Genomic DNA, 243,793 nt, shown 5'->3' on the forward strand with positions numbered 1-243,793 from the left:
CCATAAAGAACTTGCTGTCCAAGCTGCTGCAGCAGTTTTCTGAACTGCTTCTGGTTCTGAGGCTGCCCAACTCATGAATTGTTGTTTGGACAAATAAACTCTGTTAAATTTGTTTTGTCTAAAGTTCTTCTTTTAACAGCTCTAAACCTATCCTCTCTTCCCATGACAGCCCTTCACATGTTTGAATATAGCTCTTCAGTTTCTCCCTGGGTCTTCCATTCTTCTACTCCAAACATTGTCAGCAGCTTCGGATTTTCCTCATATGCCATGATTTCTAAAAATTTCATCAGTTCCCTTTCCTTTTGGTTTGTGGCAGGCAGAATGGAATGGAGCTTTGCCGACATTACCCCACCATGGCGTATTCAGTAGAGCTCCCATCTTTCCTGCTCCCAACACTGCCTTTCTCTTTCACCGCTGCTTAAGACTGTTTTGTCATTTTTGGCAGCCACATCGGGTTAGTAAAATGCCTAGGGCTTCCCACATGAACTGCTATTAAGCCAAGTTTCAACATCCTGTATTTGTGTGGTTAACTTGAAAAAAAAATCTATTTCCAGGACTTTAGTCTTAACTTATAATATAATCCCATTGAATCACTTTTGAATGACTTCTGCCATGTAATCCATGCAATGCATTACCAAACCTTTCAAGCCTGTGCCTTCTAAAACTTGATAAGCATGTGTCAGAGTCTTCACATTGATAGAAATATTCCACAGACACAGATGAGCACTGAGAGCTCTAACTACCAAAAATCACTTTCCTAGAAAAGAGGGATAACTTCCTCATTAACTCTTAGTTAACTGGAAAATCGAATTAATCAGAACTTCCAGTCCCTGACCCTTCTAATTAACTGAAGTTCACAGCATTATTATTATTAAAAGTGTGAAGAAGTCTTGTATGAATGTCCCCACTTTGGGCATACATAATACATGGCAGGTGTTATTAGGGGTTCAAACTTGCAGAGGAATCACAAACAGCCACGAGACGTTTAGTTAAACAAGCTTAAGCTATTTTTCCTAAGTGTTTATCTCTAGTTGGTTCACAGGGTCCTCTCCATACTTCCTTATGGGAGGCCATTCACCTCACTTTAATGGTTCGCATAAACTGGAGATTTCAGAGCTTGGATATGAAAATCGATGTCTCTCCTTCAAGTCTTGGTTTTAGTCCTCGGAGCTCTCTGCAGGGGAACGAGGAGCCCAGAGAAGATCACATTGTTTACATTTTTCTGCTTCCTCCTCTGTCTCTCCATTTATTCCTTAGGGGAGAATATCGTCCTGGGGGAGGAGCGCAGGAAAAGCCACCCAAGGGCCATGGGAAAGGTTGTGGAAATGCGGAGTGCTGGTCCCACCCCTGTTGTCCTGGTGATGGGGTGGGACGGCAGGCGCCAGTCTCCGTTTTTCTGCCTGTGGGTATGTGTGGTTGACCTCCTTAAATCAGAGCCAAGCGCGTGACCCAGAACTCTGCACAATCACCCACGCCCACGGCAAAGCAGATGAGGCTCTAGAGCTTGCAAGTCTTCATCTAGGGAATCGCGTCATCCTCCTCGGTTGGACACTAGGTGGCAGCAAAGCTCCGACTCATCAATCACCCCCAACTGCGTCCCGGCCGTCTTCTGACGCAGAACTTAAAAAAGATACTGCAGATTTTCCTTCTAAAGAAGGAGCTACCCATGCGAAACTAGCAGCTTTAAAGAGAGCCATAGCTAAAACTGAAACGTCGTCAGGATAAAAGCTGCCTTCTGAGTAGGGCCGGCAAAACACCAAAAACAAACAAACTTCAAAACCAAATCATTATTTACAAAGCTTCTTGAGGAAGGTACAATGCGATTTTCTTCCTGGTGCAAAGAAATACATTTGGTTCTGTAAGCAAAGAAATAAATTTCGTTGCATAAATGCAGGGGATTCATTAACTGAATCTTATTCTTTAGTCAGAGAAGGTTTCCTGAAGAAGGAGGGGTGTCAGGCAATTTTTAAATACCGGAAAGCTAGCCTAAGATGCACTTATGCGGGTTAAGTGGTTCATTAAATTTCTTTGCTTACTGTAAAGGATTTTATACTGCAATTTTGGTCGAGTTGTCTGACCTGACAACTGGATATTAGAGGTGTATGAAAAGAGACAAGGCTTGTGATTTTCTGAGGCCTGCTTCTGCCTGCTTGGCAGTGAAAATGTGAAGGTTTCATAATAAGTTGTTGGCTCTGGAGGAGATGGTTCTGCATGTTTTACTGGTGTCCAAGGTCTAACCGATGACTCCAGGGCCTGCAGTACCAATGAGCATCTCGTAGACAGTATATGGACCTCAGGCAAATGTTAACAAAGGGCCAGCTGAAGAGCTTTCTAATTGAGGAGGATTTACTCAGGAGGAAGAATCCATCTGTGTTCTTTGAGCCTTTTGGAGAGTGGATGATCAAGCCCACTGGGTAACATAGCCCTGTTGTATTGCTGCCTCCTAGAGGAAGGACAAGGACAAGTGGGGGACAGAGGAGGCAGAGAAAACAAGAGTGGATTATTAGGGCCCAGAACACCTGAGTCCTGTCTCTCGAAGAAAAGCCAAGGTATCATGAGACCTCTGGTTGTTAGAATGTCGTAAGCCCACCCCACCATCCCTGCTCCCCACTCCCTCTCACATGCACTGCTGCTTCAACAGGATTTTTTTAAAGAGTGCTGTCAAAGTCCTTTAAGAAGCCAGTCTATTTCATCTGAGGCTGTTATGCTTGCAAAAGCGATCTTGCTGAAGATGAGCTTTACAGCTTGCTTGTTAGCTACTTAAGTAGCTCTAGAGACCCCCCAGGAGATGAGACAAAAGGCCAAGGAGAGGAAGCCAGAATCAGACCAAGAGTGATGGTCCCCATCAGATATCTTGTCTTTTTCTCTCTATCATCTAAGCAGCCCTGAATTCCAAGGGCTAGTAGAGATCTGTAAGTATGTAGAGGATAAGCAACATGATTTTGCCATCTGTAGGCTCTGAGTTGACATCTCACCTTTCAGGGTCTTCATGTGACTCACAGTGAAACAGGGAACTTGGTCCATGTACTCAATGTCTTCTCATACCCTTTGTCTTCTCTTAGTAGCCTGGGTGATGGGATGAGATACATCTACTTGCTGTCCTGGGCCAATGGACCACTTACCCCTCATAAGTGCATCTTAGGCCCAGCTTTCTGGTATTTAAAAATTGCCTGACATCCCTCCTTCTTCACTCATAACTCAGGAAACCTTCTTTGACTAAAGAGTAAGATTCAGTTCATAATGAATCCCCTACATTTATGCACCAACATTTATTTCTTTGCTTACAGTATAAAGGATTTCCTGGTAAATCTGTGTGTTTATGCTAGGTTTGCTCATAGTTTGCATTTTCTCTATGCTTCCAAGGTTGCTGTGCTGTGTCCCAGATTTCTGTTTGCCAGAGGGCATGCAGATGAGGAGGTTGCCAGGATGAATGTTAAGTAAATCAATGTATAAAACATAATGTCCAAAATATGGGCATGGTGCTTTATAGCTTACAGAGATTTCAGATATTTTACCGGATTTGACCTTTGCACTATCACTGTTAGCCAAGATGATTATCCTCATGCTATAGATAGGAAACTGAGGCTGAGAAGTTAAGTAAGGGCATTGTCTTAGGGAACTCAGCTGGCAAGTGGCAGGAAGGTTTTCTGTCACTGAAGTCCAAGCTGTACTTGGGTATCTTAAACTGTTCTGAGTTTAATATAGTTAGGTGCTCGACACACATACCTGATGATAAGGGATGGAGTTGTTGTGACCCGGTCTAAGACAGATAAAAATCAAAATGAAAATGGTGCAGTATGTGGGTTAATTTGCCATAATGTTTTCCCTCACTGTCTCCTCTGTCTCCTGATTTCTTTTTTTTTTAAATGACAGGGTCTTGCTACCTTGCCCAGTTTGGAGTGATGTGACTATTCACAGGCATGATCATAACACACTACAGCCTCAAACTCCTGGGCCCTAGGGTCCCTCTTGTTTTAGCATTCTGAGTAGCTGGGATTATAGGCTTGTACCACTATGCCAAGCTTGTCTCTTGATTTTTAAAGGTAGTTTTATTAATTTTTTTCCCTGAGTATCAGTGTAGTTACTGCAGAAAAAGTATAATTTCCCCCTTTTTTTTTTTTGAGACAGAGTCTAGCTCTGTCACCAGGCTGGAGTGCAGTGGCACAGTCTCAGCTCACTGGAACTTCCTCCTCTCGGGTTCAAGCAATTCTCCTGCCTCAGCCTCCCAAGTAGCTGGGATTACAAGCACGCACCACCATGCCTGGCTAATTTTTGTATTTTTAGTAGAGATGGGGTTTCACCATGTTGGCCAGGATGGTCTGGATCTCCTGGCCTGGTGATCCACCCATCTCAGCCTCCCGAAGTGTTGAGATTAAAGGTGTGAGCCACTGCACCAGGCCAGAATTTTCTTTATGAAAATCCAGACAAATGCTCTCCAAATTCAAAGTGAAATTTGGAGTGAAATTTCCAGTCTTGCTCATGACAGTGATGGGCAAGACTGGCAAAAAGAGATAACTTGAGCCCAAATCAATGGTGTTTTTTTATTGTTGGGGCTCTGAGCAGCTGGCCCAAAATAGCCAGATGCTGCTAAGGATCAAGGTCTTGCTTCTACTGCAGATTTTTTTCTGCTTGACTTTGTGGTAAAACAGGATGGGTGAGTGGAAAAGGCTCCATCATCTTGGGAGCTTGGCAGACCTAATTTAAAACCTGTCTCTGTATTTCTGAGCTGAGACACTTGACAACATTTTTAAAGCTTACTGAGCTGTAACCACCTCTTCTGTAGGGTGAGACCCCATAATACTTAGTTTGCAGGGCTGTATTGAGATTAAGGCAGATAATACTTGTCAAATGCCTGGCACTTTGCAGGTAGCAGCTCTAAAACAGAAACAAGTGAACCTAAGCTCCTGTCTAATACCAAAGTAGTTGCTAGGATATTGTATAATTTATTGGGCCTGAGATATTAAGTCAACTGACAAATTTCAAGAAGGAAGAAATCTAGGTTGGGCATTGCTGTCTTAAGTGTGATGCCTACAAGGTTGCCCACAAAGGCAGCCCTTTTTCTGGGACAGGGATCTGCTCTGGGCAATTTAACCTTCCAAGAGTCATGCAAACTGATTTTAAATGACCATTTAAATTTTATCCCAAAGAGGTACAGCCATTATGGAAAATAGTATGGAGGTTCTTCAGAAAACCAAAAATAGAACTACCGTATGATCCAGCCATCCCACTTCTGTGTACATATCCAAAGGAATTGAAATCAGAATCTTGGAGAGATATTTGCACTCCCATGTTCACTGTATTAACAGCATAACTCACATCCACCAAGGTATGAACACTGCTTAAATGTCCACCAGCAGATGAATGGATAAAGCAAGTTTAGTATATACATACGATGGAATATCATTCAGTCTTAAAATAGAAGGAAACCTTGCCATATGCAACAACATGGATGGACCTGGAGGGCATTATGCTAAGTAAAATAAGGCAGACACGGAACGACAAATACTGTACGGACTCACTTATATGTGGAATCTACAACAGCCAAACTCATAGAAGCAGAGAGTAGAATGGTGGTTGTCAGGAGCTCAGGGGAAGGGGAAATGAGAGGTGATGGTTAAAGGGTATGAAGTTTCAGTTATGCAAGATAAATAAGTTCTGGAGATGTGCTACACAGTGTGGTGCCTATGGCTAACAATATTGTCTTCTATACTTAAAATTTGCTAAGAGGATAGATGTTGTTAAGTGTTCTTACCAAGCAAAAAATAATCATAACATTAATGATATTAAAGGGGGCAGAGGAAACTTGGAGAGGTGATGGATATGTTTATGGTCCTGATGGTAGTGATAGTTTCATGGGTGTATACTTATCTTCAGACTCATTGAGAGGTATACATTGAATATATGCAGCTTTTTACATGTCAATCATACTGCAATAAACTGGTTGAAAAAATGAAAATAAAAATGAAAAATTCATGGAAAAAATTTTATCCTAAAGAACTTTCCCATCTTTTGCCTTTATGGATGGTATATTTTTCTTTCTGTAAAAAGCACTTCTGAAGTGTCAAAGAAAACACAACGCTATACAAGAAAATCTAATAAACTTAAAAAATGTTTTCACTTCTCTCACTTTGCATACTTATTTTTGTGCTCCAGATTTTATTTATTTATTTTTATTTTTTATATCTTCTTTTTTTAAAAAATAAATTTATGCTTTTTTGTAGATGCAGGGGATACATGTGCAGGTTTGTTACATGGTATATTGCACCCAGGTAGTGAGCATAGTACCCAATAGGTAGTTTTTCAATCCGTGCTGTCCTTCCTCCCTCCTCTAGTTAGTCTGTAGTGTGTACTGTTCCCATGTTTATGTCCATGTGCGCTCAGTGTTTAGCTCCCACTTAGAAGTGAGAACATGCAGTATTTGGTTTTCTATTCCGATGTTAATTCACTTAGGATTATGGCCTCCAGCTCCATCCATTTTGCTGCAAAGAACATGGTTTCATTCTTTTTCATGGTTGCATAGTATTTCATGGTGTATGTGTACCACATTTTCTTTATCCAACTCACCAATGACGGGTACCTAGGTTAATTCCATGACTTTACTATTGTGAAGAGCATGGTGATAAACAGATAAGTGCATGTGTCTTTTTGGTATAAGGATCTATTTTTCTCTGGGTGTATACCCAGTAACGGGATTGCTGGCATACATGGTAGCTATGTTTTTAAGTTATTTGAGAAATCTCTAAACAGCTTTCTCCAGTGGCTGAACTAATTTACATTCCTATCAACAGTATAAGCATTCCCTTTTCTCTGAAGCATTGCCACCGTCTGTTGTTTTTTTGACTTTTTAATAATAGCTATTCTGACTGGTGTGAGATGGTATCTAACTGTGGTTTTGACTTATATTTCTCTTATGATTAGTGATGATGAGGATTTTTTTCAGTTTGACACTTGTATGTCTTCTTTTGGGAAGTGTCTGTTCATGTCTTTTGCCCATTTTTTAATGGAGTTATTTGTTTTTGCCTGTTGATTTGTTTAATTTTTTTTTTATAGATTCTGGATATGGGACCTTTGTTGCATGCATAAGTTTTGAATATTTTCTCTCATTCTGTAGGTGGTCTGTTTACTCTGTTGATAGTTTCTTTTTTGTGTGTGTGCAGCGGCAAGATTTATTAAAGTGAAAGTGAAAGTAAAACAAAAGCGAAAGTAAAGCTTCCACTTTAGGGGAAGGGGACCTGCAAGGGTTGCTGTTTCTGGCTTGGGTATCTTATGCTTATATCCCCTTATGACTCCTCCCCTTTTCCTTTTTCTGTCCTATAGGATTAGCTTCTTTTCTACTCTGTTGATAGTTTCTTTTGCTGTGCGGAAGCTCTTCAGTTTAACTAGGTACCATTTGTCAATTTTATTTTGTTCTTGCAGTTGCCCTTGGGGACTTAGCCAAAAATTCTTTGCCAAGTCTGATATTGAGAAGAGTACTTCCTAGGTTTTCTTCTAGAATATTTATAGTTTGATGTCTTACATTTAAATCTGTAATCCATCTTGAGTTAATTTTTGTATATGGTAAAAGGTAAGAGTCCAGTTTCGTTCTTCTGCATGTGAGAGGGAGTCCTTTCTCCATTGCTTGTTTTGTTGGCCTTGTGCAAGATTAGATTGTTGTAGGTGTGTGGCTTTATTTCTCAATTTTCTATTCTGTTCCATTGGTCTATGTGTCTGTTTTTGTACCAGTACCATGTTGCTTTGGTTTCTGTAACCTTATATTATAGTTTCAAGTCAGGTAGTGTGGTGCTTCCAGCTTTGTTCTTTTGGCTTAGGATTGCCTTGCCTATTCAAGCTCTTTTTTTATTCTATGTGAATTTTAAAATAGTTTTTTTCAAATTCTGTGAAAAATGATGGTAGTTTGATAGGAATAGCAGTGAATCTGTTAATTGCTTTGGGCAGTTTGGCCATCTTAATGATATTGATTCTTTTAATCGCTGAGCATGGAATGTTTTTCCACTTATTTGTGTCATTCCGATTTCTTGCAGCAGTGTTTTGTAGTTCTCTTTATTATTATTATTATTATTATTATTATTATTATTATTTTGAGATGGAGTCTCGCTCTGTAGCCCAGACTGGGGTGCAGTGGCGCGATCTCAGCTCACTGCAACCTCTGCCCCTCCAGGTTTAAGCAATTCTCTGCCTCAGCTTCCGGAGTAGCTGGGATTACAGGCACGTGCCACCACACCTGGCTAATTTTTTGTATTTTTAGTAGAGACGGGGTTTTACCATCTTGGCCAGGCTGGTTTTGAACTCCCAACCTCCTGATCCACCCACCTCGGCCTCCCAAAGTGCTGGGATTACAGGCATGAGCCACCACGTCTGGCCTGTAGTTCTCTTTACAGACATGTTTCACCTCCTTGGTTAGCTGTATTATTAGGTATTTCATTTTCTCTGTGACTATTGCAAATGGGATTGTGTTCTTGATTTGACTCTCAGCCTGAACATTATAGGTATATAGAAATGCTACTGATTTTTGTACATTGATATTGTATTCTGAAGCCTTACTAAAATCATTTATCAGTTCTAGTAGCCTTTTGGCAGAGTCTTTAGGGTTTTCTAGGTATTGAATAATATTGTTGGCAAAGTTTGACTTCTTTTCTTATTTGGAAGCCTTTTATTTCTTTCTTTTGCCTGATTGCTCCAGCGAGGACTTCCAGTACCATGTTTAGTAGGAGTGGTGAGAGTGGGCACCTTGTCTTGTTCCAGTTCTCAAGGGGAATGTTTCAAGCTTTTGCCTGTTAAATATGATTTTGGCTGTGGGTTTGTCATAGATGGCTTCTATAATTTTGAAGTATGTTCCTTCAATGTTTAGTCTGTTGAGGGTTTTTAATCATGAAGGGATGTTGGATTTTATCAAGAGATTTTTCTGTGTCTATTGAGATGACCATATGTTTTGCTTTTAATTTTGTTTATGTAGTGAATCACATTTATTTATTTGCATATATATGTTGAATCAACCTTGCCTCTCAAGTATAAAGCCTACTCAGTCATGGTGTATTAACTTTCGATGTGCTGCTGGATTTGGTTTGGTAGTATTTTGTTAATGATTTTTATGTTCATCAGGTGTATTGGCCCGAAGATTTCTTTATTCACTGTGTTTCTGCTAGGTTTTGGTATTAGGCTGATGCTCACTTCATGGAATGAGTTAGGGAGCAGCCCCTCCTCCTTGGTTTTTTGGGAATAGTTTCAATAGTGTTAGTACCAGTTCTTTGTATGTCTGGTAGAATTTGGCTGTGAATTCATCTGGTTCAGGCCTTTTTCTTGGTTGGTAGACTTTTTATTACTGATTCAATTTCAGAGCTCAGTAGTGGTCTATTTAGGGTTTCAATCCCTTGCTGATTCAATCTTGGGAGACTGTGTTTCTAGGAATTTATCCATTTCCTCCAGATTTTTAAAATTTGTGCGCATAAAGTTGTTTATAGTATTCTCTGAGGATCTTTTATATTTCTGTGAGATCAGTTGTAATGTCATCTTTGTCATTTCTGAGTGTACTTATTTGGATCTTTCCTTTCCCTCCCTCCTTTCCTTCCTTCCTTCCCTCCCTCCCTCCCTCCCTCCCTCCCTCCCTCCCTCCCTCCCTCCCTCCCTTCCTTCCTTCCTTCCTTCCTTCCTTCCTTCCTTCCTTCCTTCCTTCCTTCCTTCCTCCCTTCCTTGAGACAGGGTCCCCCTATATTGCCCAGAGTGGTCTTGAACTTCTGGGCTCAAGGGATCTTCCTGCCACCTCCCAAAGTGTTAGGATTACAGGTGTGTGAGCCACCACACTCGGACCTTTTTGTTTACTTTGTTAGTCTAGCTAATGGTCTATCAATCTCATTTATTTTTTCAAAGGGCCAATTTTTGGTCTCACTGATCTTTTTTATGAATTTTTGCATCTCAACTTCATTCAGTTCTTCTCTAATTTTAGTTGTTTCCTTTCTTCTGCTAGCTTTGTAGCTGGTTTGTTCTTTTTTCCTGTTTCCTTTAGGTGCAAAGTTAGATGGTAAATTTGAGATCTTTCTAACTTCTTGATGAAGGTTTTTAGTGCTATAAATCAGTGCTTAACACTTAACACTTAACATCAACCCATCATGTACATTAGGTATTTCTCCTAATGCTATCCCTCCCTTAGCCCCCCACCCCACAACAGGCCCCAGTGTGTGATGTTCCTCCCTGTGTCCATGTGTTCTCATTGTTCAACTCCCACTTATGAGTGAGAACATGTGGTGTTTGGTTTTCTGTTCTTGTGTTACTTTGCTGAGAATGACGGTTTCCAGCTTCATCCGTGTCCCTGCAAAGGACATGAACTCATTCTTTTTTTATGGCTGCATAGTATTCCATGGTGTATATATGCCCATTTTCTTTATCCAGTCTATCATCAATGGATGTTTGGGTTGGTTCCAAGTCTTTGCTATTGTGAATAGTGCTGCAGTAAACATATGTGTGCATGTGTCTTTATAGTAGAATGATTTATAACCCTTTGGGTTATATACCCAGTAATGGGATTGCTGGGTCAAATGGTATTTCTAGTTCTAGATCCTTGAGGAATCCCCACACTGTCTTCCACAATGGTTGAACTAAGTTACACTCCCACCAACAGTGTAAAAGCGTTCCTATTTCTCCACATCCTCTCCAGCATCTGTTGTTTCCTGACTTTTTAATGATTGCCATTCTAACTGGCATGAGATGGTATCTCATTGTGGTTTTCATTTGCATTTCTCTAATGACCAGTGATGATGAGCTTTTTTTCATATGTTTGTTGGCTGCATAAATGTCTTCTTTTGAGAAGTGTCTGTTCATATCCTTTGCCCACTTTTTGATGGGGTTGTTTGTTTTTTTCTTGTAAATTTGTTTAAGTTCCTTGTAGATTCTGGATATTAGCCCTTTGTCAGATGGATAGATTGCAAAATTTTTCTCCCATTCTGTAGGTTGCCTGTTCATTCTGATGATAGTTTCTTTTGCTGTGCAGAAGCTCTTTAGTTTAATTAGATCCCATTTGTCAATTTTGGCTTTTGTTACCATTGCTTTTGGTGTTTGAGTCATGTAGTCTTTGCCCATGCCTATATTCTGAATGGTATTGCCTGTGTTTTCTTCTAGGGTTTTTATGATTTTAGGTCATACATTTAAGTCTTTAATGCGTATTGAGTTAATTTTTGTATAAGGTGTAAGGAAGTGGTCCAGTTTCAGTTTTCTTCATATGGCTAGCCAGTTTTCCCATTACCATTTATTAAATAGGGAATCCTTTCTCCATTGCTTGTTTTTGTCAGGTTTGTCAAAGATCAGATGGTTGTAGATGTGTGGCATTAGTTCTGAGGCCTCTGTTCTGTTCCATTGGTCTATGTATCTCTTTTGGTACCAGTACCATGCTGTTTTGGTTACTGTTGCCTTATAGTGTAGTTTGAAGTTAGGTAGTGTGATGCTTCCAGCTTTGTTCTTTTTGCTTAGGATTGTCTTGGCTTTATGGGCTCTTTTTTGGATCCATACGAAATTTAAACTAGTTTTTTTCTAATTCTGTGAAGAAAGTCAATGGTAGCTTGATGGGGATAGCATTGAATCTATAAATTACTTTGGGCAATATGGCCGGCATTATCATTTTAAAAACCGTTTTCCCAAATGCATCATTTTATTCCCTATAAAACCTTAAAATGGTTGGGAGAAAGCAGGGTTTACTGCCCTTAAGCAGTCTGTTGTCAGGTAATGCTTAGATAATGGCAGTGGAGTGTTAATTAGGTAACTATACTGTGTTTTATTTTCTTCATTGTAGTGTGCATCATTTTTTCTCCTTTAACTTGAGGGGAAATGTTCAACTGTTGATTCAGACTCGTACCATCACATTGCTCTACCACCTCTACCAAGTTCCTTTAAGACAGACCATAGGAATGGAATGGTGAGCTGGTGGTTGATTTGTGGGTGGTGTCATGAAGTCACACAATGACTCAAAACAGACCACACACCAATTCAGGGAGAAGCTGGATCTGGCCTCCAGTGTGAGCTTTCCCCTGCTCTGGAATTCAGGGTATCACTGGCAGAAGGAGTTTTGCAAGAAACGGAAAGGACATTAGATTTGATTTCTAGGAAAAAGCAAAATTGGAAAAGGTGCCAGAAAGAAAGGCTTGTAAAAACTGCTGACCGTAATAGAAAAGGCTTTTGAAATTTTGTTTTTATCCAGAAGTCTTCATTACATGAAGAAGTTGATTCACGATAAAAAAATCTTCTCCTGTGATTCTCATATTACATTTATTCATGCTTATTTATTTCCCAATGTGTTCCAAAAAGGGGTTGCCGCAAGTCTGCTTTTCTATAGAAGGGAGAAGGGAGGATTAAAAAAGAGGCAGGCCACTCTCAACCCAGGCAAGGCAGTGGTGAGCTCTGCTGAAGAAATGTGCCAATATGACTTCAGAGTTTTGCAGATAACAGCTGAGAAATGACAGAGAGTGACAGGCAGATAAGCAAGTTATGACACAGGTAACATTCAAATGACCATTTCTTAAAGAAATTATGCATATTTGCAATAGACTCAGGGATAAATTCCTACAGGAAGAACATATAAGAAATTAACATCGTTCTGCTTTTTAAAACAGAGCAACCAATTTGTAAGCTCAGGGACATCTGTGGATACAATGTATTGTCATTTCTGCCTGACATTCAGGAATGTGTGTTCTGGCTGTCTTGGTGGAGAAGAGTGTATAATATATGACTGGTTGCTATTGTTGTCAGATGTACCCAGACTTGTCGAAACAAACAACACCCATTCTCAGCCTGTGGGATGGTCTCTGGTTGAGGCAGAGGACTCTGTCCTGGGCCTTGACTTTATCCTGTTCAAGAATTTTATCCTTGACTCATATGAAGAAAGAATGTAGAATGAGAACTGTTCATGGGAAAAGATCTGGGAGCCAAAAGATACAGCAGCTACAGAGACAATGAGAGTTCAGAGGCAGGCGAGGTCTAGATTGAGTGTAAAGAACTCGCCTGTGTGCTGTTGGGTCTGAGTCTGGAGCTGGTGGCAGACCTACCATTTAAGGAAGACATTGAGAGTCAGGGCTGTGGTCAGAGCAGGCCTTCAAGGTGGTTACAACACTGGAAAGTGAACATTGCACAAAATTATGGGGTGATTTACGGAAGCGTAGAGAAGAGAGAGTTTTCTTCAGATCTTGGAAGATATTTTATGTAGAAATGTGTCTGACTAGTTCTGAGTGGCACCAAAGGCCAGAAATAGTTCTCCAAACCCACTCTTCTTCACTCTTCACTCTCTCAGTTTATAGCAACTCCATTCTAACAGGCCTTCCTCTGAGCATCCTACAAAAAGATCAGCTCATCACTCTTTTTTTCCTCCTTACCCATCTCCCTACTGTGTTTTTCTTCACAGCACATGTTAGCACTAAATAACTCTGTGTACTTATTTTTAGGCAGCTTTTGAGAAGCAGTATAAGTTGGTATATGATGCTAGGCTGTGGAGTCTGACTGCCTGGGTTCAAATCCTAGTCCTATTTCTTTCCTGTAACTTTAGGCACGTGTGTTAACCTCTCTGAACTCTATTTCCTCCTCTATGAAACAGGGGATAAGATAATAATTGTATCTGCTTTATAGGGTAGTGCAAGCACTGAATAAATTAGTTCTTGCAAAGGACTTAGAAGAATTCCTCCCTAAGTACTCAGTAGCCATAACTCAGGTGTTGATGGAGGGACTGGTGGGTCTTTGATTGGGAGTAAGGTACAGTTTATCTCTGCTTTGGTTGGGATGTTGGACTGTCAAGATGCTCTGTAGCTTCTGAAGAGGGAAATGATCTTATAAAGTGACAAAGGTCATCACTGGGCAAGAAGTGCAACTGAGGAACTACTGAGTCCACTGACCTTATAAGGTGCCAGGTCAAACTCTTCTGGGTATAAATAACAGAAATAGAATCTGGGGCTTGAAGCTCCCTGGGAAGCTGAACAACCAGGCATGACAAGCATGCAGGAATGTTACAGTAGGTAGCTAGTCGGGCATGAGCAGGGCAGGAGGTGGATCTGCCTAATAATGTGGGGTGACCATCAGGTGATGGTCAGATGGCTTTCAACTATCTCTCTAAAATAATAATTTGTCATAGCCAGTGCCAGGGAAAGGCAGTCTCCCTATAGATAGAAAAAACCTGAAACTGGTGATTAGTAGTTTCCTGATAAAATTTCAGGAGTTGGGCGAGTGAGCTTAAGCATGTGCATTAGGAGGCAAAATGGTGGAGTTTAACTGGTATATGACCTTCTGCGGGCATTGCACTGGAATGGGAAGAATGCCTCAAGTGAGCATGTGTAAAGACACTGAATGCTCCCCTCTCAAGCACCAGTGGTCCATTACACATGCAGAAAACCCACCCCAAAGGAAGAAGCAGGGAGAAGGGATGCAAGATCCCTGAAGTATGCCAACAGAAAACTCCAAGCCAAAACGTCAAATCCCACACTTGTCCTCCAAGACACCCGCTTAGCCCTCTTCCAAGTTTACTTTACTTTACTTTCTTTGCATTCCTGCTCGAAAGCTTTTTAATAAACTCTCACTCATACTCTAAAATTTGCCTCAGTTTTTTCTTCTGCCTTATGTCCCTCAGTCAAATTTTTTCTTCGGAAGCGGCAAGAATTGAGTTTGCTTCAGACTTGTATGCATTTGCTGCTGGTAACTCACATACCCATCACCAAAAACAGAATCAGGTTGGCTCCTGTGGGTCATGAGGCAGGAAGCCAAGGTGCTTTTTTCATAACTCATAGCTTCACTGGACTATTACTCTCTAAGTCACTAGGTTGACTTATGGCTGAAAGAAATCTGTGTCTGGCACCATCTGGTGTTTGAAGGAAAGGAAGTGCTGCTGTTAGCATTTGTTCCAAAACTTCACCTTCTCATGACACTAAGAAAACCCCAAGCTGACAATGACATCCAAAGGGGTAGAAACAGTTTTCTAAATGGGACTGGTATCTCTACTGGTATCTCTGGGTGAGAGAGTTCAATTGACTCCTGTAGTATGTAGGAGGCAAACTCTCTCCTACCAAGATTCACAAAAATAGGAAATTTTTCCAAATAGAGTGTGGGTTTCTGTTACGGTTTGAATGTGTCTCTTTCAAAATTCCAGTGGTGCCAATGTGACAGTATTAGGTGATGGGAGCCTTTCAGAGGTGATTAGGCCATCAGGGGTCCTCTGTCATTAATGGGATCAAGGCACTTATTAAAGACGCTTCTGCCAGCATTCAGTTGGCTTGCTAGCCTGCTCTTTGACTCTCTCTTGCCCTCCCACCTTCTGCCATGTGAGGTTGCAGCAAGAAGGTCCTCACCAGACCAAATACCAGTATCTTGATCTTGGACTTTCCAGTCTCCAGAACTGTGAGAAAATAAATTTCTGTTCTTTATAAATTGCCAAGTCTCAGGTATTTAGTTTTAGCAGCACAAGTGGACTAAGACAGTTAGTTGCTGACCAGCTGGACAGTGTGACAGAAGTCCCCTGTATACTGCCCCACTTCCCCACCACATGAATGATCATATTCCCAGTGAGCTCCAGGTGTTGGGAGGACAGGCTTGCCCTGCAGATCTGACTCATACTGTGGATTTGCACTCAGTCCCCATTCAGCAGCTTCTCTTTTTGCTAGTTCTTCATCTCCTGGTTATGCTGGTTGGTGAGATGTAATGTGTCACTTTGCTGGCACGAGATTATTTAGTCTTCATGGTAGCCTTAATAATGTTGTGACACCAATAACTGTCCTATAATAGTAAGAAAAATAATTGCTGCCATGTTAAAAAATGTATCAGATACCAAGCATGGTACCTGGGTATTTACATGTGATATTTCTTTTAATCTTCACTTCCTTGAGGAAGATATAATTTTTTCCATTTTATAAGTGAGGAAACAGAGGTCAGTAATCATTAAGTAACTTTCCCAAGGTCCCAGAGCAAGGAAGAGCAGGAGCTTGGATTTCTAAGCCTTTCTCTGACTCCAGAGCCTGAGCTCTAAACACTGTACTATATTCTCCCATCATGCAGGTGGGAAGAAAAAAGGCGAATTTCACCTTTACCTTTGTAAAATGCCAATAGTATATTTCTTAGGCTAGAGCTTGCTCTTCTCTAACTCACTGTAATGTTTACTTTCCAAGTAGAGAAACTCTGTAAGCATAAGACCAATGTAATCTTGCCTCCAGCGTGGTCACAGAGATATGTTCAAATCACACCATGCAGACATAAGCCAACCAGTCAAGGTGGACTGTGAGAGGGGCAGGTGGCAGTGTCACCTCTAATATCTCGTCCTGGCCTCAGTCTTTCTTTCCCTACCTGGAAGAACATGCAATGCATTGTCCCCTCCCTTTCCCCTGTCTTGCTTGTCTTGGTTTTGCTCTTCTCCTCCCTTTCCTTCTCCTTCTCCTCTTCCCTCTTTTCTTCCCTTTTTTCTTCTCTCTCCCTCTTACTTTCTTTCCTTTATAGCTTAACAATATTCCCCACCTTATCCCCTGGAATTTTGCCCAGGTACTTTAGAAGAATCTCCCTCCTTTACTTACTTCCTTTTCTTTTTTCTTCCTTTATCTCTTTTATTTTGTTTAGTTCATTTGTAGACCAATTTTTTTTTATTATCATTGATATATGCATGAATTTTGCCACCAAAACATCAGTGGAAATGAAAGTTCTATACCTGAGGGTGAAATTAGGCAACTGGTATAGTCAGGATCAAAAGTCCTGGAAGTCATTTTAGAAAATCTAGGTCTGGCATGGTGGCTCACGCCTGTAATCCCAGCTCTTTGGGAGGCTGAAGTAGGTGGATCATTTGAGGTCAGGAGTTCGAGACCAGTCTGGCCAACATGGTGAAACTAAAAAAAAAAACCAAACATTAGCTGGGTGTGGTGGTGGGCGCCTGTAATCCTAGCTACCTGGGAGGCTGAGGCAGGAGAATCATTTGAACCTGGGAGATGGAGAATGCAGTGAGCCAAGATCATGCCAGTGCACTCCAGCCTGGGTAACAGCGTGAGACTGTCTCAAAAAAAAAGAAAAAAAAAAAAAAAAAGAAAATCCACAGAAGTCTTTAGATACATCTGAATACACTTTTAATGAAACCTGCTTTTTTCTCAAGCACTGAAATTTAATGAGTAAAAACATTCACTGATGGGCAGTGGGCTAAGACTGGGAAAGCAGAAAAATAATACAATAAGAAAAAAATCGTGCCCTCAAAGAACTCCCAATCTAGTTTTACCCATTATTTAAAATCATCTTTGACATTCATTCCTAGTGACATTCATTCCTAGTTTTTCTCTCCCTACTAGGTGACTTTTCTTTCAACTACATTTTGGATGGGAATTTTTGCAGGTGGTTTTGGAACCCAGCAGTCTTTTATAAAAACAATTCTATGGGAAAATGCGTTTTTAAGTTCACAGAAACGGACTTGGACACAAATGGAGCACAATCCCTTTGTTCATGAGGGCTGCTCTGTGAGCTTCATTGGATGACTAGGTTGACTTATCTCTGAAAGAAATCTGTATCTGGCACCATCTGGTGTTTGAAGGAAAGGAAGTGCTGCTGTCAGCATTTGTTCCAACACTTCACCTTATCGTGACACTAAGAAAACCACAAGCTGGAAATGACATCCAAAGGGGTAGAAGCAATTTTCTAAATGGGACTGGTATCTCTACCCACCATTCAGTTTGATCTTTGGGTTTTAGCTTTATGTCTGTCCTCCTGTTACAGCCCTTCCCTGCCACCTTTCCTGGCTCCTGCCTCTCTCTGGAACACTTTCCTGTACCACATGAGTGGGTCACTTTTATCCACAGAAATCATGTGATGGTCTGGAAATGCTGTAGCTATGGAGTGGCTGGCCGGGGAAGGGAGAGGAGGGCCCCTGAGAATCTTGGTTGTCCACTGACAGCAATTGGAGCAGGGTGAAATAGATAAGGGCCATGAAAGGGCTGTGTCAGCTGTGGCTAGCACTGTTAGGATGGTGATGATGATGATGATGCCAGAGGGAAAGCTTGGGCAGGGAAAGAATGGAGGGAAGGAAAGGGGGAGTGTCATATTCTTCTGTTACTGGAAGGCTCGTGAAAAAATAGCAGTACTGGGTATTTCATAATACATGCCACTGGGTGAGAAAATGAGTTTCCTGACATTATTATTTTAAAAATGGCAGTTTTAGGTCTAACATTTAAGTCTCTAATCCATCTTGAATTAATTTTCATATAAGGAGTAAGGAAAGGATCCAGTTTCAGCTTTCTACTTATGGCTAGCCAATTTTCCCAGCACCATTTATTAAATAGGGAATCCTTTCCCCATTTCTTGTTTGTCTCAGGTTTGTCAAAGATCAGATGGCTGTAGATGTGTGGTATTATTTCTGAGGGCTCTGTTGTGTTCCATTGGTCTGTATCTCTGTTTTGGTACCAGTACCATGCTGTTTTGGTTACCGTAGCCTTGTAGTATAGTTTGAAGTCAGGTAACCTGATGCCTCCAGCTTTGTTCTTTTGGCTTAGGATTGTCTTGGCAATGCGGGGTCTTTTTTGGTTCCATATGAACTTTAAAGCAGTTGTTTCCAATTCTGTGAAGAGAGTCATTGGTAGCTTAATAGGGATGGCATTGAATCTATAAATTACCTTGGGCAGTATGGCCATTTTCACAATATTGATTCTTTCTATCCATGAGCATGGTATGTTCTTCCATTTGTTTGTGTCCTCTTTTATTTACTGAGCAGTGATTTGTAGTTCTCCTTGAAGAGGCCCTTCACATCCCTTGTAAGTTGGATTCCTAGGTATTTTATTCTCTTTGAAGCTATTGTGAATGGGAGTTCATTCATGATTTGGCTCTCTGTTTGTCTGTTACTGGTGTATAAGAATGCTTGTGATTTTTGCACATTGATTTTGTATCCTGGGACTTTGCTAAAGTTGCTTATCAGCTTAAGGAGATTTTGGGCTGAGACAATGGGGTTTTCTAAATATACAATCATGTTATCTGCAAACAGGGACGATTTGACTTCTTCTTTTCCTAACTGAATACCCTTCATTTCTTTCTCTTGCCTGATTGCCCTAGCCAGAACTTCCAACACTATGTTGAATAGGAGTGGTGAGAGAGGGCATCCCTGTCTTGTGCCAGAAAAACCCTAGAAGAAAACCTAGGCAATATCATTCAGGACATAGGCATGGGCAAAGACTTCATGTCTAAAACACCAAAAGCAAATGCAACAAAAGCCAAAATTGACAAATGGGATCTAATTAAACTAAAGAGCTTCTGCACAGCAAAAGACCTGGTGTGTGATGATCAGAGTGAACAGGCAACCTACAGAATGGGAGAAAATTTTTGCAGTCTACTCATCTGACAAAGGGCTAATATCCAGAACCTATAAAGAACTCAATCAAATTTATAAGAAAAAAACAAACAACCCCATCAAAAAGTGAGCAAAAGATATGAACAGACACTTCTCAAAAGAAGACATTCATACAGCTAACAGACACATGAAAAAATGCTCATCATCACTCACCATCAGAGGAATGCAAATCAAAACCACAATGAGATACCATCTCACACCAGTTAGAATGGTGATCATTAAAAAATAAGGAAACAACAGGTGCCGGGGAGGATGTGGAGAAATAGGAACACTTTTACACTGTTGGTGGGACTGTAAACTAGTTCAACCATTGTGGAAAACAGTGTGGGGATTCCTCAAGGATCTAGAACTAGAAATACCATTTGACCCAGCCATCCCACTACTGGGGATATACCCAAAGGATTATAAGTCATGCTGCTATAAAGACACATGCACACATATGTTTATTGCAGTACTATTCACAATAGCAAAGACTTGGAATCAACCCAAATGTCCATCAGTGACAGACTGGATTAAGAAAATGTGGCACATATACACCATGGAATACTATGCAGTCATAAAAAAGGATGAGTTTGTGTCCTTTGTAGGGACATAGATGCAGCTGGAAACCATCATTCTCAGCAAACTATCACAAGAACAGAAAACCAAATACCGCATGTTCTCACTCATAGGTGGGAATTGAACAATGAGATCACTTGGACACAGGAAGGGGATCATCACACACCAGGTCCTATTGTGGAGAGGGGGGAGGGGGAGGGATAGCATTAGGAGATATACCTAATGTAAATGATGAGTTAATGGGTGCAGCACACCAACATGGCACATGTGTACATATGTAACAAACCTGCATGTTGTGCACATGTACCCTAGAACTTAAAGTATAATAATAATAATAAAATGACAGTAAGGAGAGTCTACTTAAGTAAAATTAGTCATGAAAAGTATGGGGTCCACAAATCTGGAGGTGGATTTAAATCAGGCAGAAGGCCCAAAAGAGGAGGGGGCAGTTTGATAGGTTATTCTCTTTACATTTCCTCTAAGCTTTGATTTTTTTTCAGAACATCAGTGCTGTGACCATAGACTTATGGGGATGAAGGTGGGAGTCAGTAAACAGAGGAGAGCTCAGAATGTGTAGATATCTTAGCTGAAAGAGCTTCTGGTGTACAAGGGAGGTGACTGCATAGTTACTTATGAGACCATGGGCAAACTCGGAGGCATCTTGTTATTTGAAAACTGTCTTCATGAAAACCAGGGCTCCCTAAATATTATGGCATATAGCAATGTTTTCTGAACACTTATGAATGTTCAGAAGATGTATAATTCAGTCAGAGAGTTACTTATTTAGCCAACCTGTGTTTACTCAATACAATTCTCTGGCTAACAGAATAGGAGGCAGGGGGTGAGAGAAAGGTGTAAAAATCAAGATAGGGCCCCTTTCTTGAGAAGCACATATCCCTTATCAGAAGAAGATACTAATACACAGGGATCAAAGAAGGCAAGATCGGAGGCAATACATAAGGCAGTATGGTACCATGTATATAACCTGTAAATGGAGACCAACAGGGAAGGCCAAATCCCCCTGGGTGGGCCGGCTGGGGAAAGTGGCATGAAGGAGTTGGGATTTGGGTTGGATCTTGAGAATGGGGAGGATGTCAGATTGGCAGAGAGGAGAGAAGACACTGTGGGTAGAAGAATAACCAGCTGATGGGGGAACAGGGAATAGACGTGATGAATTGGCACAAAGGGAAAGATTTCAACTGTGTGGAAGTTGGGAGTTAGGGACAGGCCAAAGTGAGAGTACACAATCCTATTAGCCAGTGTCGTACTGATGTTAGATTTTTTTTTTTTTTTTGAGACAGGGTGTTGCTCTGTCACCCAGGCTAGAGTGTGGTGGCATGACTATGGTTCACTGCAACACTGACCTCCTGGGCTTAAGTGATCCTCCCACTTCAGCCTCCTGAGTAGCTGGGACCACAGGCGCATGACACCATAGCTAGGTAATTAAAAAATTTTTGTGGATAAGGGGTCCCACGACATTGCTCAGGCTATTTTTGAACTCCTGGACTCAAGCGATGCTCCCACCTTGGCCTCCCCAGGTGCTGAGCTTATGGGAGTGAGCCACTGCTTCCTACTGATTCTTGATTCCACAGGTGATGGGGAGGCACTGCAGATTTTGGAAAGGAGGAAGGACATTACTTGATTCATAGACACACTTCATTAGAGTTGGAAGAATCCTTAGAGAGCATAAAAGTCAAATCCTTCATTGTATATGTGAGGAAACCGAGGCCCAGAGAGCAAAGATGATTTGTTCAAGGCTCTCCAGCCAGTTAGTGGCAAGGCCAGGTCTCTGATAGCAACCAGCAGTCCAGAGGCCCTTCCCTAATGTTCCAGGTCCTGTGCTCTTTGGCATATTCCAGTCTTGAGGAGAGAGTCCAGGTCTGCTCGTGGTTGCTGTCTTCTGCTGACCTAGACTCTGCCTCTGCCTCTTCCCTTCCACAGTCCCTGTTTTCTAAGATTTGGACATCCTTGTGAGAGAAGCAATTAGTTGAACTGCTTCTTGTAGTTAGTAAAAGACTTTTTACCATTTTGACCTAGGGCCTTTGACTTTCACTAAAAAGTGGGAATCTCAGCATCCCAGATTTTACTTCTGCCAGGTGTTATATTTGATCCTCTCATGTGGATACATTAGTCAGGTAGTTACTCCTTGCCTCAAGGTACTTACCTTATTTTATTGAAGACACTGCATTTGTGAACTCTTGTTCCCTGTCCTAGAAAAATTCAGTCTACCCTGTATTTGCCATAAACTCCACAATTCACACCAAAATATCTGTACTTAGAGCCCATTTGCATATATACATGAAGGGTTCTTAAAATCAGTTTGTGGGCACAGAGCCCCAGAAGTAAATGAAGTTGCTAGGGCGGTTCTTACCATCTCCTTCTGGCCAATAGCACAACCCTTCCTGATTCTGCTCTGACCTCTTAGTTTAGAAGGAAGATTTAGAAGCGAGGGGCTGAGAAGGTTGGCCTTGCTTAATGCTCTGATTTGTAAGTGAATAGCGCAGAACAGTTCAGCCTTGAAGGTTAGAATTTAGCAGGAGCTATCCTGACTTAATGTCCATTTGTGGGGTTTGCAAAATAAAACAGCTATATGTAATCATTTCCACCACTTCCATCTAGAACTCCTTTCTAGTTTGTCAGTTTTAAAAAACATTCATACGTTAAAACCACCAAAATACATAGCTTAGATAAGATGGAAGTTAATTTCTCTCTACCTTAACAGTGCAGAGATAGTCACCTGGTCCAGGCCAGGCAAATGACTGGCTCCGTGATGGCATCAGGCACCCAGGTTTCTACTGTCTTGCCATGTGGCCACAGTTAGCAACAAGGGAGGCTGCAAATTTAGTTTCTACTTGGGCAGCCAAAACTCTGAGGAAGGAGATTCTTCTAGTAAAAAGGAGTAGGGGAGAATGGCCACTGGGAGACCACAAGCAAACTCAACCAGGCCTCTGTGTTGGCTTCCTTTCCTCCTGCTGCACGTGAGCCTTCTCTGTGCCATTTGGGGCCATAACAGCTGACAGCTCCAGACCTGCATCCTCCCGGCTAGGGGGTCCTGAATGAAAGATTTCCTCCAGTCCAGTTCTAAGTCAGAAACTCCCAAAGTTCTCAGTCCCATGCCCTCTTGGATCAGTCACTGTGGCCATGCGTGTTTGGCCACGTGATTAATCCAATCTGGGTCATGACCTTTTCTCCTCCAAAACAAGGTGCTAGGAAGACAAAAACAATAGCTAGTACAAACAAATGGAGTTTATGATTATGTGTTGATGTATTTGAAGATGTTGGCAGTCGTGAGTGTGTATCCTCGGAAAGGCCAGCTGGACTCTGTCTCCATGGTGGCTCTCACCCCAGGGACCAAGGAACAGTCTGTCACCATACAATTACTTTTATAATCCTAGGGAAGATAGTCTCCTTGTCCTCAGAATACTTTCTGAAGAACAACCAGATGGGAAGGACCTTGACTGAGACTCTTTCCAGTGGGCTTGGTGCAGAGGGAATTTAATGGCTTACATAGCTGAAAAGGCAGGGCTAGATTGGGCTTCTGGCTGCATCTCAGAACTCCAAACAGGGATCTGTCTCTTCGGCTCTCAGCTCTGCTTTCCTTTGAGTTGGCTTTATTCTCAGGCTTCACGGTGTGGCCCCACAGCACCAGTTATTGGTAAAAAGAGCTCCTATTTGCTGACGGAACTGCTGGATTTAGTTCTCATTGGTCAAGATGAGAAAGGTATCCAGCCTCAAGTCATCATTGTGGCCAGGAAGATGGAATACCCTGAGTGGACAGGCCTGGCGTGTATCCACAGAGACTGAGAGTTGGTGCTGATGGTGGGGTGGTGGATGATATTACCTGAAGAAGGGACGAATGGGTGCTGGGCACGAAAAAGCATCAGCTGTCCAGTTTAGGCCTTTCCTCTTTCCCTGGTGTCTTCACTTTCCTCCCTATCCCTGCTGTCCCCTACCCTCTGCCCAATCTCTCAGCACTCCTGGTCTTGGGAGGTGCCTTCTAAGGATGTTCCTGGCGGGGGTACCTGAGCCTGGATTAAAGTGCAGGGGGAGGATGTCGCGTAGCCAAAGTGGGTGTTCAATAAAGAACCATATGGAGATGGTTAAAAAAAAAAGATATGTTAGAATGACCACTCTGGCCACAGTGAGGGAAGACCTGGGCCGGGTAAGGAAAATGAGCTGTGAAGAGCTGCCCTTGAAAAGGGTGGGACTGTAAGAAGATAGTCATCATCTTCAGCAAGCCGGAAGAGGCTGCTGTCCCTGATTCTGGAAGTGGCAGCTGCTTCCTTCACAGTGCGGACAGGAGAGCCTCATGCACACTGAGGCTTTTGAGCTGCTGGAATAGATGCACGTTTGTGGGTGTTTAGGAGAAAGAAACAGAGCTGACTGAGGAAATGGAGGAGGGATGATGACAGTCATATTGTGTATCACTGAGCCAAGTGCCTCCCCAGGGTTACAGTGGAAAGCACTGGAAAAAGTCAGGTGGACAGAAAGCAGGAGGGTGTGGGGCAGAGGAGGAAGGCGCAGCACCAATCTACACACCCTTGATGGCAGAGAACTCCATCAGTATACCCCAAGCAGGAGGGAATTGGGGCCTCGTTCCCCTTAAGGCAGAATAGGGAAGAGAGACAATATCTTGGGTGGACATTAGGAAATACCCCCAGCAGCAAGGGGATGTGGGGACATGATGACCCCTGAGTGTCCAATCGGCTCCTCTGTTAGGCGTGAGTCAGACTCAAAGAGGAGCTTCCCAAGCTCAGCTCTGGATTCTGGCCACACAGAAGGGGCCTGGCCCCTCACCTGTGGCTCTGCTCCTGGGGCAGAGCCTCTAGGGAGAATAATGTGAGAGGCAGTGGGCTGGGAGAAGGCAGGAACTCTGCAACTGGGGCTGACGTACCAGTGTTCAGCTTTGCCTTTTCAGCTATAAGGCCTATCTGTTGCTGAGGGGTGGGAAGATGAAGGAATAACAGACACTGGGCCTGACCCAGGGAGGTGCTGTTGTTCACCCTTCACAGCCTAAATTACTAACACCTAACACAGGGCTTAGCCTGCAATTCATGCTCAAAATGCCTGCAGTGCACATCAGGAAGTCCTGCAAAATCAGATTTATAGCTGCAAATACTGACGGCATGAGCGACCAACAGATAGGAGAGGTCAAAAGTGTATGTAGAGTGTTGCATTTTGCAAACCCAGACTGGGGAAGAGTTGAGTGGGCATCAGTCCTGCTCTGGAGTGGGATAGTGGCTCCTGAGACAGGACACTTCCTTTATACTAAGGAAGCCTCTGAGACACTCCTCTTTTGGAAACAGAGAGAAGTGACTTGCTTATTGGGTTAAAAGCTCATTTTGTAAGAAAACCCAGGTTGGCTGTAGAGTTTCCATGGGGAGGATGCTGCAGCCTGCCTCCCTCCTGCTGCAGGCTGACTCATTCCCTCCTAGACAGACAGATTGTGTCCTGCGTGGGAGTCGTGCTGCAGAGCCCAAAGCTGTTCCCTGAGAGTTACAGGAATTACAACCTGCTGAAGGGAATAATTGTCTAAATATGTTCTTTTTTAGTATATGTGCTGCTGAAGGGAGCACTAAATATGTTCTTTTAATGAGACTTTATTGTTATTATTATTTTATTAGTGAAGTCCTAAGAGGAAACAGCAAGAACCACTGTCTTCAGAAAACCATTTGCTTTTCTCTTTAGGGGTGTTTGGTCAATTGACTCTGAATTCTAAACCCTCCAGTCAGGTCAGGCCTGACTTTTAGTGCCCCTGTGTTTGGAGAAAATCCTGGGCTAAAATCCCCCAATAAGTCTGCTGCCTTGGGATCAGAGTCTCTGGGTGATCTCCCCTGGCACATGGCATCACCTAGGGCTCTAACGCTTAGCAAGGACCTGAAGAAGCATTACTGGTTCATTATGGCTAGGACCTGTCAGAACAGAGCTGACAGCTGTCAAGGCCTCCAGGGCAAAGAAAAGAGCACATACATGTATGTTATTTTTCCATGTGCCCAGGCAGAAAGCTCACCTCCCCAGGAGGAAGCTGGGCTGGCAGAGGTCCCCATTGCTTGTGTGTGGCACCCCCTAACGTCAGATGATTGTTTTTGGTTCTGTTCTGTTAGCGATGTGGCAAGAGCTAAATTTTCAACCATTCCTAGTTTTCAAAGCTTGGACACTGTGCCTGGTGGCTGCTGATAATGCAGGAGACGTCCAGGCCGATGTTTACTTAGTGAATATGCACAAGAGAGGGCCCTGAACAGCAAGATCTCCACTGGGGGTCATCAGCAGGTAGGCCACACACAGTGCCCTGCTGGCTTGTTAATCCAGGGCAACTTAACGACTGTCTGCTGAGTGCCTGTTGAAGGGCTGCGGCGGGAAGGTAAAAGGTAGGTCCACCTCCAGTTGCTCGCAGATAGCAAATTCTTCTTTGATAAAGGTGCTGAGAACTCAGCTTTATCATAGATAAAAATGGAGGTAATAGAAACCTTTTGGTGTTCTTCGGAGAATTTAAAGGTACAGTGCACGTAAAGTATGTTATAGATGTCTAGCCCATAGTAGGTGCACAGTATTTGTTGAAGGGATAAATGAATGAAAGTGAATCAAAGGAACAAATATGAGTCAAGCACGCATATTGTGCTGATAGGTAGTAAGTCTGAGCTAGTATTTTAAGCCACTTCCAGGTGGAGGAAGGTGCAGATTAATTTGGGATGGACTGACCTATTACCCAAGTCAGGGAGTGTGAAGGCGGAGAGCTGACGACCAGAAATGGATCTCAGAGTGTGTGCTGGGTTCAGTTGGAGACACAGAGCCAAAATGTTATCAGACCAAGGGGGCTTTGGGAGACTCTTGGGAACCAGGGCCCAGCATTAGTGGTGATCAGAAAGGCAGGGCCAGATCAAGGGTGTGCAGACAGAATGGGCAAATGAATAGTAAATTTGGAGGCCTGGGGCCCTCCCTGCTGCTGGACAAGTGTCTGCATGGGTGAGCCTTATCTTTGAAAGGAGGTGGAGAAAGGAAGCTCCTTCCATGAGGCACTTACATTCATTTCTATCTCCCTGGCCTGAGCACAGAGAAGTATTACATGAATACATATTGGTTTAAAGTTTATTTCTCTTTCCACTGCTTCTACCAGTTTACAGCTTAGCCTAAGAGATAAGGGTGTGGACTGCGAGCCAGGTTCCTCTGTCTACCTCTGCTCTGCCTCTTACTAGGTGTGCAGTCTTACTAGGCAACCTCCTTCTGTCTCAGTTTTCTCATTTGTTAAATGTGAATAATACCTCGTAGGGCTGTTACGAGGATTGGATGAGTTACCATAAGTCAAATGCTGAGAATAGTCACTCACGCATTGTAAATTCTCCAGCAACTCTCAGGCATTATCATTACCTTCACCACTGAGATAAAGATCCCTAGAACTCTGGCGGGTAACCGAGCAAGAGAGTCTTGATTGGGAGGAACGACCTTCGGATCTCATCCTACAATGTTGTATCCTAATGCCTAGAGCCTGGCACACAGTAGGTGCTCAATAAATACTGTTATTGTTGAATTGTATAGAGTGGGGTTGCCGGTGCAGGGTAGGGAAGGAATGACAGGATCCAGGGTTCTTCAGGCGATTGCCTGACTTCGGGAAAACGGGTCAGAAAATTGGTGAGGGTCTCTGGACTTGTGACCCAGGCACAGCTGGGATTCTGGGGTCACAGACTTGGGGACTGATCAGTGTGGGAAGCAGGAGAGGCAAGGGAGAGGGAAGAGTGAGAATGACTTTGACTGTGGCCAGCTCCATTCTTGGATATGCAGAAATCCGGTTTTGGGTCTGTAATCAGCTCTTTAACTTGCATAGCATAGGAGTGTTGGGTCAATATTTCTGGTTATCAGGAGTCTTTTATGTAAAATGGATATGATAATACCAAAAATAGGTCCTGCTTTTCTAAGTCTTATGTTTGTTAATAAGTATCAAATGAGGCTTTAGCTGTGAAAGTGCTTAATCAACTGTAAATTACCGTGGAAATATTATGACTAGTATAATTTTCTATCTCATTGAAACCTTGATTCCTTAGCATGTCTTCAACTTTTCCATCTCTGGGATATTTGCATTTTCAGAGAGACTCTAGAAAAAAAGCCTTAATTATGTCAAAGGAATGAATGGTGAAGACTGAAATATCAGAAAGGTGCTTCTGTGCAAGAGAATTTTCTAATCCTGCACACGGGGACTGTGATCGCTGGGATAGAAGAGCCAGGGTAGAAGGTTTAATAAAAGGGTGGCTGCAAAATGCTTCTAATTTCCATTACTGCTAACCTCCACAATTCTGCCCTTCCTTCTTTTTAAATCTCACTAAGTTGTAAAGTGTCACAGACAGTCAGGATGGGAACTCTGTCCATGAGGCTAAGGTGAGGGCAAGAATTGGCCTTGGGGGGCTTCTGTCCCCAGAGAGTACAATGCCTGTTGCTTTTAAATAACTCTCATAAATAAATTGAAAATATCGTGTTGCGGTAATATTGAATCCACTTGTACACATGCAAAAATACCTCCACTGAACCCTCCGGGAAATCTTTCCCTTCAATTTCTTTCTTTGTGCATGTAAACCTCTTTTCTCAATATTGATCAGTCTACATACAGCAAATCATGTATAGCAGGAAGCAACCCCTTCTTTTTTGAAAGAGGGACTGTCATCCTCTTTTCATTTGCAAGATGATTGGGAGAGACAAATTGGATGGCTATTTCCCACAGTTTAGTGAGGAATGAGTGGAACAAACTAAGGAAGGTTTTAGTTAGGGAAGTACCACAGTTCTGAAGAGAAATCACCACCTAGTTGTACTTAAGCAGCTGTCAGACTTGAAGGTTAAAAGAGTCAGCTGGGCGCAGTGGCTCATGCCTGTAATCCCAGCATTTTGGAGGCCAAGGTGGGAGGATCGCTTGAGCCCAGGAGTTCAAGACCAACCTGGGCAACATAGCAATACCCCATCTTAAAAAAAAAAAGTTAAAAGAGTGAGTGAATTTCAAGTGCTTCCTGGCAGGTGAAGTACCCACTGTTAATCTTCACACAAATGTTTTCCACCCTCCTTTTCATCGACTATCAGAGCTACTTGACCAGAAGAATTGCACTTATGCACAGTTTTCCTCTCAGCTCTCTTTCTCATGGATGTTGATTAGTTAATGCGTCAATTTGCTTAAAGGTATTAATTGAGCAGCGTTTGATTTTATAGTATGGCTTATTATTATTTTTTTTTGATGGAGTCTCGCTCTGTTGCCCAGGTTGGAGTGCAGTGGTGTGATGTTGGCTCACTGCAAGCTCCACCTCCCAGGTTCACGCCATTATCCTGCCTCAGCCTCCCGAGTAGCTGGGACTACAGGCGCCTGCCACCATGCCCGGCTAATTTTTTTGTATTTTTTAGTAGAGACGAGGTTTCACAGTGTTAGCCAGGATGGTCTTGGTCTCCTGACCTCGTGATCCGTCACCTTGGCCTCCCGAAGTGCTGTGATTACAGGCGTGAGCCACTGCGCCTGGCCTATAGTATGGCTTTTAATAGTAGCAAAGTGTGTGGGTTCTGCTAAAAATTTACCCCCTAATGCAAAGTGTCTTTCCTCTTTGCACCCAATTTTAAGGAATTCCATTCAAACATTGGTAAGAGAATAAATTACTGTGAAGATGCAACGATGAAGATGGGGCAGCAGAATGGGGACGATGTGGCTGGGGCATGGGGTCAAGTCCAAATGAAGAGGTCAAGCTATTGAGAAAACAGTTGAGGGCAAGACTGAGAGATGTGTGAAGGAAACAAAAGAAGGGGTGAATTTCAGTGCTTGTGTAGAAATGAGGATACAGACTCAGATGATGCTGTACTCACAAATTCTTGGTAGGGAGGACTTCTTGAACCTAAGCAGGGCTTGTCCTACGGTCCAGACATGACAGAATGAGAGAAGGGCCTGCTGGGGCTCTTTCAGCATGAGGACGTGCTTCTCAACCTCCTCCTGTTTATGGTCTACATAGAGAATGATCGTCATGGTATGCCACACTGAGGTGAACTGAGGGGCTGCTGTCTGCATGGGGGGGCTGACTCTGCGGCTCTTGACCTTCAGTGCCAGCCCAGCAGCCCTGGAGACTTCAGGGGAACGGTATCTCCTGGCACACCAGTGACCTATCTGCAGCATGCTGGTTGGAAACTCTAGTTTTGAGGAACCTACTTGTCTTCCTCAGGGGAGAGAGAACTGAGCTACACAAACCTTTTTTGAAGAAGGCGGACAGATCCCGAGGTCAGGAGATCCAGACCATTTTGGCCAACATGGTGAAACTACGTCTCTACTAAAATTACAAAAAGTAGCTGGGTGTGGTGGCGTGTGCCTGTAATCCCAGCGACTCAGGAGGCCAAGGCAGGAGAATTACTTGAACCAGGGAGTCGGAGATTGCAGTGAGCTGAGATTGTGCCACTGCACTCCAGCCTGGCGACAGAGCGAGACACCATCTCAAAAAAAAGAAAAATGACTTGGAGTCAGAGATAAAGGACAGTTTTGAGTACAGCATTCATTCTGTAGGACTCTCTCTAACCCAGGCCACTGCATGTTAAACAATGTTTATTGGGTACCAGCGGATGCCACACTGTGTGCAGTGAACAGAGTGCTCCACTGAATATTGAAGAAGAGGAAACTGTCGTCTGAAATCTCTGAGACGGCCCAACCCAAAGGTGGGAGGGCTTCTGCTGCGTTGTTGGTCAGGACACTGGGGCCCTGGCTGTGGTGGGATGGGAGGCATTGGCACATCTGTAGCTCTGGCATCAGGAGCAGCTTCTCGGGGCTGGCACTGCAGATTCAGAGGAAACAACAGGAGGCCGTGGCCTTGGCCATGCTGGAGGTTTTTCTCCCATGGTGTCCGTGGAGACTTTGTGCTTTGGCATCACCTTTGAGTTTCAGAGACCTCAGGCATTGCAGCAGGGAAGAAGAAAAATGGCTGATGCCATGTGGTGGCTGAGAGGACCCTTTGGTGAGCACATGGAGGCATATCTTGGGGATTTCCCCAGTAGGTATGTTGACTTAGGAGGGAGGTTGGGATTCTGTAATGATGAGTAAGGGCAGTGTTAAGTAATGCTAAGGAATGAATGTTTGTGCCCTCCTTGTCCCCAAATTCAGATGCTAAAGCCCCAATTCTCAATATGATGGTATTTGGAAATGGGACTTTTGAGAAGGAACTATGGTTACATAATGTTATGAGGGTGGGGCCCAGGTCTGATGGGATTAGTGGTGTTATAAGCAGAGACATCAGAGAGCTCGTTCTCTCTGTCCCCACTCACAGGCACTGGGGAAGGGCCATGTGACCACACAGTGAAAAGGTGGCTGCCTACAAGCTGAGAGATGAGGCCTCAGAATGAAACCTGCCTGGCTAGCGCCTTGATCTTGGATTTCCTTGCCTCCAGAACAGAAAATAAATTTCTGTTGTTTAAGTCATGGTCTATGGAATTTTGCTATGGTAGGTAGCCCGAGAGGACTAATACTAATACCATTAATACTAATAACGGCCAAACCTTGCCATCACTCTTATTTTAACTCCCAGGATGTGCAGCCCAGAGAAACATCTATACACGCTTGAAAGCAAAGCCCATTCTCTAGCAACAGGTATTCTTTAAGCCACAGCACTTATGGTGGGCAACGGGTGTGGGCAGAGAAGATCCTCATGGTACCTCAGCCGGATTCTCTGCTGGGTTCTTACAGATTGTGCCACTTTTCACAACAGCCCACAAAGTTGGTGTCATTATCTCCACTTTATAGATGAGGAAAGTGAGATTCCGAGAGTAATTTCCTAGTAAGGATGGTATCCAGATTTGGATGCCTGTCATTTGATTTACACTCCACTTCCCATTCTCTTGAGCAGAGCTTAAGCTAGGGAGTAGAGAAGCTGGTATTGTATCCAAGAGCTATCTAAATTTGAATTTCATATTCTTTTCACTCTATCACTCTAATTCTCTATACTCTGGGAAAACAGTTTGTTTTTCAACTATTTTAAGTCTCTATTTCATTCTTAAAAGAATCATATTTTACTCTTAAAAATACGTAGTTAAATGTTATTGGAAAGTAAGACCTACATTTTCAAGAATTGAGACAAAATGTCTCAATTGTCCTAAAACACTTGCTTCTCTAATGAAAATTTGGTTTGGATAATTTTTTTTTAGACAGAGTCTTGCTCTCTCACCCAGGCTGGAGTGCAGTAGTGTGATCTTGTCTCACTGCAACCTCCAACTTTTGGCTTAAACGAGCCTCCCACCTGTGGCCTCCTGAGTAGCTACAGGTGTGCACCACCACACCCAGCTGATTTTAATATTTTTTTTTATGGAGGGTTTTGCCATGTTGGCCAGGCTGGTCTTGAACTCCTGAGCTGAAGCAATCAGCCCACCTTGGCCTTCCAAAGTGTTGAGATTATAGGCGTGAGCCCTGCCTGGTTTGGATGATTTTTACATGAAAGAAAGGGTCTGGTCAAAACATTGAGATAAGTGGATTGCACTCCCTATTACTTCACTTCTGTCCAAGAAGCTTCCATTTCTTGAGGGCGAGAGAAGACAAGTTTGGGGAAGCTAGAGGGGGAACTGAAAAACAAGTGACTATATTAAATGCATTTATTGGGCCTAACAGCTGGTGAATTTGGTTGAAATTGAATGTAAAATAGAACAATTGTGAGTCAGAGGTTAAATGAAGCCATTTGAAGGGTGTTGTGGGGAGACTATCTTCATCATCATCATTATAAACACTGACAGTTACACAGCACGCTAAGTACTTTCCAGATATTATTGTATTTAATCTTCACAATGGCTCTAAAAGTAGGTACTGTTAATATCCGCATTTAACAAGTGAGGAAACTGAGACTTAGAGATATTGTTTCCCTAGGTCACTGTCTGGTTAACTGTGAAAAATAAGGGATTTTGGTATTGCTGAGTGTTGCCTACATGAGTAGGGGGAATCGTGGTGTTGTGCCATTTGGGGGCAGTTTGGTTTTGATTCACTAAGCAGGAAGATGTTAGTGAAGTTTAGGGGCAGAAGGTGATGTGTTTAGAGCAGTGTTTAAGGACAATTAGCCAGCTCTATCCACAATGTATTGAAGCAGGAAGATTGGTGCTCTGAAGACCAGCTAGGAAGGTATTATGTGGTTCAGAGGAGAGGAGATGAGTATTTGAATTGGGTGGTGGCAGGAGGTCTGGGAATGAGGGGATAGATGCCAGAGGCTGTCAGAGGAAGAGGGCACGGTCTCTGAATGAATACCAAAGTGGAAGAAGGATGAAGGACTCAAGAACTGATTTCAGGATTTCAGAGTTGAGCAATGAAGGAACTATGAGGCCTTCAGCAGAAGTGGAAAGTGATCAGGTGGAGCTTGTTTGGTTGGAAGAAGAGGAGTAGAGTAGGTGCGTTGAGCTTTAGTAGAGAATCTCTGGGTGGACTTACAGAGCAGACTGGCAAGAGGTCAGTTTTAGGGGCAGAGATTTGGGCAATGCCTGCAAAGTGGTGATTGTTGTAATCTTGGAAGTGTGTGCTTCCAGGCTGGGCTCCTAAAGCCATGGGGTTCAACCTTGAACCATCCGTTGGGGCTTGGCTTGCTCATCCCATCCCTCTATCTCAGGCCTGTTAGCTAGTCCAGGTTGAAACCTAGTATGGGATAGAAAATAGCATCCTTCCTCAAGACACTTTTCTGATATCTTTTACAAGTTTGTCACAATAACTACACAAATCTAAAATGATTATGAGAAAATGGTGCCCCCTGGAGTTGTGCAATATGCACAACAAGCACTAGCCTAGTCATCCTGCATTAGCTCTTATGGTCCAGATATTTTGGCCTCCACATTCACCCCTCCTTCCAAGTTTTTCTGGCTGGGTTTGGCACATTGGCTTTGGACTGGGTACTTCTCAATCAAATCAATATCACTGGGTTCTCCACTATTATGTGCCTCAGGTATCAGGCTCTGCAGCTGCTTCCGTTTTTTTCCTAGGTCTCCTAGCCTCTCACTCTGTCCAATGTCATGAGACAGGAAAGATTGAGATAGTAGAAAGATAGTCAATATCAGGACTTTAGGGATCACCACTATTATATGTGGAAGAGACAAAGTGACAAGAATGCAGAAGTTGAATGACTCAGAGCCCCAGTGTTTGGACTCACAGTTCAGTACTTGTTCTACTGGCCTAGGCTTCCTCCATTTTACAAGTCCCAGGCAACAGTGCTTGATCTTAAAAGCAGCCTTCACATATTATAAAATGCAAAGGCTCTATGTGTGTGGATTTATTTATTTATTCTCTAATAACTATTGTATCACTCAACTGATGTCAAACTAAATTGCAATTTCTCAACTGAGTACTGTCTCCCAGGTCAGTTTTCTTTTTGCCATTCTATACTCAGATGTCTCTTTTGTATGCAAGTACAGATTTTTCTCTGCTTGATTGGTAGACATCTAGAGACCAAGTGCTGCATCTGATTAATTTATTTTTTATAACACTTAGCATGATGAAGCAGGCAGATAAGTGCTAAGAAGGTGTATTGGTGATTATGTCATCTTCCTGGGAAGAGGTCTAGGTGGCTTCAAACATAGCTATTTGTTAACTTGTAGGTCAGTGGTATGGATGGGAGCCAATAAGGTGACGGGAGAATAAGGAGTGCAGGGAGGTGGAAAGTTCTGTCTCGGGGAAAGCCATATTATCCACTCCTTTATATAGAAAAGTATTGGGAGCACAATAGTTAATTTAATATTAGTATGTGCTAACATACATATTATGGCAAATTTCCAAAATTTTCTTTCTGTGAAATCTAACTTTGGTTCGTTACAACATATCAGGAACACCAAAGACACCTTGAAAGCTAATCAAATTGGCAAGTAGTAGAGCTTTGTAAAAGCAAAAAGGTTGAGGCCACCTTGATTGCTGTTTTGGTAAAATAATAGTGGTTGTGCTGGATGGGCAGAAGCCAGTATTCTGAGGATTTAGGAAACAAATTAATAGCATTCCTCCTTCACTTGCTAAGTTTAATGCAATGCTGTCACAGCAAATCAGCTGCTTTTGACTGTCTACCGGAAAGTAATTGAGTAACAATTTGATGATTAAGGCAGATGGTATAGTGAAACATCCTATGTTATGTTTTCTTATAGGTGATATTCTAAGCATTCAGTTTGTCAGTTTCTGAGATTTTCTTTCTATCTTAGTTTTTTAAAAGTCAGAAAATGACTTTTCACATTCAGTTAGGGTATATAACAATGTTAACCTAAGTTTATGAGTTGAGTAGGTAGTTAATAAACATCCTTTTAAGTTGTAATGCTTTGAAACAGCACACTAAAGGGTTGCAAGGGAAAACTGGAACATCAGTGTGAGTTATTTTATGGTCATTTGTAGGTCTGTTTGTGACCTTGGCCCTTCCACACTGGTTTCTCTATCACCTTTAGTATATTACTCTTTGGCACAGGTTGTCTAATCACATTTCATTTTTGCATCAAAAATCCCTTGGTTTAGTGATTCTTAATCATGTTTATTTTGGAATGTCATGGACCTGAATTCTTTGAGAAGTTCATGAAAACCATATACCTTTCCCAGAGAAATGGGCTGCATGTAATTTCAGGAGGTTCAAGATAGGGAAAACAAGCTAGAAATCCCAACTTATTTCATCTTGAGAACTTAAATTGCCAACCATATTCTTTTCCTTCTTCCCTTTCCTGAATCCCTTCATTTGCCCCTTCCTAAACCAGCAACTGCACAGAGTGGCGAGTAAGGACCTAGCTGATAGTTGGAGATCAATCCGGAGTAAAACAGATATCCACTGACTCTGCTTCAAGAATACTGTGCTAATGAAGGCGAGATACTACATTTGAACCAAGCCCACTTCAATCATGAATTCATATAACAAATAGCACTTGAGCACCCACTATATTCCCAGCTCTGAAACAGGTCTGAAAATGAACAGTGACTAAGATGTGACCCCCAAGAGGTTCAAGTCCAGTGGTATAGATCAGCTTAGAAACAATTAGTAAAATACCAGGTCTTGGTTCCTTTACAAGGTCAGATAGCATCTTGAATCCTAACCAAGTCACCTCACAGATGTATAGTTTCTAATAAAAAAGGCTGACACAATTTCACAGGAAATACACCTAAAAAATGCATATTTTATTAACCACAAGCACCTCTGTACAAATTTCTCTAGACATTTCCAGTGTTGGAATACTTCTGTTGCGTAGGTTCCTGGAAATGGACTTGCTAGATCAAAAGGCTTGAATATTTAAATTTTTAATAGAGAGAACCAAATTGCCTTTCAGAAAAGGTTGTGTCAATTTCCTATAAAATCCCTGTCATTTATGAATGATAATTCTTGTTCAGTGATTAATTTTGCAAGAAATATTGATATTTCCTTACATGGGCCTCTGTGTAAGTTTTCTTTCACTTCTTTAAAGTTTTACTTGTCTTCATCTTCTTTTTTTTGTTTGTTTGTTTTTTGAGACGGAGTTTCGCCCTGTCACCCAGACTAGAGTGCAGTGGTGCAATCTTGGCTCACTGCAACCTCCGCCTCCTGGGTTCAAACGATTCTCCTGCCTCAGCCTCCTGAATAGCTGGGATTACAGGTGCCCACCACCATGCCCAGCTAATTTTTGCATTGTTAGTAGAGACAGGGTTTCACCATGTTGGCCAGTCTGGTCTCGAACTCCTAACCTTGTGATCCCCCCACCTCAGCCTCCCAAAACGCTAGGATTGTCTTACTTGTCTTCTATGGGAGAATCCTGTCATAAGAATGACCTAATCCACTGATGGATTGTTTTTGGAATCTCACTTGTCCTTGTCCTTCTTGTAGCCTTCCCCCAAATGTTCACCTCCCAGTTTCTCTCCCATGGACTGCTCTGGGCCTGGTCTCCATTGCTGCTGGCCTGCTTTGTCCCTATTTTTGTCTGCAGCAGCACATCAGGGCCTCTAGGAGTGAAATTTATTGTGCCTTTCTCTAGACCTTTGAAACAAAGAGCATTCCTGGCTTTTCTCTTGCAGGAAGGGAAAGCGGATTTAGCTAAGCATGGATAAGATTCTGGGTTGAGGAGGAGAAAAGGGATAAGGAGGGAAGAGAGAGACAATGTATTTTTCATTTAGCAGTGGCATCAAGCTTTTCAATTTTACTTTGGTCATTAGAGATTTTTTTTCTTTGCATGTGACTTTTTGTTGATGCTGGCTTGAAAGTGAGAACTCCGTGGCCTGGCCTTCAAGAATCACAAAGGTCAAGGCTACCACCAGCCCACTGCCCTTGTGCCAGGCATATAAAATGCTACCATAGGTGCAAGGTTAGACACAAATGGCACCTCTGCATACATTTTAAAAAGCATCAGGTGGAGGCAGTCCTGAGCCTTTTCTTCAGGTGAACTCAACTCAGAGCCAGATGCCTGGTTTGGTAAGAAAAGGGCAGGTTGTACTTCAGCCCCCACTTACATTCTTGGCTACATGTCTTCGTGCAGTAGCCTATGCAACTGCGCACAGCAGTCCTCACGGTAGTTTCCATACCTAGCTGCTGCTCTAATAGCCTCTGTGTCAGTGGCTTGTAGTGTGCTCAGGGAGACACACACATGACCTGAGGACTGAGCAGAGGCCTCAGCCTCAACAAATTCATCTTCCTTCAAACTTCCCCGCCTCGACTGACTGCCCTGGCTGCCTCTTGCCTAATATCTCTCCCATGTCCTGGAAACAGCCACATTGAGGTGTTTTGCTCTAGTATGTCTTGTTTTAGTTAGAGCAAGTTTCGTGTTCAGCTTTGGTTGGTGCCCCAGCTGTGCCGGCACCTCTGAACCCAGGCATGTGTCACTGGCTTAACCTTGCTGGTGATAAGGCTGTGTAAGTTAATGCTAGCTGCCATAACAGAGACACTCCGAAATCCCAGCTGCCTACCACAAGAGAATTTTGTTTCTAACTCACAAAGCAATTCAATGGCTGTGTTCAATGGACAGTTGGCCCTCTGTATCATGGGTTCTGTATTTGTGGATTCAACCAACCATAGGTCAAAAATACTCGGAAAAAAAAAAACAAAAACGAAGAAGAACAATACAGTATAATAACTATTTACACAGCATTTACATTGTATTAGGTATTATAAGTAACCTAGAGATGATTTAACCTGTATAGGAGGATGTGCGTAGGTTAAACGCAAATACTGTACCATTTCATAAAAGGAACTTGAGGATCCCTGGATTTTGGTACCTGTGGGGATCCTGGAAGCAACCCTTCTTGGATACTGAGGGACACCTGTAGTGATTTAGGGATCCAGGCTCCTTCTATCTCCCTGCTTTGCCATCTTAGCTTGAAGCAGCAGGAGAGAGAGAGGGTGGAGATGGCCTCATTTTGATTTGAGAATGACCCATATCACTTCTGCTCACAGCCTATTGGTAGGAACTGGTCACATGGGGCCTGGGTGCAGAGACTGCTGGGAGGAGTGCTTCTCCGAAACAGTTTTATAGCCTGGAAGGGGATGGCTAAACTTTGGTGGCAGAAGGCTGGCTCCACCACAGGGACTGAGCTGAGAATGGCATCAGGGTCTCTAGCTTCCTCTTCTCTGCCCAGTGGTTACCCTTTTCTTCTGTGGGGAGAAATCCTTATACTTATTGAGTGATGGGCTTTGCCCAGAGATTACATTAATTGAGGCTTCAAGTAGGAAGGGAGTGGGGAGGAGAAAGAGGTTTTAACCTTTCTTGATCAGATTTGCCTCTGTTCCTGCTCCACAGAGCACCACAGAGACCTTTCCCAGTCTCCCACTACTATCCATTTTCTCATTCCCCGGATCTCAAAGCAGAGTCACAGATACGTTCGCCTGGGGATCATTCGGGACCCCTCCCTGGTTCCCTGTCCTGTTTTTTTTTTTTTTCTTCTGATTTTGCCTTTTCATAAAGGCAGCTTCCTCCCTTCCTGTGTTTGCTGAGGTGGGTGGGAGTGGGAGGGCAGCTCTTGGAGTTCTGGAGAAGCTCTGGGAATCAACCAAGTCTGACATAGGCCAGTGAAGCCCGCGGGAGGCTGCGGAGGTGTCCTCGCTCAGTGACGTTAGGCGCGGCTGGCGTTGCCTCGGCAACCTCACCTGATCCGAATGCCGTGGGCGCGCACGCTGACTTCTGGGCTCTCTGCTTTAGTGACGAGGAACTAAAAATGAATCGCACTATCCCAAAAAAGCAACTTAATCATCAGGAGATACTCTCCAGTACTCATGCAACCCGTAGGTGGAGACTGATCAAGGGAGTGGATGATGTTGGAATAACCTGAAGGACACGTGGGAGACCAGGAATTCTTTCTTTTCGCATAAAATCTTTATGTTCTTCCAGTTTCCTTTTTTTCCCAAAAGGAAACTGCTAGTTTGCCCTCTAACAGAGCTCTTGTTTCCCATGTAAAGTCTCATTGAATTACATGGCCCATTACCGGTGAGGGTTCTGGAAATATCACAGAGGTGGGCACCATTAGACGCCAACATGGTAGAGAAGGGGAAATGCCCCCACTCAAAGCCCACAGATCCTCAGCTACCCACGTTCAACAAATGTGTTCTTTTTCCTCTCATGCTTGTTTTTTGAGCCGCTGAGATGTTCGAATGTGCCAATTTGAATTATATGCAAGAAGCAGGTCACAAGAACTACTGGTTGAGACAGAATTGCTTTAGTGGCCAAACACCTAGGCATTTGCATGACACTGACCACTGGCTCTACCACTTCCTGGCTGTGTGATCTTGACCCAATTAATTAACATCACTGAGCTTCAGTCTTGTTGTCAAATGATAGCAATATCTACTCCATGGAGTTTTAAGGAATAAGTGACATAATGCATGTAAAGTGCTTGCACAGGTACTCAAATAAATGATGGTTATTTCTCCTATTTAGAATACTTCTTAAAATGCTTCTGGTCTGGGGCTGACATTTGCACACACTAAGCCTTTGCACACATTAGAAAAAGTGCCTCAGCTGGCAGACAAATTCAACAAAGGTCCTTCCTCCTCCAGCCTAATGCAGGCCTGTGCAGAGTCCCAGAGGCTTTATGGTTTGGCAAACAAAGAGTAACTTTCACATCAGCATGGAGCAGCCCTGGCTCTGAACTCCTACGTCTCTAGTTTTTCTGTAATCTTCCTGGAAGGCAGCTTGGAAGACTTAAGTCTAATAGAAACATTTAAAAGGTTCAAAATACATAAGGGATGGGGAAGATGACAGTTCTACATAGATTTAACCATCGGATATCAGGCGTCAATTCAGCATTGGTGGCTTCCGCTCTCCTCTCACCACAGGCCTGCTTGCTCCCAATGGCTACCCTGTCTGTTACAAGCTGCAGGCAGCCTCAGCAGCTTCTTTTTCTTTTTCTTCCTTCTTATTATTGTATTTTAAGGTTGGCTTGCTGTGAGCTGGCACTGGATAAGGTGTGACCTTGTTACAGGTGGTGTAGAATTTAGGAGAATTTGATGCCGGCTCTGAAAGCCCTTGCCCAAAGCTGACTCCTTGGGACTGTTTTTTCCATTGGAGTGTGGCTATGATGAGTATTAGAGCCAACTCCTTGGGACTGTTTTCTCCATTGGAGTGTGGCTATGATGAGTATTAGAGCCATTTACTCAATATGCATTTGCAGAGCAATATCGTACACCACAGCCTGGGTTGAACTCTGGAATCTCACAGGTTGGACATAGTCCCTGTTCTCAGGGGACTTGTATTCTAATGTGGGAGAGGAAAGAAAGAAAAGTGGTCATTTGGTCTTGTATATGTATGTACACCTGGGAATCCTTGATTGAATGCTTGGACTTTATATAAGAATAACATCCAGTTAACATCTGGATCATTGTAACTTTCTCCAGAGAAAATTTATTTCTGCTTCTGGCAGGCTGTTAAACTAGGGGCACATCACCTTAATCCTGTTTGGGATTGAGATGATTCACAGCTGTGTTTCAGTTGTGTGAGAAATTTTGTATTTCTAAGTCACTTTTACTTCAAAGACGTGTCTGCTGAATAATGGCTCCCCGAAGACATCCATATCCTAATTAATGCCCAGAATCTGTGAGTATGTTAGGATATGTGGCCAAGGAAGAATTAAAGTTGCAGATGGAGTTAAAGTTGCTAATCAGCTGGCCTTAAAATAGAGAATATCCTAGATTTCCTGGGTGGCTCCAACATAATCACACGGGCCCTTAAACGTGGAAGATGGAGGCGGAGGAGGAGGTCAGAGTGATGGACTGTGATGAGAACTCCATCTGGGCTTGCTGACTTTGAAGATGGAGGAAGACGGTCACCAGCTGAGGAATACAAGCAGCTTCTGTAAATTGGAAAAGGCAAGGAAATAGATTCTTCCCTAAAGCCTCCAGAGGGAATGCTGCCACCTTGATTGGAGCCCAGTGAGATTCTTGTCAGACTTCTAACCTGCAGAGCTATAGGTTAGCACCATACCTTTGTGTGGGTTTAAGCCATTACATTTGTGGTAATTTGTTGCAATAGGACACTAATATAAGGGGTCCCTGCTGAAAGTCTTCAGTGTTTCCAAGAGCATCCTCTTGGTTGGTCCTGAACTCCATATTTTGTTTCCATATCTCCGTGAGGCTGCTAAAATCTTTTCCTTTTACCCAATGGTTTCTGCTTGCTGCTTACAAATCAGCGACTGCCTGGAGTGCAAGAGCTGTCCAGAATTCAGAATCGCTTCTCTGCGTTTCCTTTCTTTTAGGAATCAGTTCCCTCGGGTTTGGGCTGCCTTGGTAATGCTGAACTCAAATATATGTCTCTCCAACCATGTGGCACTTAGCAGTTTCTCAGTGTGTAGCCTCATGTTGCTTATGAATCAGCAGATATATATGCAATAAATAAATGTGAGCTATTTGTTGCCATTATCATTAATTGAGTTTGGGAAATCCTGGCTCAGCCTAATGGCTTTGGGCTAGTCATTGCCCTTCTCTGGTCTTCTTTTCCGTCATCTAATATAATGAGGGTTTCAGATTAGATTATCTCCAGGTTCTCTTCCAGCTCTTGCTATCTGCAATTCAGGGGTGACCTCTGTGTGCAGGAGAGCGATTTTGTGAGGGTCTGAGAGGTGGAGTCCCTGTGGAGAAAAGGGAACTCTTGTACACTGTTGGTGGAAATGTAGATTAGTACAGTTGTTATGGAAAACAGTGTGAAGGTGCCAAAAGAAATTAAGAATAGGAACTACCATACAACCTGGCAATCCCTCTGCTGGGCATACACCCGAGAAAAATGAAATCACCTTGTAAAGATATCTGCACTTTCATGTTCATCAAAGAATTATTCATAATAGCCAAGATATGGACACAACCTAAGTGTCTGTTGATGGATGAATAGATAAAGACACTGTGGTACATTTTTACAATGGAGTGCTATTCAGTCTTTAAAAAAGAACGAGATCTTGCCCATTGCTACAACATGGATGAGCTTGCAGGACATTATGCTAAATGAAATGAGTCAGATACAGGAAGAAAAATATTGCATGATCTCACTTATATGTGAAATCTAAAAAAAATTCTAATATACAAAGATAGAGAAAAAACAGTGGTTACTGGGGGTGGGATGGGGGAAGAATCAGTGAAGTGTAAGTCAGAGGATACAAAGTAGCAGATATTTAGGATGAACAAGTCTAAAGAGATAATGTACAACACGAGGACTATAGGCAATAAAATTTTATTGTAAATAGGATACACGCTAAATGAGTAGATTTTAGCTGGCTCTCCCCAAAATAGGTAACTGAGATGGTGAAAATGTTAATTTGCTTCACTATAGTAACTTTTTTTACTATCTATATGTATTCCATAACATCATGTTATGTATCTTTTTTTTTTTTTTTTTTTTTTTTTTTGAGATGGAGTCTCGCTTTGTCACCCAGGCTGGAGTGTGGTGGTGCAATCTCGGCTCACTGCAGCCTCTGCCTCCCGGGTTCAAGCAGTTCTCCTGCCTCAGCCTCCCAAGTAGCTGAGATTACAGGCGCCCACCACCACACTCAGCTAATTTTTGTATTTTTTAGTAGAGACAGAGTTTTGCCATGTTGGCCAGGCTGATCTCGAACTCCTGACCTCAGGTGATCTGCTTGCCTTGGCCTCCCAAAGTGTTGGGATTACAGGCATGAGCCATAGTGCCCAGCACTGTTATATATCTTAAGTATACAAAATCAGTGTTTTTCTTCCTGGGCCTTTTTACACAATGAAATTTACTTAAAAGTGAAGAAAAGGGTGAGGTCCTTGCCCAGAAGGTGATTCCAGTATCCTTATTATATTGATGAAATTGGCCTATTTATGCAGGAAAAAAATTAGAGAACCAAATAGCATATCATCAAATGATGAAACAATACAGTGCAGGCAGAGAGCAAGATTTCAATTTAGATAGAATGAAATGACACAGCCAAATATTATGAGCTCTTGTCTCTAGAAAAATAGCAACCGTAAGCCTTAATACTTTCACATCAGCACAGTTTGGTTAATTAATCCATGATTAATCAGGAAAGTTAATTGAATTCACAGAATTTAACGAACTAACCTCATGATGGATTTATGATCCCAATGGAGTTGCAAGCTATCTAACATTGATTATTTGCACAAGCTGTGATTTTGACCTGACAACTGACGTTCTTGTAAGCAGTGTGGCAGTTAAATGGATGGCAGTGGGTTCCAGATTAAATAGGATGGCATTAGGTGGTATTTTTGCAGGCTCTGCGTTCAGTTTGCTTTCTGGGAAAGGAGTCAAGAAAAACGCAATAAAAGTCCTTGATTATACAAGCATTAGACCAAAGCAAGGACTCCTCAGAGAGTTCTAACTCTTATCATCTTTGCCTTCTTAGTGCCCTAGGGTGTTGCTTGGCACATAGTAGATAATTAGCTAACTGAATGAATGCATGCATGTGTGAATAAATAAATGATTTCTCCATCCATCTCTTAAATACATATTCAATAAATTACCCTGTTCCAGGACCTAAGGTAGGTACTGTATCTAAAAGGTGACAAATAAACCCCAGTCCCTGCCCTGGGAGAGTGCCCAGCCTCATCAGGGTAGCTGTCTCCCAACAAGTAATTGCATACAATTTGATGTAGTATCAGGTCAGTGACTAGAATGGGAAGGACAGAGAGAAGGATCTGAGGGAGGCTTTCACAGAGGAAGTCACACTTGATCTAGATCTTCATGCATGAATAGATGTTTGCCAGAAAGAGAACTAGGTAAACCATGGTCCACAGAGAAGGATGGTGTTACTGTTAAAGATGGAGGTGCAAAAGCAGAGAGCCTTTGAGGAATGCTGAGTGACTTTGTGCAGCAAGAACATGGGAAGAAGCAGAGGGTGGAATCAGAAGGAGGATTGGAGCAAATTTGAAAAAAGGAGCTGAGAATGCCAGTTTAGGGAGCCTTGACTTTATTTGGACATAAAAGGGAGTCTTTGAAGGATTTTCAGTATGTGAGTGACATGGTCAGATTCATGTTGTAGGAAGGAATTCTTGTGAGTGGACTCAGGTGGGTTGGAGGAGAGAAAGACTCATGGCAGACTGGTTAATAGTTGGTATAGACAGGCACAGTAAGATGGCAGCAGGTTGGGTGGGGAGGATAGGTGGCCATGGTGGGAGGAAGATAGGACGGCAGAAGCTCTGGTCAAGTTAATTTCTCTGAGCATCCTTTAATCTGTAAAATGGGAAAAAATAATTCCTATCTCATAGGGTTGAGATTTTGATGAGAAATTGCATGCAAAACTCTAAGTATATATTACCTGGCTTGTAATAAGCACTTAGTAAATAACAGCTGTTTATTATTCACCTGGAGAACAATTATAAGAGCCCCAGTGAAGGCAGTAGCTATAGGGATGGAGCTCAGGGATGAAAATGAGAGATATTTAGGAGGTTAACTAGAATGCTGAGTCATGTTGCTGCCCCTGGAGCTGAAGACAGTTTTATGCTGACATTTGCTGCTGCACAGTTGGCTCTGCTGGCTTCATTATAAACTTCCCATGAGGCCCTGAGTCGTTTGACCTTGGGCCATCCTGGGTTGTCAGGTAGAGGCCACAAAACCAAGTCAGCCTCCAGCAAGAGAGGCCCCACTCTGGTTGATAGCAGCTGCACCTGAGCATCATTGCTCCTGTCCTGGCAGGAGCCCAAGGCATGTCTTGCCTATGTGCTGTGATGCACCGTGATCAGCTTCGCTCCTGAGCAGCAGAGCCACATGGGCCCTCCAAGTGGAGTGGCAGACGTGATCTGCATTGAGAAGGAGGCTCAGGTGCAGATAGCGGCTTCTGTGAGCCCCAAGTAGGTACTACTCACAGGGAGAGACTTGAGGGGTGCCAGGAAGGACCTCTGCCTGTGACTTTTCTCTTGGTCCGAAGACCTGCTGTTAGGAACCTAATTGTTTGTATGTAAATGCTCTTTGTCTTCCACTGAATGCAAATACCCCAAAGAAAGGTAGTATATTCATTAAAGGAAAGGGTAATAATGGTACCAGAAATAATAATAATATTGTGACATCAAATATTTATGGAGAACTGTTCAGTATCACTAAACACTGTGATGGGCACCTTCTATTCATTGCCTCATTTAATTGTTCTGACAGTCCTATGAGGTGAATATTATTACACATGCAGAAATGAGAACTGTGAGAAGTTAAGAAACTTGATTAAAAACACACAGCATGCATCATTTGTCACGGGAAGTCAGGGAACCTGAACGGAGGGACCGGCTGAAGCCACGGCAGAATAACATAAATTGTGAAGATTTCATGGACATTTATTAGTTTCCCAAATCAATACTTTTATAATTTCTTATGCCTGTCTTTACTGCAATCTCTGAACATAAATTGTGAAGATTTCATGGACATTTATCACTTCCCCAATCAATACTCTTATAATTTCCTATGCCTGTCTTTACTTAATTCTCTTAATCCCGTCATCTTTGTAAACTGAGGATGTATGTTGCCTCAGGACCCTGTGATGATTGCGTTATCTGCGCAAATTGTTTGTAAAGCATGTGTGTTTGAACAATATGAAATCTGAGCACCTTGAAAGGAACAGGATAACAGCGATTTTCAGGGAACAAGGGAGATAACCATAAAGTCTGAGTGCCTGTGGGGCTGGGTGGAACAGAGTCATATTTCTCTTCTTGCGAAAGCGAATAAGAGAAATATCGCTGAATTCTTTTTCTCAGCAAGGAGGAACTGCCCTGGGAAAAGAATGCACTCCCATGGGGAGGCCTCTAAAATGGCCACTCTGGGAGTGTCTGCCTTATGCAGTTGTAGGTAAGGGATGAAATATGCCCTGGTTTCCTGCAGGGCCCCTAGGCTTGTTAGGATTGGGAAATTCCAGCCTGGCGAATTTCTAGTCAGACTAGTTCTCTACTCTTGAACCCTGTTTCCTGTTAAGATGTTTATCAATGACAGTTTGTGCCAGCAGGACATGGACCTTCATCAGTAATTCTAGTTTCGCCCTGGCCTTGTGATCTCACTCTGCCTCTCTGCCCTTGTGATATTTTATTGCCTTTGAAGCATGTGATCTCTGTGACCCACTCCCTATTCATACACCCCTCTCCTTTTGAAACCCCTAATAAAAACTTGCTGGTTTTGCAGCTCTAGGGGCATCACAGAACCTGCTGATATGTGATGTCTCCCCAGTGGCCCAGTTGTAAAATTTCTCTCTTGTACTCTTTCTCTTTATTTCTCAGACCAGCTGACACTTAGGGAAAATAGAAAATAACCTATGTTGAAATATTGGGGGCTGGTTCCCCCAATAATCATTGAGAACACTGTGGTAGAGAGACTGAGAACTAGGGCGAGAGTGAGAGCGAGAGCTGAAGAGAGGTAGATGTTGGGTATGGGATGCTGAGTAGGTGTCCCTGCAGGGGAGAAAAAAGGAGTAATGGAAGGTAAAGGAGTAGCTAAATTCTGGCCAGGACCAGTCCTTCTTATTTCATAATCATTAAATTTACAGATATGCTTCTCCCCGTGCCATCAATGCTATCTTAGTTTGGAGGCACAGAGATGATCACAGAGCTCCTAAGATGGGTTGAGTTAAAGACTTTAGAGAGGACTAGCTTGACTGCCTAAGAGATTCAACTTTCTCTAAGTCTGTCCAACCACAGCCAGAGAGAACAAAACTCCCTCAAGAGCCAGGGCTGGGGATTAATAGTGTTTGCACTCCCTATGCAAGGCACAGGGCATGGCACTCAGTAGGTGCTCAATAGATGTTGACCTTAAAACATTACCTAAGGAGTCCCACTGGAACTCAGCTTTGCTCACCTCAGAGCCCTGCACACCCCTCCGACTGCTCTCTCTGTTTCCAGTAATAAAGGAATCAGAGCTTCTTTACTTATGCATTCAGGAGGGACCACATGAGGATCAAATGGAATTGAACTGCATTATTAATGATCGCTCATCTGAACTATTTAAAATTTTAATCCTAAATTCTAAGTTTTCAATTAGAAGTGGGCAGAGAAGACACTGATGGACAAGGCAACTGGCCTGTTCTTCAGGGTCATGGTGACACATGTATCTCAGACACAGGGTCGGAATGGCTTGATGGTCTCCAAGAGGTATAGCATCCCAGCAGTAACTGTATATAAACTGTAAAGGTAACATGGGCAGCTCCAAAATGACACTGGAGAGGGCACTGGAAGTTAGGAGATTCTGGTTTTGCCACTAGTTGTGTGACCTTGGATATCATGTTCCCTTTTTGGGCCTCAATTTGCTCATTTGTAAAATTGGGATATTGGATTTGATGAGTAGTTTTCAAACTGCATTGAGATTTGGAGTTTTGATAGTTTTACAATCTATTCCAACTCAAACCTGTTACATTTGGCTTCTGCCCTCCCTATTGCACTGAAATGGAGTCACCAATGCTCTGCAAAACAAAGAACACTTTTTAGTCTCTGCATTCTTTCTGTGAACCGTTTTCTTTTCCTTCCTTCCTTCCTTCCTTCCTTCCTTCCTTCCTTCCTTCCTTCCTTCCTTCCTTCCTTCCTTCTCTCTCCTCTGCCTTCTTTCCTCCCTCCCTCTCTTTCTCTCTCCTCTGCCTTCTTTCTTTCTTTCTTTCTCTCTCTCTTCCTTCCTTCCTTTCTTTCTTTCTTTCTTTCTTTCTTTCTTTCTTTCTTTCTTTCTTTCTTTCTTTCTTTCTTTCTTTCTTTCTTTCTTTCTTTCTCTCTTTCTTTTTCTTCTCCTTCTTCTCCTCCTCCTCCTCCTCCTTCTCCTCCTCCTCCTCCTTCCTTCCTTCCTTCGTTCCTTCCTTCCTTCTTTTTTTTTGTTTTTTTCTTTTTTTTTTGGCCAGGTCTTGCTCTGTCACCCAGGCTGAAGTGCAGTGGCATAATCACAGCTTACTGTAGCTTTGAACTCCTGGACTCCAGTGATGTGATCCTCCCACCTCAGCCTCCAGACCACAGGTATGCACCACCACATCTGGCTAATTTTAAAAATTATCTCTAGAGATGGGGGTCTCCCTGTGTTACCCAGGATGGTCTTGAACTCCTGGGCCCAAGTCATCCTCCCACCTCTGCCTTCCAAACTGCTGGAATTGCAGGCAAGAGTCACTGTGCCTGGCCCTGTGTAGACCGTTTTCTTCTAGCAGTTCTCCTTCCTTTTGACTTCTGAGGTATTGCTATCTTCTGGTTCCTTCCTAGCCCTACCTTCTTCATGGAATCCTCTTCTTTTGCCCACTTAAACTTTGGTGTTTCTCTTCTTACGCCATACCCTAATGGTGAGGGACCTTATTTAAAGCCAATTTCAGCTTTCACGGATAAGTACCAATTATCTTCTGCCTTCTCTCTGGTGTTCTACAGAGCTATCTCTCTACTAGATAGTTCTACTAGGATGCACCTGGGCATTTCAAGTTCAGTATGCTAACTTCCTGGCAAAACATGCAACTTCTGTTGTATTTCTTATTCCCTTAAATGGTATCACAGGTCCCTTAGTTGTTCATTTCAAGGATGACTCCTTTCAGTCACTTGTTCATCTTCTCTTACTCAGCAAACCAGTCACCACCTTCCGTAGCCTCCTTAAACTCTCCCATATCCATTGACACGTCTCTGTCCTCACTGATGTTGCCTCGGATTAGTCCTTCATTGCTTCTTGCCTGGATTACTATATGTAGTTACCATATAGCAACCCAGGTTACCATTCTTCCTGCCATCAATATTTTCCACCCTCCAATACATCTTCTGTACTGCAGACTGAGTCATTTTTCTCAAATTCAGTTTCCAAACTGATATGTCACTATCCTCCAGTGGATTTTTCTCGATGTGCTCCTTGGTAAAGTATTTCAAGGTCTGGCTTTTGCTTACCTTGCTAGCATCATTTCTCTTTACTAGGCCACATACATTCTTTGATCCAATAGTACTACCCAGCCAAGGCCTGAGCTTCTAAAAATTTTTTTTGCTTCTTTTTTGTCCTAACTGCTTTCCTGTCTTTGAACTTTCCCAGATCATATTGAGGCCACTATCTTTGAAGTCCTAATATTTTAATGGTAACAAACTTAGGCCATTTATATTTCATAAAACTTATAGTTCCATTAGGAAAATACCCATATAAATTAATCACATAAATGAATGGAAACACACAACACAAAAATACATGGGATAATGAGTTTTATGTTACAAAAATGAGATGTATACTCAACTTTCTATGCACAATTATAAAGTAAGGAAAAGTGTATAGCTTTAAGGAAGTAAACAAATTTATTAATAGATTTTCATATTGAAAAATTAAAGTAATTTGAGAATATCTTGCTCCTCCTTTAGGAGGAGCAAATAGTTGCCACTGGCAGCCATTCTTGCACTGTTACAGACTGGACAGTGATGTATCTGATTAGAACAACAGTTTAATGGAGAGTGTTTTCCAAATTGTGGGTCAGGTGTAAATAATTAAAGGAGACGTTGTCAGGCTTATTATTTGTGTCTAGCTTAATTTTCTTCAGATACATGTTCATATGCAAGGCTGCATTCAGATCAGACTTAATTTTCACTCAATCCATCAAAATATTTTTCTTAAGCTTAATCAAGCAATGGTACAATGATTTAAAGAAACAAATTGTTCACATACTCCAACTTGGCTTCATGTATCATTATTACAATTGATGTTGTGACTTATTTCTGAAAAAATATTAAATAGCTATCATCCTGGTCTCATAATTGAGGGGATGGGTGGTTTAAAAAAATCTAAAAGGTATCTGACTTGGTTTGTAAATAATTTTGACCCATAACATAATGAGGGGCTAAGCTATAAACCATGCATAAATACATGGAATACATTTTGGCAAAAACAAAATTAAGACAAGCATTGTCATTATGAATCTCTTAAGTGGAGAAAGAGAAAGTCATTAAAGATTCCACATAGTTTTCTCTCCCTGGTTGCTTAGTGTTAGCACTCAATCAGATTCATTGAAAAAGGTAGTCCTATGCTGAAATAAGAGTGTTGAAAGAATGTGTGGATGTATTTTAGTGCTGATACCCAGTTACTATTTTAGGTCTATCATTACGGTAGCTTTTAGCAGTTTTTATGTGTTCTTAGGCAAATCCCCTAACTTCTTTGAGCCTCAGTGTGTTCACCTGTAAAAGGAGAACAATACTAGCAATCACACCCATATCACAGGCCTACGGGAAGCATAATGAGTTTATATATGGAAAACTCCTACCACAGTGCCTGCAACTTGGTAGGTCCCCACTCAATCCAGCTCCCACAAATGCAAACAGGCAGACACATGTGCAAAACACATGGGCTCAGGCACAGAAGGACAAGTACGACTTTCATGTAGCCATGAAGATCATCCCATGGGTCATAGAGAAATGAAGACAAACTAAAGAAAAAGAATGGCTCAGGCAGGCGAGTGGACTATTTCATAGAAACCACTTGAGGCAAAATCCTTCATTTTTGGTGATCATTACTATGCTCATTTTATATGCTTGTTGGTTGCTAGTCAGCCATGACATCACATAAGATTTTCTAAAAAGGAGTAGATTAAAATTTATAATCCTGTTTCTTCCAATTACTCATCCCCACTTAGCCTGCAGGAATAGCTGATAAGGATCTTTCGTAAAGTGGTTTCTCAGAATCATGTTCATAAAGCTATAATTTGAAGCCTTTTCATTCTATGGAATGTGATCCAATGTTATTTCTTTGTGGAGTGGAAAGGGGTAGGTGGAGAGTGGGTGGAGACTGAGGGGATCAGGGCAAGGAGAGTGAGAGTAAAATTAGCCATAAATATTTGTCATCATCTTTTAAACTAAGTATAACATTTGGACTCATTCTTAGATATACAAGTTGTCTTTGAAATCTTGGAACATTTTCCTCTTATTGAAGGTTCTGAGAAAAGGTTCCTGAGGTTCCCCAGGGCAGGATCTGCCTACAATTAGCTGACAAGGTGGATCAGTGATTTGCCAGCTTCAGGCTTCCCAGAGATTGCTCTGAGAAGTGGTGGGGGCCCGGAGCCAACTTAGGGTGTGGTTCAAGGCACGGGGCCATTCATACTGGAGCACCCGGGATGCTCTTTTCTAGAGAGCATCTGGGCAACAGTGGTGGTGGCAGCTGAGCACCAGTGTGCAAGTCCTAGCTCTGACAAGTGAATGATTTCAGGGAAGTCACTTAACCTTTTTGTTTCTGATTTTCTATGTCTGAAATGTGCAGATTATGATATCTGTCCTGCTTATCAGAAAACATTGTTTTGAAGAGCAAATTGTATAATGTATATGAAAATGCCTGGAAAACAAGAAAGCTTAATACAAATACAAACCATTCCAGGCTAAAATGGAGATTCTGCGCTGCTTGAAGGAGGAAAGTGTGTTGAAAATGCTACCAACAGGGCTATCCTGATAAATGGAGGGGTGTGGCAAACAGAGAGACAATATGGAGTGGTGGCTTTTAGCCACCTGAGGTCGAATCCTGATGCTACCACATACGGCATGCACATCAGGAGCATGTTATTTAACCTCTCTTAGTCTCAGTTTCATCATCTGTATAATGGGAATTATCAAATATTTACTACCTGGGTTGCTGTGAAAACGAAATGAGAAAATACATGTAATGTGCTTGCCATGTTGTAAGCTCTTAGTGAATATTAGCAACATATAAATAGACATAACAGCTCTTCTAACTTTGCACTATGGGCTGACTTCATGTATATGACACTTTTTTTTTTTACACAAGACCTTTCCCAAGTTCTCTATGCCCTACACAGGGGAGGTAAAATGAGAGAAATCACAAAAATGGTGACAATTTCCAGATTAGACATAGTGTAGGTGTTGTCATGTCTGCAGTGTAGAAGTCACCTTGAAAAGAATTTGGTCATATTTCTTAAACATTTTTTAGGGTTGTCTTAGAGATGATCCAAGAACATTTTTTTTTTCATTCATTCAACAAACTTTTACTGAGCACTCAGTGTGTGTAGGATGAGTTAGGCTAGGAGAGAAGGATGCAGTGGTGAGTAGGATAAATAAAATTCCTCTGTTAAAGAAGCATATGCTCTAGTAGAGAAGACACAAAAAAGTACATATTTAGTATGTAGTATGTAGCAACTAGAGTTAGGAGGAAAAGTAAGATGGGGAAAGGGACAGCATTGTCTCTGGGAGGACCAAGGGTGGAGACAGTAGCCACTCTCCCCTGTTCAGAACCCAGGAGCACAGAGTGCAGGTCACAGCTCAAAGGGCATTGCACTTGGCTGTCCTCTGTGGCTGGTTTTTTTTTTTTTAATACAAGCATCCATTTTTGTTTTAAGACATGAAATGAGGGAATGACCATATATCCTGTCTGTCTCGAATTGAAGACAGTGAGTTTGGGCAGTTAAGATCCTAGGATCATAACTGTGATAAGGCAGAGGTGACGATCTCCTCCTGTCTGGACCCCTGTCCTGGCCCATCACTACCCATAGGGTAGGGGTGTGTGTGTGTGTGTGTGTGTGTGTGTGTGTGTGTGTGGTCTGGGGTGGAGTGGGAAGGTGGATGGCTTGGTATACATAAAATCTTTTTCAGAACACTTGAAATGCAGACCTTGTCTGATGAGACTTCTGTGACTCAGGTATATTATCTTCATAGCTCACAGTTTCATGGGACATTTGTGCAGATGAAATTGATCAGCAGCGGGAGGAAAATAGCTGTTGCCTAGGCAACCAGCTGATGACTCATCCAGGCTTTGAAGCAGCCAAAGCCATGAGACTGCAGTAATTTTCCAGATGCTTAACCCGCCTTTCTCTTTCTCTTCTCTCTCATTGTTTCCCACTCTCCATCCTTCATTTCTTTCTCCACGCCCACTTCCCTGGATGCTGCTCACTAGAGCCTAAGCTCTCTGGAGCAGGTATTGAGACCTCATCCCACCACTGCATATGTGACTTGATCTGCTGCTGCTCCTCATTCTAGCAACCAGGGGATGGATGGCCAGGCTGCAAAAGTCTTGTTGCTACAGAGCTCCAAGATGCTGCTTGTTGCCCTTAATCATAAAAAAGCTTCAGTGAGTATAGCACCTTTTCTCCTAATCGAATCTAACCTAAGGTTACCCATTTGTCTTAGATTTCTTCGGGGAGAGGCAGTTAAACCTTGGGCCTCCCCAAGCAAAGTTGTGAAATGATATTTAAAGGTGACAAAGCCCTTTTTGACAGCAGCTCTCTCTGCTGGGTCTTCTCATCCTCTTGGCCCACCTTTCCTCACTCATAATCTGGGGTCTGGTTTTCCAGGCTCTTCTTAATTATCCACCGTAATCCCCTCTAAAATGCAAAGTGATAGAAGTTTAAACCATTCCGCTTTCCAAAGGCATTTTCATTTTAACAAAGAGCTTTCAAAGGCAAATAATTGAAGACCCCAAAGAAAAAAAACATTTTTAATTAGCTTTTCAAATACAGATTTAGGCAGGGGGGCTTTGGTGGTGGGCTGTGTCTGGTAAGAAGGTTTTCCCCTGCACATCCTATGTGCAGTACCTTCTTCGCTGCTGATGCTGACTTTAAAGGCATTCATATTGGATACTTGTTGGTGCCTCAATTCTGTATCCCACCCCCCTAAATGTGTGTATTCAATTCACACGTGTACACACACACACACACACACACACACACACACCCTTGAGCAGCAGGAGCAACCGATGGGGAAACAACAAACCCCAAGTGATAAAGACTCGCTTTTACTTATTGGATGTGTGTCAAGCATCTACTCAGTGCAGAACATGGTAGCCATCACTGGGATTGGGATATCCACCTCAAAATGGCTTACAGTCAGAACAGATTAAAGGCAAGCAGACACACACTTCTGTGGGAATGAGTAATATGGTTTGGGGAGAGGGTGCTGGTTATGACTGCCTCTCAGAGTTTGCCCTCTGGGTCCCTTTACTGTTCTTGGTCTTAATTAATTCAGTTGGCTCAGGTCTATGAGAGCTTCCTCACTGGTGCTCCACTGGTCTCACCACAGTGTCACTCCACCTTGAGGTGACCAGCCTGTGCAACCACCAGAGTCACAGACAGATGCTCGCTCCCTTTATCCTTTCTTGAAGACAGCTTTCCTTCTGGTTGCAGGGACCTTCACAGTCTGAAAAGAAGCTGAACACATATCCTTCCGATCTCTCTGTGCATTTACACCTACAGAAACACCCATGACTTCTGAGATAGGTGAGTCCTTAAAGGGTATGCACTCCAGCCATCTGTCTAGTGCCAGCATCGCTTTGAAAGCACCTCCAATGGTCGTCATTGTCATCTCACTGCACTCAAATGCCCCAGAATGAGCAGCTGCTTCTCACAGGAAAACTCCTTTGTTTCTGGATAAGTTTTAATGTGAATTTATTTGTGCACTTATTGAACAATTCCTTTACTCAACAAAAATGAATTGACATGCCTATGGTTTTTAGACACTGGAGGTGCAATGGTGAGCAAGACCATCGTTGCCAACATGTCTTGTGGTCTTCAGGGGAGGCAAAATTAACTGAACAATCAAGCAGGACTATATTAGCGATGGGGAAGAGTCCTGGGAGGCAGCAATGCCTGGGTTGGAGCGATGAGACTATAGGGTAGGGAACTCTGGGCCAGTGAAGATGGGAGGCAGGGGTCAGGGAAGTCCAGAAATGGCTTTCTTGGGAAAGTGATGCAGGGTCCAAAGAATGGAGTTAGCTGGGCAGGACGGGGCTGGGTGGGAGGAAAAGCATTCCAGGCAGAAGGAATAGATTGTTAAGAGATTATCTGGAAGTGGCAGGAACCACAGCATGTTTGAGAAACGGAAAGGAGGCCAGTGTGGCTGGAGAGTCCAGAAATGGGCAGCAAACATGGCTTCCAGGACACTGTGGTAGAAGCCCCAGCTGACTCGCAGTGCAGTTCAGATGAGGGAGCAATAATGGTTTCTTCCTTTTTCTCTCCTTCTTCCTGCTCCATGTTGCCCTCCTCCTCTGTCTTCTTCTTCTTTTTTTTTTTTTAGTGCTCTATAACTAATTTGGTCTTTCTCAGAAACTCCATCTGCTGAGGAGCAAAAATTTCAGTTTCAAAGCTTAGTGTGAAGTAAAAATATAAATACAGACAGTCCCTGAGTTACGGTGGCTCGACTTAATGATTTTTTTGACATAACGATGGTGTGAAGCTGTCACAAATTCTATGTAATGTATAGTATTCAATAAATTATGTGAGCTATTCAATGCTCTATTATAAAATAGGCTTCGTGTTAGGTGATTTTGCTCAAATGTAGGCTGAGGGAAGTGTCTTGATCACGTTTTAAGGTATGCTAGTCTAAGCTTCAATGTTCAGTGGGTTAGGCTGTAGTAAATGCATTTTCGACTTATGAGATGTTTTCAACTTATGACGCATTTATCAGGATGTAATCCTACTGTAAGGTGAGGAGCATCTGTAACCTTTTGTGAGTAAACATGCTGAGATGCAGCAACCCTGACCTGCAACTCTTCAAGATGGTTTTGAAGAGTGGAGTGGATTTTGGCTGACTTGGTACTTGTAACAATAATGACAAAAGAGACCTTGGAACCTGGCAGTGACTTGGACTGTCTTCTACTTTTTTCAGTCTCTTCAGAAGCGTCCCTGTCTTCCTGGCCTCCAATTGCTCTGCTGATGTTGGTGGCTGTGGCCTGCTACTTGTGCATCTTGTAGCCGGGTTGTTTTTCCTTTTCTCTCTCAAATTGGTAAGAGCCCAGCATCTGCCCCCAGGATGATCTGATCTTGTCTCTGCTCTTGCTGTATTTTTGTCATGTTCTCAAATGGCTTTGTCCACATGTCCACCTGAAGCTTGTGGAGTAAAGTCTTCTGATTTCTGCTCCTATAAGTCCTGGTGCAGCGGGATAATGGAGGAATCAGAGAGACCGAGGGTCGAGGAGGATATATATTATTTATTATTTAGGTGTACATACTCAGTCAGATTAACATCCAAAAAGACTGAGCCCTGAACAAAGAGTCTGGTTACCTTTTAAGCATTTTGTGGGGTGGGGGGAGATCTGTGCAGGGGGAAGACAGTGAGAAACAAAGACAGTTATTCAATTGAGGCATGCATTACATTATTTCTTACTTTCCAAGGAAAAACACATTTTATGACTTGAGTTTATCTGCCTAGTGACCTTGCATCTGCACAGCTAGGGAAACAGGGTCTTCACAATGCCTGGGAAAGGGAGAGATAAGGCTCACTAGCCACAGAAAAACAGGCAGTTAATTTTAAAGGAATCCATCTCTTTCTCTTCCTCAAGGGGAATTGGGTTTTCTTACACACAACTGAGTTTTTGCTTACACATTCTTTAATTTCTTTTAATTCCTGTTTCACTGGTAGGCTGTGGGCTCTCAGCTAGGAGCTCATTGTATAAGGGAATGTATGCAGAATGAGAAGTATGGATTAGATGTTTTGTTTTCTACCATAGAACAGCAAGGGGAACCTTATGTGTTCTGTGGGGAACCCATGATCTCGGCAGCCAGACTTGATTCTGGATTAAGCTAAAAGAGAGGATAAAGGAATTCAGGAAATCTTTTCTTGCATGACTACTGGCTTGCTGCAAAATTCCATTTCAAAGTAAAAAATCAGAATATGAACTCTTCCTCCCAGCTTCTTTGCATTTTTCCTTTGCAGTTTTAATCTTTCCCAGAGCAGATGGATGGCTCTGGCCATCTAGGGGATACATTTACTTTTTTGGGTTGGCATAAGAGAAAAGTGTGTGGGGTGTGTCTATGTTTCAAAATAGGATTTCTGTTACTACACTATTTTAAGGATTTTGGGTGCTTTTCCCTAGGATCATTGGGAAGTCACTGAATCATTTTTAGCAAGGGAGTGACAGATTCAGATTTCCATTTTTATAAAGACCTTGCTGTCTACTGTAGAGAATAGATTGGCTGGGGCAAGCTACATGCAGGCACATCAGTCAGCAGTTACTGGGTGGTGGCAAAGGAGATAAACAGAGGCAGAATTGAGGGATGTCTAGATGGTTAGACAATAGGATATGGAGATGGATCGGATATAGGGTTGAAGGAGAAATAGGTATCAAGAAAGAACCTCAGTTTCTGCTTTATATGACTGGAGGAATTTGGGGACCATTTACTGAGAAAGGGAATAGAAGGAGACCCAGATTTAGAGAGTGGAGAAAAATGATGTCCAGTAGGACATTTTGAGTTTAAAGTATCTCAGAGAAATGCAAATGGAGATGATCAGTAAGTGGTGGGATGTTTGAGTCTGAAGCCCAGGGCAGAGTCATTTATGTGTAAATGTCTTAGTCTGTTTGAGTGGCTTAACAAGATACCACAAACTGGGTAGTTTATAAACAACAGAAATTTGTTTATCACAGTTCTGGTGGCTGGAAATCCAAGATCAAAGTGTCAGTAGATTTGGTGTCTGGTGAGGGCCCACTTTCTGGTTCACAGATGGCTCCTGCTACCTGTGTCCTCATGTGGTGGAAGAGGCAAAGCAGCTCTCTGGGGCCTCTTTTATAGGGGCACTAATCCCATTCATGGGGTGTTCCACCCTCATGACCCAATCATCCCCCAAAAGCTCTACCTCCAAATACATCACATTAGTGACTCACTTTCAACACATAGGTTTGGGGGCACATACATGTCAGACCATAGCTGTAAGTGACCATACGTGCAGTGGAAGCAAACAACCCAGTGGGGGAGCATGGAAGAAGAGAAGTGGGTGTTGGACGACGAAAGAAAGCACAGAGGTTTGGTGGTAGATAGAGGGGACTTATATTAAATGTATACAAAGAATTTATAGGAAGAGAGGCTTTTCTTGTTAAAGAGGGGAAAGCCTTGAGCAGTTTTAAGTACACAATCCTGAGCCAGTGGCAAAGTGAAGAGGAGAGAGTGGATGGATTTAGAGCACAGCTTCCCTATCTCCTCAGATAGGGAAAAAGAAACTTCCCCTATGACATAAAGGAGGGAGCAAGGATTCGCCTAGGGAAGATAAATTTGTAGTGGGGAGACCAGGACTTGAAGGCATTACCATCTAATGATCTCCGTTTTTGTTGTCATGTAGGATACAAGATCCCCCAGAGAGTGGATTGGCTTTTAAGGATGGGGTGTTGGTTGGGGCTTTAAGGATGTGGTAAAGGTGTTGCTGTGAGGCAATGGGAGACAGGTGAACTGGGTTAAATAGGGTAGATGATAGCATTTTGTTTTGTCATCTCCAGCCTTAACTTTATGTGTTTTCCCTGCTCTGGCTTTTTCTCCTCTGACTCTTCCCAACCACTGGTTCTCAGGATCTACTGCCTTCTCCATTGGATTCTTCCTCCATTCCACCCCCAATTGGTATCTGAGAAATTAGACTGAGAAAATGATGCACACGTTGAGTTAACAAATCAAAGAATCACTCCATGAAGGTCAGCCTTTTGTTATTTGAATAAAACTTTAAAAACAAAACAAAACACCATTTCCCTTAATTCTCTGTAGCAAATTGGAATCTTCCTTCCTCTTTACTTCCCTTCTTCCTTTTCCCCAGACTAGGTGTGCTAAGATTCCCTAGGAGTTGCCCTTCTGCTAAAAGAATAAGAGAGGAGAATAAGTTCATGAGCATGGCAAAGCTGGCGGAAACAGGGAGATCCAACTAAGACCACTGTAAGCTTTGCTACCATTAGAGGAAGAAAAGTTAACTGTATGAAACGAACAAATATTTGAAAAACACAGTAATTTCAAAACATCTAAAAGCAATTATTTTGTTTTGGTCTGCGTGGAAAACATTAGAATATAAAACAGATTAAAAAATGAAGATGGCTAATGCTACTAATGACAACTTTATAAGAATACATGAAAAGCAGTATGTATGACTGCCCTTCAAAACCATAATATATTCTCAATATATGAACAATAAAAATATACATAAAGATATAATCACTATATTAGACAATAAAACATACATGAAGATATAATCAATATGTTGAGAATATATTACCTATTTATTGGAGTGTAGCAAGACAGCATTAGCTACAGAGTATAATTCTTCCTTTTAGAATTGTGATTGAAGTTCAAAGCTGAGCACAGGAGGTGCAAAGAACATACATTCTACGTTCAGAGGACCCTTGTGAGTTGCTGAGGCCAGTCTTCAGAGGACCGTACATAAAGAGGACTGAAGAGAGAGGAAAAGCCTATCTTTTACAGGAATGCAGTGTTTGTGTTAAGGGATGATTCTTCTTCCTCCTCTTCACCTCCTCCCCCTGTGGATGTTGCAAGAAAGCTACCTATAACATTACAAATGGCTAAGGCAGCCCCTCTTGTGAGTTTCAAAACCATTGGGGCATCTGATTGTTGGTGGCTATTGGGGTATGGAGAAAGTCAAACAAAGAAAGTGAGAGAGAGAATATAAATAAGGAGCTAGAATACATTTCCCCTGTTTGGTGTGATAAGAATGCTGTTATTAAAATTAGATTTGGCTGCAGGTGATAGAAACCTAAAGTAACAGTATGACTTAAGTTGAATACTTATCTTGCTCTCTGATATAAACAAAATCCATGGATCTGGGCAATCTAAAGGACTTCCAGTTCTGGTAATAATAGACGAGGCAATCTGGGCCAGCCACCGCTGCCAAAGGCAACAAAATGCTGGGAAAAAACCTCTCCTTAAAACCATCAAAGAGCTAGCAAGATAGTGAGACATACCAGGCGATGACCCAGAGAAATGAGTAACACCAGGCCTCTTTTGTCCTGGGGGTACTTTTTAGTTCAAAGGAGACCAGAGAGACTGATTTGTACTTTCTTGTGGCTCCTGAAGAAGAGAGAAAAAGTGGTAATTAGTGGACCTTGGTGAATCACCTCTGCTTTATGCTGTGGTCCCAAGGGGCTGTACTTTAAGAGTGTAGATAAACCAGAAATTTATTTCCTTGTGCAAGAGTCCAGTTTCTTTGTGTCATATGATGTTCCACAAATCCAAAGGCCTTCAACCTAGATTAAAGTGGTCTTCTACTGCTAATGTCTCTATTGCTTGGTAGAAGCCAACAAAAATGCCCTAAGAAAATAACAATATCTTAGGTCTCAAGTTATTTCAGCAAATAATTTTCTTTCAAATAAAATATGTACTACACCATCAAAGACAATGCAACACATGAGGAAATAAGACATGTTGAATAAGAATCAACAGAAAAAAAGACAGTTTAGGTACAAAAGTGATACAGATATTGGAATTATCAGACAGAGACTATAGAACAACTGTTTGCTCTCTTCAAGAAAACAAATACTTGAAAATTTTAGCAAAACCCAGAAATTCTAAAAAGTGACAGAATAGAGTTAAAAAGAGTATCAAATAGAAATCCTAGAACTAAAAATCACAATAAAAAAAGTAAAGAACTCAGATGGAATTAACAGAAAATTAGATATAGTTGAAAAGAGAATTAGTAAATTGAATATTATTAGAAGAATCTATCCAGTGTGGAGAGCCAAAAGGATAAAAAGACTGAAGAGAGGGTAAGAGACAGGGAGAGTACAGTAAGAAGGTAGGACAATCATCTAACTGATTCTTAGAAAGAGGGAAAGGAAATAGTGCATCTGTCAAATTTTTCTAATGGGGTGGAGGTAATATTTGAAGTGATAATGACAGAATTTTTCAAAACAGATTAAATACATTACTCCATAATTTTAAGAAGTATAGTGTGTTCCAAACAGAATATATTTAAAAAGGATCCATGCTTAAACATATCATAGGAAGAAATATTAATACCAAGAAAATACCTTGGATTACCTCGAAAGTAGGAATAGTCTGGCCAACAGCTAACTTCTCAATAGGAGCAATGGGATTCCAAATACAGAGCACTCAATATTCTAAAAGCAGAAAACACCAAGTTAAAGCTTCACGTCTAAGGAGAATAAAGACATTTCCAGACAAAACAAAACTGGGAGAATGTGTTATCAGCAGAACAACAGAGAAGGAAATTCTAAAGGATAAAGAAGAAGGAAAATGATGCCAAATGAGAGAATTTAAGATGAATGAGAATGTTAATATGCGGATAAATGGAAATAAATAATGCTGTATAAAGCAATCATCATCGTCATCATCATGTCCTTTGGAATTTAAAAAAATCTACAGAATTAAATATAGGACAACAGTTGCACACAACAGGGGTGGAGCAGGGGTCAGAGAACGGAGTTAAAATGTTCTAACATCTTTACATTTTCTAGGAGGAGTGAGGATATTATCATCAGACTTTGTTAAGTCATAAATGCATATTATAATTTCAAGGATAATTATTGAAACAATTCAAAAAAGTGTGTATAATTATGAACTAGTGGAGGGGAAGAAGTAAATGATTAAAATATAATCAATTCAAATACAGCAAGAAAGAAGAGAAAAAATGTAGAATAGGAATGTAGTAAATAACCAACTTAAGTGCTAACATGTCAAATTATGTTACGTGTAAGTGGAGTAAATACCCTAACCAAAATGATCTAACTGTATTAGAAAGAAAGGATATACTCTTTACAAGAGACCAGCTAAAAGACTGCAAGTAGAATGTTAGAAAAAGATATACCATACAAACTAAAACCAAAACCAAAAGTCAAAGTACCTATTTTAAAATCAGATAAAACAGACTTTAAGAGAAAAAAAACATTATTAGAAATAAACAATCTCTAGATAATGACGAAGGACAATTCCTCATGATATAAGTCACTTCTAAATTTCTTTACTCCAAGTAACATAATCCCAAAATACATAAAGTAAAAATTATCAAAACTTCAGGAATAAGTAGAGAAACTGACGACCATAGTGGATGATTTCACTATACTTCTGTCAGTAATGAATAGAGCAATCAGACAAAAATCAGTAAGAATTTAAAAGAGTTGAACAACACATTGAACAAACCTGAGAATGTTTTGGGAACTGTTCTAGGTATTGGGGAAAGAGCAGTAGATAAAACAAAAATCTTGGCTCTCATAAGGAAAGCTATGAAGAAACATCAAGCTGAGAAGGTAATACAGAGTACTAGAGGTTGAAGAGTGGTTTGCAAATTGTAGTGGGGTGGTCAAGGAATACCAGACTGAGAAGTTATTTGGACAAAAACCTCAAGGTGGTGGGAGGAAGAGCATTCCAGGAAGAGTGAATAGCAAGGATACTCCTAATACCACATCCCAACTCTCTCTCCTTCCCCAGGGAAATCTCTCCCTTTCCTCAAATATGAGGAAAGAAAGGATTGCGTGAGAAAAGGAGTGGCAAAGTGGAGGGAACTTGACCTTGGAAAAGAAATCTAGAGGCAGAAATAAAATTTTGAACTTTGTCTCAAAAAAATTCTAGCCCTGTTCTTGGCTCAGAGGAAGAATAAAGTTGTAATGATGAATTTTTATTTTACAGGAATTTATCCATTTTTATTCTGTCATCATTTATGCATTAAATAAAATTTCAAACCACACACAGGGATCTCTAATCTCACCACCTTCGCAGAATTATTTTCACTAATTAGTTTTCCTTCTTGTCTTATCTATATGGATGCCTTTTTTCGACTCATAAAAAACCTGTATTGAGACCAGATATGAGTCACAGACTTAGGTGACTCATCGCCCACAATTTATTTGAGCCAGAATCTGAAGGTGAAAGGGAGATGATTTCCACGGACACCCTGTGAAGAAGGGTTCTGGGGAATTCAACTGCACGAGTTGCTTGGTAGCTCCTGAGGGCATGATGGGTAATAGAGGATTAGAGCAGTTGAGCCAGAAGTCAAGGTCCTCAAAATAGGAAGGGCTGGGGCAAAAGCAGCACGAATGAGCCTAGTTTCTATTCTGTACACACGGGCAAAAGGGCAGCAAACAGCAGCATAAAAGGGAAGGAGGCCCAAATTAAAAAATAAAAAACACAACACTTTATCAATAAGAAATCAATTTTCATCAATCCACCCTGAGAGAAGCCATGGAAAAATTCAACCTTCTCAGCAGAACCTTATTCCTAAATTTCTTATGAATGTATATTCTTCACTGCAGATGTGGGTTGATTCTGAATTTAGAATTATTTTGGAGAGTGATGGAGTCCCAAAACAGGAGACTCGGGTGGATGGGCACTTTCCTGTCTTCAGAGTTGTGCTTTGCTGCTTTCCCCAGAAATTCCAGACTCCTTGGGAATCAAGCAGATGGGTTTCCTCTGCACTGCTGCTGTTGACTTGTTAGACCATACAGTACGGCTTCAGCTGCTGCTTCTCCCTGGCTGGCTTTTACCCCAGCTTTCTAGGGCCCTGTTGTATTTTTCTGTTTTTAAGCTCTTAGCCAGAGTGGTGTTGAGTTTCATTCTTAGATGAATGAAATTCCAGGAACTGTTGACTCCATGTTTTGCATTTTCTTATCCCTCGCATACTAGAGTTGATCACTGGGTCTTGTTGATAGGAAATCCCATTGTCAGGTTGCTGGGAGCATTGCAAAGCAGACTGAAGGAACTCCTTGATGGGTAGGTGAAGAAGCCGTGAAGGCACCTCCCGACCCAGGCCATGCAATGTGAGGCTAAGGTGGCAGGTACTTCAATGGTGGGATCCTGGTGACCTGGTGCTGTCCAGGGCACTTCCTGTGCTAAGCTGTTAGTCTGGGCCCTCTAACAAGCCAATTCCGAGATGGGATTAGGTGTGTGAGATTTTTATTAAAGGACCATGAGAGGAAATGGGGAGGAGGCTGGGAGCTATTGGGAGAGCTGTGAGACTGAAATGCAAATCCGACCCCAACTGAAGGAGAGAGGAAGGAGAAGTTGGGTGGAAGCATTTCAGACTTCTGTGTAGCCTAGCGAATGTTCAAGAAGGCATTTGACGGTCCTGGCACCTCAGAGTGCCATGTCTCACAGGAGTGGGTCAGCTGTAGCAGCCTTGCTGCTCTCATCTATGACCAGGAGCCTCTGGGGAAGCATGGCCTCCATACAAACACCACAATGGGTTTCAGAGAGCAATGCATTTCACAGAGCAGGAGCTGGCACTATTGTCCATTATGCTCCAGGGTTGGAAGGGCTGGTGGTAGTGGTGGGTGTGGGTGGCAGAGTGAGTGGGGTGGTGGTGAGGATGGTGGTGGTGGTGGGGTATGGGGGCAGGTGGGTGGTAGGGGTGGTAGGGCATGGGGTGAGAGAGGGTGGTGGCTGGGAGCGGCGGTGGAGGGATTGAAGTGGTGGTGGGGATGGAGGTAGGGGGTTGGTGGGGGGTGGTGGTGGTTGGGTGGTGGTGGGGTGGTGGTGGTGGGGGTGTGATGGTGGTGGTGGGGATGGGGGTAGGGGGTTTGGTGAGGGTTGGTGGGGATGGTCGTGGGAGGGTGGTTGGGGGGTGGTGAGGGTAGGGGATGATGGTGGTGGTGGTGGTGGTGGGATGGTAGTAGGGGGTGGTGGTGGTGGGGATGGGGGTAGGGGGATGATGGGGGGTGATGGGAATGGTGTGGGGGTGGTCGTGTGGGGTGGTGGTGGGAGAGTGAGGGTGGGGGGTGATGGTGGGTATGATGGTGGGGGCTGGTGGTGGGAGGGTGATGGTGGTGATAGTGAGGGGGTGTGGTGGTGGTGGTGATGGGGGTAGGGAGCTGGTGGTGGTGGTGAGGATGGTGGTGATGGGTGATGGTGGTGGTGGTGGTGGTGGTGGGGAGTGGTGGGTGTGGTGGTGGGTGGTGTGGTGGTGGTAGGGGTGGCGGTGGGAGGGTGAGGGTGGGGGCTCACATGGTGGTGGTGGGGGCTGGTGGTGGGAGGGTGATGGTGGTGGTGATGGTGGTAGTGGGGGGTGTGGTGGTGTTGGAGATGGGGGTGGAGAGCTGCTGGTAGTGGTGGGGTTGGTGGTGGGTGGTGGTGGGTTGGTGGAGGGGTGGTGGTGGGAGGGTGATTGTGGGGGCTGATGTGGTGGGGGCTGGTGGTTGAGGGTGGTGGGGGTGGTGATGGTGGTGGTGGTGGGGGAGATGTGGTGGTGGTGGGGATGAGGGTAAGGAGCTGGTGGTGGAGGTGGGGGTGTGGTGGTGGGGATGGGGTAGGGAGCTGGTGGTGGTGGTGGGGATGGTGGTGGGGGTGGTGGTGTGAGGGTGGGGTTGGTGGTAGTGGTAGTGGTGGGGGCTGGTGGTGGGGAGTGTTGGGGGTGGTGATGATGAGTGGTGGTGGGGGTTGGTGATGGTGGGGGAAGGTGAGGGTGGTGATGGTGGTGGTGGGGAGTGGTGGGTGTGGTGGTGTGTGTGGTAGTGGTGATGCTGGTGGTGGGGGTGATGGTGGTGTTCATTGTTGGGGGTGGTGGTAGGGGGGTGATGGTGGTGGTGGTGGGTGGTGGTGGGGGGTGTCGTGGTGGTTGGGGGGGTGGTGGTGGTGGGGAGTGGTGGGTGTGGTGGTGTGTGTGGTAGTGGTGATACTGGTGGTGGGGGTGATGGTGGTGTTCATCGTTTGGGGTGGTGGTAGGGGGTGATGGTGGTGGTGGCGGGTGGTGGTGGTGGGGGTGTGGTGGTGGTGGGGGGTGGTGAGTGTGGGGTGGTGGTGGTGGGGAGTGGTGGGGGTGGTGTTGTGTGTGGTAGTGGTGGTGGTGGTGATGGGGGTGATGGTGGTGGTCATCGTTGGGTGATGGTGGTGGTGGTGGGTGGTGGTGGTGTGGTGGGAGGGTGTGGTGGTGGTGGGGGGTGGTGGGGGTTGATGATGGTGGTGGGGAGTGGTGGGTGTGGTGATGTGTGCGGTAGTGGTGGTGGGTGGTGGTGGGCTGATGGTGGGGGGTGTGGTGGTGGGGGGTGGTAGTGGTGGGGCAGTGGTTGTGGAGTGGTGGTGGGAGATGCTGGTGGGGGTTTGGAGGTTTTCGAGGTACGTGCCCATGGCTGCTATATAAAGTTCTGGAACTGTCTTACTAGACCGCAGATAGGTGTGAATACTTACCTCAGTAGGTGCTAATTGTGAAGTGAAACCAATTATATTCACATGGGAAAAAAAAGTATCTCTCTAGTAGACGTGACCTCAAAGGAAGGAAGCAAAGGGAGTTGAGGCTTTTATTTGGGCTGTGAACAGCGCCCTTCACCATTAGACTCCATCTTCTCCAAGCTTCATTCTTTGCAGCCTCCTTCTAAGACACTAACTAGCAATTCCAAATATTTCATCTTCACTCATAGGTTATACTCCTTTATACCACCTCCAAAGGCTAGCTGATGTATTTTTCCCTCGGGGAGTGAGGTAGGACAGAAAAAGAAAAAACCATGTATGTGGGCTGCTGCCTGCAAAAGTCTTTCCAGATTTCTGGTGAGTGATAGCCCAGGGTGGCATTTGGTGTACCGGCAAGACCATGCAACCGTCAGTCAAGAAACTCAAGTTCTAGTCATTTGTTTCTGCCCATCAGTTATTTCATGATCCAAGCAGTTTGTCTCCTTCTCTGGAGCTTTAATATCCTCAGCTGCAGAATGAGACAGCAGGCAACTTTTTTCAAAGGATTGGTATTCTATAATGTCTATATTTTATTTTATTTTAAAAGTAATTAATTATTTATTTCAGAGCCGGTGTCTCACTGTCTCCTGGCTGGAGTGCGGTGGGATGATCATAGCTGACTGCAGCCTTGAACTCCTGGGCTCAAGTGTTCCTCCATCCTGGGCCTCCCCGTGTAGTCCTGTATTTTAAAATGGCAGGTGTGTACGAGAGAGGCAGTGGGCTGGAAATCAAATGTCCTCAAGTTTTACCAAACACTTCTTTCTGCCATTTTTCTACTTCAATTATTGCATTTCTACAGTCATAAATTGTCGTTGTTTACTTACATGTCTGCCTTTAAACTGTGAATTTCTGGAGGGCAGGATCCATCTCTCTCCCATCTATGTTCCCAGAGCTGCTTACACAATGCCTTCTACACAGCGAGTGTGCCATGAGTCCTGGCGGGATTGGCTGAAGAAACAGGGATGCGGCCGGGCGCGGTGGCTCACGCTTGTCATCCCAGCGCTTTGGGAGGCCGAGGCGGGTGGATCACGAGGTCAGGAGATTGAGATCATCCTGGCTAACACAGTGAAACCCCGTCTCTACTAAAAATACAAAAAATTAGCCTGCCGTGGTGGCGGGTGCCTGTAGTCCCAGCCACTTGGGAGGCTGAGGCAGGAGAATGGCGTGAATTCGGGAGGTGGAGCTTGCAGTGAGCCGAGATGGCGCCACTGCACTCCAGCCTGGGCGACAGAGAGAGACTCTGTCTCAGGAAAAAAACAAAACAAAACAAACAAACGAAAAAACAAACAAAAAAAGAAACAGTGATGCAGTGGCTAGATGTGGTTAGCACTGTGAGAAACTGTGAGCTTGACGTGCCTGGGTTCAAATCCTAGTTTTGCCACTTGCTAGTTGTGGGCCTTGGACAAATTACTTTTTGAGCCTCCATTTCCTAATTTTCAAATGGCTGTAATAGTTCTTACCTGGCAAAGTGATTGTGAAAATTAAGTGAGATAATTTATGTCGGATGCTTCTCAGAACATGACAGATGCTGTTTTAAAGACTTTGTCATTTTGGTCCTGTGACCATCATGCTAAAGGTTAGAAGTGAAGGTTGGGGAGATTAGTAATTTGATTGTTAATCCATAACAAAATATTTCAGGATATTTTGGTCTGCATTTTGCAGGAAATATCTTAATTCTAGCCTGCATTTTATCATCTACCACAGACCTAAGTAGTCTTTTAATTGGCAGTAGCATTACTGTCTCTGGCTGTGAAAAATAGGCAGTTCTCCAAAGACCTTTCCATGTGTGTGCTGAAAGGTGCAATGCAGAGTTTTGCTACAGTGAGTCTGCAGGCACTGTCTTGCTGAGGAAGCATCTTAGACTTCCCGAAGCTGGCTTCGTGAAGTTGCTGTTTTGCATAATAATACATTTGGCCTAGAAAGGGCTTCAGGAACATCACTGTCTTTTATACTGTGAACCCGATTATATTAATAAACTCCCAAAGAGCAAGTCAACCACTTTTCTCCTTGGGCCTCTTCAGTGCCGTTTAGAAAAGTATCTTGCCAGTGGAGTAGTGGTACTTGTACCTCCCTATGATCTATATGGACTGGGGCAAGGTGCAAATCAAATGCCCCTTTCCTTTTGTCTGTAGAAGAAGACAAGCAAGAGAATGTATTCAGATTTACTGACCTGGGACTTTCTGACTGGAGACTGATTATCACTTGATGTTCAAGTTTAAATGGGTCAACAAAAAAAATGTATCTCCATCCTCAGGAACGTCATTCCTGTTGAGTTTGATTTTATTTATTTACGTGCTTGTAACTAAAAGTTTCCTCTGGAAGGAATAAAATTATAGGAAATTAAACAAAATTATTAACACTTTCTCTGTCTTCTAATGCCACAATTAAATATTGCTCCCACTAATTATAATAGTAGTTATCCTTTATTGAATAATTAGTATATGTTAACTGTTGTGCTAAGTGCTTTACATGTTTAATCTTTTTTTCATTTTTAAAACAATTTGCAAATAAAGAAGTATTTATCCCTATTTTGCTGTAAAGGAAACTGAGACTCCACAAATGACACGTCTGTACCTAATTTCATTACAATGTCCTTCATTTAATACTCTGCTTATCTGACCCTGCAACTCTGCCTTCTGAGCCCTCGTGTCTACATTTGTAGGCCTTCAGTCTCTTCCCTCACTGTTGTTCCGAATGCAGTCTCAGCCATGACCCTAGTATCTGAGTATCTGAGCATGGGCTGGCTGCAGTCCATCACTATTTGTTGTTCTGGGACCTTTTTGCTTTTTTTGCTAATATTCTAGGTAGATGAGGATATCAGGTCACTACCAGAAAGGAGCTATCGTACTGCATTATTTTGTAAAACTGGTAGTAAATATATGGCATTTGATAAATCTTGAGATCGTATAGGCTCAAAGTAAAAGTAGGTTTTAGAAAGTATTTAGGCAGGCCGGACATGGTGGCTCACATCTGTAATCCCAGCACTTTGGGATGCTGTGGGGGGGTGGATCACTTGAGGTCAGGAGTTCAAGACCAGCCTAGCCAATGTGGTGAAACCCTGTCTCTACTAAAAACAAAACAAAACAAAAATTAGCTGGATGTGGTAGTGGGCGCCTGAGGAGAAGGCAGCAATATTCAAACAATTTGATCATAGGAAATAGGGCAGTGCTTCGCAGTTAACCCAGTGAATTCAACAGTCTATCTCTGACACCAGCAGGATGTTTCCTGCTAGAGATTAATGATTTTCTCTGTTCTTAACATCCTAACTTCCCTTTAAAATGGTCTCTTAAGAGGCTTGTGCATCCAGTGCCCTCATTTTACAGATAAGAAAACTGGACCAGGTAAAGTGGCTCATGCCTGTAATCCCAGCATTTTGGGAGGCCAAGGGGAGGATCATGAGGTCAGGAGTTCGAGACAAACTGGGTGACATGTTGAGAGACTCTGTCTCAAAAAAAAATAAAGAAAAGAAAGTATTTAGGTAAATGTATACAAGAGGTTTTACTATGAATATGGAGACTAAGATTCCAATGGCTATCACCTCTTCTTTTGTTCTGCTTCTCTTGGGAACATATGTTCCTCAAGTCCCAGCTGGCATCTTCATCAGTTCTACTGGACAATGTATGGTGCCACCCATCCCATCATTCTGGTACTCATTTCCACTAAGTGCGGATGGGGGGTTGGTGAGGGAGAGCGAACAGGTGCCTGGTATCTGCAAACCTGGTTTCTCTTCTCAACTGTACCACCCACCAGCTATGAGACTTTGAGGGAAGTCAATTAATCTCTCTGGGCTTCAGTTTTCTTTTTTTTTGAGACAGAGTCTCGCTCTGTTGCCCAGTCTGGAGTGCAGTGGTGTGATCTTGGCTCACTGCAACCTCTGCCTCCCAGGTTCAAGTAATTCTCCTGCCTCAGCCTCCTGAATAGCTGGGATTACAGGTGTGCATCACCACACCTGGCTAATTTTGAATTTTTAGTAGAGACGGGGTTTCACCATGTTGGTCAGGCTGGTCTCGAACTCCTGACCTCGTGATCCACCTGCCTCAGCCTCCTAAAGTGCTGGGATTACAGGCATGAGCCACTGCACCCAGCGCAGTTTTCTTATCTGTAAAATGAGGGCATTGGATCCACAGGTCTCTTAACAGACCATATTAATGGGAAGTTAGGATATTGAGAACAGAGAAAACCATTAAGCTCTAGCAGAAACATCCTACTGATGTCAGAGATAGACTGTTGAATTCATTGGGCATAGCTGAGAAGCGCTGTCCTATTTCCTATGCTCAAATCATTTGAATATTGCTACCTTCCCCTCAGATGTTGAAAGCATGTCTTCCTTTTTCAGATGAGAGATCCGAGGCTAATTTTGGCCATTGGTTGGCCATGGACTCTTATTTATTGCTGATTACTTAATTGGCAGGGCAAATGCAATGCCAATGAATGGCAGATGAGTGGCAGCTGATGTGATGGTAGCCAGGAATAATTGCCAGTAAATGGAGAGGGCTGCCCTACTTTGCTTTACTAAAGTTAGCAGGCGCCTGCAGAGACTCGTATGGCTCCTAATGATTTTTGTTAAGTTTGGAGAACAGTTGGACTGCAGATTAATTTCACCATGTTTCTTCCTGACATTTCTCATTTAAAAGGTGCTAAAATTCTAAAATGAACAAAAATCAAAAGTGTCTTCTTTAGTCAAGGGGAAAATTGCCTCTTTGCAGAAATGCTTTCTAAGGAATATTGACTTCTTGATTTGACTGAGACATTGTCTGTCATGAGCTTCCTCACTGACGCTACTTACCTTTCTTCTTCCAAGTACTTGTTTCTATGCATGTTTATTCTTTCTTCTCTTTCGTCTGAGATAAAAAGATAGTTTTCTTCCTTTTTACGTACCAACTCTTCCACCTGTACTCTGGAATTATCTTTTTGATTTCAAAAGTAATACATACTTATTGCAGTAAATTTGGAAATTGTGGAGATGTAAAAGAAGAAAATAATATCACTCATAATCCCACCACTAGAGACAGTTGCTGTTAACGTTTTGAGGTCTTTCTGATTTTTTTCTAAGCACACTTTTTAAAATAATAAAATTGGGATTCTATTGTACACTAATTTGAATGGCACTTAAAAATTAATATACAAAGAGCATTTTCCATGCTACTAACTACTTTTTGAGAACCTTGTTTTAATGACTGTATCAAATTTTATTGTGGGATTGTATGCTACTTTGCTAAATTATTCCTTTCACCTGACATTAAGGCTTGTCCCTACATTTTTGATCCTGTCCTTTCTTAGCTCCCCTGAGAGTGCACCCTTCCATCATGCCTCTGCTCTTCCTTCATCGCCGCGGCATTTTCTGTTGATGCTTTCTTGCATCTTCAGGCACACAGGTGCATCTCTACTCTCATCTCTAATCTGCTGTGTCATTTTGGATGTTTCCCATTTCGGTCTCTGGTTTTTTCATTGTATCACCGTCTATGAACTGCATGTTTTGTCTCCTACAAATTCATATGTCGATATCCTAACCTCCAATGCGATGATATTTGGAGATGAGGCCTCTTGGAGGTCATTAGGCCAAGAGGGTGGAGCTCTTATGGATGGAATTAGTGCCCTTATAAGAAGAGGCATGAAGGAGCTTACTTCTCTCTTCCACTGTTTGCCATGTGAGGATACAATGAGAAGGCAGCCATCTGCAAACCAGGAAGAGGGCCCTCACCAGAACCTGACCATGTTGGCACCCTGATCTCAGACTTCCCAGCCTCCAGAATGGTGAGAAATAATTGTCTGTTGTGTAACCCACCCACTCTATGGTACTTTGTTATAGTAGCTAGGACAGACTGAGACACACAGATAATCTAAGCATGGCTCTGGGCGTGTAACTGCACCCAGTGAAGATCAGCCCCCAATCTAGCTTCCCAGGCTCATTTGCCCTCCACATGCACCCCTTGATCTAATCGAATTGTATTGCACGTGTACACCCAGACATCCTGCTCATGACCTCCTTTCTGGCTATTATGCATAAGCATGATACATATTCATCGAAACCACTGATAAAAATGTCAAACCTCAGGCCTGTGGCTCAACACTAGGGACTTACAAGATGAAGTCAATCTACTTATCAACAGTCTTGAAGCAAAGATGATTTAGCCAATTGTTTATATAGAGAATGGTTGAACATTGCAGCCCATGTTTCTCCATCCTGCCTCCTGGGATATTATTAGTGGTCCATTTGAAACTTTGGAGTAGGTCAGACGTGCTGCACTTCCAGATTTCCCTAATCATCACATCCACCTTCTAGAGCAGAAAGGGAGGTGACATTGTCAGGTTCTGATCTTCATGAGGCCATGCTGGTTCCTGGAGATCACTGCTGCCTCTTCTAAAGGTTCAGAAGATTCCTTATTAAGCCACTCCAAATCTGTGAATTGTTTTTGCTCCCTTTATGAAAAATTGAAACTATCTGTGTTGATTGTTTGCTGATATCCATAAGGTGACAGATGGAGAGTGCAGTCCATGTGCCTGGGGTGGACTTGAAATGGGTCCGTGGTCTTTGTAGGCATTTGCTGTGGGGAGGACTTAGCTCTCTGCTTTCCCTCTGCTCCATGACTCTGAACTAAGGCCCACTGCTCCTTCTAATGCTGCAGCCCCCAGCTGCACATAGTAGGGTGGTAGGCAGAGTAACACTCCTGAAAGATGTGCATGTTCTAATCCCCGGAACATGTGAACAGGTTGTCTCACAGGGCAAAAGGGCTTTGCACATATGGTTATATTAAATATTTGAGATAAGGAGATTATCCTGGATTCTCTGGGTGGGCACAATGCAATTACATAGGTCCTTAAAAGGGTTTAAAAAAGATTTGAGGATGGAGGAAGGAACCATGAGTCAAGGATGCAGGCAGCATCTGGAAGCTGGAAAAGGAAAGAGAGCAGATTCTCCATAGAGCCTTCAGAAGGAACATAGCCCTGCTGACATCTTGATTTTAGCCCCGTGAAATTCATTTCAGACTGCTGATCTCCATAACTGTGAAATAATAAATCTGTGTCGTTTTAAGCCACCAGATTTGTGGTGATTTATTATCACAGCAATAGGAAACTAATACAGTAGGTAACCAACAGACATTTTAAATTCTTGAGATTTGAAAAAGGCCTTAATATCTGTCTACTGTGATCCCTATCCTGAATTCCCCTTTTTATGACTTCTGTCAAAGGGGAAGCCTGTGGTGTGTACTTGGGATTGGAAAGAAGAGTATAGCCCAAGGAAAATGGGAGATGAGAAAGCATATGTAAATATGCTTTATTTTGGAGACATAATACATGTAACATTTCACCCATTTAAAGCATAGAGTTCAGTAGATTTTAACATATTCAAAGAGTTGTGCAACCACCACCACAATTGATTTGGGAACACTTCATCATTCCAAAAGGAGATCTTCTACCCATTAGCAACCAGTCTCTAATCCCTCTCACCCCCAATTCCTGGCAACCACGAATCTATTTTCTGTCTCTATAGATTGATCTATTCTAGACATTTTACATACATGGACTCATACTGTATGTGGCATTTTATATCAGGCTTCTTTCGCTTGGTACAATATTTTCAGGGTTCATCCATGTTGCAGCACGCATCAGAACTTCATTCCTTTCTATTGCTGAGTCATGTTCCATTGCATGGATAGGACCACATTTTGTTTAACAGTTCATCAGTTGATGGACATTTGGATTGTTCACACTTTTGGCTTTTATGAATGATGCTGCTATGAATAATTGTATGCAAATTTTTGCGTGGCTATACACTTTCATTTCTCTTGGCTGTATACCTAGGAGTGGAATATCTAGGTCATCTGGTGACTTTACATTTAAACCTTTGAGGAGCCGCTTGTCTGTTTTCCAAAGGAGCTGCACCATTTTCTTATACCTTCCCACAAGCAATGCATGATAAACCATCATCAATAGGAATTCTTGCTGTCCTCTGAAAATTATGTAAAGGACACAAAATGCAAAACGTGGATAAGAAAGAGTGACCTGGATGTTTTCAGAAGTAAAACAGCATCAAAAGATACTTGGGTGACCAGTTGGCCTGGAAACTCTTGCATGATACCTGAATTTTTTTTTTTTTTTTCTGAGAAACAGTTCATATTGGCTAAAATCTATTGGCAAATGGCTGCAATAAATTCTTTTGAAGATTTTAGTCTGTTTGGTTTCTTTGCATTTCATTTGATTAGTTTTTGAGAAATTCTGATGACTAATGCCTCAGAAGAGCTTCTTGAACCACAACACAGTGGGGCAGGACTAAGTGCCCCATGTGAATAAACATATGCTATTATTCTTAGTTAAAAATAACATCATTTCAAGGTGAAGAGCATTATGCATTTTAGAATTTTTATTAGTTTGTTAGGGTTCACAAAATAAAGTACCACAGATAAGGTGGCTTAAACAACAGAAATGTATTCTCTCATAATTCTGAAGGCTGAAAGAGAGCTGAATCAAGGTATTGGCAGGTGTGGTTTCCTTGGAGGCCTCTCTTCTTGGCTTATAGGTGGCCATCTTCACCACCTATGGGTATGTCTTCACATGGCCTTCCCTCTATGTGTATCTGCATCGTAATCTGCTTTTGTAAGGATATCAGTCATGAGGGCCCACCTTGATAACTTCATTTGCCTTAGTTACCTCTTTTTTTTTTTTCTTTCTGAGACAGAGTCTCACTCTGTCACCCAGGCTGCAGTGCAGTGGCACCATCTCGGCTCACTGCAACCTCCTCCTCCCGGGTTCAAGTGATTCTCTTGTGTCTGCCTCCTGAGTAGCTGGGATTACAGGTGTGTGATGCCATGCCTGGCTAATTTTTGTATTTTTAGTAGAGACGGGGTTTCACCATGTTGGTCAGGCTGGTCTCGAACCCTTGACCTCGTGATCTGCCTGCCTCGGCCACCCAAAGTGCCTACCTTCGTTACCTCTTTAAAGACCTTATCTCCATGTACTGGGGGTTAGGACTTCAACATAGGAATTTTGGGGGGATACAATTGAGCCCAAGACAAAGTTCAGTATCATAAAATCATACTTACTGTACCAAAGGGGTCTGGGCTAGTGGAGAAAACAGATTTTAAAAATATATATTATTTTTACTGTGTGTCTTTAGGTAAAAGCATAAACCTCAGGTCCTTATTAAACATGGAAAGATGTTTATTCTTGGTGCAAGAATGAAGGGTACTGTGCGACCTAGAGCAGACTCGAGAAAAGGTTAAGTGGATGCATTCTTAATTGTTCTTCTACCTTCCTCTACGTTTCCTCCTCACTCATCACAGTTTGGTATCAATATCTTCTTGCTGTGACTCTTCCATTAAAACCTGTTCTACCTGCAACTTAAGCATGCTGTAATACGAATGTCTGACAACCACTTTAGGAGTTTTTTTCTGCTTTATGTTTTATTTTTCCAGAGACCCAAGCCTTAAGCCAAAGGAATCACGCCTTAAAGGAATTTCAGAGATCAGTTAGGGGATGAAGAAAGTATTTCCTGAAATCCTTTTCAGTACCCTGGATATCATCCCATCCAGATAATTGCTTACTCACCCTTTTACAATGTCAGTCTTGATGAGAACTCAGATGAAAGATGTACTTAATTAAAAATAAAACCCAACTCCAGAGAAAGATATCTTGTAGAAAAATTTTCTAGCCCTAATGTTACCCACCTGTGTTGCTAATGATGGTATACTTTTTAATGTAAGTCAACATGTGCTGGCTCCCATTTTCAGTGTTCCTAGATTTTTATCTGCCTGCCTTATTTTCGGAGGAACTGGCCTAACATCTCGTGAGTGTTGATACTATTAGAACTGGCCAGTATTTGGGTTGGTTGGGAGGTGGGGTGGGCCTGGGAGGCTGGCTTTCCTGTTGGTCTCTAGCCTGCAGAACTGTTGTTGTCGATCATGTAGAATGAAAACTGCAACTTTAATGGTGCTCATTACATCATTCACTGTCTGAAGAGCATGCATACTGTCCCACAAGAAATGATAGCCGAGGATGGAACTCTGAATATATTTGACCTTCATGATTTCAGTGTCTGGAGTGATGGCTAGATATCTTTGTGCCACTTTCCTTTCTAGTGGCCGAAAAGGTATCTGATTGAACAGAAAAGTCCTTCAAAGTCTATACAAAAGAATTTGTCTCAGAGCTTCTTGATTATGTAAAGGCCTCTTTAGCTTTGAAACGAGAAAATAATCAGAATCTTCCTATTACATTCTAGGAAACATACTCAGAGACATAACAGTTCAGGAGGAAAAATAGACAAAATGCCTTCCTGTCTCACCAAAATTAAATTAAATAAGTGGAGCCTGGCAAAGGGCAGGCTTTATGCAGAAACAATTTCCCCCTAGATCTAGAGATGACCTGATAGCCAAAGGTTGAGATTCATTTGATTAAAGTCTAAACTTCCATCTTTTGTGTTATGAGTCTCTTTGAGATTTATAATCCTCATTTATAAAATGGGATTAATATTTTTACTTGTGTTACAACAAAATAAGATAATATAAGGTTTGTAAAGCACGTAGCACATAAATATTAGATTACTTTTCCTTGCCTTGGTAGCAAAACTCTCTAAAAAACCCACTTATTATGAACATGTTGACTTTTTTGAAAAGTAGAAAGAGAATAGTAAGATGAACACAATTTAAGATGAACACACCTAGATTTAACAATTGTTAACATTTTACCATATACACTTAATTCCTTTTTAGTTATTTTCTGAAGAATCTGAAGTAAATTGCAGACATAACTTTATTTTAACTTGAAATATTTAACATGTGCCTTTAAAAAGGAACATATTCCCGTATAACTACAGTACCACTTTAGTCTAACAAAATTAATACTAATTTCTCAACATCAGCTGACACTTAGTCTATATTGAAAACTTTCAGTGGTTTCCAAATGTCTTTCAAAGCTGATTTATTCAGGTAAGATCCTGATATGAGCCTCTCATCAGGGAACTGTATTTTATCTCATTGCTGCTCACTAAGGGGGCCAACCTTGTTCTGTTGTTTACTAGTCAGCAGATCTGAAATTCCTCCATAAGTCAGGCTAGGAACAAACTTTAAGCTAACTCAATATGCAAACTTGAAAAGATAAATTGTTCACAGCAGCAAATGACTCATATGTTTTCAGGGACTGGTTGAAGACTTGAAATCATGGTCTTCCTTTTGGTACATCTCAGCGTGCATTCACAGGTGCTGGAATGATAGGAAGACGTTTAGTGACAGTGGGTTTAGGGGGAGGCAAACGGGATGAAAAACTCATTTACATGGGGAATCTAAAATAATCAAATTTACAGAAGAAGAAAATAAAGTGGAAGTAGGAAGGGAAACTAAAATTGGGGGATCCCAGTGGAGGAGGTGGCTTTGCATGAGGATGGAATGGACTCATCAACACTGCACATAGGTTTAACTCACCACCTATCACGGCTCAGTGGAAAGGCACAGATCTGGGTCCAGATCCCAGCTCCACTCTTCTAGCTGCATGACCTTGGGAAAATTACTATACATTTCATACTTTAGTTTTGTTTTTTCTTCTATGCTGTGCTAATACTTTTGTCTACTTTTCATAGATGATGAGGAGATTATAGCAAGTGGACACAGAGTTCTAGGTATATAGTAACCACACACAAAAAGTATCTATCTATCTATCTATCTATCATCTATCTTTATTATTATTATTATTATTATTATTATTATACTTTACCTCCTATGGTGTTCGGTGCTTCCAACTCTATTGATGAATGCATCCCATACACAATTGTGCTCAAAATGTCATGACCTAAAGTGAAATAAATACAGGAGACATAGAGACTTATCATAGGATAGGGGTTTTCTGTCATATTTCAAGCAAAGCAGTTGTCACCTGATCCCTGTCCATCTCCTAACCCTCTTCGTCCATATGGAGGTACTGCAGCTCAAGGTCACAAGGTTATCCATGGCTGAACCTCTCTCTAACTCCCAGATGCCAAAACCTTGCAAAGCTCTGCCTCCTGCTGGCCTTACTTCCCAAGGTCAGTTCTGGATCTATCCCAAGGCCAGAGGATCTTATAAGCACCCTCAGCTCAGCTCTAAAGAGAAAACTCTCTCCCAACTTCCTTGGTGGCCAAATTATCCTTTTCTAAAGCAGATTTATTCCTATAGAATTTAGAAAGCAAAATACTTTTGTTTTCCTAGAAGAGAGGTTTTGACAACAGTGTTTGGCAGGTACTTGTCATTGCTTAAGGGTTGCTAGGAGACAAATGAAGGCTGGCTCAAGATAGTTGCAAAGCATGGTAGTCTACTCTCTAGAACTGCAGTCTTGATTTCAAATTTTAGCTTGCATCTGAATCACCTGGGGATAGTTAAGATTCAGGTTCCTGGGTCTCTAGGTCTGGGATAGCTTGTGTTTCTAATAAACACTCTAATATAGGTGACCCAGGGATCAGGATCACACTTGGAGAAACATGGAAGCAAGTCAACTTGCCTAAAAGTGAGTCTGTGGAATTACCTCTCTGGGAATTGGTTTTCAGTGAATTGATTAAGGGCTGGGAAACATTTTCCTAAAGAAAATAGCATCTTTTCAGCATGATTTCAGGAATATAGATCTCCACAGTCATTTATCAGTGCGGGAGTGGTGTTCTGGTTTCTTTGCCTTTATTATCAAAAGCTTCTGTAGCCTGTTATCATTGACCTGATCATTGACCAGGTAGCCAGGAGAGGGAAGGAGGAGCTTTCTAGGCCATGGAACATCACGTGAAAGGCCTGTGGTGGGAAACACATGAACAGCTGAAGGATCTGAAAGGTATTCAGCAGGTAAATTAATATGATCTGGTGCTAGTTTGGCTATGGGAAATAGCATGGAAAAGATGATGTCCACGATGGGTTCTGGTTTCTGCTTATCTACCTGGTTGGTATCATTCAGGAAGTTAGGAAACACTAGGAGAAGAGTCTTGTCTTTTTTTATTGTTTCTTTGTCTGGAGGATTGGGAGATGGAAATGAGAATTTGGTTCTGGACCTGGTTAATTTGAGATGCCTTTGAGATAGCTAACGGAGATGATAAGTAGGCAGCTGGGCTGATGGGCATGGGGCTGGGAGGCATATGGGTTCAACACAGAAAACTGTGGGTCATGTGGAAATTGGTGGTTATGGAAGCTGTGGGTATGGGTGAAAATTTCCAGGGATAATGTAGAGGGAGAATCATTGAGTTCTAATGATTGACTCTGAGGAATTTTAACAAGTAAAGGACAGGGAGAGGGGGAGGAGCCAGCAAAAGGAAGCCCGAGGGAAGCTAATTTTTCTCAAGTGAAAAGTTTAGGCATTAAAGGTCAACTGGAGGGGCCGGGTGCAGTGGCTTATGCCTATAATGCCAGTACTTTGGGAGGGAGAGGCGGGAGGATCGCTTGAGGCCAGGAGTTTGAGACCAGTCTGGGCAACATAGCGAGACCTCATCTCTATTAAAAAAAATTAACTGGAGGAAACCAATTGTTAGAAGGAGGCTGAATGTACTAGAGAGAGAAAGATTCCATATGAGATGTACGTAGGAAGGCAGGAAGGATGGGACCTACAGCCCTGGGTTCCAATGAGGTTATAGTGACACTGTCACAAATATTTTGCTGAATATCTGTCAGGACACAGGTATTCTGAGAGTGTCACAGGGTTTTTGGTCTCTGAAGGGCTAGTATGCTTTGGCTTTGGCTTCCACATTGACTCCTCTGCCTGGGGAAGAGAAGTCTCTATGTACATGCAAGAGCGGTACATTTTTATAGAGACTCAGGACCGAGAAGGTTTCTGTGTGGGAAAGTTTATCTCCAACATTCCCTTCAACCAGGCTGGTCATGTAGTGTCTATAGTGCTCTGTGCCCTGACTTGGCTTCAAAAGGAATGACCTGGAGAGACCAATACTTGTTCATTCTTTTCTATTTTCCTCAACCAAATTACGCAGCCGTACAGGATTCCTATTATAAATTCCATGAATCAGCTCTTCGTAATGAAAGATTTTTGCATTTTGGGGCAATTTTTGTGGAAATATTTTGCAAAAAGTGAAGTGACAGCTGCCTCTTGTCAGACATCCTGATTCCAGCTGCACTAGCAATTTGGGTTCCAGAAAGTTCTCAGACAGGAAGGAGTCATGCTATAGACAGAAAACAACCCATACATTTAATTCCACTGGAACTGCATTTAGATCCTATGGTCATGCTAGAGAAAGTTTATAATTCTGAAATGGTTGCTGAGAAAGACTGTTTCCGGATTTTTACTCATCTGTTTGTACTTTCTTGGTGCCGATGATCAGTTTAATGAATGTCAACTGAGCACTTTGTCCAAGTCCCTGGGTGGGAGACAGACGAACAAGGTATGGTCCATGTTACCAGAGTGCTGGGGATAGATGGATTCACAGACACAAAGTCATCATCTCTACAATATAGAGGAAACAAAATGAAATGAAACAGTAACACTAAAGCAGAGAAGGTGAGGGAGGTGATAGTGTGTGTGTGTGTGTGTGTGAGTGTGTGTGTGTATTTAAGGGTGAGACTGGCAGAGCTAGGACAAAGGCTGGAACTGGAAAATGCCCATAGAGCAGATGACAGTGAAGATGGATCTTGAAACGTGGTGGGAGTTTGACAGACAGAGATGGAGGGTGAAGTGGGGAAGCCAAAGGCAAACACAAGGTCTGTTTGGTTATGTTTGCTGAGCAGAGCTGTTACCTTGGACGTCTCTAATCCACATACCTTTGATGAATTCCCACCACTTGCAAAATAAAGCCCAACCCTACAGCCAGTTTGGAGTAGCGAATGTCTGGCTGTGTAGTTGGTCTTCATTTTGCAGGTAGTGGAGAGTTATTGAAGGCATTTGGCCTGGAGAGGTCCAAGGTAATAGCTCTACTTAGCAAGGTCACCAAGGGGAGAAGCAGAGGAGTGAGTTGCGCGGCAGAGAGGCCTGTTGGGGGGCTGTGGCAAAATCCTAGGTGAGAATCCACGAACAAGAATGAGAATAGGAACCATGGGACTGAAAAAAAAAAGATGGCAGCTGTGAGGAAAGGACATAGAAAGGAAAGGGGAAAGTCAACAATGAATTGGAATCACCAGACATATTTACTCAGTAAAGACAGTTAATGTTTCTCCCCTAGCCCCAATATTTCCTCTCTTCCTCTTCTTTAGTTATGGAAATAACTAAAGGTTTTAGCTAGGTACATGTTTACTCTGGATAAAGACTACATTTTTTTCCAGCCTCCTTGCAGCAAGGGGTCTCTAGGTATCAAGTTTCAGCTAACAGGATGCAATGGGACTGTTTCTGCATGCTCTCTGATCCTTCTCCCCCATCCCCATTTCAATTATTGGATTTGGCTGGGATGGTTGGAGCCCCATCCAGTCATTAACAAGGGCTCTGCAGGACTGGTCAGCAAGATGGAAGGAGTCTTCATCCCTGACACCATGGACCAGCCTGGCAAGCAACCCAGACTTTTATGGGAAGAAGTAATAACTACAGTCTTGGTGAAGCTACTGTTATTTTGGGTTCTTAGTCACTCACAGGTGAACCTAATTTGAGCTGATAATTGGTGACTGATTTTGGCTTCTGCTGACAAACGCAGAGACTAAAGGTAGGAGTCTGGGCCCCAGCAGAGGGGATGTTGGAAGGAACATCCCATTCAGGAGAGCAGGGCAGGTTCTGAGTACAAGGCAGTAGGCTAATGCTAAGAAGAAAGATGATCAGGAAGAACCTCTGCCCCATGTGCTGTCTTTCGGCCCTGATAGAATTTGTCACATGCTAGAGTCCTTAGTTAGCAATGTCTTAGGAAGTGAAGGGAGATGCCAGTGTCCAGGCTTGGCTTTACAGAGGATGAGCAGCTTGGGCAGCCAGGAGAAGCTGTTACGAGTTGGTCAGGGATAAAGGGCAGAGAGGTGGTATCTGGAAGAGGCATAAGAAACATCTTGGACAACATAAGCACTTCTGGGCATCCTTAGATGTATTTGGGAGGGTGCTGATAATTTTGTCTTGAACAATGGGGAGCTTCCAAATATCGAAGAGGACAATTCGCATTTGGCCTTAGGTTAAAGGTTGGTCTAGGTGACCTCTAAAGCTATTTTCAAGTCTGAGAATCTATGATTCCATAAAACAATTAAATCACTAGCTTGATTTCCTAGTAGACATCATTCTTGTTTCCTGTCAACTGACTCTAGGCCAGAATCTTTTCTGGCAAGAGTAGTGTGCTCAGATGGTGTGCATGTATCGGCCGGTGGGTGGGGCTAGGATAGTAACATTGTGATTGGGTTTTCAGTCCACTAAGGTCCGGCTAGTGCTGACCCCGAAATGGAATCAGACTTGAGAAACACCTGGGAGGAGGGTCAGGAAGCAGATGGAAATGGAAATCCTGGAAAGGAACACTGGGGTGAGTGCCAGGCCATACGATAATTATTTTTCGAAGGTGTAATGATAAAAAACAAGTTTTTGAGCAGGAAGCCTTCCAGGACTGGATCTGGGGACTGGGATCCCAGGAGAAGGGAAGCCAAAGGGACAGGTAAGGTTCAATCTGATGTGGCTGATGGCAGAGAGGGTGGCTTCCCTTGAAGAAGTCTCTGTTTGTTTATTTTTGAATGTGCAGAAATGCTGAATGAGAGAGATCTGATTTGAACTAGGGAATTGGAACTAGTTGCAGAAACTCCATTTATATGTCAACTAGTACCAGGGGGCACTGTGGAATGTGCAATGATGTGCTTTTCGCTTAATCTGTGCATATAGTGTGTCCTGAGACTCTCTGACACTGTAGAGTATGTTTTCTTATGGAGAACTGGGTAGGCAGCTGGGGAGGAAGTTCTTGATTCCGGAAGCAAAGCTTCTGAAAGAGAAATGCCTGCTGCCCTGGGTGGCAGTTCTGGAAAGTTAGCCAAGTGTTGGCAAAATCAGGAGGGAGATTTCATCATGAGGAGTAGATCTGGATATATTTTATCTCCAAATTAATTAATTAATTTATTCTTTTGTCATCTTATACCATCTATGTATTTATATCATTCATATACATCTTATATTTATTTTATTTACCATCATATAGCACTCAATCCTATATACTGCTTGGCACAAAATTGAGTCTGTATCTATCTATCTATCTATCTATCTATCTATCTATCTATCTATCTATCAATCATCTATCTGTTTTTGGAGGGAGCTTAGTTGATCACTTTTTTTTTTTTTTTTTTGAGACGGAGTCTCACTATGTTGCCAGGCTGGAGTGCAGTGGTGCGATCTTGGCTCACTGCAAGCTCCGCCTCCCGGGTTCACGCCATTCTCCTGCCTCAGCCATCCAAGTAGCTGGGATTACAGGCACGCGCCACCACGCCCAGCTAATTTTTGTATTTTTACTAGAGACAGGGTTTCACCATGTTGGCCAGGATGGTCTCGATTTCCTGACCTCATGATCCACCCACCTCGGCCTCCCAAAGCGCTGGGATTATAGGCGTGAGCCACCGCGCCCGGCCTAGTTGATCACCTTTTAAAGATTGTGAGAGGCATTTTATATTCTGCTCCAGATTGGCTTAGATGATCTGTAAGGACATCATCTATCAATCGATCACCTCTCCCCCCCATCATCTATGTCTAAAGTTTTTTTTTTTTTTAAGAAATAATCCCTTCAGCAAATGCTTATTCTGTTGCCTCCTCAGGATATTAACCCTTTGGGACAACTTACCCAGAAAAACGTTTCCAGCCATATCTTACTCAGTAAACAGAGGGTTATGTTCTACGGATAGAACACTGTGAGCCCAGGCAGCTCTGCAATTGCAAAGAAAAAAGCCCTAGTCCAGAATTATTTTTGGAAAGCAAGAGAGGCCAAATACATTGCTGTACCATATCAGAAAAATGAAAAGCGAAGAGGGAGGGACACTATGGAAAAGGCAATGAGCATAAGAATGAATTGCAGGGAACCAAATCAGCATACAAACAGTACGAGGCAGCCCCACTGGAATCCTTCATCCTGACAGGTCCCAAGGCACAAGCTGGGCACCTTCTTGAGGAATGAATCATTTCAGCCTACAGTGGGGGTGCTGGACAGCCAAGATCTGCCAGAGACAAATGGTTCTCTGCAAGTGAAGAGTGAGGGCACTGCAGCCGCGTGTCCCTGGAGCACAGTGTGGCTTTGCAGAGGGGAGAAAAGGGCAGGAGGCAGCACTGAAGGATCCTTTCCCTGGGAACAGGCACTTCCACTCATCTGCTCCCCGTGGTCTCTGGGCATCCCTCAGGGGCTCAGAGGACTGGTGTGAACTCAACTCTCTGTATTTTCTTGCAGTAGAGTTGAGGTCTCATGCTTTTTGAACTCGCGGGAGGCAGTATGAGGTTGGAAAAGCATTTTTTTTTTTTTTTTTAATAAGATCAACTCAGTTTGAATGCTGGCTCTGCCTCTTAGATGTAAGATCTTGGACTAGCTACTTAACCCCTGTAGGCCTCAATTTCCTTGTCTGGAACATTGGGATATCTCCTAAGACAGCTACGAAGGCTAACTGGTAATAAACAATACTTTTGGTGTTTTTGATCTATAGAAGATTCTCAGTAAATGTTAGTCCTCTTCCCCTGGTGCTATGTTTTAGACCTGGCACCTGTGGAATTTGTGTGATTTCATAATTAATGGCTATCCCACCTAAGATGGCACCAGCAATATGCGTAATGTCACTGGACCCAGGTGAAAACTGACCAGCTGAGAATGCTTCACAGCCTTCACCAGAGAGGGGACAGAGCCATCCCCATAGGAGTCCCTGACCAGATAATATCAGCTATTTATAAAATGCCCACCCTGTGGCCTGCACTGTGCTAGGGAGAGTGAAGTAAGTATACATAGCTATTTAGAAGAAGACTTCTGCCCTGAAGACTTTCTAATCTGGATGGGAGAGGAACTCTGACACTTGATAGACTGGAAGTTCTGAAACTCAGAAACAGACATACAACCCCAGACACGGTGTACATTGCAGAGTACAGGAGGGACTATGACATTCTGGCACAGAAATTCTGTACCTCTTTTAAAGCAGCAAAAGACGGCAGTATTCCTAGGGCTGAAGCATCTCATGCTGAATTAAACAGATTGAGAAGGACTGATAAAAGCAAATAAGAGCTAGTATTTCTTTAAGGGGTTTTGTGTGTGTGTGTGTGTGTGTGTGTGTGTGTGTGTGTGCCAGACCTTGTACTAGTCACTGTACTTCGTTCATCTTTATTGTAACCTGACAAGGATAAGTAATATTAACCACAGTTTAGAAGTGCAGGGCTGTATGCACTGGGAGGCAACCCAGTGTCACACGGGAAGGGACAAGATTTAAACCTAGGTCTTTCTGACCTTAAAACTCGATGTTCCTTTGACTATGATGTGCTGCCTCTCACAGAATTAGGCAGCACATCCCTAAGAACTGCTGAGTAGGCAGCATTTCTCCTAAGAACTTTCAGATATTACTTTGGAGTAAGGACACCCAACCCTGGTAGAAATACAGCAAGTGGCTGATTATGGCATTACAGGCAGAGGGAGGGAGTTACGAAGGTTGAGTTGAAAGCGCCCCTGCCAGGCTGCTCCTCTCTGCAGAGTGCAAACGCTCTTTCCCCACCACAGCCAGCTCCGGGTCACTTTCTTGGCTCTGAGGGGCAGAGGCTGCCTGGCAGGTGCTATCACCTCTCCTGGGTCCTCAGAATGAAGTACTTTCCTCAGGGAAGGACTAATGCAGCCAGGTGAGACAGACGGTGAACGGAAAAGGGGAGGACTTTAGTGCCGGGTCCTTGTTCTAATTCTTCCCTTTCCTGGCTGGTCACTGAACCATCCAGGCCTGAAAACTGGGTTAGTTTTACCATCTCCTTCCCAGGATTTTGAGGCAGTAAGATAAAGTCCTAGAGTGAGAGAGCTCTGTAAAGTGCTGCATCCATGCCAGGTAACATTTGACCATTTGACACACAGCACTGCGATGGGTGATGGGTAGTTTTTTTTTTTTTTTTTCTTAAAGTGTAGCTTGTTAAATTCTTACTGAAAATAGACTCCAAACTACATTCTTGGCAGGGTACGAGAGAAAGGCCTGACTGTTATCTGCTGAAGCCATGAAACTGCTCTCAGGAAGCTGTTGGCTGCCAGGAGAGCCCCAGCTGAGGAGAGCGGCTGAGAGAATTACCTCCTCGGGCCCACAGAGGGAGGGAGGCCTGCAGGTCGAAGCCAGCCAATGCTCAGAGCAGCGTGGGCGGCCTGGAGGGTCCACACAGCACTTGGCTACCGAGCGGCAGCATCATTCCTAGCAGGCCATCTTCTCATTCCACTTGTCTGGCATTGGCAGGGCTGCACAGAAGCCCAAAGACTGAGCCAACTGGGGTGGCAGAGAGGAGCAGTAAGAACAGAATGAAAAAAAAGAAAGAAGAAAAAACCCCCTCTAGCTAAATGCTATCCTACCATGAAATAACAGAATTTTCCCCCAAACCCTCGGTTCCCCTTTCACCAATCCCAAGCAAAATAATGGATGAGTCTGATTCTGTAGCTACAGCAGACACACGGTCTGTCAGTCTGGAAATGGGGGCTGTTACCTCCAATTCAGCCCTGGGTACCTGCAGGGTGGGGAGGGAGACCGTGGACCCGGGTCACTGGGCTGGTCCTGTCCTTTACTCGGGGTGGCGTTTCTATCAGGGGTCTGGGTTGGCCCTGCCTTGGTTAGTCCTGGAGAACTGCAGCCTCCTCAGTCTTCCTGCAGATGTCAGGAGCATATTTTATAAAGATTGGATCCTCTTGCTTTGATCTCCTTGGGAGGGAGGATTGGTGGCCACAAGTCTGAGGATGCTTCTGCTTTGAGAACTTGAAATCTGAAGGGGTCAGAGGGGTTTTAGGATATTCCATAAGGATTTGGATGGGCTTTGGGCTTCCATTCCAGCAATTAACCAACCTAAGGAAACTGCTTAGGGTCTGGGTCTTTGCAGGAAAATCAGATTCCAGAATATGGAGGGTGAACAATCAGGACTCGGGGCACTACTCGCAATCAGCAATCATGAGCCTGTGGTAGCCAATGCCAGTCAACTATGACACTCTCTGAAACTGAGCCCAGTCTCCTTGGTATTAATCCCAGCACTTTGGGAGGCCAAGGTGGGTGGATCACAAGGTCAGGAGTTTGAGACCAGCCTGGCCAACATGGTAAAACCCCGTCTCTACCAAAAACAACAACAAAAAAACTGGGCATGGTGGCATGTGCCTGTAATCCCAGCTATTCAGGAGGCTGAGGCAGGAGAATCATTTGAACCCGGGAGGCGGAGGTTGCAGTGAGCTGAGATCGTGCCATTGCACTCCAGCCTGGGCAACAGGGCGAGACTCCATCTCAAAAAACAAACAAACAAACAAACAAACAAACAAACAGTCTTTTCAACAGAGTATTCTCTGGAAGTATTACCATTTGTTAGGAGCTGTCACTTGAAAATCATTTTTTTTTTTTTTTTTTGAGACGGAGTCTTGCTCTGTCACCAGGCTGGAGTGCAGTGGTGTGATCTCGGCTCACTGCAAGCTCTGCCTCCTGGGTTCACGCCATTCTCCTGCCTCAACCTCCTGAGTAGCTGGGACTACAGGCGCCCGCTACCTCGCCTGGCTAGTTTTTTGTATTTTTTTAGTAGAGACGGGGTTTCACCGTGTTCGCCAGGATGCTCTCGATCTCCTGACTTCGTGATCCGCCCATCTCGGCCTCCCAAAGTGCTGGGATTACAGGCTTGAGCCACCGCGCCCAGCCGAAATTCATTTATTCATTCAATCATGTGACAAATATTTACTGAACTTTTACTTGATGACAAATACTGCAGTAAGCATTGGAATAAAATTCTGGGTAAAATCAGAGAGTATTACCGCTCTTCAGAGCATAAAGTTCAGTGAGAGAGATCAAATATATCAACAAATGTAAAATTACAATTGTGACAAGTATGTGTTAAGGGAGAAACATATAGTACTCATAACCAAAAGGTTTCACCTGGCTGGGGAAATCAAGGATGAAAGGACGGCTGAGCTGAGATCTGAAGGATGAGTAGGAGTTAACCAGGTTAGGTGGAGGGGTGGGTGGAGGAGCTGTGGGTGGAGGAGCACTTCAGGCACAGGGCGAAGCCTGTACACAGCCTGTGGTGGGAGGGAGGCTGGATAGTGTGAGTTCTGAGCACAGATGAGGCTGGAGAGGCAAGTGGAGCCTGTGGTCTGGGCTTTCTGAGCCAAGTTAATGGGGTTTTGCTTTTATCCTGAGAGCAATGGGAGGTCACCAGGAAGGTTTATGTAGTGAAAATGTGTGTTTTGAAAGGACCACTCTGGATAGAGTGAGTATGCAGAACGAATTGGAGAAATTCATCAGGAATGTGGGTAGATCAAAGTACTAGGTGATGACATTACTTGCATTTCGTATTGTGGGTTGTGGTCAAAGGAAATCTGGAAGTCACTGCTCCAGAGACTTTTAAGGAAATTGTTCTAGGGTTCTAAGCCAATAGGAAGGAGCTCAGCACTGAATGGGGAGGGACTAACACCTATCAGACAATCACTGAATCGTTAACTGCAGTCCTGGGGCCTTGGCCATGGGTGGCCGAAGGTTTTCCAGTATGGTTTCACATTTCTGGGCTCAGAGACAAGTAAGCACCTCAAGCATCTAAGTCAATGCTGGAGAAATCACATCTCCCAAGTCCCATGCATGCTATCTGCAAAAAAGGGAAGAAGACAAATTTGCTTGTTTTTTTTGAGACAGAGTCTTGCTCTGTCACCAAAACTAGAGTGCAGTGGTGTGATCTTGGCTCACTGCAGCCTCTGCCTCCTGGGTTCAAGCGATTCTCCTGCCTTAGCCTCCCAAGTGGCTGGGATTACAGGCACGTGCCGCCATGCCTGGCTAAGTTTTTTTTTTTTTGTATTTTTAGTAGAGATGGGGTTTCACCATGTTAGCCAGGCTGGTCTCGAACTCCTGGCTTCAAGCTCTCTGCCTGCCTCGGCTGCCCAAAGTGTTGGAATTACAGGTGTGAGCCACTGTGCCCGGCCCAAATTAGCTTTTGAGGGCTCATGACTACTACATGGGGCCCATCCCTGTGAACATGTTCACTGCCCAAGCTGTCATGGGTTGGCAATGACTGCATCGGGTCCAAGGCTTCTTTTTGTCTCCATGAAGTTCTTTTCATAAGTCTTATTGGACCAATGACTATCTGCCCCATTTCAAGAGATATCTAGGAATGAAGGCTCCTGAATCCTGTCTTTTCTACATTTCCTGTGTTGGGCAAAGACTTTATTAAGACGCTCCCATACTGCATCCTTGTACCTATGGATGAAGCTCAGGATCAGGGGCTTGTGAGAATATCAGAGCTCAGACATTTGGGATAATGACTGTGTTCCAGGCACCCTGTATTTAGAAATCTGACAAAGAGTGATGATATGAGCTGTGGAGAGCTGGTTCCTTGGGTTGCCACAGAAACCAAATAGAGCTGAATTTAGCATTACATTACAGGGTACTCACAGAGATTGAGTCAAACATTTGTCTACTACTGCTTTTTTCTTTTCTTTTCAAATTGAACATTCCTGGCAAGTGGCAAAACACCTGTGAAGCTAAATGGGGGCAGCAGGTTGTGCTGTGCTAAAGGAGTGGGTGTTCTGGAAGCTTGATAAGTGGCAGGGACTTAGCTTTTCACCCAAAGCAGGATTGTTGCCCAAACATCGCCCTCCAGGTCTAGGCTCCTTCTGAGGAAGGAGTACCTTGAGAAGATAGCACAGAGAATTGGACAGTCTGGAGCTATGGGTTCCAATACAGTTGTCACTAGCCACATGTGGCCATTGAACACTTGCATTGTGACTAGTTCACACTGGGATGTGCTGTGAACATGAAACATGGGCCAGATGTCAAAGACTTTGTATGACAAGACAATGTAAAGTGTCCATTAATTTACAAATATTGATTGCATATTGAAATGATAACAGTTGGGATATATTGGGATACATTTAGTATTGAAATGAATTTAGTATTGGAATGAATTCCTCCTATTTCTTTTTATTATTCATAATATTATTACTAGAAAATTTAGCATTATATATGTGACTCACATTGTATTCCTATTGGACAGTCCTGGTTCAGACACTGTTGTTCTGACGCTGGATTGATTTTCCATGAACTGAAGAAGTTGTTTAACCTTGTGATACTTCAGATTCTTGATCTGCAAGATGGAGGTATTCATGCCATCTCTAGCTTCTTCATAGACTTGTGTTGGAGATTCGATGCTGATGTGGGCTCTGTAATGCACTTTCCTAATTTCCCCTTTAAGGATGAGGTACCCACTCCCCCAGCTGTCAAAGTATTGGCTGCTGAGGACTCAGCTGAGTCCCTCTTCAGGCAATTACCGTGGCTGAAGAGAGCCACCCCTCATGAGCTGGGCTCTTTCAGGTGAGTCTCTAAGATGCAGTCAGTATCAAGTACAAGCAGAGCCAGAGATCACTAGGAGCTACATGAGCAAGTGGTTCAGACCCCCACATCACCACTATTGTTTCCTCTCCCTCAGCAAGTACCCATGCCTATGGCTGCAGTGGAGGCTCTCTGATGAACAGCTTAGAGAGGAGAAAAAAGGTCAAGATGGGTCACAGATGGGTTGGCTTTGTATGTGGGTTCCAGTTTGAAAATGGACTGCTGTGAACTAAAGTTCCACTTGGGGGTGTCCCTGAAAGACAGAGATGAGAGGAAATTCTCTCAATAGGCAGAGCTTTGGGAGGTAGACCTAGTCATTCTTCTGTGTGGAAAGAGAAGTGGACTAAAGTACAAATATATATTGGCTCATGAGGAGCAGTGAATGACTTGGCTGGTTGGTCAGGGGTCTGGAAAGAAAAAGATCAAATGGCCGGTGTCAGGGGCTGGGGAAGAGCATGGGGATGGGCAATGGGAGTGAGCACAAAGCGCTGGAGTCTATGTATTGCATGTCAATGCCACCTGACAGCAGCTACCATGGAAGAGGCACCAGACAACCACGTAGACAGAATGACTCTGCCAGTTGACATCAGCCAGTCTCAGTCTTCAGCCATTCCAGTGTCTGAGCAATGGGTATGAGGGTAGAAGAGCCATGGTATGAAGGATTCAGGTGACAATGTGGTATACCCTGTAAATCAACCACCACCGTAGGGGGCTGTGCTGCAAAGGGTGGAGTTCATGGGTCCTGGAATTGAGGGGTGAATGTGGGAGTGGCCCTGCTTACCATCCCTCCCAGTGAGTCACGGTGGGTCCTGTGCTCTCCATCCTCCCAGCAGGAGACTCCATGGGTCTAGAGGTGCTGGTTCCCAGAAGGAGAAGGCTTCCATCGAGGTATGTGACCAGAGCCGATTATACTTTAAGCTGCTATTGCCATCTCTCTTCTAGCTCCTTGTACCAAGATATTCAGCAGGCAGGGAAAGGCGTCTCCACACTGGCAGGAGTCATTGGCCCTGATATCAGCAAGAAGTAGTGCTGCTGTTATTTAAAGATGGCAGGAGATAATCTGTTTGGCATTCAGGGGCTACATTGGGGTGTCTCTTCGTACTCCCCTGCCAAATTTGAGGTAAATGGACAAATGTAGCAGCCACGGCCAGAGAAAAATGTGGTGACCAGGGGCTCAGTGTCCTCAGTTATGAGGGCTCAAGCCACCCCACCAGGCATGTTGGCCAGCAGCAGTGTGGGCCAAGGGCGAGAGGACTCTGGAAAGGATAGTAGAGGAGGGGCAGAGTAAGACTTAGTGGCAGCCTTAAGATCAGAGCAGTATAGTGGTTGGTCCTACTAATCTCCCACTGAGAATTTCCCCAGGTGAAGACAGCAGCCAGAATAACAGTGAAGTTGCTCCCAGAAAGGGCACACTTAGGCTGTGAGGCAAGTGAGCTGGTGGTACAAAGGGTGTGCTGTCCACGATGCTGGGGTGTGCTGCCCAGATTTCCCATACAGAACAGAGCTACTTGTCCCCTGATTGCTGGGAGTATTGATGGATGGCCAATGGCTCCCTTCTGAGTCTGTCTATAAAGATTACCCCTACTGGTTGGTGTGGAATACAAAGGCCCGGTTCCTCTGTCTTGATTCAGAACAACCTTGTGGCACATCCCAGCTCCTGGATTTCCTGTAGGATTCATCTTCTCCTTCTGCCCAGTCTTACTCCTCTCACTCCTTTAAAGATGTTATTTCTGAGAGCACTCCCCAGTAAACGTAAACATGCAGTAAACATCCTGCATGCAAATCTCTGTCTCAGAATACGTTTCCTCCACCACCCAACCCAAGAATGATGTCCTAGTCACTGTATGGTGCAAAGCATGCTGAACTTGGCCTTGGAAGCTCTGGGTTCTGGTCAGGGCTCTGCCCTTTCATGAGTTGTCTGGCTGGCCCAGGTTCCCCATGTATGAGTTGGGGACAGCAAGGAAGGAGTTTGGACCAGGCGATCGAAGATCCCTTCCAGCTGTGACTTTTCATATGTGTGAAATGGACGGGGAAGGATGACTTACATGAAGAGCTGGAATGATCTTTGTGAACCCTTCAGATGTCCTCTACATGTACAGAAACTAAGCATCAGAAGGGTGATGTGATTTTTTTTTTCATGGCTGCTCTGCTAGAAAGCAGCAGAGCTGAGATTTGGACCCAGACTTCAGTCTGCCACGTTGTCTGAGTATATCCCCTTCACCATCTCTGGATCTCTAACGTCACTGATTGGGGCAAGGCACAAGAGTGGGTAGGACAGGAGAATTTGAAGGTTGTTTAGAAGGTTCTGATCAACTAGCTGCTCCCCCTGCATGTCTTTGGGTTCTGTTATCCAGCAGGCAAGGCAAAGAGTCACTACACCGGCAGGAGTCATTCACCCTGAAAATGAGGAGGAAATTCTACTATTTACTTACCTCAGATTGCTAGGATGTTATAGCCTTTGTCCTAGGGCAGTGCTTCTCAAACTTCAACATGCAAATGAATCACCTGGGATCTTGTGAAAATATAAATTCTGACTCGGGAGGTCTGGGGTGGGGCCAGAGAGCTTGCATTTCTAACATGCTTCTAGGTATGGATGTGGCTGGTCTGTTGACCACATTTTGAGTAGCCAGGGGCTAGAGTGCAGCTCTCAAACTTTGGGTGCATCAGAACCCCCTGGGAACCTCTTAAAACTGCTCATCATCATAGATTCAAATTCAGTAGTATAGGATGAGCATCTCTAATTTTAACAAACGCTCTAAGTCTCTAAGTAATTAAGGTAACTGCCAACACTGGACAACCATGGTTCTGTAGCAGTGACCTTCACAGTTGCAGTTCTGTAGCAGTGACCTTCACATTCGTGTTCCTGAATAAGCTGAACAGGTATCACACTACTGCTGCATGAGGAAGGAGACACAACTCCAGCCTGAATCACTGAGGACACAGGTGCTGAAATATACTGAGTGTTCAACATGGGCAAGGCACGGATGACCACAGAGAAAACCCCTGGGACTTGTCAAAATTACCCTAAGAGGGTTATAGTTTTATGAAAACAATCAAAATACAGAAATAAAATTTGTGATTACTTATAAAACGTATTTCCAAAGTAGTTGTAACCTTCATAACAAGGAGCTTTATCTCTATCTCAAGGTTGATGCGCAGTCGATGGGCTACTTGTGAGTTACACGTGAGGCCATTTCATGGTTTTTGCAACTCTGGCAAAACTGAGACTGAGATTGTAGACTCGGGATGCAGGAGCTGAGGGTCCTGCTTAAAAACACATTGCTTCATTCCCTGAGCTTCATTCTACGGCTTGTCCAAGATGTCAATCTAGTTGACATCAGCATTTTACCACATGGCTTTCTTAGCCCATTTAGGGTGTGAATGGGTTCTTCAGTGACATTGGGTGGAGAAAAATAGACCTACCTCCCCTAAGTGTCTCCAGGTGGCTCATGTGCTAGCCTGCTTCTCAGAAAGACCCCCTTTCTCACCTCCCTGCTCACTACCAGCTGCCTGGAGAATGGACGTCCTTAATGCTTGGTGAGGGAGAAGGTTCTGCTGCCTCAGCACAGGGTGGGTTGGGCATGAGAGTGAGTAATGGAATGTCCCTGAGAAATCCACCCTCCCTGCCAAATGTGCGTGCCAACTTACACCTACGGAGAGTCTGGTTGCGTTTGCTTGTTCATCAGAAGAAAATAAGATAAACCCTGAAGGGAGATGCTGTTGGCAGGACAGCCACCATGGCAGGTGTGGGGGCTGGGGAGGGCAGTGCTGCCCTCAGGCAACCGACCTAGGACCTGCTACAGAAAGCCTGTGCTACATGCTGGATATACAACCCCATGCGATTACTACGAGTTGCGATAGCACAGGAGTGCAAGAGGCCTTCAGCACACGCAGCCTGCAAGGAGAATGGAAGGCAAGGGAGTGGATTAGTGGAGCCGAAGTCAGCCAGGACAACAGCACTGTCTCCCTTCTCTGGTGAGAGAAGTGGCCCAGATGCCTGTGGACAAAGCTCCGTGGATGGGACCTGGAAGCAGAACAGAAGGCCTGGATTTTGCTTTATGGTCATGAAGTGAAATGATGAGCTCTCTGGACTCTTCTCTTTCTCTCCCCCACCGTCTTTTCAAGGCATCTTTCCTCCTGGTACTCTCTGACACATCCCCCAAATTATTACTCCTTGTACTTTAGCTGAGCCCCTGCTACTTTCCTTGAAGATTTTTGTCCTTTATGTTCTATTCTCTTGTCATCAGGTTTGTTTTATGAAATAAATTACCTAATTAATTAAATGGCCATTGACCTTGGACTTAATTTTTGCTATATACCACACTGGGGATTAAATGACCTCATTTAATGCTCAAATGAGGATTTTCCTATGAGCAAACACTTTGATTCTGACCATTTAACAGATGAGGAGGATGAGGCAGACTGGTTATGTGATGCTCTACGGCTGTGGAGCCTCCTTTGGTGGAAATCATGGCACTGAGTTTCCTGTCCTGAGGCTGTAAACTTGCAGCTCCACTCTCAAGGTTCTTTTTTGGGGCGTGGGATCAGAGCAAAGATAAGTCGGGTTCACAATTGAGTATTTTCTTTTGTTTTAGGAGATAATTATTCAGAAAAATCTCAGGAAACTTTGTCAATTGCAAAAACTGTTGTATTTGTTATCTCATCTGTTTGCTGGTAGTGATTAGAAATAAAACTTTTAAAATAGTAAGGGCTGATGCAATTTTTTTGAGGGGTGGTGAACAGGAAAGAAGATACTAAGTGAGAAGCCAGAGAGCTTGTGTCCTTTTCAGTCAGTCTTGGGGAAACAGGACCCCTAAGACAGCAGTAGATGATGACAGCTTTAAAAAGACCAGGAGAGTGGATTTGATTTCCGAGGCCCTTGAGAAGAAATAGGGCATGGGGAGCTAAGTCCCCAGATGCTTAACTAGCAGGAAGTCCTCCAAAAGACTGTGAAGATTAATCAGGTATTGGCCTCCTTTCAAGAGACTTGGGCTCTAATAGGGGAGCTCACATTTGAACATAAACAGTTATACTACAAAAGATAATGTGGAAGAGAGAGGGGACTGTAGCTGCAACCAGCATAGGTGAAATCAGCAAAGCAGCAGTGAAGAAAATTCTGTTGCAAAATTTCTACTGCGGGCAAAGAGAAAGAAATCTGAAATGCATAAATTCGATCCAGCCTGTACTTGGCGTGGGAGAAGTCTGTCTTGGGTCTAGAATGGGGTCTCTGTGTGACCTTGAGCACGTCTCTTTACATTCAGACGCTCAGCTGAACGACCAGCCTCTAAGACTTCCATCTGTTCTAAGCTGGAGGGGAGAAATGAAACTGTAAGAAAGGAGAAGGATGTGTGCTGCAGGGCTCGTCCAGGGTTTTCCTGGGAGAGTCACTGGTTCACAGTGTGACTTGGGGTGTCGGTACGAATTTCATAGGTGCCATTTTCTCCCCTGGCTGTGGACAGCAGATCTCTTTAGGCGCTGAGCTGCTTAGAAAGAACATCACTGCGGTTTCCAAAGAAACATGGTCTTGCAGTCCGGAGACAGCAGGTGGCGCTCTTTCTCCTGAAACAGATTGATGTCTGCAGCTTGGCTTGCAGGCTGTGCGGGGGATGCAAACTGAGTAAGATCTCTGCAGTCTGGAGGCATCCAAAGAGACCCGGGCAAAAATGGCTGGTCAGGACTGCCTGCCAAGTATAACTATTCCCTCACTTGAATGCGCCCTAGAGGTGCCAGCTGGGCTTGGGCTGCAGCACCGACCAAGGTAAACACACACAGCCTCTTTTTCACAATTTTACCGTTAAGTTGCTCCATTTGCAAAGGAAAATCTTCATTGTCACAAATGATGACTGTATCTGTCTGGGCTTCAGATTGTGGTAAGGAAGAGTCACTCCATCTCTGTGTGTGATAAGTATACTTATCACTCATTACATGGGAAGGTGAGAGATCCAGGGTTCTCCCTGCCATTTTAGGTGAGACAGCATCCCAGGGAAATGCAAACAACAACAACAACAACAACAACAACAACAACAACAAACGAAGCAGGATCTGGGAGAATGTCTTACCTGGAGGACCCAGCTTTTACCTGGGAGATGTTGCAACGTCTCAGTAAGGAAAACCAGACATTATCTCTCCTTTGAAGATATTAAAGAAAAGTAAAAACAAAACAAAAACAAACAAATGAACAAAAAACCAAAACAAAACAATTTCATAATGAAGTGAAAAGATCACTGGATTGGAATTCATGAGTCTAGTAAGGCCGCTCACTGGCTGTGAGACTTAGGCAGGTCACTTACCTCTGGTCCTCAGTCTCACTTTGATTTTCAGTAGTAATCAATAACTTACATAGCATGTATATATGTGTGTGTGAGAGAGAGAGAGAGAGAGAGAAAGAGACAGAGAGAGAGAGAGAGAGAGAGACGGAGAGAGAGAGAAAGTGAAGAGAGAGAGAGAGAAGAGAGGCAGGCTATCAAATAGAATAGCTCTTGGGGGGAAATTTGTATAAGGCAAGAGAGAAACATACATTATTGGGGACTGAGGAAATCCTTTCACTTTAATTTCCATTTCAATCATTGAAGCTCATAGTGACTATGCCCAGTGAAAAAGCCATGCCATTTTCCTCTTCTGGGAACTGAGATAGAACCCTCAGAAGTATCACAATCGATGTATATATATATATATATGTACCTATGATCTCCATTCAGTTGCTAGAACAGCTGTGTGCCTTCCATCAAAGACTCTCTTCTGGCTTCTGAGGTGGGGGGCAACTTCAACAGACCAGGTTCCAATGGGGAGAGAGAGGGAGCTCTTCTTTTGCTCCTGGGGCACTGGAAACATGTGGTAGAGGTGAGGAGGGAGGAATCATGGTGGGGGACAGGTAGCGGTGTTCCAGGGACATGGGAGGAAACTGCAGTATTGCACTCCTTCTTGATGGGCTTGGCCATTCATCAGCCATGAATTGAGAACCTCTTATGTACAGGCTAGGCACATAGCTGTCAACATGAATTGAGAACCTCCTATGTGCAGGCTAGGCACCGGGGATGCCTTTGGAACCCCACGCAGTCTTTGCTCTCAAGGAGTGCACTGTCTCATCAAGAGAAAATAGATAGAGTCTGTTTTCCCTTCAGCCCAAACAAGCAAATTTAGGCCCTAAGGGGCTCACATAAGTGCCCTGCTCAGAGGACTCTCCTTCCCAATCTTCCTACTCCCTTGCTCAAGGTTTGGCTAGACACAGTCAGTAATAAAAATGATGCTTTTCAGACCAGTGGACGCAGCTTTCCATGTGCTTTGGCCAGTATGCAGATGGCTGCCAGGCTGCAGTATTGAGGATTCTGTTTGGCAGGAATGTGCTCTGATTCCTTAACTGTAGGCTTTGGGGACCAGAAGTGGCCAGGGCCTTAAAGGCAGCTGAAGTGAAGCAGCTCTTCTGCACACTCAGCAGCATCAGGCTTCAAGCTGCAGTGAGGCAGGGACCCAAGATAACTGCAGCGCCCCAGGTGGGATGCTGCAGTATCCTTGGGAATACCCGTGGCTGCTGCAGGACACACTGAGCACAGTGGGCCGCGGTTGGGTCTGAGCTGCCAGACGCAGGGTGAGCTGCTGACTCACTGCTGCAGCCATGAGACCTGTAGCCACTGGAACAGCACGGGGAATTCTTTCTTACCTTAAAGGAGTATGTGACGGAGAGGAGGGCAATGGGATAATGAGTCAAAATGTGAGCCTAAATAGCAGCTGTAACTATTTTCATAGAATTCTTGGGCAGAAATGTTTTTAAGCAGCCTTGGAAGGATGCCATATTGGGGAAGTTATTCAATCAGTCAGTCAGCATGTATTAAACACCCATTGTGTGCCTAGCATTTATTGTGTGCTTAGATTATAAGGGGAAAATGAGGAGTGCAAGATGTTCTTTGCCCCACTTGGGGATTATAAGACTGGCACTTAGAGAACCTTATTCTGTGCCAGACACAGTATTTGATGTGCACTGTTTATGTAATCTCACAGTAACACTGTAAAATATTACAGGTATTTTAATTTATTCTACTGTCAGTTGGGAAGTTAGGATTTGAACCATGTCAGTTCAAAGTCAGAGCTCTTCACCACCGTGCAAGTCTGTTGTTCGAGAAGTGCACACAACTGGAGAACAATGCAGGATGATTCATGGTTAAGTGCTAAATCATATTTATAATACAAGCATTTATGATGAGTCCAGAATAAATTCCTATCAATCTGCAACCCTGAGTCAGCTGCAGTGTGTAGATTTGCTTATGTTTAAGCAAATATTGAGCCTGCAGAGGGAGTTTTTGAGAAGGTGGAGGGTCAGAATGAGCACTCGTAAGGTTGGTGAGGGGCAGCTGTGGGTACCATCAAAGGGACAACATCAGATGACCTGCTGTGAGTCTCAGGCCACTGTGTGCCTAGAATGGCCCTAATTGTTAGGGAAAACACAGAATGATAATTACACATATTTTTGCTCTTTGAGAATTTAGTCTGGTTGGATTTACCTGATCAATAAATCAACTTAGGAACTATTAGCAAAATAAGAGGAGAATGAGGTTCATAACGGGTTGAAGAGGGTCTATGACCATCCCATTCAGTCTTTAGTGGGTCAACATTTGTGTTAGCAAGGAGTCCATGGGCCTTTTACCAGATGATCTTGACAAAGACTCGAAAGCTCTTAAATGTTCCTGTAGAGATACTGGCTATACGTCCATGGCAGAGCTGACCGGAACTACCTAAGCCCTCTGGTTTCAAGGATAAGAGATAATCCTGGGCAGCTGTCAGAGAAAAATCTCTCATGAAACTGATGAAACGCCTTTGTCTTTTGGCTGGTAGAGCTGATTTTTCCAGGGACACAAATGTGCCAGCTCTCTGATCCAAAGCCCAATGTCTCATACACTTCTCGGGCACTCATTTGGGCTCATGGATTCAGGTTACAGTATCTCCTTTTCTCTCTTTCTCTAGTATTTAGCTAAGGTGGTAACTGATGCAATTGACCTGATCCTACTTCTGCTTTGCCCATAGTTATTAATTTTTTTGGATCCCTATCAGGGACTCTATAAACTTTAGCTGGCTGGCTGAGTTCTGATGGGGGTTTTAGAAGCTAAAAATTGTGAGGAAGATGAAGAAACGAATAAGATCGGGTAAAGATATCTTCCTGGACAAAATCCTTTGGCAGAATGCCAGAAAAGTAACAGATGAGTTCAGAAGACTTCACAGGCAGAATCTGAGACCCAGACAAGATCAGGGTCCCAGTAACCATGGAGAAAGCAGTTTCCACGACAGTCAAGCAGAAGGAAACTTGTCACCGCATACCTGAAAGAAGTTGCTCTGGCACTGTTTTATGGGAATGGAATAATTAAGAAGGTGGGCGTGGTTGGTTATGAGCAAGGAAGAATAGATCAAGCAAAAAATTTTGAGTTGAGGCAGGGATAACTAGAGAAGACTGATAACCATGTTGACTAGTCCCAAGCTAAAGAGAAGACTGAGGCTTAAATTATAATGATCAAGTTATGTTTCTTCTTTTGAAAGATCTCTATTCAGAGAAAATAAAGTTGTTTTTTAACTGGGAGTACCTGGCTCTACCTGTTCTGTACTGCAAGAGACCCTGCGAAGTAGATTATCACAGAAGAATCAAGGGGAGAAGCCAGGGCCCAATAACCTGTTATTTCAAAGCAAAACCACTGCCTTTGCGTGGTGGTGAGGTAGGATTCTTTCCGTGTGGTTAGACTCACTGAGCAGCTTTCTCTTTGGGGCTCTCCTAGGCCTATTTCCTGGTGCAACCAGTGACCGAGTGAGACCCATATTCCGTGATAGCTAAGAATTGGCTCTGGGCTTGGGCTGGAAATAGAGATACTTAGAAAACTGTTAATTTCTCAGCTGGGGGCAGTGGCACATGCCTGTAATACCAGCATTTTGGCAGGCCGAGGCAGGCGGATCACTTGAGGTCAGGAGCTCGAGATCAGCCTGGCCAACATGGTGAAACCCTATCTGTACTAAAAATACAGAAACTAGCCAGGTGTGGTAGTGCATGCCTGTAATCCAGCTACATGGGAGGCTGAGGCAGGAGAACTGCTTGAACCCAGGAGGCAGAGGTTGCAGTGAGCTGAGATCGCACCACTACACTCCAGCCTGGGCAACAGAGTGAGAGTCTGTCTCAAAAAAAAAAAAAAAAAAAAAAAAAAAAAAGAAAATTGTCAATGCGGGGTTGTGTCTCACTCATCTCTTTATCCTTGGCACCTAAAAAAAATTCCCAACACATCATAGTAAGCCAGTTATATATATTGATTGAGCCATTTTAAATGATTTGTGCTTTGGGATTGGCTATGTGGAAGATAAAAGATCTAAAAGACAGTGTCCTGTTTCTGTTGCCTCAGAAGTATTTCTCAGATAATAAAATATTGGCAGATTTCTGATGACTCTCAAGAAAGCCTAGAAATAGAGCTAAAAAACATGGAGGATAATAAGTTATTCCAGGAATAGAAGAAAAGAAAGTCCCTTCAAGAGAATTTATTGAGGTTTTGGTTTCTCTAAGGATAGTGTGGTATAAGGAGGCAAACTGTTGGAGCAATGTTTGCAGGAAATGTTTTCTCAACATATGAGGTGTTTGTCAGGTGGACGAGGACAGTGTGTGCAGGACGGATGTGATACAACAAAGCCCAGCCAGGGAACTTCCTGGGGTGACTGTTGATGGGGTGGGTGGGAGTTGGTGTAGCTGGAGCACAGGTGAAGGGAGGAGATGAGACAAAAAGGGCTACAGCTGTAGGATTCCATTTTCCTTCTAGAAAGATGACCCTGGCAGGGTGGCTCACACCTGTAATCCCAGCACTTTGAGAGGCCGAGGCAGGCAGATCACGAGGTCAAGAGAACTAGACCATCCTGGCCAACATGGTGAAACCTCGTCTCTACTAAAAATACAAAAATTAACTAGGCATGGTGGCACACGCCTATAGTCCCAGCTGCTCAGGAGGCTGAGGCAGGAGAATCACTTGAACCTGGGAGGTGGAGGTTCCAGTGAGCCTAGATCGGGCCATTGCACTCCAGCCTGGGCAACAGAGTGAGACTCCGTCTCAAAAAAAAAAAAAAAAAAAAATACCAGAAGGAGGCCAGGCGTGGTGGCTCGCATGGCTCACATCTGTAGGTTGCAGTGAGCCAAGATCGCGCCATTGCACTCTAGCCTGGGCGACAGAGAGAGACACCGTCTCAAAAAAAACAAGCAAACAAAATAAAAAAAAAAAATGAAGAAGAAAGAAAGACAACCCTGGAACCCTGGGCGTAGTGTAGAAGGAGAGGAGGAAGGAATGATGGGGAGGCAGCAGGTCCAGGTAGGATTCAACTGCAATAACCTGAGTGAGAACTGAGAAGAACCTGAGCTGGCACAGTGCCCGCCGGCGGGAGAGGAGTCAAACTGGGAAATGAGAGGAGTTGCACCTGACTGAGCTTATCGATTGTCTGAGGTTGGCGGTGAGGGAGCAGAAAGAGTCTGGGAAGGTGAACGTTCAGGGTTTGAGGCCCTGCTGCAAGGGACAACATTCTTTGAAATGTTTTTATCTTAAACATTCATGCAAATTTCTATTATTTTACTTAAAAATATACCAATGTTTGCATCTCCATGAAAATAATACGTAAAACAAGTTTACAGACTGAACTTTCCAAAGCTGCAGAGAAAATGGACATGTAAGAAAACTGTACCATGGTCATGTGTGGTTTCTGATGCTCCCAGCAAATACCCCTTTTGAAAAGTGTGGGAGTCTTCCATGATCCGGCAACACCTCCCCTTGTAACCTTCATTTTGGCCAAACTGATCTATTTACTGTTCCCTCAGCCTTCTCATGAATATCCTACTTCTCTGGTTTTGGATGTTTCAGATTTTCTGGTGCTTTTCTGGGCCATCTTCCAGGTCCAACTGAGACACTGCATCCTCCCTCCAGCCTTCCAGAACTATGACCCCCTTCTAGCTCCTTTCTCTGGAATTCTGCAGACTTGTTCTGCCCTGCTTTTATAATTTAACTGTAGATAAAACCATATATAAAAAGAGCTAAAAGAAAGTATTATGGCTATTATTATTATAGGGCTTCAAGGTTGTATGTTTAGTTTTTTTTTTCAAGCACATTTTAAGTCCTAGATTTTAAGTCAGGGACTATGTCACTGATGTCTTTGTTGCAGCACTCAGCTCAACATATACTTTTTGGATAGATGCAGTCATTCTGTATATAGAAAACAAACTTATATTCAAGTAGAGGGAACAGATGGTAACTTTTTTCCCCAGAATATATCTGTGACTTTAAATTGAATGTTTATTCCCATTAAATGAACTATTTTATTTCCTCTGTAAAGTAAATTTAAGTAGCAGAAAGCCAGGATATCTCCTCTTTTTATGTTTTCTCCTTTGATGTGACCAGTAAAAGGTAGGGCTTGGGTCACCTTAGGTGGCTGTGATTCTGACATTGTGCAAGTGCAAGCATTTTTTCTGTCAAGTCTGCCTGAGCCCAGTTCTTAGCTTTTTAGGCAGACATTTTCCTGCTTGCAAAATCAAAAGGTAGAAAAGCTGAGAGAAGTATGATGGGAAATTGCTTTCTAAAGACACCCATGCAGAAGCGTGTGGCTTTCTCTGAAGGCCTCCTCTCCTTACACTAGGTTGAGTATTTCCACCATGTCACACTTTATTGTTAGTGTTGATGGCCTGGGCTCCCCGATAGTGGAAGCTCCCTGGGGGGATGTCTGTGTCTTATAAGGCAAAATCTCATCAAAGAGTGTATCGGAGTTATTTCTTGAGAGAACATATGAAGAGAAAACTGGAAAATGTACCAGAAGGAGGTAGAAGGAGACAAGGATCATGTGATACTTTTTCAGTCCACTAAAGATCTGAATCTGGTAATTATGGGTTGAGAAAATGGAGAGAAAAAATTCAGAGAATTTCTGGTGAGGCTGTTGATACAAATAGAAAGGCTGAATGAGAGAAGTCAAATTAATAAAAGCAGAAAAGTATGGAATAAATGGATGAGACTATGCTTTGGAGGAATCAAAACACAGTATATCAGTTAAGTGACTTTAGATTCAGAGACAAAAATGGAGTCTTTTGAGTTCATTTCATTTCCTTTCATATCATCCTGGAACCACATTCCAACTGGCAAGGCACTAGTTATCTATTGGATCTCTAAATCCTTTAGAGGTGAATTTAACCTCCAAAGTGTGCTTTGAATTGGTGGTTTCTTCACCATCATTATTATTGACTTCCTATGGCTGCCATAACAATTTATCATACACTTAGTGGCTGAAAGCAATACAAATGTATTATCTTATAGTTGTGTAGGCTAGAAGTCTGATATGGATTTCATTGGGCTAAAATGAAGGACTTGGTAGGGCTGCATTTCTTTCTGGAGGCTCTAGGAGAGAATCTGCTTCTTTGCCTTTTCCAGTTTCCAAAGGCCATTTGTAGTCCTTGGCTTGTGGCCCCTTCCCCCATCTCCACACCCAGCAATGTTACAGCTCTCTGCCCGGCTTTCATGATCACATTTCTTTCTCTGATCCTTTTTTTCTGCCTCCCTTTTCCACTCTTAAGGACCCTTTTGATTATTTTGGGCCACCCAGATAGTCCAGAACAGTCTCTGTATTTTAAGGTGAGTTAAAAGTTTCTATCTGCAACCTTAATCCCCTTTTGCCATGTAACCTAATGTAGTGACAGGTACTGGGAATTAAGGAGTGGATATCTTTGGTAGGTGAGGATTTATTCTGCTTACCACAATCCCTGGTCACCATTATCCTGACCTGGATTGCTGCAAAAGCCTGAGCTCTGCGGGCATCATACAGCCAGCAAAGAACAGAGCCAGAATGTGAATGCAGGAGTCAGACTGCCTGTTAGGCAGTTAGGAAGGCGAGCCTCTCTCAGCCTCAGTCTCCTATAAAAGGAGGACACTAATAGCACCTACCTCATGGGTTGTTATCGTTGTGAGGATTAAATATATACCTGTCACACAGGGAGCACTGTGTTAGCAATTGTTATTATTGTTACTTTATTAGTTAGTCTCCTGGTCTCTACTCTCAACACTCTCCACTCTGTCCATACTGAAGCTAGAATGATCTTTCTTAAACACAAGTTGATCATGTTCTTCCTTTTCATGCTATGAAAATCATTTATGCTATGGTCTTTGCTCCCCAACCTCTCTACATTGAGTCCAATTAGGCTGTTTGAAATCAATTGAATGGGGCAGATATTCACATTTCTGTGCCTTTGTACACGGCACTCTGTTTGCCTGGACTTCTTTCCTCCCCTTGACTCTCTGTCTTACTTCATGCGTACTTCAGAGCCAATTCTCTGAAATCCTGGGCAGAGCGGATGACCAACTGAACTCTTTTGCACCAGCTATGTATCTGTGCTCCACACCACTCACACCTGAGTGAGCCACACTGGCCACGTAGCTATTGCCTGGAGCCTGGCACGTACTAGACACTCAAGAAAAGAGTGTTGAGAGCACCGTGCTGGGAATTTATTCTTTGCAATTTATTGGAGTGTTTTCCTCATGCATTTTTTTCAGGTGTCTTTTCCCCGTGCTGCCAGAAGCATCCATTTGCCTCAAGGAGGATTAGGGTTTCTATAACAGGAACACAAAAGGAAAACTATCTAGCTTTTGATGCCCAGAGTAGGAATTATTTTAAAACATCTTTTAGTTTGATTTTTAAAATTAAATAGTTTTGTGAAACCAGGACTTGCCAATTAGAAAGGGCTTTTCAAAACTTCTTTGGCTTTTTTAGTGTATTAGAAGCCAGCTTAGTTGAACTAGGTCTTAGAGATTATTCCGCAGCATAGAGGGGACACCGTTTTCTGCAATTAACCTGGGCATGAAGTTTTGTTGCCCTGAGAAGAAGAAACACAAGTAGCAGAAGTGCATTCCAGAGAGGAAAATAAATGAAAATCTCCCCCTTGGGTCCTGATGAATTTTGGGAAGGAGAGAAGACATCAGGTGGTGAGAATCTTGCATCGTGCTTCTACCTGGTAGATGTGGGAAAGCCAGAAGCAGAGGACATTTACATTTTCCTAATTTCCTTTCGGGACTCTGGGAGGAAACTGCCTTGGAAGATATTCCTTGTGTCATATGGAACAGTCATGTTGGAACAAAGCAAATGGTGAGCTATGGTTAAGCAGAGGGGGAACTTGAGCTCAGCTTCTAGAGGCCTTCCTCTCCTCTCAGGTTGAATGAGAAGAATCCAGAAAGTTCTTCCTGCCCTACTGAGTGATGCGCCCTACTGAGTGATCATTGATGAAAAATCATCCATGAGTTCCTGAAGCTGAATAACAGGAAACTGTACTTGTTTTTCAAACCACTTGGCTACTGTAAGAAGCTGCTGGTCACAAAATGCATGTCCAGTCAACTGCAGTCCTACTGGCAACCCTTGGTTTGGGCGTGCAGCAGGGATACTCACTGCTGGCAATCCTGCCATATTTACAGCTTGTGTAAAAATATCATTCTAGGAACTTCGTGTTCTGTTGTCTCCTTTGATGAACTCCAAGTATGGTACTGCCTCACTTAAGATGGTGGGAGTTAGCAAAACGTCTACTCCAGAGTTAAAAGCATTTGCAAAGTCATTAGCAATGAGGCGTTGCACTTTCTGTGCTTTGATGAAATAATTTTCCCAGTTTTCTTTTAATAAGAAAAAGTTTCCTGAGAGAATTCTTCCTCTCACCACATCATTGAACACTTCTTGTCTGGTTGAAGCATACATGGCTTCAACCATGAGTGGACACATTGAGTGGACACATCAATGTCACATCTGTGACCATATTGTAGCCCATCAAGTCTTGCCATATTTAATGCCACTTCTGACGTACACAGTACATGATAGCAGACAATTGAATAACTGGTGTGAGGAATGGATACTTCAATTACTTTAGCCCCTTCGACTCAAAGAGATCAATAACTTTGGACCAAAAAGACTGTACTTCACTTGATAATTCTGGCACAAGATATTCCTTTGGAATTCCTATACATAGTTTGCTCACATCTGCCAAACCAAATGAATGGATTAATAGGGTCCTGTACTGTGGTACAATCATTGGTGTCATGTCCAGCTAGTACACTCAACACAACTGCTGCATCATCCACACATCTGGTTAAGATGCCTGGCATATCCATCAAATTCACCAGGGGAATGAGACCATGATAGGAAACTAAACCATAGCTTGGTTTGAAACCAACAAGCCTGCAGTGGGCAGCAGGATTTCTGGTTGATCCTCCTGTAGCTGATCCTAAAGCCACATAGCATGTGAACGCCGACATAGCAACTGCAGTCCCACCTAAGCTTCCTCCAGTCATCAGCCAGTCTAAATCTTCATTCTTGCTGTGGGGATTCTGCTTCCTCTTTTCTCTATATTGTTTTGAATAACTCAGGGGTTTTTAACTGGTCCAAACACACCATCTGTGCTTCTAGATCCCATAGCAAACTCATCTAAATTTGTTTTCCCCATTAGTAGAGCTCCCTGATCCAACAACTTCTGTACTACTGTAGCATTAGAAGGTGGTATATAACCTTTCAGCATGTTTGATGCACATGCTGTCTCAATGCCAGATATGCTAAAGTTGTCTTTTACTGCAGTAGGAATTCCATCTAAATCCCCAAGTGACTGTTCATTCTTAGATCTCCTTTCTGACTCTTCAGCTTGTTTAAAGTCCTCCTCTTCTGATACAGTAATGTAGGCATTTAGAAACTTGGTCTTCTTGATAAGAGAGAGACGTTTTTGACAGAGCTCTGTTGGTGTAATCTGGCCTTGTGTCAGTGCTGCAGAAACTTCTCAGAGGGTCTGGCCCAGCATGGTCCTCGTGCCCAGCCTGCCACCACAGGGGCAGGCAAGGAGGAGAAAGAGGTCATCAGTTGCTAGTGATATTACATGGGCACAGCCATCTTTAATCATCACTGCGGGATTCTAAAAATTTTAAAAGCCACCTAAAGAGTGTTCCCAGTTTGTGGCAGGGTTATAATTCAAAATGTCACTTGCAAGTTGGTTATTTGGAATTCACAAGGGATATCTCTATATAGAAATAGTGTACTTACTAGTGACCAGGTTCCTAGCCCAAATATAACTCAAAATGCAGCTGAAATAGAGCATATTTGAAATAAATAGTTGAAGATCTTAATGGTACAATGCCAATGTTTTAAAAAATATATAACAAAAAATAAATTAAACTAAACCATGTTTATTTTGAATATTTAGTCTTTGAGGGAAACACACATTTAATTAAAAAGGGGTAAGAGGTATATGAAGATCCTAAAGAGGGTGTCTCAGCGACTTTCAGGGTTTCACTGGCTCTTTGTAAATCTGATTTTCACTTGAATGTCTACAGATTTCCCTTTTCTTGTTATTGCTGTTTCTAAGGCATCAATCTTATGTATATTGACTATGAAAATGGATTTCACATTTTTGGGTGGGAGGTGAGACTGGAGAGAATTCCTGTTATGTTCCAGGCCTGGAATCACTTGAGATACATCGAGGGACAAAACAAAGTTTCTGTTTCTGAGGAATTTTCTTTCTTCTGGAGATATTCAGACAACAAACTAATGAAAGACAGATATACCATTGAATATCAAGTAGTGATAAGTGTTTTGAAGAAAAAAATTGGGGTAAGAGGTGAGATTTTAGATACACTAACCAAGGCAAATCTCTTGGAAGGCACTGCTGACAGAGTTCCTCGAAGAAGTAGGGAGTAATCAATGTGGCTTTGCAGGAGGAAGGATATTCTAGGCAGAGAGAAGTGAAGCTTAAAACCCCATGCTTGGGCAGGTTCCAGGAACAGCAGAAGACCGGTGTGAGTTGGGTGGTGTGGCAAGAAGACAGCATAAAATGTGGGGTCAGGGAGGTCGGACGGCCATGAAAGTACTCTGTGTCTTACTCTAAGCGTGATTTTTTTTTCTATGTGTGAAGTTGTAAGTTTTTCTATAAGAATTGTGAAAGACTTGTGTACAAGAGTAAGAGGTAATGGTAAAAGATGGATGAAAGAGGGAGAAAGCATATTTTTTTTATCATACTTCTGAGTAAATAGATAATTTGAGATGTATTTACTCAGGGATAAATAGAAGGGGTAGAGCAGGGAACTAGTGAAGGCGGCAGGGGTCAGATAATTTCCAGGGGTCAGATAATTTCCAGAGCTAACCACTAGATGGTGCATTTAGCCCAGGACAGCTTGGTTACTGTCCAGAGCAAGCCTGGGATGGGGAGGAACAGAGCAAAACCGCAAATTTACTTAGACGAAAGTCTACGCTTCAGTGTAAAAACCTGTCACTTGCTGAAATCATGGGAAATAATTATCTTAAGATAGAAGATAGTGAAAATTATGAGTAATTTATACAACCTTTATTGTTTAGATAACATTAATGTTCCTCCCTGCTTCCACATCTTTTTATAAGAATGAAGAGGAAGCTAAGGCTTCCAGGTGCTCTAGATAATACCACCCCACCCCAGAACAACCACATGATTTACAGGAGGAGTGGAAGGGGGACTGAAACTCTGTGTGCTCCTGCCAAAACTCCAGTCCCTTCTTCCTCAACATACACAGCCTCTCCATGACCACCACAAGGCCTGACATCATCTGGTTCTTGATCCCCTTTTGCATGAGTTACCACAAGAATTCCAAGACTCTCAGGTCCTCCTAGCCTTAGACTCTAACTCCCATAAGGGTCTCTGCAGGATGTTGCAATGGAGCCTCCCCATCCACCTGCTCTGCTTTCTGATTCTCCATGGCACTTACAGCTCCTGCCATTTATATAGCTTATGTATGCTAGTGGGAGCTCTATGCAGGCAGAGGTTTGCATCTGTTTTGTTCACTTTTGTATTACCAGGGCATAGAACAGTGACAAACAGCATTTAATAAATATTTGTTGAAAGATTAAATATTATTTACTTGGAAGAACAAGGCCTGGATCTAAGCAGACTCATGCATGCATGAGAAATGGAGTACAGGATTTTCAAGAGCTTCTGCAGGCAAGGAGACTAAGCATTTCCTGCCACCTGCCAACTTTCTCTGCTTCCTTTGATCCCAAAGACCCAGTGGAGTTCTTATTGAAAGGATGATTTAAATGACAACTTTCACATGATCTCTTAGAGTTGTGCAATAGTTGGCATTTGCCTGCAGACTTTCCACCAAGGGAGGCTGGTTAGCCTAGAATGGGGTTACTATGGGGGATTGTATAATCTAATTTTCTGGTGTCTTGGGATGTTGCTCCTCTCCCCAGTCAGACAAGGAAGGCATTATAATATGAGCCTTTGTATCATCTCTTTCACATCCTAATAATTAGTACAGGGAGTCCCCCTGCCCCTCAGGTGACATTAAAAGTGCTCAGTTTGTATAACTTGTATAAGGTCCATATGGCTGCTGCTCTCCCTACTACTCAGAGTCTACTTCAGAGGCTGCAGGGAAACACCCAGCTGTGGGAGTATGGCCTGCCCATGAACCCTTTAACAGGTTCCTTCCCCTTAAGTTTAGCTGCCTTATAGACTGTAATCACCTTGAGGGCAGGTCTGGATCTTGCCCATCTTTGTAGCCCCACGAACCAAGTTCAATCCCCAAGCCCCCACTGCCAACCCAAAGTAGTTTTGTTGGTCTACAGCAAACTTGGCTGATATTGGCATGGTGATGACTTTCAGTTTTAATAGGGAGTGTCACATTTTGGCAGCAGGCATTGCAGTACCTAGGCCCCTGCCTGTGAGAATGTTCCTTCTGCCTCTTGACTTGCTCCATTTGCTTTGTGTTGTGTCTAATGCATTGCACTTAAGTCAGAACAGCTGGGTGGATCTCTATAGAATATTTTTTATTTAATGTTTTTTGAGAACTGGCAGGGAGAGTGCTGCTTGAAAGCACACAGGCCATGTCTATTTTCTTTCAACATTTACAACTTACAGAAAGAAGCTAGATCACAGGCACATGGAAACTAAACTCTTCCTTTTCTAATGTAAACAGCGCTTTTCATCCGCTTTCTCTCTTTATGAACAGAGAGATCTGTAAGTGACACGGGTGAGTGATGGCAACAGTTGACTCCCTGGGTGGTCTGATGGTGACAGTGACTTTGCTGGCAACTTGTGATAATTTGGGTACTCTTTCCCAGTTTGTGAACATCCTCCTTTCTCCTTCCTGCAACTTGACCATTTCACTGCGATTAGCACTGCCAGAAAGGGATAAACCAAGTAAGGGAGGTGGACAGCAAACAAGTCAATTTTGCTACAAGTTGGTCATTCCAAAAAGCATGTGCGACAAGAGGGAGAGGCTGAAATTAATGGCCAGGATAGTGATTTGAGATTATTATAGTGATTTGAGATTATGGCACAGTGCTTCCGATTAAATTAGGCTGAAGAATTCTTTTTTTTTTTTCCATTAGCTCAGAGGACCTTGTAGGTATATCTGTCAGAACAACAGTTCATTGAGGTGGAAGAAGAATGTTGTTTCTACCATTGCAGGAATGATCACAGCCTCGTACACATCCCCTTTCTTTTTATGTAATATCCTCCAAAGCGGGGTATAAGCATTAAGTGGGGTACAAGCATTCCTTCTGTATGATAATTTACTGCAGCAAAAGAGTAAAATATTAGAGTTTCTATTTATTTGTATCTAAAATAAGAAAGAAATTAAGCTCTAAAAATATATACTATATGGGTTGACAGTGACTTACATATACAATTTATAAGTAAATATATTTTGGGGGCACATGCCCAAAAGTTTTTACTCATAGGGGTGGATGATCAAAAAACTTGGAGGCAATAATATAAATAATCATGAGGAGAAAATCCCCTTAGAATATTAGAAGTTTCTCTGAATCAGGTAGTATTCAAAAGAGGAAAGATACGTTCATGTAAGTAATTATTATAACAACAAATTTTAAAATTGTAACTCAGGGATTCTCATCCCAGAAATATTACTGCATATTACCTTAAAGCTCATGTCAAGACAAGATGTCAAGACAGAAATTTAAACATGTCATGAAAAGGGCAAATAAATTGACTCAAGTTGTGATTTGAATACGGAGAATGACAGAAGAGTTTCTGAGACACACTGTGGGGAAGGTGTAGCAAAATGGTCCCTAAGGGAGAGGTCTTAGTCTCATGTGCAGGCACCAGAGGTGTCTTGTGCAGGGAGCACTTGGTAAGTGAAGCATTACTGTGCCATCCCTGCAATAGCATCAGTGATAGCCAGTCAGGATGGCTGTGTAAGAGCTGAGCCCCCTTTTCTCTTGCCCTTTCTCTTGTCAACCTCTTCTTCTTACACTCTATTGAAAGGCATATTTGCCTTTACTTGTTGGGGTATCTTCTGAGAGGAGATATCTGTATCTAAGAGATTAGACCAAATATATCATGAGATTCTTAACAGACTGAGAGTTCAATGGGAATATTAAAAACAGGCCAGACACAAAGGCTGATTTTTCTGTTACTGCCTTACTCCAAGACCATTCCATTTGGTTGAACTCTGCAAGTCAATGAATGCACAGCTTATCTCTCTGGCTGGAAAGGGCTGCAGTTTCATCTTTTGGGCAATGCCAAAAAAAAGTCTCACTCACTGTTTTAAACTTGCGTTCTCCTAAGTAAGTGAAAGAAGTCTTTGTTACAGATATTGAAGCTGGATGACTTCTCCCCATGGCCTGGTGTGGACTCCCTCTCTAGAAGGCATAACTATTACTGGGTTAGCTGACTTAGAGGTTCATATACTCTCTGGCCATGGGTTATTCTTTCTTCTGCCCTTTGAAGGGTCCTTCAGTAGGGAAAAATCAGAGTGGGAAACTGCTGGGTAGTGTTCCATCAAGGCAGCTATGGGAATGTTCCAGTCAAAGGAAGGTGACTCAAGACACGGAGGGCAGGGGCCAGTGTACAGGGAGGACCTAGTGGGGTCAGGACTGGTGTCAAGGTCAAGGCCAGTTATTGCACGCAGTCATGTATTCCTCACTGATGTCTTTATACAAAATGACATTGCAGGGGAAGCCAGCCAGCATTAGTATACAGGGACTTATGCACCCTTTTCTGCGTTCTACTAGTTTGCTAGCCCTTCATCTTTATTTTTGATATTTTTCTCCTCAAATCACTGGAGAGACTTTGAAATATGCAAGAAGCATCTCTTTTTTCAAATTCCATCTCTTGCCATCAGCATGAGGACTGTTTTTTGCATATGGACAGTCTGTAAGACATGTGGCACGTGTTGGTGACTTTCTTGTCCTTGCAGAGTCACAGGAATGTCACTGCCTGGATAGGCTTAGTAATCACAGCTCTGGTTTAATACCTGCTCTTGCTTTCCATCTATTTGGGGATGTTTGATGACTTTTCAGTGTAGAATGCAAACAAATGAAGATTTATCTAAGATGCCTTTGTTTAGCAACTGGCTGGCTATTTTATCATGGCTTTAAATTTGGCTTCTTACTAATGACTATGTGCATTTGGGAGGAAAGGCTGGCTTTGCAGATAAGAAAGCAGCTGTGTGTGTGTCTTGTTTAATGCCTTTATCATATCGCCCTCTACAACCAAACTTCTTTTTCATTAGCTACAGAAATGTTTGAAATTGAGCCTATATTCAGGGCACAACTGAGCACTTCAGAGGATTCAAATAAGTAGGAGCCACAGTTTATTTTTTTTTTTTTGGCTTATAAACAAGAGAAATTTCTTTCTCCCTTCCTTCCTTCCTTCCTTCCTTTCTTTCTTTTCCTTCCTTCCTTCCTTCCTTCCTTCCTTCCTTCCTTCCTTCCTTCCTTCCTTCCTTCCTTCCTCTCTCTCTCTCTTTCTTTCTTTCTTTCTTTCTTTCTTTCTTTCTTTCTTTCTTTCTTTCTTTCTTTCTTTCTTTCTTTCTTTCTTTCTTTCCTTTCTTTCTTTCTTTTTCTTTCTTTCCTTCTTTTTCTTTCTTCTCTCTCCGCTCTTCTCTCTCTTTCTCTTTCTTTTCTTTTCTCTTTCTCTTTCTCTCTTTCTGTTCTTTCTTTCTTCTTTCTGTGGGAGAGTTTCCGGAATGGCAGATGAGTTGGTCTCCCCTGTGTGAGACACCCATGGGGAGCCACGGGCAGCCTCTGAGGAGAAAAGTCTCCTTATTGCCTTCATATCTTTATGCCTCGAGAGGGTAACAGCTCAGCGGCATGCCACGGGTTGCTCGGGGAAACAACGCTCCCTTGAAGCAGTGGAGTATAATCAAACATCTTGGCTCATCCTGAAACCCACTCCTACCCATTTCAGAACCAATAACGTGAAGATCTTAAGTAGTTTAGACACACGCCTTTGCTCGAGGAAATTCACAGAAACCACCACTGCTATACATTTTATTGAATGATTCATGAGTTCTCCTTCACTGATTAATCCTTTTCCTCTTCCCTTCCTAACCCTCCCATCTACCCCAAGAACGAAGAGCTTGTAAATCAATAAATTGGGTGGAGGCAGAGAGCTCGGGGCCGTGAGCAAGCCTCCGATGCTCCGTTTCGCTGGGCCTGCCTTTTAAACTCATACTCTGTCTCTTTCTAAATCCTTTGTCTCTGCTGGACTTGGGGTACCCACCAGGTGCTGTGGGGCTGGTTTTCCCAACACTTTCTTTCCTTCTTTCTTTCCTTCTTTCTTTGTTTCTTTCTTTGTTTCTTTGTTTTTCTTTCTTTTTCTCTTTCTTTCTCTTTCTTTCTTTCTTTCTTTCGTTCGTTCGTTCGTTCGTTCTTTCTTTCTTTCTTTCTTTCTTTCTTTCTTTCTTTCTTTTTCTTTCTTTCTTTTCTTTCTTTCTCCTTCCTTCCTTCCTTCCTTCCTTCCTTCCTTCCTTCCTTCCTTCCTTCCTTCCTTCCTTCTTTCCTTTCTTTCTTTTTTCTCTTTTCTTTCTTTCTCTCTCTCTCTGTTCCTTTCTTTCTTTCATTTTATTTCTTCTAAAAAAAAAAAGGATACATGTGCAGAATGTGCAGTCTTGTTACATAGGTGTACGTGTGCCATGCTGGTTTGTTGCACCTATTGACCCATCCTCTAAACTCCCTCCCCTCATCCCCACCCAAACAGGCCCTGGTGTGTGTTGTTTCCCTCTCTGTGTCCGTATGTTCTGAATGTTCAACTCCCATTTATGAGTAAGAACATGTGGTGTTTGGTTTTCTGTTCCTGTGTAAGTTTACTGAGGATGATGGCTTTCAGCTTCATCCATGTCCTTGCAAAGGACATGATCTCATTCCTTTTTAGGGCCGCATGGTATTCCATGGTGTATATGTACCACATTTTCTTTATCCAGTCTATCACTGATGAGCATTTGGGTTAGTTCCATGTCTTTACTATTGTAAATACTGCTGAAATAAACATACATGTGCATATGTCTTTATAGCAGAATAATTTCTATTCATTTGGGTAGATACCCAGTAATGGGATTGCTGGGTCAAATGGTATTTCTGGTTCTAGATCTTTAAGGAATCACCAATCTGTCTTCCACAATGGTTGAACTAATTTACGTTCCCACAAACATTGTAAAAGTATTCCTATTTCTCCGCAGCCTCACCAGCATCTATTGTTTCCTGACTTTTTATTAATCACCATTCTGACTGTCATAAGATGGTATCTCACTGTAGTTTTGACTTGCATTTCTTTAATAATCAGTGATGTTGAGCTTTTTTCATATGTTTGTTAGCCATGTAAATGTCTTCTTTTTAGAAGTGTCTGTTCATATCCTTTGAACACTTTTTGATAAGGTTTTTTTTTTTTTCTTGTAAATATTTTTAAGTTCCTGGTAGATTCTGGGTATTAGACCTTTGTCAGATGGGTGGATTGCAAAAATGTTCTCCCATTCTGTAGGTTGCTATTCACTGTGATGATAGTTTCTTTTGCTGTGCAGAAGCTCTTTAGTTTAATGAGATCCCATTTGTCAATTTTGCCTTTTGTTGCAATTGCTTTTGGCATTTTTGTCATGAAGTCTTTGCCCATGTCTTTGTCCTGAATGGTATTGCCTAGGTTTTCTTCTAGGATTTTTATGGTTTTGGGTTTTACATTTAAGTCTTTAATCCATCGCGAGTTAATTTTTGTATAAAGTGTAAGGAAGGGGTCCAGTTTCAGTTTTCTGCATATGGCTAGCCAGTTTTCCTGGCACCATTTTGCTGAATAGGAGATCCTTCCCCATTGCTTGTTTTTGTCAGGTTTGTCAAAGATCAGATAGTTGTAGATGTGTGGTGTTATTTCTGAAATCTCTTTTCTGCTCCATTGGTCTACATGTCTGTTTTGGTACCAGTACCATGTTGTTTTGGTTACTGTATCCTTGCAGTATGGTTTGAAGTCAGGTAATGTGATGCCTCCAGCTTTGTTCTTTTTGCTTAGGATTGTTTTGGCTATATGGCGTCTCCTTTGATTCCATATAAAATTTAAAATAGTTTTTTTCTAATTCTGTGAAGAATGTCAATGGGAGTTTGATGGGAATAGCAATGAATCTATACATTACTTTGGGCAGTATGGCCATTTTCATGATATTGACTCTTCCTATCCATGAGGATGGAATGTTTTTCCATTTGTTTGTGTCTTCTCTTATTTCGTTGAGCAATGGTTGTAGTTCTCCTTTAAGAGGTCCTTCACTTCCCTTGTTAGCTGTATTTCTAGGTATTTTATTCTCTTTGTAGCAATTGTGAGTGGGAGCTCATCTATGATTTGGCTGTCTGCTTGCATCTTGTTGGTATAAAGGAATGCTTGTGATTTTTGCACATTGATTTTGTACCCTGTGACTTTGCTGAAGTTGCTTATCAGTTTGAGAAGTTTTTGGGCTGAGATGATGGGGTTTTCTAACTATACAATCATGTCATCTGCAAACAGAGACAACTTGACTTCCTTTCTTCTTATTTGAGTATAATTTATTTCTTCCTCTTGCCTGATTGCCCTGGCCAGAACCTCCAATACTATGTTGAATAGGAGTGGTTAGAGAGGGAATCCTTGTCTTGTACTGGTTTTCAAAGGGAATGCTTCCAGCTTTTGCCCATTCAGTATGATATTGGTTGTGGGTTTGTCATAAATAGCTCTTATTATTTAGAGATATGTTCCATTACTACCTAGTTTATTGAGAGTTTTTAACATGAAGGGATGTTGAATTTTATCAAAGACATTTTCTGTATCTATTGAGATAATTACGTGATTTTTGTCTTTGGTTCTGTCTATGTGATAGATTACATTTATTGATTTGCATATGTTGAACCAACTTTGCATCCCAGAGATGAAACCAACTTGATCATATTGGATAAGTTTTTTGATGTGCCGCTGGATTCTGTTTGTCAGTATTTTAATGAGGATTTCACCTCAAGGTTCATCAGGGATATTGGCCTGAAGTTTTCTTTTTCTGTTGTGCCTCTTCCCAATTTTGGTGTCAGGATAAATCTGGCTTCATAAAATAAGTTAAGGAGGTGTCCCTCCTTTTCAAATTTTTTGGAATAGTTTCAGAAGGAATGGTACCAGCTCTTCTTTGTATTTCTGATAGAATTCAGCTGTGAATCCATCTGGTCCTGGGCTTTTTGGTTGGTAGCCCAGGACCAACCAAAAAAGCCCAGTGCGTGAAGCTCTGCCTCAATTTCAGAGCTTGTTATTAGTCTATTCATAGATTCAACTTCTTCTTGGTTTAGTTTAGGTAGGGTGTATGCATCCAGGAATTTATCCATTTCTTTTAGATTTTCTAATTTATTTGCATAGAGATTTTTATAGTATTCTCTGATGGTAGTTCATATTTCTTTGAGGTCAGTGGTGATATCCCCTGTATCATTTGTAATCGTGTCTATTTGACTCATCTCTCTCTTCTTATCAGTCTAGCTAGAGGTCTATTTTGTTAATTTTTTCAAAAAAAAAAAAAAAACCGCTCCTGGATTTGTTAATTTTTTTTTTTTGAGGGTTTTTCATGTCTCTATCTCCTTCAATTCTTCTCTGATCTTAGCTATTTCTTGTTTTCTGCTAGCTTTTGGATTAGTTTGCTCTTGCCTCTCTAGCTCTTTTAATTGTGATGTTAGGGTGTCAATTTGAGATCTTTCTAGCTTTCTGATGTGGGCATTTAGTGCTATAAATTTCCCTCTAAGCACTGCTTTAGCTGTGTCCCAGAGATTCTGGTACGTTGTCTCTTTGTTCTCATTGGTTTCAAAGAACTTCTTGATTTCTGCCTTGATTTCATTATTTACCCAGGAGTCATTCAGGAGCAGGTTGTTCAATTTCCATGAAATTCTGTGGCTTTAAGTGAGGTTCTTAATCCTCAATTCTAACTCTATTGCGCTGTGGTCTGAGAGACTTGTGATTTCAGTTCTTTTACATTTGCTGAGGAGTGTTTTACTTCCAATTATTTAGTTGATTTTAGAGTAAGTGCCATGTAGCACTGAGAAAAATTTATATTCTGTTGATTTGGGGTAGAGAGTTCTGTAGGTTTCTATTAGGTCCACTTAATCCAGAGCTAAATTCAAGTCTTGAATATCCTTTTAAATTTTCTGTCTCATGGATCTGTCTAATACTGACAGTGGGGTGTTAAAGTCTCCCACTATTATTGTGTGGGAGTCCAAGCCTCTTTGTAGGTCTCCAAGAAATTGTTTTATGAATCTGGGTACTCCTATATTGGGTGCATATATTTTCAGAATAGTTAGCTTTTCTTGTTGAATTGTTCACTTTACTATTGTGTAATGTCCTTCTTTATCTTTTTTGATCTTTGTTGGTTTAAAGTCTGTTTTGATGGAGACTAAGATTACAAACCCCTGCTTTTTTTTGCTTTCCATTTGCTTGGTAAATTTTCCTCCATCCCTTTGTTTTGAACCTGTGTGTGTCTTTGCATGTAAGATGGGTCTCCTGAATACAGCACACTGATGGGTCTTGACTTCTTATCCAATTTGTAAGTCTATGTCTTTTAATTGAGGCATTTAGCCCATTTACTTTAAGGTTAATATGGTAATGTGTAAATTTAATCCTGTCATCATGATACTATTTGATTATTTTGCACATTAGTTGATTCAGTTTCTTTGTAGTGTCATTGGTCTTTATATTTTGGTGTGTTTTTGCAGTGGCTGGTACTGGTTTTTCCTCTCCATATTTAGTGCTTCTTTCAGGAACTCTTGCAGGGCAGGGCTGGTGGTAACGAAATTCTTCAGCACTTACTTGTATTTTATTTCTCCTTCGCTTATGAAGCTTAGTTTGGCTGGATATAAAATTCTGGGTTGAAAATACTTTTTTTTTTTTTTTTTTTTTTAAAGAATGTTGAATATTGGCCCTCAATCTCTTCTGACTTGTAGGGTTTCTGCTGAGAGGTCCACTGTTAGTCTGATGGGCTTCCCTTTGCAGGTGACCTGGCCTTTCTCTCTGACTGCCCTTAACAGTTTTTCCTTCATTTCCACCTTGGAGAATCTGATAATTATGTTTCTTGGGGTTGATCTTCTCGTGGAGTATCTTAATGGTGTTATGTGTATTTCCTGAATTTGCATGTTGGCCTGTCTTGCTAGGTTGGGGAAGTTCTTCTGGAAAATATCCTGAAGTGTGTTTTCCAGCTTGTTTCCATTTACCTCATCTCCTTCTGGTACTCTAATCAATCATAGGTTTGGTCTTTTTATGAAGTCCCATATTTCTTGGAAATGCTTTGTTCACGTTTCATTCTTCATTCTTTTCATTCTTTTTTTCTCCATACTTGTCTGCATGTCTTATTTCAGTAAGGTGGTCTTCAAACTCTGATATCCGTTCTGCTTGGTTGATTCGGCTGTTGATACTTGTGTATGGTTCACTTGTGCTGTGTTTTTCAGCTCCATCAGGTCGTTTATGTTCCTCTCTAAACTGGTTATTCTAGGTAGCAATTTGTCTAACTTTTGTCAAGGTTCTTAACTTCTTTGCATTGGGTTAGAACATGGTAGGAGCCACCATTTCTATCCTCTGTGTGCTTAGAGTTGGGGAAATAAGACATTTTGGAGCAGCAGAAAGAGTGAGGGCTTTGCAGTTGGACAAACTTCAGCCTGTATTTTATAATCTGTAAAGTAGAAATAATAATCTGTACCTTGCAAAGTGATTTTGTGATAAAGAAATACTAGATGTAAATGTTTGATTACTATTAGACATTATCATTATTAAAAACAGATGATCTTGCAAGCATATCTGTGAAATGCTGACTAACAGCACAAAGAAAAATCAGAATCAGAGGGAGGTGGAAGGTGGTTGGGGAAGGCTCCATAGAAGAAGATTGTTGTGTTGTCATTGATATTGTCAAGAGGAAGGACACCATATGCATCTTCATTCATTGCTTTATCTCACACAATGCTGCTGTTGCTAATGGACAGCTTGGATCCTGCTGTCTCTGAGAAATGGATTATGTCCAGTACTCCACATATGTCCCCCTGGGAGTTCATGAGGAGGTTCACCTGTGTAAGAGCAGCAGGGGAGCCACTCAGGCCTGTTGTAGGCATCACACTTGGTAGAGAATAGAAAAGAGTCAGAGAAAGGAGGAAAGTGTGCAGAGAATTTCAGGTCTCTGAGACAACTGCCCAAGGACAGGGGAGGAGAAAGAGGGACCCAGGGGAGAGGGAGTGCAGTAGAGAGATGGCTTCTGCCACCTTCTCACCAGACCACCTTTGCTGTGTTTCTGGGCCAAGTTTCTTGCCTTTACCTTCCTTTTCCATCCTCCTAACCAGGAGGATTGGGAGAAAATCCTTGTTAAAAAAAGATCTCTTGGCCAGGCGTGGTGGCTCACGTCTGTAATCCCAGCACTTTGGGAGGCCGAGGTGGGCAGCTCATGAGGAGATCAAGACCATCTTTGCCAACATGGTGAACCCTGTCTCTAAAGTACTAAAAAGCAGCCGAGCATGGTGGCGTGTATCTGTAGGCCCAGCTACTTGGGAGGCTGAGGCAGGTGAACCACTTGAACCTGGGAGGCGGAGGTTTCAGTGAGCCGAGATTGTGCCACTGAACTCCAGCTACTGACAATAGAGTGAGACTCTGTCAAAAACAAAACAAAACAAACAAACAAACAAACAAAAACAATGAAAAAAAAAAAAGAACAGAAAGGTCTCCCAGTCTCCCGAGGAACACTTTAGATAGCCCATATGCAGGAGGTAGTCCAGCATTTCTCATGCCTTACCATTCTTTTTTCTTGTATTTTCATCCCCACATCCTTTACATCTTTCTACTCAGTTTTCTTCCTCTTCTCTCTCAGGGTCAAGGATAAGAGAGGAGAAAGAGTGAAACAGAGGGAAGGCAGCATAGGTGTAACTGCATATCTAGTTTCCCTCTTGGGTGCTGAGCTGCTGGGAAAACCGGCAGTTCCAGTGAATTTCTTCAGGGTTATGGAGACTGAATATCTTAATTAAGTGAGGTTGCCTTTTTAAAAAGCCACTTGGATCCATTTTTATTGTGGTCTATAGTGCTTATTTCTTTGGTGTACAAATCTGATGGGAGAAGATCCATCAAAAGAAAGGGTAGGGGATAGAGGAGGAAAGAATGAGAGATGGGGTGCTCTTGGTAGTGTGTCAACTAAGCCCTGGCTGCCACAGGTACTGATTTGCACCCCTCCACTCCCTCCTCTGCCATCCAGCCTGGGGACCCCCCATGCATGCCATGTGCTTCTCAAGCCTGCCTCTGCTTTCTTTCCAGGAGCCTTATTTCAACCCCACAACTTAGAGTTATTTCCTTCTCCTGTATTACATTATTCCATCTTGACTTTCTCCCACTGTAGCAATGATCACACTGTAGTATATTAATTATCTTTTGGTTGCCTTTCCCTCTCAGTAGACCATAGTCTTGTTGGGTGGAGGGACTGTGCCTTTTTCTTGTTGCATGCATGTACTGGACACTCTAGTGATATTTGCTAAATGTTAAATGAGTGAGTGAATCCAGCTATGTATAACCTAGCACTCATTTACTTTCTTCCCCATTTCCTGAAAACTGGTTCATTTCCCATTTCACTAAGACAATCTTCTCTGGTGTCCAGCGTGAGAGTTGCAGCTAGAATCTGCAGAGCCTTCCTGAGACTCCATTCTCAGAACAGTTGCACAATTTGGTCATTATCCCGGCCCGCAGGATAGTCAGTGTAGGCCCTGGAGGAGGGGGTGGGAATTTGGGGAACAAGAGACACGAGAAATGGAGACAAGACAGTGCTCTGATCAAGTCTCATTTAATGGCGGTAATGCAATGCCTTATATACATTTGGAGGGGAAGGGGTTGGGCTAAGGCGGAAATGATCTCATTGCGGAAGGCGTGGCCAGATAGACGTCATGTTGCGCATGCGCTGTCAGGTAGTCTTTTCGCGGGCGCGGGAAAAATGAATGAAGAAGAAGCAGGAAGAGCGCCATCTTTTAATGGCGGTATTAATACAGGGAAGAAGGTAAATCTAGGGAGAAGGTGTGGGGTGGAAATGAATATAGCTCAGGCGTTTAATCCTTAATTATTATTCGCTATGGCCGGGGCGTGCAGCTCCGGACAGGTCATGAGCCAGTGTCTTTTTTTAAAAAATAGTTTAAACTTTAATTTTACATTCAGGGGTTCCATGTGCAGATTTGTTATATGGGCATTGTATTAGTCCATTCTCATGCTGCTAATAAAGACATACTTGAGACTGGCAAATTTAGAAATGAAAGAGGTTGAATTAACTCACAGTTCAGCATGGTTGGGGAGACCTCAGGAAACTTACAGTCATGGCAGAAGGGAAAGCAAACAGGTTCTTCACATGGCAGCAGCAAACACAAGTGCCAAGCAAAAGGGGGGAAAGCCCCTTATAAAACCATCAGATCTCATGAGAATTCACTCACTATCATGATAACAGCATGAAGGTAACTGACCCCATGATTCAATTACCTCCCACCAGGTCCCTCCCATGACAAGTGGAGATTATGGGAAATACAACTCAAGGTGAGATTTGGGTGGGGGGATATATATATATATGTAAAATATACACACACACACACACACACACACACACACACATATCATATCAGGGATAGTGTGTGATGCTGAGGTTTGAGGTATGATTAATCCTGTCACTCAGGCAAGTGAGCCAGAACCTAGTGGATAGTTTTTCAAACCTTATTCCTCTTTCCTCCCTTCTCTAGTGTTCTTCAGTGTCTATTGTGGTCATCTTTATGTCCAGTGTTTAGCTCCCACATATAAGTGAGAACATGTAGTATTTGGTTTTCTGTTCCTGAGTTAATTTGCTTAAGATAATGGCCTCCAGCCACATCCAAGTTGCTGCAAAAGACATGGTGCATTTAGTGCTGCAATGAACATACAAGCACATGTGTCCTTTTGTCCTATCTATTTTCTTTTGGATGTATACCCAGTAATGGAATTGCTGGGTTGAATGGTTATTTGAGAAATCTCCAAACTGCTTTCTACAATGGCTGAACTAATTTACATTCCCACCAACAGTGTATAAGCATCACCTTCTCTTCACAGCCTTGACATCATCTGTTGTTTTTTGACTTTTCACATGATGACCCACAGGCTCAAAGTAAAGGGTCAGAGAAAGATCTATCATGCAAATGAAAAATAAAAAAGGAGGGGTTGCTATTCTTATGTCAGATAAAACAGGCTTTAAACTAATTACAGTAAAAAAGGACAAAAAAGGGCATTACATAATGATAAAGTTTCCAATTCGACAAGAAGACTTAGCTATCCTAAATATATACGCATCTAACATTGGAGCACCCAAACTCATAAAACAACTACTTCTAGACCTATGAAAAGACTTAGACAGCTGCACAATAATAGTGGGGGACTTTGACACCTCACTGACAGTGTTAAAAAGATCACTGGGAAGAAAAATAACAAAGAAATTCTGGACTTAAATTTGACATTTGATCAATTGGACCTAATAGACACCTATAGAATACTTCATCCATCACCTACAGAATACACATTCTTCTCACCTGCACACAGACACAGGACATACTCCAAGATCAACCACTTGCTTGGCCATAAAGCAAGTATCAATAAATTAAAAAAATCAAAATTATACCAACCATAATCTCAGACAACAGTGGAATAAAAACAAAAATCAATACCAAAAAGATCTGTGAAACCATACAATTACATGAAAATTAAATAACTTGCTCCTAAATGACTTTTGGGTAAACAACAAAATTAATGCACAAATCAAAAAATTCTTTCAATAAATGAAAACAGAGACACAACATACCAAAATCCCTGGGATGCAGCAAAAGCAGTGTTAAGAAGAAAGTTTATAGTGCTAAATGCCTACTTCAAAAAGTTAGAAAGATCTCAAATTAACCATCTAACATCACACCAAGAGGAACTAGGAAAACAAGGCCACTGCCTTTACCTTGTGGCCCCAAAGAATTCTGACCTCAAGAGTGGGAATGTAGGGTTTTTGATGGAAAGGGCGAGCCTGAAAGCAGTTAGGAAGTAAACTAATTCTCTGTCCACTCACAGAGGGTGCAAAATCTCAGACCAGAAAGGCACACACTGTATATCAACAGGCCATGGATGGTCGTCACCATTCAGACTCTCCAAACTCCTTGTTAACAAGCTGAAATCAGATGATCCTCATTTTCACTTGAGCCCAGGGTTAAAATTTCTTGTGAAGTGCAAAGGGAGGCAAACTATAATGGAAAGGAAGAGCACTTCAACATGAATCTGAGGAAGGGGAATTGCTTTTCATTCTGGTTTTTGAATAGGTGGTGGTTGGAGCTGGCAGAAAGCCCAGGATATGTCAGCATTCCCGGAAAAGAGATGTTCTTGTTGTAAATCTCGTGTTGATTCTTGCCCCTCTCTCTCAACCTCCCACTCTTACACATGCTCACACTTCTTGGTAAGTACACTGGAGCTACCTCCCCCATGCCCCACAGTACTTTGTACCTCTGCTAGCACAGGGATCACATTCTGACTTAGAGTGGTTGTGGGTGTCTCTGTCTCTTTCTCTCAACACAAACATATTGGAGTTTCTCACTCATCGACATTTCTGCACCAGTGCCTGCAGACAGCTTTCCCCACTGTGAGGACTCTAAATATTTTCATTTACTGGAATTAAATTTACCCTTTTGGCTAAGGTGCCATATGGACAGGGGAATTAGTAAGTCCAAGGGTAGTTTTAGTTTCCTGATGGGAAAGAGTTGTGGTATAACAGGAATCCTACCTAGGCCTCCTGTTGCTCATTCCCAAGACAATTTCTTAGGCCCATCTTTGTCTTCCCAAATTGCCCTTATCTTTTGCCACTGCCAAGACCCTATGGTCTTAGCTGGCTTCTCTCTCCTTTTAGGCCATTATCTCTTGCTTTGTCCCTTGGTACTCTTTAAACTTAACAGTTCCCTAAGACTGGTTCCAGAGCAAGGTCCTGGTTCCCTACTATGTCTCATAGAGAAGTGAAGCCTCTCTCACTGCTTTTCATAGAGGAGAGAGACTGGTTCAAAAACAAAACAGAGAATCATACAAAGCTGGTCTTTAATTCCTGACTCCCTTATAAGACAGACTAGAAGCTCTGGTGAATTCTGTGCTCTGCTCTTATCCATGAGGATGAGACTCTCTCAACTCCCTTCTTAAATACAGGCTGGACGATAAAATTGAGGTCCTGCAGTTTGCATAATAACTGACATCTACTGAGAATCTACTGACTACTAGGAACTATATAAGTTGTTTACATACTATTTTGTTTACTTTTTCAACTAACCACATGAGATAAATACTATTATAGTTGCATTTTGTCAATACAGTAACTGAGCCTTAAAGAGATTAAGTTACATGTTCAAAATCCCTAGCCATGAAATGATGGACTAGGGTTTATATCTTATTTGTAAAACAATAGTATTAACTAATGGTTACTCAAAAAGGATGTCTTTTAAATTCCAGTGAGAAGTTTGCATCTTTGAGAATGTTAGGTTGGATAAACATCCATGTCACTGCTTCTCAATAAAAAGAACAATTATAATATATTTTCTTATTGCTAGTCTAACCGGAAATAGTCTGGTTTATTACTTATAAACTAGTTCTTGGAACTAAGACCATAAACCTTGACTTGGTGCAGGAAATGGTGTGGTTTTACATGCTCAGGAAACAATGACCAGAGTAAAATATTTGACAAATTTTATGCTCTGATTGAGAATTGGAGGCCTGGGGGAGTACCTGAATGACTTGCATGCTGCTAAATATTTTTCCACAATATGATTTTTAATGGTTACACAGTATTCCATTGTATGGTTGCAATACAATTTAGTCGAAAGAAATCTGGGCAATAGGGGAGTTATTAAGAGCAGGAGGAATTTTAGAAAAGAGAAATTGAGTATTAGGTATTCAGTAGCCAGCTTTTCCAGCTTTAGGAATTTTCTTGGGACTAGCTCTGTCCAGGGGGTAAACTATACATGCTGTACAGTTTTCCAGGCAGGAAGGGGAAAGACCCATGCTTCTTGGTCTAGCTTCTTCCCAGAAACCTTTGCAAAGGTCATCAAACTCAATGTTGTAGTCTTGGAGAAGGCCAAAGATTCAGATTCCAGTTCTCTTAAACCAGCTACAGAAAGCATAACTCTTGTAACTCAATGGGGTCAGGCTTATTTGTAACTTAGACTGGCTGAAGCCTTTATTAAGTGAAAAATGATGGAAGCATAACAATATTCCTAACTGAATGCCATTCATGGAAAGAATGTCTGGAATGCAATCCTCTGTCTTGGCGAAATTTGAAAGAACAGCTTGTCCTGAAAAGAAGCATGAAGGAGATTAATCTGATCTTACCTACTGGCTAAGGATCAAAATGTTAAGAGAAGCACAAGAGATCATCTTTCTGAAGCAGGAAGAGTCTACAAATATCAGACATACTGAATTAAGTCATGAACCGGAGTCATGTCTTAGAATTGTGTCCATGAACCTGGCCAAGACATTTCCTGTTCCATTTCAGGTTCAAGATTCTCATAGTGCAGAGCTACCTTTAGAAACATTTAATCACAGATCTTCTTTCAGACTGGACAGTGATCATGGCATCTTTCAGGCAGAAAGAGGAGGGTTAACTGGGCTGGGAGAGGAGATAAGGAAATGTCTAACAAGTCTTCTAACCACCAAAAACCAAAACAAAACAATTCAAAACAAAACAAAACAAAAAAACCATTAGCACCTGGCACAACACCTGTCATATAGTAATAGAAGCTTAATACATATTTTGTAAATAAATATAAAAATTAGAGGTTGAAGTAGAACTGTGGACTGTCCATTACCATAAACAAAATGAGACTTTTTGTTCAGTACTTCAGTAGAATGTGTGCCAAATAATATGATCCCAGCTCCTCACTGGGCTTAGGCCTGGTCTCTCCTCAGCTTCTCAGGTTTATAGGTCAGGAATTTCCCAAGATATCATTTTACTTTGATCCTCTCAGGAACAGAAGTGAGAAAGAAGAGATGAGGTATAGCTAGAAATTTATGAGAAGGGATGGGAAGGAGAAAATAGTGCTGACTTGACTGTGTACTGACAGGGACACCTGCCCATCAGCAATGCTTTGAGCTGTAAGTACAAGCTGGGGGATCAGGGAGAGGCTATGTTGGCGGCTATAGAGTAACAGATGACCTGGTTGACCTTAATTATTGAGCAACCTATTACAATGGAATGGTTGAGGGGTTACAAGTACAGACACAGATAATTTTATATGTAATAAGTAAATTAATACTTTATATGTTTTTTTTTTCTGGAAAGATGGAAAGCTGTTTGTTAGAGCAAATAATTCCAATAGTGACACATATGGAATAAAAATCGGATTCATGACCATGACCTTTAGTTCCTGCTTTATGTTGGATTAGCCTTGGGCAAGTCAAATAAACTAGAGAAAAGAGTATTTCCATTTCCCTCTGTAAAACCAAGTTGGCCCCAAAGTATAATCCTCCTCTTATATAATTAGTGTGAGCGTTCAAGCTGGGTGGAGGCAGAGTCTCTTTTGTAATAAGCTGTCACCAGAAAGTCTCATTTTGTTGAGAAGAGAAAGCCCTGCAATTGATGGGACTTGGAACAAACTTTCTGGGACACTAAATGGCAGGAAACCCAGTGTTTTAAGAAGTCGTTTCTGTCCTAGTTTGTTATTAAACTGTGGAGTTTCCTCTTCAAGATAGTAATAAGTCATATAATACAAATTGATTCAAAAGGAGACTTAGGGGCTTGCAGAATCCCAAGACAGACAAGCATCAAAAGTGCCTGCAGATCCTGCAGGAAGCCAATCCCCAGATGTTACTTTTGGCTGGGAAGGGTGAGGAGGAAGCAGTGGCCTTGCTGTGACTTAATCTGCAGTGACAACTGGGGTGAGCATGAGTCACTCTGGGCCTCATCTGAACCTTATCTTGGCACCTTGCTTGTGGAGAGGCAGTGCTGTATAATGGTTCAGAGCAGGCTTTGGAACAGACTGCCTGGACAAGCTACTTAATTGCTCTGTTCCTTAGTTTCCTCATCTGCAAAGTAGGGGGAAATAGCAGCACCTACCTCGCTGGGTTGGTGTGAGGTTTAAATAAATTAATACATGTGAAGTCCTTAGAACATTGCCTGGCATATTTGCTAAATGGTCAATAAATGTTGCATATTATTTTGTATGGGCTATTTCTTCAGTTCAGTATTCTGAGTCTCTAATCTGAGAAACGTGGTGGCACAAATATTTCCTAGTTAGGCAAGCACTTTGTAATTTTTAAAATTTGTAATAGAAGGCAAGGATAACATAGCAAATGAATACCCACAAGCAAACACCGCACTTCATTTTAACCAGACAATCCAATATCTTTCCCTAGTGCACTTTTCTTCCGAGAGGTAAATCAAAGCGACTAGAGCTTTCTTTCTTTCTCTTAATCCTGCATACCTTCCACTGTCGGTACTGACTGTCATTTAATAAAAGCTCTTCAGCTGAAGAGAAAACAGGCAGAGCCAACAGCCCTAATAATTTACTTATTTTTGATTCACACATCCTAATAATAATGGTCAACATAGTTTAGAGTAATATTGAATTCCTATTGCTTGCTACTTGTGCGATAGTTAAAATGTGTTTTCTAACACTGATACCCCCTTATTTCCCAGTTCCTCCATGATAAGAATTGTTATCTATATTTTTGCCCATTTCAGCAAACATTTGTGGAATATCTTTCATGTGCCAGGCAATGTGCTAGACTTAAATAGAATAATGTCCCTTCCTTCAAAAAGGACGCAAAGGGGACATATGAGCAAAGGCAATGTTAGGTAAAAGCACTAAATGTGAATATTTGGGAAATAAATTATTTAAATCACCATTTGTTCCCCCTTGGAATAAATGATGATTTCCTTTAGCATGCATGTTGATAAAATTTTCATGTGTTTTAGCCACCCGCCCCCCCAAAAAAACCCAAGTGCATTCAAGCTGAAATGACTCAAGAACCAAGCCTCATTTCAAGGGTCTAAGCAGCTCTCATATAGAACTGAGTCAATTAGAAATATAAGACTGACTTGGGAAGCTTTTTTAAGGTTTCAGTAGGGACATGATGAGAATAAAATTTAAGCCTTGCGTGGCTGACTTAAGGCTTTCCAATTAATTTCAAAACATAATTGACTTCAGACTCTGTATTTTGTCCTGCTTTGGAGTAAATTATGCATGCCATTTCACCACTGAGTGATCTCCGATGAATGAGTTTTCCTTCCCACTGTAAGGAAGATGGCTCTAGCCTTCTTTTTCTCTGGGAGTATTGTTTTTCCCTTTTCTTCTGGTCTCATGGAGTTCCAGGGTCTAACCACTAAGGCAGAGCAAAACTAGAACTAGTTGGAAATCCCACTGATGAGCCAGAGCCCAATGAATCAGTAACAGTGCTTGAGGCATTCCTCCAGAGATCTTTTATGACAGCTTTAAATCATGCTCCATTTTCAGAGAGAACCGACAGGTGCAACTCTCAAGCCCTAAATTTTCTCCAGAACTTGGACCCTACATATATATATGTGTGTGTGCGTGTGTGTGTGTGTGTATATATATGTGTGTATGTGTGTGTGTATATATATATATATCCTACTGCCTGCTGGAGAGTGCATTCTAGATAACCAACAAACCCTCAAACTTAGTTCATTATGTTTACTCCCCAAATCTGCTTCCCTTCTCATGTGATGCCAGAAAAGATACTAACATTCATCCCCTTGCCAAGGCTGGGAACTTGAGAATCATCCTTTTCTCACTCTTCACCACCATCCAATAGGTCACCAAGTTAGGTTGCATCTCTGAAGATCTCTTGAATCTGTCCCAGCCTCTTCACACAAAGTAACTGCCAATATCAAAGCCTGGGAGGAGGGGAGCATTGCCAGAAACCAGGTTTGGGGAGGGAGGATCATCTCTTACTCTTGGAGCTGGCATTTCCATCCTCATTTCTTATTTGGATTAATGTAGCAGCTGTAATCTTGTCTTCCTCCAATGCATCCTCCAAATGCTGCCTAAGTAATGTTTCTTTTCTTTTTTTTAAGATAAAATGTTTAATTGACAAATAAAGACTGTATATATTCAGGGTGTATAATGTGATGATTTGTTATAGGTATACATTATGTAATGATTACCACAATCAAATTAGTTAACACATCCATCACCACTCATGCTGTTCCTTAGATCTGCAGAACTTGCTCATTTTATAACTAAAACTTTGTAGCCTTTGACAAACACCACCCCATTTTTGTCCTCCTGTCACAGACCCCAACCCCTGTTAACCACTGTTCTACTCTTTGATTCCGTAACTTAAACTTCTTTAGATTTCAAACATAAGTGAGATCACATAGTATTTGTCTTCCTTTGTTAGGCTTATTTCACTTAGCATAATGTCCTTCAGGTTCATCCATGTTGTTGCAAATGTCAGGATTTCCTTCTTTTTTATGACTGAATAATATTTCATAAGTAATACTTCTAAAATGCATATCTCTTACAGGAATCATTAGATATCTTTTGAAAAAAAAGTAATGAAAGTGATATGTTTTGGCTCTGTATCCCCACCCAAATCTAATGTTGAATTGTAAATCCCATTGTTGAGAGAGGGGCCTGGTGGTAGGTGATTGGATCATGAGGGTAGATTTCCCCTTTGTTCTTGTGACAGTGAGTGAGTTCTCATGAGATATGATGATTTGAAAGTGTGTAGCACTTCCCCCTTCACTCTTACTCCTGCCCCACCATGTGCTTGCTTCCCTTTCACCTTGTGCCATAATTGTAAGTTTCCTGAGACCTCCCAGCCATGCTTCCTGTATAACCTGAAAAACTGCGAGTCAATTAAACCTTTGTTCTTCATAAATTACCCAGCGTAAGATAGTTCTTTATGACAGTGTGAGAACGAACTAATACAGAAAATTGGTACTGGGAGTGGGGCATTGCTATAAAGATACCTGAAAATGTGGAAGTGACTTTGGAACTGAGTAATGGGCAGAGGTTGAAACAGTTTGGAGGGCTCAGAAGAAGACAGGAAGATGAGGGAAAGTGGGAATTTCCTAGAGACTTGTTGAATGGTTTTGACCAAAATGCTGATAGTGATATGGGCAATGAAGTCCAGGCTGAGGAGGTCTCAGGTGGAGATGAGGAACTTATTGGGAACTGGAGTAAAGGTCATTCTTGCTATGCTTTAGCAAAGAGACTGGTGGCATTGTTTCCCTGCTCTAGATATCTGTGGAACTTTGAACTTAAGAGAGATGATTTAGAGTATCTGGCAGAAGAAATGTCTAGGCAGCAAAGCACTCAGAAGGTGATCTGGCTATTTCTAAAAGCATATGCTCATATGCAAGAACAAAGAGATGATCCGAAACTGGAACTTACATTTAAAAGAAAAGCAGAGCATAAAAGTTTGGGAAATTTGAAGCTTGATCATGCAATAGAAAAGAGAAACCCATTTTCCACAGATAAATTTAAGCTGGCTGCAGACATTTGCATAAGTAAAGAGAAACCCAGTGTTAATAGCTAAGACAATGGGGAAAATCTCTCCAGGGCATTTCAGAGACCTTTGCAGTAGCCCCTCTCATCACAGGCCTGGAGGTTTAGGAGGGAGAAATGGTTTTGTGGACCAGGCTCAGGGCCCAGCTGCTCTGTGTAGCCTAAGGGCTTGGTGCCGTATGTCCCAGCCACTCCAGCTCCAGCTGTGGCTAAAAGGGGCCAAAGTGCAGCTTGGGCCCTTGCTTCAAGGGGTGCAATCCCTAAGCCTCACTGACTTCCACATGGTATTGGGCCTGCAGGTGTACAGAAGGCAACAGTTAAGGCTTGGGAACCCCTGAGTAGATCTCAGAGGATGTGTAGAAACTCCTGGATGTCTGGGCAGAAGTCTGCTGGAAGGGCAGAGCCCTCATGGAGAACTTCTACTAGGGCAGTGCAGAGGAAAACTGTAGGGTTGGAGCCTGCAGAGTCCTCACTGGGGCACCACCTGGTGGAGCTGTGAGGAGAGGGCCACTGTCCTCCAGATGCCAGAATAGTAGATCCACTATAACCTGTAGAGCCACAGGGGAAGAGCTTCTTAAGGTTGTGGGAGCCCACCCTTTGCATCAGCAAGCTCTGGATGTGAGACATTAAGTCAAAGGAGTCTATTTCAGAGCTTGGAGATTTAATAACTACCCTGCTGGATTCTGAACTTGCATGGGGCCTGTAGCCCTTTTGTTTTGGCAAATTTCTCCCTTTTGGAATGGAAACATTTACCCAATGTCTCTACTACCATTGTATCTTGGAAGTAACTAATTTAATTTTAATTCTATAGGCTCATAGATGGAAGGGACTTGCCTTGTCTCAGATGAGACTTTGGACTTGGACTTTTGAGTTAATGCTGAAATGAGTTAAGACTTTGAGGGACTGTTGGAAAAGCATGATTGTGTTTTGAAAATTGAGAAGGATATGAGATTTTGGAGGAACCAGGGGTGAAATTATATGGGCTGGCTTTGTGTCCTCACCCAAATCTCATGTTGAATTGCAATTTTTAATGTTGGGGGCGTGACCTGGTAGGAAGTGATTGGATCATGGAGGCAGATTTCTCCCTTGCAGTTCTTGTGATAGTGAGTGAGTTCTAATGAGATCTGATGGTTTAAAAGCATGTGGCCCTTACCCCCACAGGTCCCTGCTCCATCATACTAATATGTGCTTACTTCCCCTTCCCCTTCTGCCATGATTGTAAGTTTCTTGGGGCTTCTCAGCCATGCTTCCTGCACAGCCTGTGGAACTGCGAGTCAATTAAACCTCTTTTCTTCATAGATTAGCTAGTTTCAGGTAGTTCTTTATAGTAGTGCAAGAACAGACTAGTGCAGAAGGGTATGGGGGCACTTAGCCATAGCAGATAATAAAACATGAAAACAAAAACAAACCAATGGAACAACAAAAAAAGTCTAGAAATAAACCCAGAAATACATGGACATTATTCATAAAGAGATGGCATTTCAAATTGGTGGGGATAAATATGGATAAGTAAATCCATAGTCAATGGGTGCAATGGCTCATGCCTGTAATCCCAGCACTTTGGGAGGCTGAGGCAGGTGGATCACTTAAGGTTGGGAATTTGAGACCAGGCTGATCAACATGGTGTAACCCTGTCTCTATTAAAAATAGAAAAATTAGCTGGGTGTGGCAACAGGCGCCTGTAATTCCAGCTACTTGGGAGGTACTTGGGAGGTTCAAGCATGATAATTGCTTGAATCCAGAAAGCAAAAGTTGCTGTGAGCCAACATTCTGCTATAGCACTTCAGCCTGGGCGACAGAGCGAGAAAGGAGGTTCTTCTTTGCCTATTTATCCCCCTTGGTCATATTTGAAGTGGAGTGTGAGAATATGTGCTCCCCGGGGCCTGCATGGTTTTCCTGGTCTGTTTTATGCTGCTGCTGATTTGGTTTCAAGGTCCACATAACTTCTCCTTATAGTCCATTAGTCAGCTACATCTATCTGCAAGGGAGGTTGGAAATGTAGTTGCTAGATAAGTGACCAAGTGCTCAGAAAGAAGGAAAAAGTGGATTTGAGGGGGGCCATTAGCAGTCTTTCCCCTTCATTTATTCCATAAATATTTCAACACCTAATGTGTGCCAAGGACATTCTAAGCATTATGGATACAATGAACAAAACAGATAAAAGATCCATGCTCTTATATTCACCCTTAGAGCAGCAATGGGGGAACACCAAAAACAATAAAAAATATCAGACAGCAATAAACGAAGTGGCCAAAACAAAGCAGAGAAGCAGTGGGGGGAGTTCAAGGAAATGGGGTGGTGTGTTGCAATCTTTTTTTTTTTTTTTTTTTTTTTTGAGACAGAGTCTCACTCTGTCGCCCAGGCTGGAGTGCAGTGGCTTGATCTCGGCTCACTGCAAGCTCCGCCTCCTGGGTTCACGCCATCCTCCTGCCTCAGCCTCCCGAGTAGCTGGGACTACAGGCACCTGTCACCACACCCGGCTAATTTTTTTTTAAATATTTTTAGTAGAGACGGGGTTTCACCGTGTTAGCCGGGATGGTCTCGATCTCCTGACCTCGTGATCCGCCCGTCTCGGCCCCCAAAGTGCTGGGATTACAGGCGTGAGCCACTGCGCCCGGCCTGCAATCTTAAATAGGGTAGTAAGGGAAGGCGCTCTGGGAAGGTGACATTTGAGGGAAGACCTGAAGGAGGTGAGGTAGTAAATGTGCAGATGCATATGAGAGAAGAGGGATCCAGGCACTGCTAAGAGAATGTACAAACATCCCAGGCAGGATCATGCTTGCAGTGAGAGGAAGCTTGTAGTTGAGGAAGAACAAGGAGGTTATTATGGGGGGATCAGAATGAGCCAGGGTGTGAGTAGTAGGAAAGGAAATCAGATAGATAGGTGAAGGGATAGGGATGGGCTGGCAGATTGTGTGGAACCTTGAAGACTACTGTCAGAGGTTGACTTTGACTCTGAGTGGGTCCACTGGAGAGTTTTGAGCCAAGGACTGTCATGCTTTGACTTACATTTTTGAAAGGCTATTATTTTGCAAGTAGATTATGAGGGGCAAGGACAGATAGGAGATGATTGTAAGGTAGGAGGCAGGGACTTGACTCCAGACCAGATTGAAGACTGACTGAAACAAGGAGGAGGCACCGAAAGCACCTCTCCATAAAACATGCCCACTAGCGCCATGACAATTTACCATTACCATGGCAACACTCTAGCAGTTACCACCCCTTGCCATGGCAACACCTGGAAGTTACCACCCATTTTCTAGCTAATTCTGGATAACTCACCCATTAATTAGCATATCATTAAAAGTGGGTATAAATGCAGATGCAGACCTGCCCTTGAGCTGCTACTCTCACACACTTTTTATGGGGTATCCCTGCTCTGCAGGAGCCGTCTCGAAGCTGTAACACTGCCTGGCTGCCCAAGTAAAGCTGTTTTCTTCTACCACAGGCTTGCTCTTGAATTCCTTCCTGGATGAGCAAAGAACCTGCCCTGCATCAATTGCAGTAGCCCAGGAGAGAGACAGTGTTGACAAGAACCAGAGTGGTGGTGAGGGTATGGGAAGTGATTAGAGTCTGTATATCCAAATATGTTTTCTAGTCAATTTGTGAAGAAGTCCTCCCCGCCATGTGCAGGTATTCTAAATAAATGAATGAATATATGAATGAATAAGCAAATACTTTTACATTTATATCTGAATACGTAGTTCCTCTGTTTGAAGCACTCTGTTGTCTACTGAGTTTGACATAGTGAGACCTCCAAGATGTAGCCTTACTTATATTTGCAACCTCATTTTCTCTCATCTCCTCCTAGACTGGGTGCAAGACTGTCTCCTGTCTTCTTCTCTCAGCTTTTTCCCCTCTCCCCACAAGCCTCTCTATGTGAATCGCTTCTGCCACCTTCATAGGCAGAGACCATTTTCTTATAATGTTTGCCCTGCGTAATTCTCAGTTCCTGGCCTAGAGGAAGTATTTAGTAAAGTTTGCTAGACTGAACGAATTTCCTAACTCTTGGCATCCCCATCTATTTCCTCACTCCTTTATGTCATTTTTGTACTCTGTTTATTTTCTTTTTAGTTTTTTTTCCCCTCTCTCAAAAATGAAGATGATATAAATGAGCTTATTTAGGACAGATACTAAAATTATCGACTGTTAAGAAGGTAAAGCATTTATTTTTCTCAGTCTCTATCTTTTTTTTCCTTTTTTTCATCAGAGAGACTTGAGTTAAAATTCTTACTTGCTAAGTTTATGACATTTGATAGGTTTCTTCACTTTGAGGTTTCTATCATTTTATCTGTAAAATGGGGACAATAGTGCTCACCTTTCAGATGTGGTTGCAAATTGAGTAAGTAATATATACAAAGCATGCTGCTTTTATTTGAGTCCTATAAAAAGCTTTATAGAATTATAAGGTATTATATTCTCCCATCTTTACAGGTGAGGCTCAAATTCACATATCTTAAGTGAGAGAACCAGATTAGATTTCAGGTCTTTTGCTTCCTAATCTTTTCCTATTTCACTGGCTCTTCCATTTGACTCCTGGGCTAGCAAAAACCAGTGTCCAAACTGGGTGTGGTGGCAATGCCTGTAGTCTCAGCTCCTTGAAAGGCAGAGGCACTTGAGCCCAGGAGTTGGAGGCCGGCCTGGGCAACTTAATGAGACTCTGTCTCTAAAAACAAAAAAACACACCAACAATAGGCAAGCAGATAGTCAAATCATGAATGAACTCTCATTCACAATTGCTACAAAAAGAATAAAGTACCTAGGAATACAGCTAACAAGGGTAGTGAAGGACCTCCTCAAGAACTACAAACCACTGCTCCAAGAAATCAGAAAGGACACAAATAAATGGAAAAACATTCCATGCTCATCGATAGGAAGAATCAATATTGTGAAAATAGCCATACTGCCCAAAGTAATGTATAGATTCAATGTCAAACTTCCCATTAAACTACCATTGACATTCTTCACAGAATTAGAACATAGAACAAACTATTTTGAAATTCATATGGAACCAAAAAAAGCCTGAATAGCCAAGAACATCCTATGCAAAAAGAACAAAGCTGGAGGCATCACACTACCCAACTTCAAACTATACTATCAGGCTACAGTAATCAAAAAGCATGGTACTTGTACAAGAACAGGCACACAGACCAATGGAACAGAATAGAGAACTCAGAAATAACACCACATACCTACAACCACCTGATCTTTGACAAACCTGACAAAAACAAGTGATGGGGAAAGGATTCCTTATTTAATAAATTGTGCTGGGAGAACTGGCTAGCCATATGCAGAAAATTGAAACTAGACCCGTTCTTACACCACATACAAAAATTAACTCAAGATGGATTAAAAACTTAAAGCACCAAACTATAAAAACCTTAGAAGAAAATTCAGGCTATAATACCATTCAAGACATAGGCATGGGCAAAGATTTCATAATGAAGATGTCAAAAGCAATTGCAACAAAAGCAAAAATTGACAAATGGGATCTAATTAAACCAAAGAGCTTCTGCACAGCAAAACAAAGTATCGACAGAGTGAACAGACAACCTTACAGAATGGGAGAAAATTTTTGCAATCTATCCATCTGACAAAGGTCAATATCCAGAATCTATAAGGAACTTAAGCAAATTTACAAGAGAAAAACAAACAATCCCATTAGAAAGTGGACAAAAGATATGAGCAGACACTTATCAAAAGAAGACATATATGCATCCAAGAAACATATGAGAAAAAGCTCAACATCACTGATCATTAGAGAAATGCAAATCAAAACCTCAATAAGATACCATCTCACGCCAGTCAAAATGGCTGTTAATAAAATGTCAAAAAACAACAGATGCTGGTGAGGTTGTGGAGAAAAAGGAAAACGTTTACACTGTTGGTGGGAGTATAAATTAAGTCAACCATTGTGGAAGACAGTGTGGTGATTATTCAAAGACCTAGAGGCAGAAATACCATTTGACCCAGGAGTCCCATTAGTGGGTATATACCCAAAGGAATACAAATCATTCTGTTATAAAGATTCGTGCATGTGTATGTTCATCGCAGCACTATTCACAATAGCAAAGACATGGAATCAACCCAAATGCCCTTCAATAATACACTGAATGAAGAAAATGTGGTACATATACAGCAAGGAATACTATGCAGTCATAAAAAGAATGAGATCATGTCCTTTGCAGGGACATGGATGGAGTTGGAAGCCATTATCCTCAACAAACTAATGCAGGAACAGAAATCCAAACACTGCATGTTCTCACTTATAAGTGGGAGCTGAATAGTGAGAACACATGGACATATGGGTGGGAACTACACACTCTGGGGCCTGTCGGGGAGAGTGGGGGCAGAGAGAGCATCAGGAAGAATAGCTAATGGATGCTGGGCTTAATACCTAGGTGATGGGACATGGCACATGTTTACTTATGTAACAAACCTGCACATCCTGCACATGTACCCCTGAACTCAAAATAAAAGTTGAAGAAGAAACAAACAAATGAAGAAACCACTAGTTGCAAAATTCTCAATATGGACTGGACACTTCTGAGTGGGTTGTTTGGAATTTTCCTAAGTTGAATCCCAAAATGACCTCTGATCGATCAACATAATTAATGAGCTCCTTGCTGTGTGCCCAGCACTGCCAGTAGTTGCTTTAAGGGCCATAGATGTAAAATCACATTTCATGCTCTCATTGAGAAGGGAATCTAGCTGCACTATCAATGCTGACATCTGTGGAACAATAGTGGATATGACAAGCCAGAATATAACAAGGTGTGAAGAAAGTGGTGTACAAACTCTAAGACTTGCTGGACCAAGGAGCTGAATGAATGAGGAAAGGTGAGGCTGGGCTTTTTAAAGGCAAGATGTGAGAACTGTGTCTTGAGGAATGCATAGGATCTGGCTGGGGAAGGAGGAAATGGGGACATTTGGGGAGAGGAGATGGAGAGGAGCCTGTGGGGCAGCAGCAGTGCTGCCAAACTTCTGTTTTTCACGTACTCCATGTAAGTGCAGTTATCACAGTTTAAAAATATCTGAAGGACAGTGTCATTAGCAATAGATTTCCACTAAATAGTCAGGTTATAGGATGAGAACATGCAGGCTTACGCAGACCTTGTCTGGGACTCCACATCAACAGGGCTCATCTTGTCTTCTGTCTTGCTGTGCTCCTCTGTGGGGCCTGTTGCAGGCTGAGAACTGAAGGGGAAGAATCAAGTGCCAGGAGAGGGAGCTGGGGGAAGCCAGAGGCTGGCTCAGCTGCAGAAGGGTAGGACACCTCCTAGCTGGAAGTTTGTCAAGCTTGGAGCCAAAGCTTCGTGTTGGCCACCTCTTGCTGAGAGGGAAAGGGAGGAAGTGAGAAGGGGGTGCTTGAGCTCTCCCTGGGGCCTGGGATTGCTAATCTCTTTAAGGGAACCAATGAGTTGGAATTTAGTGACAGTCTGACTCTGAACTATGGAGTTCTAAGGAAGCTGAAGGAGAAAAAGATTATCCCTGACTGAGGAGGAAGGACTCATTTTGCTCACACTCAAATAGCAATGTGAAATACAAACAGTTTTCTTTAAACCATCCCTTAAGGAAATAACCACAAGGTTTAATGTGACAGTTTTTGAGATAGTGAAAAAAACTACAAATAAATGAAATGCTCAAGTATTTATAGGGTCTTGATTAAGTAAGGTACGGGGAGTTCGTATCAGGAGGTACAAAGCAAACACCAAAAGCGAGGCTGCAGAGCAGAAGTCAGCCAACTGTGGCTCATGGGCCAAATCTGGTGAGCTGCCTGATTTTTTTATGGCCCTTGAGCTAACAATGATTTGATGTTTTAAAAGGTTATCTAAGAGCTTACATAATAGCCTCAATTTTGCTTTGTAGCCTGCAAAACTTAAAACGCTATATAGCCCTTTAAGAAAAAGTTTGCTCACTATTGCTATAAAAGGAAATTTAACAAGATGCAAATGTTTTATTATTAATTAGGTGAGAATATAGTGCTAATTTGTGTCTAAGTTACCTGTTGCTGTGTAACCACCCTGGAATTTGGCATTTTAAGACACCTACCATTTTGTTTGCTCATTACTGTGTGGGTCATGCATTTGGACAAAGCAGTGTAAGGATGTCTGGAGCCTTGGCCAGGACGGTCTGAAGGATGAGGAGCTGGCTGGGATGGTTCTATGGGGAACACATGTGTAGGGATTTAATTCTCTCCATCTGTGACAGTATTCTTCTCCATGTGGTCTCTCCATGTGGCTAGCTTGGCTTTCCCTACTGCATGGCAGGCTGAGGGTAGATGGATTTCTTACATGGCAAGTAGTTTCCCAAGTGCAAAAGCAGAAGCTGTCAGCCTCTTAAAGGCCAGGCATAGCTTCATTCTGCTGCATTTCACTGAATGTCCTAAAGAATTTCAAAGGTCACAAGGTCAGCCGAGATTCAAGAGGGGTGGAGAAATAAGCCTCCTCCTTTTTATGGGAGGAGTAACATATGTGCATGGAGGGCTGTGGATGGAGCAATGTGGAGCTGTCTTCAGAGACCACCACTGTGGATAGTAAATATACATAGAGATGTACTTATATTCAACAATTTTAAGGGGATACAAAAATGTGAAGAAATGGCCTTACTTACTTTATAAATTTGTGTTAGACATCTGTCATATTTGTGCTTACCCATTATCTTTGAATAACATTTTTAGATTTGAGTAAGTGAACCAATGTCTCACCTCCTTGCAGCTAGGATGCAAACATATGCATATAATATTTTCAACGAAACAGAACAAAAAGAAGTGTTAAGAAATCTTGATCTTTGGAAGCCAGACCATCTTAATTCAAATGTCAACTTTGCCACTGATTGTCTATGTGATCTTAAACTAGTTACATAATTGTATGTGCCTCAGTTCCCTCAGCTATAAAAAGGGATACTCATAGTACCACACTTTTAGGGTTGTTCTTAGGCTTAAATGAGTTAATGTTTCAAAGAGCTTAGGATAGGGCTAGGCTCTGCCAATCAGATATAAACATGAAACTTTAATTCAAATATGAGCAATATGAGATAGTAACTGACTCTGGATCTGTAAAGACGTCCAACTTTTACCCTAGTCACAAGATCAAAATGGAATTGGTACTGGTGGGAGGAGTGGCTACAGAATAGTCAAGTTCCAGGGATTTACATGTTGTTTCCCCATTGAATTAATTCTGTGTGATTTTGGGCATTATTCCTGAAAGCTTCTGTTCTAATCTGTTTTTCCAGCTAGTTCAATAATTCTGAGGGCAAAAGTATCTTTTAAAAACCTCCCCACCACCATTTTTCCTCTAAACTACATGGAGTGGATACAGTGGATTCTGTTGTTCCCAATTAAGAACTGTCACTAATGTAACTGTGGTATGGTTTCAGGGATGTAAAGAAAGGCCTTTTGGACTATTTTTTAAGTCTGGAATTGTAGCATCTGGGAATTTTCTCTAATGCTCTTATGTTGATGTGCAAACCCTGGAAGGAAGGTGTCATATACAGAGTTTTTAATTATTTTGTGTAAAGTGCTTTATTTGGAGCTGGGGGGGTGCACTAATTTGGATTCCTGTTTAAGCAGCTTGAGTCTGGAATGAGAAGTGAGATCTGGTCTGATTAATTTTTCTCCTTCCTTGTTCTCCAGAGTTGGGCAACATGGCATTGTTTTGTCATCTCACATTTCCAGGGTTGCCTGATAATAACCAGAACTTGTTTTTGCCTTAAAATGTTTCACATTCTTTCCCCTGGATGACACATAGGATTTATATAATTTCCATATTTGTCTGATTCACTTAGGCTAAATCATTCAGTAGATCCAAGAAATACCTTTGATGTCATGATTTGGAGCATACCCACATCCATCTGAAAAATATTCAGTAGTCATTGGCAGGTACTGTCAAAAGATGCCAAGAACCCCGAGGAAGAAAACGTAAACATTTCTGTACTAGAAGTGAAGCATGAGCGGCAGCTGAGTTCACTTGATTATGTGTGTAATAGTTGTCGTGAGAGGAGGGGTTGAAATTGAGAGAGGATTGTAAAAAATTTAAATGGAAGAGAAAATTTCTTCTGGGTGGGTGGGGAGTGATTATGTAAGTTGAACGCATACCTTTAACCTATGCAGGGACACCTTGCCAATACTCATAATGCTGCAAGAATAATGATGTCAATGTTATTTCTTAAGATTCCATGAGGCAAACTACTATCATCTCTATATTACTCCATGAACATTCAGAATGGGTTATGGTGCCAGTCATAATGACCACTCTTGGGCAGATGAGTCCATCAGGCCTTCTTAGAGTGTTTGCTCTCTGCAAGATGGTATTACCCCTGTGGATGGGGACAGAGAGACACATGGGCTAGGTAGACATGGTGGGCACTCAGGCAGCCCAGCATATCAGAGAGTGGTGTTGGCCAAAGTCTGGATGGGGGCAATGGAAATGGGTTGAGGGAGGGCAAAACAAAACGCCACAGGGAATGAGAAGGGCCACTAAAAATAACATAAGGGCTTGTTGGAGACAGATTTCACATATGCATTTTACATTTTACTAAGAGGACACCCCTGCTTAACAGTTACAGAGGTCTGTGGCTTTTTGGTTTTTTTTTTTTCTAGTAGAGTATTTTTTATGGAACTCTGCTTAAACATGACAAGGGTTGGGACCTAGAAATCAGAAGATTGCACCTGGGTTCTTAGATTCATTTTTCATGATCGGTGTGTCTTCAAGCCTGTTAGTTTACTTGGTTATGTCAAAATGGTCACATCTGTAAAATGAGAAAGTAACATTCATGTTACTGCTGGCAGATATTTGATTATGGATTATAGATGAGATGATATTAGATAATTATTAATTTTTTAAGTATAATAAGGTAAATGACAGGTTGCTTGCAACTTACTAAGATACTTCAGTTTTAAAAAAAAGACACAGATGATAGCAATTTGTTCATATTGTAAGTTTCAGGAGATGAATATCACCATTCTATCTACTTTTCTATAGGTTGGAAATTTTTCTTAATTAAAAGTTTGAATACAGTGATGAATTGGAGAGCACAGATTTCCAGGCTGGCTGGAAGCCAGACCTCTGTTTCCTTCTAAACCACTAACACAGTGGAACCTTGGGTAACCTTGAAAAAGTCACTTTCCTTTTGCCACTTTCTCTACCTTTGTGAAATTAGGGCAATGATGTGTTCAACCCATTTCTTTCCTTAGGGGATATGAGTAAGGAAGAGGATGTTCATCAAGTACCTTGGCTACTTTAGAGGAGATGTTCTGTTGAAGGCAATAATAGGAAATACTCATCTTACTTATCTCAGAGGATTGTTTTAAGTACCAAACAAGAAAATGGATGGAAAATGTTGTATAAACAGAAAAGCACTAAACAAATATGGATAGTAGTTCTTTTAATTGTTCTTAAGAATAATACAAAGGATTACTGAGGCTTGAGTAGGCGGTTTTCCCCTCCCAGTGTTAAGGAAGCCATGAGGAAGTTGGGACTGGGTGGAACTTACTTCAGTGTGGCAAGGCTGTGACCAGACTGCTTCTCTAGATTCCTCCGCACTGGGCAGGGTTTCTCTGAAAGAAAGGCAGCAGCCCCAGTCAGGGCCTTATAGATAAAACTCCCATCTCCCTGGGACAGTGTACCTGGGTTGTAGGGGGTGGGGGGCAGCTGTGGGCACAGCTTCAGCAGGCTTGAACGTTCTTATCTGCTGGCTCTGAAGAGAGCAGTGAATCTCCCAGCACAGTGCTCGAGCTCTGCTAAGGGACAGACTACCTCCTAAAGTGGATCCGTGATCCCTGTGCCTCCTGACTGGGAGACACCTCATACAGGAGAGCTCTGGCTGGCATCAGGCGGGTGCCCCTTTGGGATGAAGCTTCCAGAGGAAGGAGCAGGCAGCAATCTTTACTGCTCTGCAGCCTCTGCTGGTAATATGCAGGCAAACAGGGTCTGGAGTGGACCTCCAGCAAACTCCAGCAGACCTGCAGAAGAAGTGCCTGATTATTAGAAGAAAAACTAAGAAACAGAAAGCAATAACATCAACACAGAAAGAAAAAACTACTCTAAATTTCATATGGAACCAAAAAGAGAGCCCTTATAACCAAGACAATCCTATGCAAAAAAAAAAAAAAAAAAAAAAAGAAAGCTGGAGTCATCATGCTACCTGACTTCAAACTATACTACAAGTCTACAGTAACCAAAACAGCAAGGTACTGGTATTAAAACAGATATATAGACCAATGGAACAGAACAGAGGCCTCAGAAATAACACCACACATGGTTGAAGATCTACAACCATCTGATCTTCAACAAACCTGACAAAAACAAGCAACAGGGAAAGATTCCCTATTTAATAAATGATACTGGGAAAACTGGCTAGCCACATGCAGAAAGCAGAAATTGGACCCCTTCCTTACACCTTATACAAAAATTAACTCAAGATAGATTAAAGACTTAGATGTAAAACACCACAAAAAACCTAGAAGAAAACCTATGCAATACCATTCAGGACATAGGCATGGGCAAAGACTTCATGACTAAAATGCCAAAAGCAATTACAGCAAAAGCCAAAATTGACAAATGGGATCTAGTTAAACTAAAGAGCTTCTGCACAGCAAAAGAAGCTATCATCAGAATGAACAGGCAACCTACAGAATGGGAGAAAAATTTTGCAATCTATCCATCTGACAAAGGGCTAATATCCAGGATCTACAAGGAACTTAAACAAATTTACAAGAAAAAGAAAAAACCCTATCCAAAAGTGGGCAAAGGATATGAACAGATGCTTCTCAAAAGAAGACATTTATGTGTCCAACAAACATATGAAAAAAAGCTCATCATCACTGGTCATTAGAGAAATGCAAATCAAAACCTCAATGAGATACCATCTCAAGCCAGTTAGAATGGGGATCATTAAAATGTCAGGAAACAACAGATGCTGGAGAGGATGTGGAGAAATAGGAATGCTTTTACACTGTTGGTGGGAGTGTAAATTAGCTTAACCATCGTAGAAGACAGTGTGGCAATTCCTCAAGGGTCTAGAACCAGAAATTCCATTTGACCCAGCAATCCCATTGCTGGGTTTAAATCCAAAAGATTATAAATTATTCTACTATAAAGACACATGCACATGTATGTGTATTGCAGCACTATTTACAACAGCAAAGACTTGGAACCAAGACAAATGCCCATCAATGATAGACGGGATAAAGAAAATGTGGCACGTATATACCATGAAATACCATGCAGCCATAAAAAAGAATGAGTTCGTGTCCTTTGCAGGGACATGGATGAAGCTGGGAACTCATTCTCAGCAAAGTAATACCGGAACAGAAAACCAAACACCACATGTTCTCTCACTCATAAGTGGTAGTTGAACAATGAGAACACATGGACACAGGGTGGGGAGCATCACACACTGGGGCCTGTTGGGGGATGAGGGACAAGGGGAAGGAGAGCATTAGGACAAATACCTAATGCATGCGGGGCTTAAAACCTAGATGATAGGTTGATAGGTGCAGCAAACCACCATGGCACATGTATACCTATGTAACAAACCTGCACATTCTGCACATGTATCCCAGAACTTAAAGTGTACTAAAAAAAGGAAAAAAAAAAGAATAATACTAAGATTATCCCACTTTGCTCTTATGTAGGTGGATACTCTCAGTTTCTCTTCTACTTTTAATACCTGGGTAATTACAACAAAGAGGACCTATTCCAGAGAGTTCAAGGGGAGGTTTTCTCCTAATGCTTTCTTACATTGTTGCAGGAGGCAATAAAGTCTACAAAGAATTTTGGGGAAAACAGGGCTGGACTTCAGTCCTCTCTGTGTATAGGGAGGGAATGGTCTCCAGATGCTCATGGTTTCAACGAATTTAGTATACCACAGTACCCATTTCTACTCTCTAGCTCCCTGACATCCAGAGAGAGCTACATGCTCTATTTCTAATAATGCTTTCAGTATAAGAGAGAAGAAAATAATCCAGGGTTAATTGCTGAGGTATTGTGGGATCACCTTTCAGTCATGTGTCTGGCGTTTGCCCTAGAACCTTAAATCCCTGTGAAAGATAGTATTTGGAGAAACTGTACTAGCACAATGTCTACAGAAACATTTGTTCTCTTCTTGCATCTTCCTAAACTCTAAGGGTTATTCCTAACAGTGGAATATAGCTGCATTTTCTCCCTCATATTTTAATGAAAATATATTAATGATTAACCTGTTATACTTTGTGATTTTTTCCACTTTTTATGTACAGCAGATTCAGGTTTTCCTAAGGGGTTGGAAGCACTCTGCTTGGTAAGAAAAGGTACTTTATATTCAGCTGTTTGCATATTAATGCTGCTGTACCAGCTCTTGCAGGGCTGATAACATTGGTGACACCAAATATTAAATTGTTTGTTCTTTTGTAGTTTGAATACAATGATGAATTGGAGAGCACAGATTTCCAGGCTGGCTGGAAGCCAGACCTCTATTTCCTTCCAAACCACTAATACAGTGGAACCTTGGGTAACTTTGAAAAAGTCACTTTCCTTTTGCTACTTTCTCTACCTTTGTGAAATTAGGGCAATGATGTGTTCAACCCATTTCTTTCCTTAGGGGATATGAATAAGGAAGAGGATGTTCATCAAGTACCTTGGCTACTTTAGAGGAGATGTTCCATTGAAGGCAATAATAGGAAATCTTATAAATCATGAGACCTCTTGGGGGTGTGTTGCCTGGATACAAAATATTCATATTATTATTTTCTCTTTTGCAAATTATATCTGTTACACAATTGAGATTAAATTGGACGGGCATTTTTTCATCCTCAGAAGTTATGTTGTTGTTTTGTTTTAAGAACCAAAAAGAATCCTCACTAAGTGATACAAAGATAAGATTGACAAAATATATGAAATTCTTTTAGTGGCTTGCAGAGAAATATTTTACTAGAAAAAAAAAGGCCAGAGAAGCTATTCAGTGGATCATTCCTAGTAGAAAATCACTGTAAATAATTAAATATCAAGCACCCTTCTCAATGATTTCCACAGTCCTCTTATTAGGATAGAAATCTAAAATCATTATGAGGAAACCTCCAGACCCTTGTCACCAAAATGGAGTTCATTTCATAGCAAAAACTGATGTCTTAACATGAAAGAAAGTATAACCCTTGGTAACCTAGAATACTTCTTTTTTTTTCTTTTTTTTTGAGATGGGGGTCTCACTCTGTCGCCCAGGCTGGAATGCGGTGGTGCGATCTTGGCTCACTGCAAGCTCCGCCTCCTGCGTTCACGCCATTCTCCTGCCTCAGCCTCCCAAGTAGCTGGGACTACAGGTGCCCGCCACCATGCCCGGCTAATTTTTTTTTTTTTTTTTTTTTTTTGTATTTTTAGTAGAGATGAGGTTTCACTGTGATAGCCAGGATGGTCTCAATCTCCTGACCTCGTGATCCGCCCGCCTCGGCCTCCCAAAGTGCTGGGATTACAGGCTTGAGTCACTATACCCAGCCCCTAGAATACTTCTATATTTGGTTTCTGAGAAGAAGAAGAGGCAAAAGAACAAATTGATATCACGTATTTATTTTGAGGAGACAATTTTGAGGACAAGTTCTTTAACTGTGGAAGACTAATTCTTATTATTACTAGTTCTCCTCAGTAGTCTTCAAAAGTCCTCTTGTAATTCTGTAGGACGAAGCTATTTGGCATGATAGCCGTGAACCACTGTGGAGTCACAGAATCAAGACGATTAGGGGTGCAAGGAACCTTAGAGATTATTAGACGAACCACTGTCCTTCACAGAAGAGGAAACCAGGGCCCACAGGAGGCCCTCATTGAAATATACTTGATAGGCTGGGTGCAGTGGCTCACACCTGTAATCCAAGGACTTTGGAGTCTGAGGCAGGAGGATCACTTGAGGCCAAGAGTTCAAGACTAGCCTGGGCGTCATAGTGAGACCTTAGATCTACAAAAAAATTATCAGATTGGCTGGGTGTGGTAGCACACACCTGTAGTACTAGCTACTTGGGAGGCTGAGGTGGGAAGATCATTCAAACCCAGGAGTTTGAGGCTGCAGTGGTCTAGCATTGTACCTCTGAACTTCAGCCTGGGGCCTGGGTGACAGAGCAAGACCCTGTCTCTAACATATATATATATATATATATATGTGGTCATGTGCGAAGTATTTATTCATTAGTTCAACAAATATTTATAACACACCTGCAATGTGTCAAGCAAACATTTATTGATTACCTCCTCTTTGACAGGTACTCCAAAATACAGTGGTGGTGGATAATAATTCTCAAACAGAATAGGGTTTAATAGGAGAGACCTCCTGCAAGCATATAATTACAGTGCAATAAAACATGTATGAAGGCAATGGGATGTAGAGAAACCCACTATTTAAAGAAACACCATAGAATAGCATTTCTTACAGTTTACCCTACAAAATATAATAATCTATAATATGAGGGGTATTGAGGAAACAATATTCTTGGCTATATAAGGTCAGGAAATGTTGAATACTTTTTTTTGTTGGAGATGCATGTGCCTATTAATATATTAGAGAAGCATGTTAAAGAAGTTCTGCAATTTAAACATGCTTCTCAAATTTATTTGAGCACAGAAAATATCCCTCAACTCAACATTCTTCCCTTTCCCTCGTTCTCTGTTTCTTTCTCTTTCTTGTCTTCCTCCTCTTTCTCTTCTGGTGGAACATTTGTCTATATCTCACAGAATGCTCATGTTACATAGGAGAGAAGCTTTGAAAAGTATTTTGGTCATCTCTCAGTTCATCAGAAAGCTCCATTAGCTAAGAGATCATACTCTCAAAAGATTTAGCTAATGGAAGTTTACTGTAGTTCGAAGACATGGTGGGAATAAATGTCCCAATAGTAATAAATTAACATCCCCTCATCACATGTGTAGAATGTTGAAGCAATAATGAATATAATTTGGGAAATTTGATTATTAACCAGAAGTGAAATAATTTGAAATGGAATATAACAAACAATTGCTTCTTGCTTTGCTACAATTAATCTAATATGCCTGGGATGAGAGATAATTCAGAAGGTATCAGATTCCAGAGCAAACACCTATTTGGGGAAATGCTACTAGCCACCAGTAAATGCAGACTGGACCCCTGAATATAAAAATTCTTCATTTTGGTGGAAATTAGAGAAATAGAGAGTGTTGTAGTATTTCTTTCTTGATGAAATTTTATCAACAACAAAATTACAGATCATTCCCGGGGACAGTCAGATTTCATATCTATCTTTTTTCTTGAAATCTCATTTAGTTCAGGAGGACTGCAATGCAACACATCTTTGCATACTATTTTATTGAATTTATTGAATTTATTTTATCTGTTACTTGTAAATTGCCTAGTATATTTGATATATATGGTATATATCATATGTATACATGGACATATGATTTCCTTTTTCTGTACAACCTTGCTTAAAATTCTGCATTGTAGTAGTGATATAAATGTAATCTGGAAATTATGTTTGGGGAGCAAGTTGAATGCTATGCTTGTGCAATTTGTCAAGTCAGTATCTATGGCAAGACTAGAAATCAAATTGGATGGGTTTTATTTCTTGCATTCCTCCACTCTACTGCATTTTATTTTCTAAATCTCTTGTAACCCTTGCTAACAATTGCTGATAGCCAGTAAAATTTAACAACTTATAACAGTGACTCCAACAAAGTGCCCTGACAACAAACACTGCTGGGTATTCAAATCTCAGCTTTACTGTACCCTCCTCCAGGAGGTTTTTCTACTTCCCCAAGACAGAGCTAAGTACTCTCTTAAATGCTCCACAGCAGCCTTCTTTTATGGCTCTTTTCCTCTGCTGTATCTACTCATCTCTTTGCTTATCACAGTCTGTATCTCTCTTTCTTCTCATCTATTGCAGCAAAAGGTGTCCATACAAATTTTACCTGTTCTGACTTTTCCTCTTTAAGACAGTTCTTACCTTGTTGTATTGAAGGTACTTGTTTATCTGGATCTCTGGGTCTTCCTCCAGACAGGTTATAAGTAAACTGAGGAGAGGCACCATGTCTGTCTTTTTCACTGTGGAATTCCCAACAGCTAGCAGAGTTGATAGCTAATAAATGTGTTGAAAATAATCAGTTGATTGGACCCTTGCTAGACCTCTTCATGCACCACACTGGGCTGGGGCTGCCTGTTCCATCTATTAAAAGAGAGTTAAGTGACTTGGCTATGGAGTCACAGACAGTGTTTCTGAACTTAGACCACTATGCCAGACCGCTGTGTCCCCACAGAGCCAAAATCACTTCCAAAGACAACCTGAAATGCTCTGCCTCTCACCATTAAAGCATGTGCAGTCACTTCCAAACCCAAGCTTACGTCCCATGCCTTCAACATGCCTTCCTGGAATGTCCACAACTAACCTTGTCCCTATAGTGGGCATCTTCTCAACACTAAGGGGCTCAGGGCCTCAGAATACAGGCACATGTGTGTTAGACTAGGCAAACTATACTGGAGCTGAGCATTTTGCTGGTGGACTAGCTCTATTGTCCTTGTTAACAAACCCAGAAGGTGAATGCGCGTAGGTTCAGCAACCCTCTAGTTTCCTTGATTTTCTCATTGTGTATCTCTCAGTTATGAGTTTGCATTTATCTTAGCCTCTTTATATTTTTATCCTGTTTACAACACCTTTACATCTGTTTGAGGTGATCTGTTTTCATGTATTTTTATTTCTCTTTAATTTACCTTTTTAATGCTTCAAGGACATTTTATGAACTCCCAACCATTTTCTGCCTGTAGTCCTATTCTTACTGTAAAGTATCTTGTGACTTAAAGAAGTGTCTTAAGCTCTGTGGAGACTAGCTTAGGTCTCAGTTCAAGAACTCTGACTATCACGCCAGCATTATTTTTACCTGACTGATTTCCTATATTCTCAATTCTTCATCTGTATCTTAATCACTTCTTGCATTGGGAGTTATAATAATTATAATACTATAAATGTTAGTACCAATGTTATCTACTAACAACAACTAAAATATTGATTATTACATTGTCCCAAGCACTGTGCTAAGCACTTTATGTGCACTATTTCACTTAATCTTCATAAGACACTCTCAGGTAAGTAGTATCCTCATTTCACAGACAAGGGAACTAATATTTAGAGAAGTTAAGTAATTTGAATAAAATAGCAAAGTTGGCAAGTGGCACACCTAGGATTCATATAGATATGTTTGACATTATAGTTAATCCCTTTAATTATTGTCTTTATTTCAGTAGAAGCTGGTTCTGGAAATGTCATGGATCCAATTGAGGGGAGAATTTTCTTGGGGGCCTCCCATTATTCACTTACCAGGCCCACCTCCAGAGAGTTGTAAGTTTCTTCTTTCTGCAGAACAGGGAAAAGATTCTTGTGGCTGTGAGACTCCCTGGTCCTGTAATATGCCTGTTGCCATGCCACATTTATCAAATGATCCTCTCTGTCAGTGACAACCCTCTCCTCCCAGTGGCAGATTAAGACATGTTAGGGTCACCTCTTTTCTCTCACACTCTGCATTTAATCCATTAGGAAAGGCTGTCAGCTCCTTTTTCAAAATTTGTCCAGGATCTGACCACTTCTTATTACTTGCATTTGCTGTCAATCTGGTCCACCATCATCTTTAACCTAGATTACTGAAAGAGCCTCTTGGCTTCTTCCTGGTCCCCATGTAGCCTTCTAGAAACTCAGCAGTGACCTTTATAAACATGTGTTAAAATACATCACTTCTCTATTGCCGAACCTTTCTAACTGAAAGCAAACGTTTTTACAATCATCTATTATATAAAGCCCTGAGTTGTCTCCCCACACCTCCCCTCCCCACTCCTACCCCCTCTCGTGGTAATTCTCTGATTTTATGTCACTCTGTTCTCCACCTCACCCTGGAGTAGATTCCTCAAGCGCACGGTTATACACCCACCTCAAAGCTTTTTCTCTGACTTTTTACTGTACCTGGAATATTTACTGCTTTTCTCCAGATATCTCCGTGGCTATACCCTGACCTTCTTCAAGTTCTTGCTCAAATATCACCTCTTCAGTGTCCACTCTATTTAATATCAGGACTTCCCTGGACACCCAATGTTCCCTGCGCTACCCACATCCCTTTTCAACTTAGAAAGTAATGCACAATTTTCTTAGAGGTTTGTTTCCTATTATCTGTTTCTCTCCACTAGAATATAAGCTCTAGGAGGGTAAGAGTTTGTGTTTTCATTGACTATATATCCCTTATGCCAAGAACAGTGCCCTGATCATGGCAAATGCTCAATCAATAACTGTTGAATGAAGGAAGGAAAGACCCGCTAAAGTTTTACATTTTAATTGATGCTTTCTGCAGCACAGCACCAACGGGATTTGCAAAACAAGAGTTCAGGGCAGTCCACGTAATGTTTTTTCAGACTTGAAGATTATGTTGTGCTTATAATTTTAACAATTTTTAAGATAGTTTTTCCTTTTTTTTTTGGTTTGAAGGGTCATTATATTGTCATGCTTTCCTCTGGTTCCAGCTCTACGGACCGCTCTTGTTTTTCATAGGAGTAAAGGTTTCTAGTGTGGCCTGGTCATTTTTATAAAGTCTGTGATTATTCTGATGTGTATATTAATCTCTCCAGCAATGCCCAGCAGTTTGGTGGAACTGTGGCCTCAGTTGCTTGAACTTAAAAAATGCCTAGAATCCATTTGCCTAAGCTGTAGAGGCCTTTCTTGGATGGGACCTATTAATCTGTCAATACAGTCTGATTTATGTTCCTATTGCCTGTTTTTTTGCTTCTTTACATAGACGGAAAAGAATTCTCGGCAGTTTCTGTTGACTGATTTACCATTTTGCTATGAGGAGTACTTAGTGTTACTTGCAACTAGGAAATTTCATCGTGCGCTCTCTCTTAGCATGTACAAAAAGTTTAACTAGCACATTCCCTACATTCCCTGACACCAGTCTCCCAAAGATAAGCACTTTGCAGTTCTGCCACCTCAGAAACATTTGTGTATCCCTAGTATTTGCCTGCCATTTCCAAGGCTAGTTCCTTATACATGGCCTCCTATCCTGTATCCATTTGTTAAAAATATCTTTAGTGGTACAATTTTGAAAGTCATTAAGGCTTTAAATCAAGTGGCTTTGTAGGCTCTACTTAATTCTTATAACTATCCTTTCAAATAGCTTTTGTAGAATTTAAGCATGAAATAATAATAATAGGTAACTCATATATTTGAGTAGCCCTTTACAGTTTATAAGGCTTAGTGGAAAGATCATGAACGTTGCAGACAACCAGACCTGAACTGGAAACTCACTTCAACTTCTACTAGCTTTGTAATGCTGAGCACTTTACCTCCCTCATCTTTACAAGGGAGGCAGGAACACCTTGCAGGCGTACGGTATTGTTGGATGGGGGGAATGGTGCTTGTACAGAGCATAGTGGGTGCGTTATGCAGAGCACTGGATGGATGCTCAGTTCATGAGGGCTCCTCTATTTCTCCATTCTTATACAGACTCTCTTGTTGTGACCTCCTGTTACCTCTACACCTGTTCTAGGTACTAGGATTCCTTATGAAAAAGAAAATCCTTACCCTCATGGAGCTCACCTTTTAGAAATGGTGGCAGAAAATAAGAACAAAGAAAAACACACAAATATGTCATACTAGATAGTGATATACGTTAAGAAGAGAAATAGAGTAGGGTGAGGGGGTAAGGATTAGGGAGAGGATGAGAGGTGGGCACGGGAGGCTAGTTTAGACAGTGGACCAGAGAATGTCCTGGAGTAAGTAGGAGAAAAAGCAGAGGTGAATCTGTGTATCTTGACTTTAGTCAATTGTTTTCATTTAAGAGTTTGATGAAGCTGCCCTCACATTTTCTCCAGCTTGCCAGATGTGGAAGGAAGACACACTGATCTCAAGTTTCCAGGTTCTTGTTTGGAGTTCTTAGGTGCAGAAGGTATCTCAGTTGTCAGTTCTGAGTCACCGTGGCCATTTGCAAGGGCAGCACTTCTTGATTTTTACTACCAAAATAATCCTATAGTTTTTGTCTCCAAACTCTCATTAGAGATGAGAAACTGTATCTTTTTTATATCTCTATCACCAACACTAAGATGCCATCATCTGTCCTATGGACCACTGCAAAAGCCTCCAACCTGGTCTATGTGCATCAATTATCACCCCCTCCAATATGTCTTGAAGTTTGTCTGAAGCATCGTCCTGGTGCTCAGCCTCCTTGGAGAGAGTGCTCAGAGGAATCAGCAGCAGGAATCACCAAGACCTATTTGCCAGCTTTGAGGGTCTGAGGGGCCATTGCTGGGGTAGGTTCATGAGCCTGGCATCCCGATTCCTGAATCACAGCCATTGGGATGAGTTCTTGAATGCAGCCTTTCCATGGCCTAAAGGTCACAGTTACCCTAGAGAATCTGTTCAGTACCCTGAGAGTCATTTGCGAAACACCAGTGCACATGGTGCCCCTCCAGTCAGTCCAGTGACTATGCAAGCCTTTCATTATATTCCGTCTTCTTGAATACCTAGAGTGCTTGCGATTTTCTTCATGGAATACTGACTGATGCTATTTGTTCTCTTCCATTTCAGTGCCTGGCTTTCCCTTTAAGGAAGGCTTGCCTCTACCTTTTTCTCCTTTTAAAAAACAAAAACCAAACAACAATAACAACACTATTTTTGGGCTTAAATCACATGATTTAAGGCCTTAAACTCACCACAATGGAGGAGCCATATACTTGTATCCTTCTTTTCTACTTAACTCAACATATTTCCAGATTCACTCTCCAAACACACCTTTTTTATTATCCTCATTCATCTTTCAAATTCCCAATTATTTCTACTATGTGCTTATCAATGAAGACTATTGTGAAATGAAGGATGAACGGTCTTTGCAGAGATGAGGATTTGTTTTCCTTAATATTCTTCCATTCCTTTGATAACAAAACTACCCTGGAAATGAACTGTCATTACGAAAGCTATGGAAGCAGAAAAGTCTAAAACAACACTCAAGATGGCTGTTTGGGAGAATATTCTTGATAAGCTATGCTAGAATATAGGTCAGGTCAGCTATATAAATGTGTAAGACAATACTTTCAGGCACTAAATGCTACTCATAAAAAATTAAGTGGAATTTAGAGTGGTTTTAAAATTTATTACAAATGACAAATTGAAAAACAAGCCAAATGGTAATATAAATTTTATTTCTATATTTAGTGTAGAAAAGTCATAGGAATCTCTTGGCTGGTGATTGTGGAAAATTTAGGTTTGGAGCTGTAAGTGTTGAAATTCCCATGGCATTTAATTATTTTGATGAGTTCAAAAATATCCCAAATAATTAAAGGAAACATGTTATTACCTGTTTTTAACACTACTAGAGTAGGTGGTTTCAGATATTTTTTATGCTAATTGTTTTCTCTCCTAGATCTAATTTAATGGGCTAGAATGTTCTCCATTTGACCACCTGTCTCGATGGAATGAAGTCAACTAATTTGCATACTCCTGCTTTTTATCTTCTCGGCGTAGCTATGAAGAATAATAAGAAGAGATTTTAATATGTAGTGATTATACTAATATATTTAAGTGTATCTCCAAGTATTTTTAAGTATGTCTTTGGCTAAAAATGAGAACTTTTATTTTTGATTCAATGAAGGGGTCTAAATTAATTAGAAAACCATTTTTTGGTGGGGGAGAAAAGAGCAGTTATTACACATTTGTGCAATTTGTTATCTAAATAAATTAATAATCTTATGTAGCATTCATATATTATTAATAAATTTCAGGACTTTTGAGCAGGAGCCATAAATTTTTAAAACTTAATGCATAATTTACAAAATTAGGAGGGGAAACAAAATTTGGAATAATGATATATTTTAAGAGAAAAATATATTTTCAAACTCTTGTTATGCTTATAACAATTTGCTAGTTGCAAATCATCTCTATTTATTAAAGTAATTTCTCTAAGGACTAATAGATTACATGTTTTCAAGCTCATATATTATTTTAGGTGTATGTGAAAATAATGAAACTGTGTTTCTTTAACAACACATTTTGTCAATCAGACTTTTTACTTACCAGGTGGGTCTTCTCCTGGTTTAGTGCACTTTGGAGATTAGATTATGGAAACTATTTCTGTTCATGAAAGTCACACTCTAAATCACTTAACTTCCAGAAGTTAAACATTTACGGGAAAAGGTCAACATCCTGGATGGCTCCAGCATACTTTGGCATTTCCGTGGATGTGGGAAAGAGAAACATGGTTCATAGCTCTCTCTGGCTTCTGCATAATTTTACACCAAATACCATATGCTCTGTTGGTGACAATTTTCTTCATTCATTGTGTCTTTTAACTCCAAATGTTCACATTTTAATAATTTGCTTGAGAAGAATGAAAAGTGACACACATCTTGCCTTTAAAAGTCTATATTTATTCTTTTTGGATATATCTTTTTGAAAACAGAATTCATATTTAGTGCTTTGGGTAAGGCAAAATTAAGTTCAACCCTTTAGTTTATGTTCCTGAGAAAGGCAGTTTCAGAGGCATCAGAGAAAAAAATAAGTCCAGATTACATCATTTATTTAATGTTTCCAAGCGATATATTTTCAATTAAAGTTTTATCAGCCACGTATTGAATGTAAATTCTTCTTTCTATTCAATATCTATTATAAAAGAATATGATTTCACCATGGTGTATGCCTTTGTATTCAATTAAGAAAATTGCTTAGCTTAACTTCCTAAATTTTCCAATCAGAAAAGTTTTCCAACATTGAAATGAGCCTGCATCTCTGGGAAAAGGTGGGTGCCTTATGGCTACAGACACCAGACAGGGGCTGGAGGACAATCTCCTAAAGATACTGACAAGATTCCTTCCAGAGAGAAAGACTGAACTGGCAAGGGAGTATTGTCACAGCCATAACGTTTTATATCCAGCTGCTATGACTTGATACTGCTGATATAACTAAATCTGGAGAACATTTCTTTTAGTCTCTCTCTTTCAAGCAACAGTTTTTGTCAGAAATACTATTCCCTGTTAAAGCAGGGACACTCTGTTGAGATGGGGGTTAGACACCTAGGTACTGCTCCTGTTCATCTACTAACTAGCTACACAATTGTGAGCACATTGCTTCTTTATTTATATCTCTAAGTACTGCTTAATCAAAATAATTTGGAATTTCCATTTTGCTGGGGTGAAACAGTAATTTCTAATATGGTGCTTCCCTTCCCCACATCCACTGGTTGTCTCAGAGCCCGCTCCCAAGACACATGTTGTCTTCAACTAACCTTGCTTAGGTTTGCAGGCAGGTAATTAGACAAGAGCATCTTGGCGTTTCACCTTCATCATGTCTATATGTTTCACTAGAAGAATACAGTATTGAAGATTCTGTGTTATTGAAGTTTGGCAGGCATAATATTAATTGCATTATCTAATATATAATACAATTTTTCGAACACATACATATTTTTTGAGTACTTACAATGGGCAGTTAGCTAGATACCCAGTGCATGTGCTAGGGTTATTATATTAAAATAAAGGATTCAGGTCTTATTTCAAACTGCTTACAGTCTACTTGGAGATACAAGTCCTACAGAGAGAAATACACCTAACCACAGAAAGCTTGCTTTCTTACTTCATTTGGCTACAGCTCAATGTCACCCCCTTAAAGAGGCTACCATTGACCACTCTAAATCAAATAATACCAGGACATACTCTCTGTCTCCTGTTTTATTTTTTCTTCATAGAATTTATCATTAGTTACCCATTCATATTTTCATGTGTGTGTTCTCAAATTTGTTAGTTACTTTTCTCCTTCACTCAATTTAGGTTGTATAAAGGTAAAGACTTTGTCTGGTAATTGTTAGATCACTGGTGTCTGCAATAATAGGTGGCACAATAAATACTTGTCGAATAAAGAAAGGAATGATGTATAACGTATATGTCCAGGGAGTAAAAACACAAAAGTGGAAAATTCTGACAAGAAACTCTCAAGAAAATGAATTATGGTGGATACTTACTCATCTTTTAAGAATGAGTGAGAAATTCTAGACAAGCAGGGATAAGGGAACATTCTGAACTCACTCTCTAGGCAACTTAAGCAGGACTTGAGATGAGGCAGCAAAAGATACCCGGTTGGAGCCACCAGTTAAATAGTTACCTATAACCTCAGCAATATACATTGGATAATATGTCCGTATAGGTTTAGAGAAGATCTAAGGGCAATGACCTACAAAACAAATAGTGGTTCAGAGGGAAAGGTGGAAGGGCTCATGTCAGCTGAGAGCAAGGGGGCGGAATTGGCACCCTTCAGAAGAATACTCTCCAGCCCCACAAGGGTGCAAGACTCAGCACACAGGCCAGCATACTCTTTTTCCTAGGATGAGGTGGGCAACTGAGTGATTCTTTGTATTCTGGGGCCATGCCACTGTACTTTAAAATGGGTTCTAAGACTGACTCTTTCCTGTATTTTCACACAGTTATGGATAAATACTAAATTTGCATGTATTTCTTGAACTTAAAAAACTCATGTCATTTTGATGGTTGATAAAACCCAGAAACCATCAAATCTAGCACCTCAGCGAAACCAGAGCAGCATTCCCTTTTTGTCTGTGAGTCTTAAGCTGGTTAACCGGGGGCTTGTGAAGAAAGTAAACTCTGGGGTCTTTTGACCTCTTAATGTCCTTCACAAGCTGAAAGAAATCAAAGACTCTCGAGGAATTTTCCAGTGCTGTAGGATTGATGAATTTAGTCAAGTGTTGTAGAGAGACTGTCAGAAGATAAAAGCCAGTGGAGGTACAACATTAAACAGCGAGTGAGTTCACTTGAGTTTCTCTTAGCAAACTGCTCAGGCTTTCTTTCTTTGTCTTCAGATGAATGTGGTGTTTGATTTCACTTGTCACATGATCCAGCTGTTTCGGGAAAATACACTTATGTTTTCCATTGAACAGTCCTGTTGCTATTTTTAGTTGATCTTGTGCAGGCACTGCATCTTCTTTCAGGCATCATCTAACTCTACAGCTGGCTGGTGTTAATGAGGCCAATACTGTGGGCTTGGTAGCTGGTTTTACGCCAATAACCTACAATATGCATGTAGCTAGATACGCAGGACCCTCTCCCATGGGCAGCACCCTCAAGCTTCCTTAGGGCCTTCATGCTTTTGTGCTATTGCTCCCTGTGCTGTTGCCTCTGGAGTAAATATCTCCCAGAAGAGAAGATAGAGGCATCTTCTTCAGTCTGAAGGGCAGGACATTAAATTGTTGTTGACTTGAATTAAAACTGGTTGTTTTAGGTGAGAGATGATGTATTTGTGGGAATGGTACCAGGCTAGAAGTTTGTAAGCCTGCCCTCTCTCTGGTTTGACCACTATTTGTCTGTGTGAATTTAGGCTATCACATAACCTCTAGGTCCTTGTTTGCTCAGGAGGGAGATGGTCACGGCTTCTCAATATTTTCAACAAAATTGCCTTCAATAGAAAAAAGTAAAAGCATATATATAAAATTGCCATGTTAGAGCATGCCAAGTTGTTCACAGTTCCCTTTTGCCTACAGGATAGTATAAACTCTTTCACTTGACATTCAAGGCCCTCTACAGCCTGGCTCCAGTTTATCTTTCTGCCCTGCTGTGATATCACTCATTTCCATATATGTTGTCTGCCTGTGTGCCTTTGTTTGTTCTTCCATCAGTGTGGAATGTGCTTTCTCCTTTCCCTCCCTCTTTATATTCAATGCATCTCTTAGGGCCTGCTTCAAATGTCATTTCCCATGCAAGTTTTCTTCGATTGCTTCAGAAATAATCCCCTCCTTTTTAGTTTAACCGTCCCTCTCTTGTTGCACACCCTTTCTGCTTTGCTTTTGAATCATTTTCTCATCTCTTCTGCTGCTTTGTATGTTTCTTGGGGTCATTATGGTTTCTGTTTCAACTTGGTATTCGTCTGACTTCCCCCCACTAGTTCGATATCTAGTACAGAATCTTAGATTCTAGCACAGAAGCCTGTTTCCATTAAATTTTGTTGAAGCAATAAATAAATTAGTCATAAAGGGTTAAAGCAAGACAGTATTGCTGGAAAAACAGCATCTATCTACATTGCTGAAAAAATAAAAACCCTTCAAGAAGCTTTACAGTTGATCTTTCATCAATATCATAGCTTTTTAAATTACATAAGTAATGTTTATTTAACCCTTCATTATTTATGGTCTTTTAAAAATATGTGACTACATTTCATTTCCAAAACAGCCTTTGTAGGTATATAAACAGGCATACCTTGGAGATATGGCAGGTTCAGTTCCAGACCTCCCCAATAAAGCAAATATTGCTATGAAATGAGTCACAGAAATGTTTTTGTTTCCCAGTGCATATAAAAGTTATGTTTATGCTATCTGTTAGCCTATTAAGTGTGTAATAGCATTATGTCTAAAAGATAGTGTACATAGCTTAATTTAAAAAGATTTTATTGCTTAAATAAGCTAATGATCATCTGATCCTTCAGCAAGTTGTAATCGTTTTGCTGGTGAAGTGTCTTGCCTCAATGTTGATGGCTGCTGACTGATCAGGGTGATGGTGGCTGAAGGTTGGGGTGCCTGTGGCAATTTCTTAAAATAAGACAACAGTGAAGAAGTTTGTCACATTGATTGACTCTTCCTTTCATGGAAGATTTTTCTGTAGCATGTGATGCTATTTGATAGCATTTAACCAACAGTGGAATATCTTTCAAAACTGGAGGCAATTCTCTCAAACCCTGCTGCCACTTTATCAACTAAGTTTATAGAATAGTCTAAATCTTTTGTTGTAGTTTCAACAATGTTCACAGCATCTTCACCAGGAGTAGATTCCATATTAAGAAACTTTCCTTGCTCATTTATAAGAAGAAATGCCTCATCCATCCAAGTTTTATCAAGGAATTGCAGCAATTCAGTTATATCTTCAGGCTCCACTTCTAGTTCTAGTTCTGCAGTTGCTTCCTTTACTGATGTCTTAAACCCCTCAAGTCATCCATGAGGGTTGGAATCAACTTCTAAACTCCCATGAATGTTGATATTTTCACCTCCTGCCATGAATTACAAATATTCTTAATGGCATCTGGAATAGTGAATCTTTTCCAGAAGATTTTTCAATTAACTTTGCCCAGCTCTATCAGATGAATCACTATCTATGCCAGCTATAGCTTTGAAAAATGTGTTTCTCAAGTAATAAGACTTGAAAGTTGAATTGATTCCTTAATTCATGGGCTGAAGAATGAGTGTGCTAGCAAGCATGAAAACAACATGAATCTCTTGGTATATCTCTATCAGCGATAGGCTACGTGCACTGGGTGACTACGTGCATTGTCAATGATCAGTAACATTTTGAAAGGAATCTTTTTTTTTAATGTGCAGTAGGGTTCAACACTGGGCTTAAAATATTCAGTAAACTATGCGGTAAACAGATGTGCTGTCATTAGGCTGTGTTGTTTCATTTACAGAGTGCAGGCAGAGTAAATTTAGTATAATTTTTAAGGGCCCTGAGATTTTAAGAATGATAAGTGAGCATTGGCTTCCACTTACAGTCTCCAGCTGCATTAACCCCTAACAAGAGAGTCTGCCTGTCTTTTGAATCTTTGAAGCCAGATATTGACTTCTCCTCTCTAGCTACAAAAGTCTTAGATGGCATCTGCTTCCAGTAGAAGACTGTTTCATTTACATTGAAAATTTGTTATTTAATGTATCCACCTTCATCAATTATTTTAGCTAGATTTTTTTTTGATAACTTGCTGCAGCTTCTAGATCAGCACTCACTGCTTCATCTTGCACTTTTATGTTATGGAGATAGCTTTGTTCTCTAAAAATCATAAATCAACTTCTGTTAGCTTCAAATGATTCTTTTGCAGCTTCCTTACCTCTCTCAGCCTTCATAAATTTGAAGAGAGGTAGTGTCTTCCTCTGGATTAGGCTTTGACTTAAGGAAATGTTGTGGCTGATTTAATCTTCTGTCCAGACCACTCAACTTTCTCCACATTAGCAATAAGTCTGTTTTGCTTTTTTATCATTCATGTGTTCACTGGTGTGGTACTTTTCATTTCCTTCAAGAACTTTTTCTTTGCATTTACAACTTGGTTAACTGTCTGGCACAAAAGGCCTAGCTTTCAGCCTATCTCAGCTTTTGACATGCCTTCCTCACTAAGCTTAATTGTTTCTAGCTTTTTATTTAAAGTGAGAAATGTGCAAATATTCCTTTCACTTGAACACTTAGAAGCTGTTGCAGGGTTATTAATCGGCATAATTTAAAGATCGTCGTGTCTCAGGGAATAGGGAGGTTCAAGGAGAGAGAAAGAGATGGGGAAATGGTCAGTTGGAGTAGTCAGAACACATACAATGTTTATTAAGTTTGCTCTCTCATATGGGCATGGCCCAAAACAATTATAATAATAATAATATCAAAGATCACTGAAAAGAGATAATCAGAGCAGATAGAATAATAATGAAAAAGTTTGAAATATTGTAAGAATTACCAAAATGTGACACAGAGACATGAAGTGAGTACATCCTGTTGGAAAAATGATGCTGATAGACTTGCTTAACATAGGCTTACCACAAACCTTCAATTTGTAAAAAATGCAATATCTGTGAAGTGCAATAAAATGAAGCTCAAAAAAATGAGGTATGCCTATACTCCAATATAATGATGAAATTAATCACCTGAAGTTAATGCAGACTCCACAACTTAAGGATACAGTCCCCCACAAGACTCCCTCATTTTAGATGCCAGACACAAATTCAGGGGTCTCCAGGCCACCTGCTATGATGAACTGGCTATGAATTTGGAGATTTCCATCACCGTCTCAGGTCTGATATTTGCTAGAATGACTCACAGAACTCATAGAAGTGTTATAATTACAGTTATAATTATAAAGAATACCAATGAGGACCTGCTAAGTGAAGAGACAAACAGGGTGAGGTCTGGTAAGGTTCCAAATGTTGAGCTTCCATTAACCCCTACCATGTTGTCAGGATGCATCTCTCTAGGTACAATTATGTGTATTCCCCAAGCAGGAAGCTCCCCTGAACCTCACTGTTTTGAGTTTTTATTGAGGTTTCATCAGGTAGGTGTGGTTGGTTAACTCATTGACCACATAATTAAGTTCAATCTCCAGTTCTCTCCATTTGGAATATTAACATCTGCTTCAAACCCTTAACCTTGTAATCACACGGCTGGCCTTTCTGGCATGACCAGCCCCCATCCTAAGTTGTCTTTCTGGTGTAAACTAAGGTGTGGTCCAGGGGCCCACCATAAGTAACAAAGACACACTTGTCACTTGGGAAATTCAAGGGATATAGAACACATTTTTCCAGCAACCTGGGACAAAGACCAGGCATATTCTTTATTATACAACAGTGGGAAAGAAAATTATTACCCTCATTTTCAGATGGCACTGAGGAAGGCAAAGTGACTTGTTCAGTGTCACAAGGCTTAATAATAATGAAGCCAGAATACCAATCCCGGAGGTCTGACCACGAGTCTCAGTCTCTTTCCACTGCGCCATGATAGATTCCCTACAGGAAGGCCAGTTTCACATCATAACTGTCATTAAGTCTTTCAAACTTTTTTGACTAGCTGGATCTGAGCTAAATATTCCTTTGGCAACCATGATCACTGTCCCTGGTGGTTTGTAAGGTATCCTCCTCCTCTGGGCTGTGGCCCATTGATGCTGTGAGTGTGGGGGTGGCAGCCCCCTGATCAGGAGGTCCATTGTATGACAGGTACAAACAGATCTGCAGACTTTGAAGGTGAGGTACAAGCCAGAGCTACCCTCTTTGTTGAACCATGAGGATGAGTGGATCAAAGGAGTCACAAATCCTCAATGTTAGTGTCCTTTTTATTTCTGTAATTTCACTTATGATAAGAGCACTCGTTATTGGCAAGTTATCTATCCATACGTTTACCATCTGTGTATCCAAACTATTTATCTAATCTATTTGTGTGTCTGTCTGTCTATCTTTCATCTATTGACAAGCTTTCATCAGCCTTAAAGGTTGATTGCGGCTGTGGCCTGTTTCTTATAGTGGGGAAGGAAGTATAAGTAAGGTTGAAGATCCTGGGCATGGCTAAAATACAAAATGATGATTTTTCTAATGTTGCTTCCTTCTCCCTTCTCCTCTCTTTCCTAATACCTCCTCCCCCTCCAGTCTTTCCTACTCCCTTCTTCCTTTCCTAGTTTTCAGAATGCCTTTTTACTACTTCTCCTACATGGAAACATCATCTTGATTGGACAACCATTCCTATGTGCCAGATATAATTCTATGAGCATTATGCCTATTAACACCCACCATCCTCACTACTATTACCATCATTGCACGTGTGAGAAAGCTGAAGCAAAGAGACGTTTAATTAACTTTCCAGAGTCTCCAGCTAGTTTGTAGCAGATCTGAGCTTCAAACCCTGGTAACCAGATGCCCAAGTCTATACTCTTTACCACCTCACTAAACTGCCTGATTAAATAGAAAGAATTTCAGCTTTGAAAGTTGGGTTAAGTTGCTGGCTTTGTTCCTTAAGACATATGTGACCCCTGTCATGTTGGAGAAACTGCCCAAGCCTCAGTTCATTATCCTTTAAACAGGGTGGGTAAACAAACCTTCCTCAATATGATGCCACAAAGACAGAATGAGGAAATGTGTGGAGTAATATACTCTCCACTTACTTCTGTTTTTCTCTTCTCCCTAGCACAGGGACATGGAAGGACCTTGAGAAGGCACTGATACATGCTCTTCAACATGGATGCTCAGCTTTGGGAGTGCAGTTGGGTTGCCTGTGCAGGAATGACCTTTTGAAACGTCACCCAGACAGAAGCTGGCTCTGGCTCCTTATCGCCCCACCACAGCTGTGCTAAAGTCACTGTAGGGAAAGAGTGACTTGCTTTTTATTTTATTTTATTTTATTATTTTATTTTATTTTAAAATAAGACTTTCAGGAAAGTGAGCTGCAGTACCTGGAAAATCCAGATGTGTTAAGTCACAATATAAAAGTCTCTTTTACTCTTTCAGGGCCATTTTTCTTTCTCTCTCTTCTGCAACACCTTCAGCCTTTGCAAAGAGATCGTGGGCAGGAGACCTGTGACATGGGTGTTTGCCTCTAGGAAGCACAGCAGAGACTAAGGCAGGGTACAGTCATTTCCACCCTGGCTTAGAATGTACTGCTGAGCACCATGACTGGAGGTTACAAGGCCTTTTGCTGTAAGTTTACCTCTACAGGTTTTACTACTTAAGGAACTGCTGCCAATGAACTTTTCTTAACCCTCAAGGTCGAGTTCAAGTTCCATGCTGGCTCTGCGGAGTTTTCTTGTCCTTTGCAACACAAATAATGGCCAGTCTCTTTAATTAATTCCCCTTAGTTCTGCTTGATTTTCAGTTTTTCATCTTGCTCTAAGTATTAACAGTGACCTTCACGAGAACTGTGGTTGTTAACCTTATTTCTTTCTTTGTTGAGTGCCTAGATCCTTGCCTGGAACTTGGCTGATGTCTAACAAATGACTCTTGAATTGAATGTGACTGCCTGCCTTCCTTTCTGCCTTTTTATATATTACTATGGTTCCAGAACTTTCTACCGTCTATCTCACAGATTCCTCATTAGACTCTTACATTGAGATTGTTCACTTCATTGGTCCTGAGGGATTTCCTTGACCTTTCCCCGCTCTGTAAGTACCAAGTTAGTCTAGCAGAGTGAAACAAAAAGTGAAGTTGGGACTAGACAGACTGGGCTTGGAATACTCATTCTTCAATTTACTCACTGCTCTGACCATGGGCAAGTGATTCACCATCTCTGAGTCTTGCAAAATGGAGCGATAATGTCCAGAGCTGCTGCTGATAGCCCAAATAACAACTTTGTGTGAATTAGAAAAAGGAATCTCCTGTGGCCTGTGGACCCTTGGTGTGGCAAGCCAGGTGTGAGTTGGATTTTTAGCCCTTACTTGCTCCCTTGGCTGGCACATTCTGTAAAAATCATTCAAGGCAGCTCTTAAAGGACCTCTCTCCCAAGGCTGGCATGAAGGCTAAATGACACTGTGCATGGGAAGAGCCTGGCAGAAAGCAAGGAATGAAAATGTTTTATTTTTTTGGTGCCCGAAATGAAAATAACACCATGTTACTTACAGTGTATATCCACTTTCCCTCCCACTAACTCCCACCTCTGCCAACCCAAAGTCCTCTATCTGTCCTGTACCATGGGGAAATCCTAGGCGATACTGAATTATCAGCGAAGTTAGCTACTGGAGTCTCACATCTCTTCTAAGGGTATTGTGTCTTCACCCCTACTCTAGCTTCAGGAGCCCATTGCCTTCACTCTCTCCCCTTCCTCTTCTCCCTGCTCCAAACAAATTTTGTTTCTGGAAAGAAGCTGATTTCCATAGTTTGAGCCTTTCCATCTTTCTAATTGTGTATTCACAGACTTTCTCTGCTTTTGGAGATAGCTCTGGCATTACTAAATACATGTGGGTCACAAAGTAAGTATTTCTGCTGAGACATAAGGCAGATCTGAAGATGGACCCCTACAAGAGCTAGTATCTTACTGACTGAAACAGATCTCTCTAGATGCCCCTGTAGATACATGACATTTTGATAATTATATCTTTGTCAGACACTAAAGTAAACTAATGCACTTTAAACCAAGCAATGTACACACCAATATTTCCTCTATATCTCTGACCCCAACCCATCAACAAGCCTTACAAAGGCCTGGTTTGTGTTTCTCCCTAGTTTTCTTTCTGATCTCTCCTGTGAACTGTAAGAGAGCAGATAGGATTGCTCACATCTTTGTCCTTAAAGCTCCCAGTGGCAGAATGTAGGAGAGAGAGTGGGAGGGGAGCAGATGCTAACTTCATCCTGCTCCCTGGCGTGCCCTGAATCCCAAACAGAAGTAGCCTGGAAGCACACTGGGACAGAGGTTTCAAGACTCTACAATCTCCTAAACCTCACCAGAATCTTGAGCTGGACGCTTGACAGGATTGCAGAACTCCCTTGCACAGTGACTCTGACCCAGTTTAGAGGGCTGGAATTTTAGATGTTGAACGTCCCAGGAAACCAAGCAAATCATGAATAAAGAAAAGGCTCACAAGCCATGTTTTTGTATCTTGGTTAAGTTTTTGTTAGTCTATTGTCAGTATAGCAGAGTGACTAAGTAATTGGTCATGAAGTGGATGATCTGGGTTTGAATTGTCTCTTCCACCTGTGTAGCTGTGCGAATGTGGACAAATAACATTTTGTGTCTCAAATTTCATTTCAGCACAATGTGGGTGATAATGGTATCTATGTAATTAGATTATTAGGAAGGGTAAATGAAATAGTGCTGATAAAGTGCCCAGTACAGTACCTGGCACATTGGAAAAGTGCTCATAATCGCTAGCTGGTTATTCCTACCAGAGATAATAGTGACAACCAAAAGCTTCCTCTTCTTTCCTGAGGAAGGTTCATTTGAAATACATTTTCTGTTGTTGTTAAATATGTTAATTGGGATTTTGGAGAGCTTTCCCTGCTTTGCTATTTTGCTGCAGTGTGATGTTATGGAATGAACGTCATTAGAGTTGAATGCAAAGCCAGCAAGGTATTAGTTCTGATTCTGTCTTTATTAGAGTATAACCTTGAGCTCTTCACCCAAGAGGGCTTCACCTCAGTTCCCTAATCTGCAGAACAAAAGGATTGAATGAGATTAACTCTATGATCCTTTCCAGCTGCAAAGTCCTGTGATTCTTTGTTTATACTGAATATCTCTGGCTCAGGGAAGAGGCTGAGTCCGGACTCAGGTCCAGATGAAGGCTTGGCTTGTTGGCCAGTAGTTGGAAGGCCTGAGTTGTTGCCATTCTTGCCTTTGATCACTCACATTTGTTTCAGCAAACCAAGCAGGTGAAGTCCAGGCTCTATCAGCTTGGACTTCCACATTCTTGCCCGAGCAGGTGGCCTTACAGCAACAGGCTCCCCAGGCAGACAGTTCAACGTTGGCAACTTATTCCAGACAGAGAAGCCAGAGGCCTGGGTGGTTCTTATTACTGCTGCCTAGTCTCTCTTGTTTCCTAGTTCTTGGGGAGGCCAAAGTATTAAAAAGTGAATGCAGACATCTAATCAGACTCCAAAGCTGTGCTCTTGGGCAATCTGCTCTCCTGTATTAGTAATACTGAATCACTATTATAAAGACTCTGGCAATTAGTCAGTGGAGATGAATTAGTTTATGAGTAATCATCTGTGTGAAAATTAGTCTATATGCAATAACAACTTCTTATAAAACAGAAATAAGACAGCATACGAATAGGCTGGAACAGACATACAGACCATGAGGCCTTAGAGTCATTTGTGGCTAAACTTCCTCCACTCTTGAGGTCAAATGGCTGCTCTGTTACTGTTGGGCTGCTCTGTTACTTTGCCATCCTCTCTCTCCCTCCCTCACAAAGAAGTCGTGGCCACACCTGGATATGTGGTAAAGGAACTAGCAATTGCTGGCCTTAATTTTAGGGCACAGAGGTTACTGGAGAGGAAAGCTATGCAGGTGACACAGATTTGTGCCACCCTGAATTCCCTCCCCAGGTAACTCCAGGAAATTTTGTCTAAGTTTCCTCCAAGAAGGAAGTATGAAAACTAGGCCACCCTGGCACTGTCACAGATGGGTAGCACCAGAAGGGACAAAGTGGACTGTGAGGGATGTTAGGGCTGATTTGTAACAGGTTCCTGTGTCACTAGAACTCTTACGTGATCTCTTACACGTACCCATAGAAGACTCAAACAGCACTATGTACATTGGCTTTGGGGATCATGGAGCTAAAGGGTCTGAGGGGATGCAGTCTTCTTGTAATGCTGGATGAGAAAACACTTCCCATGAAGATATCATAGTTATTGTTTGCTCCTTAAATCTTAAGAGATACAAAAGAGTCTTCAGGTGGCTGCCCTAAAGAAATTGGCCAGTTGTTGCTCCCAGAGCATAGGAATACATGGCTTCTCAGTGTGCTCGTATATGCAACCTAGATGTTTACTATGATTGTTTGCCTTTTGAGGTTCAGATTTGACTCAGCTGAAAATAATTTTAGTTGGAAACTCAATGCCTTTTCTTAGATTTCTGCAGTTTCACAAAGGGGCTTATGTTTCATAATTATCATTAGTTCTGAGCCTCTGTGGCCATTGAATAGTTTAGCTTCTAGATCATTTTTTGTGTGTGTGTGTGTGTAATTGTTCTACACTGGTCAGTGTGGCTGGGAAACTCAGCCCTAGTGTGTGATCTTACACACACACACACACACAAACACACACACACGTGTCGTTTTCGTTGTGGGTCTAGCAGACTTTACCAAAGGACTGCAGGTTGAAAGAAAAGGCAAAGAAGTGTGGCATTTACTTCAAGCAATCAAGCAACTTAAAAATTTCAAATTTATTATGAAATACTCCTGTAATTAAAGGACCTTTGGACAGTCTACTGTGTTACTTGGCCATCCTCTTCCTCTCCTTCCTGCTTATTTTTTGGCTCGTTTACTCGATCTACTCATATACTTGGGGTTTCACCTTCTTCCCCAGTGATTCCCTAAAGATGGTTCAATCTCTAAGGAGATTCTGATGCCAGATGTTCAGATAATACCTTCCTGCACATGCTACCTATGTAGCATTGAGAGGAGTCTTAGGGCAGAGCTGGTTTCTGATCTATGTTTATGTCTCAGCTGTGAAACAGTGGTCAGTCAAGCTGTACATGCTTCAGTCTCTTTCATCTCCAGGCCATTTTGTTTTATGCTTTCAACAAACTGATTACCTTGTACAGACCATGTAACTTCACCACTGGAGTGAGGTACTTCAGGAATCTCACTAAATTCTTAGTCAATGATCGATTACTCATCTCTGATGTGTGAACTGGTGGCCTTCTGGACTTCTGTCTTCTATCTTTATTCCCAAGACTGGGGCTCAGTAGTCACTTCCCCTTTGCTTTCTTGTTTGTGTCACTTAGAGAGAGCCCACACTGACCCCTTACTCTGGAATCTTCCTTCCTCTGGGCTCTATGCTAGCAAAGCCATTTGAAGATGTGTGTGCCCATGGTCTCAGGTGGATAGATGTATGTCTGAAGACTCTCAAGTCAGCCAGTTGCGATTTTCCTAGGTCTCTCTGCCTCAGAGAAGTGCTCCTGCATGGTATTTTTTTCCATAGAAACTTCCTTTTAAGTCACCAATTAGAAGAACTTGTTGAGAATTCACTACATTTTTGTGACCATGTGTTAGTTGCTGTAAATCATTATATTCTGCCCAATATTGAAGTTTTCATCATATTTTCATTTCTACTTTATATCTGATCTAATCAGGGACATATTGTGTTGGGTGAGTATAATTTAAATGCTCATTTCTGCTATGTGATGCTTAGCCCCAAGCTTTTGTTTGGTCCTTGAAGGACAATCTCATTTGTTTTACATTGCTCAGAACCCAGAATGAGCTGACTTGAATGCTTAAAATAGCCCAATGTCCCCACAAGCAGCATGTAGTGGAGTTGAGTCACTGCAGGGGAAAGTCCACATCTCGGGTGTTATTATGGTCAGAAGAAAGGTAAATACCAGAACTCCTTTCAGAGCTGCTCCTGGACGTCAGAGGGCTGCGTGGTCTCTGCAGAGTTTGTGAGAAGCTGGGCTGGATGACAGGGCCTGCTGTGTGACCTTACATGGCCTGCTGAGTCCTGGTGTCCAGGTCTGCCTTCCATTGCTGAGGAAGAAAGAGACATATTTCCCAAATCTGTAATGAGACAGAACTGGGGTGGGAGTGCTCAGGAAATACACATCCCCTGAAAGAGCCCAGAGGGAGAAACCACCGCAATGGAATGAAAGGACACTTCTCTCATGAGGCGTCCGCATAGGGTTGAGAACAGGACTGAGGCACGTTGTGGGTGGCTAAAAAGTGGATGAGGTGAAAGTCCAAACTCACTGTCAAGAAGGTGATGTGTGAAGTGTGGGGGCTAAGGCTGAGGAAATGGGAAGACAGAGATCTGTGCTGGCGGAACTGAAGGAGGAGTGTTATCTAGGGGTAAGAGATGATTTGCTGGGGAGGAAGGTGACTTTCCATCTCTTTGCAGTGGTGCTGGGTGGTGGGAAGAGAGGAGGAAGCTGGGCTGGATGATGTGGTGTGAGCTGGGTGAGAAGTGCATGATGACCTGTTATTATTTGTTGAAGATGTTTGATGCATGGCAAGATGACGGAGGAACAGCACATGTGGGACTGACTGATGTAACCAACTGAATATACTCATCTGACCTGGAGAACCCTATAGGTGGACAGTTAAATGTATTGAGTTTTGCTCTAGATTTTAGTTCTGACGAACACAAAGTTATATGATTATTTAGATCCCAGCCTCACGTTCTTTAAGAGACTTTCCCTGATGCTTCACATTAAATTAAGTATCACAGATATATCCACACTATTAGCAGCTGTAATTTTCCTTCTTAGCACTTATTGGTATAATTAATCGATTCTACATTCATCTGTTTAACATCTTTCACTCCTCTAGAACATTACGTTTCACAAATGCAGGAAGTGTGTGTGTCTCATCTATCATTGTATTTACAAACCCAGCATGGTTTAATAATTTTTTGTTGAATGAATGAATACACGAAAAAAATGTTCACTGAGTACCAACTGTGTGCCAGCTCTGAGGTGACCGCTTTGAGGAGATGGCGTGAGGAGTCGGTGACAGGCTCTCTTCACCATGTGGCTTGCAGGGCTGTGGTAGAGTCACGCACACAAAAACACAAGGTACGGCACAGAACCAGCCATAGGAGAGGAGCAAAGGGGCTCGTGGAGAAGATGGCAACTAGTAATGCCCTGTTTATTATTACCAGTTGCAAAGACTATGAATGAAATAATCCATCAATCCCTACAATGAGACTGTGGGGAATGCAGGGTGGACATTATTACTTCTTTTTCACAGAGAGGAAAGAAATCAAGGATCAGAGATGGTCTGAGATTTGCCCAGAGTGGTGGTGTTAAGTTTTTCCCTAGTACACCAATTTCTCATTCTTTTTGAGACAGATCTTGAAGACTGAGAATTCTTTTTTTTTTTTTTTTTGTCTTATACTGTCAGAGAAGATTGAAAATCAGAAATTGATGGAAGGAATGGAGAGAAAACATTCAAGAAGGAGGGAACAATATCAGCAAAATCACAGATGTTGAACATTCTAGGATCTGGGAATCACAGCATCAAGTTAATTAGGGCTAGAGGAAATTTAGATCATTTAATCCAAGTCCTTTATTTTGTAGATGCAGAAACAGACCCCGAGAGAGAAGTTGCCCTGTCCACAGGCTCAGGGCTGGTTAATGTTACAGGGATTAGCTGGGAGCAGGCCTTTGCTCATATCTACTTCACAGCATTCCTATAGCATCCTATGAAGTGGATTCTGGTATTGTCTCTAGTAGAGGAAATTGAGCCTCAGGAGATTAGGAAATTTAAATTTGCTGTGCTACTGACCAGGAAATCTAGGATTTAATCCTGTGTCTTAAATGATCCAAAGCCTGAGCTCTTCAGTATGGTATTCTCAAACTTTAAAAATAGTTTTGGAAACTGTTGCTGGGACTCAGGGAAAGCATCACAGTGAGACGCCAACAGCAGAGTTGGAACTGGTGTCTGCAGAGCTGAAAGGCAGGGCAGCTCCTTTCTACTACATTAAAGACTTAGTGTAATTTCAAGGATGTGGAGAAGGCTGTCCTTCCTAATAATAACTCTGTCTCATCATTCAACTGATATCAGGAAAACTATTAACTTAAAGGATTTTTATTTCACGAGAGAATACTTAAACATAATTCCAAGTAAAGCCAACTCACTAAGTTGTGGATTTATTGGGGCTAATGGCAAACCCAAGGTGGGTTTTGAGCACACTGAGTTTGAGGTAGATAACGTGAAATAAACTTTAGTACATATTAGCAATAATCATATTACTGAACATGTATCTTGTGCTGCCCTAGCACCAAGCCCAGAGCATACAGGTTACCTTATGTGAGCCTTCAACCCCTGTGTGGAGGACATTCTGCTTTCGTTCTATTTTTCAGTTGAGGAAAGGGAGGCACAGAGAGGTGAGGACATTTGTGGAGAGTTACTGGCAAATGGTGGATCCAAGATGTGAACCCAGGTAGGCTGTCCACTCTCTTAACTACCCCATGGGTCCACAGCTCAGGATGAGTCATGGAAAGTTTTAATATGGTTGACCATCAGAGACATTACTAAGAAATGGAAATGGCCTATTAGATCAGCAAGTTTTTGATATTACTCTGTTTCTACACCTGCCATGGGAAACTGTGGCCTTGTTTGTTTTCAGGGAATTTTTCTGCTCTAGCTTAAGAAATTTAGAAAAGTGTGAGAAACGCTGCCACTGTATCTCAGACACCTGCTAAACCTCACGTCACTTATCCTCAGGTTCAACCTGTCTTCCGGCTGTTGCTTCTGTTAAATATTGCCTCCTGTGGTTTCTCCATTGGCAGAGTCACGGATTTCTGGGATTCAATTCCAATGATCCATCCGAAGGCTCCTGTGCTGTTTGCTGATGTCACCTGATGGACTGGCATTTTACTAAAGTGCACACAGGCCCTTTGATGTTTCAGCATCATTTAGCAGTCATTTCCTGTGTCCAAAAGGTTTCATGGGAAACCTGAAAGGGAGGGAGGGAGGGAGGGCAAGTGTCATGAAAGGTTAAATGTCAAGGAAGAAACTAAAGGTCACTGACACAGGAGTTAAGTTGCCAGATAAGTGCTCCCAGCACCCTCCAAAGTTCGTGTGCTGCCTGGGGCTTTGAAGTGTCATAGAAAGCCCATGACGTTTTGCATGCCAGCAGTGTCCACTTAGCCTGAGGTGGAGTACTGGCTTCGACAGGCTGGACTGCTGAGGTGGGTCTGGCTTCAGTCAAAAATAGATGTGATTTGTGATAGCTGTTGCAAGCAGACGGTGCTGCACTTACTTACGTTAAAAATAAAAGTGCTGCCAAATGCTAAGGGACTTCAAAGTCACAAAGATGTGTACTTGGGGGAAACTGCCACTTCCTGTCGTGCGTATGAGAGTTTAGAGAGCGACTGACCGCAGGGTGTGCAGCATGGAAGCCAGTTTGATGCTTGTAATGTACAGGGAGAGGGGAGAGCATCGTGGCGTCCACTTCCTGATGAGAGGGAGGGCTGGATACAGATTTGCTCGCCTCAGGACCCTGATGTTTGTGCAGGGCACTTCCAGCGCATCATGTAACCAAATCCTATCCATTTACAAAACAAACGAACAAACAAAAATCAAACAATTTACTGCCTCCTTGCTTTCTATTTCTCTCACTGCCTGTGGTCTCCTGAAGGCCAGGGCCTGTGTCTCACTCTGAATCTCCAGGGCATAGCACAGCGCACCGGAGAATTATCTTTTGAATAAGGAAGTATCCATCTAGAACACTGTGTCCACCCCCTCTTGCCTCATCAAGGATACCACTCCCTATTGTGTCTTCTCTTTTCGTGGCAGATAAATATAATCCAGTTTCCACAAAGATTGTCTTCAGTGATCACTGCACATTCTACCCCAATGCCTTCCATTGTTCCACCACGCCATGATGGGAGGGCTGCAGGGAGTCTTCTTCCTGCCACCCCTGTGTCCCTGGCATGAAGGGCAGGGGAACCTCATTGCCAGTGACTCTGTTGGTGTTATGGGGGGATGTGAGCAATTGTCCCAAAGGAGTCGAAAAAGTCTGAGTGGAAACAATGACTCAGCTTGTCTTGTTCTGAGTCTGTGATAAAGAAGTCTGCTTTCTATTTGGCTGGATCTTTGACTTGGCTTCCTAGAGTCATCAAGAGAATACAAACAATAGGAAGATAACTTCCACCTGCTTCTGTCCCCTCTTCTCTCAATCTACTTTTCCTCCAACGAATGAAACATCTCTGTTCCTACCCAAGCCAAAGCTTCCTCCAAGGCCCTGGACCCCATGTCCTCCTGCCCATCAAGGGCATCACTCCAGCTTTGTTTCTGCTCTCTGGCATCTTTCCCACCCCTGGATTTTCCAATCAGCATATAAATATGCAATGTTGTCCCATCTAAAATTAAACCTATCTTGAATGTACATGTTCCTTGATCTATTAGCCCATTTCTCTGCTCCCCTTTTGAGCCACAAGCTGAACTCCTCAAAAGGGTTATTGGTACTAGCTGTCTCCACTTCCTTTTCTTACCTTTTCTTTTGAACACATTACAGTCAAGTTTCTTTTTCCTTTTTTTTTTAAGTTTCTTTTTCTTTCATCACTCAAAACCCAAAACAAAACAGAAATCCTACCTGCTTTTGTTAAGGTCACCAATGATTAGTGTGTTGATTTGTCTTACTCTATTCAGATCAGTTCTGGCTTATGCATGTTGTCCTGTTATGTTTTAATTATCAAGAGTTTCTTTCTTCACTCTGAAAAATGTTCTGATTTAGGCAATAGATTATTATATGGCCACTTATAGCTCAGTAAATGACAACTCCTTTTTTTTTTTTTTTCACTTCCTTGGGCCCAAGTCCTGGAACCATCTTTGCCTCCTCTCTTTCTCTCAGAGCCCCATATAATTCATTAGCAAATATGACACCTTTAAATTCAAAATATATCCACAATAGCATGATTTTTTTCCATCTTCTCCAATATTCCTGTAGTCCAGGCTACTGTCATATTTTACCTACTTTGTTTGGTCACTTGCTAACCGTTCTTTCTGCCTCCACCTTGCCCCTCACTCCACCTAGAGTCTATTGGTTACACAACAACCAGGATGATTCTTGAGGCTCTCCCTGACCTGGCCTGGTTATCCACCTCCTCACCTTCTTGACTCCAGCCACACCAGCCTCTTTGTTCTTCAAGCACACCAAGAATATTCCTGTTCCACCTCAGTATCTTTGCATTGCTGCTCCCTCTTCTGAAATTCTGTTCTGGGTTTCCCTGTGTCTCACTTCATCATGTCTGTTCAAATTTCAGCTTATCACCTTTCCAGATAGCCCTCTTTATATACAGTAAAACCACTACTACCGTTACCTCCTCACAAACACTCTCTGTTTCCCCTTATCCCGCTTTATTTTTCTCTGTTATAGTTAACACCCCATAACATATTCTTTCTGTCTCGTCTGCTATAAGATAAGCTGATGAAGACAGGGATTTTATTTTGTTCTAGGCTTTACCCCTAGCAACTAAAACAGTTCATGGCATGTAATAGGCATATGATAAATATTTGTTAGATGAAAGAATGTACAAATAGAATTCTAGCCTTAAAAATGAGATCAATGACACATTTTTCAAAAATTTCCTGATGTCCAAAAGTTGGTATCCATTGTGTACCACAAGAGATACAAATAAGATATGAAAAAAACCCAAAACTACAAAGGCTCTTTGTTTTCCAGCTATTTTGAGAATAGTTTGGCACACTTATTTATTTTATTTTATATATTCATGGGGTACAAGTGCCATTTTGCTACATTAATAGATTGCACTGTAGTAAAGTGCATTCATCACTGGAGGAACTAAAAGTTCTTTTTGATATAAAAAGCTGACAACCAAAATGCCCCCAAACAGAAAATTTTATTTAAATTATATCATATCCATATGGAGAATATTATATAACCATGGGAATGATCAATAAATAACACTTAATGGCATTAGAATGTGCATTATATGGTGCTAACACAAAAATGAAAAGAGAAAAACAACTGTAGAGTCTCAAATATGTAAACTATGAATGTGTCCTTGGGAAGAAAAACCGTGGAAGAAAATGCTCCAAAACATGAATAGTGGTAATTTCTAGATGGTGGAACTATAGGAAATTTAAATAATCTTTATTATTTTCTACCTTTTCCAAAATGTTCATCATGCATTTTTTTGTTTTACCATCAGAAAAAATAACTTATTATGTATTTCAAAAGTGATAGCATTCTAAATTCACTGAGGTAAGATGTTTTCTTTGAGTTTTTACAAGCGTGGTCAAGATTTTGATAGGTCCGCACATTGTCTCCTGAATCTATTAAGGCTAACACTGTGCATTTGGAAGTCAGCTGGCTGAGATGGTAATCCATGACCTAAGACAACACAGGTTCAAAATTCTTGGTAGCAATATTGTCTTTACTCATTAAAACAAGCTTGTTGGGGTTAGTAGTTGATAACACTGGTTTGCCATTATATAATGAATAGGGGGTTGTTAACGTAATCATATTTAATTCAGTAGATCTCTGAGTACTACAGAGTACACAAGTAACTATTATTAATCTTATTTTGTGAGGCCTTATTTTAATCTATCATTAAACTTCTTCTTTGTGCAAAGAGGGTGACAACATTCTTCTTTTAATTATTAGAGATAATAGTTTAAGTCTCAATGTTTGTGAGAGTGCTAAAAGTATTTTTTGAAGTTTTAATTTCTTGTAGAGAAAGGGTTGACCAAACATAACATAGGTCCACTATTCAAAAAATCTGAAAGTCAAAAATCAAATTAACTCTTAGATCCATGGAGTCAAATTTAAAATTTCTTTTCTTATTCTTCTTTGCCGTCTGACTCTTGTGATGGAAATATGGAGACTAAACTCATGAGAATCTCAGATAAAGATATCGTGAATATGCATTGCTCATTTCCCCCCTCCTCTGAATAGCTGTCTAAGCTGGGACCCAAGTTTAAAAGGGTTATCCATTAAAAATTTATATTTTGGGGCGAGAAGAATTTGATAGAGTAATATTGAGAATAGGCAGCATTGTGCTGTCGTTAGCCAGCTTGGGAACTAGCTTGTAAATTGTAGAGTCTCATCTTTGTCATTGATCATTAGAAAAAAGTCTTAACAATAAGAGTACAATTTAAAGAATAACAAAATGAACAACTGTGTATGTAGCCACCATGTAGGTTAACAAAGAGGTTACAGTAAGTAAAATGTTCTCGTGTCTCTCCAGTCTTACTATCCCTCACCCGTGAGATAACCACCTGTCTGAGTTTTGTGGTAATCACTCTTTCACTTTGATTTATAGTGTTATCACTTACATACATATTTCTACACAATATGTTGTTGATATTTTGCATATTTTGAGCTTTATGTAGGTGGAATTATACTGGATATATTTTGCTGATGTACATTTCTTATAATATTAATCGATTTTTTTTCAAATCAATCTATGCAACTGGAGTTTATTCTTTTTGCACAATATTCCATTGTGTGGACATTCAACAGTTTATTAATCTATTCTACTTCTGATGGACATATGGGTTATATTCAGTGGTTGCTATTACAAAGGCTCTATAAATGTTCTTTTAAAAAAATATGTGAAGGTAGGTATCTATGTAGAATGAGAAAATAAATCACAACAGATTATGGGGGCCTCTCCCCTCTGAGGCAGTTTTTCAGGCAATTTACTTGGGGTCGTCTCTAGAAATGCTTTCTACTTGTAATCTGCCTTCCCATCTCCACATAGAATATTCTACAACTCTCAGCAAAAACTTTTGGCCCATTAAATAGGTCCCTGCAAGAAAAAGCCTGAAGCTTAAGCTTCATAACTTTCTGGCACATCCTCCTTGGCTGGGCTTCCATCTGGGTTTAGAATTGTGGGCAGGGTTAGATGTTGGATGGGCCAGACTCTCTTTCGGTGAGTGGAATGGGCCAGTCACAGGTGGGTGTAAGAGCTTGACGGGAGAGAGCTAGGTCTTGCCGAATCCCTATCATGTGCCTGGCACTGTGCATGGCATATTATCTAGGTACTTATTTCCCCTTCCTCTGTTAGCTCCACTTCATTTGTGGAAACATGTCAGACTCAGAGAGGTGAAGAATCAACCTGGATATGTCTGATTTTGTTTTTTTCTCACTTGGTGCTGCTAAAGCCTTCCTACTGGAAAAGTTTTCATCTTGGTGGAAGGAGATTTACCTGTTCTTGAGGACACATTGGGCTCAGAAAGCAACTTGTGTATCCATCCAATGTAGGAGTAAAGCAGCATACACACACTCATGTTGTGCCATCTACATATGTGTTCCTGGCTTGATAAAGGAGTTTTTAAAAACTGGAAGGAAGTAATTCTTGTTTGTGGTCAAATGCACATAGTGTTGAGGCTTCACTGATGACAAAATTACCACCGACGTCAGTGGGGAGCTCTACTTTCATTCCAAAGAAGTCTGGGGTCTTGGTTTTTTTTATTTTCTCAGAGCTGCTTCTAATTCTTCTTAAACTTATGGACACATTTGACTGTTTGGGTCTCATTTTTTCCATTTGTAATCCGACAGTTCTCAGTCCTCCTTTAGGGTCATTATGATGATTCGTGTTTAGCCTTTAATAGACCTATTCAGATACAGATCACATACAGCTATGAAAAGCCATTGGTATTAGTTTTATCGGTATTAAGAAAAACATTTGCAAATAACAGCAACTTAGTTACAAAAAAATTGATCTCCCTTTGATGGAAGTGAAAAAGTATTATTTTTCTTTTTTAGTATGAATATTATACAAACAGTTTATGTTCATTATGAGCATTCTTAATATATCTCCTAGAATACATGTTCAAGAGCTTCTCTAGGTATAAACCTGGGAGAAAAATTCTGAGTCACTGGATATGTGTATGTTTAGCTTTCCTGAGGGTGTGCCAAACTGCTTTCCAAAGTATTTATACAAATTTACAAACCTAGAAGCAGGGAATGAGACTTCTCCTTTCCTCTACATATTCGTCAACACTTGTTATTGTTTTACTTTCTTGTTTTTACTAATCTGGAAGGAGAGACTTGGCATTTCATTTAGTTTTGATCTTCTCCTAATTACTAATGAGGTTAAGGTTAAGCATGTTTTCATTTAATTTATGGGTTCTTTGTTTCTCATCTTCTATGAAACACCTGTTTGTAGGTTTGCCCATTTACAAGATTTTTTTGGTCTTTTATTAAAAAAACTAATTGTAGGATGTATTTTTTTCTGGATATAAATATTTTTTTTTTCTGATATGCATAGCAAATATTTCTTCCTAATGGTGTCTTGTATTTTGCCCTGTTTATACATCTTTACATGAGCAGAATTTTTAAATTTAAATGTCATTAAATTTATCAATCTTTTTCTTTAGGGTTTCAGTTTTTGCATTTTTTTTAGTCATAAAGATCTTCTATATCCTCTTCAACAAGTAGTTTATTTTTTCCCCCCACAATTAAGTCTTCATTGTTGTGAGACAGGGACCTTATTTCATTTCCCTCTATATGGTTGAACACTAGATCCAGAAGCACTTATTTAATTGTCTGTTCTTTCTCCACTGATCTACAATGCCTGGCCAGTTACAGATTAAGTGGGTCTGTGTCCACACTCTTTCTCTGCTCCATGGGTCAGTTTGCCTGTTCCTTCGTGACAGCACACTGTCTTAATTACCTGCCTTTAAACCAAGTGTTAATCTCTATCTATCTTCTAGGGTATGACCTGTCCTCCTCTCTCCATCTAACTCAGTAGAATTGTATACTCCTGACACTTTATTTTTAAGTAGAAAAGTATTTTAATCTGTCACTGGCCATATAGTCAAAAGTGAATGTACCACCTCTCCCTTTTTTCAAGGACTCTTTATCTTACAGAGTTGTTTTGAAAATCACGGAAGACATAATGAATGGAAAGGGTACTAGAGAAAAAGAAAACGGTCTTCAGTAATTTCCAGGATTAAGGAACTTTCTTTTCTTTTAAATCATTCTCCTTACTCTTCTGCTTTATTTTTCTCATCAACTCATTGTCTCAATACATGTAATATTTGAGCTGATCTGTGAAACGAATTCAAAACCTTCAGACTGAAAGTGTAGATGCAGGAAAACACTTTAAAGGTGCAACTTCCTGTGGCTGCTCACTTTTATTCTCTGCTTCTTGGACACAATAGGTTTGGTGATTACACACCAGACCTTAAGGTTGGGAGACATGACTATCCTTGGAAAGGGTACAGGATGAGCCTTTAGAGACAGAAATAAACCTCACCTGTGTGAGACCCCGCAGGTGCCCCCTGCCCTCCTGCACCTACCCTCTCGTGCAGTTCCTCTCCTTCACATGCCTCACATGCTTGCCTGGGAGCAGGGGACCTGGGTCACAGCTCCTCCTACTCTTTTCTCACTGCTGAGATCCGTCCTTTAGTAGGCAGCGGGGAGGGGGAGTGACAGTTAAAGACCCTGTGGCTTTCTCTGCAGTCAGTTGTGGGCGTGAACAAGTGAACGGGTACTTGTACATGTTAGTATATGTCATCATGGGGGAAAAGAACAATAAAGCTCTACTGTCACTGTGGTGGGTTTTCCTCTCACCCCACCCAACTCTTCTATTTTAATCTATAATTGTCCCAGCCCTTGGGCCCCTTGCAAATGTCACTACGTTCTTTCCTGCCTCCCCCTCATTGTCTTCTGTGACTTTTTAAGACTTTCTATGGGGAGGGCTTTAATTTATGGGGAGGGCTGGATGAATGATGCAGGATGCCTTCTCGCTTCATGTTCAGGAGAGCTGAAAACCACGTTGCTCAAGTCCAGCATATTTGCCTAAGAGAAACATATTCCGTCACAAAATATTCTACTTCCTAACTTACCATACCAAATGACATGGAAAAATCTCCCTATGTTTGGTTCTCTATTTCATGCTAATACCTGAAAAGGGGAAGTAGATGGAAGTAAAACAAATTTACATGAGGCTGAGCACATGTGGTTGAGTTCATCACTCTCCATTGAGAACTCTTCCAATGTGCACTTAGACTCTGTCCCAGTATCAATCCCAAATATGGGTACAATGAGGTGAAGAAAAATATTCGGACTGATTCCTTTTAGAGAAAACACTATATTTATTTGTTTGGAAGAAATACTTTGATAAATTGCTGAAGTGGAATTGTGAGATTCCAGGGCACGTGCAGTAATAACACTTGCTCTTCTAACTTGTAAGGGTGAGATAAAGAGTAGAATGCATTTTGCTTTGAAAGGAGGGGTGCTAAGAGAGAAAAAAAGGGACCAAGAGTGACTTGATGGAATACTGTGGGCTATATGATGTGACACCATCCCTTCGTTCCCTACTTCCCTGAAAATCAGGAAAGTTACTGATCTTCCAAGTTCTTGATGGGAATGATATATATATATACATGTATATATATATATATGTTTTTTTCAGAAATCTAAGGAGCTGAGTGTGTCTTGTCAGCACAGATATGGAGTTGAAACAGAAACAGTACATTTAGAGGTAGGAGATGGAGGCAGCAAATATGACAAGAAAGGAGGAGTCTCTAAGAATCTGCAGAAACTAGAGAGGAATCTGCAGAAACTAGAGAGCTGCAGAAACTAGATTTTTGACTTTACAAAGGCTGTGGAGTTTGAGGCTTTAACCTAAACCTAGAAGTCAGAGGGACAGAAGGGTCCCTTATGACCACGAGGTTGCAGGAGGAAGGTGATTTGTTTATCTTAAAGAACTGCAAAGCCTCTTATCTGGTAGAATACAGTTTAGCTACTTCACAACAGCTTGATTAGGCCCGTTTCCCTTTTCTGCCAACTCTTTTTGCTTGCTGACTGTTGCACTGAAACTTTGGACAATTGGCATTCTCAGTGCTTATATGTGCTAGACAAATACCGGGTGTTTAATCCCTTCAGATTCCAGGACTCAAGGAGTTCCTTGACCGCAGGAAACCTTACAAGTATGTGTGTAGCAGTGAATCCATACACAAGCCAAGGTCTTGTCTCTTAAAACCAGAGCCAAATCAAAGTACTCTCTACTTATGAGAAAAGTTTATGTGCAAATTTAATTTTGAATATTATATAAATTGAATCACATTTTATATGTGCCATAAGCTAACTCTAACATTGAGAACATGTTTGGAATTAGCAAATACTCTGAATCTGGATCTTTAAATTCTTAGATTTTGAAGAGATTTCATAAGAAACAAAGTATGAAAAAAATAGAACTCATCTATTAATAACTTGAAAGAGCAGGTGACTCTAATCTGGTAATCAGAGAGAGGACCCACATCATAAGCAATATTCACATCATTATTTTGTAGACATGGACTAACGTTATTAATTCTATTGATTTTATATGACCATTTTAAAATAACAAGAATAAAATAAAAATAATAAAGTTAAGGATTTATATATATATTAAATTTAAGAACCAAGGTGTAGATCATTTCCAGTCAATACAGCAGATGAAACTGATGTATACAGATCCCCTCCATTTCAAGTACATGGAAGTGCTGAGTAAAATACAAGATAATACAATATAATGTGAAGTAATTAATTTCTGGATTCAAAACCAGGGAAAGGAAATCTAGAGGTGCTAGAATTGAGAGTAAACTTAAAGACTGAGCAGTGAGCAGGAGCTGGAGCTGAATAGGGCACAGCACCCAGAGGAGCAGGTATAGACCTTACAAGTGGAGTGAGGGCTATGATTTTCGTGGGTGGAGAGGCAGCAGGAGGTCTCAGCCTCCTATAAAGTGAGAAGCTGAAAATGACCTCTTTGCCCAAAGCTAGGCAGGGCAAATGCCCCATCCATAAAATAGACTAGAAAATACCTGTTTGACAGTCTGGAACAAGCATGCCAGTGGGTACCATATTTTGGGAAGTATATTGAAAAAGGGTGACCTAAGAAAAATCAGAATGTTAAACCTCTGCTGGGAGAAGGTATACAACCCTAATTTATACTACCTGTATGGTGTTGAAACTATAAGCAAAGAAACCAAGAGTAGCAACAACAACAAAATCTCTACAAATCAAAAAATAGTGAAACTAGTGGGATACCAGCAAAGGCCAATGTGACACTGTTCCATGAGGACCTCTTCACCAGGAGGGCACTCCTTCAGAAGAAAGTGTATATCAGAAAGTTCACTTATTTACATGAATTACACAATATAGATAGAACCCCATGACCAACAGGGAGAGAGAAACAGTGAGAGAGAGAGGGAGAGAGAGAGGGAGGAACAGATGACAAACACAGTAAATGAGAAAACAAAACGTGAGGAAATACAGAACATAGAAAATAGAGAAGTCTCCAGGGAGTTATTTTTAAAATAACAATAGTTAAAATACTAAAGTAAATGGGCTGGGCGCAGTAGCTCATCCCTGTAATCCCAGCACTTTGGGAGGTCGAGGCGGGCAGATCACCTGAGGTCAGGAGTTTGAGACCAGCCTGTCCAACATGATGAAACCCTGTCTCTACTAAAAATACAAAACATTAGCTGGGCATGGTGGTGTGCCCCTGTAGTCCCAGCTACTCAGAAGGCTGAAGCAGGAAAATCACTTGAGCCTGGGAGGTGGAGGTTGCAGTGAGCCAAGATTGCACCAATGTGCTCCAGCCTGAATGGCAGAGCAAGACCCTATCTCCAAATAAATAAATAAATAAATAAATAAAAATAAAATAAAATAAATGAAGTAAAGGATATAAGGAAAAAATTTAGAAAGAGCTAAACAAACAAATTGAGAATAATAATTTAAAGAAACCTCAACAGACAGATTAAACATTAACTAGACATATTTGAAAAGAAAATAAGCAAATAGGAATTAAGCTCTGAAGAAATTAGTTAGAATACAAAACAGGGAAGGAAAATGTGGAAAATGTAGAAGAGAAGTTAAGAAAGATGGAAGATAGAATGAGAAGGTCCAACATATTTCTAATAGGAGCTCCAGACAGAGAGACTAGATGCAATAAAGGAGAAGAAGTATCAGTGATGATGGCTGAGAATTTAACAAAACTCATGAGAGATGAGTTTTCAGATTGAAGAAATGCATTCAGTTCCAAGCAGAATGAATTTAAAAATTTCTACACCCAGACATATTGTAGTAGATGTGGAAAACATCAAAGACAGAGGGAAAATGCTTAAAAGCTACTAGAAAGAAAAGATACATTTTTTAGAAAATAACAAAAAATTTCACAAGCAACAATTTTTTATGAAAACAATAGGCCAGGCACGGTGGCTCACGCCTGTAATCCCAGCACTTTGGGAGGCCCAGGTGGGTGGATCATGAGGTCAGGAGATCGAGACCATCTTGGCTAACACAGTGAAACCCCGTCTCTACTAAAAAAGACAAAATAAAATTAGCCAGGCGTGGTGGTGGGCGCCTGTAGTCCCAGCTACTCGGGAGGCTGAGGCAAGAGAATGGTGTGAACCCAGGAGGCGGAGCTTGTGGTGAGCCGAGATCATGCCACTGCACTCCAGCCTGGGCGACAGAACGAGACTCCGTCTCAAAAAAACCAAAAAAAAAAAAAAATAAAATAAACAACCAGTTGATATCTGTATTCTTGCAGTGCTATAAAGAAATAACTGAGGCTGGGAAATTTATAAGAAAAGAGATCTAATTGGCAGTCTGTTCAGGAAGCACAGTGGCATCTGCTTCTGTGGGGAGGTGCCCTCAGGGAGCTTCCAATCATGGCAGAAGGCAAAGGGGGAACAGGCACATAATGTAGCAAGAATGGAGAGAGAGAGAGAGAGAAAGAGAGAAAGAGAGAGAATTTGTGAGAGAGTGTTTGTGGGAAGAGGTGCCACACACATTTAAACAACGAGATCTCACCAGAATTCACTATCCTGAAGACAGCACCAAGCCATGAGGGATCTGCCCCCACGATCCAAACATCTCCCACCAGGCCCACCTTTAGCATTGGAGATTACAGTTCAACATGAGATTTGGGCAGGGACAAACATCCAAACTATATCAATATTATAAAAAGATATCTTCAAAATGAGAATAAATGTCTATGTCAACCCAAAGTTACACTGTTACATAAGCATACCAATGTGAGGCAAATAGTAACATTTTCAGAGATACAAAAACTTAATTTCTTAGTTATTTCAGTGAAAGAACTAAGAAATATTACTCCTGGAGAAAAAAAAAAAAAAAACAAAAACCAGAAGGAAGGATTGGGATGTCAGGAACAACTGAGGCTAAAAAACTGGTGTTGTGCTGGTTTTATACATCTAAATTAAGTATAGATGTATAAAAGGGATTAATTATTTTTAAGACAAATGGTTAAAAACTAGGTAGAACTAAAATATTATACCGTAATGGCACAGAAGATGGAATGTTTAAGACTAGAAGTAAAAGTTCTAAAATTCTTGTCTTAGCAAGGAGGACTATAGAGGAGAGGATTCACTAATACGTAGATTTTCTTAAGCCAATATGCATGTTGAATAAAACAAACAAAGCAAGTCTCTCTCTCCCTCAATGGGTAAAAGATTTAAACAGCTACTTCACTAAGGAAGATATAAGGATGACAAATATAAGCACATGAAAAGGGGTGTGATCATTAGCTATTAAGAAAATGCAAATTGATACCACAATGAACTATCACTACCCACCTATTAAAGTGGCTGAAATTAAAAAGTCTGACCACATCAAGTCTTGACAGGAATGTAGAAAAAGTGGAACTCCAACACACTGATGGTGGTAATATAAATGGTACAACTACTTTGGAAAACAGTTCAACAATTTTTAAAAAGTTAAACATGCACCCACAATATAATTCAGTGATTCCACTTCTAGGATTTTGCCCAAGAGAAAAAGAAAATATATTGATATCAATACCTGTATATTTACAGCAGATTTATTTATAATAGTCTCGAAGTGGAAGATACACAGATTTCCATCAACAGATGAGTGGTTAAATAATTGCGGTTTATCCATACAACAAAATATTACTAAGCAATAAAAAGAAATAAACTAACAATGAGAAAACATGGACACAGGGAGAGGAACATCACACACCAGGACCTGTTGGGAGATGGGGGTAAAGGAGAGGGAGGGCATTAGGACAAATACCTAGTGCATGCATAACTTAAACCTAGATTACGTGTTGATAGGTACAGCAAACCACCATGGCACATGTATGCTATGTAACAAACCTACACTTACAGCACATGTATCCCAGAACTTAAAGTAAAATTTAAAAAGTGAAAAAAAAAAAAAAAAAAGGAAAATAAGCTGCAGAAACATTTTGATTACTAATAAGGGAATTTGAACAAAGATTTTTGCATTCAATAATGTTAAGAAATTACTATTAATTTTGTCATGCATAACAATAGTATTGTGGTTGGGTGAAAATGTCCTTATTTTTTATGGCAGTACATACTAAAATTAAAAAAAAAGAAGTGAACTACGAATACATGAAACAATTCCATGCTTATAATAATATCGAGTGGGCCGGGCATGGTGGCTCATGCCTGTAATCCCAGCACTTTGGGAGGCCAAGGCAGGCAGATCATGAGGTCAGGAAATCGAGACCATCCTGGCTAACACGGTGAAACCTCGTCTTTACTAAAAACGCAAAATAAATAAATAAATAAATAAATAAATAAATAAATAAATATTCCGGCATGGTGGTGGGTGCCTGTAGTCCCAGCTACTCGGGAGGCTGAGGCAGGAGAATGGAGTGAACCTGGGAGGCGGAGCTTGTAGTGAGCAGAGATCACGCCACTGCACTCCACTCCAGTCTGGGCGACAGAGCGAGATTCCGTCTCAAAAAAACAAAAACAAAAAACCAAAAAAAAAAAAAGACAAATAGAGTGAAAAAAGTTAGAAACAAGAGTGTATAATGTATGAGTTAATTTATAATAAACTCTAGGAAATGCAAACTAATCTATACTTGCAGAAAGCAAATCATTTATAGTTTGGGGACGTGGGGGCAGGGAAGGAAGAGAAGAAGGGTTATACATGAGGAAAATTTTGGGAGTGATGGATATGTTTATTTTCTTGATTTTAACTTCATGGGTATATATATATATATATATATATATATATATATACACATACACACACACACGTATATCAAAACCTATCAAATTGTACACTTTATGTGCAAATTATTGTATGTTACATCTCAATAAAGTAATTTTAAAAGCAAAAATATTCATGTTAAAACGTAAAAATGACCACTAAAAGAGTAGAAATAGAATGTATAACTTTTAAATTAGTAGAGGGAAACTAAGGCAGTAAATACGACTTGATTCACCCAATGAATATGGGACAAGGGGAAAAAATAGAAGAAATCATGTCTGAAAGAAAAAGTAAGATGGTATAAATCTGGTGTCAGCAAGCTTTTTTTGTAAAAGGCCACAGAATGAATCATTTTGGCTTTGCAGGTAATATGATCTTTATTGCAATGATTCAGCTTTACAGGTTGAAGAATAAAAGCAACCATCCTAGATGGCTGAGAGTGGCTATGTTTCACTAAACTATTATACACAACAACACATGCTGGGCTATATTTTTCCCATGGGCCACAATTTGTCAGCTCTTCATGTAAAAAAATTTGTCAATAATCACAATATAAATGGAGTAACCCTATCTATTAAAAGAGCAGATTAAAAATTCAGCTATTTGCTACTTACAAACACGCTTTTGTAAACATAGTGATAAAAATAAGTTGAAAGACAAAGAATGGAAAAGATGTGCCAGTAACCTAGCAAATAAAAGTCTAGAAAGCAGTAGTAGTCTAGCAATAACCAAAGTTTATAGAGCCAGGCACTGTGGTTAGTGCTAAGGTCATGTATTTAGGAAGTGCCAAGCTGGAATCCAAGTCACACCATTTGTCTTCAAAGCCCACATTTTAAAACATCACTGTATTTTGACTATTAAACAAAACTTAATTTGAGGAAAGAAATAATTAAACATATACAAAGTGATTTTGCTGAATGAAAAGTGGTGGGAAAAGTGCCTAAACATGTAACAACTGTGAACTTACATGCGTCTAATAAAATTGGTGTACACGTGCATGCGTGTGTGCACACACACACAAGCATTGTGTGGAGAAATTGACAAATCCAGAATCATAGTAAGGAATTTCAACGCATCTCTCCCAGATCACACAGATAAAACATTGTGAAGAAATACATGTAGAAGATATATCAGTGCAAATTACCTCGATCTCATATATTAAAATTTACACTCAACACACAAGAAATATTTATTCATAGAATATTTATAAAAATTGACCACAGAGATAAACATCCCGAACAATTTGGCTATTGTTTTCATTAAAGCAATGAGGTACTTAGAAGTAAATCTGACAAAATATTTGGAGAGATGGCATGGCATATTGGATGAGCACAAGAACTCTGGGACCGAGTTGCCTGAATTAAAATTCTGACTGTTACGCTTTCAAGATGTGTGACCTTAAGAAAATTAACTAAACTCTCTGTGTTTAAATTTCCTCATTTGTAACATGACAATAGGATGGGGGAAAATAATAGTTATATTTCATAAGATTGTTGTAAGTCTTAAATGAATTAATGATTGTGAAGTGCTTAGAATAGTGGCTTGGTACATATAAGTGTTTGTTAAATGTATACCTAAACGTAAAGAAAACCCACACAGAAAATATTGGAGGATATAAAAATAAACCCAAATCTAGGAAAGCTAGACCAAGATTTAATATTATGTCTATTCTCCCCAAACTAATGAATATATTCAAAGCAGCTTTAGTCAAAATATAAAAGTTTTGTTTTATTTAGGCAAAGAGTATCTAAAATTCACATGGAAAGATAGTCAAGAATCAAGACTAGTTTGAAGAATAACATGAAGAAGATGTTAATAGGCCATACAAATAAAATACCATGATATTAGCGCTACGTTAAATAAAGTCCACAGAATTGGATAGGCCAGAAGCAAACCTAATCACATATAAGACCATGATATATCATAGAAATGGCGTAACAAATAAATGGGAGAAATAATTGACATTTTTAGTGTACTACAAATATTTTCAATCAAAACCCACAGAAAAAAAATATTTTATTTTATGTTTCAGTACTCAACCAAAGCATATGTATGTGTTCTGTGAACAGTTTACTTTTGCTATATGAAATGTAGTCTAATATTTTCTATATAATTTAGTTTTTAAAAAAATGATAGCTAGAATCCACTAATTTAAAAAAAGTCTCATTAATATATTACAAATATAGAGTCTGAAAAATACTGGATTAGTTATAAACATATAGAGAAAACTACCTTTCCATACTGAAAAATATAAAAATAGATCCTTACCTCATACTATACTTCAAACAAAATTCCAGATAAAATGGCTAAATATGAAAAACCTTTCAATCAAAATATAATACTTTTATGTTATACCATGGTTTTTATGTTACACAATGATAAATGACAAAGGAAAACATCAAATAGTTTGAAAACTTCAATTTAAAACTTCTCCATTATATCCATATAACTAAGAAAATAGGCCGGGCTCATGCCTGTAATCCCAACACTTTCAAAGGCCGAGGTGGGCGGATCATCTGAAGTCAGAAGTTTGAGACCAGCCTGGCCAACATGGTGAAACCCCGTCTCTACTAAAAATACAAAAATTAACTGGGCATGGTGGCACGTGCCTGTAGTCCCAGCTACTAAGGAGGCTGAGGCAGGAGAATTGCTTGAACCCAGGAGGCAGAGGTTGCAGTGAGCCGAGATCAAGTCACTGCACTCCAGCCTGGGCAATACAGTGAGACTCTGTCTCAAAAAAAAAAAAAAAAATCTATGGATTTGTATCCAGAATATTAAAGAATTATTAAAAATCAATAAGAAAAATCTAACAACCTAGTGGGAAAATGGACAAAACATGTGAAAGGACCATTTACTGAAAAGGAAGTTTGAATGGCCAACCCAAATATATGAAAAATGCTCAAACTTCCTAGTAATCAGAGAAATGCAAGTTAAAACAATGAGATACTATTTCACAATTATCAGATTGGCAAAAACATAAGACTAGCAAGATCAAGTTTTGGGAGGACACGGGAAATAAGAATTTTGATACCATGCCATTAAGAGCAAAACATAAAACACAAACAATAAAAACATCCATCAACTGCTGGATAGTGCTTGCCTCTGTCCAGGGAGGACAGGAAATAGGATGGGGGATGTAGATCCTAAAGGATGTAGATCTTGTATTACTTTAGAAAATATCTGAAGCAAATAAGGCACAGTGTCATTTGTTAATTCTGAGTAGAAAGTACATTGATATTTGCTGTTTTATTTTCTGTACTTTTCTTCAAATTGAAAACATTTTCTGTGTTTTAAAAAAATATGTAAAGAAAGACACTATTATCAAATTACTTTTTCCTCAACTAATGGCATGAACTAGTAAATAACCATTGGTGACAATACAAATCCCCAGAGGGCCTTATTGCTCTACATGTTGTCATCAAAGGCCTCAACCAGAGTGGTGGGCAGTGGAGGGATGGGGGTTAAATCTAACAAGGATCTTTGCCCCTCAAGGTTGAGAAGAATCATTCCTCTGTACTCTGTTTAGGTTTGTATAAGCTGCAAGGAGGACCTTCAGAGTTGGTGTCTAGAAAATCTCAACCCTTTAAGGGTTCTCAAGTGGTGGAGGAGGGGTGCAGAGTAGGGAGACACGTGTCAGGATCACCTGGTGATTTTTTTTTTAAAAAGATTGAGAACCAGTGCTCTAGGCTGACTTTTCCTAATTCTACTTCAACTTCATCATGTTTCATTTGTGTGACACAAATATCCATTCTTGGGGTATCTGAATCAATCAACTTCATATGGTGAGTTCAGTCAGTAACTGTTTAATTGAACATCTATTTCATGCCTGGCACTGTAGTCTATTCTGGGGGTATAAACGTGAACAAGAAACCACCGTTTCAAGGAGCTTAAAATCTAGTTGAAAGGAAGCTTAGTATATGGAGTAACTGATTTCTTCTGTAGGTTAATCAGATTAATGTTTTAATCATGGACCATTGGAGATTGCATTCTGATTTTTCATTTTGCCAGAGTGATGATTGATGGTGCTCTGTTCATCCATTAGGGCATCAATAGTAAAATCAGCCTTGTGACCATTCAATCCTCAGCACAGTCTATGCCCAGCTCAGACAGCATAGAATGCTGCCAGTTATATCTTTTCAGCGTTTTCCTCGGAAAGTATGAGAATGGCTTGAAACAAAAGCTTCAGTATTTTAGACTCTATTAGGGCTGCTGTGTTTAGTTGAGCAGTTTGTACGTTGTGTAAGGGTATCCAGCTGAGGAGGCAGGAGGAAGCTGAAATTCAGCCTAAGCACTGCTCTTTTAGCCCTCTATGTGACTACTTCTGCACAGAAAGACACACTTTTCCAGCTTGTCTGGCCAGAGGGGATGCCTTTTTATAATTTACATGAAGGTGGCATATAAACTAGTAGGTGACCCTAGTGACCACAACAATTTACTAATTCAGTACAATCCACAGAGTTTATGTTTACTGCAGAGGTATCATTTTAAATGCTAGGGACCACACGTTTATCCCAAGAAAGAAACGACTGAGAAAATATATTTATGAAACTTTAAAATGTTAAGACCAAAAAGGATTTTTTAGAAAACATGTTTAGCCATCTAATTTTCCATGTGTCAAAAATGACTTTGAATTTCAGAAATTAACGGAAAGTTGGAGATCATTATGTTTAACTCCTTCATTTCATAGATGAAGAAATCAGTGCCCAGAGAGGAGAATCAACTTTTCCAGGGGTCACAGTCACCCAAGTCTCCTAACTCCTAATCCAGTGTTCTTTTGATTTTACTATATTTATCACCACACAGCCAGTTAGTGGCAGAATGAGTACAGACCCCAGGCCATTGATACAAGTCAAGTAATATCAAGACAGTTTCCTAATTTAAACATTGGCATCTCAAGCTCTGCCACTAAAACTAGATGGCTAGCCTTATCTTCTCCTTGTAAAGCAAGGAGAATATTGGGCAACCAGGGCATATTTTGCCTGTGTCACCTCTGAAGAGCTGCACTTAAGTAGTCATTCTCTCTTCTCTCTGATGTCTCTATATCCTGTCCCACTTCTGAGTTAGGTGCAGGAACTGTGGTTGTTGTGATTGTACTTTCACATGTAATCCACCAGCAAAGATTGAGAAAAATCACTTCCTTTTCTGATATAGTCATTACTCTGTAATCTAGGGAAAGCAGAGGGAGTAATCTAATCATCTCAGTCTTACTCTGCACCTGTTGTGTGTTACTTCCCCAGATGGCCAATAACTGGTCTTAGGCAGTGCTTACGTGTGAAGGTGACACATCTCAAGGAGAGCTGTTCTGCTGGGAATTGCTCTCTGGTGGGAGCGTGTTCTTACTTCTTCAGATTTCAGAGAATTATGGCATGCTGCCCTTCTTTCCAGAGCTAATGAGGTATGCATAACCATTCCTTTTACAGTTGCTCTGTTTGACATGGATGGCATCACTGTCTGGCAACCTGATGAGATATATATTTTGGAGGTGAATGCATGAGATGTGGGTTCTGATGGCCTACCTCAAGTCCTGGCTTTGCCACATAGTTGGATGACTTAGGCAAGTCACTTTATCCTCTCCGCATCTCAGTCTCTTCATGAATACAGTGGACATAATCATACCTGCTGTTTTCCCTTACAAGGCTCTTAGGAGGATCAAATAAGGTGAGGGATGTGCAAGTGCACATAGTGCCAGAGAGCTCTATAGTGTAAGCATCACTAGGCTCTATAGCGTAATCAGAGAGCTGATTGGGGTGTGGAGGCAGAGAGCAGGGTGGGGAGATGAGTGGGATTGTCTATCACAGGGTCCTGAGACCCTCTTGGGAATTCCTGGCAATGAGCTCTTGGGCCAGGGTTGGGAGGGTAGGTGGGAGGTGGGGAGTGGAGGGATGGGGTTGGGGGACTCCTGCCAGGTGGAAAAGTTCTAGATGCAGCCGCAGCTTCCCACAAGGTCCCTGGGTGCTATCAGTATGGGAGTGCAACTCCTGAGCATCTGGTACCCATTCTCAGAACTTTTGCCTCCTACTTCTAAGGCCACTCTCATGGGATCCCTATTTTTTAAAAAAGAAGAGCAACAGGGAGTAGGACCTCTATTGTAGACAGAGTAAAACTAAAGCAAAACTCTTAATATGTTCAGTTGTGCATGACCAAGCATCTCCATGGAATTTCAAGGGACGAGGGGCTGCATAACTTATTCTGTGCTGACCCTTCTGTCTATGAATTTCAGCCCACACCGTGGAGTATTGGCATGATGTTCACTTAAGTTTCTCCTTTAGTGGGGGCGGGCATGGGGCACTAAGAATGGAAGATGAATGTGTGTCTCTGACCATGTGTCTTTGTATTCCAGAGCCCAAAATAAATACACTGCAGTGTGCTTGCTTTACTGTGCAAGCTTCCTTTAATTTTTGGTGTCACTCATCAAATGTTGAGAGTAATGATTATTTATAGTGTTTACAACTGCTTTTGGCATTATGCTGCTTCAATATTCCTAATAGGGGGAAGGGAAGAGTCCTGTGAAGAGGAGATGGGTATAAGAAAAAACTGGTTAAGGATTTTAGAGCTCTAGGATGGAAGGAACCTTGAAGAGCATTTCTTCTCACCTTTTCTCTCTTCTTCTGGACTCTTCTTCTTCAGAGTCCTCCAGACTCTGCCCAAACAGTGATACATAATTTACTGCTTCTCAAGTCAGCCTGCTTCCTTTCTGGACAATTGCAATGGGATAAAATAATTTGTAGAGTTAGGCTGAAATATGCTTTCTTCTATTTTCAATTCTTTGGTTTTAGTTGTATCCTAAAGGTATTATCTCTCTAAAAGGATCAACCCTACATGATGCATTCAAGAGACATTTTCATAACAGTCCTACTATTGCCTACAGGGATTCAATTAGAGTTTCAGGCATGGTAGAAACTGAAATTTCTCTAATAAGCAGTCTTGTAGATACCCTTTAGGAGTTATGTTATAGGAAGTTTTAGTAGAACCTGCAAAATGGTAAGGAAAGGGAATCCCAGATAGCAGTAGGATCTATAAAATTCAGGAATATTTAAAAAATCCTTAAGACAATGTACAAAGGACCCGTTTATTGCCCACATATTATGCCAGACACAGTTCTGGGGCCGTGTCTACAGTGGTAAACACAATAGGAAAAGTACCTGCTCTCCTGAAGCATACCTTTAAATGAGCACAAGACCCCAAATCAAATGAGTAAACTAGTCAGTATCGTAAAGTGGTAAACACTAGGAAGAAAGTGAATAAGGCAATAAGATAGACAGCAACTCTGTGTTTATCTGTAATTTTGAAATAGGAAAATATATCAGATTATTTTTCTTTGTGAGTTATTCTTTGGGAACATAGTTATGTTATCTTTCCCTCATCCAGTTGTAATAAAGATACTCTCCTAGGTCTTCCTTCTTTCCCTTTATTCCCTTCTTCCTTCCTTTCCTCCCTCCTTCCTTCCTTTTTTCCTTCCTGCCTTCCCTCCTTCCTTCCTTTTTTCCTTCCTGCCTTCCCTCCTTCCTTCTTTCCCCTTCTGCCTTCCTTTCCTCCCTCCTTCTGTCTTTCTACCTTCCCCTTCCCTTCTTTTCTTCCTTCTTGCATTTAATGTATCAGAAGCCTATTTTTATACATGGTGTGAGGTGGGAAACTTGTTTTATTTTTCTCTGCAAAATAAGCAAAAGCTTCCAACAACACATTGTGAATAATATACTTTATTCTTATCTGATCATAGTTTATATATACACACACATACACACATATGTATGTGTGTGTATATAGATGCATAATTTATAAACGTGATTCTGAGCTTTCTATTGTTCTGGTTGTTAATCTCTAAATTGACACTAGTGTGTTTTTTATTATCAGAGCTTTATCTTATGTCTTAATATTTGATAGGGGAAATGTTTACTCTCAGTTTTTCTTTTCCCAACTTGTTTTAGCTATCTGTGAATATCTTTGGGCCATATAAATTTAAAAATTGTATCAGAAAGTTTTCTCCAAAAACTCTATGGAATTTTTAACTGGAATTGCATTGAATAGTAGATTGATTTGGGGAAAATTGACATCCTTACAATGTTTGTTATCTGGTTCGTAAATATTTACGTCTTTTTTATCCTTTAATAGAGCCAAATATTTCTTTTATATTAAAGCAATATAAATATATTAGGAAGCAGAATGCAAAATCATCGCAAATTTTAAGGTAAATAATAGAACTTCAAGGGACTGTTACACTTTCAGTGTATTATAACCTTCCGGTGTATTATAACTCCTTCCTACCAAGGCTTTTTCTTTAGGAGAGATCTCTCTCCTCTGCCCTTGAGACTTGGCTGGACAAGTTTTGCCCTTATACATCGTCCCGCAAACAAACTCTCTCCTGAGTGGTTAAGTAGGTGGCTACTGGAGTCAGATCAGCTGTATTCAAATCCCTAATCAACCGTTTATTAGCTGTGTAACCTGGACAAATGCTTTAACCTTCCCAAATTCTTGGTTTTGTCAGTAGCAAAATGGAGAATCAAACAAGATAATGTGTGCCAAATGTTTAGCAGAGTGCTAGAGATGGAGTAAATGCTCAGCAAATGTTAGTGACTATTATAAGCAATTTTAAGCTATACTTGTTATGCTCTAACACATGTGTGTGTGACTGTACCTGTCAATAAAAAAAACAGAGAAGAAATATTTGCCCTGTCAAACATTAAATAAGCTTTCTGAGGCAACTGCAGTCTAAAGCTATTCCTTGTTCTCTTCAAAATGCATAACTATTAAAAAAAATCAAATGTGTGAGGTTAATCTCAATAAACAAACAAACAAAAAAACTACAACAGGCTACGAAAGAGTAAAATTGAGGCATCTGGTAGCAGAGAAGCTGATACAATATTAAGTTTTTAATAGAAAAGAGATAAAAAGCTTTGCAATGGGAATTGTGAATGATTTTGTGGCCTAAGTTATTATATCCAGAGTGAAAGTAGAGACCAAGGGGCTAAGAGAGAGATCCTATGGTTATTACTTAGCAGAGTTTTCACTACTCTTGGCTTGGGGCAAGGGCAGAAGCAACAGGAAGGAAGGGTTGAAGGGTGTTTTATTATAAAGTTAAGCTGCAGTTGGGCAGGAAACCACAATGTTGAACACATTCTCTTACCTTAAGAAGGAATTCTTAAGGTAACACCAAAAGCAAGTAATAATACTGAAGTCAGTGAAAGGGACTGCCAACGCAGGAGGTACTTCTTGAATTACCTAAGAAGTTGATGTGCCACTCCCATTAGGGGGGATCTGAGTCCACAGATATCAGACTCTTACGAGAAATCAACTTTACTGCCACTGGAACGTTGAATAAACATCCAGGATTAAATCAAATACTAATCAGTAGTAGCTGAAAGAAGAGGAAGACTCAGTCTATGCCTGGGGAGGTTTCCTTTTAATCTTGAATTCAACAGTTATTTTTAAAAACTGTTACAACGTTAAGGGCAGGTAATTTGTGTCTAATGGCTGTTTATAAAACTCTTAATGAAATCACATTTTTATCAAAAATCTGTAATTATGATGGGCTCTAACAAGGTATTATTTATTATTTCTTTCTCTTATCCATACCAGAAAACAGTTTAACTATAGATCAAATTGCAAATACCATTAGTTTCTAGTGGAAATAATGAAATTGAAAATGTAAAGAATCAGGAGTACATAACCAGTTTCTAGGGGCATGCATTTATGAATTCATATTATTAAGAGAATAGCATTTTTATATATTGTATATATTATATATATAAAATATAAAATATATAATATATAATATATAAATGCTATTCTATATTATATATGATACATATACATGTATATTCTAATATACAGTACATATATTCTATATTATATATGATACATATATTATATGTATCATATGTATCATATATAATATGTGTATGATACACTGGATATTATACTAAGTGTTAAACTTTCCACTGAATCATTTCCATTAGTGTACAAACTTGATATTTTTTCTCTCATGTAAAAATCAAAATAAACAAACAAAACACCCTCTCTTGACTCCACTTCCACTTCAGCTGTAGTTCTTTTTCTCTCCAAGCCTCTATAGTGATGCTTATGAGACAACTGTAGTCTAAAATTATTCTCTTTAAAGAGTTGTCATTAATTCTTCTCCCAGGTCTTCTCAACCCTTCTTCAAAGGTTTCTGCTCTTACCAATCCACTGACATTTTTTCTCTTATGATCGTTTTGTGACAGCCATGCTTTTAAATCCAACTATTTTTGAGTTCTAATTTCTGACTTATTTACAGCATTTGGCAAAGTTGCTCACCCTATTTGTGCAAACACCCTCCTGTCTTGATTTCCAGAATACCACACAGGATTGGGTTTCCTCATATCTTTCTGACTACTTGCCAATTTTCCTTGCTGATTCCTCCTCATTTTCCCAATCTGTATCCCAGGCTCAGTCCTTGAACCTCTTATATTTTTAATCAGCTCTACCTACATGCTTTGCCCATTATCAAGGCTTTAAGTGCCACATATAAACTGATGATTTCAAAATTATTATTTCCAGATTGAACATGTCCTCTGGATTCCTGACCTAGCTATCTGTCTACTTGACATTTTCATATAGATGTCTACTAAGCACCTAAACTTAACATGACCAAAACAGAGCCCCTAATATTCTCCCTCAAACCAGCAACTACTGCATTTTCCCACCTCAGTTAGTAGCAACACCTTCTGCTAGCTTTTGAATGTGTTCACTCTTGCTTCTCTAGTTCTTTTAATTGTGATGTTAGGTTGTCAATTTTAGATCTTTCCTGCTTTCTCTTGTGGGCATTTAGTGCTATAAATATCCCTCTACACACTGCTTTACATGTGTCCCAGAGATTCTGGTATGTTGTATCTTTGTTCTCATTGGTTTCAAAGAACATCTTTATTTCTGCCTTCATTTTGTTATGTACCCAGTAGTCATTCAGGAGCAAGTTGTTCAGTTTCCATGTAGTTGAGCGGTTTTGAGTGAGTTTCTTAATCCTGAGTTCTAGTTTGATTGCACTATGGTCTGAGAGACTGTTATAATTTCTGTTCTTTTACATTTGCTGAGGAGTGCTTTACTTCCAACTATGTGGTCAATTTTGGAATAAGTGTGATGTGGTGCTGAGAAGAATGTATATTCTGTTGATTTGGGGTGGAGAGTTCTATAGATGTCTATTGGGTCTGCTTGGTGCAGAGATGAGTTCAATTCCTGGATATCCTTGTTAACTTTCTGTCTCGTGGATCTGTCTAATGTTGACAGTCGGGTGTTAAAGTCTCCCATTATTACTGCGTGGGAGTCTAAGTCTCTTTGTAGGTCTCTAAGGACTTGCTTTATGAATCTGGGTGCTCCTGTATTGGGTGCATATATATTTAGGATAGTTAGCTCTTCTTGTTGAATTGATCCCTTTACCATTATGTGATGGCCTTCTTGGTCTCTTTTGACCTTTGTTGGTTTAAAATCTGTTTTATCAGAGACTAGGATTGCAACCCCTGGTTTTTTTGTTTTCCATTTGCTTGGTAGATCTTCCTTCATGCCTTTATTTTGAGCCTATGTGTGTCTCTGTACATGAGATGAGTCTCCTGAATACAGCACACTGATAAGTCTTGACTCTTTAACCAATTTGCCAGTCTGTATCTTTTAATTGGAGCATTTAGCGTTGTTCTTTTGGCTTAGGATTTTCTTGGCAATGCGGGCTCTTTTTGGTTCCACATGAACTTTAAAGTAGTTTTTTTCCAATTCTGTGAAGAAAGTAATTGGTAGCTTGATGGGGATGGCATCGAATCTATAAATTACCTTGGGCAGCATGGCCATTTTCACGATATTGATTCTTCCTATCCATGAGCATGGAATGTTCTTCCATTTGTTTGTGTCCTCTTTTATTTCATTGAGCAGTGATTTGTAATTCTCCTTAAAGAGGCCCTTGACATCCCTTGTAAGTTGGATTCCTAGGTGTTTTATTCTCTTTGAAGCAATTGTGAATGGGAGTTCACTCATGATTTGGCTTTCTGTTTGTCTATTATTGGTGTAGAGGAATGCTTGTGATTTTTGCACATTGGTTTTGTATCCTTAGACTTTGCTGAAGTTGCTTATCAGCTTAAGGAGATTTTGGGCTGAGACAATGGGGTTTTCTAAATATACAATCATGTCATCTGCAAACAGGGACAATTTGACTTCCTCTTCTCCTAATTGAATACCTTTTATTTCTTTCTTTTACCTGATTGCCCTGGCCAGAACTTCCGACACTATGTTGAATAGGAGTGCTGAGAGAGGGTATCCCTGTCTTGTGCCGGTTTTCAAAGGGAATGCTTCCAGTTTTTGCCCATTCAGTATGATATCGACTGTGGGTTTGTTATAAATAGCTCTCAGTATTTTGAGCTATGTCCCATCAATACCTAGTTTATTAAGAGTTTTTAGCATGAAGGGATGTTGAATTTTTTCAAAGGTCTTTTCTGCATCTATTGAGATAATCATGTAGTTTTTGTCTTTGGTTCTGTTTATATGACAGATTATGTTTACTGATTTGCATATGTTGAACCAGCCGTGCATCCCAGGGATTAAGCCAACTTGATCGTGGTGGATAAACTTTTTAATGTGCTGCTGGATTCGATTTGCCAGTATTTTATTGAGGATTTTTTCATCGATATTCATCAGGGATATTGGTCCAAAAAACTACTTTAAACTTCATATGGAACCAAAAAGGAGCTTGCATTGCCAAGAGAATCCTAAGCCAAAAGAACAAAGCTGGAAGCATCTTGCTACCTGACTTCAAACTATATTACAAGGCTACAGTAACCAAAACAGCATGGTACTGGTACCAAAACAGAGATATAGACCAATGGAACAGAACAGAGCCCTGAGTAATAATGCCACACATCTACAACCATCTGATCTTTGGCAAACCTGACAATAACAAGAAATGGGGAAAGGATTCCCTATTTAATAAATGGTGCTGGGAAAACTGGCTGGCCATATGTAGAAAGCTGAAACTGGATCCCTTCCCTACACCTTATACGAAAATTAATTCAAGATGGATTAAAGACTGAAATGTTAGACCTAAAACCATAAAAACCCTAGAAGAAAACCTAGGCAATACCATTCAGGACATAGGCATGGGCAAGGACTTCATGACTAAAACACCAAAAGCAATGGCAACAAAAGCCAAAATAGACAAATGGGATCTAATTAAACTAAAGAGCTTCTGCACAGCAAAAGAAACTACCATCAGAGTGAACAAGCAACCTACAGAATGGGAGAAAATTTTTACAATCTACCCATCTGACAAAGGACTAATATCCAGAATCTACAAAGAACTTAAACAAATTTAGAAGAAAAAATCAACACCATCAAAAAGTGGGCAAAGGTTATGAACAGACATTTCTCAAAAGAAGACGTTTATGCAGACTGGATTATTTTCTCCCTTATTGTATAAATAGAATTTTATTATAGATACAAGTTGAAATAGATCTTGAATTGTTGTCATGTCACAGCTGTAACTTGTGACTCATGTGTAAAGAACCATTATAAGCTGGACTCTAAGAGTGATTGTTACAGCTTTCACCTCTGATAAACACTAGCCAGAATCTCTTCCATTATGGTTACCATCAAAGAGAGGTACAAGTAGGACATAAATCAAACACAAATGATATACTACCTTTCCCTACATACAATGAATAGACTAAGGAACTATTCTTAATAATAAATAATTTATTAATTAGAACATATAAGTGAATACAGAAGACATTTAAAAGTAAAAATACAAAGGAATAACTTTATTCATGCAATACTTTCATAAAAGGTGAGTATAAACTCAGTCCATGCGTGTGTGAAGTGAAATGAGCTTGCTGGCTGGAGAGGGACAGGGTGCCAGAGGCTACTACCCAGTCAGGGTCACAGCTGTATTGGTCGATTGCTGGGTTCCTGTTGGCTTGGTCTGGATCATGTTATTTCTGGTGTTGGATTTCCTGTCCATGCTCTTGACCACGTCTTTCACCCACCTGGCTTGTGGATCAGCACAGACTTTTAGGCCACGTTTGGTAATAAAACTATAATGCAAGGAAAACACAGACGAATTTAGCCACATTCTCAAAGCCTTGGGGTCAAGAGTTAAGATCAGAGCAGACTTGAAGAGATCTTGTGCAGAAATTACTGCAAGAAATAGTCTTTCAGAGCCATGAGATCAAAAATGGGCACCCGTCTTCTGTCATCTATTTTAACATAAAGGAGAAATATCTGCAAGTAGTATCCAGCCCTTTTGTTCACCACAATTCACAGGTTCCTTTTCTCATCCATGTCACCAAATGTTGTAACAAAAAGACATTTGAGGCCATCTAGTTCCATTATTACATACCCTCTTCCTTTTCAAATGTAAAAATACTCATCTTATTTTTTTAATAAAAGGTGATTTTTACATTTTCATGTTTTAGAGTAAAGATTGCAATTATGTGTTGAGAAGAGTTATTACTTCTAAAAATGAGATTCTGGTAGAAGAAAGGGACCATGTAGGTTGTGCATTGACTCATTTCGTTGAAATATGGCAACTGATAAAGCAAGGGACTCTGCCTAACTCAATCCTAAGAACCCCCAACTCCAGTGAGGCTTGCAGGGAAACCCTGACATGGGCCAGCCATCTCTAAACCTAGACCTCAGAGCTATGCACAGTATTCAACAGACTCTTCCACTAAGCTAAATAGAGGAGGACTTCTATTCTTTATTTGGCAGCCAAATTTTTGCAATAATTGCCATTTGGTTGGACTGCATAAAGACATGATTGATAAGGAAAAATAAAGTGGTTATCAGTTAAGTTGAGGTGTTCCTCCATGTTGACCTACTTTTCCTGAGGAAGGCAGCATTTCTGTATACTGTATTTCCATACCTCTAGATATCCACCCAGCCCAACTTCTGAGGAGGCAAACTCACATTACTGCTTTCAAGGAGCCTTCCTTGATGGTGTAGGTCTTGATTCTGTTGACTGGCAGTCGCTGGGTAGTGAGGCTCACACAGGTACTCTTATCTGAGACTTCACTCCCTACACCTGGTGAGAAAAAACCCAGACAATTAAAAATAAAGCAATTATCAAGATCATAGGAACAATAATCTGTTAAATTACTCTGAGAATGTTGTGAGAATATAAGGCCATTTGTTTTTGGGGGAGGAGATGACCAATAGGCATCCTGAATCTCTTGCCCATCACAGATTCTTAGTAAATATTTGACTCAATCAATAGAATTGTTTCAGGAATTTCACGCTGAGAGAGAATAACAAGATGTTATTCCATTTCTGTGTATATTTTCACTTAGACATTTGGGACAGCTAGTTAATGCCCCAGTGACACTCATTCATTCATTTATACAACAGTGCCTGTTGTGTCCCACATGTTTTGTTAAGACAGACTTTATCCCCGTTTTCTTGGAGCATATCTTCTACTGAGGGAGCCAGGCCACAGACAGGTAAACAGAAAAGATCATGTCAAATAGTGCAACGTGTTAGAGTGAGATTACAGAGTAACGCGTGAAGAGTACTCTATGCAAGGCAACATTCAGTGGGGGAAGGAAGCATGTTTTTGACTGAGTAAATGAAGGTGTTCTCATTTTTAAGTGGTAAAATGTCTCTCCCTGTCAGCCGCCAAGATGCTGAAAAGAAGGAAGGCCAAAGGAAAGAATGTGGCCCCACTCCCTGCTGTCGTGAGGAAGCTGGAGGCTAAGAAAGTGATGAAACCTCTGTGTGAGAAAAGGCCTAAGAGTTTTCTTAGGCAGGCATTGGGCAGGATATCCAGCCCAAAAGGGACCTCACCTGCTTTGTGAAATGGCCCCACTATATCTGCTTCCATCTGCAAAGAGCTATCCTCTATAAGCAGCTGAAAGTACCTTCTGCCATTAACCAGCTCTCCCAGGCCTTAGACCCCCAAACAGCTACTCAGCCACTTAAGCTGATTCACAAGTACTGACCAGAGACAAAGCAAGAGAAGAAGCAGAGACTGTTGGCCCAGGCTGAGAAGAAACCTGCTGGCAAAGGTGGTGTCCCCATAGGAAATCACCCTTTCTTTGAGCAGGGGTTAACACCATCACCACCTTGCTGGAAAACAAGAAGCCTCAGCTGGTAGTGATTGCACCTGGTGTGAACCCCATCAAGCCGGTTATCTTTCTGCCTGTGCTGTGTCCTAAAAGGGGTCCCTTATTGCATTATCAAGGGGAAGGAAGGCAAGACTGGGACATCCAGTCCACAGGAAGCACACTGTCACCTTCACACAGGTTTGGTATTGAAAACACTGATTTGCTCCAGAATATACATTCTCTGGTGAATCCCCACATTGTAACTGAACTCTCAAAGATTTTGATAATTTATCAAACAATATATTAAATGGGCAAAAGCTACAAATGCATTTATAATCATTGCCTCTAATCCATAGCTAACATTAATCAAAAAATTACTGTTTCTAAGGAAATCTGATGTTATTAAATAAATAAACCATAATATTTATTTAATCTTAATATCAAGTGATCATGTCTGTTATTCTATTCAATTTATACATAAATAAGCATAGGCCCTGAGTGGTTAAGAAATGTGCCCAAAATTACCCAATTAGGAAAAGTAGGAGCCCAGATACTAACCAAATTCTCCCTGTTCTGGGAGTTTATGAAGCCCCCTACAGTCAAAATCATCATTCCTTTTTTGCACATGGGAAGTTTAAGGCTCGCCTGGGGAAAGCAGTTTACTCCAGTTAAAACCTGAGTCAAACCCAAAATGTGTGCCCACCTGCCTTGCCTCCCTGTTCTTTATCTCACAGACAGCTTCTCGACTTACCTTCCACAATGTATGCAGTGAGACAGCAGATGCCAAGGAGGGCCAGGGTGAGAAGTCTCATGGCTGAGGTCCTGCTGAGCTGTGCAGGGAGAGAGTGAGGATCAGGCTCTTTGAGGACCTCTTTTATGCCTCCAATGGTCAGCGCACTTCCTGTGGTGAGAGGGGGCTTTCTAGGTGGGTGTGGGATCATGGAAAGTCTTTGCAATACTGATGCTTTTTTTTTTTTTCTTAAAAAAAAAGTCCCTTTTCCCTGTTCATACTAACCTAATGCCTTGTGGTCTTTACCCCTTTATCTGTGGTTAATGTGTCAATGAAACCTAATCTATGCATAAAAGAAAACGTGGTTGTGTTGTCTCTTGCCACCAGCCTGAATTCAGATCTTCCGCTGTAGACATGCCTGAAGGCTGTTCACTGCCATGGCCCAGCACGGAAACTGTAAAGGAAATGAGGTGGAGTGGTCACTGTGTTCCATCCCACCTCATGTGACATCCAGTGTGACATGAGGCTTCCACAGCCATGGATCATGAGTCCCTGGTGCCAGCCTTTGACTCTCTCAGGAGGGGAAGAGAGGCTGCTGCCACACTGAGCTTCGCAATCCTTTGCTTTCTTTTCTGTCATTTTTCTCCTCCACCTTTATTCAAGTTGCCCCCCTTTCTTCACCCCAATCTCCCCAGGTACCCAAGAAACAATTAATAACTATTCAAGCATGTCTATATGCATATGTTTGCTTTATTACAACTTGACATACACATTTATAGAAGCTTTTGAAAAGTTGTGAGGTACCAACTTATTTCAGATAAAAAGGAAATAAAATGATCTATAATCTTACCATCTGACAGTTTCCATTTTTAATATTTTTCCAGTGAACCTGTATTGGCATACATGTGTTCTCATAATTGTGGTCATTTTAAATGCTGTTTTAACACCAATTTAAATATCTTCCCATTTTTTTAGACTTCATATTTCTACTTTGAGTAAATATATACATATACACATTAAACCATTTTCTTATAACTTATTATAAAGATCAGAACTATAAGGTCAGTTTCATTAATATACACTGAATTATTTCCTTTAATAACAAGGAGTAGGATTACTGGGTAAAATGATATGATCATCTTTATAGCTCTTATTATATATTGCTATATAGTCTCCCTAAATGTAGTTTTAATTTGCAATGCTCTCAGTAGAATTTAAATATACTGATTGCACTGGACCTTTTCTGCCACTGAGTTTGTTGTGTGGTGGTCATACTTTATTTTACATAGGTACCTATAAAATGTATTTATTAAATATATGTGTAGTTAAAGGTTTTGCGTTTGCTATTAGGAATATGAAAATAAATTCCTGTGTTTTCATAGAAATTATAGGTTAACCTCTAAGAGACTTTCCACTAATCGCGTTTGATTTTTCACCCAGACTTCATTCTAAACTTCAAATTGGCTCTTTAATGATCTCTACCTTACTGCACCATCACTCCTTGAACACTGGACACATCTTCTTTTCAAAATGCTTCTCCTCATATTGGTCCTTAGCATGGAGCAATGTGTTCTCTTCCCTCTAATTTCCAAATACTGATATATAGGGAGCATCTTAGACTCATTGCTATCTACCCACGTGTCATTCATTCTCAACCAAACTGGACTAAGTATACCTTTTGAGTAGTTCTTTGACATGTCTCCTCCTTTCTTCCCACACTGCTCAAATGTTAGGCCAATTGTAGTGGACTAACTAGTTTCCCAGTCTGGGGCGTCCTCTCAGTCTGTTCTCTGCAGCTTTGCCAGAGTGATCACCCGAAAGCCTCAATCTAATCATGCCATTTCCCTACTGAGAGCCTCTTTGCTAACTTCCATTGCCTACAGGATTAATTGCAAATCTTTCATTGTCATATATAAGAATGCTCAAGATCTAGTACTGCTTTTCCTTCCAGACTCACCTTCCACCATTCACTCACACACTCCCAAACCTTAACAAACACATACATGTGCAGCCAACCCAATGGGCCAGCCTCTTTTATGCTCCTGACACGTTTCTTTTAACTGGAATACCCATGACAGCTCCCTACATAGTTACATTAAACTCCTCCTCCCTGTATAAGTTTTCCTGAATTTTTTTCCACAAAAGTAAGTAGTGCCACCCCTTTATGTTCTCTTAGAACTTTGTTCTTTTCTCATGGCTCTTCTGCAGCTAATCTCATTCTGTTCTACTCAATTACATTCCGGCATCTCCCACTAGATGGCAGGCTCTTTGAGAGTAGGAGATTCCCTTGTTATCTCTGGATCACTGGCACTTGCAGAAAGCCTGGTATGTAATAATTGCTCAACAATTAGTTTTTTAATAAATGAATTATTTTTAAAATGCCAAAATTACAATGATTGCGCATTAAATGAAAGATGATCATCTAAAAACATAAAGCCACACTTCATGAGATTGATCTAAGCAAATAAAAGAAACAAAGGCAAAAACAGACAAATAGAATTACATCTAACTAAAAAGCTTCTGCAAAGCAAAGGAAATCATCAACAGAGGTAGAAGACAACTTATGAAATGGGAGAAAATATTTACAAAGTATACATCTGATAAGGAATTAATATGCAAGATATATAAAGAACTCAAGCAACTCATTAGCAAGAAAACAACACAATTTAAAAATGGGCAAAAGACTGTAAAAACATGCCAAATTGTAAAGACCATCAATGCCGGAAAGAAACTGCATCAACTATTGAGCAAAATAACCAGCTAACATCATAACGACAGGATCAAATTCACACACAACTATGTTAACCTTAAATGTAAATGGACTAAATGCTCCAATTAAAATACACAGACTGGCAAATTGGATAAAGACTCAAGACCCATCAGTGTGCTGTATTCAGGAGACCTATCTCACGTGCAGAGGCTCAAAATAAAGGGATGGAGGAAGATCTACCAAGCAAATGGAAAACAAAAAAACCAGGGGTTGCAATCCTAGTCTCTGATAAAACAGATTTTAACCAACAAAGATCAAAAGAGATGAAGAAGGCCATTACATAATGGTAAAGGGATCAATTCAACAAGAAGAGCTAACTATCCTAAATATATATGCACCCAATACAGGAGCACCCAGATTCATAAAGCATGTCCTTAGAGACCTACAAAGAGATTTAGACTCCCACACAATAATAATGGGAGACTTTAACACCCCACTGTCAACATTAGACAGATCCACGAGACAGAAAGTTAACAAGGATATCTAGGAATTGAACTCAGCTTTGCACCACATGGACCTAATAAACATCGATAGAATTTTCCACCCCAAATCAACAGAATATACATTCTTTTCAGCACTACATAGCACTTATTCCAAAATTGACCACATAGTTGGAAGTAAAGCACTTCTCAGCAAATGTAAAAGAACAGAAATTATAACAAACTTTCTCTCCGACCACAGTGCAATCAAACTAGAACTCAGGATTAAGAAACTCACTCAAAACCGCTTACTACATGGAAACTGAACAACCTGCTCCTGAATGACTACTGGGTACATAAGCTCCTGAATGACTACTGGGTACATAACGAAATGAAGGTAGAAATAAAGATGTTCTTTGAAACCAATGAGAACAAAGACACAACATACCAGAATCTCTGGGACATATTTAAAGCAGTGTGTAGAGGGAAATTTATAGCACTAAATGCCTGCAAGAGAAAGCAGGAAAGATCTAAAATGGACACCCTAACATTAAAATTAAAAGAACTAGAGAAGCAAGAGCAACCACATTCAAAAGCTAGCAGAAGGCAAGAAATAACTAAGATTATAGCAGAACTGAAGGAGAGAGAGCCATAAAAATCCCTTCAAAAAATCAGTGAATCCTGGAGCTGGTTTTTTGAAAAGATCAAAAAAATTGATAGACTGCTAGCAAAACTAATAAAGAAGAAAAGAGAGAAGAATCAAATAGGCGCAATAAAAAATGATAAAGGGGATGTCACCACTGATCCCACAGAAATACAAACTACGATCAGAGAACAGTATAAACACTTCTATCCAAATAAACTAGAAAATCTAGAAGAAATAGATAAATTCCTGGACACATACTCCCTCCCAAGACTAAACCAGGAAGAAGTGAATCCCTGAATAGACCAATAACAGGTTCTGAAATTGAGGCAATAATTAATAGCCTACCAACCAAAAAAAGTCCAGGACCAGACAGATTCACAGCCAAATTCTACCAGAGGTACAAAGAGGAGCTGGTACCATTCCTTGTGAAACTATTCCAACAAGTAGAAAAAGAGGGAATCCTCCCTAACTCATTTTATGAGGCCCACATCATCCTGATACCAAAGCCTGGCAGAGACACAACAAAAAAATATAATTTTAGACCACTATCCCTGATGAATATTAATGAAAAAATCCTCAACAAAATACTGGCAAATCGAATCCAGCAGCACATTAAAAAGTTTATCCACCACGATCAAGTTGGCTTAATCCCGGGGATGCAAGGCTGGTTCAACATATGCAAATCAGTAAACATAATCCGTCATATAAACAGAACCAAAGACAAAAACTACATGATTATCTCAATAGATGCAGAAAAGACCTTTGAAAAAATTCAACATCCCTTCATGCTAAAAACTCTTAATAAACTATGTATTGATGGGATGTATCTCAAAATACTGAGAGCTATTTATGACAAAACCCACAGTCGATATCATACTGAATAGCAAAAACTGGAAGCATTCCCTTTGAAAACCGGCACAGACAGGGATGCCCTCTCTCAGCACTCCTATTCAACATAGTGTTGGAAGTTCTGGCCAGGGCAATCAGGCAGGAGAAAGAAATAAAGGATATTCGATTAAGAAAAGAGGAAGTCAAATTGTCCCTGTTTGCAGATGACATGATTGTATATTTAGAAAACCCCATTGTCTCAGCCCAAAATCTCCTTAGCTGATAAGTAACTTCAGCAAAGTCTCAGGATACAAAATCAATGTGCAAAAGTCACAAGCATTCCTCTACACCAATAATAGACAAACAGAAAGCCAAATCATGAGTGAACTCCCATTCACAATTGCTTCAAAGAGAATAAAATACCTAGGAATCCAACAAGGGATGTGAAGGCCCTCTTCAAGTAGAACTACAAACCACTGTTCAGTGAAATAAAAGAGGACACAAACAAATGGAAGAACATTCCATGCTCATGGATAGGAAGAATCAATATCGTGAAAATGGCCATACTGCCCAAGGTAATTTATAGATTCGATGCCATCCCCATCAAGCTACCAATTACTTTCTTCACAGAATTAGAAAAAAATACTTTAAAGTTCATATGGAACCAAAAAAGAACTCGCATTGCCAAGACAATCCTAAGCTAAAAGAACAAAGCTGGATGCATCATGTTACCTGACTTCAAACTATACTACAAGGCTACAGTAACCAAAACAGCATGGTACTGGTACCAGAACAGAGATATAGACCAATGGAACAGAACAGAGCCCTGAGAAATAATGCCACACATCTACAGCCATCTGATCTTTGACAAACCTGAGACAAACAAGAAATGGGGAAAGGATTCCCTATTTAATAAATGGTGCTGGGAAAACTGGCTGGCCATATGTAGAAAGCTGAAACTGGATCCCTTCCCTACACCTTATACGAAAATTAATTCAAGATGGATTAAAGACTGAAATGTTAGACCTAAAACCATAAAAACCCTAGAAGAAAACCTAGGCAATACCATTCAGGACATAGGCATGGGCAAGGACTTCATGACTAAAACACCAAAAGCAATGGCAACAAAACCCAAAATAGACAAATGGGATCTAGTTAAACTAAAGAGCTTCTGCACAGCAAAAGAAACTACCATCAGAGTGAATAGGCCACCTACAGAACGGGAAAAAATTTTTACAATCTACCCATCTAACAAAGAACTAATATCCAGAATCTACAAAGAACTTAAACAAATTTACAAGAAAAAATTAACAACACCATCCAAAAGCAGGCAAAGGATATGAACGGACACTTCTCAAAAGAAGACATTAATGCAGCCAACAGACACATGAAAAAATGCTCATCATCACTGGTCATCAGATAAATGCAAATCAAAACCACAATGTGATACCATCTTGCACCAGTTAAAATGGCGATCATTAAAAAGTCAGGAGACAACAGGTGCTGGAGAGGATGTGGAGAAATAGGAACACTTTTACACTGTTGGTGGGATTGTAAACTAGTTCAACCATTATGGAAAACAGTATGGCGATTCCTCAAGGATCTAGAACTAGATGTACCATATGACCCAGCCATCCCATTACTGGGTATATACCCAAAGGATTATAAATTTTGCTGCTATAAAGACACATGCACACGTATGTTTATTGCAGCACTCTTCACAATAGCAAAGACTTGGAATCAACCCAAATGTCCATCAGTGACAGATTGGATTAAGAAAATGTGGCACATATACACCATGGAATACTATGCAGCCATCAAAAAGGATGAGTTTGCATCCTTTGTAGGGACATGGATGCAGCTGGAAACCATCATTCTTAGCAAACTATCACAAGAACAGAAAACCAAACACCGCATGTTCTCACTCATAGGTGGGAACTGAACAATGAGATCACATGGACTCAGGAAGGGGAACATCACACACCGGGGCCTATCATGGGGAGGGGGGAGGGGGGAGGGATTGCATTGGGAGTTATACCTGATGTAAACGATGAGTTGATGGGTGCAGCACATCAACATGGCACAAGTATACATATGTAACAAACCTGCACGTTATGCACATGTACCCTACAACTTAAAGTATAATAAAAAAAAAAAAAAAAAAAAAAAAAAAAAAGTCAGGAAACAACACATACTGGAGAGGATATGGCAAAACAGGAACACTTTTACACTATTGGTGGGACTGTAAATTAGTTCAACCATTGTGGAAGATAGTGTGGTGATTCCTCAAGGATCTAGAACTAGAAATACCATTTGACCCAGCAATCCCATTACTGGGTATATACCCAAAGGATTATAAATCATGCTGCTCTAAAGACACATGCACACGTATGTTTATTGCAGCACTATTCACAATAGCAAAGAGTTGGAACCAACCCAAATGTCCATCAGGATAGACTGGATTAAGAAAATGTAGCACATATACACTATGGAATACTATGCAGCCATAAAAAAGGATGAGTTCGTGTCCTTTGTAGGGACATGGATGAAGCTGGAAACCATCATTCTGAGCAAACTATTTCAAGGACAGAAAACTAAACACTGCATGTTCTCACTCATAGGTGGGAATTGAACAATGAGAACACATGGACACAGGGTGGGGAACATCACACACTGGGGTCTCTCATGGGGTGGGGGAGGGATAGCATTAGGAGATATACCTAATGTAAATGACGAGTTAATGGGTGTAGCACACCAACATGGCGCATGTATACATATGTAACAAACCTGCACCTTGTGCACATGTACCCTAGAGCTTGAAGTATAATTAAAAAAAAAAAAAATAGCAACACCTTTCTTCCAGGTGCTCACGTCAAAAGCCTTGGTCTCATCCAAGCCTTGATCTCATCCAAGCCTTGGTCTCTCCTCATTGTCTAACATTCTATACCCAGATTGTCAGCAAATCATGTCAGTTCTACCTTCAAAATAAACCAGCGTTTGAGTCTTCCTCATCAGCTCTCTGGTTCAATAGGAGGTAATACCCTCCTAAGTGGTCTTCCTGTGTCTATCTTAACCCTCCGCAATCTGCTATTAGCACAGCAGCCAGTTAAACCCGTTGAAGCATAGGTCAGATTGTATTACACCTCCTCACACATTTTCCCGATGTCTTAATTTCTCACTCAGAGTAAAAGCCAAAGTCTTACCAACAATCTATAAGAGCTAGAATGGCCTTGCTCCCTGTCATCTCTCTGAGTTCATTTTTTACCATTCCTCTCCTTTGATTTCTCAAACCATCTACTTTGGACATCTTGACTATTTCTTGAATATATCTGGCACGTTTTTGCCTCAAGGCCTTTGAACTTGCTGTTTCCTTTGCATTCCTGGAATGCTCCTCTTCCAGATAGCTGTGTGGCTAACTCCCCCATTCCCTCTAGTTCTTTTCTCTAAAGTCGTCTTCTCAGTGATGCCTGTTTTCCAGCTACCCTATCTACAGTCTCAATTACCCCCTCCCCAAGATCTCATCCTCCCCCTCCATCATTTATTTTTTTCTCCTTAATACATAATGACTTCCTGGTTTATAATATACTTGCATAAGTATAACAAATTTTACTTACATAGTCAGGTTGATTAACTTCCCTTTCCGTCAGAATGTTTGCTCCATGAATTCAAAGATTTTGATTGTTTTGTTCACTCTTGTAGCCCCGGTTCTTAGAAATAATGGCTGACATGTTGTAGGCCTCAATAAATATTTGTTGCATAAATGAATTAAACTAAATGTAGACAAAGATAAATGATTTCTTAAACTCTGTCCTACCAATATTCTTTCTAAACATACATTTAAAAAGAATTCTTTCATCCTTTCGTGTAGAATAATTTTTACCATTCTTAGCCACAGTACCGTTGTAATCTTTAGCCACCAGAATTTTCAAAGACTGACAAATGACAGCATTAGTGTTACCTAACCATACCATATTTTAATCAGTCACTTATTGAGTATGCATTTTGTTCCTAGAACTGGGTATTTACGGAATTGTTACTGGAATAGAGATATTTGGAAACAAACAGCTCTCTTATTTACCAACTGTGTGATGACCTTGTGCAGTCACTAAATCTCTGGGCCTCAGTTTTTTTCCTCCTTAAATAGAGGCAATAACACGCACTCCTCCAAGTTGTTGAAAGCTGTATGAAACTGCAGTCTATGCGTAACTGCATACTTCTTCATATTTGCACCACAAGAAAAACAACTTCATTAGAAAGAATAATTTTTCTGGTATTAACGTAAGTTTTACCACATATGCTTTTGCAAACATTACAGATATTGCTGCCCATTATTGCCTGCTGGGTGGATAGAGAAAGGAGTAAAACTTGTAAGGGAAGATTAGAACAGAGGGCTATTATTTTTTTATTTTTTATTTTTATTTTTATTTTTTTTGAGATGGAGTCTCACTCTGTCACCCAGGCTGGAGCGCAGTGGCACAATCTCGGCTCACTACAAGCTCCACCTCCCAGGTTCACGCCATTCTCCTGCCTCAGGTTCCCAAGTAGCTGGGACTACAGGCGTCCGCCACCACGCCCGGCTAATTTTTTGTATTTTTGATAGAGACGGGGTTTCACTGTGTTAGCCAGGATGGTCTAGATCTCCTGACCTCGTGATCCGCCCACCTCGGCTTCCCAAAGTGCTGGAATTACAGGCATGAGCCACAGCACCCGGCCAGGGCTATTATGTTAACATGCAGGAGAAGCCTTAACTGACTCTACGTATATGCAGAGCCACTAACAACAATAACAATTTACCCTTTGCAATGTTTTGTTGCATACAAAGCACTTTCTCATGCCTTATTTCATTTTGAAATCATATTTGGTAGGCAGGATTTATATGATCTCTTCCATTTTTTAGAGGGGAAATTGAGGCCTCATTTAAGTGACTTGTCCGAGATGATGCAGTGGGTCAGTGGTGTAGCTGACTTTATTTCTGATTCCTTGAATAACTTTGGAGTATCTGATGCTCCTATGTGAGTGATTCTATCAGCTGGGTGAGAGTCTAACTACAATTCATTTCACCAGCAACTATTCATTGAACTGTTGGTGTTTTTGGCCAGAATTCAAGATTTCATACCGTGAAAAACACCCTCCTCATTATTTTGGAGAGGTCCTCTGAGGCCAACAGGGAAGTGCAGAAAACAAGACAGAAGTCTGAGCTCTTTTCTCACATTCTCTTAGGTACCTGGTAGGATGACAGAATGTCCATGTTTCATGAGTGTCCAAAGAAGTAGCAGAGTCTTGAAATAGAAAATAACAGATCAACAATTCCTCTTCAAGAGTCTATTGTGTACCTGACCCTGAAGGGAGACAGGCAAGATTGGAGCACTAATTTTGGTTGAATGGCTAACAGCCTCATCTAATTCTCTCACCTACTATTTAAATTCATCACTATTCTGCTTAAGCTCCCCAGCAGACTTCAGCTACCCCAGACACATTGAGGTTAAAATCCACATGTGTTGGTTTACAAGATGAAGTCCTTTGCTGTCTGGCTTCTTCCTACCTTTGCTGTCTTAGAGCTCACACCAAACCAGCTTGCCCCGTTATTACCCAAGCACTTGATTTCTTCATCCTCTCGACATCATTAGACTTTGCCTTTGCCGGGAATACTGGGGCACCCTTTCTTCCTCCTTTATCTGGCTAATCTCTACTCATCCTTTAAGACTTGTCTGAGTCACCAATCCTCTGTAATTCCTTCTTTTCCATCCTGCCCTTACCCACTGGGAGAGATGCCCCTTCTCTGTGGTCCCACAAAACTCTTTGCTTCTTTCAAATACCACATTATTACTTTGTGTTGCAGCTGCTGTCTTGACTCAGCCTCTGTCCCCAGTGCTGTCATGGGGTGTGGAATTGTTAGATGCTCAATAAGGCATCTTTTGGATGAATGAACAAAATATGAGTGAATTGTTGTCAAATATGAAGCGATGATTGGCAAAGCAATTTTAGTTTATTTTTTATTATTTATTCTTATTTTTTGAGATGGAGTCTCACTCTGTTACACAGGCTAGAGTGCGGCGGCGCGATCTTGGCTCACTGCAACCTCCACCTACTAGGTTCAAGTGATTCTTGTGCCTTAGCCTCCCAAGTAGCAGGAATTATAGGCACACACCACCATACCTGGATAATTTTTTTGTGGCAAAGCAATTTTAATTGCCTACACAGCCTATGATATAAAAGATGGAACTCAGCATACAATGAATATTCAGATGCCTGACCTCAACTCTCAGTTTGGCTCTTATGTCCTTCTTTACCTTTGGACTTGATAGTGTGTAAGTCTTAGCTAGCCTGATACCAAGAAGGTGACAAGAATCCTCTCTCGTAGAATGGAGCTATGACATGTGTCCACAGCAGTGTCACACAAAAGTTATGTGAAAGCAGCAGCTATTGTTAGTACGTGGGGTGTCAGAAGGAAGAGTTTGCTTTTGCCACATGTACCCCACAAAATACAGTACACAGAGCACACACTGATTTAAAATGCTGGAACCCTGCCTCAGATGGGGAAGTTTCATGAAGAGAGAGTCAAAATGTGAGCTTTATGTGGTGGCGAATGGAGCAAAGGTCAGCTTTTCCACTCATACAGTAGCTCACTCAGACCACCAATTTCTCTCGCACGGCCTATCCCAGGCAGGCGGGCCCCTCTCCAGCCTGCTGGTTAGGTGGGTGCACTGGTGGTCCTACACCCAGGGGAATCTCCAGCTCAGAACGTTCGAGTCACCCATGGAAAGTTTAATGAGTAAGATTTTAAGTCACAGAACAGCAAAGGGTGAGAAACTTGGGGGCCAAGAGGCAGGTCAGAGACTTCCTCCTCTGTCTTTAGCTCTCCTCCCCTCAGTGCTCTCAAAATAGAAATTATTTCTCACCTGCTCCACTGCCTGCTCCCAACCTCAGCTTCAGGGTGGTCTACCACAGACATTCTGTCCTGACTGACAGCAGAGAAACCACCAACCTTTCTACTGCTAGGCACCAAGCAGAGGAAGAGTCAGCCTGGGCCAGATCCCACCAACCCCGAAAATCATTTTTGGGGGCTCTGGAAAAGATACATTGCCTCTTGCCTCTTGTGGGTCTGCATGTAAGCAGGGGAAAAAGACATCGAACATCCGGAAACTTAGCTTGGGAGATCTTTGAGTACAGGAACCAGTTGTCTTCTATACCTCTGAGCCTGCCACTGGCATAATCCCTGGCATCCAGTGGTCATTCAAAAATGTTGATTGCATCATTGAATAAAGGAAAGAGGGGAGATGGGATTATTTCCCAGAAGGTAACAGGGTGCTTGCTAGCTCAGGGGAGTAGAGAGGAAATAATTTACTTTTTGTATTTTTTTTCCTAAGGGGTCAAAGAAGAAGCAGGAACGCTCAATTATCTCCTATAAATAACAACAAGGAGCTTGCAGCAGGAGAAAATGTCTAACTGCTTTGTAGATGCCATTTAGTGCTAGGGACAAGCTATTTTAAGTCATGATTAAGACCTAACTTGGCTAGGGGACAACTTCTTCAAGGGCTGCTGGCCTGGGTACTGAGTAATAGTCTCATTTATTACCCACGGGCAGGGCAACTGCACTCACAGATGGAGTAGACCATCCTAACCACGGTTTGACTTGAGGGAAGGGTGATTCAGGCAGAGGCAGCAGCATGTGAGAAGGCCTTGAAGTATGACAAAGCAGCATCTTAGAAGGGACTTAATAATTGAGGAAGAAGCAATGAAACTTAGCCAGTAGTACCAGAAGTTCTAAGCAAAGTGAGAAGTGTAGTAATTATTTCCATTTCGCCTAGTTTGATGGAATCATGGATTAACTTTTAGGGTGAAGTATCTGCAAATCAGAGCTTGGGTTTAGGGTTAAAGCTTTTGAGACCACCTCCACTCTGCCCCTGCACCCTTCCTTGCCCTCACCCTTCAAAACATTACAGAAAAGATATTGTCACTTTTGATTCTTTCTGGAAGAAACAAATCTCCAGATTGCCTCCATTTTATTGACAGAAGGAAAGGGGGAGTTTGCTTTAACCGTGGCTGTCTGTTACTTGCTGAATCTGATGATCTCAATTTGAGTTCCAGAATGTGCCCTCTTGGTCCTCCTTGTTTTGTTTTCATTTTTGCTTGTGGGTTTGTTTGGTCTTTGATAAGTTAATTTTATCGGACACCTATTGTTTGTCTGCTTGGTTCTCCTTCCAATTTTCTGAAAACTATCCCTTCTACCATCCTATACAAATGTTCACCCCTGTCCCCCAGGAATGTTGAGTGGGGCTTGAGAGATTCCAGTTTCAGTCTGGCTGGGACTTTGAACAGAGAACATGGAAACCAGGGTGACTGTGATGCTGCATATGTCCTGTTGTGAGGTAAAGAAGGCTATCCTGCTGTGAGGGAATGAGAGATGGAGAGTGAGGCCCCTGGGGTCTCTGAAAGGCTCCAACCCTGCATTCAGATTGTTCTCTGGGCCTGGGTGCATCCCTGCCCTTGACATTTATGAGCCTCCTTTTTGATAATCCAGGGTATCCAGTATTTTATCTGGAGACCCTGGTTGGAGGAGACCTCAAAGGAATTCAATACCATTTTGATACAGAAATGTGCTTTACGGATCTGGTTCCTGCCCCACACTCCACTTCCACATTCCCTCTTCAAACAGAAGCAAATCATATAGGAACAGACTCTTCATGGCCAGGATTTTGTTTTCAAATACCAAACCTCAAATGCAAAATCAGGAAAAACTCCCATTCGGGTGTCCAGTCATTTAAGCAAAAGAAATTGTGTTGTTCTCCCTTTACTGAATTAAGTTACTAATTTTCCTCAAGTAACATTACTCTGAAGTATTCTTTTATGAACTTTCATTGTCACATACATAAGATTTTGCATAATATTAACACTATATTAATAACATGAACCAATAAATATTGAGTGCTTAATACATGCCAGGAACTCTTCTAAGTATTTTGCATGTGCTAACTAATTTGATTTTTGCAGCAGTCTCATCTGGTTTATTATTATTTCCATTTTATATATATAGGGAAACTGAGGCACAGAAAGGTTAAATGCATTAAGTAGCTTGCTGGAGGTCACACACTAAGTGATCAAATGGATATGAACATGGCAGTTTGGTTCCAGAGCCAGGGCTCTAAACCACAACAGATTACTCTTAGAGGTAGATATTCCACACATAAACAAAATCACATTAAATTAAAAAGAGTTTACATTAAGTGTTCTGGCATCTGAAACTGCATATCTGGTTCTACAACTTTCATAGAGTTCCTGATTTTAACTGCTTGAGTAAATGGCTGCACATCATGGCCTCTCCTGCAAGCCCTTAGCTTCCATGTAACACCTAAGGTGAGAAGTTACTAAAGGAGATTAGTCTGTTTGGTAGATCATTCTTCCCTGTAATTTTCTCCCATTCATCCTAGACTGATCTGGTGGAGCATATAAATGACAAGTAATCACTTTCCAGTAGTTGAAGAGCAGTCTGCCTTCCTGGGGTGCTCTTTGCCTTGGTCCAAACACTTTCAGCTTTTTCAACTATTGCTTTGAGCTATCAGGAATAATCCAATCATGTTTGAGTTCTGTGATTGTGCATGGATATTATCTCCTTAAGCATAAACCTGTCTGTAGAAATTTTCTTGTCATAAAACTTTAGTCTATGTTCAAATAAAAAATATAGCCTTTTACAGGATACTGAAAAAAATCCTTCGTCGTGGACCTTTGGAATGGAAATTCTGTCTTCGTAATTTCCCAAGGTGATTCTAAGTGCATGGTCTTTTCCATAGCAATTATTGGCAATGAACAGTAAAAATGGTAAAAATATTTTCTTTTATATTTTAAGCCTGCGACAGTTTTGAAGAGCTTAAGTATAGGGCTTTATAGTGAAAGCAAATCATTAAATCCCCATGTTTATCTTCTGCATGCCAGATGAGGGTGCATCCCTAAATTCTTTCCCTGTTTATCTTTCCCAGTTTCCCCTTTCAAAGGCAAATCTTTAAGCTGAACAGATGTTTTGAACTTCCACTTGCATAGCCTAGCATCAGAACTTATGGAAACACGCGAGGGAGCAGATAAACTAAGACAAGTTTTAGTTTACCTGATCACTGATGTTACCGAGGACAAGCAGTGGCTGGAGAAAGTTTGGTACATGTGAGTAAGATTAGCCTCTGAGGAATGTCTGATGGTGGTCGGAGTGTAAGGACTAATGGTTTTGAAAGTATGCATCACCATTGGTGATGAAATTTCACTGCAGTTTTGGTTACTTTCAACAAACCACGTAGACTCACTGTGGCTTCCCTTAATGTGATGTAGCTAACATTCAGCACAGTACATACCAGCATGAGCATGCATTAAGGGTAGGGTGTGTGTGTGTGTTTGTGTGTGTGTGTATGTGTATGTGTGCATATATGAGAGAGAGAGAGAAAGAATGAGAGAGAGAGAGAGAGAGAGAAAGACAGAGAGAGAAAGAATGAGAGAGAGAGAGAGAAAGACAGAGAGAGAGGGAGAGAGAGAGAGAGAGAGAGAGAGAGAGAGAGAACAGAAACTGGTAAAAAACAAAACAAACAAACAACCAAAAAAAGCCCAGCAGCAGTATAATATGTCTTCCACATACTCTGTCTACAGCATCCCTGCTGTTCTCTGAGGATACACCAGGCTTCAGCAATAGTACCAGTGCTGTTAGTGCTGTTAGTAGGTACTAGTAGGTACCATTTATTTAACCCAGAAGTTGTACTTCTTGGAATTTGTCTAAATAAACGATTGGACAAGTGCAAAAAGATATATGGGAAAGGATATTCTCTGTAGTCTTTTTCATACCTTCTTCCCACTGTGGAAATTACCTAAGTGTTTATCAATACATGAATAGTAAAATAAATTTTGCTACATGCTTTTAAGATAATTCTTTGTGGCCACTAAAAATGATATAGTTCTATTTGCAGACCTGGAATATGGTCATGTTTTCATGTGAAAAGAAAATAGGCTAAGTAACAGTGTATATGGTTCATTGTCATTTTTGACATCTATCTATCTATCTATAAGTAAATGCATAGAAAGTATTCTGGAAAGGTAAATACCGAAATGCTGGCAATAATGATTTCTGTACAGTAGAATTATAGATGATTTCAACTTAATTTTTGATGATCTGTTTTTCAAATATTTTTATGTAATTAATAATCATTAAATTGCTTATATCATGAGGAAAAAGTAAAATTATTTTTTTTCACAGAAATAAATAGACCAATAATTGTCTTTGTTTCTAGTAATACCACTTCCTCAGTGAAACTATCTCCAAGTAACTGAAACAGATAAAAGAAATTCTTTCAACAATATGTAGTTCAGACATACAACTTCTACGGATCCACTTTGGCCACAAGATACACTGATTTCTTCTTTTATTTGGATATGATACTATTATACAATTATTATTTTTAAGTCTTAGGGCTGCTACTATTCAAAAATTGGCTCACTCATGCTTAAAGTCCTTGTGTTGCCTGAAAATATTTAATTATTTTCCCTATTGTTACCATTTTTCCTAAGTGGATACATCCAATGAGATAGAGAGCCTTACCTTGTCTTTTAGGCACTTTGGAATAAAAAGATCTACCCATGTTTAGCAGATAGCAAAAGTAAAAAGCATTAATTGAGAACCCACTATAATCTGTTAAATTCTTTTGATTAATATCAGTTACTTTTACCAAATAACCCAATGAGACAGAAATTATCTCCATTTTCAGAAGAATGAATATAGATTTGGGAAAGCTGGTTGACTGCTAGCATCATACAGTTAGCCACTGGCAAAGCCAAGACTTAGACCTAGCTCAGTTGACTTTAGTTACCATTTATTTTCTCATTTCCATAATGCTTCAAGAGGAGTAATAAAGAACTTAATACATTTGGCAACGTCCTATCAGAAGCATATCTATGTTGTCTATAGAGATCATTCTTTCAGTCTGAGTTCTTAGCTGCAAACAACAAAACAGGCTTTAATCAGGAATAACTCTCAAATCATATTTTGTCTACAAGTGTATCCTCATAGCACTCACCAGAGGCACAATCTTGAATTTTAGATATTGCATGGGTCATACTCACTAGGACCCCTGCTATGGTGACTTCTGAAAACTCAGTGACTACAGCAATCAAAACTGTGGTATTGATGAAATAACAGACAAATAGATTGGTGGAACAAAACAGAGAGCTCAGAAATTGAACCACACAAATATGGCCAACTGATCTTAGACAAAGAAGTAAAGGCAATTCAACAGTCTTTTCAACAAATAGTTCTGAAGCAACTAGACATCAATATAAAATAAATTCAGAAACAGATCTTTCACCTCTTACAAAAATTAACTCAAAATGCATCAAAGGCCTAAATGTAAAATGCAAAACTATTAAACACCTAGAAGATAACATAGGAAAAAATCTAGATGTGTTTGGGTTTGGAGATGGTTCTTTAGCTGTGACACCAAATTCACTGTATCCATGAAAAAAAAGTTGATACATTGGACTTCATTAAAATTAAATATTTTTGTTCTGTGAAAGACACTGTCAAGAGAATGAGAAATGAGCCACAGAGTGGGAGAAATATTTTCAAAAGACATATCTTAAAAAGGACTTGTTACCCCAAATATAGAAGGAACTCTTAAAGCTCAGCAATAGGAAAACAAACAACTTGATTAAACAACCAGGGCGAAAAATCTGAATAGACACCTAACCAAAGAAGACATACACATGACAAATAAGCATATGAAAAGATGGTCTACATTATACCTCATTAGGGAATTGCAAATTAAAATAACCACCACTCCACACCTATTAGAATGAATGACATCTAAAACACTGACAACACTAAATGCCGATGAGGATGTACAGCGACATGAACTTTCATTCATTGTTAGTGGGGATATAAAATGGTATAGCCACTTTGGAAGACAGTCTGGCAGTTTCTCATAAAGCTAAACATGGTCTTATCATATGATTCATAAACTGTGTTCCTTGGTATTTACCCAAAAGAGTTATGTCCACAGAAGAGCTTGTGTCCACACAAAAACCTACATACATACATTTATAGCAGCTTTGTTCATAATTGCCAAAATTTGGAAGCAACCAAGATGTTCTTCAATAGGTAAATATATAAACTGTGGTATATTCACACAACTGAATATTATTCAATGCCAAAAAGAAACAAGCCATGAAAAAACATGGAAGAACCTTAAAGGTATGTTACTAAGTGAAAGAAGCAATTAGAATAGGCAAAACTATGGAGGCAGTGAAAAGATCAGTAGTTACTGGAGGCTTGCTGGGAGAGAGGGAGGAGGAATAGGTGAGGTGCGGGTGATTTTTAGGGTAGTGAAATCATTCTGTATCAATACTAAGAGGGTAATACATGTCATTATACATTTGTCAAAACCCACAGAATCTAGAGCCCAAAGAGTGAGCCCTAATGTAAACTAGCAGCTTTGAGTTACAATAATGTGTCAATGTCATTTAATCAGTTGTAAAAAATGCACCACTCTGGTAAGGGATGCTGATAGTGGGTAAGGCTATGAGTGTATATGAGATGGATGGGTATATGGGAAATCTCTGTACTTTTGCTCAATTTTTCTGTGGACCTAAACTGCTCTTAAAGGTAAAGTCTACTAGTTAAAAATCAAACAAGGAAGCAAACTCCATGACTCTTGTCAACAACCATATAGCTTTTCCCCAAAATGAATTCCATGTGGAGTCTTCTTTCTCTTTGATCTCTTCCAAATCCAAGCTTGTAGAGGTGGTTTAATTGGTTCAGTCTACATCATATGCCAAGGGTAGGTTGAAAATGGAGTTCTGGATTCTACTTTGAGGAAAAGGGTTATCATATGGGAACTTCCATAGACATTGGAAGCCAGACTGTCACTATTGTGGCAAATGTCCACTATAGACACTAATGTAGAAAGAGAAAAAAAAAGCCCTACATTAATATTTTTCAATAACTAATTCTATTACAGGCACAGAAGCGTAATGATTAATTAACTTTTTTTTTTTTCCTTTGGAAGGGAATTAAGGTCTTCTCTCTTTTGCTATTTGCTGTCTTTGATTTCTATATGTTCACTTTTTCTGGGGGTGGAGGTGGGGATTCTTGTAGAAATGACTTAAGTACACCTATAAATTTTTCCAACTGCTTTTGATATGTTTACTTCTAGGAACTGTTTACTAAAAGAGTTAGCGTTTTCCCCTACGACACTTTAAGCACAAAGTAAGTAAAGTTTACGTATTTATGAAACTTCTTTCTTGTCTGTTATACAAAGGCAGTTGCCTTTAACAAGATTCTTTTGGCTGTCTGTTTCTGAAAAAACACAGATGCTGGAGAAACATTCAAAGATTTTGTTAAATATTAGGATTATTAACTAATTATATCAGTTGAAGGATGATTTCACCTTTGGCCTTTACAATAAACTCAGACATTAATGGACTTGGTGATTCTAATAGGAAATAAAGATAGAAAGATTAAAGAAATTTCTGCAGCAGGAATAATATAAAAGACAAAAAGAAAGGAGAAGGAACAAGAACATAAATAAGGGCAGGCTCTGAGAGAGTAGAGGTCAATGCAGTTGTGGCAACTGTCATCATCACCATAGACTCTGGTTGAGACCCAAAGTAAAAATAATCATCATCATAAAGAGAAGAGAAAGTCCTATAAATAGCAAAATTAAAAGAAATTCAAAAAATCAAAAATCCCAACTAATGCTATTAAAAATGGGCAAAGGACTTGAACAGACATTTCTCAAAGGGAGATATACAAATTACCAATAGATGCATAATAAGGCAATCAATATTATTAACTGTCAGGAAATTCAAATAAAAACCACAATGAGGTATCATGTCACACTTGTTAGGATGCCTGTGATCAAGAAAAAATAGATAACAAGTGCTGACGAGGATGTGAATAAATTGGAACCCTTGTGCACTCTTGGATGAAATATAAAATTGTGTAACTATTATGGAAAACAATACAAGATTCCTCAAACAATTAAAAATTAAAAAATTTAAATTAAAAATAGAAATACCACATGATTCAGCAATCCCACATTTGGGTATGCATCCAAAAGAATTGAAATCAGGATTTTGAAGAGCTACTTGGATTCCCATGTTCATTGCACCATTATTTACAATAGGCAAGTAGAGAACAACCTAAATGTCCATTGATAGATGAATGAATAAAGAAAATGTAGCATTTACATACAATAGAATATTATCCAGACTTAAAAAAGAATAAAATCTTGACATAAGCAGCAATATAGATGAACTTATAGAACACTGTGCTAAGTAAAATAAGCCAGGCACAGAAGGACAAATGCTGCATTACTCCACCAACAGGAAGCATCTAAAATGGTCAAACTCATGGAAACAGAGAGTAGAATGGTGGTTGCCAGGGTCTTAGCAGAGGAGGAAACAGGAGTCATTGTTCAACAGGTATAAAGTGTCAGCTATGTTTTTTTTTGCTTAATCAAAGATCAGTTGGCTGTAAGTATTTGGGTTTATTTATGGGTTCTGTATTCTGTTCCATTGGTCTATGTGCCTATTTTTTTTTTACTAGTACCATGTTGTTTTGATGACTATGGGCTAGTTTGAAGTCAGGTAATGTGATGCCTCCAGATTTGTTCTTTCTGTTTAGTCTTGCTTTGGCTATGTGGGCTCTTTTTCGATTCCATATGAATCTTAGGATTGTTTTTTCTAGTTCTGTGAAAAATTATGGTGGTATTTTGCTGGAAATTGCATTGAATTTGTAGATTGCTTTTGGCAGTATGGTCATTTTCACAATATTGATTCTACACATCCATGAGCATGGGATGTGTTTCCATTTGTTTGTGTCATCTATGATTTCTTTCAGCAGTGTTTTGTAGTTTTCCTTGTACAGGTCTTTCATCTTGATTAGGTATATTCTTAAGTATTTTATTGTATTTTTGCAGGTATTGTAAAAGGGGTTGAGTTTTTTATTTGATTCTCAGCTTGGTCGCTGTTGGTGTGTAGCAGGGCTACTGATTTGTGTACATTAATTTTGTATCCTGAAACTCGGCTGAATTCATTTTTCAGTTCTAGGAGCTTTTTGGAGGAGTCTTTAGGGTTTTCTAGGTATACAATCATATCATCACGACACCTATTTAACAAATGGTGCTGGGATAATTGGCAAGCCACATGTAGGAGAATGAAGGTGGATCCTCATCTCTCACCTTATACAAAAATCAACTCAAGATGTATCAAGGACTTAAATCTAAGACCTGAAATTGTAAAAATTCTAGCAGATAGCATCAGAAAAATCCTTCTAGACATTGGCTTAGGCAAAGACTTCATGGCCAAGAACCCAAAAGCAAATGCAAAAAAACAATGATAATATTGGTGGGACTTAATTAAACTAAAGAGCTTCTGCATAGCAAAAGAAACAGCAGAGTAAACAGACAACCCATGGAGTGGGAGAAAATCTTCACAATCTATACATCTAACAAAGGACCAACATCTAGAATCTACAAAGAACTCAAAAGAATTAGCAAGAAAAACACACACACACACACACACACACACACACAATGTCATCAAAGAGTGGGCTAAGGACATGATGGGGCAATTCTCAAAAGAAGATGTACAAACGGACAAGAAACATATGAAAAATGCTCAACATCACTAATAATCAGGGAAATGCAAATCAAAACAGTGTGATACCACCTTACTCCTGCAAGAATGGCCTTAATCAAAAAATCAAATAATAATAGATGTTGGCATGGATGTAGTAAAAAGAGAACACTTCTATACTGCTGAGTGGGAATGAAACTAGTACAACCACTATGGAAAACAGTGTGGGGATTCCTTAAATAACTAAAAGTAGAACTACCGTTTGATCCAGCAATTCCACTACTGGATATCTACCCAGAGGAAAAGAAATCATTATACGAATATGGAACCAGCCCAAATGCTCATCAATCAACAAGTAGATAAAGAAATTGTGATATATATGTACAATGGAATACTACTTAGCCATAAAAAGGAATGAATTAATGGCATTTGCAACAACCTGTATGGAACTGAAGACTATTATTCCAAGTGAACTAACGCAGGAATGGAAAACCAAACATCATATGTTCTCACCATAAATGGGAGCTAAGCCATGAGGATGCAAAGGCATAAAAATGAAACAATGGTCTTTGGGGCCTCAGGGGAAGGGTGGGAGTTGGGTGAGGTGTAAAAGACTACAAATTGGGTTCAGTGTATACTGCTTGGGTGATGGGCACACCAAAATCTCACAAATAACCACCAAAGAACTTACTAATGTAACCAAATACCACCTGTTCCTCCAAAACTTATGGAAATAAAAACGTTTAAAAAGAAGTATCAGGTATGTAACAAGAGTAAGTTCTAGAGATCTGCCATAAAACATTGTGCCTAGATATAGTTAACAGTACTGTATTTTGCACTTCAAAATTTAAGAGGGTAGGTCTCATGTTAAGTGTTGTTACCACAATAAAACAGACAAAATCAATTAAGATCACACACACACACACACACACACAGAAAATAAAGAGAAGGGAAAGGTGAGTTGTAAAAGCTTAAGCAGCTGAGGAGAATATAAAATTTTTCCAGGTATTAGAGAGAAGTTGGTATAAATACAGCTTTACATCTATGGCTTATCATTAAAGATAGTAAAATAACATATGATGAAATTGTGGGTATTCAACACATTTCTCTAAAGGAAGATGCCGGTTAACATTCTGAATTTTTAAAAAGTTGCTCAAGTAATGCCATTTACAGAATAGCAGGAAGTAGATGTGATTGAATTGTGCGGATTTATCAGGTGGCATTGAGGGTTATAATTCATCTGACTTTAGGGTCTGTCCTGGCCAAATGCACTGAGGTACAGAGAGGATCAGCAGAAAAGGAGGCACTGAGGAGGATGGAGTGAGGACTTGGGTGCAAGCCTGAATTCACCACATGAATCCTTCACTTCACCCGTTTCCAGAATGACCTCTGTCTTGCATAGATGGAAAAGCAAGCAAAGAAATGTATTAATCTTTCTCCCTGATATATGGCATACTTTATTTTTGTTTGTAGTGGCCTTTTTTCTGACTCTCACTGAGTCTTGCTAAGGGATGTGCCAGAACAGAAGTTTGTTCTGTGACATTGCCCATCACTCTAATTTGTTTTCCCTTCATAAAAATACTACACAATTTTTAAGGTCTATTCTAGCCACTATATATTTTGGTCTTCTTTCCTTGTATTATTTGTCATACTAGGATAATCAGTATAAAGTAGCTAGCTCCAAGTTAAATTGAGCAGAGCTTCTGCTTTAGTTCTTGGAGGAAAGAAGAAAATGACAAGACAATTAGTTTATATTTATTTATTCAATCAATAAATATTTCTTGAATTCCTACCTTATAAGCGCTGAGGGTTCAGTAATACAATAGAGTCTCAATTCTCACTGACATTATATTCTGTAGGGGGAAAACCACAATACAGAGGATATAAAAATGTCAAGTGGTGATGATAAGAGCTATAAATTACAATAAGGCAGGTTGCAAGAAACTATGGGAATGGGGAGGAGCTGCTATTTTATACGAAGCAATGAAAGCAGACTTCTGATAAGGCAATACTTGATGATTTCCTTCCAGACTCAACTCTGAAGCTCCATTCAGATTCAATTCAATATCATATACCCTATAAGGTAATGCTTGTACTTTAAGAATTCTAGGTTCTGTGCAATAGATTACTGGCTGAGGCACTAAAACTAAGTAAGCCTCTGTCATCAAGAATTTATTTTTCTATTCTGCTCTACCAGAAAAAAATTTGGAAATTTTTCAATAAAGGTTAAAATAAAAAATAATTTTAGTTAATCTGAAAATTAGGTAATGCATAGCACTCCATGCCCTCTTATTCTACCATCAAAAGGTTTTGTATTTGTGACTGATCTTTTCATTGGGAAGATGAAAATGTCTTCCAGCTTGATATCAATCATGTGCAGTGATGTGCATGCTTCTTTGTCCTGATATTTCAGATGTGGGGAGAAGGCCAAGTACGGGAGAGCAGAGAATCGTAGACCTGGCTGATTCCATAAAAATCGATCATTGTTATTCATAATAATAAAATAGGCCGGATGTGGTGGCTCATGCCTGTAATACTAGCACTTTGGGAGGCTGAGGCGGGTGGATCACTTAAGCCCACAAAGATCCTGGCTAATATGGTTTTACAGTTCATGGTCCCCACTATAGTATGTGGCTTCTCAAGGAAAGAATCCTTAGGATGGCTTTTGGCCACTGACGTTGGACTTCAGTTTCTGGCTGGTACATCTATCTTTGGTAGGTAGATAGAGTCTGGCCAATGTCCAGCTTAGGAAATCCATAAATGCTTTGAATTCTGTACCACAGAGGGTTTTGTTTCTGTTACATCTTATGGCAAAAATGGCAGTCATCTGAAAAAATACTCTTCTGCTTACTAGTTTTAGCTTCCTGAAAGAATGGTTAGCTTGCCATCATAGAGACTGGTGTCTTTTTTCTTCCCAACCTAATCTTCCCTGGAGAGTTGGTTACTTTGACTCAATCACCTGTTCTGTTTAGATTCACCATTGATCTGTTATCAATGAGCAATGTAACCAAAACTATTTATAGGCAATTTCTGAGTAGTGGTCAACACACAACACTTCCTCTGTTGGGCTTGTGGGTTACTGGCCCTGAGTAATACATGCTGTATAGTGCAGGGCAGTGGTTTTTAACCTTTTGATAACCACAGATATTTTTAGAAATTTTTTTGAGATTTTTGGTGGCTGTATATCTTTTATTAAAAAACAAAGGAGACTCTAAACCCACCTGATGAGACAGTACTGCATGCTAATACCACATACTTTCACTAAAAAGAAATAAGTAAATAAAATAGCTAATAAATGATACAAGGGCATGAAATATGAGAAGATATTCTCACTTTCCCATCTTGGCCATGAACTCGGTAACTTCCTGGGGGAATTTTTCATTGTTAATGTTTTGGTGTACTTTAGGCTTTTTTCATCTCTACTTACGTTACATGGTTGATATCCCATTGAACATAACATTTTAATAAATATGAATCAGGATCTGACCCAGAGGTCAGCAAATATTTTCTGTAAGGGGCCAGATGGCAAATATTTTAAGCTTTGATGACCATGCAACAAATCAACTTTGCTGTTGCAGTGTACAAACAACCATAGCCAATATGTAAACAAATAGGCATTGCCATGTTCTAATAAAACTTTATTTACTCAAACAGAAGGCAGCTATAGTGTGTTGATTCTTGTGTTGTGCTATTAATATGAAGTTATTTTACATAATATTTGTCAGATATAGATATAGGTTGGTGCAAAAGTAATTGCAGTTTTTGCCGTTAGAATTAATTACCAGTGGCAAAAACTGCAATTACTTTTGCAACCATCTAGTAATACCTATCTAGCATATTTCATTTGAATTCACTAATTTAAAAATGCAGTGACTCAAGTTATTAAATATAATTTTACAGATTTAACCATCATTACTTGAAGTCCATGGCAATAAAATACCTATTTAATTGTTTTTCTATACAAGTCTTGATTTTTTTTTTTTGGAGAAAACTATTAATTCTCTTTGCATAGTATCTCATGTAAAAATAAAAAGAAATCATGTAAAAGGTCATTCATTATTAGCAATTTCTGGAGTCAATAGCATTAGTTATTGTTTTAAGTGGTTATCGAGTAAGACCAGGGTGAGATGAGTTTTTTAAACCATGAGAAAAAGAAGAGGTACAATTACACATTCCCTGGTATCGGAAAATAAGCAAAAGCAGAATAGTAATCATGAATAAAATACCACAGAGCCAAAATTTTTCCACAGGCTTTGAAATTCCACTAAAAACCATATAATCCAACTGGATTTCTGTTTAGTATCAAGTTCTCTGTCTCCCCCTGTATTGAATTCACCATCAAAATCTCTCCAGCCTCTCTTACTAAACACTAGGGGAAGACCCTAGTGTTTAACACCTCGCCCCCAAGACAAGAACCTTTTAGTATCACCCTCTATAGGGTGAAATATGTCTCCAGCTGGTTAAAGTGTTCCATGAAAAATGGTTCTATAGTCAAAAATAGTTGGGAAATGTTGGGTTAGCCAAATTTTACTATATGATTTCTCAAAGGCTTTAACATAGTGATATGCTCTATGAATTAGTAATGCCCCAAATTTCTCAAGTTTATTAGAAATGGACCCCTCTCCCCAGATGGCAGAACAAATGTTTGGTATAAAACACTTTGGGAAATGCTGGTAGATTCATCCCTCCCACTGTTCTTCCTTCAGAACTGAGCTTCACTGTGCATTTCCTTAGGTGCCTTCTCTGTTTCACAGAGTGACAGTCTATCATCAATGCATTAATCAAAGTCCAATATTAATGTCTGAGAATGAGATGAGTCTATGCCTTATTCATTCCAGAATCACCTGTGGCTCCTACACAGTCAAATTTCATTTCAAATAATTGATCAAGCTACTATAGCACTTATGTTGCAGTGGACTATATATATTATATAGGTATTATATATGTAATATATATAATACATATGGATTATATATATTATATAGGTATTATATATGTAATATATATAGTCCACTGCATGAATGAATGAATGACTTTGAGTGAATGATTTTAATAGAAGGATTTCAGATATTACATCATACTGCTAGTAGTGTTGCTTTAGGCCAGGAGGGATCTTGGTGGCGAATTGAAAATCAAAGTATGAAATTCCACTTATCTTCACAGCATCCACTGGCAGTACCTACTAAACTCTGCTTAGAAACCTCTGGGAGTGTGCTCAGGCCACTGGCTCAATTTATATTACATACTATTCTCTCTCTTTCTCTCTCTCTCTCTCTCTCTTCTCTTTCCCTTTTAATTAACCTGAAGTTGAAGATAAAAATGTATCCACAAACTACCCAATTTCCTTAATTTCATTTCCTTAATTGCATTCCTGTCTGACAGACTCTGTGATCCCAGGTACAAGGCAAAAGAGAAAGAGCGTGGTTACATACTAGACTTGTAATCTGTATTTTATCTTGCTACTGAGTATTTTGCAGATGTAATATCACCAGTTTCCAACATTTTTCCATGAGGTTGATGAATATTATTCTCAATGTAAAGATGGGAGGACTGAGTCACCAAAAGGCCCAAATAATTGGCTGACTCCTCAAAGCCAGTTTATGCTAGAACCTGTCCTTGTAGCCATGCCATGGAGCTTCTTTTCCTCCCTTTTCAGTGGTATTTCTTTGTGATAAGTCATCTACTTAATAAGTAAGGGTGACATAATAGAAGAGCTCTGAGGAAATAAGTAGTGTTCTACTCATTAGTGATTTGATGAGTGTCCCTTCCAAAATGTCAGAGCTACAGGATACTTTTCTCTTACAGAAACTCTTGTTCTAGATCTCAGGCAAGAAGTAAGAAAACTGAAATATTTTATCTATCTTTCTAAAGCTGCAGTTTTCTGTTATAACACTGTTTACTTTTGCAACAAGCATATATAGTTCCTGTTAAAAGCCAAAATTGAGTAAACATATATGTACCTACGATCTTTACTTTTTATGCATTACTAGCATTGTTTTAGTTGGGAAAACAGTTGTGATCAAAGCACTCTCACAAAGAGAAAAAGAAAGGGACATTCTAAAGAAAATAGAAAGCATTATGAAAGGCAATTCATAAAAGATCATTAACTTTACTGTTTGATTATCAACCAGTAAAAGCAGTGAATAATGAGATAGAACCAATAACCTATCATCTATAAGTTTGCAATGGGTAAAATAATTGGTAGAACCCAGTATTGGTAAAACTTTGGGAAAATAGATGCTTTCATGCCTTATTGATGGGCGTGTAAATTAGGTTCTATTTTGACTTTACTATCAGACATAGTTTCATTTATTATACATCAGTACCCATAAATTGACTTTCAAATTACAATTATGGCTTTGTAGATCAGTGGACAAGCAATGGAGAGCTATCTGATATGGCATCAATCTTCCAGCCAGCTTCATTTTCATACATTTAACCTTTGTATGTCTTTTAAAGAAAGCAGTCAGTATGAAAGTAAGAGACTGTCTTCAGCAAGCTTCCTGGAGGGAGCTTATGCTAAAGAGATGTATAGGCAAGCATACAAAGTTCAAAGAAATGTATATTCTTATTGCTGTGTAGTCCATGGTTGGAAAAAAAGGGAAATAATTTAAGGACCCATCAAGATGGTATTAGTGGTGGATCAAAATATCTGACAGTATAGGGCACTGTGTAGTAGCTTGGGCTTGGAATCTGGTAGACCGGGGTTTGAATCTTTATCATCACCAAACTTTGCGATTTTTAGTGAATTTCTTAAGCTCTTTAAGTTTCAATTTTCTCATCTATAAAATGTAGAGAATAATTCTACTTATTTCATTATATTGCTTTAAGGATTAAATAAGTGGGTTAATGCCCTTTTGTACTTAGTACAAAGCTTCACACATTGCAAATGTACAATAAATCTCCAGCCACTGAATGCTGTAGAAAGACTGTGAAATGATATACATAGGCACATTTACCTAGAGAGCTGTTTGGAAGAAGGTCCATCTATTATGGTTAAGTGGTTTTCTCTGGGTAGTGGACTTTGTGTGAATTGTACTTTCTTAAAAACTTTTTCTGTAGTGTCTAGATTTTCTTTACAGTAACCATACCGTTTTTCTAAGAGAAAATACAAGAACACTATTTTAATTTAGGGAAAAAAGATGTACAATTTAAGAGATGTACTGCAGGCACGTTTCCAAGAAAATAATAATCACAGTAATCTTGCTTTATTTTTATCCTTTAGAAACTTGAACGTGAAGTGCACCATCAGATTAATCATAATCGTATTGCTATGACAGGTCGTGCTAGACCTCATCTGCTCTTTGTTTCAGGTACTGATTCAGATTACATTTCCCAGATGGAACTCCATTCTCTATTCTCCCACTCTGTCCTTGCTTCTAGAAGGACCAGCTAACTGGTTCTCACCCATCATGTGAGACCAAAGAATACATATTACTTCTAGATAAGAGGAGGTGTGCCATGCTCTCTCATTCTTCATCCTGAAGCTGGAAGAAAAGGACTCCCAGGCTTTAGGAGATGGTATTATTCAGAGGTGGAAGCAGCCTAAATTCCTGTGTCACTTTCTGGAGGAGAGTATTCAAGACAGACGACTGATTAGGAATATCTACACTGATTGTTTTGTTATTCTAATCTGAATGGCACAATTATACATCATCTTCATTAGTCTACAGGTAACCTTCTTCTACTCAGTTAATTACTTTGTATAATATGCCACCATTAACCTACCTTCAACTTCGGCACTTGAACATTCCAAGTAATTTACGTTTAATGCTCCTTTCCTTTGAAATTCTGTAAGTACATATCTAGGAGCAGGATTCCTGGATCTTCATGGTATGCAAATGCTCAGCTTTACATGACAATGCCAAACTGCTTTTCAAAGTGTTATACCAATTTCCAAAGCCACGAGTAATATATGCTGCTTCCCATCCTTGCAAAGGACTACTATCAGAGTTCTCAATTTTGACCATTTTGAATGGGAAGAACGTGGGGTCACACTGCAGTCTTGACTTTTGTTTGAATAATTACTAGTGAGCTTAAGGCAAGATACTTCTGAAGAAACAGAAGAAGAGGACTTGCCTTACTAAAAACTAGACTTAAGTTATAAGTAATTACTTAGGTAATGAAGGTAGAATGGTGCTAGTGAAGGATGGACAGATGGACCAGTGGAGCAGAATAGAGACTCTGAAATGGATGCATATATATGTTGGGGCTTCATATATGAAAAGTAGTGTAGGCAAAGGTAGAACTATCCAAAAACCGGAGCTAGAAATGTTGGATCTATAAAGAAAAAAAAAAAACCTTTGGATCTCTTTCTCATAGTCCATACAGAAATGAACACCAGAAAAATTGAAAATTTAAATGTCAAATGCAAGACTTTAAAATTTTTAGTAGAAAATAGAGGTAAATCTCTTTCTGACTTTACAGAAAAGAAGAATTTATTAAGGCACAAAAAGCATTAACCATAACATAAAAAAGTGATAAATTAAACTGTGTTAAAACTATATATTTTTGTTCATCCAATACATCATAAATGTAGTGAAAGACATACTATAAATTGAGAAAATATTGCAACACCTATGACAAATAATTAGTAAGATGAATACATAAAGATTCCTTACATACCAATAAGAAAAAGACAAATTGCCTAATAGAGAAATTGGAAAATTACACAAACATGTTTTATAGAAGAAGAAATCTTTATATGGATTGCATATTACGTACAATGAAATACAAAATAACTTTTCAGCTGAATTAAGATATTCAGACCAGAAAGTCATAAGAAAGAGAAAACATTGAGTTTCCTTTACTTGTACCCTTCACGCTTCTGTCTTCTTCCCTCAACAATGAATGCTTTCCTTCAAAAATGGATTTTCCCATTCCACTGTGAGGTCACACATGCATGAACAGTGTCGATATTCCAGAGCACTAGAGTTTTTAGGTATAAATGTTGATGTCTGCGCATGCATACGCTTGCTTACACACTCTTGCACTTACACACCACATACACTTCCATTTATTCTGGATATAGAAATTGAGCAGCTCCTTTATGCCAGACATTCTACAGGACTCTGAAGAAACAGCAGTGAAAAAGATAAAGAATTCCTGGGAAAAGACAGACAAAAAATCAGCAAGTAAATTGTTGTTATATTTGAAGGTGTTGGGAGTTCTGAATGAGAATATAATGGCAAAAATAGATTAAATGATACCAGAATGGGCATGTGTACAAAGTTTTAAATTGGGTGATCAGGAAAAGCCACAATGAGCAGCATTTGAGCAAAGAATTGAAGGAGGTGAGGGTATCAGTCATGCTTACATCTTGAGGGAAGAGAGTATCAGGCAGAGGAAACAGTAAATGCAAAGGCTTGAATTCAGGAGCAAAATTGACATATCTGAGAAAAAACAAGGTGGTCACATGGCTACAGTGATGTAAGAGGGGTGGAGAACAGCAGAGGAGGATGTCAGGGAGTGAATGGGAGAGAAGAGGACAGGGCATAGGCACTTGTAAGCCCTTGCAAAGACTTTGAATTGAACTCATAAGAATGGAGAGTCATCAAAGGATTTTGAGGAGAGAAACTACGTTTTCTAATGGTCACCTTGGTAGATGTGGTCACTTGAGGCAAAGGTGGAAGAGGCAAGGTGGAAGCAGGAAGAACAGTTAGGAGGCTATTGCATGACTCCACTAATCCAAGTGAGAGGTGAGGGCGACCTGGCATAGTGTGCTTTGGGGGTAGCGAGAAGTATTTAGGTTCTATTTTGAAGCTAGAGAGCCTGCAGTATTTGCTGATTGGGTGTAACATCTATGAGAAAGAGAAGAGTCAAGGATAAAAAATATTTGTTATGGCAAGCATGCCTCAACTGATTATTGTCAACCAATGTACACCCATTAGCAGGACATGCCCACTTTGCACTAGGTTTCTACTTTCTTGTCTGTTATTTAATTCTTCCCCAAATGAGATTCTAGTGCATGCTTTGACAAACTGAAAGTGAACAATTCATTCTGAGAGTTTAACAAATTCCATGCCAATATGCTAAACAAAAATTCGGCCACTAGTAAAATTGTCGATTTGATTGAAAACATGAGAAAGCCTCATGCACAATCTCCTGAGTTCACACCTTTATTTTTTACTTCTTTTCATTATTTATTTTATTTTAAAAAACTGACAGATAAAATTGTATACATTTATGTGTAAAAGATGATGTTTTAAAGTGTATGTACATTGCGGAATGACGAAACCTAGCTAATCAATGTATGTATTACCTCACATAGCTATCATTTTTTTGTGAGAATACATTAACTCTCAGCATTTTTCAAGAATACAGTATATTTTTAATTACAGTCACCACGTTGTATAATAGATCTCTTGAAATTATTCCTTCTATCTAACTAAAATTTTGTATTCTTTGACTGACATCTCCCCAACCCCACCCGACTCTTCTCAACTGCCCCAGCGCCTGGTAACCACCATTCTACTTTGTATTTCTATGGAATCAACTTGTTTAGATTACACATATGAGTGGGATCATGCAGTATCTGTCTTTCTGTGCCTGGCTTATTTCACTTAAAATAATGCCTTCCAGGTTCACCCATGTTTTGGCAAATGATAGGATTTCCCCCCCTTTTCTTTTGGCTGACTAGTACTCCATTGTGTGTATGTACCACATTTTCTTTATCTATTTAGGTGGATTTGATATCTTGGCTATTATGAATAATGTTGCAATAAACATGGGAGTGCACATATCTCTTTGATACAGTGATTTCATTTCTTTTGGATGTATACCCAGCAGTGTGACTGCTGGATCATATGGTAGTTCTATTTGGAATTTCTTGAGGAACCTCTACTGTTTTCTATACTGTCTATACTAATTTACATTCCTGCCAACAGTGTACAATAGTTCCCTCTTCTCCATATCCCTGCCAACACTTGTTATCATTTGTCTTTTCGATCACAGCCATTCTAACAGGTGTAGGATGATATCTCATTATGTTTTTTTAAAAAATTTACATTTCCCTGATGATTAATGATGTTGGACATTTTTTCATATACCTGATTGCTATTTGCATGTTTTATTTTGAGAAATGTCTATTCAAGTCTTTTGCCAATTTTTAAATTGTATTGTTTACTTGCTAATGAGTTGCTTGAGTTCTTTATATATTTTACATATTAATTCCTTATCAGATGTATAGTTTGTAAATATTTTCTCCCATTTCATAAGTTGTCTTCTACCGCTATCGATTATTTCCTTTGCTGTGCAGAAGCTTTTTAGTTGGATGTAATTCTGTTTGTCTGTTTTTGCCTTTGTTTCCTTTATTTGCTTAGACCAATGTCATGAAACATGGCTTTATGTTTTTAGATGATCATCTTTCACTTAATGCACAATCATTGTAATTTTGGCATTTAAAAAATAATTCATTTATTAAAAAACTAATTGTTGAGCAATTATTACATACCAGGCTTTCTGCAAGTACCAGTGATCCAGAGATAACAAAGGAATCTTCTACTCTCAAAGAGCCTGCCATCTAGTGGGTGATGCAGTAATGTAATTGAGTAGAACATAATGAGATTAGCTGCAGAATAGCCTAGAGAACAGAACAAAGTTCTAAGAGAGCATAAAGGGGTGGCATAACTTAATTTTATCAAAAAAATTCAGGAAAGTTTATACAGAGAGGAGAAGTTTACAAGTAACTATGTAGGGAGCTGTCATGGGTATTCCAGTTAAAAGAAACATGTGAGGAGCATAAAAGAGGCTGGCCTCTTTTATGAAAATAAAATATGAGATTATGAAAATATGAGAAAATATTTATAAAAGAGGCTGGCCCATTGGGTTGGCTGCACATGTATGTATTTGTTAAGGTTTGGGAGTGTGTGAGTGAATGGTGGAAGGAAAAGCAGTACTGAAAGGAAAAGCAGTACGAGATCTTGAGCATTCTTATATATGACAATGAAAGATTTGCAATTAATCCTGTAGGCAATGGAAGTTGGCAAAGAGGTTCTCAGTAGGGAAATGGCATGATTAGATTAGATCACTCTGGCAAAGCTGCAGAGAACAGACTGAGAGGAGGCCCTAGACTGGGAAACCACTTAGTCCACTGCAATTGGCCTAACATTTGAGCAGTGTGGGAAGAAAGGAGGAGACATGTCAAAGAACTACTCAAAAGGTATACTTAGTCCAGTTTGGTTGAGAATGAATGACACGTGGGTAGATAGCAATGAGTCTAAGATGCTCCCTATATATCAGTATTTGGAAATTAGATGGAAGAGAACACATTGCTCTATGCTAAGGACTAATAGGAGGAGAAGCAGTTTGAAAAGAAGATGTGTCCAGTGTTCAAGGAGTGATTGTGTAGTAAGGTAGAGATCATTAAAGAGCCAATTGGAAGTTTAGAATGAAGTCTGGGTGAAAAATCAAACGTGATTAGTGGAAAGTCTCTTAGAGGTTAACCTATAATTTTTATGAAAACATAGGAATTTATTTTCATATTCCTAATAGCAAATGCAAAACCTTTAACTACACATATATTTAATAAATACATTTTATAGGTATCTATGTAAAATAAAGAGCAACCACCATACAACAAACTCAGTGGCAGAAAAGTTCCAGTGGAATCAGTATATTTAAATTCTACTGGGAGCATTGCAAATTAAAATTACATCTGGGGAGATTATATGGCAATATATAATAAGAGCTATAAAAATGATCATATCATTTTACCCAGTAATCCTACCTCTGGTTATTAAAGGGAAGTAATTCAGTATATATTAATGAAACTGATCTTACAGTTCTGATCTTTATAATAAGTTACAAGAAAATGGTTTAATATGTATGTGTGTATATTTACTTGAAGTTGAAATATGAAGGCTAAAAAAACAGGAAGATATTTAAATTGGTGTTAAAACAGCATTTAAAGTGACTACAATTATGAGAACACATGTATGCCAATACAGATTCACTGGAAAAATATTAAAAATGGAAACTGTCAGATGGTAAGATTATAGATCATTTTATTTCCTTTTTATTTGAAATAAGTTGGTACAGCACAACTTTTCAAAGCTTCTATAAAAGTGTATGTCAAGTTGTAATAAAGCAAACATATGCATATAGACATGCTTAAACAGTTATTCTTTCTTAGGTACCTGGGGAGATTGGGATGAAGAAAGGAGGGCAACTTGAATGAAGGTGGAGGAGAAAAATGACAGAAAAGAAAGCAAAGGATCGCAAAGCTCAGTGTGGCAGCAGCCTCTCTTCCCCTCCTGAGAGAGTCAAAGGCTGGCACCAGGGACTCATGATCCATGGCTGTGGAAGCCTCATGTCACACTGGATGTCACATGAGGTGGGATGGAACACAGTGACCACTCCACCTCATTTCCTTTACAGTTTCCGCGCTGGACCATGGCAGTGAACAGCCTTCAGGCATGTCTACAGCGGAAGATCTGAATTCAGGCTGGTGGCAGGAGACAACACAACCACATTTTCTTCTATGCATACATTTGGTTTCATTGACACATTAACCACAGACAAAGGGTTAAAGGCCACAAGGCGTTAGGTTAGTATGAACAGGGAAAAGGGACTTTTTTTTTCTTTTTTTAAAGAAAATAAAAAGCATCAGTATTGCAAAGACTTTCCATGATCCCACACCCACCTCAAAAGCCCCCTCTCACCACAGGAAGTGCGCTGACCATTGGAGGCATAAAAGAGGTCCTCAAAGAGCCTGATCCTCACTCTCTCCCTGCACAGCTCAGCAGGACCTCAGCCATGAGACTTCTCACCCTGGCCCTCCTTGGCATCTGCTGTCTCACTGCATACATTGTGGAAGGTAAGTCAAGAAGCTGTCTGTGAGATAAAGAACAGGGAGGCAAGGCAGGTGGGCACACATTTTGGGTTTGACTCAGGTTTTAACTGGAGTAAACTGCTTTCCTCAGGCGAGCCTTAAACTTCCCATGTGCAAAAAAGGAATGATGATTTTGACTGTAGGGGGCTTCATAAACTCCCAGAACAGGGAGAATTTGGTTAGTATCTGGGCTCCTACTTTTCCTAATTGGGTGATTTTGGGCACATTTCTTAACCACTCAGGGCCTATGCTTATTTATGTATAAACTGAATAGGATAACAGACATGATCACCTGAGATTAAGATTAAATAAATATTATGGTTTATTTATTTAATAACATCAGATTTCCTTGCAAACAGTAATTTTTTGATCAATGTTAGCTATGGATTAGAGGTGATGGTTATAAATGCATTTGTAGCTTTTGCCCATTTGATATATTGTTTGATAAATTATCAAAATCTTTGAGCGTTCAGTTACAATGTGGGGATGCATCAGAGGATATATGCTCTGGAGCAAATCAATGTTTTCAATACAAAACCAAGCCCCAAATGACTGGAAGTTCAGACCTTCATGTCCAGAAAATCAATATTACCTTCAAGTACGTGGGGGACTCTGTTAGTAATGCCATAAATATTACTATTTATGAGAAATTTTCTCTATTTGTAAGAGACTATACAATAATAACTACTAACAAATAGGTCAGCAACTTACACACAGTTCAATAAACCTGCAAGACACATCCAGGTAAGATTCAGCTATACTGAGCCCTTACCTGAGCATTCAGTAGATATTTCTTGAAGGATTACTTTTTCCTATGACTGGAGTGAATTTGTCTACTTATTTGTGTTCTAATTGGTAGACTTATTACTTAGACTATGATATCATAACTTAATAATGGGTCCCGAAGGGGTTCCATGAATAAAGGTTGCTGTCTGGAAGTCCTTGAAATTGTGTACAAAACAAAAAAATATTGATGAAACAAAAAAGTTTGATTACTACATTAGGCCACATGTTGCTACCTGGCTGGCATTTTGCTGAGACAATGGGCATACCATCTGAGGGAGATTCAGATCTGGAGTAGGGGAAAGGAGGTCTGTTAGAGGCTGAGAAGAACTGCAGACACTGGTCTCAAATTCCCAAGTTTTCTAGCTGAAGGAGCTCTATAAGTCCCACTGGTGCTTAGCTTCTTACTTACAAAAATGAGGCAAACAGTCTCTGCTTTGATTCAACTCTGCAACCTGAGTGAAGGTGATATTTTAAAGAATAACACAGACACACAAACATTGCTGAGAATAAGGAAAAGGCTTTATGGTTTCAAGTATAACAGGATTCCCTGAGTCTTGGGAGTCCATTTCAGATACTTCACAGAGAGAAATCTTGTTTCTTAAATATGAGAGAAACAGAGAAAAAGCCCAGATTTTTCCTCTTTCATTGGTTGCAGAAACAATTCAGCATTAAAAATATATTGGCAAAGGTAGAGGGTAGGAATGTGCAGACTGGCACTAAGAGTGGAGGAGAGGAGAAGGAATGACGAAGAAAAGCACACTGTGAACACTCTTTGTTTAGTTCCATGCTTTAAAAAATGCCTTCTGATATTAGCAACACTACAGACCAAACTTGATCATTATCAGTGGTTACTTTAGATGTTTTTAGCTGCCTATTTCTCTGGGAAGCAAAGACCAGTGTCTACAGTTAAGGAGAAAATCAGCACTTAGAAACTTCGATTAGATTTTACCCAACCCTTAACAGTATTAATTCTCCCAAGTTATTTTTCCTTTTGCAATGTTAGATGTTCTCTAAACTCAATAGTTTAATTCCCTTGGGCCATTACTGTTGGGGATGAATATTTTAAGGCTGTCTTCCATGTACATATATCTTACCTTTTACCATTTATTAATTTTTTTGAAGTGTTTATTATTTTTATGTACAGAAAATAATTTTTATGTACAGAAAACTCAACAGTGTACATTTAACCCAGTTTAGTGGCAAGTTCCTCAGCCTTTCCTATTTCCATCTTGGCAATGCAAGCCACAGATTTTGGACTCAGGACATTGCAGATCTCATCATATCCATCATTGTAATTGGTCCTGATAGCTTCCACCAGCTTAGCCAAAGCTCCTTTGTTTTCCTGGTTAACCTGTGTGAAGGCGACAGTGTGCTTCCTGTGGACTGGATGTCCCAGTCTTGCCTTACTTCCCCTTGATAATGCAGTAAGGGACCCCTTTTAGGACACAGGACAGGCAGAAAGATAACCAGCTTGATGGGGTCCACACCAGGTGCAATCACTACCGGCTGAGCCTTCTTGTTTTCCAGCAAGGTGGTGATGGTGTTAACCCCTGCTCTAAGAACAGGTGATTTCCTAGTGGGGACACCCCCTTTGCCAGCAGCTTTCTTCTCAGCCTGGGCCAACAGTATCTGCTTCTTCTCTTGCTTTGTCTCTTGCTTTGTCTCTGTTTGGGGGTCTAAGGACTGGGTGAACTGGTTAATGGCAGAAGGTACTTTCAGCAGCTTGTGGAGGATAGCCTTCCCCCACTGAATGTTACCTTGCCTACAGTACTCTTCACACATTACTCTGTAATCTCACTTATAGTACTGTAACATGTTGCACTATTTGAAATGATCTTTTCTGTTTACCTGTCTGTTGCCTGGCTCCCTCATTAGAAGAAATGCTCTATGAAAACAGGGACAAAACGTCTGTCTTAATAAAACATGTGGGACACAACAGGCACTGTTGTATAAATGAATGAATGAGTGTCACTGGGACATTTACTAGCCGTCCCAAATGTCTAAGTGAAAATATACATAGAGATGGGAAAACATCTTGTTTTTGTCTCAGCATGAAATTCCTGAAACAATTCTATTGATTGAGGTTTTAAATTAGTCAAATATTTACTAAGAATCTATGATGGGCAAGAGATTCAGGATGCCTGTCAGTCATCTCTTCCCCCAAAAAGCAAATGGTCTTATATTCTCACAACATTCTTAGAGTAATTTAACAGGTGATTGTTCCTATGATTTTGATAATAGCTTAATTTTTCATTGTATTTTTTTTTTCTCACCAGGTGTAGGGAGTGAAGTCTCAGATAAGAGTACCTGTGTGAGCCTCACTACCCAGCGACTGCCAGTTAACAGAATCAAGACCTACACCATCAAGGAAGGCTCCTTGAAAGCAGTAATGTGAGTTTGTCTCCACAGAAGCTGGGCTGGGTGGATATCTAGAGGTTTGGAAGTAGAGTATACAGAAGTGCTGCCTTCCTCAGGAAAAGTAGGTCAACATGGAGGAACAGCTCAGCTTAACTGACAAGCTCTTTATTTTTCCTTGTCAATCACGTCTTTATGCAGCCCAACTGAATGGAGATTATTGCAAAAATTTGGCTGCCAAATAAAGAATAGAAGTCCTCCTCTATTTAGCTTAGTGGAAGAGTCTGTTGAATACTGTGCATAGCTCTGAGGTCTGGGTTTAAAGATGGCTGACCCATGTCAGGGTTTCCCTGCAAGCCTCACTGGAGTTGGGGGTTCTTAGGGTTGAGTTAGGCAGAGTCCCTTGATTATCAGTTGCCATATTTCAACGAAATGAGTCAATGCACAAACTGCATGGTCCCCTTCTTCTACCAGAATCTCATTTTTAGAAGTAATAACTCTTCCCAACACATAATTGCAAGCTTTACTCTAAAAAATGAAAACGTAAATATCAACTTTTATTAAAAATATAAGATGAGTACTTTTAAATTTGAAAAGAAAGAGTGTATGTAATAATGGAACTAGATGGCCTCAGATGTCTTTTTGTTACAACATTTGGTGACATGGATGAGAAAAGGAACCTGTGAATTGTGGTGAACAAAGGGGCTGGATACTACTTGCAGATATTTCTCCTTTATGTTAAAATAGATGACAGAAGACGGGTGCCCATTTTTTATCTCATGGCTCTGAAAGACTATTTCTTGCAGTAATTTCTGCACAAGATCTCTTCAAGTCTGCTCTGATCTTAACTCTTGACCCCAAGGCTTTGAGAATGTGGCTAAATTCGTCTGTGTTTTCCTTGCATTACAGTTTTATTACCAAACGTGGCCTAAAAGTCTGTGCTGATCCACAAGCCAGGTGGGTGAAAGACGTGGTCAAGAGCATGGACAGGAAATCCAACACCAGAAATAACATGATCCAGACCAAGCCAACAGGAACCCAGCAATCGACCAATACAGCTGTGACCCTGACTGGGTAGTAGCCTCTGGCACCCTGTCCCTCTCCAGCCAGCAAGCTCATTTCACTTCACACACGCATGGACTGAGTTTATACTCACCTTTTATGAAAGTATTGCATGAATAAAATTATTCCTTTGTATTTTTACTTTTAAATGTCTTCTGTATTCACTTATATGTTCTAATTAATAAATTATTTATTATTAAGAATAGTTCCCTAGTCTATTCATTGTATGTAGGGAAAGGTAGTATATCATTTGTGTTTGATTTCTGTCCTACTTGTACCTCTCTTTGATGGTAACCGTAATGGAAGAGATTCTGGCTAGTGTTTATCAGAGGTGAAAGCTATATTGATCACTCTTAGAGTCCAGCTTATAATGGTTCTTTACACATGAGTCACAAGTTACAGCTGTGACAATGGCAACAATTCGAGATTATTGTAACTTGTCTCTATAATAGAATTCTATTTATAGAATATGGGAGAAAATAATCCAGTCTTCACTGGGTTCCCATTCTGAAGGTTCACTACTCAAAAATTTGCTTCACTCAATTGTTTTTTCACCTCTTTGTGTTTTATTTTGGTTTCCTATTAAAGGAATAAAATGACACAACTTGTCCCTTTTTTTGTCCTATTAGCAAAAATTAGAATTTTGGTATAAAGAAACTTTATTCAAGTAAAAATAAACACCTTTTGAATTGGAGAATAATCTCCCTACCTTATTAGGATTTCTGTACTTGCCATTACTGTAGTTATCATACATGTTATACTTTACTGTGAATAAGCTTTTAATGCTCCAAATGCTGACCTATGCAGCATTTCTTCATGTGATCACAATTTGCACTAAACTTTTAATTAAATGTTCATCTGGTCACTCAACACCCCAGATTCATGCTCTCTTGTATGCTAATTAAATTGCTGATTTGTTTCATGCTTAGGGTTTTACTAACCAAGTAGGTGATGATGTATACATTCTGTTCTGTCAGACTCTAAATAGGAAGGCCTGACCTTGTCTTGATAGTTTTAAGTGAAAAGTATTGGCT

The 243,793-nt window shown here is 40.8% G+C and overlaps 2 protein-coding genes and 1 pseudogene across 7 annotated transcripts; 1 reads left to right on the plus strand and 2 right to left on the minus strand.

Moving 5' to 3' along the window:
• Positions 1–26,012: 26,012 nt before the first annotated feature.
• On the plus strand, positions 26,013–242,959 carry XCL1 (X-C motif chemokine ligand 1). Of its 6 annotated transcripts, none has more exons than XM_065521779.2 (6): positions 26,013–26,241; positions 54,267–54,359; positions 237,858–238,271; positions 238,392–238,541; positions 241,619–241,733; positions 242,607–242,959. In XM_065521779.2, the coding sequence occupies exons 4-6, from the start codon at positions 238,481–238,483 to the stop codon at positions 242,773–242,775; spliced, it is 345 nt and encodes a 114-aa protein (XP_065377851.1). In that variant the 5' UTR covers positions 26,013–26,241; positions 54,267–54,359; positions 237,858–238,271; positions 238,392–238,480; the 3' UTR covers positions 242,776–242,959. The 6 variants fall into 6 exon arrangements, with proteins under 6 accessions (XP_065377851.1, XP_073862845.1, XP_065377878.1 ...); XM_074006744.1 differs by having other exon boundaries at positions 238,463–238,541; XM_065521806.2 differs by having other exon boundaries at positions 238,103–238,271.
• On the minus strand, positions 105,608–107,174 carry LOC123573567 (glutamyl-tRNA(Gln) amidotransferase subunit A, mitochondrial pseudogene; annotated as a pseudogene).
• Positions 200,422–203,577, minus strand: LOC102132814 (lymphotactin). The gene is made up of 3 exons (XM_005539918.5): positions 203,482–203,577; positions 201,598–201,712; positions 200,422–200,723 (listed from the first exon to the last, which is right to left on the minus strand). Exons 1-3 carry the CDS (start codon positions 203,540–203,542, stop codon positions 200,555–200,557), a joined length of 345 nt encoding a protein of 114 aa, XP_005539975.2. The 5' UTR covers positions 203,543–203,577; the 3' UTR covers positions 200,422–200,554.
• Positions 242,960–243,793: the final 834 nt, after the last annotated feature.

Source organism: Macaca fascicularis, chromosome 1, assembly GCF_037993035.2.
Source record: "Macaca fascicularis isolate 582-1 chromosome 1, T2T-MFA8v1.1".
Taxonomy (NCBI): Eukaryota; Metazoa; Chordata; class Mammalia; order Primates; family Cercopithecidae; genus Macaca; species Macaca fascicularis.

Bases quoted from the DNA above. Each gene is read 5' to 3' on its own strand.
- LOC102132814 (XM_005539918.5), bottom strand. From the start codon at position 203,542: ATGAGACTTCTCACCCTGGCCCTCCTTGGCATCTGCTGTCTCACTGCA. The intron at 201,713-203,481 runs GTAAGTCGAGAA...TTTTCTCACCAG, and splicing joins CACTGCATACATTGTGGAAG to GTGTAGGGAGTGAAGTCTCA. The intron at 200,724-201,597 runs GTGAGTTTGCCT...CTTGCATTATAG, and splicing joins GGCTCCTTGAAAGCAGTAAT to TTTTATTACCAAACGTGGCC.
- XCL1 (XM_065521779.2), top strand. From the start codon at position 238,481: ATGAGACTTCTCACCCTGGCCCTCCTTGGCATCTGCTGTCTCACTGCA. The intron at 238,542-241,618 runs GTAAGTCAAGAA...TTTTCTCACCAG, and splicing joins CACTGCATACATTGTGGAAG to GTGTAGGGAGTGAAGTCTCA. The intron at 241,734-242,606 runs GTGAGTTTGTCT...CTTGCATTACAG, and splicing joins GGCTCCTTGAAAGCAGTAAT to TTTTATTACCAAACGTGGCC.